The sequence below is a fragment of the Sparus aurata genome, chromosome 23 (genome assembly GCF_900880675.1).
Source record: "Sparus aurata chromosome 23, fSpaAur1.1, whole genome shotgun sequence".
In the NCBI taxonomy this organism is placed as follows: Eukaryota; Metazoa; Chordata; class Actinopteri; order Spariformes; family Sparidae; genus Sparus; species Sparus aurata.
Genome location: NC_044209.1, coordinates 13,439,560 through 13,727,917, shown reverse-complemented (window position 1 = coordinate 13,727,917; position 288,358 = coordinate 13,439,560). Strand labels below are relative to the sequence as shown.

At 41.7% G+C, this 288,358-nt stretch overlaps 6 protein-coding genes, 2 long non-coding RNA genes, 1 pseudogene and 8 gene segments (V, D, J or C); 2 read left to right on the top strand and 15 right to left on the bottom strand.

The window, feature by feature from the left end:
- alkbh7 (alkB homolog 7) overlaps positions 1-3,627 on the bottom strand; it is a 5,977-nt gene extending 2,350 nt beyond the window's left edge. For both annotated transcript variants that reach the window (XM_030407067.1, XM_030407068.1), the window contains exons 1-2: positions 3,244-3,627; positions 171-344 (exon numbers count right to left, since the gene is read on the bottom strand). In XM_030407067.1, the coding sequence (XP_030262927.1) occupies positions 171-344; positions 3,244-3,492 (423 nt within the window). In that variant the 5' untranslated portion in view covers positions 3,493-3,627. The remainder of the gene's footprint in view (positions 1-170; positions 345-3,243) is intronic.
- Positions 3,628-6,134: 2,507 nt separating this feature from the next.
- LOC115575195 (uncharacterized) lies at positions 6,135-11,580 on the bottom strand. The gene is made up of 2 exons (XR_003982641.1): positions 11,277-11,580; positions 6,135-8,927 (listed from the first exon to the last, which is right to left on the bottom strand). It is a non-coding gene; the product is annotated as an uncharacterized LOC115575195 (long non-coding RNA).
- A 150-nt stretch (positions 11,581-11,730) lies between these two features.
- On the top strand, positions 11,731-99,077 carry LOC115575189 (voltage-dependent P/Q-type calcium channel subunit alpha-1A-like). 33 transcript variants are annotated; one of them, XM_030407042.1, is made up of 51 exons: positions 13,007-13,338; positions 32,958-33,063; positions 33,464-33,603; positions 41,700-41,791; positions 42,957-43,109; positions 43,348-43,535; positions 46,247-46,350; positions 46,558-46,673; positions 47,386-47,430; positions 47,563-47,646; positions 48,960-49,166; positions 50,126-50,238; positions 50,432-50,544; positions 50,650-50,781; positions 50,994-51,066; positions 51,332-51,449; positions 51,946-52,013; positions 52,132-52,238; positions 55,176-55,226; positions 56,584-56,749; positions 56,963-57,597; positions 57,758-58,101; positions 58,193-58,328; positions 58,413-58,542; positions 59,643-59,702; positions 59,824-59,930; positions 62,981-62,989; positions 64,747-64,846; positions 65,102-65,262; positions 65,671-65,811; positions 65,898-66,099; positions 66,205-66,369; positions 66,774-66,884; positions 68,772-68,855; positions 71,000-71,002; positions 72,690-72,806; positions 72,993-73,058; positions 73,365-73,462; positions 73,551-73,701; positions 73,944-74,071; positions 76,611-76,707; positions 80,593-80,698; positions 81,242-81,349; positions 82,381-82,481; positions 84,237-84,352; positions 84,450-84,582; positions 87,436-87,549; positions 88,927-88,965; positions 91,888-92,104; positions 92,285-92,568; positions 94,584-99,077. In XM_030407042.1, the coding sequence occupies exons 1-51, from the start codon at positions 13,007-13,009 to the stop codon at positions 95,400-95,402; spliced, it is 7,590 nt and encodes a 2,529-aa protein (XP_030262902.1). In that variant the 3' UTR covers positions 95,403-99,077. The 33 variants fall into 33 exon arrangements, with proteins under 33 accessions (XP_030262923.1, XP_030262926.1, XP_030262924.1 ...); XM_030407040.1 differs by having other exon boundaries at positions 82,378-82,481; XM_030407036.1 differs by having other exon boundaries at positions 80,593-80,707.
- Positions 99,078-102,107: 3,030 nt separating this feature from the next.
- On the bottom strand, positions 102,108-103,204 carry ier2a (immediate early response 2a). Its single transcript, XM_030407070.1, has one exon. The coding sequence runs from the start codon at positions 103,086-103,088 to the stop codon at positions 102,561-102,563; it is 528 nt and encodes a 175-aa protein (XP_030262930.1). The 5' UTR covers positions 103,089-103,204; the 3' UTR covers positions 102,108-102,560.
- Positions 103,205-107,997: 4,793 nt separating this feature from the next.
- Positions 107,998-124,034, bottom strand: nacc1a (nucleus accumbens associated 1, BEN and BTB (POZ) domain containing a). Of its 4 annotated transcripts, none has more exons than XM_030408019.1 (8): positions 123,793-124,034; positions 118,160-118,318; positions 117,653-117,919; positions 116,133-116,784; positions 115,777-115,947; positions 114,855-114,960; positions 114,567-114,664; positions 107,998-112,594 (listed from the first exon to the last, which is right to left on the bottom strand). In XM_030408019.1, the coding sequence occupies exons 1-8, from the start codon at positions 124,009-124,011 to the stop codon at positions 112,284-112,286; spliced, it is 1,983 nt and encodes a 660-aa protein (XP_030263879.1). In that variant the 5' UTR covers positions 124,012-124,034; the 3' UTR covers positions 107,998-112,283. The 4 variants fall into 4 exon arrangements, with proteins under 4 accessions (XP_030263879.1, XP_030263882.1, XP_030263883.1 ...); XM_030408022.1 differs by having other exon boundaries at positions 116,154-116,784; XM_030408023.1 differs by lacking the exon at positions 123,793-124,034 and adding an exon at positions 123,148-123,670.
- Positions 124,035-124,069: 35 nt separating this feature from the next.
- On the top strand, positions 124,070-129,513 carry LOC115575749 (uncharacterized). The gene is made up of 4 exons (XR_003982725.1): positions 124,070-124,968; positions 127,147-127,266; positions 128,153-128,184; positions 128,294-129,513. It is a non-coding gene; the product is annotated as an uncharacterized LOC115575749 (long non-coding RNA).
- Positions 129,514-136,425: 6,912 nt separating this feature from the next.
- Positions 136,426-218,473, bottom strand: LOC115576153 (obscurin). The gene is made up of 22 exons (XM_030408624.1): positions 218,413-218,473; positions 218,008-218,311; positions 164,357-164,421; positions 161,825-162,136; positions 156,362-156,679; positions 155,965-156,261; positions 145,843-146,154; positions 145,458-145,742; positions 144,119-144,415; positions 143,712-144,023; positions 143,327-143,611; positions 141,862-142,158; positions 141,458-141,769; positions 141,073-141,357; positions 139,601-139,897; positions 139,194-139,505; positions 138,809-139,093; positions 138,342-138,668; positions 137,871-138,188; positions 137,046-137,333; positions 136,809-136,957; positions 136,426-136,618 (listed from the first exon to the last, which is right to left on the bottom strand). The coding sequence occupies exons 1-22, from the start codon at positions 218,453-218,455 to the stop codon at positions 136,610-136,612; spliced, it is 5,709 nt and encodes a 1,902-aa protein (XP_030264484.1). The 5' UTR covers positions 218,456-218,473; the 3' UTR covers positions 136,426-136,609.
- Positions 186,272-209,706, bottom strand: LOC115576104 (immunoglobulin mu heavy chain-like). Its single transcript, XM_030408616.1, has 12 exons — positions 209,658-209,706; positions 209,255-209,566; positions 200,789-200,833; positions 198,923-199,207; positions 198,513-198,794; positions 198,269-198,409; positions 190,104-190,277; positions 189,648-190,007; positions 189,230-189,544; positions 187,830-188,156; positions 187,196-187,347; positions 186,272-186,659 (listed from the first exon to the last, which is right to left on the bottom strand). The coding sequence occupies exons 1-12, from the start codon at positions 209,704-209,706 to the stop codon at positions 186,645-186,647; spliced, it is 2,457 nt and encodes an 818-aa protein (XP_030264476.1). The 3' UTR covers positions 186,272-186,644.
- A 3,701-nt stretch (positions 218,474-222,174) lies between the features above and the next one.
- Positions 222,175-222,848, bottom strand: LOC115576108 (Ig heavy chain V region 3-like; annotated as a pseudogene).
- Positions 222,849-225,178: 2,330 nt separating this feature from the next.
- Positions 225,179-225,663, bottom strand: LOC115575219 (immunoglobulin heavy variable 1-69-2-like). The segment is given in 2 exon segments: positions 225,179-225,498; positions 225,593-225,663. Coding segments are annotated over 2 exon segments (369 nt in total).
- Positions 225,664-239,928: 14,265 nt separating this feature from the next.
- LOC115576125 (Ig heavy chain V region 914-like) lies at positions 239,929-240,368 on the bottom strand (the record flags this gene model as incomplete). The annotated part of the segment is given in 2 exon segments: positions 239,929-240,230; positions 240,320-240,368. Coding segments are annotated over 2 exon segments (351 nt in total), but the record flags the coding sequence as incomplete, so codon positions are not given.
- Positions 240,369-241,913: 1,545 nt separating this feature from the next.
- Positions 241,914-242,596, bottom strand: LOC115575218 (Ig heavy chain V region 6.96-like). The segment is given in 3 exon segments: positions 241,914-241,925; positions 242,138-242,430; positions 242,531-242,596. Coding segments are annotated over 3 exon segments (354 nt in total).
- Positions 242,597-251,935: 9,339 nt separating this feature from the next.
- On the bottom strand, positions 251,936-257,132 carry LOC115575217 (Ig heavy chain V region 5A-like). The segment is given in 3 exon segments: positions 251,936-252,119; positions 256,720-257,002; positions 257,093-257,132. Coding segments are annotated over 3 exon segments (507 nt in total).
- A 1,632-nt stretch (positions 257,133-258,764) lies between these two features.
- Positions 258,765-259,198, bottom strand: LOC115576122 (immunoglobulin heavy variable 3-23-like; the record flags this gene model as incomplete). The annotated part of the segment is given in 2 exon segments: positions 258,765-259,066; positions 259,150-259,198. Coding segments are annotated over 2 exon segments (351 nt in total), but the record flags the coding sequence as incomplete, so codon positions are not given.
- An 11,690-nt stretch (positions 259,199-270,888) lies between these two features.
- Positions 270,889-274,324, bottom strand: LOC115576136 (immunoglobulin heavy variable 3-48-like). The segment is given in 2 exon segments: positions 270,889-271,190; positions 274,269-274,324. Coding segments are annotated over 2 exon segments (345 nt in total).
- Positions 274,325-274,825: 501 nt separating this feature from the next.
- On the bottom strand, positions 274,826-281,579 carry LOC115575216 (Ig heavy chain V region MC101-like). The segment is given in 3 exon segments: positions 274,826-275,079; positions 281,110-281,412; positions 281,509-281,579. Coding segments are annotated over 3 exon segments (600 nt in total).
- A 4,638-nt stretch (positions 281,580-286,217) lies between these two features.
- Positions 286,218-286,666, bottom strand: LOC115576114 (Ig heavy chain V region 914-like; the record flags this gene model as incomplete). The annotated part of the segment is given in 2 exon segments: positions 286,218-286,513; positions 286,599-286,666. Coding segments are annotated over 2 exon segments (345 nt in total), but the record flags the coding sequence as incomplete, so codon positions are not given.
- Between the last annotated feature and the right edge of the window lie 1,692 nt (positions 286,667-288,358).

The following is a 288,358-nucleotide window of genomic DNA, read 5'->3' as shown; positions in this document are numbered from 1 at the left end:
TTGTTTGACAGGTACGTTTCTTATTTGCAAAACAAAATGCATTAGTTTGTGAATGATGTTTTGTATTTGCAAACCACAACTGAGTTTGTTCGTGAATAGTTTGGCACGAGTAAAACATGTTTTGTGTGTTTGTGAGGTTTTGGCATAATTTCAGCTCCATACAAACCTACCTTGACGCTGTCAATATGAGGCTTGATGTAGCCGGTCTTGTCTAGATCCAGAATGTGCACAGGCCCGAGGAGTGGACTGCCCTCAGGAAATGCTACAGTTCGGACACGATTCAGGACCTCCTCACACGCTGCCCCCCAGCTCAAACGCTCAGTCTCACGGTACCCGTGAATAGCCTGAATGTGGGGAAGCGAGCACAAATAAAGTCACTTTCACTTAAAACACATTTGCACACTACCTTTTTACACCCTCTTACTATTTAAAAGCCATTACATTGACAAGCTGCCTTCGTGAATCATTCTTTTGTCATGACTGTGTGGCTGTTTCCCAATGATGGCATCTTTTTGGGAGATGATGTTCAGAAATACTTTGTTTTTACCGGTTGCCCCCTTGACCCAGTAAAAAGATTAGTCTAACTTTTTACAACACTGCAAAATCATCATTTAAAGCCCCTGTACGGAGTTTTTAACTGGATATAGAAAAGTCTCTGGTTTCTGCTGATGTGTCTCTGTTACCTACAACAGCAAATGAGCCCATCAGCGTGAAGATACGCTTTTTCTAAGTAGTCTAATTCTATACCTCTGAAAGGCATTGGTCGGGTCGGACCACTGACGAAACGATTTACGGCAGTCGGACCGGAACTGACGACATTCAGGATACGGCCAAAGTGATACGGCATAGCTGTTTTGATGCTACGCTAGCCAGTGCTAACCGAGCTAAAACTTTTGTCATGGCTGATAATGAGACAAAGAAAAGAAAAAGAATTAGAACCGAAGACCAACGAAAGGCAGAGAGGGAATCCGATCGAGCTAGGGCTAAAACACGGATAAACATTGGCGATTCCTTCCAGAGATGGAGAGAGTTGCGGGGCTTGAAGGGAGGGTCGGATCCATAATTCGCCCGATTCCTCCTAGACAGGTTTGTAAATTTTATTTCATTTATGAAATGTAATGCGGGACGTAGTTTACAGCAATACATGAATTCATGTTGTTACAACAAAGCTGGCTAACATTACCACTAGATTAGCTCTAGATACTACACTCGTGAAAACGACAACAAACGTCTTAGATCACGCATCCATTTCAGCTGTGTGTATCAGCCCAGCCGACCTGCAACGATGCATCGGTAATAACCTCTGTCATTATAAATGATTCAGTTTCTTACTTAGAACAAAACATCCATCACAATCACTGTGACTTTGCTGTAACGCTAGCTCTGTAGCACCGTGGGTAATATATATAGCTGGGAAATTGCAGTGCAACAGCAGCATTACTTTGTTTCACCGGCGGCATATTATATTAAGTAGAAATACAAATAGACACATTACCTCGTCCATATGCACGCTGCAGATAGCTGCTAAAAAAAAAAAAAAGTTTTCAAAGCAAGTCCCGTCGTCTTTCCGACTTTCCAAAACAAATCTACACGCGCCGGCCAGACAAACGTCTTCACGACAGTGGGCGCTAGAGCTCATGGGAAATGCAGTCTTCATTCCGGCAAAACACTACCGCTTTCGTCCAGCGGGGCCGCCAAAATCAACACTAAATGAAAAGTCTGTACAGGGGCTTTAAGCAAGAATGCAACACATATGTGTAATACATATGTGTTGCATTCTTGCTTAAATGATGATTTTGCAGTGTTGTAAAAAGTTCCCAACAGCCATAATTGACTAAAAGTAAAAGATATTGTGTTAGAATATGAATTTGGTAATAGTAAAATTACCCATTCAAATGTATGAAAAGAAAGTAGTATGAAAAATACAAGATTTAAAAATACACTGTATACTGTAGGTTGACTGATTTTCAGATACGATATTTTCCGGATACATTTCTCACTTGAGGTCTAATGCAGCATGTAATCAGCAAAGAAACTAGTACCTAAAGGTATCAAGCCTACAATATTTGTCTCCAAAGCCACAAAGTACCTTCAATTTTACTTTAAGAGGTGCAACATGTAAGACTTTAAGTTGAAAACATTCAAAAATGAACCAAAAGTATCGACAGAAGTGAAGAAACAGCATCTTTGACGTCACAACCTATTGTGTTGCCGAGATATTTACTGTGGTGAGCATGCTAACCAGCTAGCCCCGGTCTGTCCTGTCCTGGCTTAATACAAGACTGGTATTGGCATTTTAATTTTACTTACGACAAACTTTATTTATGACTGGAAAATGTTTGATTTTTTTTCAATTGGCAGACATCACATGTGCGATTCATGTCACAATTGCAGCGGGCTCAAAAGAATATTTATCTCTCTCCGTTCACCGGCGTACAAAATTCTAACTAAAATGAGATCCGGCGGGGTCCACAGGGATAGAGTTTAGGTTCTCTGCCTGAGCCCGAGCCCGACCCTGGCTGATATTTACCGTCACTATCCTCGGGCCGGGCCCTTGATCAAGCATTTGTGTCTCCTCGAGATGCAAGAAGAAAGCAAAATATATATTTTTACTAAGGAAAATGACAAAAATAATAGTAACGCGCAGTGACTTGAATAAGTAACTTTAATCTGATTACTGGTTTGGAAATATTACCGCGTTAGATTACTCATTACTGAAAAAAGTGGTCAGATTAGAGTAACACGTAACCGGCGTCACTGATTGTGTAGTTTAAGTGCAACATGGAGCTTGAGAACGTCAGTTATAACAGCCCACATATTAAAAAAATGTCGGGTTTAAATCGGGCTTGGGCTCATAATTAGAGTTGATGTGTCGGGCCGGGCCGGGCTCGGACACAACGTGCACAGGCTCGTGTCGGGTCGGGGTCGATATTTTGGGCCCGATCTAAGCTCTACACAGGGAGGGTGTTGACTTTGTCTCTTTGCTGCCCCCACTTCCTTTGGAGCATGAATGTGACAGGTGTTACATACTGCACCTTTAGTGCACTTCTTGAGTAAATGCCCTTACATTAACACTCCATAGGACCAGGTCTCTCTTAACAACGGATTCACATTAAAACAGGGAAACACATTGTAACATACAGTGAATAAAGTCCATGTTTAAGGTGGCTGTAGGTGGATACACCTGCGGCCGGGTGCAGCAGTACTTAAGCCATCAGCCACGCGCGTCTGCACGTCACTTACATCGTCCCAATGGTCAAACTCGTAGCGTTTCTTCTTCAGGCTCGGCTCCAGCTCTCGCAGCAGAGTCCCCTCCTCCTCCTCACTGATGAATGCCGTCCTCACCTCCACCTTAGAGCCGAGCCTCTGCACGAGCTCCCGGCTCGACCCAACGACCAGGCCGCTGCCGGCGCAGGAGCTCAGGCGACGCGTGTGACCGCAGCAGAGAGCTGCTCTGCGGATTCGAGTCAGTACGGCCAGTCGCGGCCTCATCCTCCTGTCCGCGGAACCGGCAGTCAAAGCTCGCTACGCACCGCTGTTTACCTTCAGCCGCGCTTTGGTCCCGTCGATACAGGTCAAGCGGCAGTGTGGGGCGCCATGTTGAAAGCGCGGTGCATGCTGGGGGACGTAGTCTCTCAGCGGTAAAACGCTTTGAATAAGAGCCTTAGAAACGCTCTTGTCTGCCGATTTAAATATCGACAGTCACTTGGGAATGTAGGCTACATGAGTTAGATAACGTTCAACACATATCCTACAATTGACAGACTAATCTTGGGAAGGTGAAATGTAGTCTCTGAAAAATACGTTTTTATTTATAACCCAATTATTTTAATACATTGCCATGTTCGGATTCATATGTTTTCTGTATGATGCCTCCTCCTCACAGAAATAGTCACATTCTCCACATAGATCCGTAGACTCGGCTGATTGTTGTTGGTGTCACATGATAAGGATCCACGACTATGAAGGCTGGACGAGCACACAGTGACGAGCTGACAGAGGGGGGGACATATAAATTATATGAGGGGATCGCCAAACGACTAGCAAACAGTGCATGTGTGTGTACATCGTGTTCATATTCAGTCTTCCATGCTCAGCTACAAAAGAAGCTGACTGAGCGCTCTCCGCCCTCTCACAGCTTTGGGACATGATCGCGCAGAGGCAGGAGGTGTGTTGCAGGTGTGTGCAGTTCCTCCCTTTGACCACCGGGGGGCAGTAAACACTCATGACTGTAAGCGCACTCAGGTCCATTGTCCAGCACCAGCTGTGCCAACATCTGGTGAACACTTTCAAAGTAAAACATTCAAAGTGAAAGTGGTGTTTCTAATTCATTCACTGCCAAGTGTGGACGAAGCACTCTCACTAAGATGTATTTTGTTTGCAGTGCTGGTTACTGGAAGTGATATATTGGTATTGATCAGCCCTAAAAAACGGTATATTGGTCAGGCTCTATTTCCTTTTCAGTAGTCTAAGAGAAGACATGTTATTGAAGCGAATAGCCCCAAATCTCTAATTTGACCAGTGTATAAAACATTCTAGGAAAAGAAATCTACACTGAAACATATATTGTTTTTAAATGATAGAAAACAAATAGAATAGATGCAGAATTAAAACTATTAGTGGAGAATAAATGTATTTTCTGCGTACCTTATGGGCCCACGTAGCGAAAGGTGAGATAGGATCTGCTTTAAAAGATTGGAAGATTTTAAACAGAAATGGAGTACAAAGAAAAGAAAGAAGAGAGTTCTGAGAGCAGATAAAATGGTGAGTTCCCTCAGAAAAAGCAGAACAAGAAAAAAAAAAGACGTTGGCCTATATTTTAAGGACAGGTTACCACCCTCTCTCCTCTGCTCCCTCTTCTGCTTTGTTTCCGGGCAAAAACACTCTGTTAATAAACCAGCGGTGCACAAAGAAAGTGAGCTGTCTCTTTTTTACCTTCGTAGGAAATCTGTGAACCAGCTGTGCCACGTATTGTACATGTTTAAAAATGCGTGGTGCTTATTTTCGACAGGAGATGCGGCTGTATTTTTGTCTGCCCACGAGAGCTCACACGCGTAGACACATTTTTGCTTTGGATACATGTGAGCACGAGGCTAACATGCACATTCTAACACATCCAGCTGCATAGGATTATTAGTGCTCCTTCTGTGAGCCGACTGTTGGTCTCGGTCAGTGAGCATCCACAATAAAACCAACCCCCCCCCCCCCCCCCCATCCTCCTCCTCCTCCAACACACACACAACCGATGTGATGCCCATTTTATTGTTGGATGCCATGTTGCTGCCCCCAGCATTACATTCATCCAGCCATGATGAGTGTTTTGGGTTCATGTTCTAATTCCCAGTTGGTGCTCTCATTTAAAGGCTTCTAAGATTTGCTGCATCATCATCAGTCAGCCTGTCCTGGAGGCATCATTATGCCGTCTGTTGAATCATGCAATTAAGACTGAAAATAGCCAGAAAAATCCTTGGCAGTGGTCAGTTTGGAGGGTGCGTGTGTGGAACCTGCCATTACCTCACAATGATAAGCACCAGGAAGACAGAATATCACAAGATAATGTTAAAGATCTTTATAGATACAAAAAACCTTGCTATTGTAACACTGTTATTGCAGAGGGTGCAAATACCTCAGCACTGGATGGGTAAATTAAATAACGTTAATTTTTAACATATATTTAAACAATATAAAAGTCTAAAACTTTAAAAAGGCAAAACAATTATTTTAATGATCTTATGTTAATTTATTCATTTAAAAAAATAAAAATAAACATACACGATAGCATCAATGTGCAGGAAAAAGGTATTTCAGTTGTTTCATGTCATCAGAAGTCAGGAAAAGCAAATATGAAAATAAGTTTTCCATTTAGATGAAAAGTTTTCCATTTAGATAGATTCACCTGCAGGTGAAGACACATTAAAATGAAACATGAAATGCATACCAATTAAGCGTATGTTATTTTCCCATGGATGTATCACAGACCAATTGCAAATGAGTACTGCAATATAAAAGGATAAGCTGAAATAGATCATATCAACGGTGATGATATGTAACTTAGTACATTTATTCAAGGAACGCTCTTAAATAGCTTTACTTTTCTTGAGTGTTTACATTTTCCGCTACTTTATCTGCTCTACTACACTTAGAGCCAAATATTTATATACTGCTTTTTACTCTACTACATTTATTTGAGCTTTTTTTTTTCATTGATTATCAGACAATAATCACAATCACTGCTTCTGATAATTACAACTAAAATAGAACATCGGATCTTATGACCAGCCAGGTCGATACCTACAAAACTTAAGTCCGTATTATCAGATACTTTCAACATTTTACTTAAGTGCTGTTTGTTTGGGTAACTTTCACTTTTGCTAAAGTAATATTTTGACATGATATCTTCACTTTACTCAAGTATGATTTGAATATTCTTTTACAAAACTGATTATGATATATTAAACTGTCATTAAAATTAGCTTTCTAAATATATTTTTACTCTAACCAGATACAGCATTAAAGTGCTGTCACACATTAATGCATCAATAATTACAATCTCATAATACAATTTAACACATTACTCAGAAATGGGTCGTGAGCCTGCATAATGAGTACTTTTAACTTTTGGTGGTTTAATTAAATCTTGATGCTCATACAGTCGGTGCAGAATCTTTGTTTTTTTGACGTTAACGTACATACACACGGCGTGGTCGGTTCAGCTGCACGACTGCCCTCCCCTCCTCTTCCACCAGAGCTGCTTGTCAGCTCTTTTCCCTTGATTGCTGATGAGTGAGTATGAAAGTACAGCTTCCCACATGCTCTCCATCCTCCATGTTTGGCTCTGACCGTTACACATGTTGTTTATACATGTGATCTATTCAGTCACTTTATGATCATATTATTCCCTTAAAGCTTGTTTGGGTTTTGGTGTAGTGTGTTTGCCTTATGTGTCACACTTCCTCCTTGCTATGTTAAACCAAACTAGACTGAATACAACGTCTGACCCAGTTTCCTGTGGCTGGACCTGAAACTCCAACCACCATACGTTCACTCTGGTCATGTAAACATGTACGTTATGACAATGGCAGGATAGCTTTTTTTCTGACACACAGAGTCATATTTCATTAACTTGTGCTTTTCATTGACCACAGTTTGTTGCGTTTGATGTGGAGCCCTCTTGCAGAGGTTTGCATGAAGTCCGCACCGGGTCTGTGCAGGACCGAGTTCAGCAGGGGCGGAGTGCTCTACATGCATCCAGCCATTGAATTATTCAGCCTTATGAATCATTGAGTCACGACACTCCTTTTTAGGCCCTCGCCTCAGAGCACCAGCCTCACAGCTACCCACTATTTGAACATCTGACAGAGAAGGAAAAAAACAACAGAGAACAATCCAGAGTCTTTTAACTCTAAAGATGGAATTAAATATACTAAATATTGGCATATCCAAGTCTAAACATATTCAGAAGTAATGCTCACAGGATGTACATGCAAATAAATCTCAGTGCTGGTATCTTTGTTCATTTGGGCATCATACCCTATTGTGGGTTTTAGTTTAAATACTCTCTGCATCCAGTTGTGCTGAATCATTATTTATTTTTCAAAGTTGTGATTGTCATTTGCACCGTTTTCCTGCAGCTTTCAGCATCCAGACAGAATGTAAAACATTACTGGAAGGCAATCACTTCTTATTTCTGAAATAGGCCCATAATCTCCATCAATTTTTATGTACATTCCGTTGAAAAGAGTGAGCACTGTCATACAATTTGCGACGTTTTGTTGAAAATATGAAGAGGACGGCTTACAGATGGTCGAGAGGACAGACGTGGAACTTCATGGATTCAGAATCACGATGTAATGGTCAGGATTGGGTAGTCATGAACTACAATTAAGCGGGATTACACGATCAAATGAGGTATAAAAATGAGACTGAAAAAATAGATGATTTGAATAAACTCAGATTACATACAAGAAAAGGCCATTGACTTAAAACCATTTAAAATCAGGAAACCTTTTTAAATGATGTAAATACGCTGAATATGTTCCACAGTATACAAAAAGTGAGTTAATCCCCTCATGTTGCCAGTTTCATTCACGGTAACTCTACTACTATTTGTTTATTTAATGATGATAACAGAATTTTTATCCCTTTTTATTCCTTTTTGTTCTCATTGAAAGTGAAAGATGAAGATTTTGAGTAAGTGCTGCTCTTGCAAAAGAAACAGCAACCCATGTGTTGTAGAATACACACAGTACACCTGTAGTCTGTGGCAGTAAATAAGGAGTTTTAGATTGACCGACGATGAATGTTGAATAGAGAGAAAATGTGTATTTGTGGAACTCAAATGTTTGTGGTTCGCACTGTTTTTCTAATATAAGGTGCAATATTTTCCGTGATGGATTTTAAAGTAATCCAAAAGTAATCTCAAAGTATTCAGATTAGATTACATTTTTTGCGGTGCAATTGGATTACGTTAGTCATTACAAACATTGCCATGTAATTTGTATCAAGTAACCCGACCCAACCGTGGTCGTAGATATAGGAGATCGAACATCTTGTTCAGTCTACCTACTTACCCATCATCAACCTGAACCCATTTTGAACTTGTTAAATCAAGAATAGGTCATTTATTGTGTGTGCATACTTGCCTTAAAGGAAAACGTCCCCGTGCGGGCTACCTCACAGAGACAGTGCCGCGGGCCAAAGATAGCCGATCATGTTGCGTTCACTTTCTCAGCCAAACATGATATGAGTGGACTGAGTTTATCATGTGTCTCCGTCTCTTCTTCAGAGACAGCGTATGCGTTCTTGTGAGGTAACAGTGTTTTATGCATGGGTGGCCTCGGAGCTGTTGGTCTTCGGTGCTTCGTGCGCTGGCTGTGGTGGAATAACAGGTTCGGACAGAAGGCTGCTGCTCCTCAAAGGCTCCAGCTCTGAAGGGCAATAGATAATTTCACAGATCATTACACCCAAGTGTAAACACACACATTTGTGAACACACTCATACACAGATACAGTATAACAGCCAGCAAAAATGGGATATGTTTTTTTTTTTTTTTTTAATCAACGGTGAAATAAATGACCATGCACTGCATTATGGAAATGCTTGTTTGAAGATTTATCTATATAAACAGCCGAAATGAGACGTGTATCCATTGTAACAAGCGCATCATCATTTAAATGTAAAACAGCAATACACTAGAACAGTACCCAGCAGAGTGCCTACCTCCATCAAGGCCCAACTGTCCTTGTTTGTACTTACTCAGACGTAAATATTGCTGTTTTTTTTGTTTTTTTTGCTTTTTATCCCATCAAGATCCATGCGTTATTCCCGGAGAAAGTAAAAAACATGTTTCAAAAATGCTTTATCTTGTAAAGGTTAACAGAAGTGAGAAAAACTTGAGAAAGATTTCCTCAAAACTTCGATGAATAGTCCTGTAGTTTTTGTGTAATCCTGCTGACAAACCAACTAGCGACGGACAGGCGGACGTGGGTTTCTTTTTGAGTTTTAAGATTTTGTTGATATTTTTTTGAAGGAATCTCATTGTCGTAATGCATTCCTCCAGCCCCGTACCTTATCCTTTTCCAATACACCTACATGCATAAGCCTTATCTGAGCCCGACTGAATTGTAACCCAACCTTAAAACCAAGTCTAAACCTTCAAACAGCCCTTTTGACGTTGTGAGCACCGGCCAGGATGTCCTTTGATTCCAACAGTGTGAGACTTGATGATAAACCACTTATATAACAATTTAGTCAGTTTTGGTAGTTTTCTGGAATATGAAAATGTTGATATTCCTGATATACTTATCGTATTTATCAGAATTAGTGTTGATTGGGTGGCACCTAAACAAACTAAACAAACAAACTCTCTTTGTTTTCGAGACTGAATAAACTGAATAAACAAAGTGACCTTAAAGGACAACACAGTTTCATGCTGTTTTACTTTGTTTACATGTGGCGGACCCTGCCACCTTTCTAGCTTCAAAGGGCACCTTTAAGGCTTCAGTGTCGAGTTTGTGGTGCTGTCCATGGTCCTGAATTTTCCATGACATTAGGACTTTGGTATTGCTCTTGTGCTACTGTCCGTGGTCCTGATTTGATTTTACTCGCTAGCATTGTGGTTCTGTCCACCATCTTTAACTGGTATCTATCTATCTATCTATCTATCTATCTATCTATCTATCTATCTATCTATCTATCTATCTATCTATGTGCTTTTGCATGCCCTTGCTGTGGGGTCAGTCTCGCTCTCACGGCCCGAGTGGACACAAAGCAAAACGATCCCTTTATGACAGATCGGAGGGACGCTTAAGGTCGCGCTGGTATCGATCGGTGCTTTCACGCACACGGTTCCTCTCCTGGCTCAGTCTCTGGGAGAGGTAAATTAACTCTCCCGGTCACCCTTAAATGCGTTTATGGACGATCATTTCCCATTCACAGAGGCGCCTATTTCTGGAGTCAATCAATTAGGTCACATAATAGATTAAGAGAATGTTGCCCCGCGATGTTGCGGCCTGCAGCCTTCCTCTCATCTTCCGGTGTAGTTGTGAGTGACTCATGACATTCATTGAATATGATACCACTGTAAAAAAAAAAAAAAAAAAAATCAAAGATGGAAACATTGTCGATATTAAGGGACTGCCTGATCGGAGAAAAAAAACGCTTTCACTGAAGGCGACAGATTGATGTTTTTACTCACAAAATGACAACAGCCAGAATCAGTGTGTGTGTTGTTCAGATTTACCAGCGCAAGAAAAATAAGACTGCAGTTCTTATTGTCTATCCACCTTGCCCTTGTTTGCTCTGTGTGACGCCACTGACAATCTTTGCGCAAAACATATGGTCGCACCGTGAACAGGCACCGGTGTTTTGGTGGAGGAGATGAGTGGAGAGGAGGAGAGGTGAGGAGAGGAGAGGAGGAGAGGAAGGGAGAGGAGAGGCGAGGAGTAGGAGGGCTCTCTTCGTCCATTAATTTCCAAATGTCTGTTGCTAAGAATAGCCTCCCCCCTCCACCTTCCCTAACAAACACTCACAGACTCGCGCACACTCTTGACGCGCGTGTCTCTCCTCACGCGCCCCTGTGCGCGCCGTCATTGTCAGCTTTGGTTGCAGCTGTACCTTTGCACGAGCTGCATGATGCCAACACCCCGCCTCTCCGCCACATACACACACACGCGCGCGCGCTCATCTGGCTATAATAAGCATGCTTACTGGGTCTTTATGAAACGCATGCAAAGATGGAAGGAAATGAGAGGCGCAGTAGTCGGTGTCACCTCACCCTCTGAGCCAACAGGCTGTTTAACGCATTATCTGAGAGTGTTCGGGAGTTGAGAGGTCCGACTGAAGCAACTCAAAATAAACAAGCGCCACACGATCCCTCTGTCCGTGACATACGTCTGGAAGTTGGACGAGCTGCGTGCGTCATGTGCTGCGGCTGCAGAAGCGAGCAGCCGCGCGCTCCTGTTCACACAAACTGAGAGGCGACGATTTCTTGCGCGCTGCGATTTATTGAGTTTACAGGCAAGTCTCCGGCCTGAATTCCACAGAAACAGCCGGTCCCCTCCCTTTTATATCTTTTTTTTTTCTGTGTGTTTCCTTCCATTCAACGATCCATCTATCCGTCCGTCAGTCCGTCAGTCCCTCTCCTCCTCCCCTTGGGGCCGCTGGACGAAGAGAGAGGAGGCCGTGAGGAGAGCTCTACCATACTCCACTGAGAGAGAGAGAGAGAGAGAGAGAGAGAGAGAGAGAGAGAGAGAGAGAGAGAGAGAGAGAGAGAGAAAGGACGCTCTGCCAGGACATTCGGGCTCATCAGTGCGGACGGAGGTAGACTTTTTTCGGGGCGGGGATGGTGAGGGACTTTCTCGGCACTGCTGCACCTCGAACCGCCAGAGCAAGATCATGAGAGGGTGTAAGACGGCGGAGAAGCGGCCGTCGTACCCTTGTCTTTGACGACGCCGTCCGTGTGTCCCCTTGCTCAGCTTCTGGATGGTCGCGCAGGTGACGGAGAGAGGATGATGGTTTCAACGAGGGAGGATGCGATCAGATTCGTTTGAGAGAGAGAGAGAAAAAAAAAATGTTCCATACCACAGCGCTCGACAACAATGACACCGACGCTTCAGGGGAAAACGGTATTTTTTCTCTCTCCTTTTCTACTCGAGATTGCTGAACTCTTGAAATAAGATGCGTTACTAACAAATGTCACCATTTTCCCGGTCTCAAGGCTTGTCGGAGCGCTCTGGTAAAACAGCTGTGAGGTGGCGGGAGTCACATTTATTGCCACACACTGTGCCAAACATTGCGGATGTTTCGAAAAATAAATAAATAATCGTAGCTTTTTTTCTCTCTCCAATGCCTTTTCAAGTCTTCGGAAACGCGACCGTTTCCAACATGCCAAGTTGAGCGCCGCTGACAGCCGTAGCTATACAACTGATCATTATTTTCGGATTTATTTTCGAGAATCCGATTTATCGTCCGAGGCCTGTGTGATATAAGAGGCGCCGAGACTGTCATTACATGCTGTCATGAGAGTGAAGACATAAATGTTCCAGAGAGGTGCAGGGGGGCTGTGGTGCGCTCTGATGCAGGCATGAACCATGGAGAACATGAAACATTCATGTTGACTCGCCACGGTCTCCCCATGATTTCATGTTGGGGGCGAAGCCTGCTTTACACGGACGTCTCAACCGACTGAGACTGAGCCACCCCACCGCACCACCTTACAGTGTAACCAGTCAGCCAGCCGACCACACATTTAATTTCCTCACACCCACAATTGGCCGTTGGCAGAGACGCGCAGAGAAGAGACGGTACATGGGCGTCCTCGTCTGCTGAGACCAGCGGAGAACTGCTCGCCGGCTGCAGGTGCTCAGCTCAAGCTCACAAGACAACCCGTTGTGCATATGAGACGTTCTGATCCGGATGGGATGTAATGTTGTGTGGATGCACAGCTGAGCATTGGTCTCCTTCTCCGCTGCTGCTTCGTGAAGATTGGCTTTCGGTGTCCAGAGAATGGCGCGGTTCGGAGATGAGGTGCCGGCCAGGTACGGCGGGGGGCCCGGCGGAGGGGGCCCGGGCGGCCGCGGTGGTAGCAGGCAAGGAGGACCCCACGGACACGCTCACGGCCACGGGCATGGACACGGCCACGGGCACGGACACGGTGCACCTGGAGGGCCCGGGGCCCAGAGAATGTACAAGCAGTCTATGGCGCAGAGAGCCCGGACTATGGCCCTCTATAACCCCATCCCCGTGCGCCAGAACTGCTTCACTGTCAACCGCTCGCTGTTCATTTTCAGTGAGGATAACTTCGTCAGAAAATACGCCAAAAAGATCACCGAATGGCCATATCCTTTACCTGGCAATGTGCAGTGAGTAAAAAAAAAGGGTGCTACTGTAGGCCTGGCCCGAGGATCAGGTAGGCCCCAATGTGCACACATATGTCCGCCTGAATGTGTCCATGAGTTAAAGCCCCAGTGACAGAGGTGTAGCCAGCAGATGCATCAGCAGGTCCCGTGCGAGGCAGGCTACGAGGTGACAGAAAAATGCTGGACATGTAATTTATAGTTAATTAAGAGGAGGGGGCACGAGCCAGCGCCCCCCTTTTTATGAGACTGTTGATCACCATCAGTCACATTTGTTGGTCATTTCATGTCACTGTCGCTTGGGACTTGCTTGATATACGATTGCTGTGTGTAAGGTGTGGTGTGTTGGTGTGTGTGTGTTGTGTGTTGGTGTGTGTGTTGGTGGCGGTAGTGGTTGAGGGGGGTGTCTAGGGGGCGCTGCTGGTTGCTGATGTCAGCATGTGCAGTGGAGGCCTCGCTAGAGAAACAGAAGAGAGGGAGAGAGCAGAGGGGGAGGGGAGGGGAGGATAGGTGGGGGAGACCAAGAGAAAGATGAAAATAAGCAGCTACAATTCGTGTGTTTGCGTGTGTGTGTGTGTTTCCTTGCAGCGATGCACACACAGGAGCTGGTATCAGCCCGATGCAGGTGTCTTTCTAGATATGGTGTGTGTGTGTGTGTGTGTGTGTATGGGTGTGTGTGTGTGTGTGAGAGAGAGAGAGAGCAGGTATGTAACTGAGAGTATAGTAGGCTATTAACTTGTGCATTGACAGTATTTAATTTTTCCCCATTTTGAGCCTCCTGTTAATTACACAAGATGCAGGTGTCACTGAATGAATGTGCCACCATTTCAAGCTGTGTGTGTGTGTGTGTGTGTGCACCACGACCACTAAAGTGTGACAGCGGTTTAATTTCCCTGCATTTCCATCTTTCATCAAACCCAGCATGTATTGCGCCATTCCAGGGGAGAAAACGGCGAGCGATTGGAGTATTTCCCATTTTGCAGGATTCGCACACACGCCGGCGTGAATGCATGCAGATGTGGAAGTGAAGTTTCTGTGCGGGTGTTAATGACAAGAGGGGAAATTGGAGTAATGATTGTATTGATCCATGCTGATGCTTGAGCCGTGACATAACTACACACACTAATTGGGCTGCTCCAGTGAAATGCAGGAGCTACTTATAGTGCTTCTGAATCATGTCTATTCACCATCTCAATGACAGACATGTTTGTTAGTGAGAGAGAGAGAGCGTGTGTGTGTGTGTGTGTGTGTGTGTGTGTGTGTGTGTGTGTGTGTCTGTGCCTGCAGGAAATCTGATGTGGTATGTTCACAGATTTGATATCCGAAAAGCTAATTTTGCAAATGTGAATGTATTTTGATACCTCTAAACACTTTCATGAAGCGGTGCATTCATCCAGTGTGACAAGTCATCTGAGCAACATTTTTCTAAAAAGGTGGATTCCTCACTTTTCAACTGAATGTTTTGGAAAAAAAAAAAAAAATGCAGACGCCTTAAGTTTACATACTGATAGGAAAAGAAATGTTTAACCGAGCCCTGCTGTCCTCCTAACAAAATGGAGATATTATAATAATAACAAAAAAGTTCCAATAACATTTAAGGCAACAAGGGATGCACTGGTACCTATGGTTTTCCCTGTACTTGCCTTAAAAAAAGAGAGACCTTTTTGAGTTCACCAATGATTTCCCTTTCAAATGCAATTTGCATTAGACTTATTTCTATTTTTTCTATACAGAAGACACTATGACATGTCACAGTAGGAAAAGCACGCAATTCCACATAGCTGCCTCGGGGTCTTGGTAATGTGCATGCTGGCTCATTGTCACACTGATGGCTCACTGGGATACACGAATAACACAGAACCACTTGTAGGGTTATTAGTAACACCTGTTCTTTTCCCGATATAAAGAAATGTAGTCTGCTGTAAAATAAATAAATAAATAAAAAAAATGTCATATAGCTGGTCCCAGATAGCTTTAAACATCTTTGAGTAAAGTATATTATGCATTTTCCCCCCTCATTACAGATAATATATCTTATATTATTCTTTCTTTTCCATCAGTATTTTTGGCAGCGTGGCTAATGTCAAGGCAAGGAAAACTAAAGAATAAGGCAGTGCTACGACATAAGGTTGAAGCAATCTTTAACTAGATTTAGGTGTCCAGCTGTTAGTTAAAGGGTTAATTTTAGACATTAAAGCGTCTTTACAGGTCTTGGGAAGTACTACCATATATGTGAAAACAGTAGCATAAAGCCTTTGTCGGCTCCAGAGAAAGCTGCATGTCATCTGAAAAAAATTGCCTCCAGTGATGTCACTCAGTGGCCGTGTTGCACTGTGGGTAATGCGGATGCCAGGTTTTGAAAAGCAGTCAGCTGGTCTGATCACAGTCCCATAAAACTGTTGGACTCGTTATGGACAGTGTTTAAAAAAAAGGCAAAAAAAAAAGGCATGGCAAAATTATCACCTTTTTTATTCCACACGTTCTTTTTTTTTTTTTACCCACAATGCAATTTAGCCACTGAGTGACATCATTGGAGGCATTTTTTTAAGATCACACACAGCTTCCTCAGGAGCCACGAGATACTTTATACTATTGCTTTTCACATACAGAAAATGTGAACATGTTAATGTAATCTATCTATCTATCTATCTATCTATCTATCTATCTATCTATCTATCTATCTATCTATGATATTTGATCTTTGATACAATAACACAAACACCCATCTTATGTGACTGAACACAACAGCTCTGCAATAACTCCCACCTTTGTGAAGTTTACAATGTTCAATATGTTGTTGAGGCTGTGTCAGGGTGTTGATCCAATCTATTTGTAATTTCTGTGCTTTGTGGTTCTGGTGTTTTATTGGATTGTAATCTATTGTCAGGTGTACTTACAGCATTTTTACACCCCCCCTCCCCCTAGGGAGCACATTCACGGTATACTGTCAATGCTCTGTATTACTTGGTCTATTGTGGGCAACCTTGAGTAAGTTTGAGGTGGAGATGATATTATTGTGAGGCTTAATGTGGGGGAAAACTAACCAAGCTGAGGCTGTAAGAAGGAACAGAATGGATTTCATAATGAAATGCTATTTTGAGATTTTTATAACCTCCTTCGATCAATGTCTCAAAGACAAAAACCCACTGCATCTCCAGCAACTCTTTCAAGCAAGTGTCTTGTTAGAGGGGCACTGTGTTGCTCTGGAGGAAAAATTCAAACTCGGAATATTTATATTCACAATAGAAATGAGGTCAAAATACAAACTCAGAAATATTAAGTGAACAAACACTGTTTGAGGCTAGAAAGGTGGCAGGGTCCGCCAAATATAAACACGGTATGAAACTGCGTTGCCCTTTAAGGTCAGTTTGTTTATTCAGTTTATTCAGACATGAAAACAAAGGGAGTTTGTTTATTTAGTTTGTTTAGGCATGAGAAATAAGTAAACAAAGATCTTTCTCTTCTGATTAAAATGTCTACATAGTGCTCCTTTAATAATAACCTATTAAGTCACCCATTTATTGGTAAGGATTTAGTTATTTTGGCCTGATTCATGTTTAATTGTCCGTTGAATGAATTTGGTCCAGCTGAATGACCTAAAGCTTGAGTCCCCCGAGGAAGTTCTCACTCTGCGAGAGGTGATGTAGTGGCAGTATCAATCATAAGGCCATCTCAGGTAACTCCAGACTTCACTGGACCACCGTGTGTCACGATGTTCAGTGTGCCATCATTTGATGTGCTTTCACGTGTTGATCCAAACCAAACACAAATGAACAAAACCGAAATATGCAACCCAACCAGAATAAATGTTTCTGCTTAACACGGATAGCCTATGTTATAACTTAGCATTTCTTTAGGTCCAACCTTCAATTTTATCTTGTGACAGTGATGTGCTTAAGGTCTGGTGTAGGACTAGGAACAAAAACATCCTCTCTGGAGTAAGGAAAAAATTATGTTTTGTCTTGACCGATATGATAAAACACTTGGCTGGAGATGTCCAGAGGGTTCATCAGACAAACACAAACACATAGGTTAATTGTGTCAAACTTAAATAATGAGTGGCGTCACGCTTACAAATGTTGAAACACGGTCTGGAACTGCAGCCACTGGCTTGGCAGCCTTCTCGTCTGTGAACTCCACGTCCTTCCCCTGAACTTATGGATACGATAGGTTACAAAAATGTAACATGAACACGATATGACTCAAAATGTCGCTATGGTATGTACCCTTACGACACACATTAATGTGTCCAAATGAATGATAGAAATTTGGTACTGGAGCGAATGAAGGAATATGTGGACTTTATATCATACAGTACAACACTGCCAGCAAGTGAACCTCAGAGTGGCACCCAGCAATTTCCACGAGGATATCCTCACTGACACTCAGCTCGATCAGTGAGAGCGGCCATTTGGGTTTAAAAAAGAGGTAATTTTACCTCTATCCTGTAATGTTTTGTTTTTGTAGATATGCCATGCCTTGTCAATTGTTTCTTTATAGTTGTAACAACATAAATATCAACCTCATAATCACAAATGTTTAACATTAAGGAAGTCAAACCAAGATGAACGGCTAAGTAAGACACCCCTAATAATTAGGGGTTTTCTTATCTAACATTTGTCCTTCCCTGAATGTTTTATGGTCAGTATTGCAGTAAATCTGATTCACAGTTCTTCGAAATGATTCATTAGAACCTGCAGTAGAAGCTCCACGCAATCCACGTTGATTTGCCGGATTGATATTTTCACTGAATGGAGATTGAAACACCTTTTTGATCCACCAGATGTGTGAGTCTCAGCGGATTCACTATTCAGCAGAATTATGACCCGCAGCTTTATTTAGTTGTGAGCTGACTCTGGACCCATGGGAGCGCTATATAAATAACTATTCTCTCACATCCACATTTAGATAGAGCAGACGGATATTTGATTGTTTAATTAGAATTTAGCATTACGGAGTTCAGGCCTGCCACTGTGCCGTTTCCCTTTTTTTTAAAAAAAACAAGCAGTAGACAAATAGCGCCTCTTTAAATACAAGTATTATCTGTATTTATCTTTCCCGCTGAGGTTGGTTAACGTTAATTCAATCAAAAAACTCGAATTTTATTTTTGTAAAGAATCAATACTTACTCTGCTACTTAGCAAAACGTATGTTGGATCATTTTTAAAGCATTACGAAGCATTCAACCTTCACAGAATTATAATCATATAAGAAGGACAAGTCTTCCACTTCCACCTTTGTGAACCAGAGGCTGGGCAATGCCAACACCCATAACCCTTGAAATATGTTGTGTGAGTAACTCATTCAACACAGAACATAAACACTGTCACGGTATACACTGAAATGACATAATAAGTGATTGTGCTGTCGTCCTTGTAATGTGCTCATAACTGACGCATCATGTTACATGTTGGAGGAAAGTTGAAACTGAAAGGGTCATCCTATAGGACCTTAGAAATGAAACCCCCAATCAGCAGTCCAGCTGACCTTTCACCCTAAAATGCCCGTTTGACCTTGTCGAACATTAGTTAGTGTAAACCATGTAGCCCTGCGATGTATTAAGTGTCGGCTTCGCTCATGATGTGCACCTCTGCAGGACACTCATTTCAGCACCTGCGAGAAATCTACATAAACACAAACAAACACATGCACACAATAGCAACACACACACACACACACACACACACCATATGGTCGTGCCTGCGTCATCAGCGTACACCTAAGAGTGTTTTCCCCTGCTGTTGTAAATGGAGAGGTAGTCGATATATGTTCTTGCTATCTATAGCAGCAGCGAGCTCCATATGAAATATAATAGATGGAATGTGTTTTTAGACGTTAACAACCTTTTTATAATGATCGGATGTGAGAGGCGTTACAAAACCAATGAGCATACAGTCAGTTAGTTTGTGCATGTACTGCGCGTGCAGTAGGTTTTGTGCTGTTAGCGTTGCATGTGCTCGGGACTGAGTAGTTGTGGCCTGATCTCCTCCTTTGACTTCTGATTGTATATGATCCAGAATCAATGAGATATCAAATGACCATTCAAGACCAGGGGGTTTGATCTCTTCTCTGCTCAGTCGCTTCACTGAGCGGTCACCCTCCCTCGTGTATGTAGACAGGATGTCTGTGGATGAAATGTGCCAGAGCTTCAACGATCAGTCGATTAATCAGTTCTCCAGTTCTTTGAAGGGCGGGTTAATCATTGGTTAACGATGGTAACTTTAGAGTCTCGGGGTTTTGGATTGCTGGTTTGGACACAAAAAGCATTTCGACTATGTTTTCTTTCCACTGTGGGAATTTGTGATGAGCATTTTCTGCAATTTTTCTTACAGTTTATCAACGATGAAAACAGTTATTAGTTGCGCCCTAAAATTTGCCATTACTTTAACCACATACCCATTCTCTCATCAAACCAAAGACTGGTAACGTGTCAATCATAAAGGATTCTTGGTATGTTAGACCTCACCAATGGATGCAGGCGACTGCAGGTTGGTTCGATGTTGTATGTGTTAATTTGTGGTTGTGTCATCAGATTGCTTTGGGGAGTACAATGACATATCGTCAGGTCTTTTTTTAGGAATCGAATTCGGGGCCAATACCACACAGATAATTCGCAATTTTTTCGTAAGCGACCAGACAATTAAAGCTGCTGTAAGCATTGTCCTCGTTTTAGCTCGCGTGTTTTTTCAATGACTGTGATTAATCTGCAATAAAAACGTAGAAACAGAGCGAGAAACACGCTGAATACTGGACCGGACGAGCACTCGGGCTGGTACTCTACACTTTTGTTAGTGTACCTGGCCAGGCTGCCATGGAGAATAGTCACGTAACAGGGATATGTATATGTGATTAGGAGGGACAGTCAGGGAGAAAGTGAAACACTCCCGGGAACAGAGAGAGAGAGGGCGAGAGAGAGGGAGGGAGAGAGAGAGGGAGGGAGGGAGGGAGGGAGAGAGAGGGACCTGGGTGTTTTTGGGTGGATGTGGAGAGTCAGTGATCTACGTTCACTGCAGAATCTAAATTATTTATTGGCCTTTCTCCAGCTCGCAACTGTCAGCTGATAACTACACAGACTTTACATCAGCTCAGTGTGTGTGTGTGTGTGTGTGTGTGGACGAGAGTTGTGTGTTTCAATGTGCTTATTCATTTGTTTACAAGTCTTTCTTGGTCGGGTCGGTCATTCCTGTGCTTCCTTTTCTTTTTTCTGTACAGACTCCGCTTATAAGGCGTTTCTGTCTCTCTCCTCAATCTGGTCACATCCACGAGTCTTGATCTTTTGCGTCAGGGCGGCCTAAAAATAACAGGAGCTGCTTGAAAAGAGCACTTTTCCACTGCCCCCCTCTTTCCTCTTGAGGTCTCCAGTTTGACGTTGAGATGATTTGTTATGGAAGTTTACAGCATGATAATGGAGCATCTATATATTTATACGTATATGTGTGTGCGCTCGTGTGTGTATACGTGTGTATTAATTCACAATACTGTATGTGTTGCCGCAATGCTAACGGGGGGAGGGAATATGTAAGCATCAACAAAAATGTCGTTTTGTCTTTATGGGGTTATATGCAATTTAATAAAAGGTAGCCGTGTGCGTTTGTGTGCTCATGCGCTTCGTAGGATGACAGGAACTTTTTCTAGCGTGGAGGGCGAAAGGAAAGTGAAGAGCGAGAGTGATGAGGCAAAAAGCTGCGTCTGCGTATGCAGCCGGACGAGAGATACAGTTCAGAAAGATGGACTATTGAATGACAGAAGTAGAGAAGGGATGGAGGGGGGGGGGAGTCGGTAAGACAGAGACATTACAGAGGGTGAGAGACTAATGAGAAACAATGGAGAGAGGGAGAGAGAGGGAGAGAGAGAGAATCAAACTGCCCGTCTGCATATAAATCATTTAACACAAAGCGGTGGAGAGACAAACCGCTGCCAGCTACACTGCAGCCGGATCAGACGGCTAGTCGATTGAATGTTGCTGCCCTCGTAACTGGCACCAAAAATGCTGGTTACGCTTACTGTTAACTTATTTTATTCCTAAAATATAAAATTATAATTATTCCATTCACCTGTAATTGTATGAGTTTTGTTGTGCTGATGTTATTTTAGACCATATAGTTTACTGCTAAACGGTAAAATAGCCTGTCTCTGTTTGATATCATTTGAGGGATCATCGGCAAAGCACTGCATATATCGGCTGATATATTGATATCAGAATTGTTCTTCTTCCTGATATTGGTATTGGCATCAGCGGCAAGCGATCAAGTATCGGTCGGGCTCAATCCCTAACATAGCCTCCATACGGGGTTAGTAGCATTCAGCTCAACGGTGTCGGACCGTCTCTCGTGTAATCGTCAGGGATATTAGTCATTAGCAACATCCCTTACACTTAGACAAAATAATACAATTATTCCTCAGCGACTTACTTACCCAACCACAACAGCACATCCCTAACCCCTGAATCAGAGCCCTGATCTCAACGGAGTCCTCCCTCTGAAATGTGAAGGTTCACCACGTGAAGACTAGTTTCTTGTTTACAAATAGGAGGCGACCTCCCAGTAATCTGACTCTACAGATGTGTCTTACACCACCCGACCCCGCCTAAACACCGACACGCCGTTTTTTTGTCTTTCCCCTGCCCTTTCCCTCCCCTCCCCTCCCTCTCTCTTTTTAACTCCCTTCTCTGATTGATGGGAAGTGAAGCTTCGCCGTCTCCTCTCACGTTTCGCTACCTGTACTTTTTCTCTTTCACTCAAATCCTATCCATCACTCTCTTTTCTTTTTCCTTCCTCGCTCGCTCCCTCCCTCCCCCCCCCCCCCCCCCCCCCTCGCCGCTGCCGTTTCTGCTCGCTCCCCTCCGCCGCGTCTTGTCCTCTAATTGGCCGCTTTTGCCTTTTTTTGTGATGCAAATTCAAAGCGTTTGTTTGAAGTTGTGGGGATGTTTTGCAGAACATCCTGACAGCTGCAAGTCTTGTTTAGTTTGCTCATAATTGTTGGCAATAAGAAGTGAATGGGGAGTGTGTTTGTCTGCATGTGCGCTATGATTCCTGCTCGTTGTGTGTGTGCGTGTGCGTGTGTGTGTGTGCGTGCATGTGTGTGTGTGCACCCTCTGGGCTCAATCTGCCTGCCTCATACCTTTGACTGTCTGGTAATAAATGTGTGAATTGATCTGTATCCTGAGTCCCTACAGGCAGACTCGATGCACGTACACACACACACACACACACACACACACACACACACACACACACATGCACACGGAACTAGAAGCAAAACCAAGCTAATAAGAAAGCCTAATCTATTTAGATTGTTTTTCCTTCACACTTTCACAAATCCATTTTGTTTTTCTCATTACGTGCTGCATGTGTTTTTCATCCGTCCTGTTGTCTCTCGAAACATATTTCCAGAGTTAAGGCAGTATTCAAAAGGGTTAAAAGGGAAAAGGACTTGACATACCCACCATCCATTACACAGCAACATCTCATCATTGTGATAATGATCATGGGCAGGAGAGCATTGTTGTTTTACCTTGTCTGGGGTGTGTGCGCGTGTGTGTGTGTGCTGAAATATATCTGTCTGTCCTCCCACAGTGTTCTTACACAGAGGTGGAGGAACACTGAGGTCACTGGAGGAATCTACATTTCCCCTTTCTCTCTCTTTCTCTCTCTCTCCCTGTCTGTCTCTGTCATTCTTCCTGTTTGCAGGCTGAATTTATATTTTATTAACAGCATTTCAAAATGGCACAGAAAGTGATGACAAGTGTTACACAACGTGAAGAGCTCCGCCGATGAACTGAATAGAGGCATCTACCAGTCAGATCTGCCATTTTCTTTCTTTTTTCTTTTTTTTTTTTTTTTACAAAATATAACGAGCAATCGGACCGCAACATTTAAACAAATTTATTAACTGAAATATATTTTATATTGTCTTATCATGTGTTTATTTCCCCCCTTTTCGTCAGTGTGTTGTAGGTTCTCGTGCATGTAAAAGGTCTTTAAATGTTAGAAAGCCCGAGGTCCACGCCAACGCGAGCTCCAGTCGCCTCGTCAGTAGCCCTGCCTTTAGTTCTGTGATTTCTATACGTTGCGGTACATCACCATGTCACACAATCGCATAATTAATGCATAGCGTTAAAAAAATTGAGCCGACAGGAGACACAGGTAGCGGTGCTGGCTCAGGCGTTTGTGAGTTGACCCATCAGAGCAGACTGGGTGTTTGGGAGGAGGAGCCTTAAAGAGACAGGAGCCACAATGGAGCGTTTCAGACAGTATGAAAAAAACTACCGATTCGTTTTAACTGACCGTGTAAATCTGTTCTATTAGTAACCTTAAGTACGAGTATGAACCTGATAAATGAGCATAATATGTCTCCTTTAAGACAAAACCCGTTTATTAACTCATCTAAATGTGCTCGACGCAGTCCTGGCGAATGACTCACCAACAACAGCTGAAAATGACAAGCTACACTGTTCCCAGATTGTACATTGATCCCCTTAAATCTGATAAATGCACCACGCTCACTGTTTTTTTGATATACTGCAGACGGGTGCCCTTGTAACATATATGGCAATTGAGAAATGGAAGCAAAATCAATATGGAAACATGCAGCCACGTAGCAGCTGGGGCATAAATTTCAATAGATATATTGGTATCAATAGCTGCCGCCACTCCTGTCACAGCACATGTGCATATGTTTTACAGTTGATTTAGCCGTCTTAATCATACATGTCTTACATCATTTTGGACAAGGCAGTGCCATTTAAAGTCTTTGCTCTGGCTTCAAACATTTGGAACTTGGAGACATTAAAGACGTATCATCATGTTTTTACAAATAGAACATAGGGCTGACCGATATATATGAGACAATATATTTACTTTGATTTTGGATACTGTTATATCGTGATATGTCACCATTGTTGTCTTTTCCTGGTTTTAAAATATATGATAAATTGTGTAATATAATGTGAATTGTGATATTATTCTGAGGCCATATTACCAAGCCCCTAAAAGTACAGAAAAAGAGGCAGGCAAGTGTTCCAGCACCATGAATCAATATAGGTGGGCGAATACTCTATAGAACCTATCAAAAGATCTGACATGTAAGTGCTCCAAAACGCTGATGTTTTCGTTATCGGTAAACATGCTGATTATTTCCACTATCAAAACTGCTGTAAGTGATATATTTGTACTGAAGTGATTGTTCAAATGGCTCTATACTCCAACAGTAATCCCTGTTTGGTAAGTAACCCAAATCTTTTAATGCATCCAACCAGGACAGAGAACTCCATAAAGAGGCGGTCCTAATCCATCTTAATTGCTGTAATATATGTCCTATTAGCGATTACCGCTGCACATACATATGGTGACGTACACGTGTGTGGGGGGGGGGGGGGGGGGAGAGATTTTGTCCTTGTTGACTTTATCGATTAATCGAATCATTTTTGCAGCTGTAGTTCACTTGCGCAGATAAACATCCTGGATTTCTGAGCTGCCGGAATCTTGACGTAGCGCGTCCCCTTACCCACGTTAACCGTGCGCACTTATATGCACGTCGAATCGAAGATCACATTTATCTCCTCTGCTGTTGCCTTTGTTCCTCTCTCGCCTTTCCCTCTGCATTTCTCTCATTCCCCTTTCTCTTAGCTGTGCGTTCTGGCTCTGTTGAATTATTCAGTTTCAGTTGCAGGCTAGTTTGAAAGAGTGTGTGTGCGTGTGTTTGTGTAAAGTGTGTGTCTTTGAGAATGCGTGCGTGCTGGTGTGCATGTGTGGAGGGGTTGCATTGACGTGGAGCAGAGCTATTTTGGGGATTCGGACTACGTGGACGGAGAGAATAATAAAAAAGAAAGAGAGAGAGAGAGAGAGAGAGAGAGAGAGAGAGAGCGAGAGAGTTTTGTGATGGATTGATTTTTTTTTTTCGGGCCTGTGTTCTTTAGTCATGTGCTGCGGCTGTTACTAGACAAACTCTGCTGGAAACCTGCACTCCACCTGCGGGCTGTGCTGGCACGCACTCACACACGCACACACACACACACACACAAAAAGTATACACACATTGGCAGTGAAAAGCCATCACGCGGTGAAATCAGCTGGTTTCTGTTACGTGTACAAACATGCGTTCGTACAAACACACCTGTACTGCCTCCCTGAAGAGATGGCAAATGTGGAAAAAGAAGAAAAAAAAGAAGAAAAAAAAAAAAACACAGTCACACGCTACACGGATATTCTACACACACACACACACACACACACACACACACACACCACTGTCAGCATCTTGTGCAAAGTGTCAACTCGGCTATATGTGGGTGGTGAGGGTGAGGCAGTGGCAGGGGTGAGATAGAGACTCAACATATGCCGTGCGGGATAAACAGGCAGGAGAAGTGGGCGTCTGTGAGGATGATACACAGCCTGATTGATGCTAAATCAGTCTGAGAGAGGCCAAGCAGGGCTAAACTGGCCTTCGGGCACTCCCATTTGTTTGGCAAAGCGGTCAAACATGGTGCCAAAAGTGGGATAGATGTAGAATGGGTAAATGTTTCGTAGCACTGAGAGGCATGGACGTGCGTTTTTGGTTCCGGTGTCACGTCAGGCGGCGTTTTTCTGATCACAAGTCGAGTCTTGGCTTCGGCTAAATATCATCTGTTTGTGTTTTCTGGTGGATTATTCCCAACACACCACTGTGGAAGGAGTGTTCTCAAGGGAGAATGTATGTGAACATGTCTTATTATTACTACCAAGAGTGTAAACACCACATGGAGTATTTAGGACATCACTCAGTAATTTCAAAGCAGTATTTCAATATGCAAAGAGACACTTTTTGGGATCCCATTTGAAATACATAACGCAGGAGTAAAGTGAAGCGTTTCAACCCTGTCGCTTATCTTCTAGGGCCGCTGATTATCAGAATAATTAGATAGGTTTCAGCCACAGTGCTTAATCCCATTCATTTTTATCAAATCAGCGCTTCTGAGGGAAAAGTGACAAGCAAATGAAGTAATCATTCGAGCTGTTCGGTCAGCGCTCTGCTGCATAATGTAACAGGACAAAGAGAGAGAGAGAGAGAGAGAGAGAGAGCGAGAGAGGGAACGAGGCATATAAAACAGCTGACAGGGAAGTTATGTGTTCAACTTTTATAACCGTTTTCTTTTTGCCCTTTAAAACAACACGTAACACCGACATACTATAGATATTTATCTACTGATCAGCTCAGTGACAGCAATAAACTTCACTGTGAATTTAATAATTACAAACAACCCTAAGCATGCTTTTACTGCATTATGCTCTGGGGGAAAAAAAGGTTTCATATTGGCACATTAGACAGCATATACAACACCGCCCATATGTCTGCGATAGGAATGTTAATGACTAGTCAATAATTGACAATAGACAATCACACATGGGTTTAAATACATCAAATAGTACCTTTTATTTAAAGAACAAGTAATATGTCATTTGGATTTTGTCGGGCCAGTTGTCATTATTTTGTGTTATTTAGTTTATCAGTCAAGTAACTTGGTGTCAGCCTACTGTGTTTTTGCATTGATCATAGATCATGCCAGTTTACTAATGGAGAAAAACGTGCTTAATGAATAATTAATTAATGACAAACCGATTGTTAAGGAATCTGACAATTGATTAAAGAAATTGCCTAAAGCAGACTTTTACCTCAGTACGTCCCGGGAAAAAAAAATAAAGGTTTCATATTGGCAGATATCAGACAACGTGCACAAAGTATATTATAACATATATACCCACAAATCTGTGATGGCCAATGTCAGCCAACCGATCATCAGTCTGGCTCTGAAATTGTAACGTTCTTAACGCACACGAACTGAGACAAAGAAAGAACAAAGGCAAGTAACAAACAAACAAAATAAAAACTAGTAGGTGATACTTGTACTCGTGACTCCATAGTGTTTTTTTCATTATCCAATAATCTGTTGGTTGTTTTCAAGATGAATCTTTTAGTCTACATAATCTCAAGCCCTGCAATTCTTTATTGACAGAGTTGGAGTGTCCTTCTTGGTGACGGCTTCAATTGTTTTAATAGATGGGTAGTTGATCATGAGTTTAAAACAAACTTTCTCACATGATGCTCTTATATGAATAGCCTTTGGCAGTTTGATATCTGCCATGTGTACAGTACCTAGACACAAATAAATTAGGGCTGCGACCACTGATTATTTTCTGCAAATGTTTTTGATCATTTGGAATGTAAAATATTTTTAAAATACTCATCAGAATTTCCCATGGACGAGTGTGACGTCTTCAAATTGCTTCTTTTTTTTTTCCAACCAACAAAGAAAATCCTTACTTAATGTCATAAATGACAAAGTAAATCAGAAGATCCTTAAATTTAAGGAGTTGGAACCAGCAACATTTTGACCTCTTTGCCTAAAGAATAAACTATAAACGATTAAACTGTTATGAAATCACTTTGCAGTTTTTCTTTCAACTGACCAATAGTTAGAGTTAGCAGCTCTAACTTGTCACTCTGATGATAACATTATAAACCACGGACGATAAGAAGGAAATCTGCACTATTATTTTTTGCCTTTTAACCCTCAGCAGATATTCCCAATGTGTAATGTATGACAGTAAAGAAATAAGAATAAATAAAGTGAGCAGACAGCGTGTGTCAGAGGAGGCCCACACTATCATGCGTGTTTTTTTTTTTTCAAATGGGAGGTTGGCACCTTCCCAAAGGGGAGCAGCTGGTCTGGACTCTCATTGGCAGACAAGTGCAGTTGGTGAAGTGAAGTCTAGTGTCAGTTCATGTGTATATGTATGAAGTATGTGTGCTTGAATTTTGCAATATTGCCGGTTGGGGGGGTGGGTGTACTGTAGAGAGGGCAGGGGCGGACATTTTGACGGGGCCGCTCTGTTGCTCTGATGCCTAAAGAGAAAAGCAGATTTAAAGACTCACGACTGTGAGACACGTGTGAGATCTTAAAAAACACTTGTACATATGCTCGTGTGATGGCACGTCCACGTATGAAGTGTGTCAATATGTGGAAGCGTGTGAGGGCTGCGGTGTTTTATACAGTGCCGTGTGTCACTTTCACACGTATACACACACACCCGTACATACTGTATGTGACAGTATGATGTATCGTCTTCCACCCACTCTCTTCCTTTTTATCCCCCCCCTCCCTTTACATATATGTGTGTGTGTGTGTGTGTGATCTGCCACTAACCTACTTTCGGCAGAGCATACATACACAACGCTCAGGAGAAGAAAATACCGCAATACTCTCACACCCCTCTGTCATTCTCTCGCTCTCTCCCTCACTCAGCGCTCCTATGCTCTTCGTCTCTGCCCTTCTCTCCTCCTCGCTCGCTGTGTGCTTTCTCTCTTTCATTCCTCACCACTCACGCTTTTCAATCATGTCTGTGCCCACAGGACAGTTTCTTTCTTTCTTTCTTTCTTTCTTTCTTTCTTTCTTTCTTTCTCTCCCCCTCTCTCTTCTGCTTCCACATATTTCCATCCCATCCATCCTCTTCTCTTTTTTTTTTGTTTTTCATCCCCTCTCACGCTCTCGCCTCTTGCTGTCGGTGTCCTCATGCGTTTGCTGATGCGGCATCTCATTCGCTATTGAATGGAGATGGCGTGATAGAGATAGAGGATGATTGATGGGGCCGACTCGGCAAGAGAAAAGGTGGACTGAGGAGAGATGCGAGGGAGCCGAGGAGTCGGAGGGGGAAAAGAGCGGAGAGGAGGAGAAAATGGGTAGGTGGGCGGGTTGGGGGGAGTAAGGTAGAGGAGGGGACGGTGGGGTATAGGAGGAAAAGGGGACGGAGAGAGGAGGCTTAACAGCGCAGAAATATATCAGTAAGAAACAGGCGGGGGGCTTTAAGAAGGTGGGATGGAAGAGGACGTGAAGACTGGATGGAGCACTGATGGACAAGGTTAGGAAAAGGCCAGCAGAAGTGCACCTATGTGTGTGCGTGCGTGCGTCATTTGGCTCCAGCGGTGTACTTTGGGGCCTCACCTGCCTTTTTTTCTTGGCCAGACATCTCCGTCTACGACCTACTACTGTCCCCATTACAGTGTACACACACACACACACACACACACACACACACCTAGACAGATAATAAAAAGCAAGCATATGCAGAACCACTGGTCGAGCGAGAAACACAGGGGAGGCAGGAGAGAGAGAGAGAGAGAGAGAGAGACTGAGGACAAAGAAAACATTAGAAAGATGAAGGGCGGGAGAGCATCGTATTCTCTTCTCTCTCTCTCTAACCCCCCGATTCTTTCCTTTGCTTTTAACTCCGTCACGTCGCTATTTATAGTCGGTGAGGACGGAGGAAGAGGAGATTCATTATTGAGAAGTTTATGGCAGTGTGTGAGTCACTTATTCATATTCTGACTTTGTACATTAGGGACGCAACCAACTCTCCAACTGTCAATCTGTCAGTCTATCGATAATTTTCTCGATTGATCGATTAGTTGTTTGGTCTAAGGGTTAGTGTTTCCCAAAAAACAGGGTCATGTCCTCAAATCTTGTTTTGTCCACGATCCACTGTCACAGTATACAAACGCCTCGTCAGTAGTCCGTGACTTTGTGACATCAAACTACCTCAGAGTCACACGTTTGCATGTCTAGCAGCTAGTTTGACATGTGCGGATATTATTTAGCACAGCTGCTCTGTTGTTGTTAGCTGCTGGCTCAGGCGTGTGTGAGCTGACCAATCAGAGGAGACTGGTTATTCAGGAGGGAGGGCTTTAAAGAGACAGGAGCTAAAACAGAGCATTTTAGACAGCTATATAAGCTATAATGTCAGAGCTAACTTCATACTCTTCATGCTGAGTTGTCCCTGATAGGGGCACTGTGTAGTTTTTGGAGAAGAAATTCAGACCCAGAATTTGAATATTGACAATATTAATGAGATTATAAAACAAACTTTTTGTCCATAACTGAATAAACAAGGTGTTCTCAGAGGAAAATAAGGTCCAGAGAACATTGTTGGAAGCTAGAAGGGTGGCAGAGTCTGCCACATATAAATACAGTGAAACAGTGTGAAGTGGTGTTGTCCTTTAAGGTCAGCTTGTGTATTCAGTTTATTCAGTCATCCTCCTCTGATTAGAATTTCTTCCCCCAAACTACGCAGTGCACCTTTACGGGAGTTTTCGACTTCTATAATACATTTTAGTTGAAAAAGATCTTTAAAGTACATTCATTAACATGAATGCGAAGGCCCAGCGGGGAGCCTGGCATGCAATACACTAGCAGAAACCCTGAAAATAGTTGGCGATTAATTTAACACTTGACAAGTGGTTGATTAATCGTTGCAGCTTTATGTATGTGTGTCTGAAGGGGAGCATCTGAGGAACACACACGCACACACATTTGTCCCTTTGTCCCTTTTGTGTTTCTATATCAGTCTCTCTCCTTCTCTTGTGTGTATATGTGCACACACTCACATTTATCCACACACACTCTGCATTGGGGTGGGCAGGGGCTAATTGAACAGTGCCCTGGGTGTTGTAGTTATGTGTGCCCGGTGAGAGAGGTCAAACAGATGCACGTGATCGCAAACAACACGCATACGCACGCACGCACACACACACGCACAGACACACACACACACACAGACACACACACACACAGACACACTGTGAGTTCGGACCAGGCCGGAGCAGCTCCCCCCTGATTGTTACCGCAGCTACATACAAACACACAGGTGCACACTAAGGGCCACACACACACACACACACACACACACACACAGGCACACACACGGAACAGACACGCTTCGCACTCGCACACATGATGTATGTTTCCATAAATAGCCTCCTCTTCCTTTCTTCAATTTTTCCCCTCCTCCCATCTATCATGGGAATGTCTGCTCCCAAAGGAAGCAAGTGAGTAGGAAAAATGTGATGAAGAGGAGAGAGAATTGAATAGAAGAAAATAGAATAGAATAGAATAGAATAGAGAAAGACAAATTACAAAAATCTTAATAAAACAAATGTATTCTTAAGTCACACTCCTCTTTTTCCCCCTTATTCTCAGCTTCCTGTTTGATCCTCCCCCTCCTCCATCACTTCCCCTCTTCCTCTCCCTCGTCTCCTTCTCACATTTGCACTCTCTCAGTCATTCACTCTCTCCGCTCGCTCGCTCTCTTCTTTTCTCTTCTCTTCTCTTCTCTGCTCTTCTCTTCTCTTTTAAATGTAACTATTCATCTTGTGACCTTAACGAGACAGAGGGATTGATTTAAGAAGACACCACCAAAGTGTGTATGTGTTTTTGTGTGTGTGTTTGTGTGTGTGTGTGTGTGCTAGGGAGAGACAGAGAGATTGTGACAAACACAATTAGATGTACAATGAGATACCCCCCCTTTCTCTCTCTCTCTTTCTCTCTCCGTCACTGAACCGGCCCTCAGACGTTATGTACATAGAGCCAAACGGTGATGTCACAATGAATCTCACTCGGTCTCTGGGCAAGCTACCGCACAGTAACACTTTAATGTAGCCCGTGTCTGTTTGTGTGTGCGCGCACGCGCGTGTGTGTGTTTGTTTTGTTTGTCCGTGTGGGTGGTGTGTTACCAGAACATACACTTAGCGGAGCATATTTAACCGACTCATAATGACTGCTTGTGGGTCAGTGTGTGTGTGTTTGTGTTAACAGGCGGCAAAGACGGTGAGAAGCCAGGAGCCGCTCCATTTGAGTTATAGGCCTGCTGTCCGTCTGACTCTCTTGCACCCGCCGTGTTCTGGATGTGTGCGTAGCGTGGCGTTATCATCCTGGATGTTTGAGAATTTTTGTCTCTTAGTCTATTGCGAGTGTTTGAGCCTGATCTTTCATACAAACATACCCCCTCAGGTAAACCTAAAAATAACCAAGGGATTGGGATCGATCAGAAAACTTGGTTGCCTCCTTTAATCCCTCAGTGCAGATTTTCCTTTTTATTTGATGGCATATTCATTTTTTAACATCTTTGGGTGCTTTTCATGTCAGGACATCGTGGCACGTGGTAGAACTGGTATCTGCTGACAGATTCTTGTCAACGCAGTCGCTAAGGAAAACACGCTGGAAACTCCCCAAGGGAGTAAATATTCTGATTTGATTAGATTTTTTTGTGTGGTACATCGCTACATACATTTGCATCTCAATTGGGTACTGAAAGACGTTGTAAGGTTGATAAAACTGTTATTTGAAGCAGCTGACGTGTTTTTTTTGTTTTGTTTTTTTTTCCCCGGTGCAAGAAAAAAAAAACTGACGCTTAAACTGAATCTGTCTGTCTGTTCGTTGATGTCTGCAATCAAAGTCTGGTCTGCTTTGCACAAAAGTACTAACAGGGCGCTGTGTAGTTTTGGGTAGCCACATGTTGACCATATTGCATGTCATGGAAGTATTTTTAATTCTGATTGATTTTTTCTTTTTTTCTTTTTTGTCATGGAAAGTCAAGTGAAGTTTATAGCCCAGTGAATTATGTTTTGTGTGTCCACTACTCCCCTCCTAACCTCAAGGGCCAAATGCTAAATTTGGATTAGTCACTTCAGATACAAGAAAGAACTTATCATGTCAGGTTGCATTCTTTAAATATTGTTTTTAATTTAGGATTTAAATGGTTTCAAGTGTTTCTTCCTTGACTGCCCCTCCTCACTCCATTTGAGTGGATGATTCTAGCTACCATCATTGCCAACTGCATCGTCCTGGCTCTGGAACAACATTTGCCTGATGGGGACAAGACGCCGCTGTCTGAGCGTCTGGTAAGTGCAACACACGCGATACACTATGTGAGCGTGTGAGCCGTATGTAAACAGGATTCACTCCAGGTGACGGCTCTGACTTCTCATTGATTTTACCTCAGTGGGCCATTCATGCAGCCACTTTGCTAAAAGAGGGCTGTTACAACAAGGATTTCTTCACCTGGAAACAGCATCATGTCAGACACATTAGAAACAGACACACACATTACAGATACCATTGGAATATACAGGCAATATTTTTCAAAATGCAGGAAATATGCCAATGCTATGGCTAATAAAAAAGTAGATGCACTCGAATCCACTTCCAAGTTGACACATATTCATGAAAATATTCTCAATCCTCCATGTCTCCCTTTCTTTCCCCCTCACATCCATGCCCTGTCCCTCTCTCTCTCCTCAGGATGATACGGAGCCGTACTTCATCGGGATCTTCTGCTTTGAGTCTGGAATAAAGATCCTGGCGCTTGGTTTCGCCTTCCACAAGAACTCCTACCTGAGGAACGGTTGGAACGTTATGGACTTTGTGGTGGTGCTCACAGGGTGAGTGGATGAACCTGCATGAACGCTCGGTTATGAAAAGGGCAGGGTCAGATTCAGATGTGGTTTTTCCCCGGACAGACTGAAGTGGTTTGTCATGTGGTTTAGCGTGTGTGTGTGTGTGTGTTTGCGAGTATCCTATCAGTGCTCCTTTGCCCTAATGAATGGCCCCATTCTGGGTAAGGCAGCAGGCAGATCACAGAGCAGAACTGCAGGCAGCCAGAAGCCTGGGTAGTGAACAAATGTCACCACGATATACACAGAGACAGACGGGGGGGTAGTGGTGGTGGCTCACGGGAGGGCGCACAGGGAAGAGACCTTGGATAGAAGGTATGAAGAGATGATGCAGGAAACATTTACTGCTAAGTAGAGATGGAGAGACAATGGGAACGCTTGGAAGGAGAGGAAAAAAGGTGCAGAAAAATAAATGGGAATGAATCCCATCTCCAATAGGGTTTAGCAGTACAAAAACTCAAACATGGAATAGGCCTCCAATCGTGGTTTGGACACTTTTAACAGCAGAAAATGCCCCCCTGTAAGAGTATGCATGGCTGTTGATTCCAAGGGAAGTGCTAAAAAATGAGAGAAAGCCAACCCAATCACCAGAGTACATGTTAGCCAACACTGTGCTTACGCTTCGCTTAGGTTTAGGCACAAACAACACTTTGCTTGCGCCGTTTGGCTTAAAATACTTCTTTCGGTCGCTGCGATTGCGGATGGAGACGGTCTGACTTCCCGTGAAACATAGCTGGTTTTGGTCTCCACAAGAAGGCTGTATAAACCCCCGGGTGTGCTTCAAAACATCCACTGCCTTGACTCCAACGTCGGCCATATGACGGCCCTGTTGGCTGTGATAACACTTCCGCTGTTCCCTCCGCCCCCTGATGTGAACATCAGGTTATTACTGTTTAATGTGAAAGTGATATGCCAGGTTTGCTACACATGTCAAACTGGACCATATGTGTGGTTTGCAGAAAATGTCCGTCAATCCATCCATCCATTCGACTGTCAAATGTTGCTTTGTGTCGTATAGATCCATATGATTTAGATGATGTGTTTGTGTTTGCACTGGTGATGGAAGAATCCGTACGGGACGCCTGTGATAACAAATTTGCCACAGCCCATCTTAAGGCTTTAACTCATCGTAAGAATTGGTTATTGATTCCTGCTTCAAATCCCCGCAACACGCTCTCCTGTTTGCAACTTTGCAAATTTTCACATGGCAGTGATTCCGGCTATTAAAACAGCGCGAGGCGCTGGCGTAAATCACCGCGTTTTGATGGCAGCCGTGCGGCTTTACTGTGTCAACCGCACGCTCGATAAGTCACATCGCGAAGGCTAAGATACTATAGGCTACTGTGTCTAATTAAATGGCTGTGTGGGAGTGCTGGCACGGAGGAATATGTTGAGGTCATCGCATGTTTGTGTGTGCATGTGGCGATTTGGAGAGCTTCACTGGTTATATAAACCCTGCACACTTTGCTGACAAAGCACCAGAGAAAATAGTGATTGGCCCCCTCTCTTCCTCTTCCTCTTTCTCTCTCTCTCTCTTTCTCTCTCTCTCTCTCTCTCTCTCTCTCACACACAACACACGCACATACCGAGTGAGTCTGGCAGTACGTCCTTATGCTTTAATAAGAGCAATCACGAAGCCAAGCTCATCTCAGCATGCCACAACAGAGTGACTGTAAGAGAGAAGAGAAGTAAGAAGACGGGTGTCAGCGAGACAGCAGGAAGTAGCGGGATGCAAGAGAGCAGACGGAAGCCAGGCTGTCCTTTAAAACTTCCACTAAATGCCTGGTCTCACATAATCCCCCTCCCTCTGTGTTTTATAATAGGAAAATCTTTACTTTTTTGACAGTGAAACCCTCCGAGCAAGCATGACACAGCAGCGGAGTCATCAGTGCCTCCTACAGGCGCAAGCAATGCTGGGTTTTGATCCAACATGCGAGCACTTAATGCCCTCATGTGAGTAAAGCCTGTTTCTGCAAACACAACCCATCTGTCATACCGTAACTGCAAAGTACTTCCTGGTTTAGTTGTTGAAACCCAACGTTTTTCAGGACGATGGATGGAAGGGAGGGTTTATATCTTCCTGTCCTCCCTTTCCGCTCCTCCCTCTCTCTTTAGCATCACAGGGTCTGTTGGTGGGTGTGAGCCGCCTGCCGGACGATCAAAGCTCCACCAGCGCAGATTTCTAACGGACATACGGTCAAAATTAGTCGACAGAGTTATCAATAAATAACAAGGGCACCAAAAGTGGTTTCAGTCTCATTGAACGCGGCATGATGTGAGGAAAGTGATGGGATTGGTCGACATTTTTATTAGAAGTCAACAAGACTGATAACCAATATTTGGAACTGATGTTAATTTGCAGTAAAAATGTAAATCTTAGAGTTAAAATCTGCCAGTGATGGAAAGAACCTAAGTACAATTTAGTAAAGTACTGTTCTTAAAGGAGAAATTCGGTCGATTTAAAAATGCAGCTTCATTGCTCAAGCTACCCTTGAATTGCCTGTACTGAAGACGCGAACACATTTGGTCCAACCATTACAGAGCTCCGTGAACGGAGATTTAGCATTGACAGCTAACAGCATGGGGTCAGAACTTTACACTGTGTTTTAAGCGTCTTAACATGCTCCACATCTCACACCAAAAGTTATGCAACATCAGCAGACACCTTAGCACACAGCACTGTAGTGTGTATGACTCAAACTGAATAAAAAAGTAGTTAAAACAATGTGTTTGTGCAAGCAGCTACTTACCTGTTTGTTGACATCTGTGTCTTCCGGTAACTAGACCAAACTAGTATATCCATCGAGTGTGCACTTAACAGGCTTAACAGGCTATTGTAAGGCTCATGGCTCATGACAGGCTGTAACATGGACATGTACATTATGAACAGAAACACGAAAATGCTGGAATACGTTTCCGTCTCCGCCAGTGAGGGAGTAAGTGCACGCTCGACGGATTGACTAGTTTGGTCTAGCTACCAGAAGACGATGTCAACAAACAGGTAAGTAGCTGCTTGCACAAACACACTGTTTTAACTACTTTTTTATTCATTTTGAGTCATACACGCTACAGTGCTGCGTGCTAAGGTGTCTGCTGATGTTGCATAACTTTTGTGGAGATGTTGAGCATGTTAAGACGCTTAAAACACAGTGTAAAGTTCTGACCCCATGCTGTTAGCTGTCAATGCTAAATCTCCATTCACGGAGCTCTGTAATGGTTGGACCAAATGTGTTTGCGTCTTCAGTACTGGCAATTCAAGGGTAGCTTGAGCAATGAAGCTGCACGTTTAAATCGACCGAAGTTCTCCTTTAAGTACAATTTGAGGTCCTTTACTTGAGTATATTGTCTTTCTCTCCAATGCATTTCTTTGAAAAATTGAGTAACTATATCAGCATATATTGTGTTATGTAAACAATCATATATTCTTATAGATGGGACATTGTGTGAGAGGATGAGTCATCGGAGTCAGTGTAGCACATTCTTAAAGAAGTTTATTTTATCTCTGATCACACTCTGGTCATTTTAAAATGACAAATATCCACTATAATCGATCAATCCCTACTTCATTGATTCATTGATATAACCAATCTCATAGTGTTTCAGGCGAGACACTGAGTGAAACCATAGAATGGTGACTACACACAGAGGCCTCTGCATCAGAGCCAAAGTAGCTGGCGCTGTCAATTACAGTTAATTAATTTTGTCGCCAATCGGACAAAAAAAATGCCTTGATTCCGATGATTGAAAAATGTTTTAAGTATCAGCCAAATACTAAGTCCTAAAAAAAGAAAAAAGAAAAGCAAAGGGATCCAAAGAGCAAAACTGGAAAACAGGAAAGAGGAAATGGACGGAGAAAATGATGATGTGCCGCAGCATTAATCAAAGAATGTTTTTTCAAGTAAACAGTATATTTGTTTCAAGATGTAAACACGAGTCCCTGAACACGCCCTTCGGTCTCCGTCTCCCCATCTCTCCGTCGAGCAGCTGTGCTGTTACCTTTCGCAATAAAGCCGGAAGCTGCAGCGGGATGTACAGACGCTCTGCTGCAGCACTTTCAACACACATACTGTATATTCCCATGATACATTATGTACACTGACTGAAGTCAATGCATTTAACGCTCTCACACACACACGCGCACGCACACACTGCACGCTCATTCTTTGTTGTGCTCTCTATGAATGGGGGTTGTGTTTTTTAGCAGTGCGGCTCTTTGAAGATGAAAGGCTACTTGGTCTTTCTACCCACCTCTGGCCGAAACCTTTGCAAACGCACTGACAAATGTGCATGCTCGCACACACACACACACACACACACACACACACACACACACACACACACACACACACACACACACAGCCATGCATTTCCACTTCAAACATTCCTTTCCATTTCCTGCTCGATCCTGGTGCACTTTCTTGCGCAACACATACAAAGACGGACGACACAAATGGCACTTAACGTGTCTGAATAGATTAGCTGTTCACTCCACAACCTCGTTGGATGTCGGAGGATTTGTGTGCACTCTTGTTCCTGTGCCCAAGTGTGTGCGTTGACCTATCTCTTGGAGTAAATTGCCTGAGTGATTTGGCCCTGGGAATAAGCTAGTTGTTTTTTTGTTTTTTTATGTCCGCTATTGATTATTAGTCCAATTACCCTTAGTTTACAGCCATTTCTTGGCTGGCATATTCGCTCCGTTCCCCCTCCTCGTTGAGGTTCCTTTGATTAGATATGAATAGCACGAGGAAGTGAAGGAAGGAAGGAAGGAAGGAAGCCTTTCAGTGACCTTGTAATCTGCTGAGATTGAAATTTGCTAAATCTATTACAGTAAGAGGAATAACTTATCTCTACCTAAAAAATGATCTCCTCTCCTCTCCTTTGTCATTTCAGAAGGATTGTCGAGCTCTCTTGAAATAGCATGTCTCCCAGTTTAGAATGTTTTTTTTGAGGATAATGTGAAAAATGATTACAACTCTCAGATAATTAAATACTGTGTGGGACAGTCTGGAGGTACTACCTTCAGTTCCGTCCTCGCCTTGAATCCTGCTGTGTGGACTTTTCATGCGAAGCAACGTGTGTCTTCACCTTACATGGTGTTGCGTGGAATGTCACATGAAGGGATAATGGGATGTTAATAATCTCATTTACACCTTTGCTGGGTATGATATAATTATGCAGATAAATGAAATGAGAAAGAATTGAATCACGGTAATAGAGGAAAGCGAGGAGACGAGGGGAGATAAGTTGGGAGTTTGGGGAGGAGACGAAGCGATTTGGTCAGTGATGTGGACAGAGATAATTAGCCAGTTTTAGCTGAAGTCAGCAGGCGGATGGTGGTGGATGTGTGTGTGTGTGTGTCTGTGGGGGGGGGGGGGGGGGGGGGTTGTTTGTATAATGTGTTGGTGTCCCATGGGAAGGGGTCAATAGGGAGATTGTGTAACAGCGATGTTGCTCGATCATTTGTGTTCATACAGCGCGGGCTGTATGTGTTCACCTGTGTGTGCGTATTCAGATGGAGTGAATAAGATGTGCTGTAGGCAGCGTCTCTGTCCCTGACAATGTTTTCCATTGGTTATTCCCAATGACCTACTTTCCAGTGTGCATACGTGAATAAAATTATTCCCTCTCAATACGTTTGATCTCCACCCAGCGCCCATTCGCCGAGCAGATGTTTGTGTCCGTGTGTGTGTGTGCGTGAGCGTGTGTGCTTTTGTCACCCGTGTGTCCCTTTTGTGTGTTTTGTGTGTACATTTACATTAAAGAGAGACGCGAGGAGGAAGAAAGAAAGAAAGAAAAAAAACAATCAATCAGGCTCCTCCCTTGGCCCTGTTGCCAAGGTGATACCGAGATTTTATCAATGAGCCAAGGTCCCTGTTGCCATGGAAACACTTATGAATGAGAGAGGGCCCGGTAACCGTGGAGATGGTGTGAATGAGGAACTGCCTCATCGGCCCGACACCGTTCGTGACGGCAGATGCTGTTCAGAAAGTGAAATGTCATCACGTTACCATCATCATCGTTGACAGCGTCGTCTATGTTATCATCATCATCATCTTCATCGTCAGTGTTAGCCCTGTATTAATAGTCATGTCACAGAAATAGATTACACTGAATAATGTGCAACAGCAGCCAAAGGACGCACACCAGAGACGCAGCACAGGCTCATGTGTATATGAAAACACTTGTGTTTGTGTCTGTTCATGTCTATACACAGTGCCACACCTGCTCTGTACAGGTAGAAATGGGGTTATTTCTTTTAGCCACCTATCAGTAGCATAACCTGCTGCTTAATATCATTCTTTAAGCTTTACTGTATGTCCCGACAATTTGAATATGATAATCAAAAGGCTGTGGTCGCATAATTGGAACACAGATTGCCAACTATTTCGATTAATCCTTTAAATCTTTCTTGTAGCTGAACTTGTCAAACATTCAGACTCCAGCTTCATAAAAAGGAGGGATTTTCTCCTTTTTTTGCCATATATGAAGGGAAAATGAATGAGTCTTTGGGTTTTGGACTGTCAGTTGGAAGAAAACAAAACAAGTAAGTTTGAGCTCTGGGATATCGGGGTGAGCGTTTTTAACAATCCCTGCATCAAGCTATTACATACGCTTAGTTTGGCTATCTAATTTACCTGCTTGGCCACAGACTATAGAAAAGGAGAGCTTTGGTTTACCCAAAACCAGCAGCGGACGTCCCACCGGGCGGGTAGTTTTTGGGTTAATCCGAACTAGCACAGCAGAAACGTCAAGTCGACCACCGTGTTCAACTATTTATCTTATGGTGAGATTGACCACCTGGAAGTGACTGTTGTCGCGACGTCATGGTTATTGGGTCTTTATCACTTTCGGTGATACATCTGAATCTCTTCTTTTCTTTTCACGAGTCAGAAATTGGATTCAGTGAGTTGCTCAAGGGCACTTCTGCCATTATGTTTCAGCCAAACACACAGCTGGAGTACAGTGCTGCCTCGTGACCAAATCCAGAAACCTATCGGTTACAAGTCAGCCTCTGATGAGGCATTTGATATCACGCAATGTCATTACAAGGACCCCGGGCTACACTCGTGATGGTGGACCTACCACTGGGGGGGCTTCCTGGGAATGCAATACAGTGTTCACAGCCACAGCTGAGCATACCTTCACCCATAGATCCTGAGGTCGGTGTTCCTTTTCCCTTCCTGTCAATTTTGAGGGTTTTTCCAAGCAAAGCAGGCTGACTTCAAACCTGTGATTAAGGCTCTGCTGTGTCACCGGGCCTCTGAGTGGAACGGAGGAAAGTGGAAATGTGTCAGAGAGACCAAAAAAAGAGAGAGTGAGGGGGGGAAGAGAGATAGCAGGAGGATGATTCATAGTGTGCGTCAGACGAAGGGACTGACTGGAAGTCTGGCAGCGCAAGGGAACATCTTAACCCTCTCATGCACGCACACACAAACACACACATGCTGTTTACATGTCTCTATTTAGATGATGAGTGGCGATGCAGGTGCTGTAACAGACACCAGAGACACATTCGCTCTGCAGTCTGGCGATTTTCTTTCTTTTTTTTTTTTTACGACCCAAAACATTTCAAACTGAGAGTAAAAATAGGCGGAAATAAAGCAGAAAATACGCAAGTCAGCATCTCTGATTCTTGCCATCTGCCAGCGCTCGCTCCCTCTAACCTCCTCTCTCGTCTGCCCTCCCTCCTCGTCCTCCCTTCTTCCCTCTCCTCCCCATCACTCCGTCTCTCCGTTTTGTTTTTTTTGTTTTGTTTTTGTTTTTTTATTTTATGGTCCCTCTGCCATCCCAATACAAAACACTCTCCCTCCAGCCCATCCCTTTTTCTCGTCTCGATACACCCCTCCGTCCGACTGCACTTGTCAGTCTCTATTGATCAGACCGGCTTTTTACAGGATTTACATACAGTGCTCACCTAGTTGCTTGTAACGACCTGGCATGGGTTTGTGTTGAAGTGTGTGTGTGTGTGTTTTTGCGAGAGAAAAGAGGAAAACAGGGAGAGGCTGACTGACAGTGACAAGCTTGACCTGCTTAAATATTGATTGCCTGTGCACACTTCTGTGGATTTGTCTCATTCCCTTTAGGATCCTGTCCACTGTGGGTTCAGATTTCGACTTGCGAACCCTCAGGGCTGTCAGAGTACTGAGGCCCCTCAAACTGGTGTCCGGCATTCCCAGTAAGTCAAATACTCTTCATGTGAACTAACGCCGACGACTTCCTTCATCCCACGCGTCTTCTTTGTTCATTGAGAAAAGTGTTGTTTTTTTTTCAAAAGAGTATTCAATTTTATCGGAGTATGAAAATAGCATTTTTGTGTCAAGGTTTTTATGCAGCTTTTGTGTTGTTCTGCATAATGCACCCAAAGTGTTCCAACAAAAGTGGTTCTCCTGTGCACTCTCTGCTCCCTTTTCTTTTCTTTCTTTCTTTTTCTTTTTTTTAAATGTTATAGTGGCAGTAGTGTTCCAACACCACTGCAGAGTTATTAATAGCTCAGAAGCCACTACAGGACTGAACAGGCAAACCAAGGCTTACTCATCATAAAAAGTCACTAAGCTTCCAGTAAAGTGTGCATTCCAGTGTGTGATATACATTTGAAAAGTGTGATTGTTTTCCACAGAACAGTTTTTTCAGATTAACTTCAAACTAACAAAAACATGTTGCCAACCTTAGCAAAGGTTGACGGAAGCGCAGAGAATCGAACAAAGTTTTCACTCTCGTTGAGTCGTTTTTTTTCTCCTTTTTCAAAAAAAGCGTTAACGCGCTTAATGTGAGATCGAAAACACCTTTAATGAATAAGTTTAAACATTTAACTTACGTGACTGATCAGCTGTTTCCACTCCAACTGAGGCTTCTCCTGTGCCGAAGAGACACCTATGTCACGTTAATAAAGAACACACAGAAATGTCATTGTGTCCCCCACAATGTCTTTTCGCCAGCTAACCCAACCGGCATTATTCTGCCCGACTGGAAAATTGGCGCCACCTTCTGCTTGTCCTGACGAACCAACCTCCAAAGATCGCATGTGGATGGAAACACTGCATTTCCTTTTGCCTATTTTCTCGAAATTCACTCAAAACGCGAGAAACATTTGGGAGGAAACTTGACTGATTTTTTGCGATCACAGGTTCAAACCCCTTTTTTTCAGCATGCTGCCATGTGGACCAGCTGACAGGCAGCTCCTCCAGTGGGTGCAGCAAAAAGGTTGATGGTGTAATCTGAGGGTTCCGGCTGTACCTGCAAACTGCTGAATGAGATTGTTGGGAAAATGCATTGAAATCAAAATTGCTGACAGATCGCAATAACTGTACAAATCGTAACACTGTGCACACTGTGTCCTCCAGGCTTACAGGTGGTGCTCAAATCCATCATGAAGGCCATGATCCCTCTGCTGCAAATTGGCCTGCTTCTGTTCTTCGCCATCCTCATGTTCGCCATCATTGGCCTGGAGTTCTACATGGGCAAATTCCACACGACCTGCTTTGACAATCACACAGGTAGGCGAATGCGCATGTGGACGTGTAAGATCGCACACATGTGTCTGCCAAAAGTGCTGCTTTTCCACAGCGAAGCCTGGGCCAACATTAGCAATGCAATTAAAATTCACCAAAGTAACAATTTAGTTGTTTTGGTTGTTTGCAGTACTTATAATGAAAAAGCCAATGATAGTACTTCTCACAAAACATCTTTGCCTTAGCTTTTGTTTCCAAACACCTCGCCGCTTTCCATTTTCAGGTGAGATGCGGGAAGAGATTCCATGTGGGACGGAGCCTCCGTCACGGCTGTGTCCAGATGGCACCATGTGTCGACCGTACTGGCTGGGACCAAACTATGGCATCACCCAGTTCGACAACATCCTGTTTGCTATTCTCACCGTCTTCCAGTGTATCACCATGGAGGGCTGGACTGAACTGCTCTACTGGGTATGTACTGCCGAACAGTGTGTGGAGCATAACTTACGCACTCAGTGACCGCCTTATGAAACGAGGCATGTGTACAGGTAAAGCTTCGCATGTGGTAAAGTTGGAACGAAGAAACAATGAAGCGAGGCTGTAAGCAGCGGGGGTGACCACTGTCTGCTATTCTCAAACGCAAAACAGACCCATTTTTTTAATCCCCCCCCCCCTGTATACGGACAGCTTGTTGAGTCCGTATAGAAAAGTAGGCATTTCACTTAGTGATCGAACAGAAAAGATGCAGGTTATGAACTGACTCAAGTCGCTGTGATGAGGTGAAACAGATGTTGGTGAGGGGACAGACTTCGGCTCAGCACCGGCGCACTCCATCGAGCGAATGGCCACCCTTTTTACTCTTGTATTATATCGGTTTCTACCGAAACACTTGTGTTACTTCCAAGTGCTCCACTTTTTAATACATTTGGAATTAAATAAAGAGACAGCAGATGTTGGACACAGATTGTTGAGCAACAGCTACCACTGGGGTACGGCAACACCACTTGGGCAAACCACTCGCAGTACTGCTGAGGTGAGTTAAGTTATGATTATGATTAAATTTGCTATTGATTATTTCAGATGGTGGTGTGTGATTGCCTGTCGTAGCATAATAATATATATATATATAGTAATTACTGTCATGCATTACAAGAACCAGTTCCTGCAGGCCTCTCTGCTGGGAGGTTTAGCCGAGAATAGAAGGGATCATTCGAGTGAAGACGCTGATAACCCAGAATGTAAAACCCATCAGACCTTGTTATGGATGGGATGCACCGGCAGACAAACACCTCAGCAAATTAATTAGATTCAAAGTGGAAATGATACAGTAGCAGATTGTTTGCCTTGTGGACCCGCTTTTGAGGGACATTATGTAGTATTTACATCACTGTCGCCATTGGTGGTCATTTCACGTTGCTAATGCTGTCACACGATGTCTGATGAATGTCCGAGGCTGCACAGCAGAACCACCTCGGATGATTTTCTCACATAAGATACTAAAACTCAAGTGTGAAAACATTTGCCACTTCTTTCACCTGTGCACACTGTGCGTCTGCGGGTCTTGAACAGTGTCATTACTCATGACCAAGACTCAATAGTTCCCCACTGTCAGTGGCAACGGTTGCTAGGAGACCAGAGGTAGATGAGGGTCTTTGAGTGTTACTGTAGTCGTCTCTTTCCCCATCTCCCCTCCCTCTCCGTCCGTCTCATTTCTCTCATTTCCTCTCTGTATCTCTCCTTCTTTTTTTGTCTCTCCTCCTCATCTTGATATCCTTCTCTCCTTCCTCCCTTTCCCCTCTCGTCTCTCTCCCTGTGTCCCTCCTTCCCGGTGCTGCTCTATATTTAAAAGGGCCTGTTCAGCCCAAGTTATTCTTGCAGCTGCCGGGGAGGGGAGCGATAAAAGTTTAATGGTAGAAAAAAGGGTCTGCGGTACATCGGGTACACGGCGGCAGTACCAGCTTACATGCAGGAAGGAGGAAAGATGGAGGAAGGAGGAGACGGGGTGGGACGTTAGACAGGGAGGCCGTATGGAAGAGAGCGCCAAGAAGAGGGGGTCCGGAGGTGGGAAAGGGGGGAAAATGAAGAATTAGCATCGAGGCCGATGTGTTACAGTGAGGAGGAATGGAAAGATTGCACAGAAAAAGGGAAGGAGGAGGGGAGGTAGAACTGATGGAAAGAATGAGCCAATGAGGAAAACATCAAAAGGAATTAAAAAAAGGACAGGTAACGCAGGAGAAAGGGTCTCAGAGACAGATGCAAAGGGAGAGGGAGAACAATGAGAAAATGGACGGCGAGTCTGGACAGCAGGATGGTAGAGACGGAGAGGGAGAGACCAACGCATTTGTAATACATTATTTACTCTGCACTGAGCAGCTAAATAGAGTGGCAGATATGCATTTACTTATTGAGATGACTTAAAGCAAAATCGTGTCAGCCCGGCTGTTGTTTATATTTCCGGGCTGCAGCGGACAGCACTTCAGCGTGTACTGGCCTCCTTTTCTCTAATGGCCACATCGGCTGGACATTTAATGATGAGCTTAAAGACACATTTTGTCAAACGTGTCGCTCCCTCCAGATGTTTATTTCACTTACTTGACAGGCTTTCGAGAGCGAGCATTTAAGACGCATGCGATATGGAGACAGACAGATTAGGATATACGACCAACGACTGCTTTCATCACCGATTGAATGATTATTTTTTTTAGCTTAATCGATTAATCGCTTAGTCTATGAAATGCCGAATGGTTGCAAAAAATGCTCATCACAGTTTCCCAGAGCCCAAATAAAAGTGACGTCTTCAAATCACCCCTTCTGTCCAGCTAACAGTCCAAAACCCAAAGACACTTCAGTCATTACATAAATGACAAAGAAAAGCAGCAGATCCTCACAGTTAAGAAGCTGGAGCCAGCAAATATTTGACATTTTCCCTTGAAATATGACTGAAAGGATGAATCATTTAAAAAGATAACTAGCAACGCGCCGCAACTTTCGGCGCAGATGGACCAGAGCACACGCCGTCGAAGCCGATTCACGCAGCCGCACAGTCGCCCCGCTACATAGGAATGTCCCAGCCATTATGAGTCGTGGCTAATCTGCTAACGTCATGCTTCTGTTCTATCAAATTCAGAGCCGAAGATTGATTACCCTGTCTGATGTCTCTGTGTGTGTGTATGTGTTCCCAGAGCAACGATGCCTCAGGGAGTGCATGGAACTGGATGTACTTCATCCCCCTCATCATCATCGGCTCCTTCTTCATGCTCAACCTGGTGCTGGGTGTGTTGTCAGGGTAAGTGTGTGTGTGTGCTTCTGACAAAGATGGCGTGAAGGTTATTTATTCCAATTTTCTTTTTGTGTTTTCCATCTCTTAATCTGTAACATATTTGACATTATTATTATTATTATTATTATTATTATTATAATAATAATAATAATAATAATAATAATAATAATAATACTATTTTTGATTTAATGTATTTACCGTGTGTCCCTGCAGGGAGTTTGCCAAAGAGAGAGAGCGCGTGGAGAACCGGAGCGAGTTCCTGAAGCTCAGAAGACAGCAGCAGATCGAGAGAGAGCTCAACGGTTATCTGGAGTGGATCTGCAAAGCTGGTTTGTATAATATATTGTACGTGCGGTTGATGGTTTACACACAAAAGACATGTGAGCGTAAAAGAAATACCATAAAAAAAATGCCCGCAAAATGTAGAATGGTACACATTTGGTTGAGTTAATAGTAAATATTTCAGTGACGATTCAGGGTCCGCTGGAAGCTAATTTACCCGCTGGGGAGGTAACGTTTCGGTGTAATTCTCCTCAGAATGTTGGAAAACATACTTGAATTGTAGCCGGTGCACTTAGACGGCCTTGATTTACACCGCTGCGATTGAAGACGCTCGTTTGATGCTCGGACAGAGAGGACCTCGGCTCTCTTTCTCCCTCCTGTCCTCTGTTTCTGACCCCCGTTGGCTGAGGGGCAGGAAAGATGTGGAGAAGATAAGAGGAATGGAGGGGTTGGGTGTTGGGTGTTGGATGTTGGATGTTGGAAGGAGCGGATACAGGGGCAGATAGAAAAGGACGGACCTTTGATCTTCCTTGAAAAGATGATCTACATAAAAACAAGGAGGCTTTAAAAGACAAAAGGAGGGAGGACTGAGTAAAGAGCACAGGTGCAGGCCAAAGACTCTGTTTTCCAGTTTTAATTAAAACGAGATGACAATTGATGGTAATAATGAGATTGATAGATGATGTGGAAGTCATCAAGAGTGAATTTAATGCAGGCTGTGTTCTCCATTAACATTTCTGTTCGTCTTGTGTTTTTCAGAGGAGGTCATCTTGGCCGATGATGAAAATGAAAACGATTACGATGGTACGAACTTGCCGTTCTCTTTGTGCTGTGTTTGTGCACGCGTGGATATGACTTGAAAAAAGTCATACTAGCACATTCAAGCATGTCAGTGTTGTCGTATTAGACATCAAAGACTTTTTTTTTTGATTACAGGCTCCCGTAGGAGAGCCACAAAGAACCATAAGAGCAAAGCCGAGCTTCTAAACCCAGAGGAAGGCGAGGGGGATCTGGCAGTAGGTGAGATACGCACTCTCTCTTTCTCTACACACACACACACACACACACACACACACACACAAAGGTAAACCACAGGAACATACAGATGCTATCTTATCTTGCATATCAGCATTACCTGACCCTGCTCTCCTTCCCCTCCCCCGTCCTCTGCTGCTCTACACTCTTCTCCTCATGTTACTTCTTTCCCCTGCCCCCTCCCCACCGTTCTTCTATCGAAGACTTCTCGTGCAGGGCGGTTCTCCCTGTTTTTCTCATAAGATATATTAAAAAAAAAAAGATTAATTAAAGGAAAGATCTCCCATGTAGTTACATTATTATTGTTATTTAACTCATCTAAGTGGGACAGCACAATCTGCTCAGAAGAGCACAGATTATATGCTACTAAAACTCGAATCATCCAGTTGTCCTTTTGCCTGTACTGCCAGAAAACGCTTGTTTAACTTAAAGGAATATGTTAACAAGCCAGACGTTACAACTGGATTTCAGTGCCCTTGCTGGTCTTGACAGATATGTAAAGTTTGGGTAAATGAATTGCTTCATGTGACACATATATATCTCTTTTAACTGATCTGTGGGGTATAATTATAAAATAAATAAATAAATAAATTACAGTATAGTAAATTAGAGTAAGAAAGAGTTAGGTGGAAATGACATCGTACTCCAATTCAATAGGTTTTATTCCATGAGAAGACATGGAAACACTGGGACCTATATCATCCACTGTATTTGTCATCTGTGTGCAGGGGGTGGAAAAAATACTCAGATCTTCCTAAGAGCAATGGAAAATAAGACTTCAAAATATACTTACAGTAACAAAAGTGAATGTACTCGGTATGCAGAATGCCGGATTCCACACCCGTGTATGTGTATTATATTAATGGATCATGATAATTGATGCATTAATCTGGTAGAAGTAAAGTGGTAGAAGTGGCGATCAATGCATTTTATCTTAATTTCGAAGATGATGTCATAATCTTTTGGTTTATTATGTTGGGTTTTATTTTTTGTGTGCCAAATCTTTGCAGTAACTTGTACCTGCAGTTATCTAATAATTACCTCAGCATTGCGCTCGATTGGAGTACCTGGGTAAATGCACTTCCACCACTTTTGCATATTTCAAGCAGGGCATTTTGACGTGACCAATCCTGTCATGTTTTGTGCCTCTCGTGGTATTTAAGTAACAAATAAACCCAGCAGATACCTTTTGCACAATATTTTTTACACGACGATCCTAATTGTTCACAGTGTGCACAACCGCTGTTCACTTCTCTGTGAAGCTAATGATATACAATGTCGCTTGCTTATCCCTCCAGGGTCACCATTTGCCCGTGCCAGCTTGAAGAGCTCCAAGCTCGAAGGATCGACTTTCAAGCGCCGGGAGCGCCGGCTGCGCTTCTTAATCCGACACGTTGTTAAGTCCCAGGCCTTCTACTGGACCGTACTGTGTCTGGTGGGCCTCAACACAATGTGTGTGGCGGTAGTGCACTACGACCAGCCGGAGCCGCTCTCTGATTTCCTGAGTGAGTAGGAGGGACGGGGATGCATGCATGCTTAGTGCGAGCGTGCACAGATTATCTCGCCGCAAATGCGCAAATACCCTCAGCACAGATTACTGGAAGGGTGTGGGTGAGCTAAATTTCTTGAGTAAACGTTACTGAATCCAGGAAAGAGCTGACCCTAACAGTTAACACGAGCGCATCCACATGTAACAACGTCCTTTGACTTGCACAGATTCTCGTCTCTCTTTTTTTTTACAGACGTAGCTGGGAGAAGTGTTAGGTTTTACACAAAAGGACCCAAATGCAAGACAAAGAGGCAGGCAGGATTAAAAACAAAAGGAGACCTTTATTAACAAAGCTGCAATCAAAAAAGAGAATCCAAGAAAAAAAACTAAAGAGTAGACGCGCTATCTGACAGCTCTTAGCAAACGGCCTGGATAAGTGATTATCTTCCCCTCCTCCATTACTGTTTATGAATGTCATCAACGCGTTAAAGTTATGATGTCAGTGTGATGTCAACGCCTTAAAGGCTTCCGCGACACAGCGTCACACGGGATCTTTGTTGGGTTCATATTTGCAACTCGCGGAACAGGAAGATACACAGGGACCAATGAACAAATGAAACGCAGGCAAACGGGTAAAAGCGGTAAAAAAAAGGAAAAGACAGGAAGTGACAAGCAAAACACAACACATAAGGAGATAGCCTTTCAAAATAAAACAGGAAATACAACTAATCTAAATACCTACGACCAGAAAATGAAATGAAACGAGAAGAGCAGTTTCCGGATTGGGTCGATGTTTTATTAAAAAAATAAGAATTGTGATTCATCTAAAACAATTTGCTCTATTAAAAGACAAAACAGCTGCCTGTTCTTACAGACGTGGATGGATGGATAGCTGGGAGTGTAGTTTACAGACACGGCTTGAAGGACGCGGGAATCAATTGTCTCCTCTCCCCGTGTCCTCTCCCCTCCGTGTAGATTTTGCCGAATTCATCTTCCTGGGGATATTCTTGACGGAAATGATGGTAAAGATGTACGGCCTGGGCAAGCAGGCCTACCTCAACTCCTCCTTCAACTGCTTCGACTGCATTGTGAGTCCCACAGCACTGCACAAACACACACACACACACACACACACACAGAAGCAGGTGCAAACTCTCACTTCACACCTATTAGACCTTGCAGGCATACACAAACCAAAAAAAGCGTTCATGTTGTTGCTGATGCGTGCACATTGCCCGTTACTCATGGTGATGAACAACCACCTGCTTGTGTCTGCACCAGGTGATATGTGGCAGCATATTTGAAGTTCTGTGGTCCATCATCCAGCCGGGCACATCGTTTGGCATCAGCGTGCTGCGAGCTCTCAGGTTATTGAGGATCTTCAAAGTCACCAAGTGAGTCTGCTGTGTTATAGTATTATTATCACTCCTCATATTCGTATCATAATATGACACACACTCAATTAAACACGTTCTTTTGTTCCGTCCGTTTCTCGTCAGGTACTGGGCATCCCTGCGCAACCTCGTCGTGTCTCTACTCAACTCCATGAAGTCCATCATCAGCTTGCTCTTCCTGCTCTTCCTCTTCATAGTTGTCTTCGCCCTGCTGGGCATGCAGCTCTTCGGAGGACAGTCAGTGCTGGTTTTCCTTTACCTCGGCCTTCCCCTCTCTTTTCTAATAAACCTCATTTGACTGTCTGTTAAGAGACTGGCTTCTTTTCATTCCCAGATTGGCTAATTCCTCTTTTTTTTTTTTTTTTCTTTTGAAAGAGATACCGGTGTTTTTTGCCCTCACACTCCTCTCCCCCGTCTCTCTCTCCCATTTGACTCTTTTCCCCTGCTAGGTTTAATTTTGAAAATGGCACTCCTCCGACCAACTTCGATACCTTCCCCGCAGCAATAATGACAGTGTTCCAGGTGAGGAGAGGAGATGATGTGAAGGGGGAGGGAGGGAGGGAGGGAGGGAGGCAGAGTGGTGGGACTGGATTAGGACTAAAGGGACTAAAGGACTAAAGAGGATTTGCGCAAGGGGAAGTGATAAAACATGTAGAACTCTACTTTTGAATTCCTAAATGTCATTAGTAAAAAAAAAAAAAAAAAGAAGCATTAATTCAACAAATGGCTGCATGTGTTTGGAGGGAACGAGGGTCTCGTTTCGACTAATTCTGTGTCGGTGTGCCAGATCCTGACCGGTGAGGACTGGAACATGGTGATGTACGATGGCATCAAATCTCAGGGCGGAGTCAACAAGGGCATGGCCTTCTCTGTCTTCTTCATTGTGCTCACGCTTTTTGGCAACTGTATCCTTTAATCGAGGGAAAGAGAAGATGCACGCAGAAGGCGAACGACATACAGTGAAATTCGAGAGATTCACAGTTGCGGAGACCCCTTTAACACTCAGACTTATGAAATGAAGAACATTTGCATATTCAAGTAATTTTTAATGAGGGAGAAGGGGTAGGTGCCATTTTAAGCCATTTGAATGTGGTAGTTGTTCTTTTTTCTCCCTGTCAGACACACATCAGAGAATTGTATCTACACCTTAAGACAAGGAAACATAGCAATGCACATGCACATATACATACACAGATTGATTGGTTCAACCATAAACTGGTATTTGTAGCATGGCTATTAACACAAGAATGGCATTTCTGATATTTCCTTCTTGTGTCATCTGTCCAACACGTTTTACCAAATGATGTAGGCAATTTTTTGTTCCATCGCTCCCTGTGCGTGCTCCATACATGTGTACCAACAAACTCCCACATGCTGGATTTCCTCTGACTCCGGGTTCAGACACACTGCTGAACGTGTTCTTGGCCATCGCCGTGGACAATTTGGCCAACGCGCAGGAACTGACCAAGGTACGCCGCAGTCCAGTCCGACATCGAAGTCTCAGCATCTCCATTCCTCCGCTCGATGGATTCCTTCCTTCCCACCTCATTCAATCGCTTTGCTCTCTGATTTCCTTCCTCTCCACAGGATGAGCAGGAGGAAGAGGAGGCTGCCAGTCAGAAGATTGCCCTGCAGAAAGCCAAGGAGGTGGCTGAAGTCAGCCCACTGTCCGCTGCCAACCTCTCCATCGCAGCGTGAGTTCCTGTCTCCATTACCGTCGCGCTCTCGGGTTTTTTGCATCTGTTTTTCACACGTGGCAGGGATTTTTAGGGCGGAACATTCGCACGTATCTTTAAAGAAACGTATTCAGAAGCGAAAGAGCTCAAAGAGTTTTGGGATTGAGGGAAAAGCTGTCAATAACCCTCTATCGCCCGCTTACGTTTGGACCCTCAACACATCACTCATCAGTCTGACAATAGTGATGCAATATCTTTGTTATATTTTGTTTAAAAGAATTATAATGCAAAGTTTATGTACAGTTTCACCACATTTTATCATCACACCGGTGTGAAACAGCCTCAGTATGCTCATCCAGCAACACTGTTTATATTCTCATCAGTACTAAATTTCTTTAAAACATCGCCATGCTTAGAATAAAAGCATCACCCAGTGTTTCAAATTCACAGGTCCACTTGCACAGATTATTTATTTTTTTTAACAGATCAACTGGAACATGAATCCGCTTGCTTCTTTCTTTCACCCTCTCTGTCAGCTTCTATTTCTCCCTCTCTCTTCTTCTTTTTATTTCCCTTTCTCTTTGTCACACTCTTTTGTGCACACTAGAACACACACACACACACACACACACACACACACACACACACACCCACACACACACACCCACACACACACACACACACAGGCCACTGTTGGATTGATCTGGGCCAGCCCTCCTCCGGTCAGGAGAGTCAGAGTCTTTTCTCTGTATACACAGGGGTCTTTCCTTTCACTCCTGGTAAAGTTCACACACTCTCACTCATATAAAGACACACACACTGTGACCACACTGTGGTCTGTCCTAGAAAAGCACAGCAGGGGTGCTCAGGTCTTCTTAGGAAATACCACACACACACCACATGTACACACAGCTCTGACCTTTACTGCTCTGATACATCAGCCTCTGCCCACTGCATATCACACACACACACACACACACACACACACATTGATGCACTGAGCAAACATCCCCGAGAGTTAGAGCTCATCACATGTTCAACCAACATTTCACGAATCACAGTTTCTCGTTACTGTGTGTACTGTACTCCATCGTGCTGTGAACATCTGTGTGTCTGTGTAGCGGTACATTTTGTTTAGAGTCCTCTTCAGGTCTAATGTTTCTTTTTCTATACAATGCACATGTATCTGTGTATCTTCTGTGTGTGTGTGTGGGGGGGGGGGAATGAGAGGGAGAGAGAAAGAGTGTGTTTTGGTTTTGATAGAAAAGCTACACGTGCATAATCCAAATGTCCGATGCCTCTAAATGTCAGATCCTTACAGGGTAGCAAAGAGTCCATAGCACAGTGTCCGATTAGATCTCAGCTATGTAGCTGTTTTTCCTCAACTAAACGGCGTGTTGCAGTCGGGTGGCAGTGTGCATTACCTCCCACTGTATCAGTGTAAAACCAAATCCCCTCAAAGGAAAGACATTGAAATTCCAATGGAGACAGTTTGTCCAAGCAGGGATTTTAAACTTAGGGACATCAGTGGTGCATGAAGAATCTTTTAAGAAGATATTCTACGATAGGTTCAGGAGGGAGGCTGCCGTGAAAGCTATAAAACCCTTGGAAAACAGCTGTAAGGCTGTAGAACACTAACTAGCTCTCTCAGAGTGACAACAAAGTAACAGCACATTACAGGAATACGGTAACGATTCAGTGAAATGTCCCACCATTGTGTTTGCAGTGTTAATGCACCACAGCCGGTGAAGATGGTGTTGAAATGATGCTAAATGCTAAACTGTTAGCATGCTCTATAGCAAATCATAGCACGTTCTCATTATTATTATAATTATTCCTTTTAAATGTAGTATAAGCCTCTGATTTATCACCATCAGCAAAGGCTAACCTTATGAGTACGTCACATTTATCCGTCCATTCTCGTGAACGCGATATCTCAGGAACGCCTCCAGGGATATGTATCAAATAATATAAAAATTATAATAATTTTAATAGCAAATATTTGAATTACAAATGTGTAAAAGGATAAAGTGATGTAGTTATAACATTTGATATCAACCCAGTGTGGTAGTTCAAGTTAGTGTAATATTTTTCAATGTTCCCAACATGCATGGTAAACACATGGGAGCATCATTTGTTGGAGTTAACCCCTAAAGTGAGGCAATACCTCTGTAATGTAATGTAGTGTGACGTTAAGAAGGATGTTATATAGAACAGAGGAAGTATTTCATAAACGACTGTTATAGTAAAGAGAGAGAAGGGCAAACGACACAGAAAATATGATCACTTGTGGACACCGAGGGAAGGGAAATAATTTGTGGAACAAAAGTGTTGTTTACTGGAAAAAAAGATAGCCAGGAAGATCTAAATTTCCAAGTAAAGATGTTGTACACAACACACAGGAACATCAGAGATACCTTTAGGAGTAGAGGAACATATCATAAAAAGATACAAAACAACGATCGGGACGGAGCAGCAGTAATAATGCAGGGAACGTGAGTGATGCAAGAGAGATGAAATTTGTGAGATGGCTAAAAGGAAGACAGAGGAGAATAAATAAATCGTTTTAGATTCACGGAAGGAACAAACCGCGGAGGTGAGTGTGCGAGAGTGTCTGGTGTTATGTGTGTTTCGTGTGTGCGTGTGTTTGTATGTGTGAAGGGTTGCATTCCAAAATACTGAATCTGATTGGCAAAACAAAAAAGAAAAAAAGAAAAGAAGATGGAAAAACCTTGACATTTTATTCAGTTTTTGCATTTCCAGGCATTTTTTTTATTTTATCTTATTTTTTTACTTCTTATAGTAATTCAGTCTTCACCGACTGTTTTATTGATTGACCGTTTTTTGGGGTAGACTGAATTTTTAAATGGTGGATAGGTAAAAAGTTCATTTTGGAATGAAATCCTCCTGCTGTTCTTTCGTGCCATCTCACTCACCAGCTGTTTCCCTCCTCAGCAACAAAGTACACAGTGAGTGTCACAACGCTACCGACCCCTTTCTGGACTGGTATTTATTTATTTGTTTATTCATTTCTGAATCCCTTCTGTTGATTGACTTTACAACCATTCCTTGCTTTCTCTTGTGTTTTAGAACACCATCCTTTCCTTGTCCTTTTCTTTCAAACTCTTTTATAAAGTACATACTTGGCTTTCTGTTGGCTTATTTTCAAGATTTGTTTTCTGTTGCCGTTACCTCGCAGTACGGCTGTTGCTTTCCTGTGGTTGACTATTGGCCCTGGGAGGAAAAAGGGAGTTAAAGTTGATTACTGGTGGAAGTTTCGGAGGGTAAAAGGCCCTCTCAGACACAACGCGATTTTAGTTGCAGTCGCCTCTGGGTTCAGCATACATCTGACTGCTTCAGGAGGCCGCAGATGACAGAGCAAAATAGGTGGAGTTTTCAAAACGTCTAGCAGGGTGTCTTTTTGTTGTTGCCAACAAAGAAGATATAGCTGTTCTGTGCTTGCATGCACTAGCATTAGCTCTTAGTTTGTCCTATAGATGACACGTGTTGCCTGCCTGCAAGCTGTTAAAACATGCCTGATATGCCTACATGGTTGACATATCACGATAGGGCATTCCTACTGAGGTCTTGATAGAAGCTTTAACTTGTGCTGTTTAATTCAAGACATGCACAATATTAGCTTTCCTCCGATTTCCCTTCCCTGCCTGGCTGCCTGGCTCATTTTCTTTTGGCCACGTCTGTACTCGTCACAGCCCGCCACGCCCCCAAAGTTGTGACCTCGTCAAGCTGTGCACACGCTTGCTCAAATTCAGTGGAAAGCTATCAGGGTACGATGCAGGCCATTGGAAAAAAAAAAAAAAGGGTTTCAAAGCACTGTGGTGCCGTTGTTGCGTTGTGTCTGAAAGGGCCTTAAGAAAGTCGGTGGTCACTGACAGTTTTTGGGTGTCACTTTGCCATCTCTTCTGTTCAAATGGTGGGGTTTGGCTTTTTGTCCTCCCAAAATTTGTTAATTAAATTGTATATACTTTTTAAAAATAGTTTTTCTAGGTTAATTATGGATTATTACAACAAATTCTGATCTTGCCTCCATTTTGTGTCCCTACATGGTTTACCAAATTCGGGCTGTGCTGCCCGGTGCTTTGGCAAGCTGTGTAGACACCCAGAGCCTTGTTTTGTTGAGCTGCCTTGTTCTATAGGTCCAGCCAAATGACCCTTTACACGTCTGTGGCCCCCAGTGTGTCGTTATGTCCTGGCTATTTTTATGTACTTATATTTTTGGTGTTGGTTTTCACCTCATTCCCATGGCTTTGTGTGTACATTTGCAGAGCGGTACATGTCTTTAAAGAGGTATTTAATGCTGTCAATACCCTCCTCTCTCTCTCCACCCTGCTTCCTTTTGCAGTAAGGAGCAGCAGAAGAACCACAAAGGGATCAATAAGTCAGTGTGGGAACAACGGACCAAGGAGCTGAGGAGGCAGACCCTGGTGTCCAGCCGCGAGGCCCTCTATAATGAGCTGGACACTGACGACCGCTGGAAGGCAAGAACAGGGAGGGAGGAGCAAAACAATGTAAAGGACAAGGCAAACAAAGGCCCCTAGACTTGTGCTATCAGTATACACAAGTGATGGCAATGACGATAATGATGATGATGAATTATGTTAGCATGTTGCTTGCCCGAGAAATGTTAGAGAGAAATGCTTCCAGTTTTTGTCTAGCTAGAAGGAATTATAGCGTTATTCCCTCTTCTCGGCCATACCTTCTGTCCTTTCTTTACCTTGCAGGTGAACTTTGCACGTAACGTCCGTCCAGACATGAAGACCCACCTGGATCGACCCTTGGTGGTTGACCCGCACGAGAACCGAAACAACAACACCAACAAGACTACTGCCAACAATTCAGACCTTTGCTATAGCCAGCACCATCTTGCTGATGAGCTCCACAGACAAACGCGCCTACACGAACCCGGTGGCCAGGTAGGAAGTGGTGGTGGCGGAGGAGGCTCGGGGCCGGTCAGGCCTCCCTTGGAGCGGGGCGAGTCCACAGAGAGCAGGCGGAGCCGCAAAGGAGAGCACCACCACCACAGCTCACACGTGCGATTGGATGCCACGGTCATCCCCGGGCCGGGCTCGGAGGAGAGGCCGTCCAGGCGCCATCATCACACCCGGAGTGGCAGCCGAGGGGGAGGCCAGTCGGAGCACAGGAAGCCCAGGTCACAACGCAAATGTGCAGAAGATGGCGAGGATGGCGGAGGAGGGGCTGGAAAGACAGGGAGACATAAGAGCAAAGGGGTTGACGGAGGTGGGGAAGGGGGAGAGCAGGAGGGAGCTGGTGATGGCGGTGAGAGGAGGCCAAGAAGAAGTCGCCATGGCAATCAAACGGATGGCGAGGGGAAGAGGATGTGCCAGCACAGAAGGAAGTAAGTCCATTGCACATGACCGTAGAAATAATGCAAAATCTATTTCAGCGATGATCCAGACATATATCTGTCTGTTGATGTCCTCTGATCCCAAAAATATCAACCATTGCAACATTCTTTTTCCTATAACCAATCACTTGTTCTGACTCCATCTCTCTAGGGATTGCAGTGTCCCCAACCTCTCTACCACACGACCCATCCAGAAGACCCTCTCCAGGCAGGACAGCCAGTACAGTGAGGACATGGACAACCTCATGAATACTAAACTGGTCTCTGGCTCTACCAGCGAGGTCCACCCTAATCCAGTTGCCAACCACACTGCGGCCCCTGCCTACGGATCGGCCCTGCATCTAGCTAACAGCGGCACTCACGGTAGTTTGGTCACATTAGATAGCTATGGGAGCATCGCACATCACCGTGCCAACAGTGTCATCAGGCTGCCCCACCCTGACTACACAGCTGTAGACATGCCAATTTTTCCATCCACTAATGCCATACTGCAGGGTAAGGAAAGAATGACTATATGATGTCCTGCTTCTGTTATCTGCTTTCTTCAATAGCAAACTTTAATTTCTCCCCATCTTCCTCTCTCCAGTCAATAAGAATGCCAACACGGAGCCTCTGCCAGCTAAGGAGGATAAGGACGATGATGATGATGAGAAGGGAGGCGAAGGAGGACCCAGGCCCATGCCTCCCTTCAGCTCCATGTTCATCCTGTCCACCACCAACCCGTGAGTGGGACGGTTACACATGCATGCGCACACACTTGCCTACACTGTATGATGCGGGGGTAAAAATTCTTTGTTTGCTCCTAGGTTTCGGCGGGCGTGTCACTACATCTGCACTCTACGTTATTTCGAGATGTGCATCCTGCTGGTCATCGCCATGAGCAGTATTGCCCTGGCCGCCGAAGACCCTGTCTGGCCCGAATCCCCTCGCAACAATGTAAGAACTTCGACATGCATTCATTTGTCGCATGAAATATTCTATGTAAACATGATATTACAATGCCTTTTTGATTTTTATTTAACATGCCTGTTGATTTTTACCTCACCATTCGTTGGTGGACTATTTAAAGGAATAGCTGACATCATCAATGGCAGAGTGACACTGGTGTGGGAGGAAGGCTTGAATCCATGAACTCTGATGTCAGTCATCTAATAGATGAAAAGCTGACCCCATGAAAGAAGTAGAAAAGCAGAGATGTCTCAGGAAATGTTAACAGAAAATACAGAACTGGTTGGTTTTAGGGATATAAATAGAAGGTTCATGCGAAGGGAAAATAATACTAAATAGAAAAATAGATGAATTAATTCAAAACAGAATACATTAATAAATAAAGTGTCAAAGCAAATACATTGCAGAATTAATACAAAGGTAAATACATGCATGGGCAAACTAAAACAGGAGTATCAAATTATGTTAATATTATTTCATAATTTTTTTGTGCATTTCAGGTGCAATACGTAAGAATTGGCCATCCTCATAAAAATTTGTACCGCAGACATCACCAGAGAAAGGCCTTATTGCTGATAACTGTCGCTGTTATTAGCTAGTTAGCTCAATAAGCAGTGCAGCTAGCGACCCTATTTGCTGAGTTGGGAGCTCGGAGCACCAGGCGGAGTATTGGTGTTTACACCACTAGCATCCTGACTTCATAGATTTCTTTGACAAAATGTCAAACTTCCTACTTATTGCACCTTTAATGGCATATAAATATATATTGATCTATTCATTTATTTCTTTATTTGTATTTGATTTGGGCAGTTTCGGTCCTCCATACAGCCTCAGCCATGTGTACTTAGATATTTAATATAATGTTTTTTTCAGTTTTTAATTGTAAAATGAACTGCTTAATATACTAAATGAGCAATTATATAATATAAGAATACTGAACTATCATTTGAATATAATATTGAGATAAAATCCAAAAATAAATCGCACCATGATGTAGATTCTTTGGTCGACACTGTACACACACATCTTGTCACTGTTTGCACTGGCTGGATGCAGAAGCAGATCGTTTCCTCTCTCTTTCCCTGCAGGTTCTGCGCTATTTCGACTATGTGTTCACAGGAGTGTTCACATTTGAGATGCTGATAAAGGTAAGGCAAGAATCAACAACTTCCTCCAGAAGTGTTGAGAAACCCAGCCCAAATGAGGACTTGACCATTTTCATTGCCGTCTCTTTTCCACCACATCATCCTCTCCTCTTTCCTCCTGCAGATGGTGGATCTGGGGTTGGTCTTGCACCAGGGCTCTTATTTCCGGGACTTGTGGAACATCCTTGACTTTATAGTGGTTAGTGGTGCTCTGGTGGCCTTCGCCTTCACGTAAGTCTCCCTCCTGCCTCCCTGCTTTCCTCTCCTCTCTTCCCCACGTTCCTCCTCCTCCTCCTCTCCTTTCTGTCTACTGCCTCACTGGCACCTTGGAGTACAGCATCCCCCGTTCTGCTTAAATCACCCGTAGCTCGAATCGAGCCCTCTCTACCTCTTCTTTCTCTCCCTCTCTCTTCAGCTCATTCTCTCTTACACATTTTCTCTTACATTTTCTCAAACTTATTCCTACCTGTGCTTATAAATGGCCAATCATCTAAGTTGGCCATTTCCTCTGCCTCTCATTCAACATCGCCCCGAACAGTCCCGCCATTTTTAAGCCCCTTCACCAACCCGCTATGCCCCAACATGTAAAAAAAATAGTATCCCAGCATTCCCTTCCTATCCACCTCCTCTTCCCACTGTGAGAGGTGAGGCCCACCCTTTGCACCTGTAACCCTTTAGTGCCCAGGGCGTTCTATAGTTAACAGCCCATGCAAAGCCAGACCAGGCCGTGCTGTGCTGGCTCCCAAAAAATCTCCACGCCCTTCTCCACGGCAACGCAGGTACTTTAAACCCTACTTGATCTGCATGACTGTGAGGATACAATACAGTATAACTGGGTAAAGTCAGGGGTAAGTTTATGAGCACTATGCTGGGTACAAAGCATGAATTTTAACTTTTGGGATTTGCTGTCATGCTTTTGCATGGTTGGGGAGACTATGAAGAGAAGCAGGCCTTTGGGACTGCAGTCATGCTAAGTGTAATGAGAGTTTTGCTGTAGTTCCAGGACATACAGCACAATAACGAAATAAGAAATAGTTCTCTTTTTTTTCTGCTGTGTAGCATAAAAGGACTAAACTCAGTTCCATTTTACAACCGTGGCGTTGTAAAATGACAAGTAAATTAACATTTACCTTAATCATTTTAATGGCAATGCTGTATCCTCAGCTGCAGAAATGAAAGGCTGTGCACGATACTGTTTCATGACTCTAAAATACCAATCTGTATTTTCAGGAAACAACCAAGTCTGGAAATACACGTCTCGTAAATATTTAGTTCTTGTCGTCTTGTGTGTGGGTTACATCTGCGTGGGAAAGGTTGGGGGTTAAATAAGTAGATCTGGGCGATATACATGAAGACATTCTGGCCATTGGATGTTGTTTTTCTTATGAATGCACTATGAGTATGAGTAAACAGTATGAGCTTAGCACAACTTGTCAACATTAAAGGTGCACTATGTAGTTTTGGAGAAGAAGTTCTAATCAGAAGGGAAAGTTTTGAATTTTTCATGCCTAAACAAACTACATAAACAAACCCTCTTTTGTTTTCATGCCTGAATAAACTGAATAAACAAACTGTACTACTGTTTCACTTTGTTTACGTGTGGCGGACCCTGCCACCTAGGGACCTTATTGTCCACTGAGAACAGCTTGTATATTCAGTGATGGAAAAGATACATGTGTCTGAGATTGTGTCAATAGCTCATTAATATTGTAAATATTAAGTTTGCATTTCCTCTCCAAAACTACACACTGCCCCTTTACTGGCATCTGATGCAACTATTAACCATTTAATAAGATACTGGCTTACCATCTATGATATTTTCTGTATTTCAGTCATGTATGTTTTTGCGGTCCTCTGATATCATGTCCAAACGCTCCATCGGGCAAAAATGAAGAACAAAGCGTAACCGGTAGTTTGCACAGGAGCATAGTAGTGTTATGGATTGCAGACCAGCTTAAGGATGAGAAATTGCTTTTCCTATAAAAGAAAAGATGAACTCTGGCAGGTGCTCCAGGGTTCTAGTGGTGGTGCCCCATCTATAAGACCGGCTCCTGCTCCGGTCCTTTCTCTACGTTTTTATGTGTGTGTTTTTTCCGCTAACACTCTTCCTCCTACTTGTAACTGATGTGGTACATGCGAACCTGTCTGTGTTTCTGTTTGTGTATGTGTGTGTGTGTGTCTATGTGCCTCTGTCCTTAACGCTGTGTCCTCTTAACTCTCCTTGTCACATATTTATATGTGTCTGTGTGTCCTCTCTCTCTCTGACTAAGTCTATACCTCCTACAGACTAATGAACAGATGGGTACATGTTAAAAGTGCCTAACACAGTCACGTCATAGCAGACAAATTTAAATATATCAAAGAGCTTTACAAAAACAACACAGCTGCTTAACATATTCAAAGTGATTTTCATATGAATGTTCAAAGTTATGATGCACCAGAGTGGCAAACCTGAGCCGGTTCTGGTTTATACAGCATGTTACCATATAGACGAAACTCGCAAAAGCAATCAGCGATGCCAGTTGAAGTCAGATTTAACTACGATTGGGGGTTAACATCATCTAATGGCTGATGGGGAGATCCGAACCAGTCAGAACAGACTCGCACACATCTAGATAGTGCCTTGATTCAATTGGTGGAAATCAAAGCACTCCAGAAAGGCTCAGCAGCATCATTGGAGATGTTTATCGCTCCTTTAATCCAATTAGTCTGGCCTGAGACCTGCACATTCCTGCAGCCGGAATTGAGCTCCGTGTCCAGACAGGCCCCTGTCATAGAGACACCTGCAGGATGTCTGAGCAGAGTTTGGTTGGCTCAGAGATGTACCTTTTGAGATTTGTTATTCCACCATGCAATGAGTGTCCTAGCAGGAGTTATGTGTTTATGTGCAAGCTGACCTCACAGAATAACTTGCCGTGGGACAGCGATGCAGGCAGTAGTTAAATACTGTGTTCTAGTCACATTTTTTGTCTAAAAGATACGTGTACGTGCCTTTATGTGCATGTGTGTTAGCCTTGGAAAACAGTAGTTTACGGGCGGGAGGGTTGATTTAATAAAAAGCAGGCCTTGTGCTCTCTCTTTCTCTCTCTCTCTCTCTCTCTGTCTCTCATATGGATGTTCTCCCCTTGTGAAAAAAAAAACTCCTCTTCTCTCTCTGTGTCCCATTCGGTGTCTTTCTCCCACCCTTTGTCTTTTTTTGTCTCTCTCTCTCTTTCTCTGTCTTCCGCTTTGTCTCGCTGTCTCTCATCCCTCTCTCATTTCTCCGTTCGGACCACCAACAGCGGCGGCGGGTAAAGTTCTCTCTCTTTTTCCTCCTCATATTTCTCCCCCTCTGCACTCTCAGCGCCTGTTCTTCTGATCACACATGTCTTTCCTCATCATCCATCCATCCATCCATCCGTCACCACAGTTGGAGTTCTGTACTTGTCTTATTCTTCCCCTCTCTTGCCATTGTTCACCATGGAACAGCTCTGTATGAAAGACATGACTAAACCTCAACTTCAGGTGTTCGGCCCAACCAGACATTTTTTGCTAATTACAAGTTGATTACAGAAAATGTCCGCCAAAGACAGAATGAAAACGTGACTAAGCAAACACACGGAGACACAATTTTACGCACTGAAAAGAAGAAAAAAACAATGCTGTAGAACCTAGAAGTTGTTCACACACACACACACACACATACGCATACAGAACACACCAAATGCACACATGTGCTCACCATCTCTACCCGCACACAACCACCAGCCGTCTGCCATCTGGTATAACAGCTGTAAGACAAAGGCAGATGTGCATACAGATGCTATCTCCCCTCAGGATCACTGTCAGCGACCTTTGACCGAGAAATTTAGAGGAATCAGGAAAGGGAGTTAAACTACCAGAAAGTTTCCAGTGATATTGAGAAATTAACCATTATTTAACCAAACACTTTGCCCTTTAAGCATCACATAACTCCTGTACGGGTATATATAGAATCTCATTAGATATTTGCTGTAGTTTGGTTCATAGGCTCGCTTGTAGTTTTCTAATCACAGCGACAGGACCAAAGAAGCGAGGTTTGGCTGGGCATTTCAATCAGGAAATGCTCGCTAGAATACATCTTTGTCTTTTGCCGTGACGGCCTACAAGACAAGATTCCATGCTGTTCGAACAATGCTGTGAAAACCAGCTTATCCTAATCGTAGTTTAGAGTTGATAGAGATTTCACCGGTTGAGTCATCAGAAGAGAGAGTTTGGCTGTTTCTGTTTTTTTCTACTGCTCTTACGCACATTGTGACACGACCAAATTGTGAGTTGTGTTTTTTTCACGGAGTCGGAGAAATCATAAAAGTGTCGAGCACTGTGTTAACGGAAGAGCACTTTACTGTACGTGACCAACCGAACAAGGCTTCCTACAGTCAGCTGCTGAGAGAAAAATACGGGGTTGTTTATTGTCTCGCTGAGACCACGACTAAACTCTCTCTGCAAATGCCTCTGTGTAGATTAGAGTTCTCCATCACTCAAACTGCTGCTTACAGGGGGAAATATTGCAGCATGGAAAGCAAGGTTTCAATGCAGCATGAAAATATTTCACCATTAGCTGGGCATGTGCAAGTCGAGGCTTTAGCCGTCTTTGTAAAGCATTGAAATACATTGCAAAGTACGAAGCGAGCGTAGCCACCACACAGCGACCAGACAGGAACGACGGCAGTCGTTCCCGTAGCATGTCCTGTAGATGACCAATAGCACCTAACTCTAGCATGTAGCTACAATGCTAACCTCACACTTAGACCCTAAGGCTAAAGCGTAATAAATAGCAATGCTGCATGTGTTGCTATGTGTTTTTAACCCAGACGCAGTTACTCATTTTGAGTTAACTCGGACACAACTCCCATCAAGGAATGGCTGATCACTGCCATTTTGGAATCCAGAGAAACTGAACCTGTTGTATCCACCTGAACCTACTGACTCTATCTATTTGGATGCATGTGTGTGTGTGTGTGTGTGTGTGTGTATTTGCGTGCGTGTCTGTTGCCGTGTGTCGGTGTGGCTGAACGTGAACGTGCAGGGGGAGCAGCAAGGGAAAAGACATCAGCACTATCAAGTCCCTGAGGGTGCTGAGGGTGTTACGACCCCTGAAGACGATCAAACGTCTTCCCAAACTCAAGGTACGTTTGTGTAGAAAATGTGTGACCTCAGGTTACAGTTACCTTTTCTAGAAGCATGGGAGACATGGCATCTAAATAAAGGTTTGGCCCCGAAAACAACATTGAAATCTATCCCAGACGTCTTCACATTGTTTCACCCGCTACCAGACAGCAGCAATCGCACCTGACGCCACGTTCAAGACCAAAACAAGCGCTTAATTTCGACCCCAGGGTATTGCTTTCTTACATTAACCCTTCTCTTTTCTGGGTCCTCAGGCTGTGTTTGACTGCGTGGTGAACTCTCTGAAGAATGTGCTCAACATCCTCATCGTCTACTTACTCTTCATGTTCATCTTCGCCGTGGTGGCTGTGCAGCTCTTCAAGGGCCGCTTCTTTTTCTGCACCGACGAGTCCAAAGAATTTGAGCGCGATTGCAGGTCAGGATTGTAGCCCAACTATGTGCAGTGCACCCAGAACGCTGGAAGTGTTCTGGTCACCCTCTCCTGAACGCCCAGTCTTAAATGACCCGGTCTTAGTTTGATAATTATGATGACAATGAACAAAGTTGAAGATTCATTTGATTCATAAAATTTTTTTTCATCAACGTCTCTGTACATATAGCGATTATGTTGTCATCGTGAATTCTTTTGGCCAAGATAACGGTCCAGTGAAAATGTGATATTGTGACAGCCCCAATGCAAACCACCAAGGCTAACAGTTTAACAAGTTATTTCTGAAAAAAACATTTCTGAAAGCATCAACACAGATGTCTTCTTGAACACGACTCCATTCGAGGGCAACAGTTTATGCGTGTTGTGCTGATGATGTGATGTATCTGACCTCAGGGGCGAGTATCTGGTGTATGAACGTGATAACGAAGTGAAGGCGCAGAAGCGGGAGTGGAAGAAGTACGATTTCCACTACGACAACGTGGCTTGGGCCCTACTCACCCTCTTCACTGTGTCTACCGGAGAGGGGTGGCCGCAGTGAGTATACCTGAACATGCGCGGTCACATTCAACGCGCGTGCTTTCTTTTCCAACTTATAACCATCCACTCCTCTGCCTCTGCAGGGTGCTGAAGCATTCAGTGGATGCGACTTATGAGAACCAGGGCCCGAGCCCGGGGTACCGGATGGAGATGTCCATCTTTTACGTGGTGTACTTCGTGGTCTTCCCCTTCTTCTTCGTCAACATCTTCGTGGCTCTCATCATCATCACCTTCCAGGAACAAGGAGACAAGATGATGGAGGACTACAGTTTGGAAAAGAACGAGGTGAGTGGGGATTGACCAGAAAAACAGGAAAGAGGGAGGATTAGAGAGAGGGAAGGAGGGGAGAGCAGAGCAGATGAGATACAAATGTGTGTGTCTGTCCTGCAGAGAGCCTGTATAGACTTTGCCATCAACGCCAGGCCCCTGACACGACACATGCCTCAGAACAAGCTGAGCTTCCAATACCGAATGTGGGAGTTCGTGGTGTCGCCGCCGTTTGAGTATACCATCATGGCGATGATCGCGCTCAACACGGTTGTGCTGATGATGAAGGTAAAGAGTCTACACGCTGCAGCCATCGAAACAGAAGTGCATGTTCTAACATAAACACACATCGGACCGAACAGAACCATGTTAACCACTGACTGCTGAAGCTAACGTCTCTCTCTCTCTTTGTATTTTTGTCTCTAAACACATTTTTAACGAACATGTCTGACTCTCCGTTGGGTGAGTTGTCTGTCCTTTAATGTGTCTTCATACGCACCTCCTTTCTGTCCCTGGCTCTGTGTGTCTGTGTGTGTGTGTGTGTGTGTGCGTGTGTGTGTGTGTGTGTGTGTGTGTTCACATCAATGCACGCTCATTTGTGTGTATGGCAATCCACTGTCTGGTGTTTGTACACTGCTTCTGTTGGTATGAATGTGTGCGCTGCCTGTGCGTGTGTGCGCGATTGTTTATAGTATGACGGAGCTACTGATACCTATGAAGATGTGTTAGCCAACCTGAACATAGTGTTTACCTCCCTCTTCTCCATGGAGTGTGTACTCAAGATCATCGCCTTTGGAGCACTGGTGAGTGTGTGTGTGTGTGACGTGCTCTACCGTGTCTTTGAATAAAGTGCTGAAAATGTGTTATTATTACATCGTGCCACTGTGTCCATGTAGACTGATAATTGTGAGCAGGCGGGTTGTATAACAGTATCTGCACTGACATGGACCCTAACATTTCATTGATATCAGAATAATAGCTCAATCTGAAGCTGGTCCAATGTTGCCAGGGTCATTTTCGCCCAATAGATGCTCCTCTAAGACGCTTTTGGCGACAAAACAAAACAGTCACTCACGCCAGGAGAAGAGAAAGGGGTTAGAGGCAAAACGCAGAGTCAAAGCCTGGGATTCACGCAAAACCTAACGAGACAAAAAGCGCCTGAAAGACGCTTGAAACCCAGCAATGTGTGCTCGCCAACGACAAGTGATCAAGCGACAACTTGAATTCACAGTAGATCCACTGAAATCCACCTCACCCCACAGCCCGGGAGAGGCTGTTGCGTTTTTCTGCAATCACAACAGCGCTTTTCGGGGGAGACTCAATGCGCCTTCATGCCTGGAGCGCCAAACGAGACTAAGACGCAGTAAACAATGACTTTTCTAAATAAAATGTTGCTCTGTTTCATGCTGTGGCGAGGGTTTGTCTTTTCCGCAGCCCCATCCACTGTTTTGTTACTCCGGGACACAGTGCCTGTCTTGCATTACTGCCTATATTATTGAAAAGAAACTGTGGAGGGGAATAATGAGCTGTTATAGGTTTTTTTTTTTTTTTTTTTCTTAAGAAGATGCAAGACACAGGAAACTTCCAGAAGTCGGCAGTAAAGTGTGCAGTCATCAGAGCCCGCAGAGGAAGGGCGAGAGGGAGGGAGGGAGGCAGACAAGGAATAAAATGGATACATGAGATAATTCGAGGATGAATGTTGGGAGGAGATATAGGACAGAGCGGGGTCGGTAATACAGTAATTAGAAGAGCGGAGCAGAAGTGAATGACAGATAGGCGGCGCAGCGCGAGAGGCAAAGATTACAGAGGAGGTGGAGATTAGGCAGGATAGGATTTGAAACTTGCACAATCATAAAAAAAAAAAAAAAAAGAAAAAAAAATGACTGGGCCTCAGAGACGTCTGTGTGTGTGTGTGTGTGTGTGTGTGTGTGTTTGTCAAGGTGGTTTATTTTAATAGCCACCGCCCTTGCTCTCCCCACTTGTCTAATGCACAGTTTAGCTGCAGGGGATATGTAGGAGAGCAACAGAAGCAGACCTCCACCTCTCCCTGCCTCTCTTTGAGTCTTTCCGCAAAATTCAAATATCTGTAATTCTGTGTACGTCTGTGGGTACGCTATCCGCGGAGATAATTGATTACATACAGGAGAGGGATGCGACGTCCCCTTTATGAGAATCTGTCAGGGCTCTGGGTTGGTTCGGGTTTATGGCGTCCGGTAATGTATAGTATGTGATGTTTGATGGCTGGCGTAGTGTTCTGATGCGGTACAAGCTGTCCCCGGCTTGTCCGCTGGCATCCATCCAATGTGCCGTCACCGATGGTCCATTTGTCTCATCTAATTCCTTCCCCGCTCCTGTTCAACACTGACATGTCTTTTTTTTCACTTTCTTCTTCCCTTTCTCTTTCTGTCTGACTTTTATTCTCTCTCCGCCTTTGCTTTGTGTTCCTCTCCTTTTTTTTTTTTCTACATTTTAATGTCACTTCAATCCAACCCCCTCATCTCGCTGTTTTGATGTGGCGCGTCAATGCAAACGTTTTCGGTCTATCGCCGACATTTCTTTCCCCCTTTTTCCATCCGTGTTCCCTCCGCATCGTACCGTCTCATCATCCTCTTCCCTATCTCCACTTCGTCCTCCCTCTGTCCTCTCCGTGCTCCATCTCTGTTCTCTTTCCTCCCTTCTCTTGCTCACAGAATTATTTCAAAGATGCCTGGAATATTTTTGACTGTGTGACAGTTCTGGGCAGCATCACTGACATCCTGGTCACCGAGCTCGGGGTAAGTAGCGGGATCTGTGCCAAGTTTGATAGGCTGTTAAACAGATAGAAATGACGTTGTATGAGCAGTGTTTAAGTGTTTGTTTGTGTGACTGTTTGCTAGGTGAACCTCACCATGTGCCTATGGGCTTGTACATCTGTCACACTGTCTGAAAACCATACAGTAGACAAGACGAGGAGTTAGGGGGGAGCATGAGTTTGAGGCCACCGCTCAGTCTCGCATTGCTCAGTCGTGCATGAACATCTCTTGAAAGTCTTATATAATTGTCCCAGTTGGTGGGACGAGGAGAGAGAACCAGACTCCAGCTCGCCAGCGCTGAGCCACAGCGGGACAGCGAGGCAGGAAGCATGCTGATGCTCTGCAGTCAGCCAGTGCACAGCCTTCTGCGAGCAAACCCCAAGCAGCCAGTCAGATTATCAGATTGCATCTCAGTAGGCCAATAGAGGGCTTTGCAGAGCGTTGCATCGCACATCTGTTAAACACTACAGCTGAAGTCTTGAAGGTCCTTTGGACACCTGGCTGTGCACAAGCAGTTTAAACAACTAGACCAGGAGTAGAAAATAAATATATGAAAGCTTCCTTTAGCAGTGTAACTGAAAGCGAGCGTTCTCACAGTTTGGTTAGCTCTAAAAGACAAAAATATGACATTTGCACATTATATGACCATGTCATCTGGCTTGGTATGAATTTAATGAGTATGTAATGTAGGTACACCCATCATCACTTAAAGGTGTGAAGGTTTTTGGGGCAGAAATGGAATGTAGTATTCATAATTATGTTTTCACAAGTGTACAGTCACTTGAAACTAAGGGTTATTGTGTTAGAACTGGGCTTTTCAAGCCATGTAGATGTCCATTACGGCTGCCTGAGGTCACTTTATCATTATCATTATCACCTGAAAGCAAACTGACACTGACCACCACTCAAAAAAACAATGGCTTTATTTATCAGAATGAGGTAACATACAGCCAAGAAAGTGTTGATATGTGTGCAGGTCTGTTAGTGCTTATATCTGGTGAGAGTGGCATTAAAAAAAAGAAAATAATAAAAAATGAAAATGTGTTCAGAAATGACTCTAAAAGTGCGTTCAGACAGAACATGAGGAGACTTTAGATGCAGCGTGATTTTCATACACCTTCAATGTGAGGATGCAAGAGGTCACGTCACACTTAAGCAGTATTTCGACTGGAGCAAAATTATTCATGCTTGTCCCCAGGCTGTATTGATGGAGGACTGAAACTGCCAAATAAATAAATAAATAAATAAATAAATAATTGGCTCAACATATTTACTTATTGAGTCATTTATATATTTAGTTATTTCTGATTTGGGCAGTTTCAGTCCTCCACAGTTCAGAGCCAATAACCAGCGAGAATAACGCGAGGTGAAAATGTTCCTCATGTTCCGTATGAACACGCTTTAATAGTCTCAAGTGTTGATCTCCTGCAGATGTACAGGTAGACCTGGTAGGAATTAAATACATAAAGTTTATTTAAGAGATGTCTCAGTCTCTTTGATAGCTTTGATTCCAAAGCAGGTTGAAAATGTGCACCAAAGAACGCCAAATTTGTATTTGTTAGACTATATTTCGAGTGCTGCACAGCCATTATCAAATGCTGTGAGCTCCATACTTTGCCTACCAGTTCTGTCTGAGTAAGGACGGGATACCGAGGATCCAAGCCCAGATTCTGGTAAATATATTGCTGACCGATTGGTCTTAATGTTGACATGTTTAGTCATTTAGAATCTACACATTTTTTTTGCCGTCTTGATCCTTGGTATCCCCGCAATATGGACGTGAAAAAATAATAATAATGATGATCTGCAGGCAGAAACCTGCTGCTGTGCTAACCTGTCTCTGTATTGACTGTTGATTTCTTTCTTGTTTTTATCTTTTCACATGCTTTCTTTAAATCTGCCACAAACTTAACGATGATCTACTGTAATCTACTTCGTCCCGCCCCCCCTTCTTCCCCCCCAACAACTACTACTTCCTGCGATTCCATCCAATCAAAATGCACTATGAATCCTCTGTGTCCACCCATGACAACTGGCTTGGTCAATCTCTCTGGTTGTTCTCCGAACCAACCAAAAATCCAAAAATTTGCCGCTATAAACCATATGTCTGCAACATCCACATGTAGATGGTTTGTAATTTTTTGGAGATCTTATTTTACTGCATCCGTTTCAACTCCAGTGTGCATGTTTTTTTTGCTTGACCCCCTGCAACCCCCCCCCCCCCCCCCCCCCCAAAATAAACCCTCAACTGAGCCCTAAATTTGTGAAATGTTGCATTTGTTGCGGAGTCCACTAACCTCTCTCAACCAGTCACTGTCGACTCATGCGTCATAGATACGACACCGACACGTACTGTACTGTAGATGCTTTAGGACCAGTGCTCACTTTGAAAAGGGGACAGGATTGTATGAACTGGAACAGACTGCAGTATCTACCGAGTGAGATTAGCCTTTCATGATATGCACACACACACACACACACACACACACACACACACACACACACACACACACACACATATGACAGTGACTGGGAGAGTGTTTCCAGTAACGGCAGAGTGAATCCAAAGCTTTGCCCCCTGGCAGAGAGGAACAAGTGATGCATGCGGCCCCTTGCATGTCTTTGGCAGGAACGCTTTATTTTCGCACATACACACACACATAAACACACACACACGCACGCACGCACGCACGCACGCACACAAACGCACAGACGCACACACACACTATTGTGGATAGAAGCTGCATGTGCCTGCTGTCAGTCCCTCTTGAGCACTTCAAGTCTTACTTCAATTGCACTTCAACGTCAGTCTTTCGTTCTTTACTGTGCAGTGTGGTTGAAGAACTACGCATCGCCAAGTCGACGTAAATTATATTTGTATTTCTAATACAACAAATGCAAATGAATGGCCGTACGACTCCAAATCAACTGGGATTACAGTAAATGTCCGGGCTCAACTTTAACGCAAAGTTTTTGAGGCGAGTAATCACGTTGATTGAGCCTGAAAGTAAAGAGACCTATAGACATTCTCCTAATGACCTTGGTTTGTCCTTCAACCACCCTCTTGGCTGTTATTGGGCTGTGACATCACCACAGGATGTCGCGTGACTTTTGGCAGCCAATCCCTTTCGGACGGTGCATCAGCTGCCATTAGCTTCTCCCCCCCCCCTCGGTCTGCCTCGTATAAGTGCACACTGCATGCTGTGGGCTTGCTTCATATTGAAATGTTGCATATTTTTGCCTTGAGAGAATTAGTGCATTTGGTTGTCTTTTCAAGGAAATGTCCTGACATCCCTGCACTTGAACTACTCACCCACTCCTACCACTATTACTACTACTATGTAACCCCAATTGGATGAAACTAGTTAGATTTGGATGACTTCCTCTCCCCTGTGTTGTTTGGTTTGGTTTTCGTCTAACTTACTGGTTATGAAAAAGCTTGTCGGAGCCTTGCTGAGTTTGGTTTGCTTTGACTTGTTTGGCTCCCGATTCTTTCATTTGAGTTTGAATCTCCCTCAGTTTGACTGTTTTTCCTCTCATTTTATTTTGTCTTATTTTTTTATGTTTTGTTTGTCTAAAGGAAAATTGTTTGCACACTTAGCACTAAAAAACTAATTACTCTTTCCCTTTATTCTAACCCCAAATCCCTCTTCTCCCCTCCCCTCCCCACTTTCCTCCTTTGTGTCCTTTCCTGCTTTTCTCTGCTCTCCCATCTCGGACTTTCAATCTTAATCCTTCCCACACCCCCTCTCTCGCCGTCTTCTCTTTGTCTTCCTGTCTCCCTTCCTCTGCGGTTATGTTGTGGCTGTACTGTAGAACAATTTCATCAACCTAAGTTTCCTGAGGCTGTTCAGGGCGGCTCGTCTCATCAAGCTGCTGAGGCAGGGAGAAACCATCCGCATCTTGCTGTGGACCTTCGTTCAGTCCTTCAAGGTTTACGCCTAATCATGCAGCGTTAACACACACGCAGAAGTCGCATGTGTTCGTAGTTGTAGATTCGACAGAAATACACATATCTGGTAGTGTATGTATGGTGCCTCGGTGCAGTGTCCTACGCCACGCACCGCGTGCTCGTACGTATCAAACGTAACACCGAGCGATTCGTGTGTCTCTCCTCAGGCGCTGCCTTATGTCTGCCTCCTCATTGCCATGCTGTTCTTCATCTACGCCATCATTGGGATGCAGGTGGGTGAGAGCCTCAACCTGAAAGATCTCTACAGTGCTTTTGGGATGCATTAAATATGCTTTATAGGATAATGGTGATGAGGAGGAGGAGGCAGAGAAGGAGAAGAGGATGATGAGAATGGTCATAAGGATTTTGTGCATAACGGGAGGAGGAGGATGATTATGGAAGCGGTGTGTGTGTGTGTGTGTGTGTGCAGTGGAAGGTTTTAGAGTATTAACTCTGCTTCAGTGGCAAAGAAGGCCAGTATCTGGCGAACGGCTACAGTCTGCTTTTTTAAGTGTTAACAATGTGCTTGTATGCCGCAGCTGTTTGGGAATATCGCCATCGAGCAGGACGGAGACAGCGCCATCAACGAGCACAACAACTTCAGGACCTTCATACAGGCTCTCATGCTCCTCTTCAGGTGTTTACCAGCGAACGTGTATTTTCTAGCATTCGAGTATTTTTGATAACCATCCGAAACTTGACGCTCTACCCTTGTTGGGTTTCAGGAGTGCAACGGGCGAGGCGTGGCACGAGATCATGCTCGCGTGTCTGGGGGGTAAAGAGTGCGACCCCCAGTCAGGGAACACGGACCCGGAGTGTGGCAGCCAGTTCGCCTACCTCTACTTCGTCTCCTTCATCTTCTTCTGCTCATTCTTGGCGAGTACACGCTAAGTAGCGCGACACCCTCACCCTGATGCACCCTGTCCCGATCCAGTAACAGTATAGAACGCATTATATATAGATATGATGTTGTTCTTGAGAAATTAGACTATATAGTCAAAATGACCCAATGGACAGGCACCCTCAGATGTCTCCTGTGCTCTTCCATACTAGCATCATCATTAAACCAATGATTTTATTCAACTAGTTTTGAATTGATTGTGTGTGTGTGTGTGTAGATGCTGAATCTGTTTGTGGCCGTCATCATGGACAACTTCGAGTACCTGACCAGAGATTCATCCATACTGGGACCTCACCACCTGGATGAGTATGTCAGGATATGGGCCGAGTATGATCCCGCCGCCTGGTGAGTGGCAACACGCATGCACTCAGGTGCACAGTACGCGCCTACTGACGATACAAGGCTAAATACTCAGGCTTTGAATACACTGACACGATGGCAGCTTTTATGATTACCTAATGACAACGTGGAAACAAGATGTAAGGCGAGTTATGAAGTGACGTACATTCAGCACATATGTAACTTAGGTCATATTTATAAATGTGTCACACTTTGTGTTGTATACCTACAGGAATGTAACTCATAATCTGATTATTATTATCATCATAGCTTGTTTTGATTCGATTGTCAACGCAGAGAAAGGCCCGAGCAATGCACCAACTTGTGTGTTTTTATGAGCAAAAGGTGTTAAAATGATGTAGAGGCAGACAGACAGAAAAAGAAAATGAACCGTTAGAGCAGAAACTTCTCGCCAGAGAGCTGCAAGGGGGCTGTAACGGACCTGAGCATAACCTTATCAGGCATCTGGTTATCTCTCTCAAACCGTACAACCCCTCCCTCCCTTCCTCCTCCCCTTCCTCCCTTCTTTTCTGTAAAACCATTCCTAAAAATACCTCCCATCCCTCCCCGAAACCTTTTTTTACTCTCCTGGAATCTGCATACTGCTAAAAAAAAAAAAAGAAAAAAAGAAAGAGAAACCTACCCCGTCCAACTCTGTAGTCTAAATGTCTGCGGTGAGACATGCTACGCTCGATGGTATCTGTATTCCAGTGCCTGTGTGTTGCCCTCTTCGCTGTCCTGTAGACTGCACACAGACTGATCGAAGCAGGGAAAGTGAGGAAAGAAAAGAGAAGTAAAGGAAGAAAAACAGTTAGATTTAGATAGTTGATTGCAGGTAAACTCCATGCTTTGTGCACTTCAGGAAATCAACACGTAACTTTTAAAACGTACAAAATTGTTACGTGTTTTCCCAACATGCGGCAGATCTTGAAAACTAGCAGGCTATTTTTTAACCCGGCGCCGCCCGACTATGGCACGGACGCCAACAAGACAAGCAGGAACATTGAACACATACTTAAGAGGGAGGGAGGGGGGTCTGCGCGCCACAAGTAGCTATTAGGCATTAAGCTGTTTACCGAGCACATGCTTTTCTGCTCAATTCCCTAATTACACACATGTAGTCAGGGGTTGGACTGTAGAGAGGGAGGCTGTAAGGGAAATGACAAAGGACCACATCCACGCAGCGAGGAATGTGTGTGTGTAGGGGTGCATTCAGGTGTGTCTACAGAGTGTGTTACTTACAAGTGAACATATTGTAAAGTATTTTCTGTGTACTTGTCAAATCTTGTGCTCTTCCTCCCAGTGTTTCTCTCTTCTTTCTGGATGTGTGTGCGTGCGTGTGTTGTTTTTCCTGTGTGTACGCGTGTGTTTTTCTTAACTCCCCTGTATTCTTCTTGCAGCGGGCGCATTCATTATAAGGACATGTACAGTTTATTACGAGTTATCGACCCGCCTCTCGGCTTAGGCAAGAAATGCCCCCATAGGGTGGCCTGCAAGGTTTGACTTCCATTCAAACGAAATCTCCTTCAATCTTCTCACTTTGCTAGCCACAGCATCCAGGAATGGAGTGAATGCCGCTTTATTTATTTATTTATTTTGTATTTATTTCTTTTTCTTTTCTTTTCTTTTTTTTTTTTTAACAACTTCTTTTCCACCATTATCGACTTGCATTCTGAACTGCTGAGAGAATGTGCGGGACAATGCAGACACCCAGAGAAGCATGTGAAAATGCACTGAGTGAAATGGGAAAAAAAAAAAAAAAACACGCATTGAGACGATTTAACACAAATCTTTTTTTTTTTTTTCTTTCTTTCTTTTCTGAATATTCGTTTTCGTTTTGCTTGCTGTGGAGCCATGGCTATAATGTAGCAAGCTACGGTCGCCCACTGTAGTGTTGCATTGTTCTTGGTTTTTGGGGGTTGGGGGAAAGACAGAAACTGCATTGACACCCCTTCCTCTTCCCTCTCCTCTCTCCTCGGCCGGGCGGGCGGGGGCAGCTTGGTGCCTGCTGTCAAGCGCTGCCTGGTCCCCCCCCCCCCCCCCCCGTGCACAGATCTCATACACACACACGCCAACACACACATTATTATTATCATACCTATGTCCTGCTTGCACAGAATTGTCTTCTGATAACACAAAAGAACATCGTCAAATTCCAATCCTAATCTTCCTCCTGTTGTCTCCCCTCCTTCTGTCATGTACTCCCTTCTCTTTTTTGACACAACTGTTAGAGAGTGCTTCAGCTCATAGAGAAGCCACATGGCCACAGTCTCTCCGAATCCGCCCAATAACCTTGTCTTTCTGTTGTTTTGTTCTTTTACTTTGTTTTGGTCCCACTTTGTTATTACTTTTTACCTCCCCCTCTTCTCTCTTTTCAATCCCTTGATTCATATTCTCTCTTTTCAACCCTCTACCCTAATCAATCTTCCTCTCAATCTCTCTCTCTGACTGCTTTTTTTTTTTTTGCTCCCGTCTTCTCCCTCTCTCTCTCCCCTTTTTTTTTGTGCTTTTGTTAACGGGGTGGTGGCACTGGCCGATGATGCAGTGGCAGGATCAGTTGCAGGGAAATGTATGACATGCTGAGGCACATGTGTCCTCCACTAGGCCTCGGGAAGAGGTGTCCAGCACGGGTGGCCTACAAGGTCAGAAAGGACCCCACATCTTCACCCAAGCCTCCTTATGGGTGTCGAGTGGGGCGGGGGGCGGGAGGGTTTTTCGGGGTTCAGGGATCCAAGCGCTCAACGTGGTGTAAACTTTAGTGTCGTCGTCGTTTCTTTGGTTCTGTTTCTGCTTCCTTTCTTCGTTGAAAAGTGGGGGTGGGCTGGTCGGTGTTGTGGCGTTGTGTGATGGTGTGGGACTGGTGGGTGGAGGTAGCAAGACAACTAGGGTGAAGGGGTTAGGGCGGGGGTGCGTATCCACAGGAGGGGACGAGAAGAGGGACCTTCTCAGCTCGTTTGCGCCGTGTACGTTGGACACACAAGTTCACTTCCACAAGCACACAAAATCCATGCACATTATGACCAATAATGTCATGTTAGTGATGGTAGTAAGTGTAAGTACTAGGGTTGAGCAAGTACTCAGCTGAAATGAATATCCAGTGAAGATACTGCACTTTTTCAAGTATCATCAGAGTGAAATGTGTCAGTATCCGTACTCGTGATGAAATCCTTGCTGGGTAGCTGACTCTCCCACAGAAAACACCGCTCTTCAAACGCCTCGTCGGTAGTCCCAGCCTTTTAGTCGCACAGTTGCATTACTAAATGCCTCGCAGCTAGTTTGGCACGTAAGGATTTATTCAGAGCAGCTACTCTGCTGTTGTAGGCTCAGGCGTGTGTGAGGTGACCAATCAGAGCAGACTGTGCACTCGGGCGGTGGGGCCTTAAAGAGACAGCATTAAAAGCATGAAAGCATGTAAACTTAGTCTAGTACTATTTCGAATTAGTCCCCCCACTTGCGTTTAAAGCTAAGCCCATTTCGAGTACGGATACGGACGCAGGTAATTAAGTCGGCTGAGTAGATACCAATGATGGTGTACTGGCTCATCCCTAAAAAATACAAAAAAACCCATTAAAAATATCAATTAAATGACACGTCACACATGTAGGCACTGCTAAGCACACTCTCTTACATAGAAACATGCGTGTGCAGCAGGGCTTGGAAGGTCCGCCAGACTTACGTCCTCTTCCTCGTTCCGTCCTGTGGATGGGGCAGACACACACGTATGCACACAAAAAACACAACAGAATGAAGTCACATCAACCAACACGTGGATATGATCTGCTATTTCCAATGGTAGAGAGAGCAGAAGGGCTTGTGTCAGTGATGTGTTTTCCTCAGAGAGCCTTTGGTTCAAGCAGTTCTTTTTCCGTTACCCTTCATGTAGCAGCTCCGAGCCCCCGAGCAGCCTTTTTCTATCTGCAAGTCCAATCTTCTCTTTGTCCTTTGGTTCTGTCGTCAATGCAGTTCTATTCTGTTTCCAGCCCCCCCCCCCCACACCTTCATCTCTGCATATTGCTCCCCCTCCCTGCATATATACACCCCCCCTCACCTGCCTTCTGCATGGCCGATCACCACCACCATCCAAACCCTGTGCGCAGACTCCCGCCCCCCCCCCGTCTGTCATATAATCAGCACAGACGCAATTAATCCCACAGAAACTGTTATCAGAATCGGAAAGAAATAAGCGGAATGATAACAACAAATTGACCTTTATGTTACCACGTGTTCCCGCTGACACCTCGTGCGATTAACGTGGCGGTGTCGTGAACCATCATCAGCAGATCACTGTGTGCCTCAGGGGGCAGCCGGCCAAACAGCCTGTAGGCACAGGAGATCAGTCCATCGCCAACCATCGCTTCTCTCCAACTCCCACCTCCTTCTGCAGCAGACCTGGGATCAAATTTTACGCTATGCACGGTTCCATGTGGATGGGGCTTCGATACGAGTGCAGTCTATAATGTGAAACAAAGCAAAAAAAGTCATTGAAAGTTGCTGAAAATAACACATGTAAGTTATGAAGATGATTATTTATGATTACACAAACAAGTTGCTCCCTGTGTGGATTAAAACATATCATTTGACCCAGGCTTTTGCACCTCTAGCTCTGCCTCTTTCTCAATTAATCAAGTTTTTTTTTTTTTTTTTTTTTTAACTCCAACCTCACCTCAGAAGCTCTCTTTCTCTCCTCATCCTTTTGGTTTTACCCTCAAGCTTTTTTTCCCCTAAAAGCCTCCTCCCTGAACTAAAAGACAGCCCCATGAACCCCCTCCCCCTCCCCCTCCTCCTCCTCCTCCTCCCCCTCCCCTGCCGAAACAACCTGACATGCTTCACATTCATGGTTTGGGCAGAGCTCCCCTAAGAAGGTCACTCTCTCTGTGTTTACGCCCTATTACCTCCCACCTCCCGCTTTCCTCAAAGCACCTTTGCCAATGAGAGAAACCTTCACCTATGACCCTCCAACCAGTCCACAGAACAATGACCCAGCTTAGCTCCACCGCTTTTTACCTTTTCGATCTTCTCTGTCCCCGAAGAGAGACAGCAGAGCCTTCAGGCAGGACCGCTTTCTTACAGACACAGCCAGCTACGCGTGGTGATGTTTCTATTTCCTTTTTCGTTTTTTTCTTTGCATTGCTTTGTCTCTCGTTTGTCTATTTTTTGGTCACCTTCTCTCTTTACGCGCTCCACTCACAACCTGTTGACCTATTGATTTGATTCCTCTTTCATCTCCTTCTCTCTAAGCTTTGCCTTTCAACTCGCACGCGTCTATTTTTCGGGCAGAAGAAACATTTTCTTTTCACCCCATATTTCCTCGACATTCACGAGCACCGAAACCACACTTCCACGGTGGCCATTTCCTTTTTTCTTTTTCCTCTTCCTTTTCCTCCGCAGAATGCTGCTCTCTCTCACCTATTAACCCTCCAAGGCTGCGCCCATTTCTCGCACATTAGACATCAGATAATTAGCGATAGAGCAAGGCGCTCTATCATTTCAGCCAAGCCCCATCGCCTACAAATTTTCTTATTCCGTCCGGTAACGGCCACGTTTAAAAAAACAACCCCACAAAACTCATTTTTAATGTCGCCAACAGAGGATGCTTTCTGTGTAAGGCTGCGCAGCTGCTTGTCCTGTGAGGCATATTGCGTGTGCATTGCATGCCGCATGAGGGTGGGATGTGCAAGAAGGGTTCGGGAGGGGGAATAAATAAAAAAAAATTAAAAAAAACATTTTGATGAGAGGCATTTAATCAGGATGTCGGGGGGGGGGGGGGGGGGGGGTGCATGATATGCTGCATGTCTGGGATGTCGCCTTCTTCTGTCACCAAACACACACGAACGTCACTCTGTCATCCGTGAGTTGGTGTGTGTCTGCGTGTTGTCTGTTTGAATTGTAAACCAACAAGACCTGCGCAGGATCTAACCAATAAATGAAAACCAAAGTGTCGCCCTTTACTTCTACGGGTCCCTTGGTTGTTTTGGGTTTATTGGTTGATCGTGTGGTCTCTGTTGTTTTCACTGTGAACCTCCAAACCCCCAGGGGGAGCTGTGGATGGTGGTAGCCGCCGCTCAGCCTGTCCTCCCGCTTCTTCATTGGAGGCTCGAGATCGCCAGTTTGACCAACCTGTGAGGTCTTTTAGATGTCAAAAAACAAAAAGAGAAAACGGTTATGCAATATGTGAACGTATACTATACACAGAGGGATGAATCTGAGAAATAGGTCTTGATTTAACACCTTTGCACTCACAGGTTCCTTCACATAGCTAAAAAATCTGAATTTGTTGTCTGAGAATCGACTATGCCTAATTCGACACTGTAGCTGAATCTGAGTGGTTTGTCGCGGGCAGACAGTCAGGGCCGGCTACAGATGCTATGCACAGCTCCTTCGACCTCCTTTACCTGAACCCCTCCCTTTCCCCGCTCCCCCTCCCTTTCCCCTTCCTGCCCCCCCCCCCGTTCACCTGGAGGTTCCACATACACACCGGTCAACTTCCCCAGTTATCTCACCGCTCACCCTGATTGGCTCTCCCGCAGAGGCTGCTCCGCATGGATCTGCCCGTGGCCGATGACAACACGGTCCACTTCAACTCCACCCTCATGGCCCTGATCCGCACGGCTCTGGACATCAAGATCGCCAAGGGTACGGAAGGTTTGGAATCCCTCTTACTTCCTTTCCTCTGATTTTCACACTTGTTCTTCTCCTTTTTTTCCTGTGTCCCCCTCGTAGTGCAGCGCTGTCTGCTAGTTGTGCTGAACCCAGAACCCTCAGCTCTTCCTGACGCCTCCCCTTCTGTAGCTTAAGTGCAATGTGCTTTCTGTGGCGGTAGATCCCGTGCGTAGCGCGTGAGGCTGAAGGTTGAGGTCCTGTGGAGTCGAGGTTCTGTCACTTCAGCTTAAAAACTGAATTGCCTGTGTACAGTTTTCAGTCTTATCATCATGACCTCACTAACGACATGATCTTTCTTCTGTTTGTCTTCATTTTCATGTCTGTGTGTCCTCTTGTCTTTTAATCTGAATGGGTGTGAATGGTTTGTGTGTGTGCGTGTGTGTTTGAGTAAACTTTTTTATACCAATTTCTGTGTGGGCTGATGTGTCTCAATGTGCCAATGTACTTGGGCGTGGATGTCCGTGTTTCTATGCATGTGTATGTGTGTGCATGCGCGTGTCGGCTGAATCCGCCCAGGCGGTGTCGACAAGCACCAGATGGACGCCGAGCTGAGGAAGGAGATGATGGCGATCTGGCCCAACCTCTCCCAGAAGACCCTGGATTTGCTGGTGACGCCGCACAAGTGTAAGTTGCAGAGCGTGGGTTCGGGCGCAGCAGTGCGGCTCGGACGCAGCCGCCCAGTGCCGCCCAGTGCTCCAACGTTGTTTTCTGTTCACGCCACCTGAGGTCCGCTTCTCTCAGCCAGTCTCTCTCACTGCTGCACCCTCTGATACAGCCGGCACCCTATCCCCCCCCCCCACACATCCTCACCCACATATCTGCGATCACAACAAACAGAGGCACTGACGAAGCACAGGCTGCATGAGAGATGCAAATCAACTGCACACACTCGCTCAAAACTCCTCTTTTCTTTCAGCTACACTCCCCCAGTATAAACACAGCACAAGTCCCAGACCCCAACACTTCCCCTGTTCACTGTGCCTGAGATCAGAGGGTGCCTACTATAGATCAACTCTCTATAGACGTCTTTTCACTCCAGGGGCGGTCAGCTACATAAGCTAAATGGCTGGCTGGGCTCAAAAGAAAATACTGAATATTTTCGAGTGTTATCAAACTGAGAACTAATGCACAGGTGCTAACGCACTAGTTGCATAATGAAGTTGTTTTAGTTCGTGAAATGCATGAAAGTTACTCTTAAAATAGCTCGGAGCTAGGAAATGTGTTATGTATTTATTTGTAACCACGTCCAAAGAAGTCTCAAACAGCTATTTTTCCTTCTTTTTCTCCTTCACTTTTTTAATGGCATGGTTAAATTTGTGCTGCGTCCTGCGATCACATGATTGCAGATTCCTGGAGCGACTGGCTTTTTGTTTGATTTTAGGCCACGACGAGATGCTTTGACGACAAGACTTAACTGTGACGGATATAAATGCTTTATAGAGTGAAACTAAAATAAGTTTAAAAAAAAAAAAAAGAAAGAAAGAAAATCAATCTGTCTGTGAAAAGACTATTTGCTCTGTGTTTGTGTCTGTGTAAGAGTCCAAATGTGTTTGTCTCTTTGTGTGCATGCCTCACCCCCTTTCTACCATTCCTCGCGCTCAGGGTCCATTCCAAAGGGTCTAATCTTGCAGGGTAACTTGTCATTCTCTCAGCAGCGACAGACCTGACAGTGGGGAAAATCTACGCTGCCATGATGATCATGGAGTACTACCGGCAGAGCAAGATCAAGCGCTCGCAGGCCCTCCGTGATGACCAGGTACTGCTGTCTGAAGGAGAGAAAAAGCACTCGGCTCTACCTGCATCCGACCCTTTTGAAGTCAAAGGCAGACTGACGCACTGAAATCAAGGCTGCGGGGCTGTAGTTCCCTTCATATAAGACTGGGCTGTGACAACCTTGGTTTAGATCCAGGGTCCTCATTCAGTCATCCAAAAGGGGCATGCAGGGGGGTGAACACAGAAATCTAGCATTCGAACGCAATCTCCTATGAATGCTCCGTTTTCCAACAGTAAAAACTGCTGCCACCTGGTGGGCAAAGTCTGGCACTGCTCGCCTTTACAGTATCTGTAACGTCGGTGTTATGCAAGCATTTCTCACAAGGAGAAGTGTACTTTTCCACCCAAATTTCCGAATGCTGAATTAGCAGGTGATTCTACACCAACGTGTTTGCAGTCGTTTATCTGTTCAGACGCCAGAGACTGCAGGGATTTGGTTGTCACAGCCCCCCTGATCATGTTGATATGACAGCTCCATGTGCCGAGCTCGATTCCTTTCCCGTGTCGACTGCTTGTAAAGATTACCGTTCCTCCTCACTCATGCTTGTAACCTTGGACTGTTAGATTTTGCATTATGATATTGCCGCACCTTCCCCCTTCAGTCAGCACGCCGTCCCTCGTTAAAAAAAAAAAAAAAAAAAAAAAAAAGGAGAGAACGCTTTTAATTTTGCTGTATTTCATCTTGGTGATTGAGATCATAAGATGATATCAGAGCAGAAATGTAATGGTCTCTAATGGGTTTATGCAGCCAGCTTGGACCATAAACATTTGGAGAGCTGCATGCTTCTGAGGAGACTCATCAAGCTGATTTATCAGTGCACGTTTTGAACGTGTCATCAGCGAACCTCCTTCACCCTTATTTCTTTTTTTTTTTTTGCTTTCTCATGCACCACTACCAGGGAGAAACTCCTCCTTCCTCTGGCCACACTCCCATTGTTCTATACTTTCATACTCTACATCATCTCTCTCAGTCCTCCTGCCGCATTGTAGACTGCCGCCTGCCTCGACTGGGGCGGCGGTGTTTCGTGATCCAATAAAAATGTCATTAGTGCAGCAATCAGAAAGTTTTTATATGTTTCGCATATTGTACTTTACTGGGACATTGTATTCCGCGCTTGCACAGATAGACAGGAGGTCTTGGGGTTTGAATAAAGGCAGGGGGAAAACAATTGTGAAAGGTTTTAAGGGAGCACTGTTATAAAGTGGGGGGCTATTCTACTTAATGAATGGAAATGAATGTAGCCTTTGTCCTGCATCCTGTATCTCACCTGCTGTATGTTCCCCTCCACAGGATTGTTGCAGAGCTTATCTGCCATGTCCTCTATCCTTCCTATGAACAAGGCCCCTCTGTCTGCTTTGTTTGCTTTTATTATTTTGGTATCAATACTGCAGTCTTTAGATCTAGCCTGAGATGAGACCCAGAGTGATTGCTGATCGTTCCTTTTGATCCTGAACCTCACTCCGAATGGTTAAAGTCCTGGACGGGGGGTCTCCGGGTCCCACCATGCACTCTTAAGTCCATCCATCTCTTTCTCCTGCTAGCTGCTGGGCATCACTTGCTCAAGAGTCAGACCACTCCCCCCATTTATTCCTCTTCCATTACCTCTCTTGCCTCGCCTCGCTTCAGCCGACAGCCCTCTCTCTACATGCCCACTGTACCTGCTCTGCCCGTTTTCCCTCCATTTCCCTGTCAGTCTGCCTGATAGCTGGCGACGGCCATGTTGTATATCTCACACAGAATCGAACGCCATTACTGTTTCAGCGCGTGGAGCCACCTTCCCCCGCCCAGGACGGGGGTCCGGGACTTAAAAACGCCCTCCCTCCACCTGAGACGTCCGAGACTGTCAACAGCCTGTGAGTTTGACGTCGGTGGCACTACATTACACGAGGTCGGTTTTGTTAAAAGCAGTTAAGGAAGGCGTGTCTATGACACTGTACGTGTGTGTGACAGGCCGGTGGAGGGTGGGATTCCGGAGAGCCACTCATGGGTGACGGCTCGCGCTCAGGAGATGTCGCAGAAGGTCGGCAGCTGGAGTCCTGAGGGACACCCTGAGGATGGCCTGGGAAGCATGACCAACTCTCAGGTAGCGAGGTTACACGCAGACACACACACACACCGAGGACCACACACTTCACAGCACAAAACACACATGAAACAGACGGCACGGCAAGTTTGTGTGAACAAACGCTCGATCCATTCAACATTTGTTTTCTACTTCCATGTCATCGCTACCAAGTGAACTCCCAAAGAACCACTGAGGATGCTTAAATGGTAAACTGAACTATGATCTTGCAAATCCGTCCCCGTGGAAAGCAGTGTCAGCCTTGTTCGTAACCCCTAAAGGTTTGTGCTCCCCTCATTAAAACTGAGGGTGAAATGGAAAATACAGCTACCTATTGTTGATCAGGGAATTGACTTGCTTCTTGTTTCATGTTTAACACTGCGTTCCAATCAGTATCACCAATATTTGTTAAACCTGTGCTACCTTGAAAATAGCCAACGTTCTCCTTAGATACTGTATATAATCTGCAGCCATCTTGGCCCAAATGTACTGTCCAGTCTTAACTGCCTTGTTGCCTTTATAATTCCTGCACGGCAGTTCATTTTTCACGTCCCGCGATCGCTCTTACTGTACCTCTGTTTCTTCAGTCAGCACCGACACGTTGCGTTTAACCTTCCTTTGATTAGTTCCATCTCTCAAACCTGTCTCCTCTCATCTTGCTGAAGTTTTTCCCTCATCATTTCATTCAGAGTCTATCTTGCCTTTGTCTTCAGAGTGGTTCATGTCTCTGTCCTCATACCGTTAAACCTCTCTGCTTGTAGACCTCCTGGAGGGCCTGACGGGTCTCCACACCAGTCAGCCCTGTAACATAGCCGCTTCTCCATGTCAATTCAACAGAGGTCCGGAGAAGTTTAAACGCAGTAGTTGGATAGAAGAGAGTGGCCGTTGGCGTCATTCAAACCATTTTTGAATGATAACCCACGTCAGTTAGATTCAATGCAAATGGGATCATCAAGCACAAACGACTACGTGATATTAGACGGCAAAACGCCTGTACAGGAAACAGACGACTAGAATGTATGTGCAGAGCCAACAAGCTGCAAGCACATGCTATGAGTGGTTTTGCACTTTTCTAGCGTAACATATATAGATTTATTAGTTATTATATAATTGACTTTATTGGTGTGCCTTGGCTTTATAAGATTAATTTAAGTTTACGTGATGAAATAGCTGGCCCTCCATCTCAGCTATTAGTTGAAACTTAAACTTTGCTGTGGTTGATAACACTTCACAACACTTTATTTGAAGGGGGTGTGTAGAAGTCTGACAGGGCACCTACCATGAACATAATGAGACTTTATGAATGTTTATTACTGTTGTCGCCAAGGTTCATCCCGTCACTTTGGAGGCAATTGAAATTAACCAAGACAACATAACCATAAACATGTCACAGCAGGCCCAGTTATCAAATCAAACAATTTTGCTTTATGTGCTAGCATTACATTAAACGGCCTTATATGGTATTTGGGCATTGGATGAGACCAATAGAAATGTGTCATGTATATTTTTCTCGACCTCAAGTGAAGAGGTACAATTCATACATGTCAGTAAGATATCATTAAATCTTGTGACTATTTTGACAACAGCGAAGAACCAAGGTGATTTATGGCCTTTTACCGGTTGCTAAAGTAAGCTGACTGTAGCTAGTTAGCTGCGGAGCTAGCGCTCGTATTGAGCCAAACCCAGCAAGAAAGCCACTTTGGTACTGTTACTCCTTGTCGTCCAGCTCGCATCCATCAGAGCCAGATGCTGTGCTGCTATGTCTGTATTCGCTGGTTAATCTAACACTGTTACAAAAGCATTTGACAGTGTAATGACGCTAAATGACACTTTGTACCACTGCAGCTGAGCCCAAGAACAATATTCATGACATAATTTTCATGCAGTCGTGACAGCCAATGACAAAACCAGCAACACATAGCAGTTTAATGTAATGTTGCTTAATGCTTTCTTTAAGTTTGATGATTAGTACCGCAGTGACATGTTTATGACAGGTCATGTTTAGGCCCACCAGGTCTACAGTCGGCTGCTAGGCATCGTCAGGTCCCTCTGTGAGCATCCTGACCGAGGCACAGGAGATGTGAGGCGACATAACAGTCAGCCTTCACTGCAGCTGCTTCTTTGGTGTCAGTTTGGTGTGTCGGGGCTGCTAAACAATGTCAACTTGGCAATGAATGTGACTCGATGACATTGTCATAATGTCTTAAACATTCAGACTCGTTCATGTTCATGACAGGTGTCATGTCACGGTTGCGACCGTGTCATCTCAGTCTTACGCCCAACCCTTGGAATAAAGCTTTTGCAGTGTAGCTAAGGGGGGGGGGGGGGGGGTGGTTAGACTGCCAGCTACCAAATTCAGCTCCACTCCTCCATTTCACAAAATATGTATTATTTTTTTAATTTAGTGCCTGCAGTGTATCAGTGCCTGCACCTGGACAACATCATCGCTTGTGTCTTACGGCGCTTCCCCCCAAATTCAGTCCGGCTGTGACTCACAAGCTCCTCCATTCGGCGCCGATGCCATTAACAAAAAGAATCTTTGCATTTGCTTGCAGCTCCATTTTTGACTGCAGACACAAAACTAGATTTTATTCATAATATTTTCACAATCTAGTAAATCCACTTAAGACCCAAACGCCCGATTCCTTTCTATTTCATTCATCGCAAGTCATCTAAAACTAAAGAAAGAAAGAAAGGTAAAGTCCCTCTTCACACACACACTCACCAAATTCTCCCACTGACTACTTTTCCCTCTCTGAGACCCTCAGTTCTCTGCTTTCTTTGGATAACAAACTCTCCCACCTATCCCCCTACTCCCTGTCAGTTTTCATGGCAGCCGTCACACCATCTCCTGCTCTCCTGCTCTGTTTACAGACGGTAGAGATGAGAGAGATGGGGCAGGATGGTTACTCGGATACTGAGCACTTTCCACCAATGGAAGGCCATGGCAGGGCCGCTTCCATGCCCCGCCTCCCAGGCGACAACCAAGTGAGCAGCATTCTCACCTTTTCCACTCTCTCTCTATTTCCCCCATTTTCTCTGTTCCTCATCTCCTTTTGTTCGAAAGGATCATATTCTCAGAGGTCTGACTTGTTGCTCAAAGATGTATTGCTGTGGTTACTCGAATCCACGTTGGAGATGGACCTTTATGAAGGCCACATTCACAAAAGCATATTGCCACTCGTATGGTGCACAGGTGGAAATTTCCCGTGGGTGAGCCAAGAATCACCAGCAAACAAGTCATCCAATCATGAAGATATTTCTGGCGAAAACATTGAAATGTTTTGCTGAAATGTGGACCCTCCAATCTTGAATTCAAGAGGACCACAGCAAGGCAACGTCAGACCTTCTGCTCCTCCTCTCTTCTTCTACTGTTGTCTTCTGCTCTTCCTCTCATCCCTCCACCTGCATGCAGGTTTTTAACCGTGTTGGTCCCCCGTTTCCATCCAAAACACACTCATCCATTTTCTATTGTTTCATATCCCGGTGAGTGCTCTGGTTGTCATATGCACACAACATATTTATTAAATACAAATGTGCACACATACATACAGATTACACACTTCTCTGCCCTCCATTATTTCCTCTTCTTTTGTCAAGATTTATTTATCTTTCGCTGTTGTTTTTTCTGCTAAACTGTGTCTTCCTTCCTATCAGAGGTTTTGACTGTGCTGAGTTCTTTTTGAATTTTTTTGTGGGGGTCTATGTTTTTTTCAACCAGGACTGGGACTTGCACAAAATTGTGTATTACAGATGTGTGTGTGTGTGTGTGTGTGTGTGTGTGTTACAGATGCGTGTGTTTTGTGGGTGTGTGTGCTCTGCATTTTTTCTGTGCTCTCACTGTCCTCTGTGCCCTGAAACTCACACTGTTTCTGTCGCTCTGCTGTCCAAATGTAATTGTCTGTGTGTGTGTGTGTGTGCGTGCGCGTGTGTGACTATGCATATCCATTTGTACATGTATTTTGCCGATTGTCGCCATTGCTGTTGTGACCGTGGTGCCGTTGATTGAGCATTTTCATGGTGACCTTGTCTATACTGTATAACCCTGTTTTGGCGCGCACCACCCAGTGTCTGTGGTAAGTGTCTCTCTTCCACCTTCACTGCTGCTTTGGTGTCTAATCAGACTCTCTTTCTCTGTTCCTCCTTCTCTCTCCGTCTCTTTCCACTGTGGCACCTCATCTTTTTTTGGGTTGAACCTCCACCTAACACTCTTTGTTTTTTTTACCCGTACCCCCCTTTTCTCTTTGCACTGTGTATCAATCCATCCCTGATGTCTCCCTTACTTCTCTCCCTTTCTGCTCCGTGTGTGACCACACCTTTGGTGTATTCTGTGGCTCTGTGTGTGTCTTCTCTGTGCTCATACAGCAGCGGAGGAGAGGGAAACAACGTGGCAGTACCCTAAGTGTATGTACCCTGTCTTCCCTGTCTCGTCTCTCTCTATCTCTCTCTCCTTCTCTCTCTTTTCTCTCTCTTTCACTCTCACATACTCACACATTTTTTTTTTTTTGTCGTATCTGTTCCGTCCCCATGTTGTGTCCTTATCATGACAGGGGTTTTCCTTTAAAACCTAATTAGACATTTTGGGGGGTTTTTGGGCATGATGACCAAATCATTATCCCAGTCCAATTTTCAAACAAATCCCAGCATCCTTTGCTTCTTCTCTACCGTAGTTGGGTTTGGAATTGGGCTGAACTCTTGCACGTCCCCTGTCATCCTCAACACTCACGCCACACTGTCTCGTGGCTTCTCTGTCTCTCTCTCTCTCTCTCTCTCAGCTGTTGCTGCTAGTGCTTTGTCGCTCCATTTCCTCATGCCTGTGTGCTCGTCTATGATGATGTTGTCCATGTTTTCCCTTCCGTGTCTGAGTCTCCATTCCAACCTACCCACCTGCATGCAAGAAAATCAGGGCTCCAGACTAACTTTTATCACCACCGTCCAACCATCCCCAAAAAGAATTTTAGCATACCAAATTGAATGTTCGCCATCCCAAAATCAAAATGTTGGTATTTGGTCAAACAATGTATATTATCTATATTTGCCAGAGGTGTTAGCAGTACTTCAGTAAATTTATTTCACTGGAAACTTGACATGTTGTCAAATTGAACTGGAGTTCTCTGTTCAACGCCATTTTGTTCTGAACAGAAAATCAGTCTGCTGTTAGCTTCTGTAGCTCCATTAGCTTCTGTGCAGTTAGCTCTATTAGCTTATGCAGCTCTACTAGCGCCATTAGCACTATTAGCCCAAGTAGCGGTTAGCTCCATTAGCTCTACTAGCTTTATTAGCTCTATTAACTCCATTGGCTGTTAACTTCATTAGCTGTTATATCTGTTAGATCCATTAGCTCTACTAGCTCTATTAGCTCTATTAGCTCCATTAGCTCCATTAGCTGTTAACTCCATTAGCTGTTATATCTGTTAGCTGTTAGATCCATTAGCTCTATCCGCTCCATTAGCTCTATTAACTGTAAGCTTCATGAGTGCTATTAGCTAAATTTGCTCTATTATCTCCATTAGCCCTTAGCTCCATTAGTTCAATTAGCTGTTAGCTCCATTAGCTCTACTAGCTCAATTAGGTATTAGTCGCATTACCTCTATTAGCGCTGTTAGCTGTTAGTGTCATTAGCTTATTAGCTGTTAGATCCCATAGCCAAACATTTGTAGTTCACAATGTTGCCTAGCATTATTTGGGGCATAGCGCATCCCCGTCAATAGTGAGTTTGCAGAGCCTTTGCAGATTTCAGCATGCTAAATTTTTCATAGGTCTTGCGCTGAGTCGCCAGCCAGGACATTGTTAGTCTTGAGCCCTGCAAGAAATTTTTTGAAATGCGTTTAAGTCAGTATGTGTTTATGTGTGTGTGTGCCTGTGTGTGTGTGATTAACAATGAGAGCATAATGGGTATGTGTGCGTGTGAGTGCATATGTGGTTGGGATTCTCAGTGCTACTCCTCTGAGGCCAGATAATCTGGCGATCTGTCATTTGTCAGCTGATTTGTCTAATACACAAGAAACTGGCCCGCTCAGCTGCCAAAAAGGATCTAGCACTGAAATAGCCTGATACGGTTAACATGTCCAGGTCAGCAACTCGTGGCCCCATAGGCTCTGTCCTGCTGTCCCGCCTCAAAGCATGAGGCCTCAGCACTGCAGATGGAAGTTCTCATGTGGGTAGAGGACTCAGGACAACCCCTATGTACCTGCATGGCTGGAAGAAAGCACGCTGAAACAGAGCAGAAATAGAGGAGTTTTGTGCAGCCTGGAATGTGTCATGTTCAGGGGTTCATGGGTGGTGAGGATGGCGGACGGTTGCAAGTCATACTGACCCTTCTATCCCCCTTTTTACAAAGCAAGTTACAGAAGCATGGAAGGCATGGCTGTTTGCCATCATCTCTTTTATTTGATTTCTTTTTACTTTTTACTCTTACCTCTGTATGGGGGTCGGCAATCAATGTAGTTTTCAGCCTAGCTGCAGTTTTCCTCCATGATTTTTATCGGGGGACCAGGACAGGTGTAGTAAAGACCTGAGAGAACGCTGTGAATTGGAAACATAAAGATTCATGAGACTGTTGGGTTGGTGTTGCAGTCCACTCGTTTGTTAGAAGTAGCCAAGCTTTAACAATTGACAATTGAATTTTCATATTACTATTTTTGTATCCAGTATTAAAAAAAGTTAGCAAATTATCACGTTTCTTTTTTATTTATATTTTACACAGGATTTGCAAAGAATATAACCCCGCCATAAATATTTAATGCTGTTGAAATAAACGTGTACTTTATTTAACAACGTTATTATATTTTAATTTAAAAATTGTTTTCTGTTAACTTTATCTGGCATGTTGTCTACCTGTTTAGCAGCCTTGTGCTGAACGAGGGATGATTTTGAACACTATATAGGAAATTGAGATCACTGTGTTTCTATTTATACAGGATACATACTGTATATTGTTTCGTCTGTCCTCAGTGGACTTGAAAAATGCTGATTATTTTTGTAGGGGGGTCACATTTGGCCCATGGGCTGCTTTTTGCCGACCCCTGCCCTATTAACGGTATACAGTGTGTATATTTTTGAAAAAGCATGATGGGACATTTTAACTGATGTGGGGGTGTATGATTTTTTTGGGATGGGAATGTTGGAGGCAGGTGGGTGGGCTTTCATCATTCGAGTTCAAGAAAACATTACCCCATTCGCACATGGATACATGCACACACATACACATAGTGCCTCTTACCCAATAGCTCACAGAAAACACCAACACATCAATCAAAGGAATCGACTGCATCTTTCTCCTTCTCTCCCCCCTCGCCTTCTTGGTGGCTTCTCTTTCTCTCTCAGACCATCAATGACAGCAGCCCCATGAAACGCTCTGCCTCGTCGCTGGGCCACAGCCGGTCTGGGCGTGGCCACAGAGACAAAGGAGGGCCAGATGACTACAACATGGATCGGGTGATACCTGAAGAGGGGAGGTCTTCCAGACATGGGCACCGGCGAAAAGACCGGGGCCACCGAGCATCTGAGAGGTCCCTCTGTCGCTACACAGAGGCTGACACAGGTATACATTATAACAAAGGACTCTAAGGAGTCTTATTTGTGATTTGCATAACAAAGACTTGGTAGTGTCTTCTTAGTGTTGTTGAAGCGTGATGTCATATTGTTATGTAATGGACTTAAAATATTTAGAGTTGTCACCTCACTTAATGTCAATAATATATCCAATGAACTTCACCATCAGGCCTGGGCACAGACCTAAGCACAACCACCCAGTCAGGCGACCTCACATCCAAAGACAAGGATCGTGACAGAGATCGCGGCCGGTCCAAAGACCGGAAGCACCACCACCACCATCACCACCACCACGGCTCCATGGACAAGGAACGCTATGTAGCAGAGCGAGGGGGGGAGTATGGTCACAGGCACTCCCGGGACAGGGATCACGACCGGGAGAGGGAGAGAGAAAGAGACCGACGCTGGTCGAGATCACCCAGCGAGGGTCGGGAGTGCTTGACGCACAGACAGGTGGGCTTCTGGGTACCAGTGTGCATGTAGCGTGTCCAGGTTTGGAGCTTTCTTGTACAAAATGCAGATGAATAAACACATGCTTAGTGTTATGCTGAAAGTTTAAGACATGGGCCTCTAGTTTGATTAACTGGTGCAATCAACCAATTATGCCGTGGTGGGCATCTGATGTGGTTTTGCAATAAAAAGTTCCTCTGACGTGTTTAATTGATTGAGCAAATTACCACCTGTGAACACCAAGTGTCAATCAGATCTCTTCTGAAAACCTCTGAATAAGGCAGTGAAAAGTAGCATAAACATGAAAGTTTTGATTTAATAACAGAGTGACAAAGAAATATCTTGTGGTATAACAGGACCACTCTTCTTTTTTTTTAAGACTGCCCTCAAATTAGAGGCCAAATCGTGTTGTTGTCATTAACAACTCAGAGTTTTGTTGAAAACGGCTTCGAGAGTATGAGTCCTTTATGTACATTCATATATGTATATGTTTGACTACATGCACACAAACATATTCATTACTGTCGGTATAATCATGCGAATACAAGTAAATGTTTGTTAAATGAAGTCACTGTTATCAAGTCACTGTTCCAGCGACAAACAAATATGCATTTAAATGTATATTTGAGTACCTGACTGCTGCCCCTACCTGCCCTGCCTAAATGTTTTTGGACTGTTCCCCCCACTGCCTTTCCTTTTATAGCATCCTTTTCCAAACACTTAACCTACTATATTTTAGACTTCCTAATGAAATAGGAAACAAAAACAATATCTCTGATCTACCTTTGCTGAAAAGCTTCTGTGATGCACAACATTCAACCTTATGCAGTGAAGTTTTATATTGTCACTTGAAAGGTTTTGCAAAGGAAGATAAATTGGGGAAGAATTGTCTTCTGCCATTTGAATTTTTGTCCTCATGTTATAAAAGAATATGTTGCGCACATACACCAATCAGCCAAAACATCCACAGGACTGGCAGGTAAGGTGAATAACATTGATCGTCTTGTTGCAAAGGCAATGTTCTTCTGGAAAAACCTTGGGTCCTGCCGTTCATATGGATGCCACTAGACACCCACCACACATGCAAACAACACTGCAGACGAAGTACACCTCCTCGTGGCAACCCAGATAGAAAAATTGTTTCGATGACACCCTCATCCAGCCCACATACCACATGGAATGATGGCACTTGGACGGTCGGCTTCTGTTTGCCAGATCTGAGCTACAAGCAGACGTCAGCCAAGAGCAAACCGAATAAACCAGAACAGCCCCCAAATCTGGATCACAGTTATTCTATTCTGGTGGGCTGGACCTTGCCCAGACTTGGGAATGCTACTCCGATAGCAGTGCGCAATAAACTGTCATTGCAGAGTGCACTACGCAGTGTTTGGTTGGATTGTGCATGTCAAGAGGCTTCCATACGAATGCCAGGACCCAAGGTTTCCCAGCCGAGCATTGCACTGTAATGATTTGATCTATTTTGTTCACTTCACCTGTTAATGTTGTGGCTGATCGATGTGTCACACGGCTCCCTCCCAATAATTTAAAACCAAGCACATTTTATGTATGTTTAGTCACCATATTTACCCTGTACCACATTTGTTGCTCCAGAAATCAACCCTTTACCCTTCTTTTCTCCTGTCGTCTTTTTTTTTTCTCTCATCTGCGTGACATGTTGCTTCTCTATGTATGGTGCTGTTTGGAATCTCATCTTTTTTATCCACATCCTCTGCTCTTGTTACTTTTTGATGCCTTTCATTTCTGCCTTTCTCTCCTCCACTCCACGTACATTATGACTGGTGCTTTTACTCTTATTGTTGCTGTGGTTCTTGTTCTTGTCTTTTCTTGCTTTCCTATCTGGACTCTGGCTTTCTTTTCGCCTCTCTCTCTTGCATTCTTTCTTTCCCTCTGTATTTGTTTTATACTCTATCTTTCCCATCTTCTTCTTTATTCTACATGTTCTGTCGTTGAATTTGTGGTTCGTTCTTTTTATTTGCTTTATTTCACTTTTTGTGTAGGGCAGTAGTTCGGTCAGCGGAAGTCCTGTCCCCTCAACCTCGGGGACCAGTACTCCACGTCGCGGCCGTCGACAGTTGCCTCAGACCCCCGCAACACCCCGGCCCCATGTCACCTACTCCCCTGTAGTCCGTAAGGCCATGCCCACACCACCTGGGGGGCCACAGGGCCGACCCCCAGCCCCAACCCCCCGCCACTTTTCTCCTGAGCCTCCCCAAGGTCAGGGTCCTCCCCCCGCTGGCCTCCCACTTGCCCACCATGGCCCACCCCGCCAGGGTCATCATCCCCCGCCTCGTTGGGGAGACATGGGTGGAGGAGGTGGCTCCATGGAAGGGGATGGCTGCTTCTACAACCAGGAGTACCACAACTATGAGCCCCACCATGAACCACCTGCCTATGAGCAGAGTCCCATGCCGGGTGGCAACCCCCACCCTCATGCCCTGGTCAACCATCCACTGCCGCCTCCTCCACAACCACAGCCACATAACCCACATCCCCTGCCCCCACCCCAGCCACACCCTGTAAACAACCCCCACCCTCATCCACCGCCCCACCAACAGCCCAGTCGCACCTCACCTAGGACTGCCCACCATGCGCCCCCACCCACCACCGCCCTGACCGGGCCTATACAGAGCCAGATGCAGCCTGCTGCCCAGCGCCGCCTACCAAATGGCTATCGCTCTTCATCACCTTCCACACATCTCCATGGACCCCCACACACTGGGCCTCAAAAGGTACCCCCTCCAGCTGGGCATCCTAGGGGTCCTCGGAAGGGCCTGCACGAACCCTACTGCGAGACGGAGGACGACGACTGGTGCTAGCCTCTGGGGATGGGGGAGGGGCGTAAAGGAGGAAAAAGAATTAATAGATGGACCAGAGATGAAGATAGGAAGCTCTGAACTAGAGCACTGACTGCCAAGGGAAACCGCGATTCTTTCTTTCTCGTCTGTTCAACTTTTTCCTCTCCTTCACTACTTGGCATGTCCCAGAGACAGTCTGCTAGATGACGGGACAGGTGTCAGGAGGAAGGGATGAAACAAGAATGCTGAGTCAGGATCTGGAGAAACAAGTGGTGAACGGGGAGATAACAAACCACCTCCATGTTCTGCTTGCATTGTTGTTGCATTCATCTCTTGATGCCAAATAAGACCAACCTCAAACTGCAGTTTTTAAGGATGCAAGCAGGAGGGGTAACAGACACTAGTCTTTGTGTGTCTTAAATTATGCCTCTGGCAATGAGCTACAGCCACTTACAAGATGTCAAGAGTTGCGACTCGACAAAAGACAAAAGAACGACCACTGTTTTTTTTTTCTTTTGCTTCTTGAAGCTAACTTCAGTTAAGTTGGCTGCAAAAAGAATCAAATCCAACCCTCCCAGCCACCAGTTGAATATTGATGAGTTTTATCATCTGTGTTTTTAAATAAGAACAAAACTGACAATGAGCCCTCCGCCTGTATGAGGTGAGATGGCTAAGTGGGTGGGAGAGTTGGGGATTGTTGCACGGGGTTGACAAGTCCGTCAGTGGGAGTCTAGAGGACAGGACGGATGTGCTGGGGATGTTCATCCCATATCCCCGGAGAACACCGTCCTCCCAGAGAACAAACAATTTAACCAACCTCAACATAAGACCTGCGAGAGAAGAAAAACAAAAAAAAAGTGGAGCTGGGTTTCAGAAACAAAAAAAAAACCAAGCAAACCAATAACTGTTTTCTGCAGTATTTCTTCTTCTATTCCTGCTTCTTCTTCCTCCTCCTCCTCTTCTTCAAAACATTGAAGCTTGAATCTTCTGTTGCACCCCACACAGCTTCGTTTTTTAGACTTGCGGAGTTGTACACCCTGTGGAGTCCTGCATGAATGATACAAAAAAAAAATGATAATAATAGCAACAATGAGAATCTACTGTATGCGGGGGGAAACTTTACTCTGTCATTTCTGTTGTGGTCTTTAGGGTTTCTCTCTTTTTTGAGTACAAATGGATTTCTGTTTCTCTTTCTCTCTCTTCTCTGTATGACATTCCTCTCTCTGTACCTTCATTTACACTAACGTGACAGAAGGCTATAGGGAGATTGGATAATTACTGTATCTTAATCTAAAAGGAGGAAATGATTACTTTTTGCTTGCTTGTCTGTATGTTCCGTGCCAGATGCCTGCCACTGATACAACTGGAATTGCACATATTTTTCTGTGGAAGTAACTTTTTGTAACTATGGTGATATTCCTAAATGATACACTGGGAAGCAGGGTAAAAGATACGATAGACGCGGTGTCCATATTGGTGAATGAAATACGTTCGACAAATCAGTAACATCTCAAAGTCTTCCAGGGTTTGGGGGTTAAAACAGAGACACCGGAGAGAAAGAGACCAATAGAAAAGCTGGAGAAAGGAGAGAAACTCTTCATCTTTGTTTTCTTCGTTCTTGAGTGTAATAATGGATAAACAGATTAATATAATAACTGCTAATGATCATGATGATCGCGACTAATGAGACAGATTCTCCATATTTGGTGTTATGAATTATCTTCTGTATGTTCGTTTGAGTTCGAGCTCAGCTAATCATTTTTCCAACCCTGAGGTGGAGCTCTGGCCCACAGTTGCATTGTGGGAGAATGAGTCTGCAGGAGGGCAAACTTGAGTCAAAGCTAAAGAATGTAGACCAGTGGGGGTGACTGCGATTGAAATACGATTGATTCGATATTGGTTAGACACAGCGGTTCCACCCAGGTTTTCTGCATTAAGCGGATGAGCCTCCTCTCAGATAGAGCAGAGTTCCACCACCACTTGTGACCTTCTGGTGGCGCTGTATGACTAACAGTGTCCCTGTAGTCTTTTGTACCTCTCCCTTTACTTCACTTCTGATTCAGAGTTGTTATACAGCATCAGTTCACCAAGAGTAGCTCATTCTCTCACTCGTAGACCACCTGGCCTGTGTAAACGCAGGCGACTGAACAGCACGGTCACACAGTTCAGACGGGCTGGAGAAAAGATGACTGGGCCTTGGTATGGTCCTGGAAAAAAGAAAAAAAAACATCTATGTTCCGTGTGTATCACTCTTGTATATCTTTAATTTCTTTCTGTGTGTTTTCTCTGTGTGCCTCAAACTAACACTTGTTAACGCACACCACTGTCAGCCCCAACATTGTTATCTTATCATTTTTCATTTCTTTGACCTGCGTTTTACCTGGAGGCCTATCACATGTTGACCAGAGAATGCACCGAAAAAAAAAAAAAAAAAATAGAAAAGAAAAATAACTGCCTATTAGTGTCTTTCCAACCTCAGTGGAATGTCACAGACAAGTATTTTTTCACATCACTACACTTAAAAATCAGAAAGCACACTAGGTATGTAGCTCCTGGTTGTGGTGTGTGTGTGTGTGTGCGTGTGTGTGTGTGTGTGTTTGTATGCGTGTGTGTGTCTGTGTGTTGTGTGTGTAAGTGGGTTTTTGCCTGGCTGTGTGCATGTACACTGATGAGTTTCTGATCAGTTTCGGTGTTTCGTTTTTCGTGCTGGCTTTGCTTTTTTTATTCTTTGTCTCCAGAAATCCTTTTGAGATCTTAAGATGTTTCGGTCAAATCATTCTAAAACGATCTTCGACTGTGTGTTTGTGCGTGTGTGTGTGTTTGCGTGTGTGTGTGTGTGTGTGAGTGACGTCAGTATCCCCCTGAATGAAAACATGCAAAGTCCCCCAAACATTCCCCATCCATCTTTGTGTCTATGCTGCAGTGAAATCCACTAACACGCTGATTAACCACACAAAGTCTTCAAAAAGCAATGTAAAGCCGCTACTGAGAAAAAAAAAGAAAAAAAAAGTTTTTTTTAAGTACAAAAGATTTTAAAAAAAGGAAAAAATATCTAGTTCCAGAAATGCATGTGCTATGTGCATGCCACACCGTGGGTTAACAGTCATCTTCAGGACATAAAAGAAAAAGCAGATTAATGAATTCAGAGGAATTAAAAAAGATATATAAATAGATAGATGTTTTTAAAAAGCAACGTTTCCTTTTTTCCTTCTATTTTTGAGAACAAAAAAGGTTAAAAATTACAACAAAAAAAAAATGTCTAAAGAATAAAAAAACGCAAAAGAGACTTTGGTGAGAGTCAGTCTCGTTTGTTTCCTTCTGTTACATGGGGGTTGAGGCACAACACGACCATGTTCAGGACACCACGAAAAAAAGAACTGTTTTTAATGAAAAAAAAAAATCTATATATACAAAGAAAAGAAAGTACAGTTCAGAAGACGATGTGTTCTCCCTTCTACTTTTTGTGGGGGTCAGGGGGTGCAGGAGCTGGCCAAGTCTGATGATGTGCTCATTATAACTGGCTGTGGAACCTTTGATCTCTCACTCACTCCCTCTTTTTTCTCTCTCTCTAAACTCTGTCTCTTTCACACTCTTATCTGTCGCACTCTCAACCTGTCTCACCGCTATTTCTACCAGTGCATTTTGTAATTCCAAACAGAACTCTTCCTAAAGAATAAAATCCAGAGAGAATGCACACCGCGCCGCCTCATTCCTTGTCCACGTTATTGCTTCAGTCTTTTTACCTGTGAGATCGTGTGTTGTGGGTGTGTGTGTGTGTGTGTGTGTGTGGGTGTGTGTATACGTGTGTGTGTGTGGCTCATATTTTTGGCCTTGAAGGTGTCCTGTGGAGGTAACTGGTAAACAAACGAATGTTACATTTCAATTAATGTGACATCCCCACCATTATGAACCCATAAAAAGTTACTTTTGGAAGTGATGACGCAGGGCCCCTTTCTGATTGGGTCTTATAAGTCACAACAACACAACGTCATTTGACCCCTTTTCCAAAAGAAAACACACTACTTTAGCCTGTATTCATCCATTAGCCTCGGCTACCAGGTGTAAATTCCACAATCATAACAAATCACAGGTGTTGCTGACCTTGTTGTCCATGCCAGCAGCTGTGGTGCAGTTAAATTCTGCATTTTAATTTATCTACTGCCGACACGCACAGGAGGCAGGCTGTTATTCAAGCCATCCCCATGTTCAGCGGCTCCATCAACTTCACATGGAGTGCTGTTTTCTTGTGGTTCCAGAGTAATGGCGGGAAAACGTTCATATTTGTGTAAATGCTGTGAGTTCAAACAAACCTGTTGAGGCCTTTCCCTCATTTTAATGCTTGCAACTATTTTAAATGTGACTTGTTCACATGCTTACTGGTGCATGACTGCGGTTCTTGCATTGCCAGCACCTGTCAAACACTGGAATAGCGTGAACCGTTGGAAACAAGAGGACTGACCAATTGTTGGCACGTGGGGTTTTTTTTTTTTTTTTTTATCAGGTGGCCAATAAGATAAATTAATTTCAAATGCACCCTGATAAATTATTAATGTTATGAATCGGCAAAGTAACCAATAACTACAGATCTTAAGTAAATGTAGTGGAGTTACAAACTACAAAATGTGCTACTTTAGTTAAAGTACCTCAAAGTATCTCAAAATTATAGGTACATTCCTTCAGTAAATTGACACATATTTTAATTTGAACTTGAAATAAATTACAAGTTTCAGTTCCCTGTCTGTTTGATTATCAGTAATCAGTAATCGGCCCAGAAACAAGCATATCAGTGTTTCTCTAAATGCCTGAGTCAAACAAAACGAGGGTCCACACAAGAAATCTGCGTGATGGTGTTATTGGGTTTCAAAAACTTGATGGATATTTTCTGGGCACCTTGAGGACAGTAGAACAAGCTTTAAACCGCCCTTCAGCATATTATCAGCCTTTAAAGTGGTTAAACACACAGCTGGCTACACATCCCGCAGACAGCAATAGTATCATTCTCTTGGAGTTGTATTTCTGTTCAGCTGGAAAATGTGCCTCTGTGTTCACCAACTTTGTATGTCTGCCGTTTGATAGTGAGCAGATGGAGTTGCCTATTGTGGCTAGATAAAGGGGTTGATGAGAGTTGTGGGACTGCGCTGAAGATTATGGTTGTAAAACCTCTCCGCAGTCTCTGTAGAAGTGGATGATAATTCTCTGTAGACATGGGGCCAAATGAAAATGTCACGTCAAAAATAATCCTGGCCAAAATAACTGTGATTCATAATACCACAATAACCGTCTATCAAAACATGCTTTAAACTCTTAAAATGACACTGAAAACACTTAATATTCTCATTTTTAATGATAGGGCTGTTTGTTTTGTCGAGCTAGACTGCTTTTTTAAGTGTTGTTTATCCTCATTCACACTTATTTCGATAATGGAAATTCACCATTATCAACCATTTATAGTTCTCTGTGAGTGAGTCACTGTGAGCACCACCATTCCAATATTTGACCCATCGTTTGTATACAGATATGCATTAGTGCAGTATTAAATTAAACCCACTGGGCTGATGGGGGACAGCGATGTAAACAAAAACAAAACGGTTGCTCTGAGTGGATTCACCTCGTGTGCATTACACTCTGTCTTCGCTCTGTTTCTGGGATACCTGAACTCAAGCGGGTTTGAAATCGACAGCATATAATTTACACTTAGTCACGCAGAGGGCACCGATGTGTCAGCATGTTCGCTCAGAGCGAGCGCGTGTGAGAGAAAGCAAAAGGGGAAGAACAAAACTGAAAAAAGGGGAAGGAAGGGGTTATCGAGTGATCGGAATACACGCGCACAAGGAGGTGAACGAGTGTGTAAAAAAAATGTGTGTGGTGTGTGTATTTTCACAGGCATGTCCAGACGGTTCCGGTCACCCTCCCCTCCCTGTCCCGTGTGTACACAGACAGGGTGCTCTGGTTTCAGCCAGATGAATAAGCAGCACAGTTGGGGCCCCACACAGGCACTTCCCCCCACATTCCTTCCTCTGTTTTCCTGGGTCAACCCCCACCACCTCCTCTCCCTCCGACCCTGGTGTGTCCCCCGCTGCACCACCTCCACTGTCTACAGACTTTCAACCTAGTTTGACATAAAAACCAAATAAAAGCTATTTCTTTTGTCTTTACAGGTGGACAATTCTAAAACTGCTAATCAATTAAACTGTGGATTGAATGGGTTTTGAATTTACTGGTGGTTCAGTGCAGAAAGATTAACTCCTGTCTAACTCTCTTATCTTCCGCTAACTCTCTTGCACTGTTATGACCCACACTTTGAATATAATTACCTAACCTTTAGCCCCCTGCCTACTGGACCTGAACCAATGACTAATGTCATTACAATATTGAAGCCACAAGTGAAACACAGCAGAGCCAGTGGACCCCGATTGTTCCCAGTATATGGCCAGTCAATGGCTTTACTGCCTCCCCCCCTCACTTTGGACTGCAATCTCCTGAATTGTCCCTGCTTTTGTCCTGCAAATCAGTGTGTGGGGTGTGAAGCTGTGGGGGAAGGAGGCAGAACTTCTTCACACCCTGGCCAGTTTCCTGTCACACACACCCCCACCCTTTCACAACAACTTTCATGAACCATTTTTCTTTTCAGTATCATGACTAAGACAACACACGCAACTCTCATTACACCCCAGCCTCCCTTTCTCCTTGTTAAAAAAATAAAATAAAATCACACACCACTTCAGATGAAATACAAAAAGTGTTTAATAAATACTGAGGTAGCTGTATTCGTTGGATGTTTTACACTTGAATGCATCACAACATTTCTCATCTCCCAGTCAGCGCGCACACAAACGTACAATGTCATAATCTGTTGAGTCGTATCTTCTCACACAAACAACAGCGTGTGAAATGTTCATGAGAGCAGCTCAAACAGATGAAGCGACCCCTTCAGGTTCCGCCTCTGGCCGGCTGAAGTCAGTCCCTGAGCCGAAGCCAGCATGTAGGCCAAAAGTCACCGGGGCTACGACGCACTCCTCAAACATGCCTGGGCTTGTTCAGGGTCGTGTTTGGGGCCTGCGGACAGCTCTGTCCAGGGTCTTAGTCCCAGATCCCGCATGAAGGGGGCAGCTTTCAGGTGCGTTCAGGCTCCCAGGCCGTGTCGAAAAAGTTCATCGCCCTTTATCCAGCGCTGGGGAATCAACACGCTGCAATGGCTCTGTGTAGAGGCATGGAGGCTGGGGGGGCTCCCAGCTCACTGCTGCAGTTCACATAGTCCATCAGCACGGCGCTCACTATGAGCTGTTGAGGGGAATTCGCCTGTTCAAGTTTTGCCTTCTTGCACGGCAGAAAGTCCGGCTCCACGGCCGCTTTGCCCCGTCTTTTCCTCGAGTGTTGAGGCGGGCTGCTCGGGCACCGGTTCTCCTTGTTCTCCGCGCCGCTGAGCGGCTCTGAGGGGGAGCACGCGGCCTCCTCTCGGGGTAAAGTCCCGGGCTCTCCGGTGGCGGGCTCCGTGGTGGTCTCGACAGTGGAGTTTTGTGGTTCCCATGCTGTTGTTTCTGTTTCTGTCGTCGCCTGGGCCGCATGGTACATGTCCCGGGCGGATTTCATCACCAAAGTCAGCAGGAGGCTCCGGTGGAGACGGAGACCCCCTCGCTGGGTGCGGGAGCTGTACAGTTTCCCCAAAGCCACGACCATGATCCTCTTGGCCTCAGTGCTGACCTCCATGTCTCTGCTTGTTTTGAAAGTAGTCCCGGACAAACAACCAGAGGGTTAGAAGGTTTGTAGATTCAGTCCGTCCCCTCTGACTTCACACAGGGATACAACTCAGCCCGGCCCGGGGTGCACTACTAGTACTTATCACCTCGCTGACGTCACTCGCTCACAGACGTCATATGAAAGCGCCCCGCCCACTGGCCTCATACCGAGTTTGCTGTCTAGAACAGCCCCGCAACAACTGGTGAGGCAGCTGTGGTTATTTCAATCAGCAGGGACATAACTGTGCTAATACCAGAGGTATTCACATTCCTTAAGTACAAGCACCAATACCACAATATGACAATACTCCACTGCAAGTATTAGGGTATTATCAGCCAAGTCTACTATGAGTATAAAGAGTAAAAACAGCTGTTCTGTAGTTAGTTGTTCCCTGTTATTGCGTTATTATTATATATGACGTTATGAATTACTGCAGGAATGTGTATGCTGCGTTTCATATGCTGTATATGTTAAAGGTCGAGCTGATTCAAAAGGGTGCTGTGTGATTTTGGAGGAGACATTCAAACTCAGAATTTTAATATTTACAATATGAATGAGGTAATAATAGAAACTCAGAAATATGTGTCTTTAAGTCATCCTTCAGTTGATCACAAACATTCAAAACCACAGCGTTTGGAGATAAACATTCACTGTACAGGCAGTGTATGAAAATCTGTGATCTGAAAAGTAGAACCAAAAGCTGTCCTATAAATGCAGTGGAGTACAAAGTACATTATTTCTCTCAGAAATGTTGTAAAGGCCAATAAGAATACAGTTTCAGCATCACTTCTACCATGAAGAGAAGGAAACACTGAAATCTAACCTCACAACAGCTCCAAAGCTGTCTTAGAAGTTGACGGTGGTCATTTAACTCTTTGATAACGGCTGCTGGATTGCTGCATAGGGACCCAGACACTGTCTTCAGCACATTTTTATGAAATTATCTTATCAATACCCAAGAGCCATGCAATATGGCATTTTATGATCTATCTCGCTGTATTTCATCAGCGAACTCCCTCAAGAAAATCCCGTCAACCTGCCTATTAAATGTCATTTCTATAGTTACATAAACAGATTACCACATGCTGACAGCTCTGGACTTTGGACCAGCAGATCCTCCCACCTCCCAGTACTTTTCCAAAGCTAGGTCAGGCGTGCACCTGTCTGTCCTTTCATCGGATAGCGGCACCCTGGTCCTGGCTGTAATTTCATAAACGTGTTTGGATGTTGCTTTGATATCCAACATCGAAACAAGACTCTTGATGTAGCCCGCCTCCCCTAACGATGCACCAAAAGAATGGATGTGGGTTCAAGCTGTGTGCATTTTTTATGTGCAGACTGTTGGTGCAGCTTTAAATGGAGCTGGCCCAGTCACATGCAAGTCATATGTGTTGCATGCAAACAAAGCCATACCATGTTGTTAGAGTACCATCGACTCCGTCTTGAGAGCATTGGACAATCTTGGCTCGGTACAACAAGGCAAGTGATGTTTCTCAGGCACGCTGAGGACCTGATTTTAAACTAATCCAAATAGTGGAAATACATGTCAGGCATCTCTAAAATATATAACGACATGTTTCAGAATGATTTCCACGTTTTAAATCGACCATAATGTATGTGTTTGATAAGCCAACCCTGCAGCAGGAGAAGCCTCATCTGTGAAAGTTATTTCTGTCTGTGTTTAGTCTTCTCTCACACCAGTGGGGAGAATACATGCCACTGCTCTGGTTATCTGGAACAGTGAAGGAGGCAGAGTCTCTGAGCTCCTGTCTCACCCATCCCCCCAGCGTGTTGCTTCCTTTTGAAGAAAAAAAAAAAGAGAGAGAAAAAGAAAAGGGGGGAGGTGTAGGTTAACAGACAGATGCCCATATTAAGCGCATCCTGCTCCTGTGGCACATGCAGAGGAAAACCCATGACGCCAGTGGGAGCCCTTGCTTCCTGAAGCCATTTAAAGTAACAGCAGCTCGGATTGCGTCATCGCTGCTTCCCCTCTGCCCATATTTGGCCAATGGAATCCATTCCAGGATGTATCACATAGGATATGGCTACATTGAAAGTCACCCATCAATATGACAGCACAGAACTATAGATTTTTTTTTTTTTCACCCTTGAGCATCAGTTTGAGAGTGTTACAGATATTTATTGCAGAAAAGCGAAACCAAGAAACAAAGATAGCAAGAAAGAGCGGCCTTTTGTTCAGGCTGCCCTGGACCTCCAGAGGAATTTGTGGTATGCAGGTGATTGTTTCTGGAGCGGCTGCTGTTCACCAACAAAAAAACACCGGCTGTACAGGATGACGGGCTGTTTACATTTTTAAAACATGCTGTAATAGTCTGAAGGAATGCAGTCGTCAACGTGGAAGGAACGCATCAGAATCAGTGGGAGCCATGTTCATGAAATGAAAATGACACGCTTGTGTTGATGATGACGACAACTTACCACCTTTTTTTCGAGTTGACCAGTTGCCTCTTTTAAAGATACAGTCTGATTATGTCACACTGACCAATAACATCCCTAAAACGATTTGAATTAAATAGCACTCCCCACTCGTCCCACCCTCCTGCTGATGTTTTACACGCCACACAGTTCAGTGATACGTTTCAAATCAACATACAGAGGCGGAGGAGGGCTTGATTTTGGTTTAATTTTCAGTGCAGTAACAAGATGTTAATCCAGTAATAGATTGAAGACTGCCCTCCCGTGGTTGCATTGTGGAACTGAAGCAAATTGTGTGGGGACTGGAGCCTAGTAAAGATTATATGTCAGTATGTCTGTAGCCCTGATTTGACCTCAGGCATCGTCACACTCTTGCTTTTAACCATCTTTTGAGCTTTTTTTTATTACTCCAGTCTGAATCAGGTAATGTAGCTTCTACATTTCACATCTGCCAGGCGGTAGATCACCCCTCTGTCAGAGGAAAGCCAATTTAAATTCTTCTTCCCCAGATGGCACAAACATTAGGATTGCAAAAGCTTTCCCGCCCTTCAAATTGCTGAGATGCCTGTGCTCCACATCTGGAGAATTATGTAACCACTGCAGTGGACTCCATTCCAAGATTTTCTACATTAAACCGATATTAACTTTAGACACATTAAAACATGGGCATTAGAACACCATAAAAAGGCAGACAGACACAGAGCTCTACATGTTTTTGGAATCATTTTGATCCACCAATAAAACATTTTTGGTTATCGAACCCATTAAATGTCTGATTTCCTTCAACAGCCATTTGTTTATGGTGTATACTGTACATTGGGTTTATGTGTGTTTTTAATTCTGCAGCAGCTGGGCTTAAACAACATCCCGAAAGAGGCTTAAAGGTTACATTCCAAACAACTATGTTGTCTTTACTCATATTTAATTCGTTTAATTCTAACATCCAAAATGTGGATTAATGCAGGTTTAGAAGTCACTCCTTCTTTTTTCTAGCATTATATATTGTTGCTGTGATGACCGAGTTGGCAAAATAGTGGATTTTGAGTGAGTCATACTGTACTTTCATCCTTTCAACACTGGGTGGTGCACTAACAGAGGAAATTAAAAAGATAACTTGGTTCTGCTCTGGGCCATGGTGGCCTACTGTTGAGACAAAGACATATTGTAAGAGGTCATGCATGAAAAGAAGAGGAAGAGAGCGCTACTGGTTCAATTCATACAGGGACGTTGGTCTAGTCACAATTACATCAGAAAGAAAAACTGTGTTTTGTAACCTTACACAAACTTAATTTTAGAGAAAGTTGTTCTTGTTTGTTTCATCTGAGCCATCTTAGATAGAAATCGATCAAGTCTGTTCTTGATATAATTAAAATAGTCATAGTGCTAAAGTCAGTGATGGAAATTAATCATTGATGCAATTGCAAGAGAAACACTCAAGAATGAGTGTGCATGTTAGAACTTTACATTTGTAGCTATTCAACAATTAACTTCTTCATTTCAGTAAGTACCCTCTTGAATACCAAGTCCGCTCTGATTGGTCATCTCACACACGCCCGAGCCAGTACCCCTCACAGTTTTTCCAGTCAGCTCTGTCGTGTTTTCAGCTTCCAGTTGGCTTCACATCCACTGTGAATATAGGTGTATTATCGTGCAAATGTGTGACATGGTGACACACTGATGTCAAGAACTCAGGGATTTAAAGGGACAGTGTGTAATATATCAAGTATTTAGCACCATCTAGCTGTAAGGTTCTACATTGCAACACTCCTTTGCTCACCTCTCCCGTTCTGAAGACGTTGGAGACGTTGTGGAAGCTACGGTGGCCCTGATGGACAAGAAGCTCATTTTCAAAATATGGACTCTTTCCCAACAGCGTCGAGTATTTCTACTGATTCAAGTAACGAGGTAAAGATGTAGTTAGTTGTTGTTATTGTTAGTGACGAGCGCTTTCGCTGAGCTCCCTCTCAGTTCCGCAGTCAAGCTGGCTCTGAGCGAAAACGCGTTTAGCCTTATTACGTAGTACCACGTAGTGCTTTATGTCCCTCTGGGCAGTCCATAGTTTTTTTTAAAACCGGAAAGACATGGCGGCCTCCGTAGAGCTTGCCCGTGCTATGTATATTCAGATAGGTAATTCTTCGCTCAGGAGGATAAGTCAGATTGTTGGCAGAGGTAATTGTACACCAATGAGGACTTACTTATGAATGAAGACGTTGATTTGAGTTAAAAAAATTACTTAAATCGTTACACACTGTCCCTTTAAAGGCGGGACCACTGACTTGGCATTTCAAGAGCAGAGTTTTCTCCGTGAGAGAGAAGCTCCCTGCGTGGACTTCAGGCTTTTCAACTTTCAGGACTTATGCACAAGAACCTTTACAACAGAAGAAAAGAAAAGAAAAGAAAAGAAAAGAAAAGAAAAACCTGAAATACAAAAAGTAGTCAGAGAGAAATTGTTACAAATCTTTTATTAAGATATTCATTATTTAATCCATTTGGACATTTTCTCTATGATTTGTATTTATTTATTTTACAGTCGTTAATGTGCAATTACCTTTGATAATGTTGGGTCACAGTTACAGGGCTTTCACAAAGTTATTGGCACTTGGAACACAGAAAGAATAGGATGAGCAGTACAGGATGTCCACTGGCGCTACAGGGTTACAGAGGGTAAGGAGCAGGGGCAAAGACATGGGGCAGACCAATTACTGCACGGGTTGTGAAGAAGCGCCGTTTCTGGGTAAATATTATACCTCATGCTGCGAGTGCACAACAAACAATCTGACCTCTATGTGTGTGTCTATATATAATATACAGTATTTATCTATACATGTGTATAATCATATTTATATATGTACTGTTTAGTGACAAAAAGGTTCCCCATGCGGTGCCACACCTTATCCATTCAAGTGTGTAGGTCTACATATTTTGTGAGGTGTAAACACATACGTTGAAAAGGTACAGATATTACAATTCAGAAGAAAACAAAAAAGCGTTACAGCTTTCTATTCTCCACTGCACACAAAAGTAAAACACAACCACACTCGCGCACCTTACTGCACACGAAGCTCCGTGCCAGAAGGTTGTGAATGAGGGACTTTCTGAACATGGAGTTGGCCCTGAAAGCGTTACTATAGGTAAATCCCCTGACGCAAACTGTAACCACAGTTAGTTGACTAGACAGGCCCCTAAACCTGCGTCTCCAGGACGGGGCCTCGTGAGGTGCAACAGCAGGATGTTCTGACTGGGTTAATGGTGCAGCACGGACACTTTCTGTGTTGTGAAAGAATCAATGCTGATTCACTGGTGATATTTTAGCTCCATTAAGTGAGTCAGAGTGGAGTCATTCAGTAGTTCACTGTGTTACATGGTTACTGCGAGAAGCTCATTTAAGGCCTTGTCCTTTCTCACTTTTAAAGCTTCTTTTTCTATTTTTATTTTAAGTCTGACATTTTGGTTTTTCTATGGGAAACTCACCGTTTTAACACGACTGTGCTTGGTAATTATACTCTGGTTTCATTAATACCTATGTGAACAGTAATTTGGTTATGGGTAACACCTTATGGTAGCCATCATTGATACATGGTAAATACATATATAAATCAGTTATTTAAAAGGTGCCTTGTAGTTTTAGAAAGAAGTTTAAATCAGAAGAAAAATATCTTAATTGAATGATTTTTATTTATTTATTTTTATGCCCGAACAAACTAAATAAACTCCCTTTTCATGACTGAATAAATAGACAACCTGACTTTATTAAGGACAACAACTTCATACTGCTTTCCTTTGTTTATATTTAGTTAATAGTTATTTGACTGTTAACAAACCTTGAAATGCTTTATAAAGCAATTGTTTATTGTACAATTGCAACTGATGTTTACAACACCTTGTTAATTGGTAAATAAATACTGTGCAGTTCATCTACAAACATTATCTTGATGGCCATTTATAGACGTTTACAATTAATTTAATAATAGTTCATTACGCAATTCATTGTTTTTAAAGAAGTAAACCAAATATTAACTCATGGTTAACTAGCTATAAATTGACCATTTACTAATGATAGTTATCATAAAGTGTTACCGGCTAACCGTCATACCTGTAGGCACAAAGATTGACAGACTTTGTGGACATCACTCTAAACAAGAAGCTACATTTTGCATTTAATTCAATTTCATTGCTAGATTGAATATGTCTTGGTCCTTTTAATGTACACAAAGTCAAAAATCTGGTGGACTTATTTTGAGAGCGTTTCAAATCTGCCTTTAAAAAAGGGAGTATGGTAACTTAACTGCACCTGGCAGAGGCTAACTTTAGTACTGTCATAGTTTAAAAAAAGAAGGTAAATGATGATGTTATTTGAGCTGTGTTGAACTTCTGTAAACTAAGCTCACTTGAAAAGCCACAACGCAAATAATACAAACGTATCATAATTTAAATTCCACCTTGCCTCTCTCTGAAACACGTGAATAAACTCTTGGAGGTGAAACATGACACCAGCTGCATGATGGACAGGAAGCACAACAGTCTTCAAAGATACTGGCGAGGTAAGTGGGGGAGGGGTGCTCGTGCGGCATCTACAGTCAAAGCTTACTGAGGTTTTGTTGTCATTACCCATAACAGAATACTTACAAGGTACTGCATTTTTTTGTTCTGTTCCTATACCATCAGGTCAAACCATTTACGTAAACTCATCTATATAATTTTAATCCATAATGAAAATAGGTTTTGCTGCATCTGTCATGCTTCTAATAAGACTGACTCAACTGCCTTGAGTAAGAAGCATTTACTCTTTCCTCCATATACTTCTTTTGTCTTCAGAAAAAAATAGAACCTTCTCAGAAATCAGTCATCTGTGAGAGCATTTCAGGTTAAGAACACATTCACACAACCTGCAACAGGAACAAGGAACCCCCTGTACTGACCCGTCATCTGCAGGTCGACGTGCGTTCACAAAACTTTCTAACGGACAAAAACTTTCACATAAAAAAAAAAAAAAAAGAAAGAAAAGGTCAGTTGTCGACATTTCATAATCAGGTGCATCCAGCAACAGAAAGGAAGAACACTTGGGATTAAACTCAACCTAACAGTCTTCTTGATTATTATTTACAGTAGGAGTTTGTGCCACTTCGAAAAAACAGGCAGACATGGAAAAAAAAGACAAATTACACCTACAGGGTTTCAGTTGCTACACAACGTTTTCTCAAAAAAGGTGCATGAACCACTGGTTCTTCTCATTAAGGTGCAGAAACCTCCACTCCACCTCTCATGGAAGGTGCAAAATTTAAGAGGTGGTGCATTAGATACATGGATAAACTACATACCCTTTTTCACACACACACTGATAGTACCATAAAACCTGTTCCTGCCTCCTCATGACATCACTGCACCCACCAGGCTTCTGCTAAGTGATTTCAATTCAAAGGCACGTTCCATTATTCCATTATTATTTCCTTTTGCACGATAATGTCAGCAGTTTTTTTTCCTCAATAATTTCAGTACAAAGAAGAAACTAGTTGTCAGATCAGTATAACCTTTATATTTCTACAAGTCGTCTTCACAATCGTGGGCCGATGTTTTATCGAAGGAGGCAAGCGTTGCAGGTTCATAACCTAACAAGAAATGGTTATCATAGACAACAGTCAAGCCAGCTGAATCAAGTCTTATTATTCCTTTTAAGCTTGTGAAGACAGAAGATGAAATGCTTCAAATTTAGCAGTTCAACTGCTCATTCCATCACTCCCTACTGTCAAATAAAGATAAAAATAAATGACTAAGGGTCCTATGATACGACTGCTTCATTATAGTCCTCTTTTCTGCAAAAATAGCACTTTTCCTTATTTGACAAGACCTCTTTCAATAAAACATGAAGATCGAGATTTTAAAACAATCCCTCCCGCTCTCTTTGCTCACACCAATTTGGGCATGAGCACTTGTATAAATATAGTTTATCCTCTAAAAATATGACCATCTTTGATTACCTGTTACCTGTTACCTTAAATTTTTCTTTACAATCATCTCAAGTAAAAAGCTTTCTCCTTCTCTCTGGATCCCTTTTCAGTTTGTAGATGGAGGAGAAACATGCTCAAACTTTAGAAAACAGAAGGGTGAGATACACTCCTTTGAGACACTGCACAGTGAAATACTCGGGTGAGATTCTCAGCTCTCAAGTAAGGTGGCGTGGGGCGAAGAATACTTACAGGGTGATGGGTGGAAGGTGCGAGGGAGGAAGAGCAGGTAGTGTTGACTCATTTTGTTATTAAATTTAGTTCCTTTTCCGAGGCTGGAAATACAAGTCGTCAGAAAAAATGCCCCTGACACTTACATTCAATATACTTGCCACCTCTTCTCCTAGCCTGTCCAACCAGCCATCCCTTCCTCCTCAGGCTGCACTGGCAGCTCCCCCCCACCACCTGCATCTCAGGGAATGTATTTAATATGCAACAGTGGATGCGCTTACACACCTTAAACAGACAAGGAGAGGCAGGAGAAAACTTAACATCCTCTTACTCTCTCCCTTTCCTCACTAACTCCATTGTACAGTCATAAAGCAAAAATTGAAGTTTCCATGTCCTGGTTACATCGGGGTAACAGCAGCTGTTGCCCCTAGCAGTGTAGTACAGACAGTCAGATGTGAGAGATCAGCGTGGGCCAAAGAGTGAGGAGGCAAGCAGAACTGGGGAATACTGGTACGCGTGTCACCAAATTTCAACCTTCCCCCCCAGGACACAATGTTCAAAATAACGCTGCTCCGTCCCCGCCCACGCCCTGTAGAGATTCACCTGAAGAGCCGCCCGACTCCATGCCAGCACCGCCCGTGGCCTCCAGAGAGGCGGGGTCGAAGGCCGGATCCGCCCCCAGGGTGTCATCCTCCATCTTGACGCCATCGGGAAGGAAAGCGCTGTAGGCGTCGCTCTCCGCCATCAGCAGCTTCAGTTTGGGAATCCAGCTCTTGCGCACCACGCGTCGGGCGTTGGTGCACATGTCGGCTGCAATGGCGTTCATCTCGCTCTCTTTGAAGCTGGTGGCAAAGTTCTGGCAATAAACTGGTGTAAAGAAGGAACACAGCACAGTTAAGCTGATTTACTGTTATACTGCGAGAAGACAAGAATTAGTGTCATGAGGCAGACAGGAACTTGAAATACAAAAACAGTAGTCAGGGGAAATATTATGTTTTTAATGTTCACAAGAGGAATGCACATTACTAAACGAGTAATGGTGCCCATTAATTCTGTACTTTATTAGATGCTGTTTTTTTCCCCCCGCAAAACTTTACCAACCTGCAAGGTTTAAGGACAATTTAAACAGTCTCAAGTATTGAAGCGCCAACTCCTCACAATACAACACCTACAGCATTGATTAGGGCTGCGACTTGCGATTATTCGCATTGCTGATTAAATTGTTAATTATTTTTGGAATGAGCTGGTCTATAAAATGTCAGGAAATGCTTGTTCAGTGTTTTTCCAGAGCCCAAGATAACAAGCTAAAATATCTACAACTCAAAAATTTACTGTGATAGAGGAGCAAAGAAACGCAAATTAAATAACAACAACTGAGTTTTCACAGTTGATACACATGATTTGTTTAAAACCTTTCCCTTTTTAATAAACACACAGACTACAGTAATTTCATCAAGGTCTGACTTCAGTTTCACAGTAAAATGTTGCTATCTAGTGGTCACTGTGAGCTATAGCCTAATGCTAATTATAAGTAGCATGCACTTTTAACATTAAATCAGCAGGGCAGACTACTAGTGATTCAGTGTTCACTAGTGAGAATGATATTTTGACACGTAAAAGCGTCACTTTGTTCTAGTTGACATGTTATTTTAATAAACTGTCAAACAATTTTGTTAAAAATACATTTCTCTCATGTTCAACCACACTGATTTACAGATATCTTGAGTTTAATTATAAATATCATTAATTCCTTTAACTACTAAAAACAATGCTTGCACACATCTCCAGTAGAATTTCCGCCTATTGACAGAAGGTTCTGACTAGTTGAAATGCAACATCTCTTTTTAGATATCAAAAATATGCCCAACATAACAACAAACCATTTCCAATATGTGGGCTTGATTGTACATCAATTACCACATATCCATTGATCACCCTTTAAATAGGCTGTTTACCCAATAAACATATATAAACAAATTAGCAGATTTATTTTGGATAAGAACGTATGTATCTGAAGATATAAAAACAATGACATTTTGACTAGTGGAAATTACATTTTTGATATCTAAAGTTAAATTCCGATTAGTCATAAATTGTATTGTGGATATCTAAAATATAATTGCTACTTACATAAACTTAATGTTCACTAGTTACAAGTGGTTTTCAGATGCTATTAACAATTAATTGTTGTTAGTAATAAATAACATTTGGACCAGTGAGACCTGAAAATGAAAATATGTCAATTTGGAATCATAACCCATCAAAATTTGGTGAGTTTGAGATGTCAATGGTTAAGTTGACGTTGTGATTAAAGATCATATTGATAATATATTTATGCAGACAAATAATTAAAACAAAAACATGTACAGAGTTTGTCGAAAGGTGCAGAATAATAGTTTCTCTTTTCCTTAAAAACATTATTATGACAGTGAATTAAGAATTTTAGATATGTTGTCAGGTCACTGCCCTAGCATTAGCTAGCTAGAATTTGTAACATTAATGTTTGCTAGCTAGAGTTAGCATCATTAGCAATGTAAGTTTTAAGTGACACCTACAATGGACATTTTCACTAGAAAGAAATAAGTGGTTGACAAAGAATAAACATTTTGACTAAAGAGAAATGAATTGGAGGTGGTCAGAGTTACATTATGGATATGTTGGCTTGTTCAAAAAGCAATTGAAGATAACTACAATCGTTTATCATTAGCTTCAGCAGCACAACATGTGTGTACAGTATGTTTATGTAGGAAATGATTGCCCAAACATCACAAGCAATCTGTGCAGATTGTTTGCATGCTTGTGGGCAAACACCCACTGACAGATAAACATGTTCGCTCACATTTAACCGCATGCAGAACTCTGTTGTCCAGGGGCTTGCGGCTCGGGTCGTTGGTGGACGAGCGAATGCCTGTTCCACAGCTGTTGGCCAGAGTGTTCCTGATGCACCGAAATAAGACAGAGTTTCAGAGAAAACAGAACAGAAGAAAACAAAAGTAGTTGTTGTACCGCTTTAATGCCGGCAGACAAAAAAAAATACATTAATTTCTATATTCAAACAAAGCCTCTACTAACGTCACATGAAACACTTGCAGAAATAGACCCAGACATGCAGACAGAAGGAACAAACCTGTCAAAGAAGGCAGCCAGCAGCCTCCTCAGCAGCACCTTGTGTCTGGTCCCGGCGCTCACATGACAGTTCATTAGCTGGGCTCGCGATATATACACAGAAGTACCTGCAAAGAATACCGCACAGATGAATGAGCCACCAAACATGACTATTTCCTTGACTCATTTACTGTCTCACCTCCTGGCATGTTTGACCCGTCATACACTAGATTTACAGGAATGGAGGATTTGTTTACCCAGTGACAACATGATTCATCTCAAACATTGGAGCTGTAGGTGTGGAGTGAAGAGGCTGTGCTTTAGTTTGCTTTTTGCCTCGTTGACATTTCTGTTTTGTTTTTATTTTTCCTTTTCACAGGTTTTATGTTAAATTTACATCTGTGTCAACTTTCATTACAGGTATGTTTTACATGCCCATTATCTTTTTCCTTGCTTCTCTTCTTATCCTATTATTAAACTCCCTTACAACACTAGTTTTGCGTATGTTATCTCCCTCCTCTTTTTTTTCTTTCTTGGTTATTGTCTCTCTCCTTCTCTCTCTCAGTCACACTATATTGGAAGGTATGTAACTTAGCCTGTAAGTTAACACAGACATTGTCACAGGATGTCCTCGTCATAAACACACTGAGTCAAATGTGGCTAACTGCCACATAATCTGAATGCCAATTCCAAGGCCAGTCATTCGAGGACAGCTTCTTAGAAATATGTGTATATAGACTACTGCCATTGCCCCTAAAAAACTAATCAACTAATATGATGATACCGATGGTCATTATAATCATGATTATTTTGTTATCCAAGTTTAAATGTTTCTTATACAGATTATCAATATATCTTCCAAAAAAGCTTGTAAGGAGTTTCTTTGAGCACACACACACACAACACAACACAACACAACAAAATGGCCACACGTGCTAACATACCTGAGACTAACTCTAGTTTCTCAGCAGGGTCTCCTTCCTCGTACAGTTTGGGATGACAGCGGTTGCCTATCTGAGCGATGAGTTCTGCGGGGAGACATGTCAGGTCTCTGCCTCGCATCCGACCCCGTGTCTCTGTGTGGTCTGGGAGAGCTTCAACACGCTCGCCAGCAGCTGGAGAAACATAGTAGTGCAAGATTAGAACAAAATGACATCACTTCCGCACACAGACAAAAATAGACTGCACAGTACAATGCATGCTGAAACCAGAAACATTACCAATAGTGATAATAATAAATCTATAAAAATAAAATAGGAAATTTAAGCAGAGAATTCAAAAATGTCTTGCAGGTACATGCCTTCTGTCCTATGTCCGTTACCTGCAGCTCCCATGTTGAGCATGCTGTACATAGTATACATATTGCAGATTTGCCTATACTGCTCTTCAGCGCTTTCATCAGTTCCCTCTTCCTCCTCTTCATCATCATGGTAGCTGATGGGTGAGTCACTAGCGTAGGTGCTCAAGGTGCCGGGGCTGGCACCCTCTGACATGCCGAGACCTGTCGCAGAGCTCCCATTGGTGCCCACATTGCCAGTAAGCCCGCCACTGGCCACCATACCCGCCAGGCTGGTTGCGGTGGCACCCATACCCATCGCCAGTCCGAGGGCTCCGGGGCTCTGAATTGCACTGCCTCGCACCGCCTCTTGGGAATATCGAGCAGCCTTCCTGGCCCCCCCTCCGCCCCCTGAACCTGCCCCGCCTCCATCTCGGCTGCTGCCACCCTCCCACAGCCGTTTGGCTACAGGAGTGCAGACCACTGAGTAAGGAGTGGCTGCCTCTGGCTGGCTAGCTGGCTGCTCCGTCTTCACTCGTGATACCAGAGAGAGCGGCGTCAGGCAGGAGGTCGGCCGGGCTGCACCGTTACTGGTTTGCGTTACAGGACTCTGGGGCTCAGAGGGTGGGGCCTCCTCAGCTTGAAGGCCCTGGGAGTCGCAGCTGGGGGAGGAGACCTAGAAGTGAATGTATACATCAACTTTGGGTCAGCATACATAAACACAGTGATTAACCAACAGAAAAAAGGTCAAGTCTCCAGCATTTTGCCATGCTAGTGGCTAGGCTGAAAGATGGTAAGTTCAACACTTAAGAAGGTATAGACTAGAGAAGTTTTACATTCTAAACTGATTTTGAAAGCAGGTTGCACATTCACTGGGTAACATGAGAAAAGTACTGAGTCAATGGTCTGGGATGTGTGCACATAAATAAAATGTAATTTTACTCAATTTACTCCAGGGTCAAGGCCAATATCTTATCAGCAGATATCAATCACATGCTGATATCATCTAGACTCCCTAGTTGCTGGGCAACACCGTCCGCTGCCAAAGGATGTCACTCTCATTTGCTGTCGTGGTCCCGCTGGGAAAGTACTTATGAAGTCATCGAGTTAATTTAAGATTAAACATGTTTGAAGTTATTGGGACTGCCCAATGAGACTGCGAGCAGTTCGAAGGTTTAAACCTGAACCTTCATACCTTCAAAAACCATCATATTACCAGATAATCTGTGTAGAACATTGGTACTTAGCAAGGACCCAGACCTGATTTCTCCTCGGATTGTCAGGAGGGGTGAATCAAGTAAAAATTAGCCCAAAACTCCTGTAGTCTTAGCCCTGGTTTGGATATCACAAGAACCATTGGTTCTGAAAATCTCTGAACACATCATATATTTCAGAGCTGTTTTCTTCCACTTAAACTTTTGCCGCCACCTTAAAACTCATACAGTAAATGGCATGCAGTTTGAAAACCATCTTTTCCTATTGCACGAACACAATACAATATATAATAATACATCTAGTTTCAACTGACAACATTTCAGACTTACCTTGAGGAAGAATTCCGTGCCTTTTTCCATGATCTGTTGGATCTGCAGGAAGCCGGCAGTATACATGAGAAGAAACTGGTCTCCCACCGTCATGCTGAGACGGCCTGTGTAGCAGAATGCCAAGATCTGTTGGAAGCTCTGGGGCTGGACAGCTGATGGGAGCTCCACTACGGTTGGGCTTGTCTCATTGCTGCTACCACCTCCACTATTGCTGCTGAAAAGGTCCCGGAAGTAAGAGCTGCTGGCAGCCAGCACTGCTCGATGTGCCTGAGACAAGAGCAGATAAGAGGGCATCCCATTAGAAAGTTTAAGAGTAGTGCTGATTTTGAATATATAATGTAAGATTGCTGCTGACATCAAACCAAATAATCTTAGGTCAGGCCTTCTAAGCAATGGGCTTGTGATGATGGCCATGAAGCCACAGGACAAATCGTCTACGCCCCAGCTTTGACTTTCTATAAGTGTAATATCCACTATGAAAACAATAATAACTTGTCTTGTCAGTACCTTGAAGGCGTGGCCCTTGACCACCACGGAAACGTCGCAGTAGAGGCCCTGCAGCCGCTGCTCGTTCAGACACTCTAAAACATTGTTGCCAAAGTTTGGGATCGCCATCTGGAGGGTCTGGGCCATGGTGCGCCTACGCACACCACCAAAGGGTCTTGTCTGGATGGAAAGAGAGGAAAGACACAATTACAACACCTGACAGAGTGACACTCCATCCTAATGTAAACGCAGGTTTTCAACATGGTTCAACTTAAGTTGGAAGCATGTTGCTGTTCACACCTTTCCTCTGAACACATTATTCCTCAACAGGGGTTTGATTGTAGTGTTGATTTTACACTGGATATTTGCTTTAAAAAGGAGACAGATGATGCTCTCTCTTCCACACCGACGGGAGCTCCCCTTCTCACACAGAAACACCTCGTCAGTAGTCTTGCCAGTAGTCCATGACTTTTTGATATCACACTAAGTCACCATGTCACACATTAGCATAAATTATCCCTAGTGGCTAGTAGGGGTGGTGAAAAAAATCGTAATCGATTAATCGCAATTATAATATTGACGATTATGAATCGATATATATATATATATATATATATATATATATATATATATATATATACACACACACACACACACACACACACACACAGCTGCTCTGTTGTTCTTAGCGATGCTGGCTCAGGCATGTGTGAATTGACCAATCAGGGGAGACTGGATAATCATGGAGGGGGGACCTTAAAGAGACAGGAGCTCAAACAGAGCATTTCAGACAGAGGGGGAATACAATGCTGCAGCACTGGACAGTATGAGAAAACAGATTTTTGAGCTTTAAAGCATATAAACCTATTCTAGTAGTAAACTTGAAAATGAGCATATGGCTCTTTAAAATGCTCTTGTAACATAAAAGCCCCCCCAAAAAGTTGTTGTTTTTGCTCGTCTCCTCTGGGAATTCCATGAGCTGGAGAACTGACTATGTGAGATTCATATATTATCTGTAGATTAACCCAGACAGTGACTCATCTATTACCTCGTCTTTACACTGCTGAATCTCTGGTCATATGAGCAGGGTTGTGGTCTCAGGTGGAATTACTTGGGCACATCCATTCACAACAATAACAGTTTTATCCTGTGCCTTTTCTGTGAGGTCTAATGTTACAAGGTTATGTTAGAAGACCAAAAGCTAACAGAAAAAGCAGAACTAAAACAAAACAGGTGAGGAATGTCTGACTCTTCCATTAATGGACAAGAAAATGGCTGACAGTCTTTCACTCCAACATACACTAAATCTAATGGAGGTCTATTTTTTATACGGGCCAAATCCTTTGCGGAGAAATGCCTCTATTCTAGAGAAAAGTAGTCCAGGGTATGAATTATTTCCCTTGGCATATTTAACCGACACAGGCCACAAATATTTCTTCACACAGTCCTACGGAAGGCTTTTGGCAGGCTCACACAGGACGTTGATATTTGAAACAAAGTTTTGTTGAAGCTTCCATGGATAATCTACACTGCATTAATCCTATACGTCACTTCGGCCTTGGAGTGGTTGTTATTGCCAGGAGCAGGCTCAGTGAAAGCCTTTTTTATTTTCTTGCCTTCTATGAGCTATAAAATCCTGGTGTCCTTAGATAACTGGGTCATGTTCTGTTATTCTATGTGTGAAAGACTGTATGTGTGTGTGTGTGTGTGGCCTAAAAAAACACCACATAGCATGTTTCCATTCACTTCTCTAAACAGTCAAAGACAAACATACCCCCTTACCCTGCACCCTCTCTCCAAGACTCCTATATTATGCCTGTAAATATTAAAGAGTACCAAAGTCCCCTCTGCTGTGGAAATGGAGGCGATGTCGTTGCTTAATTCTGTGAGTCAGCTTTGTGTTCAGTGGCAGAATATGTAAAGACACTGCAGATATTATACTGGATATGTTCTTTTTGTTTAAGAATGTAGATATTTATTAATCCACTTTACTTATACTGAAAATGTATCTATTCACTTTAGCCTTTAACTAGCCGTGACTTTCCTCATACAGGCCTGAAACGTGTTTTTTGCTTCCTCTCGCACTTATGGATGGCAGCACTTCCTTCAAATCCTTTGCTTTTATCTCATATTTACCATTATTATCATCGAGTAAATGGATTTGGCATTTAAAGAGCACTTTTATAGTCCATTGACACTTGTCACATTCACACAGGCTGCCATGCCGACCTGCGACAACACATCCAATCCAAAATGCTGCCTGATATTTATTCATTATATCATTCACACATCCATGGAACAGTTATTGGGAGTGATTTGGGGTTCAATATGATTCCCAAGGACACTTCGACATGCAGCCAGGTCATCCAGGGATCAAACCGCCGACCTTCTGATTAGTGGACGACCCGCTCTCAGTTGTATGGTCTATAACATGTCAGAAAATGTTGAAAAATGGTGATCACTTGTTTCCCAAAGATGACATCTTAAAAGTTTTGTTTCGTCCACAACTGAAATATATTATGTTTACTGTGAGAGGCGTAAAGAAATCAAAACAAAATTCCAATTTGAAAAGCAAGTGTCTTTTATTCTCCATCTTATTTTACATTAATTATGGGAAAATAAAGGGGATAACTCTGATTGTGCTGAATCTATTTGGATCATTTGCTTTGAAACTGTCCGACAATGCTTTAGGAGTGCAATGCTAGACTGTTGGAATCCAACAAACCCGGTGCCTACATTACCTTCAATGCAACTTAGCCACTGTGTGACATCACCGGAGGCAGTTTATCAGATAAAATGCAGTTTCCTCTGGAGCCGCAAAAAGCTTTATACTACTTTTTTCACAAGTCCATTGCAGTTGGGCTTCCCCTGTAAACACACTTTAATGTGTAAAGCTGACTGAACTGCCCTTTATTTTATTCCATTTTTGTCTGAGTTGCATTTCTTGTATGAAAGGTATATATACAAACACAAGTTTATGATCATTATATCACTCTTCAGTATTGGGTCATCACATGTATAAGCAGTATGCAGTATGCCCTCTGTACTCAAAGACTCTATATAACTGCCTCAGCATCCTGTAAACAATAAAACAGATGCAATGATAAGCCCATGTGGCTTTTTTCACTGAGCATAAAACTTAACTCAATGCACAATACAAGTCATGTGTTTTCTTACATTTATTCACAAATGAGTAGGTCTGCAGCATACTAAAGTGTGCACGCATAGCTGGGACAAAGCTACTTTTCACACGGATGCTTTACCACTTAAAAGTGTTGCATGAATGCATGCTGCAAAAACACAAACACACACACACACACACACACACACACACACACACACACACACACACACAGCTAGATAGATGCCAACAATCCCCAATAATATGAAAAACAAACTGACTGAAGCTCGCCCTGTGAGAGCCATACAACCAACTTTGGTGTGACTGACTGATGAGGGCTGGAGTGAGCCGCCCCATCATATCCAAAGCCTTTCATTTGGGACCTCGCCAAGCTCCAGGGTAAAGAGAAATGCTCTCTTTGTCTCTGTCTCACTCAAGCTCCCTCTCCCTCATACTAAAACACAGATGCGCACACACAAACTCAAACAAACCCACAAAAGGCACACTGACTCACACACAGACATTAGACAATACTGCTTGTTTACAGTTTGGCGAGCCGCAGTAAGCACACATGCGTGCACATAAAGACACACAAACACAGGGCTGAGAGCAGGGTGTGTTTGCACAGTTTGTCCTGACAGTGAGAGAGAATGTGGCTGTGTGTGTGTGTGTGTGTGTGTGTGTGTGTGTGTGTGTGTGTGTGTGCTCATGTGTGTCTTTATGCACCAAGGAGGGGCAACGGGGCCTGCAGAGATGAGAGGGATCATCTCAGGTCCTTATTCCATTAAATATATAGAGCACAGCAATGTGCATGAGTGAAATTCACCCGAGTTCACCCTGTGGCTGAGATCTCACACAGACCAGCCTGGAGAGGGAAAGTAGGTCAAAACATACTCACAACATACTTAAGACCTCAGACTTTTCATAGTAAGCCTTAAGAATGTTTTGCCTGCATTCGAAAGGGCTTATGGCAAGTTATGATGGGGCAGCTGTCAACATATTTCGACATTTATACTGTCTGACTACTTTCCAGCTCCACGCTGAAAAAACAGCATGGGCACTCACACAGCTATGTGAGTGATTACTGTGGAGTCACTGGTGCAGCTGGCACACAATGCATTCCCTCTATAGGCATTTCCTGGTTCCCATGTGCCCATGTCTGCATGCCTGCGTGCTGCTCTTACCAAGACAAGACATACAGTATGAACAGGCCTGGTTCGTGCTGGTTCTTATATAACAGGGACACCCCTGAATGTGAAGCAGCACACACACACAAACACACACACACAAACCAACAAAAAGCTTCTAAACTTCTGAACTCCGCATTACTGAGGCGAGTGCAGAAGTGTTCAAACGAAGGGGGGGGGGGGGGAAAAGGATGCCGGATAATGGGAAGCAGATAAGGAGCTCTTTAACTCACCGGGGTGACCGCTCCGTGTGCCAGTCTACCCGCCGGGAGTGCTCCCCTGTCTGCTGGCACCGGGAGCCGGGAGGCGACGGGAGCGGGGAGGAGGAGGGGGGGCGCGACACAGGATGGCAGCCAGCCCCGGTGATACCCGGGTGAGGGCGACGGTGTGTTACTGTTTACGTGCCGACGAATGCTACTCAAAGTACATTAATGTGAGCCATCTTCGGCGGGCTACGCGGTCACAATTCGCCCCCCCTCTCTCTCCCCACCTCCTGTGGCTGGCGGCGCTGAAATGTTTGATGTCCCTCTCCCATCCGCAGCGGGCCTCTAGAGGTGGCTAATGGCTAAGCTAGCGCTACTGTTAAATATTTTGGGTTCGCCCCGGCGCACCATCCACCTCATGCACACTCAGCCCCCAGCTGCACAATGTCACGCATTTCCGCGATAGTAGCACGCTCACAAGATAAACAAGACACTTACTGGCTGTGCGGGACGAGGTAGCCGTGCTGCGACGCCGGTTGTCAAGCCCAAATGTTGCTTATTTAAATATTTTGGTGATGGGGGAAATCGCTCCCCCTGCCATTCTCCATTCTACCGACATCAACAGGTCATCCCAGGACACGCAGCAGCTGAGGGCGAGCCAGACGGAACCAGTGCGGCACGGAGCGGGGGGTGGGAGCACAACAAGGCACAATTCTTTTATGAGCGGCGCTCGCAAAGAGCTGCCGTGCCAAAAAAAAACCAAACAAAAAGAAAAAAGAAAAAACTTGACTGCCAATCTTCACATAAATGAGAGAAGAGTCACATGAAATTAACCGTTTCACCGCGAGCGCCACTGCGTTTCCTTGTTTTGATTGGCTGGCGCAAAAGAAAGTTCAGGACTGTGCCAACAGCGGACCCATCCCCTCTCTGCCTATCCCAAACTGAAACTGTCCCGTATCGGGCTGGGACCGTCCATCAACCTAGATCCACTCCTCTAACTGTAAGGACACCGGCACGGACCCCCCCCCTCTCTCTCCCCTCCCCTCCCCTCCCCTTCCCCCCTCCCCCTCCGCCGCCGCCGGGTCCTCAGGCGACCCCGGGCAGGACGCCCCGCACCTCGGCGGACAGGCAGAAGACACTCACCCCGCTCGCTGGGAAGTTAATGCAGAGCGTCGGTTCACAGGAGGAGAAGCACTGCTCTCTCTCCCCGCTTTGCCTCGCTCCGGGCGGCCATTCAGTGTGAGCGAAACGCCGATAGCAGAGCCATCGAGGGCGGTACAGTATCCCAGGGGATTGCGGAACACAGAGCCACTGATCGCACGGCGCAGCAGAGGAGGAAGACAAGCATGACGCGCTCGTCATTCAATCGCATGATCGCTCCGAGCGCAGCCTCAATTTGGGGAGACCTATCCCACGGCGTGCGCTGTTTGCGCATTGGCACAGCAACAGCAGCAGCCCGCACAGAGAAACTCTCTCTCTCTCTCTCTCTCTCCTCTCTCCCCCCCCTCTCTCCCTGCATATGAGCGATAGAATTGGGAAAAGTAGGCCGTGTGTGTGTGTGTGTGTGTGTGCTTATTTAACTTGAGTGAACTCAGCGCGCGCATATAAAGTGGGGATAAAGCCGCGCCCGTGTTGGCTGTAAACAAGAGAAACCTTATGTGCAGGCTGCAATGACATCTATCATACCTGTGTTCAGCTGAGGCACGTCAGGCCCCTCCTATAGGTCAAACCCCCATGCGGGCACATTGCACTGTATCCAGCCATAGCTAATCTGCTGTAAAGACAAAGTCTGCATTTGCATTAGTGTGCATGCATTTAACTCACGTGAAAGCGACAGTTGACCCTATGGATTTATGTCTTGACAAAAGCATTACGCATTGTGGCAGTGACAGAAAATGTGGATATGAGGTGAAAATAGGTGACAACCACCTGTGAGTTTCTTGGAACGGAGGGAAAAAGAAACCAATCTGTGTGTGTGTGTGTGTGTGTGTGTGTGTGTGTGTGTGTGTGTGTCATGGGAAAATCCTGTGCCACATATGCCACTGGAAACGCTTAACGTTCTGTTCATGTGCATTTTCGGCGTGCACATCCCTGGTAATGTGTTTTAAGAACAAATTGAAATGAAGCTAAATATTTCCACGCTGGAATATTTTGGTTTCGTCCTAGCAATGATATTATACAGAACTCCTGAAGGAAAGTTAAAGTCCTGCACAGATTCTCTCATCCTTTAACCGAGGAGCAAGTAGAAAGCATCCTGACGGGACGCATGACAAACAGGAATCAGCAGGACATCACTGGTATCCATCTACACAGCGTCAGGTTAGTCTGAGTCCCAAACACACTGAAAAACAACAGCATTTGCATTTCGTTGAAGACCCTGTGTTGCAGAAGGACAAATAAACGAACCTTGAGCTTTGTTTTTTATTGCTGATGAAAGGTCAAAATATTGGCGGGACAACTGCGACCACTAAAGTCTTAATTGGGATTTTAAAGAGAAAATATACCCTAAAATATGTCACAGTGTATTATTTTTTTTTTCGACTGTACAGCTCATGAGCACACTAAAGGTGATGGTAAAACTGTTCAATTTAACTCATCCATGATGATTTGCTTGACTTTATGGAACCAATTTCTGATACACAGCTGTTATTGCCTCATTGAAATTATGTAAATTTAAAATTTAAGGCGTCAAAATGATATTTTACAACCCACATGTCAGCAACCAAAGTGTCACGTAATGACACAGTCCATTCAAGTCACACTGATTTGATTTTGCAAGTACTGACCACATCTCATTTGGGTCTCTTTATTATATTTCCAACTAGAAGCACGACAGCAGCTCACATTAGGGACATTAGCTTTCTTACTTTTTTAGGTTTTACTTTATTTTTTGCCAACATCTGGGCTTGTCACAGTAGGACAAGCCCAGATGTTACTAATACAAATTATATCTAATACAATTATAACAATGGCTATGTTATACCGGTCCTCACCAAATCTAAAAGCTGTAACTTAACATTGGCTTTGGTTTTTGTGCCCCATCCAGGCCTAACGCATGAAACTGAAAATTAAAATGAAATGCTGAGCGCTGAAAGGCCAAACACGTCCACGGTATGCAGAAATGTACACAGCCAACATTTATTCTAGTGATTTGGTTTGTCTGTGTGACAAATGTTCTCTGAAAACAAGATGCCTCGATGGTCGCGAGGCTGCACTTTGAGAACGGGTTTCCTCAAAGTGAAGCTGCAAAAATAACGGTTGAGATTTTCTGTGATGTGTTCTCAAGAAGAGCTGAGGCAGGAAGTTGCTGTTAATCCTTAGCAAGGGGACATCACAACTCTGGTGTTCTTTTTCACAAGTGCTCTCACACATTTGCTTGATGCACCCACCCACAAACGACAGTGGCGATCTAAGTGATACTTTCTTCACAAACATTTTCAGTTGTGTTGTCGATGTAGTATTGTACAGGCTTCAGTAAATTACGTTTGCCTGCTGTGTTCTTGGCTGCATCTAAGGACGTGTATTGTGGTCAAAACATATTCATAGTAACTCACAGCTGTCTATCACACAGCATGCAAGACATGGATTACATTTTACATTACAACTTACAAGACAGTCTTCCTTTAAAGTGCAAATAAAAAATGGGCACATTATCGTCTCTTTAAAGTGGCTGCTGAGCAATGCTCTGAGGGGGCTTCCTGGAGAGAGTTATTGTGGGTGCTTGTACCACCATCTAGAGGACAGTGAAAATTCAAATAAACAACACCTCTACACTGTTTCCTCACAGACGGGAGTAGTCAGATACAGTATATGTCTTTCTGTTTTCAAAGCAGTACAGCAGAGAGATGTCAGTACATTTGCTCAATTCACTGGCCAGACTTTAAAGCTTTTATTTAAATTTGTATTTCTTTTGATCTAACCTACTTTCATCTTTGGCACACGTGTGTCAGCGCTGGGTGAAACTGACCGTGAAGACTGGATTTGAAGTGAATGTTGGCAGAGAATCAAACTTCAAACCAACTTTGCTGCTGTAGTTCGCCTTTTTTTTTCACTGCGAACAGTTTAGCTTTTCATATCTGTAAAAGCACAGGTCTCATTCATACGATTTATCATGATCGACACATTAAGCCAGCAACGGTCAGTGTGCTCTATACCAGGACCGTAACACCCTAAAAAAAACAAAAAACAAGCAGCTAAATGGAATTCCAGCCGTCTGTTTATACTGTTTATACTGTTTACACCTGTGATTTCTGTGACATGTGAAGACATGAAAAAAGAAAAAAAAGCCACTGGTGACGTTACATTATAGGTCAGTATGGTTAATAGAATGTTGCCACCTGCTGGATGTGTTTGTAACTAAAATGCACATGCATTGTCATATTTTGTCTTTGGTAACAACAATATTATCTGTTGAACTACAGGTGCAATTTTCTGCTTGTGTTGTTGGGGATCACTGATTGAAAAGTGACTGTTTGCATGTTTGTCTCTTTATCTAAGATATCGATCATGATGTATGAAGGACGAGGTTCTGTCCTCTGCACTGATTGCATGAACTAAAACGTTGTGGTGGAATTCTGTCTTGCCTGGACTCACCTTTTCTCTGTTGAGACACACCAGGTAAGAGCTGCTCATACTCTACATACATATTTAGAACATATACTTGTCTTACCATTAAATAATTATTAAACTTTTCGCTTTACCTTCTCATTAAAGCATCTTTAATTGAGGTCACGTTGGCATATAATGTTCTCAATTTGCCCGTGTTCCGGACCACTCACTTCTCCTTTGCTGATTTTGTGGGTTGTAGGACCTCTTGACATGTGTTCACATTCGTTTGATTGGAAGCTTATCAAGTATAAATAGAGCATCAGTGTACTCGCATAGCTGAAGTATTCACATTGCGGTGTAACATGGGTTGTATGGTTAGACTGTGGGATTGGCCTCTCGATAATAATAAATAATAACTTTTAAAAAATAACATTTTCATGACCGAATAAACTGAATTAACAAACTGACCTTATAGGACAACAAAATTTCATACTGTTTCACTATGTTTATGTGTGGCGGACCCTGCCACCTTTCTAGCTTCAAAAGGTGTTCTGGGGACTTTATTGTCCTCTGAGAACAGCTTGTTTATTCAGTTATAGAAAAAAAATGAATATTCCTGAGTTTGTATTATTACCTTCTGATTCACATTCTGATTTTGAACGTCTACTCCAAAACTACACATATGGCCCCTTTAACATGGAAGTAAATGTAACTTTAAGAAGGGCAGGGAAAGCACTGACTTACATTTCTCAGACTATTTAAGAAAATGACTGTGAATGAGCGTGTGTGCTTTCATGATGGCACTGGGATGATGCTTATCATGACACTAATTACAGTAATTAAGCTTTCATGATCATGAGAATGAAAACATTCATTAAGTGATGATAAAGATGTTGTTGTTTATCTTTTTCCCGTTCCATATTTGCCTTGATTTTAAACCGATGTGCCGTAAAAGCAAGTCCTCCAGAAAGGACTGCATGCACAACAGTAAGTTTCTCTCTTAATGCCTTTAAGATAAGAGTAATCTGTCTTCGCGATAAGATAAATCTCTATTTCCTGAGTAAAGCTGACTGAGCATGTATGCTTTCTTCTGCAGTGCACTACTTCAAGTTCACTTCGACACGATCACCGCTGGGAGCCGCTCAGTACAGTTTCAGCCTCTTACAGTTGGCCACTGGCGGTTTGTGGTTGAGTACCTTGCTCAGTGGTGCCTCTACAGTGGTTGTAGAGAGAGAAGCTGTTGGGTTGTTGCTTGTCCCTGGTTTATATTGACACACCGAAGGGGTCAAGCAAGGACCCAGAGGGAGGGGGCCTTGGCATAAGAATATGGGAGGGCATGAGGGTGTTAGACAGGGAGACGCTCTCAGGCAGTCTGCTGGGCACGGTGCCCGGCTTGCCTGTTGCGGGTCCCTTGGCACTTAGACTGGCAGCAGCATGCTGTGACTCCATCCCAGCAACAGCGTCACAGATTTGGGCTGTCTGCCACAAGGTCCCCAGCCAATCAGGGCGCACACAGTGCCAGATTACTCATGAGGTAGCCAATGGTAAGCCTGGATGTCTCAGTGTCATCCCTCCCAGATGTGGATTCCTTTAAACCCACAAGGTACACAAATGCAGACTCAAACACGCAGCTCGGACTCAAAGACAGAGTGTGCACACATTTACAGTGACTCTGTGTGTGTTTGTGTGTACGTGGAAAGTAGGAGAGATACAAAAACAGCCTGTGTGTGTTTTCATGTGAATGCACCTCTGTATCATGTCATTTATAAGTCCAGCTGAGACCTGCCAGCATCTTCAAATGACAACACAACTAGTGTCTTTGACAGAAATCAGCACTGCTGCATGGTGAGTTTTGTCTCGCTCTTGTGGACAGTCTGAGTAATACATGGCTGTGGGTATAATGACACTACACTGTAGCACTAAGCATATTCCTGAAGAATAATCACTCTTATACACCAGTACGTGTAATCATTTGATTTAAGGTAATAAATGATTTAAACAGGGGCGAAAATCCCATTTCATAGTTGGGGGGGACAATAAACAGTAACATTTTAGAGAATAATTCCAGGGGGGGGACAAAGAATAAAAGTTGTAACCTGTCATCTTTTACCGCAATTTGATGCTTTAGTCTCTCTGTCTCTCCAACAGGAAGACAGAAGACCTTTCTTAGCACTGGCTGAGTCCACCTGCATATGTCTAGACTTAAAACAAAATGGTGGAAATCAAATTACCATGTACACATGCAATGAATAAACTAATTATCAGGCAAACATCTAAGTTTGTTTATCAGATTGCTCATAATCAGATAACTGCCTTTATCCAGATGAAAGATATCAGTTTATGCTATTTCTCTCTCTCTCTCTCTCTCTCTCTCTCTCTCGCAGTGTTGCACTCGTGCACTGTCAGCATGTTCAAATCAAATGTTTTAAAAAATGTTATCAAAAGTAATGATAATTACAATAATTGCATTATACTGTATTAGTCCTTACCCTACCTGTATACAAGTTCTTGTTTATTCACCCAGCAATACAAAACAATGGTATTAGGTGGAAGGTGGCAATAATACACTTTATGTGAACACATCTGACATAATACCTTTGTTCACTCTTCTAACTTCCACCACAGTCTATTGAATATCTTTACAAGAGGTAAAAGATCCAAACAATCCCAAAACTAAAGGAAATACCGTCAAGAATAATCCAACATAAAACAATTTCTCAAAAATATATATTTATTGTGTTGTCAACAAACATCTGACAACTATGCCACAAAACTGTATGTATTCTAACTCTATCTGTAAAACAGTTTTACAGATAGAGAGTTAAGACAGTTAACTCTGGATAACTGGATAAAACCTTCCTGTAAATAAATCTAAAATGTCAGTTATATCTGATTCTGACATTTATATCCAGACAGTCTTTTAGAATGACAAAAATAATTATTACTGCTCTTGTCCTGCCCTCTCCCTCTCCTCTCCTCTCTGTCTATGACTATCACTATCTGTAGCTTTTAACTTAGCTTAACAGCACTCGTAATTGAGTAGGCTTTTGAACAATGCAGGATAAATGTTGCAGACAGCCTGGACCTGGCGCTTTTTGTTAATGGGATGTGTGTTGTTGTAACTTAAGTAACTATGTCTGTGTGGTATAGACCTCTTACCCCGCGAAGCACGGTGTGAGTAGCAGGCCCCGTCCACACGCTGCTGCAGCTGCTAGCTCCGCCCGTTGGAAAGAGTGTGGGGTGGACTCAACCATTTGGGAATGGGAGGGGGGAGACTAAATCTTTAAAGATGTAAATAGCACATTATTGCGCGATTATAATGAGCACCGCTTACATTGTGCTTTAAATAAATGCTGCTGCATTGTTCAAAAATTATTAATTGTGTCTCAAATTATTCTGGGGGGGACAGCTTTACCCCTGTCCCCCTGATTTCCGCCTATGGATTTAAGTCATGACGAATGTAGTCTTCTATATTTAAATCTTTGTTTTTCTAAATGTTCAGTGATAAAGGGTTTGTTTATAACGGGGTATTTGAATCTCAAATAGTTGTGTTTATTTTTTAATTTATTATTGTCTTATTTGCTTTTAGATTTGGCACTTTTGGCACTTTTGTATGAAAAGTGCCATTCAAATAAAGATTGATTTGATTTGAGATTGATTTAGACATGCGTTACAAAACGCCACAGCAAATGAAACATAAAGATAAATGAACATAGCACAAACCAATGTCATGACTTTTACTGAAAAGAGGAAAGACAGAAAATGAATTTGGTGCTGCATTCTCACTACATATATGAGACGTGAGAGACACAGAAACGAGACTGTTTTGGCGTGTGTTACAAAGCAGAGTTATAATTTCACAAAATCAAAACGATGGTGTGTTCTGAAGCAAGAGATGTAAACAGTTTATAAATATTTTACACATTGAAGTAGACAGTTCTGACAATTTCAGACTTTAATGACGAGTAAAAGGAGAGAAACAGAGGGAAACCAGACAAATGAACCAGAGGAATGTGGTGAATTTATGACTGTAGACACATTAATGCCAGAGGATGAAACTGGATTTCTTGTCTTGGTCTGTTCCTTGTCTGTCCTGACATCCTTCCTCTTTGAGGTCAAAGGTCACTGGGCCTGTGTGTGTGTGTGTGTGTATGTGTGGCTCAGTGCACTCCACCACAGACACAAAGAGCTGTTTGATCAAAGCATCATAAGTTCACAAAATAATTTAGTTCTTCCCATGTTCCTTTGAACGGTCCTCCACATAAACCATATGCCATTAAAAAAAAAACTCATTTGGACCATAAAGAGGGCTCTGTTCTGTGTGATCATCATCATCATGTTGTTTTGAAAGAGGAAACAAAAGGGTTGTGTCAGGATCTGGTGAGATTTGTTTGCCATGATCTTAGCTTTATAGAAGGGGGGTATAAGTGTTTGTTTACAAGAAATTATTGATGGTTAATTTCAGTTATAAATAGATTTGTGTGATATTTCACAAGTGAAGACCTTTTCTGTCTTCCACTCTGTCTGAGGGATATGAAGCTGACTGAATAGAGCCACCTGTCCATCTGCACCCATGCTGATGTCATCATTTGAAACTCTTTGCTTAGACCCAGAAAACCATTTGATTTGAGGGTTTAAGCCCCGTCCAGGGCACCAGAGTCTCTGTGGTCACTGGGGACTAGGAGGCTCTCTCCTGATGGGTCCGCTACATATTTTGTCAAGAAATTAATTAATCATCAGAATCAGAATCAGAATACTTTATTAATCCGCCAGGGGAAACTGTTTTTGTTCCAATGCTCCGTGCAAAGTAGAAATAGAAATAAATGAATAAATAAATGAATGAATCACTGACAGCGACATACCCAGAAATAGTATAATGCGGCGACAACGAGGGGCCGCTGAAAGTCTTGGGGTCCTCACCAAATCTAAAAGCTGTAACTTAACATTTAGAATTCTATGATAATTATACACTTTTGTATTTGAGTTGAAGTAAAGGTTTGAAGACTTACATTCTCTCAAAATTTGAGCACAGCGTTGTTAATCTCCATTATTGCTGGTGTACCTTATTCCTTTTACCCACCTGAGTGGTGTGCCTTCCACAAAACTTGACAGAAAATAACAAAAAAATAACTTCTGAACTCATTAAACATGGGAGGGTGTATAAAGATGAGTAGAAGCAGTGTCTTTGTATTCAGGCTAGATGGCAGAGTTGTGCTTTTCCAGCGTCTGGTGGAATCAGATGGAAATAAGGCTGTTGCACAGATGCTGCAGCGTGACAGGCCAGAGTGATCAGAGCGAGCAGCGAGCGGAAGCATTGAGCAACACTCAGGGTCCCAGAAAAGTACCAAAACACAGAAGTGAAACAATGCAGAGAGCAACGGTGCGTCACAGACACCAGGTGTGAGGTGTGGTTATGCCAGTAAGAGAAGCAGAGTGCACATTTAAATATCTCATATCAGTTAACGCAGGTTATCACGCTGAGTTCACATGGCTTCTCATGGCTTTGCTTAAGGTTTTAGTTCTAGTTCTCTGTTATTAATAGACTCCAGAGCTCAAAGAGTGTAAAATCTCTGCAATTACATATTGAGTCGAACATGGGCTGTTGATTCCAGGTGCTGTGGAGGTGATGAATATGCACATCTGCTGTTCTCGATGACGGTTTTATTCAACACGTATTCCTGCATTGGTATCAACAACTGCTCTCACGTTTATTCTTGGTGTCTTTTCACACTAGTTTACTAAGTAATGTAAAGGTCCGGTCACATGAAAGGAATCAGCGTATTCTGCAGAGTGAAGTGCAAGACGGGCCAGACTTTGACCTGTAAAGCTTTTAGCACAATTAAATATGTTCAAACAATGCACTTCTTTATCTTTATTTATGTTTATTAGTTGTCACAATTGAAAGAGACAACATGTATATAAAAGTATGTGAGAAAACAGTTCTAAATCTGAGAATAAGGTTGTTAGTTTGATTGTTTGATAGCTAAACTTTTTAATAAAACAAGAATATTCATGTGCAACAGACATACTGTCACTAATGAACGGGCTAATAAGACTACTAACAAGACTATCAAAGGTCTGGAATGAGGTTGGTAAATGACTGCATTTGGCTCATTGGTCGCCATGATTATGATAATAATACAACTGCTTATAAATATTTTTATTGATCTGCATTGTGCAGTGAAACAGAAAACTACCGCATCATTGGACAAGACGCAGTGGTTGAAAAATGAATGTAAATGGTATGAAAATTTGAGTCTGTGCTGCTGGTTTGCATAAGATTTAATGGTTTCAGTGGTTGCCGATATTTGAATACAGAGAAGTTGGAGCCCAGAGGAGAAACAGCTGCTCAGAAAAACTGAAACCATTGTGACAAAATGCAAAAAGCTGCATCCATCAGCTTGAAAACCAAGACAGCTTGCAACTTAATGTTTGTCACGATCGACACATTTGACCTTTATCGGTGTGTGGTTCCATCAGAGATGAACAAAAACCCTCCTAATAAAACATCATGCTTTGTGGTTTGTAGTTTTTAGTGATATCACTTCTAACATGACCAAATGAAACAAAATAAAAGCCAAAAATATTTTAACAAATCAGTAGCAAATGTTTTTTTTTCCTGCTGAGACTTGTCTTTTCTTTATTTTCCGATACAGATAACTTTATTGTTTCCAGATATCAATATTCAATATAGAAAATATTCTCTCCACATTTTCTCTGCAATTTGAGCTTAACATTTTTTTGTTATAATGTTCTTAACATAGATAAAACACAACTTTAAATATCAAGTTTTTATACACAATATACAGTATGTCGGATTCAAGTAAATTCTGTCAATAAATGTTAAACTTACATCCTTTATGCAGTCAAACAGTGTTGGGTGTCGTGGGGATGCCATTATACGGAAGGAAAATGTATTTGTAAGTTCCTTTTTATTATGGAAATACAATCTGATGAAAAGAGTGAACTGTTCTTACTTAGTTCTTACTTTTCATTTGCACTATGGAGGAATATGAGTCTTTTCATAATTCCTTTATCATGAAAAGTAATTCAGTCATTCATCTGTGGTACTCAAATGTGTGTTGTATCATTCTGAATACTTGACCTGAGGTCATTAATCATGTGAGGCAGTGCAGGGTCCAACAGCTCAGTGAGGATAATTACAGGCCCTTGTTTATCAAAAATCCAAGAAAGAGCTGATGCAGAATCAGATGTTTATCCATCATTAATCAAAGTCTCAGAAGAACGCACAGCAGCTCCTTGAGGCTCCTTGCTGTCCACCTTGAGATCGACTTCCTGTCCTCTGAGTTGAAATGTCACCAGCAGATGGAGCTGCAGACACTGCTGATGGCTAACACTTTATAGTCAAATGTAATATTCAACATGTGCGAAATTAAGTTAACACATTTTGTTGTGGATAGAGAAAGTACAGACTTCAAGTGTTAAGACGAATATGAACACCAGATATAAGAGTTTCTTTTAAAAACAAATTGGAGCAGCTGATCTCTGGCAATTTTACAGACATTGTTGTGTCTTCATTTGCAGAAATGGTCAGTAGTTGTTGCAGTTTAACATCAGCAAGCACATTGTTTTGCTGTATTTGGCCCATGTAATATTAATAGTGTTATTTTTTAAAAGTCTTTAATGCTTAATATAAGATACGTTATAGTCTCAGTATTTCTTTGTATAATGCATTATTTCCAAAATGTTAATCTAAAATATAGAATAAAAAAATAAATGATATGGAATAAAGTATAGTATACTTTATATATTATCACAATATATGTGTACATAATTTATACCCTGTATATATGATTAATATATTCTAGTAGAATATACACTTCTTCTTATTTTTGTTCTGTTTTTTATTTTATATTATATGGTATATATATGAAAATGTATTTGTAAGTTCCTTCCAATAAGATATTATGGAAATTAAACACGTGATGAAAAGAGTGATGTATTTAGTTCTTACTTTTCATTTGCACTATGGAGGAATATGAGTCTTTTCATAATTCCTTTATCATGAAATGTAATTCAGTCGTTCATCCGTGGTACTCAAATGTGTCTTGTGTCATTCTGAATACTTGACCTGAGGTCATGAATCATGTGAGGCAGTGCAGGGTCCAACAGCTTTAACATGATATATTTTACCTCTGGGACAATTAAGGTATTTATGTATTCTGTATTACATGTATCAGGATCAGTGCTTGGTGACATCACTGGTCAGAGCAAGGGTGTCACTTTGTGCTGAAAGCCTTTAGGGACCTCAATATATGCAAATGTAGGCAATGCAAAGGAGAAACCATATGAGACCATTCTGAAAAACGAACTGCACCTTTACATCTGAAGTTATACCACTTCTTGTTTTGGTGCTTAACTTCAATGTAGAGAAACAAAGTTCACAAGAGCTGATGAGTCGAGTTAAACCTCATTCTAATCGGAAAGTATTTCTATTTAAATAAATAGAAAACAATCACAGAAATCAAATATCACATAAATAAACCACTTTTAAAACATACACAATTTTAATTCACTCTAAAAAAACAACAACACACACACAAAAAGTGACACATTCTACACAGTTAAACTCTAATACCGCCCCTGTCACTCTCATCCACTAGGGGGCGCCACAGGACCACCAATCTGAAAGCAACACTTTGAAACTCCATTTCTTTTTTAAAAATAGTGTCCTAATTTACAGCAACTAAAACTGCTGTGTCAAAGAGGAAAAACCGAGGGAAAACAGTACCCTGCACTGGACTGTAAGTCATTATATTATCATGTAACGCCAGCAAATAAGACACGTGTTTGCAAACCTTATGGGTTACCCCAACTAGCTAGTCTCCAGCTAGCTTATTAGCCTGACGGTTTTAAATGCTTCTAAATATGTCTAATATGTGAATGAACAGTAGCAGCTTTCCTGCACATGTTGCCCTCTGTTGCTAAACTGTAGTTAATACTGTACATATCAGGTCCAGCAGCCGGTTTCAACTGTAGGTGCTGATGGAGAGCAGCAAGTATATCAATCATTTTAACTTAATTATGCTTTCAAAAGGCGGTGGGGACATGTCATGTGCATCTTAAGTGTTTGTGCTGTACCTCTATTCAGAATCTTGCTCCTACAGTGAATTTGCAAATGTAGTCATTTCCTTAAACCCACAAGTCAAGATGGTAATCCTCTAATGTAATTGTCTGTTGTAGGCAATGAGGCAGATCATGACCATATTTTCCATATTTAAATCTTTTATTTGTAAATGATAGAATGAGCACAGTGAAGGAACATTTGTGAGTTACATTGCTGAAATGTTAGAAATTAAACAAAAAGTATGACACTTTAAAAGTACTAAGGCCTTATGCCATCAAAAATCCTTCAGACAAGGCCACCTGTGGACCTGTCCTGTTACCGTCATCATTTAGTCTGAAAGGAGAAAACAAAGAGAACGTGTCACGATCTGGAGACAGTAAAAAAATTAAATCCTAATATTCTAGAGTAACAACAAGACTAGACATAGCAGAGACATTATAACATATATAGCAGTAATATGGAAAACTTTATTGGAAGATTACTTTAAAATACCAAAACTACTACTACTCCTGCTGTATTTTACCTTGATTATAGTAGCAATGACACCGTAGATGATGGCGATGAGGAAAAACAGGAGGAAGGTGAAAGCCATATACCAGCTTTCCACGTCCATGTCTTGGTTCACATCAGCCTGTGTGTTGTCGTCAAAGAAATCACAGCGCTCCGAGATGTCTGCGAAAAAAATTTGAAATGTGGTAATAGGTGGTTAACCTTATGTTTAATGTGCAAGAAAGACGTGGATCAATGTACAAACCAGCACCTGTTTTAGTTATATTCAGGGACAGGGTGGTGTTGGCATGTGTCACCCTGCAGGTGAGGACTGATCCAGGCACCCAGTTGACTCGGGTCAGACGGAGGTGGCTTTGGATGCTGAACTTTCCGTTTGGGCCTCTGTGGGGTTCACTAGTGTTGTAGTCCAACTGTTCTTGGGAGTCAGCAAGAAGCCAAGTGATGTTTATGCGTGCAGGGCTGAAGCCAGAGACCAGGCACACGATTTCTCCGGAGCCCTGGAGCAGGGTGGCTGAAGGTTTGCTGTGGGTCACTTCGGCTGTGGAAAATAGTCATTAAAGGTACATTAATTTTATCGAATCATGGAGCAAAAAAACACAGGACACTTTTGGTACACAAAATCATGAGTAGTTACTGAGGAACGAATGAGGAACAAATGAGAAAGTCATTGCTAGTGCTATTTGGCAGAAATAGATAGATAGATAGATAGATAGATAGATAGATAGAATTACTTTAATGATCCCAGACTGGGAGATTATTAAAATAAAATAATTTCCCAGTCTGGGATCATTAAAGTAATTCTATCTATCTATCTATCTATCTATCTATCTATCTATCTATCTATCTATCTATCTATCTATCTATTTAGGCCCGCCATCAACTAACTCGCGGATTTAACATCAATTGGAGGACAGATATGAAATCATGTTAAAAGATGAAACGTGTGTCCGGGTTAGAAATGAGAAATAAGAAGGAGAGAGGAGAGGCGGTGATTCTCAGCATTGGTATCTCTACTACAATGTAATGAACAACACCAATGAACTGCAATGTTACTAAAAACGAATCCTCGGCTCACCGAACACATCCTTTATGGTGCTTTCAAAAGGTGTAGGAGACGACTCATGTTTGACAACACATGTATACGTAGACTCTTTGTCCTCAGATTTGGATGTGTTCAATCTGCTGCTCATTGAATAAGTGCTGCTCCCTGTGTATTTCCACGCAGGACTGTTGGTGTAGTGAGTTGATGGGAGCGCCTGGCCGTTCTCTTCCCAGTAAACTACAGCGTTAGATGGGAAAAATCCAGAAACTAGACAGGTAAGCGTGAGGACGTCTGATGCAGACAGCTCAGAGGCAGTTGGTTGCATTATCTTCACTGTTGGTGGATACAGGTCTTGGGAAACACAAAAGGGAAGCAAAGCAAAATTAGGAAAGATATTCTTTTTTAATGGTGAGTTCCTGATGCAAGCTTGCCTTTTTCAAACTATGTTGAACGCTACAGATCAGAAACAATTGTAAAGAATCACATTTTTATGTACAACACTACCTCTGCTTTTGCTTATGTGGCCCTCGAAGCCCTGGCTGGAACACCGGTGCTTTCCCTCACAAGACACTTGTTTATATGCATGCCAATCCTCAGCTGACACATTGAGGGAACTCCTCAGAGTCTCTGTCCCATTGCTGTGGCTCACTGGCGGAACTGTATGGAAATCAGGGGAATATTCTTCCCCCCTTACTTTCCAGGTGATAGAGAAATCATTAAGAGAAGGGCCGACCAGAAGACAGGTGACAGTCACCTGACCCTCGTTCTGAAGCTGCTGGAGTGGTGGTCCCTCAACATATACACTGACTATCTGAGATGACGCTGGAGTCACTGAAAAAAGAACATGACAGAAATAATGATAATGAGAGAAAAATGTCTTAAATGCTCAATGGATTATTCCGATTTTTTCTGAATGTATTTATTCTGCACTTGATGCATTGACATGACTGTCAATTATGGTTTAATTTTACCTGAACAGACACTGATGTCCTGTCTGACCTGTTTGTTCAGAGACGTGTCAGACACTTCACAAGTGAAGACCTTCCCTGTCTTCCACTCTGTCTGAGGTATCTGAAGTTGACTGGTCACTGCCACACGTCCATCTGCATCCATGCTGATGCCATCGTTTGAAGAAGATCTTTGCTTTGACTCAGCAAACCATTTGATTTGAGGGTTGAAGCCCCATCCAGAGCATGAGAGTCTCTGTGGTCCTGACACATCACTGGGGACTAGAAGGAGCTCCACTGATGGGTCGACTAAATGAGAGATCAATCAGTGCTCCAATGAATTAATCTATTTAAACAAGTCAACAAGATGTGAAACATTAGAGAAAGAAAGACTAATGACTCATCTCACCAAAAATATTGCCTGTAGAGTTTGACTCAAAGTTGCTGGAGAAGCCTTGATTCACTGTGCAGGTGAACCTTGTGTCTTTTTTCCAGTGTGTTTGAGGGACAGTGAAGCGTCTAGTGATTGAATGGACGCCTGAGGCTTGATGAAGATCAACATACTGTTTTTCAGAGATGTCGACGCTGTTGGCTTGAAAGGTTACATACAGATGACTGGAGGAGAGTTGTGTGATGTCACACTCCAGCACAGCACTGTTTCCCTTCAGCAGATCTGGTAGAGATCTCCTGATCTCCACTGATGGAGCTGTGGCTGCAGGCTCTGGATGATGGAGAGAGAAAACAAAGCGGAATGTATTCATTTAGGTTCTTTGCTGTCACGACACGTCTGATTTTCATGTTGTATAGTTGTCTTACCTGCAACACTGATGCTCTTCTCAGCTATTGAGAAGCAGGCGTGTTCTGCTCTGCATGTTATATTCTTCAGTTGTTTCCACTGACTGGGGGAAACTCTCACATTACTGGATATATGAGTCGTGTTTGAGTCCTGGCTCACTGTGTTACTTTGTGGGAGTCTCCCATCCATCAGCCAGGTCACCTTGGCATCAAAACCAGTGTGAACCAAACATGTTGCTTGCACCTCAGGCATTGACATCATGACTGTCTTGAAGCTGGGAATCTCCACATGAATGGAAGGAGGGATGCTTGAATAAGCTGAGAGTTGAAAATACACAGAAAAAGAATCATGAAGCATGACAAAATCACAAGTCAAATATATGTCTTTGTAAAGTAAGTATTGTTCCACATCATGAGACCATTTTGATAGTATGTTCAAAATGTGCTACATTTAGTATATTTTAGTAATATTGAAAGAAATTACTCCGAAATGTAAAAAGGGTCTTTTACAAAAACATAGCATAGGACTTTAGCCTTTAACAAGGTTATGTAATAGAGGAAAAGAAATATGAAGCATGACAAAATCCTGAGTCAACTGTATGATGGTAAAGTATGAATTGTTCCACATCACAAGACGATTTGTTCAAAACCTGCATAATGCCTGAAGAAATTACTCTGTAATGTAGGGAAGCTCACTTACAATAACATAGCATAGCAATTTAGCCTTTTACAAGGTTATGTAATGGAGGCCTGTGCAGCCTCTTTGACTCTCAGCATATCTGGCTAAATGTGGTGCAAGTGACTCGTCTCAGAACCAGACAAATCCTCAAGCTCATGTTTAATTTGCTTTTAGATACACCCGTACACATTCCCATTAAAACAGGTTTGTAACGGGTCAATCAAAACTGTTATCTAATGTGAGGTTTGTTAGAGAGGATGACTGAAAGGAGAATCCCTGGTTCAGATTTTGGTCTGCACTAGTTGATAATCCTTCTTGCGAACTGAAAATGAATAGAGAGGTTTCAGACTGATCTGTGTTTGTAAAATGAGTCTGGTGGTGGGAGGCTAGTGTGCTACCTGTCCTGATTGAAATGGCAGTGAATCAGTTTTACTCAGTGACTGTGCAATAGCAAAGCACTGAGCAAGAGGATCAGATGTTTGTAATCCTCATGAAGAGTGGGACACAGATCAATGAATATTGGAGTTTAGTCCACCAGGTGGCAAGAAACACAGTTCCAAATAGATGCTAATGTTACTTGTTCAGTGGTACAGGGGGACATTTTTTGCCATTATCTTAACGTATCAGTGCTGTAAGTAGATATTAGGTGATGGTTGTGTTTACACCAGCTTCCCTGGATTGTTTTCATGTACCCTATTTCTCATGAAATGATGAATGTGGCATTAACTTTCAAGAGCATTAATTATAAGATGGTTGTATACATCCGTCTAGAGATTTTGGATGGATTTGTTGCTGTCCTTCTGTTTGAATTTACCTGAGCAGAGGCTGATGTCCTGTCTGACCTGTTTGTTCAGAGACGTGTCAGACACTTCACAAGTGAAGACCTTCCCTGTCTTCCACTCTGTCTGAGGTATCTGAAGTTGACTGGTCACTGCCACACGTCCATCTGCATCCATGCTGATGCCATCGTTTGAAGAAGATCTTTGCTTTGACTCAGCAAACCATTTGATTTGAGGGTTGAAGCCCCATCCAGAGCATGAGAGTCTCTGTGGTCCTGACACATCACTGGGGACTAGAAGGAGCTCCACTGATGGGTCGACTAAATGAGAGATCAATCAGTGCTCCAATGAATTAATCTATTTAAACAAGTCAACAAGATGTGAAACATTAGAGAGAGAAAGACTAATGACTCATCTCACCAAAAATATTGCCTGTAGAGTTTGACTCAAAGTTGCTGGAGAAGCCTTGATTCACTGTGCAGGTGAACCTTGTGTCTTTCTTCCAGTGTGTTTGAGGGACAGTGAAGCGTCTAGTGATTGAATGGACGCCTGAGGCTTGATGAAGATCAACATACTGTTTTTCAGAGATGTCGACGCTGTTGGCTTGAAAGGTTACATACAGATGACTGGAGGAGAGTTGTGTGATGTCACACTCCAGCACAGCACTGTTTCCCTTCAGCAGATCTGGTAGAGATCTCCTGATCTCCACTGATGGAGCTGTGGCTGCAGGCTCTGGATGATGGAGAGAGAAAACAAAGCGGAATGTATTAATTTAGGTTCTTTGCTAGGACACGTCTGATTTTCATGTTGTACAGTTGTCTTACCTGCAACACTGATGCTCTTCTCAGCTATTGAGAAGCAGGCGTGTTCTGCTCTGCATGTTATGTTCTTCAGTTGTTTCAACTGACTGGAGGAAACTTTCACATTACTGAATATATGAGTCGTGTTTGAATCCTGGCTCACTGTGTTACTTTGCGAGACTCTCCCATCCATCAGCCAGGTCACCTTGGCATCAAAACCAGTGTGAACCAAACATGTTGCTTGCACCTCAGATGTTGACATCATGACTGTCTTGAAGCTGGGAATCTCCACATGAATGGAAGGAGGGATGCTTGAATAAGCTGAGAGTTGAAAATACACAGAAAAAGAATCATGAAGCATGACAAAATCACAAGTCAAATATATGTCTTTGTAAAGTAAGTATTGTTCCACATCATAAGACCATTTTGATAGTATGTTCAAAATGTGCTACATTTAGTATATTTTAGTAATATTGAAAGAAATTACTCCGAAATGTAAAAAGGGTCTTTTACAAAAACATAGCATAGGACTTTAGCCTTTAACAAGGTTATGTAATAGAGGAAAAGAAATATGAAGCATGACAAAATCCTGAGTCAACTGTATGATGGTAAAGTATGAATTATTCCAAGACGATTTGTTCAAAACCTGCATAATGCCTGAAGAAATTACTCTGTAATGTAGGGAAGCTCACTTACAATAACATAGCATAGCAATTTAGCCTTTTACAAGGTTATGTAATGGAGGCCTGGGCAGCCTCTTTGACTCTCAGCATATCTGGCTAAATGTGGTGCAAGTGACTCGTCTCAGAACCAGACAAATCCTCAAGCTCATGTTTAATTTGCTTTTAGATACACCCGTACACATTCCCATTAAAACAGGTTTGTAACGGGTCAATCAAAACTGTTATCTAATGTGAGGTTTGTTAGAGAGGATGACTGAAAGGAGAATCCCTGGTTCAGATTTTGGTCTGCACTAGTTGATAATCCTTCTTGCGAACTGAAAATGAATAGAGAGGTTTCAGACTGATCTGTGTTTGTAAAATGAGTCTGGTGGTGGGAGGCTAGTGTGATACCTGTCCTGATTGAAATGGCAGTGAATCAGTTTTACTCAGTGACTGTGCAATAGCAAAGCACTGAGCAAGAGGATCAGATGTTTGTAATCCTCATGAAGAGTGGGACACAGATCAATGAATATTGGAGTTTTGTCCACCAGGTGGCAAGAAACACAGTTCCAAATAGATGCTAATGTTACTTGTTCAGTGGTACAGGGGGACATTTTTTGCAATTATCTTAACGTATCAGTGCTGTAAGTAGATATTAGGTGATGGTTGTGTTTACACCAGCTTCCCTGGATTGTTTTCATGTACCCTATTTCTCATGAAATGATGAATGTGGCATTAACTTTCAAGAGCATTAATTATAAGATGGTTGTATACATCCGTCTAGAGATTTTGGATGGATTTGATGCTGTCCTTCTGTTTGAATTTACCTGAGCAGAGGCTGATGTCCTGTCTGACCTGTTTGTTCAGAGACGTGTCAGACACTTCACAAGTGAAGACCTTCCCTGTCTTCCACTCTGTCTGAGGTATCTGAAGTTGACTGGTCACTGCCACACGTCCATCTGCATCCATGCTGATGTCAGGGTTTGAAGAAGATCTTTGCTTTGACTCAGCAAACCATTTGATTTGAGGGTTGAAGCCCCATCCAGAGCATGAGAGTCTCTGTGGTCCTGACACATCACTGGGGACTAGAAGGAGCTCCACTGATGGGTCGACTAAATGAGAGATCAATCAGTGCATCAATGAGTCAGTTTATTTAAACAGAACAACAAGATGTGAAACATTAAAGAGAGAAAGACTAATGACTCATCTCACCAAAAATATTGCCTGTAGAGTTTGACTCAAAGTTGCTGGAGAAGCCTTGATTCACTGTGCAGGTGAACCTTGTGTCTTTCTTCCAGTGTGTTTGAGGGACAGTGAAGCGTCTAGTGATTGAATGGACGCCTGAGGCTTGATGAAGATCAACATACTGTTTTTCAGAGATGTCAACGCTGTTGGCTTGAAAGGTTACATACAGATTGCTGGAGGAGAGTTGTGTGACATCACACTCCAGCACAGCACTGTTTCCCTTCAGCAGATCTGGTAGAGATCTCCTGATCTCCACTGATGGAGCTGTGGCTGCAGGCTCTGGATGATGGAGAGAGAAAACAAAGTGGAATGTATTAATTTAGGTTCTTTGCTGTCACGACACGTCTGATTTTCATGTTGTATAGTTGTCTTACCTGCAACACTGATGCTCTTCTCAGCTATTGAGAAGCAGGCGTGTTCTGCTCTGCATGTTATATTCTTCAGTTGTTTCCACTGACTGGAGGAAACTCTCACATTACTGAATATATGAGTCGTGTTTGAGTCCTGGCTCACTGTGTTACTTTGTGGGAGTCTCCCATCCATCAGCCAGGTCACCTTGGCATCAAAACCAGTGTGAACCAAACATGTTGCTTGCACCTCAGGCGTTGACATCATGACTGTCTTGAAGCTGGGAATCTCCACATGAATGGAAGGAGGGATGCTTGAATAAGCTGAGAGTTGAAAATACACAGGAAAAGAATCATGAAGCATGACAAAATCACAAGTCAAATATATGTCTTTGTAAAGTAAGTATTGTTCCACATCATGACACCATTTTGATAGTATGTTCAAAATGTGCTACATTTTGTACATTTTAATATTATTGAAAGAAATTACACCTTAATGTTAAAAGGGTATTCTGCAATAACATAGCATAGGATTTTAGCCTTTTACAAGTTTATGTAATAGAGGCCTGTGCAGCCTCTTTAACTCTCAGCATATCTGGCTAAATGTGGTGTAAGTGACTCGTCTCACAAACAGACAAATCCTCAAGCTCATGTTAAATAATGCTGTTGGATACATCTGTCCACATTCCCATCAAATCCTCAAGCTCATGTTTAATTTGCTTTTAGATACACCCGTACACATTCCCATTAAAACAGGTTTGTAACGGGTCAATCACAACTGTTATCTAATGTGAGGTTTGTTAGAGAGGATGACTGAAAGGAGAATCCCTGGTTCAGATTTTGGTCTGCACTAGTTGATAATCCTTCTTGTGAATTGAAAATGAATAGAGAGGTTTCAGACTGATCTGTGTTTGTAAAATGAGTCTGGTGGTGGGAGGCTAGTGTGCTACCTGTCCTGATTGAAATGGCAGAGAATCAGTTTTATACAGTGGCTGTGCAATAGGAAAGCATTGAGCAAGAGGATCAGATGTTTGTAATCCTCATGAAGAGTGGGACACAGATCAATGAATATTGGAGTTTTGTCCACCAGGTGGCAAGAAACACAGTTCCAAATAGATGCTAATGTTACTTGTTCAGTGGTACAGGGGCACATTTTTTGCCATTATCTTAACGTATCAGTGCTGTAAGTAGATATTAGGTGATGGTTGTGTTTACACCAGCTTCCCTGGATTGTTTTCATGTACCCTATTTCTCATGAAATGATGAATGTGGCATTAACTTTCAAGAGCATTAATTATAAGATGGTTGTATACATCCGTCTAGAGATTTTGGATGGATTTGTTGCTGTCCTTCTGTTTGAATTTACCTGAGCAGAGGCTGATGTCCTGTCTGACCTGTTTGTTCAGAGACGTGTCAGACACTTCACAAGTGAAGACCTTCCCTGTCTTCCACTCTGTCTGAGGTATCTGAAGTTGACTGGTCACTGCCACACGTCCATCTGCATCCATGCTGATGTCACGGTTTGAAGAAGATCTTTGCTTTGACTCAGCAAACCATTTGATTTGAGGGTTGAAGCCCCATCCAGAGCATGAGAGTCTCTGTGGTCCTGACACATCACTGGGGACTAGAAGGAGCTCCACTGATGGGTCGACTAAATGAGAGATCAATCAGTGCATCAATGAGTCAGTTTATTTAAACAGAACAACAAGATGTGAAACATTAAAGAGAGAAAGACTAATGACTCATCTCACCAAAAAGATTGCCTGTAGAGTTTGACTCAAAGTTGCTGGAGAAGCCTTGATTCACTGTGCAGGTGAACCTTGTGTCTTTCTTCCAGTGTGTTTGAGGGACAGTGAAGCGTCTAGTGATTGAATGGATGCCTGAGGCTTGATGAAGATCAACATAATGTTTTTCAGAGATGTCGACGCTGTTGGCTTGAAAGGTTACATACAGATGACTGGAGGAGAGTTGTGTGATGTCACACTCCAGCACAGCACTGTTTCCCTTCAGCAGATCTGGTAGAGATCTCCTGATCTCCACTGATGGAGCTGTGGCTGCAGGCTCTGGATGATGGAGAGAGAAAACAAAGCGGAATGTATTAATTTAGGTTCTTTGCTGTCACGACACGTCTGATTTTCATGTTGTATAGTTGTCTTACCTGCAACACTGATGCTCTTCTCAGCTATTGAGAAGCAGGCGTGTTCTGCTCTGCATGTTATATTCTTCAGTTGTTTCCACTGACTGGGGGAAACTCTCACATTACTGAATATATGAGTCGTGTTTGAGTCCTGGCTCACTCTGTTACTTTGTGGGAGTCTCCCATCCATCAGCCAGGTCACCTTGGCATCAAAACCAGTGTGAACCAAACATGTTGCTTGCACCTCAGGCATTGACATCATGACTGTCTTGAAGCTGGGAATCTCCACATGAATGGAAGGAGGGATGCTTGAATAAGCTGAGAGTTGAAAATACACAGGAAAAGAATCATGAAGCATGACAAAATCATAAGTCAAATATATGTCTTTGTAAAGTAAGTATTGTTCCACATCATAAGACCATTTTGATAGTATGTTCAAAATGTGCTACATTTTGTACATTTTAATATTATTGAAAGAAATTACACCTTAATGTTAAAAGGGTATTCTGCAATAACATAGCATAGGATTTTAGCCTTTTACAACTTTATGTAATAGAGGCCTGTGCAGCCTCTTTGACTCTCAGCATATCTGGCCAAATGTGGTGTAAGTGACTCGTCTCACAAACAGACAAATCCTCAAGCTCATGTTTAATAATGCTGTTGGATACATCTGTCCACATTCCCATTAAAACAGGTTTGTAATGGGTCAATCACAACTGTTATCTAATGTGAGGTTTGTTAGAGAGGATGACTGAAAGGAGAATCCCTGGTTCAGATTTTGGTCTGCACTAGTTGATAATCCTCCTTGCGAATTGAAAATGAATAGAGAGGTTTCAGACTGATCTGTGTTTGTAAAATGAGTCTGGTGGTGGGAGGCTAGTGTGCTACCTGTCCTGATTGAAATGGCAGTGAATCAGTTTTACTCAGTGGCTGTGCAATAGGAAAGCATTGAGCAAGAGGATCAGATGTTTGTAATCCTCATGAAGAGTGGGACACAGATCAATGAATATTGGAGTTTTGTCCACCAGGTGGCAAGAAACACAGTTCCAAATAGTTGCTAATGTTACTTGTTCAGTGGTACAGGGGGACATTTTTTGCCATTACCTTAGCGTATCAGTGCTGTAAGTAGATATTAGGTGATGGTTGTGTTTACACCAGCTTCCCTGGATTGTTTTCATGTACCCTATTTCTCATGAAATGATGAATGTGGCATTAACTTTAAAGAGCATTAATTATAAGATGGTTGTATATATCCGTCTAGAGATTTTGGATGGATTTGTTGCTGTCCTTCTGTTTGAATTTACCTGAGCAGAGGCTGATGTCCTGTCTGACCTGTTTGTTCAGAGACGTGTCAGACACTTCACAAGTGAAGACCTTCCCTGTCTTCCACTCTGTCTGAGGTATCTGAAGTTGACTGGTCACTGCCACATGTCCATCTGCATCCATGCTGATGTCATGGTTTGAAAAAGATCTTTGCTTTGACTCAGCAAACCATTTGATTTGAGGGTTGAAGCCCCATCCAGAGCATGAGAGTCTCTGTGGTCCTGACACATCACTGGGGACTAGAAGGAGCTCCACTGATGGGTCGACTAAATGAGAGATCAATCAGTGCATCAATGAGTCAGTTTATTTAAACAGAACAACAAGATGTGAAACATTAAAGAGAGAAAGACTAATGACTAATCTCACCAAAAATATTGCCTGTAGAGTTTGACTCAAAGTTGCTGGAGAAGCCTTGATTCACTGTGCAGGTGAACCTTGTGTCTTTCTTCCAGTGTGTTTGAGGGACAGTGAAGCGTCTAGTGATTGAATGGACGCCTGAGGCTTGATGAAGATCAACATACTGTTTTTCAGAGATGTCGACGCTGTTGGCTTGAAAGGTTACATACAGATGACTGGAGGAGAGTTGTGTGATGTCACACTCCAGCACAGCACTGTTTCCCTTCAGCAGATCTGGTAGAGATCTCCTGATCTCCACTGATGGAGCTGTGGCTGCAGGCTCTGGATGATGGAGAGAGAAAACAAAGCGGAATGTATTAATTTAGGTTCCTTGCTTTCACGACACGTCTGATTTTCATGTTGTATAGTTGTCTTACCTGCAACACTGATGCTCTTCTCAGCTATGGAGAAGCAGGCGTGTTCTGCTCTGCATGTTATATTCTTCAGTTGTTTCCACTGACTGGAGGAAACTCTCACATTACTGAATATATGAGTCGTGTTTGAGTCCTGGCTCACTGTGTTAATTTGTGGGAGTCTCCCATCCATCAGCCAGGTCACCCTGGCATCAAAACCAGTGTGAACCAAACATGTTGCTTGCACCTCAGGCGTTGACATCATGACTGTCTTGAAGCTGGGAATCTCCACATGAATGGAAGGAGGGATGCTTGAATAAGCTGAGAGTTGAAAATACACAGAAAAAGAATAATGAAGCATGACAAAATCACAAGTCAAATATATGTCTTTGTAAAGTAAGTATTGTTCCACATCATAAGACCATTTTGATAGTATGTTCAAAATGTGCTACATTTAGTATATTTTAGTAATATTGAAAGAAATTACTCCGTCATGTAAAAAGGGTCTTTTACAAGAACATAGCATAGGACTTTAGCCTTTAACAAGGTTATGTAATACAGGAAAAGAAATATGAAGCATGACAAAATCCTGAGTCAACTGTATAATGGTAAAGTATGAATTGTTTCACATCACAAGACAATTTGTTCAAAACCTGCATAATACCTGAAGAAATTACTCTGTAATGTAGGGAAGCTCACTTACAATAACATAGCATAGGATTTTAGCCTTTTACAAGGTTATGTAATGGAGGCCTGTGTAGCCTCTTTGACTCTCAGCATATCTGGCTAAATGTGGTGCAAGTGACTCGTCTCAGAACCAGACAAATCCTCAAGCTCATGTGTAATTTGCTTTCAGATACACCCGTACACATTCACATTTAAACAGGTTTGTAAGGGGTCAATCACAACTGTTATCTAATGTGAGGTTTGTTAGAGAGGATGACTGAAAGGAGAATCCCTGGTTCAGATTTTGGTCTGCACTAGTTGATAATCCTTCTTGCGAATTGAAAATGAATAGAGATGTTTCAGACTGATCTGTATTTGTAAAATGGGTCTGGTGGTGGGAGGCTAGTGTGCTACCTGTCCTGATTGAAATGGCAGAGAATCAGTTTTACTCAGTGGCTGTGCAATAGCAAAGCATTGAGCAAGAGGATCAGATGTTTGTAATCCTCATGAAGAGTGGGACACAGATCAATGAATATTGGAGTTTTGTCCACCAGGTGGCAAGAAACACAGTTCCAAATAGATGGGAATGTTACTTTTTTTCTGTTCAGCGTTACAGGGGGACATTTTTTGCCATTACCTTAGCGTATCAATGCTGTAAGTAGATATTAGGTGATGGTTGTGTATGTACCAGCTTATCTGGATTGTTTTCATGTACCCTATTTCACATAAAATGATGAATGTGGCCATAACTTTAGAGAGCATTAATTATAAGATGGTTGTATACGTCCGTCTAGAGATTTTGGAGGGATTTGTTGCTCTCTTTCTGTTTGAATTTACCTGAGCAGAGGCTGATGTCCTGTCTGACCTGTTTGTTCAGAGACGTGTCAGACACTTCACAAGTGAAGACCTTCCCTGTCTTCCACTCTGTCTGAGGTATCTGAAGTTGACTGGTCACTGCCACACGTCCATCTGCATCCATGCTGATGTCACGGTTTGAAGAAGATCTTTGCTTTGACTCAGCAAACCATTTGATTTGAGGGTTGAAGCCCCATCCAGAGCATGAGAGTCTCTGTGGTCCTGACACATCACTGGGGACTAGAAGGAGCTCCACTGATGGGTCGACTAAATGAGAGATCAATCAGTGCATCAATGAGTCAGTTTATTTAAACAAAACAACAAGATGTGAAACATTAAAGAGAGAAAGACTAATGACTCATCTCACCAAAAATGTTGGCTGTGGAGTTTGACTCAAAGTTGCTGGAGAAGCCTTGATTCACTGTGCAGGTGAACCTTGTGTCTTTCTTCCAGTGTGTTTGAGGGACAGTGAAGCGTCTAGTGATTGAATGGACGCCTGAGGCTTGATGAAGATCAACATACTGTTTTTCAGAGATGTCGACGCTGTTGGCTTGAAAGGTTACATACAGATGGCTGGAGGAGAGTTGTGTGACATCACACTCCAGCACAGCACTGTTTCCCTTCAGCAGATCTGGTAGAGATCTCCTGATCTCCACTGATGGAGCTGTGGCTGCAGGCTCTGGATGATGGAGAGAGAAAACAAAGCGGAATGTATTAATTTAGGTTCTTTGCTGTCACGACACGTCTGATTTTCATGTTGTATAGTTGTCTTACCTGCAACACTGATGCTCTTCTCAGCTATTGAGAAGCAGGCGTGTTCTGCTCTGCATGTTATGTTCTTCAGTTGTTTCAACTGACTGGAGGAAACTCTCACATTACTGAATATATGAGTCGTGTTTGAATCCTGGCTCACTGTGTTACTGTGTGAGACTCTCCCATCCATCAGCCAGGTCACCTTGGCATCAAAACCAGTGTGAACCAAACATGTTGCTTGCACCTCAGACGTTGACATCATGACTGTCTTGAAGCTGGGAATCTCCACATGAATGGAAGGAGGGATGCTTGAACAAACTGAGAGAGAGAAGTACAGCAAAAAAGAACCATGAAGTGACGTGAAGTCCAGAACAAGTTATATATTTGACAAAAACATTTTGTCCCCCTCCTCCAATTTTGAGAGAAGTTGCTTCCAAAGCCTTTGGATACTAACTGATTTACATTCAGTTTTTGAATAATCATGTATTTTGAGTGGGACAGGTTTAACAGAACTGAAATAATTCTACTCACATGTCTATGTTGAATTTAATGAATCAAAGTGTATGCAAGATGTTGCAGTTTATAAACTGGAGTTTTGTATCAGCTGACATTGAATAAGCATCATTTCCAACATTCTTTCAGTATTTGATATCGAATCAGTTATTGAGATCTCTTTCCAACTACCCTCTCAGGACAGACGTGCTCTCTCGTTATAGGCACAATGATTTAAACAGAGATAGTGTTAAAGTGATAGCACCTCTGACCTGATTAGTATTAACAGTATGTCATAAACTTATTATTTGATTACTTGTATCCGGGGTGATGGGCAATGAGATTTGAGAAGGCTAAGCTTTCTCTAAATTAACTGCTGTACACAGATACAGATCACCTCGATTATTTGGAATGCGCTTCCCCCGTGAGGACTTACACACGAGGCACAGCTGCTTAACTTCACAGATTTTTGTGAAAATCACAACAGGGCGACAAGATTGGTCAGAATCTAAAGTTAATGTTTATTTACACATCCAAAAACACACATAGTCCATGTTAATAAAATAAAATCTTCTGAAAATGTCTAAAATGACTTATGTCAGGGCAAAAAGTTGAATTCTGTTTCCTCTGGAGAGTTTCTTCTGTCCTGTCAAGGTTATAACTACAGCTTTTAGTTGTGCTGCTTAAATGTGCCATGATATTTCTTGCAGTGACATTATTGCGCACATGGACACATTTAAAATACTGAAAGCAGCCTCTCCTCTCATTAGGTAGGTAAAGAAAACACTGCATTAAAGGAATTCATTTGCGAAAATGTCCGTCTTTCGTATTAAAATTAGATTACTCTTCAGTTGCTTGTTTGCCTATTTTGGATGTGCTTAAAAACTTCCCTTTAAGAAAGAGACAATAAGATAAAGCTGTCAGGTCACTCAGTGACACCTGGGGGCTTTGTGCATGTGACATGATCTGAGCTGACATGTGGCTTAATGTTTGCTGGTTTCTTATTATTTTGGCATATTTACTGTAAGCCCCACAGCTAAGATAGTGAGTGTTTATGCTGTGAATAGGTGAAATTACTTTGGATTATAAGTGGATATGTGTGTGTGTCGGTGCAGCTCTGTCTATAAAACTGAAACAGAGCAGAGGAGGTTGATGGATAGACAGATGAGCACTGATTACTTGGATCAGTTTCTTAGTTTATAAATTCTGATTAATGAGGCTGTCAGTTTACACTGTTACATGTGTTGCATTGACACCTTATTCTCATTACTCATATGACTTGACTTGGTTGCTTTCCTTCTGTTTGAATTTACCTGAGCAGAGGCTGATGTCCTTTCTGATCTGTTTGTTCAGAGACGTGTCAGACACTTCACAAGTGAAGACCTTCCCTGTCTTCCACTCTGTCTGAGGTATCTGAAGTTGACTGGTCACTGCCACATGTCCATCTGCATCCATGCTGATGTCATGGTTTGAAGAAGATCTTTGCTTTGACTCAGCAAACCATTTGATTTGAGGGTTGAAGCCCCATCCAGAGCATGAGAGTCTCTGTGGTCCTGACACATCACTGGGGACTAGAAGGAGCTCCACTGATGGGTCGACTAAATGAGAGATCAATCAGTGCATCAATGAGTCAGTTTATTTAAACAGAACAACAAGATGTGAAACATTAAAGAGAGAAAGACTAATGACTCATCTCACCAAAAATATTGCCTGTGGAGTTTGATTTAAAGTTGCTGGAGAAGCCTTGATTCACTGTGCAGGTGAACCTTGTGTCATTAGTCCAGTACTTTGAAGGGACAGTGAAGCGTCTAGTGATTGAATGGAGGCCTGGGGTTTCAGGAAGGTCAACATACAAATTCTCAGAAATGTTGTCACCATCTGCCTGAAACGTGATGTACAGATCACTGGAGGAGAGTTGTGTGATGTCACACTCCAGCACAGCACTGTTTCCCTTCAGTAATTCTGGTAGAGATCTCCTGATCTCCACTGATGGAGCTGTGGCTGCAGGCTCTGGATGATGGAGAGAAAAACAAAGCGGAATGTATTAATTTAGGTTCTTTGCTGTCACTACACGTCTGATTTTCATGTTGTATAGTTGTCTTACCTGCAACACTGATGCTCTTCTCAGCTATTGAGAAGCAGGCGTGTTCTGCTCTGCATGTTATGTTCTTCAGTTGTTTCAACTGACTGGAGGAAACTCTCACATTACTGAATATATGAGTCGTGTTTGAATCCTGGCTCACTGTGTTACTGTGTGAGACTCTCCCATCCATCAGCCAGGTCACCTTGGCATCAAAACCAGTGTGAACCAAACATGTTGCTTGCACCTCAGACGTTGACATCATGACTGTCTTGAAGCTGGGAATCTCCACATGAATGGAAGGAGGGATGCTTGAACAAACTAAAAGTGAGAAGTACAGCAAAAAAGAACCATGAAGTGACGTGAAGTCCAGAACAAGTTATATATTTGACAAAAACATTTTGTCCCCCTCCTCCAATTTTGAGAGTAGTTGCTTCCAAAGCCATTGGATACTAACTGATTTACATTCAGCTTTTAAATAATCATTTATTTTGAGTGGGACAGGTTTAACAGAACTGAAATAATTCTACTCACATGTCTATGTTGAATTTAATGAATCAAAGTGTATGCAAGATGTTGCAGTTTATAAACTGGAGTTTTGTATCAGCTGACATTGAATAAGCATCATTTCCAACATTCTTTCAGTGTTTGATATCGAATCAGTTATTGAGATCTCTTTCCAACTACCCTCTCAGGACAGACGTGCTCTCTCGTTATAGGCACAATGATTTAAACAGAGATAGTGTTAAAGTGATAACACCTCTGACCTGATTAGTATTAACAGTATGTCATAAACTGATTATTTGATTACTTGTATCCGGGGTGATGGGCAATGAGGTTTGAGAAGGCTAAGCTTTCTCTAAATTAACTGCTGTACACAGATACAGATCACCTCGATTATTTGGAATGCGCTTCCCCCGTGAGGACTTACACACGAGGCACAGCTGCTTAACTTCACCGATTTTTGTGAAAATCACAACAGGGCGACAAGATTGGTCAGAATCTAAAGTTGATGTTTATTTACACATCCAAAAACACACATAGTCCATGTTAATAAAATAAAATCTTCTGAAAATGTCTAAAATGACTTATTTCAGGGCAAAAAGTTGAATTCTGTTTCCTCTGGAGAGTTTCTTCTGTCCTGTCAAGGTTATAACTACAGCTTTTAGTTGTGCTGCTTAAATGTGCCATGATATTTCTTGCAGTGACATTATTGCGCACATGGACACATTTAAAATACTGAAAGCAGCCTCTCCTCTCATTAGGTAGGTAAAGAAAACACTGCATTAAAGGAATTCATTTGCGAAAATGTCCTTCTTTCGTATTAAAATTAGATTACTCTTCAGTTGCTTGTTTGCCTATTTTGGATGTGCTTAAAAACTTCCCTTTAAGAAAGAGACAATAAGATAAAGCTGTCAGGTCACTCAGTGACACCTGGGGGCTTTGTGCACGTGACATGATCTGAGCTGGCATGTGGCTTAATGTTTGCTGGTTTCTTATTATTTTGGCATATTTACTGTAAGCCCCACAGCTAAGATAGTGAGTGTTTATGCTGTGAATAGCTGAAATGACTTTGGATTATAAGTGGACATGTGTGTGTGTCGGTGCAGCTCTGTCTATAAAACTGAAACAGAGCAGAGGAGGTTGATGGATAGACAGATGCGCACTGATTACTTGGATCAGTTTCTTAGTTTATAAATTCTGATTAATGAGGCTGTCAGTTTACACTGTTACATGTGTTGCATTGACACCTTATTCTCATTACTCATATGACTTGACTTGGTTGCTTTCCTTCTGTTTGAATTTACCTGAGCAGAGGCTGATGTCCTTTCTGATCTGTTTGTTCAGAGACGTGTCAGACACTTCACAAGTGAAGACCTTCCCTGTCTTCCACTCTGTCTGAGGTATCTGAAGTTGACTGGTCACTGCCACATGTCCATCTGCATCCATGCTGATGTCATGGTTTGAAGAAGATCTTTGCTTTGACTCAGCAAACCATTTGATTTGAGGGTTGAAGCCCCATCCAGAGCATGAGAGTCTCTGTGGTCCTGACACATCACTGGGGACTAGAAGGAGCTCCACTGATGGGTCGACTAAACATAATGCAACAGATGAATAAATTAATGAATCACTGAATCAGTCTGTGCATCAATTAAGTTAAATAACAAAAGCACTGACTTTACAAATTAGAAAAAACAGTAACAACTCTCACCAAAAAAACTCCCTGTCGAATTTGACGTGAATATGCGAGTGTAGCCTTGATTCACTGTGCAGGTGAAACTTGTGTCATTAGTCCAGTACTTTGAAGGGACAGTGAAGCGTCTGCTGATTGAATGGAGGCCTGGGGTTTCAGGAAGGTCAACATACAAATTCTCAGAAATGTTGTCACTGTCTGCCTGAAACGTGATGTACAGATCACTGGAGGAGAGGCGTGTGACGTCACACTCCAGCACAGCACTGTTTCCCTTCAGTAATTCTGGTAGAGACCTCCTGATCTCCACTGATGGAGCTGTGGCTGCAGGCTCTGGATGATGGAGAGAGAAAACAAAGCAGAATGTATTAATTTAGGTTCATCACTTTAATAGCACTCATTTTGGCAATTTACAATAAGGTACACAACAAATTGGTCAGGAGTGAGTAAATACTGAATCAGGAAGGACTTGATAGTTAATTAATCATTGAAGAGTGTCAATGTCTATCTTGGCGATGAAGATGAGTTACTAAAGAACAGACTGGCAGATACTATATTATTTAGTCATTAGATAACCGTAAATAAACAGCATTATCTGTTTTTGTTTTTTGTTCTCTAATCTCTTACCTGATAAATGTATGGACTCCTCAGCAGATGTCAGGCAACGATGTTCCACTTTACATTTAACAAGCCTCAGCTGCTTCCAGTCTCTTGTGGAAACTGTCAGGCTGCCTATTAAATGAGTCTCATTTCTGGTCTGCGTCACTTTGTTACTGGAAGGGAGTCTCCCATCCATCTGCCAGGTCACCTTGGCATTAAACACAGTGTGGACTGAACATGTTGCCATCACCTCAGATTTTGCCATCATCACCGTCATGAAGCTGGGGATGTCGATATGAATGGAAGGAGGGGTGCATGTATAGACTACAAAAAACAAATACATAAAAAAAAAAAAACACAATAATTCACAATATATTAACAAATTTTCATATTTTGCTGTCAAACAGAAGCTCTACATACTCACTTTGACAAATACTTATTATCTTTGAAAATTCATTGTTGTTGTGAGTGGCCTTGCAAGTAAAACTTGAGCCCGCTTCCCACTCTCTCATATTTGGCTCAATCTCACTGCTTAGACTGAAGATTTTCTCCCGCCTTTCCAAAACCTGCAGCTTCCTTTGGATTGGCCGAATGTTGAAATGTCGGTTGTCCCGTTGCCAATTCACACTCAGTTTTTCTGGGAAGAAGTCACTTAGGGTGCAGATGAGTCTGACTGGCGAGGTCCCAAGTTCTCCGTCCCAGACAGGGTGTAATGTGATGTTCGGAGAGACAACCCGCAGGACTGAGATAGAGAAGAGATTTTGTTTTTAACTTGCATTCATTCCAAAATTTGTCAATGATTTTTATATATGAGTTGCTTTCAGGTCTTACCTTCACATTTTTGTCAATTAACCAGCTGTGTTGTCTCAGTGCTAAGTGTAAAGTCTTTGTATTTAGGCTAGATGGCAGAGTTGTGGTTTAACAGATTCTGGTGGAGTTAGATGGGGAAGTCTGTTGCACAGATGTTGCAGCGTGACAGGCCAGAGTGATCAGAGCGAGCAGCGAGCGGAAGCATTGAGCAACACTCCGGACCCAAAAAAGTACCAAAACACAGAAGTGAAACAATGCAGAGAGCAACGGTGCGTCACAGACACCAGGTGTGAGGTGTGGTTATGCCAGTAAGAGAAGCAGAGTGCACATTTAAATATCTCATATCAGTTAACACAGGTTATCAGGCTTCTCGTGGCTTTGCTTAAGGTTTTAGTTCTAGTTCTCTATTATTAATAGATTCAACAACTAACCAACTGTAACATTTTTGAATTTACATATTGAGTTCAACATGGGCTGTTGATTTCAGGTGCTGGGGAGGTGTAACAACATATTACGCAATATATAATTAAAACACATTTAAATGGTTTGAAAATATAGAATATAATTTACTATAATGACTATAATGTTATTTAATTTGAAGGTCAAACTGTGGGACAGTTTCAAAATAATGGACAAGAGAAATAAGTTTGACTTGCAACGTAAGTGGTTACTGCATTACAGAATTTATTTTCAAAAAGATACAAAGCTCTTGTAATTAAAATGAAAAAAAAAAAATTGTGATTACTTACATGATACAATGAGTTTTAAAGCAAAAATGTGTGAAAAAAAATGCTTTTTCTTTTACAGAAAGTTCACCTTGTTTCATTTAATCTGAAAAGACAGGAAAAAAAACATTAAAAAGTGGATTAGTAATATTGCTACAAAGTGATCACATTTCTACAGCTAAAGCAGTACATTGCTGCATCATCAAAGTAACACACGCATGAATCCTGACCGCTTTGTCAAGATGTCCTTTAAAATTTAAGCAAAACTCAAATGAAAGATACTTATTTTGGATTTCAGAGATCTTATCTCTTTTAGTGAGATCAACCTCATCATTGTCAAGTTAGACATTAAATATACAGCACGAAGAAAATGCTCCAGTTGTAGTTCGCTAAATTTAAATATATCAGCTTGTGAGAATAAAAACATTTTGTGATAACATTAAACACAAAATAACAAAATAAAATACAATTTAGTAATAGCTATACAATTTGATATGATCATTGTTCAGGCTCAAAATGGTAAATTGCAAAAGTGCTGCCTTTTTTCATCTTCAACAGTGGAGCTTGTGTGGCAGTCACTTTCAGAATTAGAATAAAATGTAAAATGACAGTAGCATGTTAATTTAAGCACTTACTAATGAGATATAGTCAAATATCACTTAAATGTCACTTACTGAGGTATTATTATTATGTTGTTGCCATTTTTTCTCCCGCAACTCTGCCCTGTGTGAACCTATTGTTTTTCCTGTGTTATGACTTTACTGCAAACCCTGCTTTGTTGTTCCACTACATAATTCAGGTTTGTCTTTCTATATATAAATTCATCATTACCTTGAAAGCAGTGGTTCCAATGGTGAACAGCAGAGTGATGAGGAAGAGAAGGATGAAGGTGACAGCTGTGTCTCCCATGTTATCTTCCTCCGCCTCCATAGCACTGTTCCATTGACTGTGAATTATAAGCTCGCACCCTGGATGTAGTGTAGAGTAATTAATCAGTTAGTATTTGAGGCAAACATCTCTAGATTTAAACGATAGCTCACGAACAACTAAATTTGATTAATTTAGTCTGGCAATGTATTATAGATATAAATCATATACAACCACGCAGGCCAGGCCAGGGTTATCAGTAAATCAGTCAGTCAGTCAGTCAGTCAGTCAATCAAGTATTGAATAATGAATATTAAATATATATATATGTTGTTTTAAGTATACCATAAGGCCAAATAGTTTTGCATGTTCTAAAATGTTGATTCTGTTTTTTTTTTAATATAAAAGAGCTGTTTCTACAATGATCCTGAATTGCTTTGGAGAGACCCCATTATTGGGATGGCATGCATGACTTGGCTTGTTGATTCATATATTCATCATTTGACGAGAAAGACAACAGAATTGGACTTTAAACGATAAACTGTCTTGTGTCGAGGGGTGCAAGACCCAGTAGAGTACACAGACACACAAAGACAAGTCACACAAACATTGTTAAAGCACCATATACGAATAAAAATGAACAAATATGATTAAATCTTTGTCTAGACTTAGCGTGGTGGTGCATTAAAGTCCTACACACTGTCGCTGCTTTAAAACTCATTCATGCTGACGTCTACAGCTGACTTGTGTTGCGTAAGGACAGCACCGTGACAGTACACTCACGAATAACGTGTAGCTCACAGTAAAGGTTCAATGAAGACATGAAGTGCATGCGACGTACAAAAACAGAGTTGCAAAGAGCATTTTTTTTATTTTGATTTTCAATCTGCATTAAAAAGACAAACACAGTGTTGTATCACAAGCAACAAACATTTAAACAACAAACAGCAGAAGACACAACGACACAGAGTGACATCTACTGGGCCTTGCACGTATCAGGGACGTTCATGTTGAGGTTGACCAGGTTGGTGTTTCCAAATGTTCTGTACCCGATGGACCTGACAATAGCTCTAGTTGTGTTAGCCACAGACTCGTGGTAAACTACACAGCTATACACCATGTCATTCTGTTTCCACTTCTCGAGGCTGAGCGTTAACTGGCCATATGCAGAATAGAGTCCATTGTTTTCTATTGGGTTTGTGGTCTGGACATCTTTTGAGTCTGCAGCGTCGTCGTCAACAAGCCAAGCCACGTAAACCTCCTTAGGGAAGAAGTCTTTCACATAGCAAGTCAGGGTCACCTTGTCTTTTCTAGTATGTTCCACCGGAGGCATCATAAACACTGAAGGACGCTGAGGTTGTCCTCCTGCAAGCATGAGAGAACAATCAGGCCTCCTTCCACACACAGAACAGTTCTGAAGGAAGTATCTGCTACAAAACTCACTTACGTGAAGGCGTGACAAAAGGAGGTAAATTAAGGCTTTTATGTTCAAATAGAATTGTTTTCTTACCAAATCTCCTTTCATAGACTTGCTTCACCGGGACCAACACTTCTGAATGTTCAACAACGCAGGTGCGCTTTAGCCCCAGGCTCCATTCGTCGTATGTGATGTCAATTGAAACGCTGTATATGTTTTTACTGCCTTCAATCAGCTTCTTTTCAGGAGTAAGTATTTCATCTCCTTTTTCGCTTGTGAAGTACATCTTATCAATAGATGGCTGGATTTGCTTGGCACGACACTCTAGCTTCCCTTTTCTGTTTAAAAACATGTCCTCCATTGTTGGGCCAGTGATCGTTATGGTCACATATTCTTCAGGACGTCCCTCACCAGCTGAGTGAAGAATAAATGTACAAATATTATACAGATGAGAAAAAAACAATGAGAATTTAATTTTACAAACTCTTTTTAAACAATAATTTACTCACTTGGGCATATTGGGTTGTGGTTGTAGGTCACAGATGAATTCACGAATCTTGGAATGTTGCCTTCACCTTTCCCCTCAAACAGACATGTAAACGTAGTACCCTTGTTCCACTCACTGGACTCTACCAAGAGAACACTTGCTGCACTGTACACTTTTGTTCCGTTGTCCACTCTTTCCTCAGACGATGTCACGATCTCGTCTATTTTGTTGGTGACGTCTCCATCATTTTTCAGCCATTTGAATTGGTAACTGTTTGGTGAAAAACCTTTGGCAAAGCAGGAGAAGGAAGCCTGGTTTTCCCCACCAGAGGAGGCAGACACGCTGAGAGTTGGCAGCCTAGAAATCGGAGGCACTGAAAAACAAACACACACACGAAAATATGTATGCAGAAGCAGGGAATAATACATATATATGCAGAAGCAGAGGTGAACAATGTGCTACATGTGATTTTCATTTACTTTAGACCTGCAATGTCACTGAGTTTATTATTTCTCTGTACTTATGTATGTCATGCGACTTGCACTCACACGCATGCCTAATGATTATGCTCCTTTAATTAAAAAATAAAATACTTCTCACATGAGATTTACATAGTAAAACATGACATAATTGACCAGCTGATCTTTAACGCTTGCTTCTGCATATACATTGATTGGTCGGGGCAAGCAACACAGATTTAACTTGAGAGTTAATGATTGACATACAGTTTCCATCTATCTGCATAACTATGATTATGCAGATAGATGGAAAGAAGCAGAACACATTGCAATAATCTGTTCTTGGACAGGTGCAGAGGACATACAGTACATTAGTAAGGAATTAAATAGACTGAGTCAGCAGCTGAATATACACAAGAAAGCCTTCAGCCTTCTTATTCCACCTCACTGTTTGGTTTGCCTTCTAGGCCTGCCAAATTGAATATATTTAAGGATATGTTACACTATTTAATTTGGTAACAGTTGTATTTTAAGGCTCTTAAAATGAGAGATTGATGTGTAACTATCAGAATGGCTAGACCTGTTATTGCTTTCTTTTACATTAAGTTAACATGTGAAACATTTACACACGTGTGGTAAATCTGCCTCTAATAACACAAATTCCACAGGATGAACTTTTATGCTTATTATTATTATTAGTAGTAGTATTAATATGATTATTATGTCATAATTTTATCCTTTTTTGCATTAATCATTTTCACATTAATCTTGCCAAATTAATATTATTATTGTTCTCTTTTATTCAAACAACTGAAGTTTATTTTATCATTATCAGAAATAGTGACAAGAAGAAGCCTTGTAGTACACCGCTTATAGGATTGTAAATTGATAACCTTTCTTACGGAGTGCATTCCGTTTAAAGCTTTAAAAAAAAATTCAAAAAAAAAATTCTACCTCATTAACCGATAATACATAATTAAATATGACGCTGTCATCTGTTATCATTACCCAACTTGTTGTACATTTAATTAATAAATAATATAATTAATAAATTTCATTTGAAAACCTTCACATTTTTGAAGATTTTAAATGGACTACTAAAAAGGTATTAATATATAATCACCATAAGTCTCACCTGGCTTTTGGAACGTAACTGCTGGTGGATTTCCCGCTGCATGTGTCACGGCACATTGGATAGTCTGTCTTTGATCCCAGTCCTGTTTTGGCACTTGGATTTGACTGATTCCCGTATAGACGTTGCCTTTCTGTACTGGAGGGTACTGAATGGAGTTTGTCAAGGCAGCCCCATTTTTGGTCCATGCATAGGTCAGTGAGGAGGGTGTGAAGCCAGTTGCAAAACAGCCAAGAGTGACCGTGTTTCCAGTCCCAGAGCCACATTGCATCAGGGGAAACACAGTTGGTCGAGTTGAAGTCGCTAAAAAAAGAAAAACACGTGTAAATACAGTACCACAAAAGAAAAAAAATAATCAGAAAATCAAACACAACAGACATTGTTCACCAAGCAATTGTCAAAGTAGATAGGAGTCAATTGAATTGATCATTACTGTAACAGAACACATAAAGCAGTGAGGGAAATTCGAGTCCGCTCCAGACAGTTTTATGTTTTCCTCTGCCATTTATTTTGATGTTTGTTGCACAAAGGTCAACCTCCCTCAATAGTATCATTTGTGGTCATTCTTTTGTAAGACTACGTATATCGGTAAATTGCAGTAAATGCACATCTTTGACAATATTCATTTGTACATTTTTTTAGCAATTTTTTTTAGATTGAACGATCAAAGTTTTTTTTGTAAGTTATGACAGTCATAGTTAATCTAAGAAAAACTGATTATTTTGGTAAAATTCAGCAATTACATACAACTTTTTAGAATGTTCTTACCTGATGAAACAGTAACCATTGTACCCTTTCCCCAGTAGTCAAAAGCAGCCCAGCTGCACAGTGCTGAATCTACTGGGCTGTTAGTATGAAAAGTCTACATCTATTCATGTCAAGTGCAAAGTCTTCCTCAACATTGAATTAATGCCACTACGTTATAAAATCTTTAAATTACACAAAATACTGTAGGCATAAATATCTATCAGTAGGTCCTACTGAGAGTATAGCTAGTTGACTATTTACACTACACGCTGTATTAAAAGACTTAACTTTTGAAGTGACACGCTGAGAAGTAACAATTTAACTTAAAGATACCATTTTGCGAAATGAAACGTGGCCTGTTGTAAATTTTAAATTGTACGATTCTTACCGGATGACACTGTTACCATGGTGCCTTTTCCCCAGTAGTCAAAAGCATTGTAGTAGCACAGTGTTAAATCTACTTAACTCTTAGTATGAAAAGTGTACGTCTTCCAGTGCGCAGTGAAAATTTTTTACCTTAACAGTTAATTAAACCCACAGTTATAAAATCCACTTATATGAACCAGACAACAGTAAAGATTCACCGAGAGTCCCTCTGACAAAATTACTTTGATTTTTTACACTACACACTGTATTCAAATTATTTTCTTCAGAAGTGACTTAAACGTTATATTTTACAATATGAAACGTAGCCTGTTGTAAATTTTAAATCGTGCAAGTCTTACCTGATGACACTGTTACCATTGTGCCTTTTCCCCAGTAGTCGAAAGCAGCACCGTAGTAGCACAGTGCTAAATCTACTTAACTGTTAGTATTAAAAGTCTGCGTCTTCCTATGATCAGCTGCAACGTTTTGATTAAACCCATTATACTATAAGTTCCACTTACATAAATGACCCAAAATACACGAGCCATAAATATTCACCAGTGAGTCCAACTGAGAATATTGCTGCTTGAGTTTTACACTACAAACTGTATTAAAACACTTCACTTTTGAGGTGACCCAAACATTGCATTTTACAATACAAAACGTAGCCTGTTGTAAATTTTAAATCGTCCAGTTCTTACCTGATGACACTGTTACCATGGTGCCTTTTCCCCAGTAGTCAAAAGCATCGTAGTAGCACAGTGTTGACTCTACTTAACTGTTAGTATGAAAAGTCTACACCTGCTCGTGTCAATCACAAAGTCTTCCTCAACATTTAATTCAACTCAATGTTTTAAAATCCATTAAAATGACCCCAAACACAGTGGTCATAAATATCAACCAGTAAGTCCTACTGAGAATATTGCTGTTTGACGTTTTACACTACGTGTGGAATTAAACACTTGACTTTTGAAGTGAATTAAACATGACATTTTACAGTAAAAAACATAGCCTGTTGTAAATTTTAGATCGTACAAATCTTACCTGATGACACCGTTACCATGGTGCCTTTTCCCCAGTAGTCAAAAGCCCAGTTGTCACAGTTAAGAGAGTCAATTGACACTTCTGACAAAAACTTGTAACTGTAATATCCCATTGTTTCATGTCAAAAAAATCTTCTTGGTTGCTGACAGTCAAAATCAAACTAAAATTTCCACCAATTGTTAAAGTTTCTTTACAACTGAAATTAATTGCAAGGAGTTTTGCACTTTTCACAACGTTCTTGTCCGGCTACAAACATAATGTAGGTCGCCTTATAAACGACCAACAGTTGACTGCATGAAAATGATAAAATAAACTTAGTTTGATCAGGAATTTTATTCTGGAATCGTAAATGTTAAAATTACATACCTGATGTGACGGTGACCATGGTGCCTTTTCCCCAGTAGTCAAAACCGTAGTCACAGTTCAACAAACTATTAACCACTGCATACAAAAACCTGCTCCCAGATATCTACAGTCTCCGTGGTCGTTTATTTTATGACAATATACTCTCTGACACATTTTATTTGGCTTTAGCAAATAAGGATTCAGAAGATAGAACTAAAAATTGTTTTCCTCGTCGTCGACTAGTCACAACATATTTAATATACAGTATCCCAGGACATGAGTCAGAACTGGAGTCCTAAAAAACACTAAAACTGGTTTTAAACCAAAATATTAACGTTAGAGAAATACAAATTAGATTGGCTTACCTGATGTTACGGTGACCATTGTGCCTTTCCCCCAGTAGTCAAAAGCACCGTCACAGTGTATTATGTCAATACATCCAACATACAAAAACGACCACCTTGAAGATGCCGTTGAGGTCTAAATATACTACATTAAAAACTGTAAATATCACATTTTCAAAATGTAGAATAAAGAAGCCTTTTTTACCTGATGTGACGGTCACCATTGTCCCTTTTCCCCAGTAGTCAAAGTAGTAGCACAGTGACAGGTCTCAATAGCACTTTCATACAAAAATACTTTACAGCTTGGATCCTCTAGTAAATCGTATTTATTTAGTTAACGACGATGTGAATCTAAGATTGACCCTGCTAATTTTTTTGTACTTTAAATTTCATCCTAGTTTAAGTGCAGTTTAAACCGAGATACATTTGATAGTAAAACAGAAAAATATTGAATTGTCTCCACTCAAAATATATTAGATTATTACTTACCAGAAGTTACTGTGACTTGTGTTCCTTTTCCCCAGTAGTCAAAGTAGCCGTCACAGTGATATATTACAATCTGCCTCTAATACAAATACTGTGTTGTTTAAACCAAGAAAAGCAAACATGTTTCACTGACAAAGCAATTCCTACTGTACTATTTATTAACCACTTCCCTTGAGATTTCCTGTGGTCTGGATTACATAAAATGATGTGTGTTTGCTGACGGTTAGACAATACTTCCTCTTTGCCAGACCCTCCTGTCAGCGCCAGTTCCTGCATCTAACACAACCATAATAAATCACACTTTATTTTACAGGTCTGCATATTTAGTGGTAACTGTACGTAGTGGTAGTAGTAGTAGAGATTTTTTTACCCCAAAATTACCACAATAATTACCTCAAAAAGAATTGAAAACTACCCCAACGTGATAATAATGTTTAACTTATTTCCAATAAGCAGTTAATAATGGTAATCTCTTTCGGGAAGTTTGGGAAGTTTAGGAATATCATCCCAAAGCAAATCCCAATTAGATGTTGCATTCTGAAATGTCTGTAGTGAGTGAAAGAAGTAAAAGCATACAGCATAACAAACCAGCATAAGCAAATGCATTGTACCGCTGACGCCTAAATTACTCTACTGCAGAAGTCGTAAAGGTCATTTGTTCGGTGACGCACGTTTACACAGATGAATAATTTGACATTAAATGGGCATTATGTAGTTTTGGTGAAGAAATTCAAAAGCAGAATTTTAATATTAACAATACTAACTAGATAATATTACAAACTCAGAAATATCCAATATCTTTTCCATAACTGAATAAACAAGCTGTTCTCATAGGAAAATAAGGTCTTCGTAACATAGTTTGAAGGTAAAACAGTATGAAACTGTGTTGTCCTATAATGTTTATTCAGTTATTCAGTGATGAAAAAATAGAGTGTTTGTTTATTTAGTTGGTTTAGGCATACAAAGTCAGTCAAGATCTCTCTCTCCTGATTAAAATCTTTTCCCTAAACCTGCATAGTGCACCTTTAATGTGAGACAGCGCTCCTTGACACGGTTGAAAACTGAATGTTAATTAGTGACAGTGCACCTTTTCACATCTGAAAGCATTAGCCTACTGTTGACAGTGCACACTGAAAACAACGTTGGTGTCACCAACAGCATCAATAATGACAGCATTACTCATCTTTGCACATAGGTCTTATAAACACAAAAAAAAGTAATAGTGTTGATTGATTGGTCAAATAAAATCTGTTTTACTCAGGTTATTGGTGTATTCTTCTGGGTTTTTTTCTGTAACTCTTTCAATCCAGCTGGCAGCCACATGCATTCTTGATCTGGTCCGTCCCATCAAGCTCCTCGGGTCACGCCATGCCACGTCGCGTCAAATCACGTTTAAACACGTGCAAAAAAAAGTGACTGGCACGTGTGTACTTCAGTCCAAAAAGCTAACATGCTAACACACTGGTGAACATTGTTAACCGTCTGTTGTGAAAATCAACATTGTTGTTGCATAGTAGCATGCTCACCCCAGCACATTTTTTCAATTGAGAGGATCGCCAAGGTTCTTAAAATGTGACCATTGAATTGAATGGTGTTGAATGAGCTGCAGCTGCAAACTGTTAATACAGCATGAACAGTCAAGTGGCTTGAGCAGTTTAGACACAGTTTGTGTTTCGGGAATGTTTTTATGCTTCAGGTAGTTCTTGGCAACCATCTTCTGAACATGACTGTATGTATGCGTGTAGTGGTTTGCAATTTCATCAAGGCACTCTTCGGACAGAGAGTTTTCAAAGTTTGGACTGAAGGCTTGAATTCCACTCATAAACGTAGCCTTTATAATAGAGAATCACTTGCTGAGCATACAATCAAGGAGGCAAGAACAGCTTTGTTTTGCAGTGCTCGGAGGTTCGAACTCGCTCACAGAGAGATTCTACAACATAGACCTCCATTCTCTTCTTCTGCTTATTCGTGACTCAGTTGTCTTTTCAGTGTCATTACTGCAACATGCCTGAGCTTTTCTCATTGAGATTCTCTGCAGTCTCAGTCGTCCACATACCTTCCTGAGTGCTGTCTAGTGAAAAGTAAAGTGAAAAATGTTTCTAAAAGACCAACAGCTGTGGACTTCTTTATGCTCTATAAACACAAGATGAGGGCAGAGAGCTTATTTAACACCAGGCTGTTTGTGAAAATGTCTCCACCGCAGGATGTAGCTCAAGTACAGATTTCTCAGATTTCTCAGATTGAACATTCAAGGGCAGACTGTGATGCTGCTGCAAACTGAAATAGAAAGTTTGTGCATTCTACAAAATTCTCTTTGTTTTCATTTCATTTCAATTCATCACTTTGCCTTACTTTCCTCATGGCCAAGAGATGTCATCATTTTTTGTTTTATTTTACTAAAAAGCTTTTCCTGACAGGACTCCCAAGATAATCATCCAACACCTACATTTATTTTCCAGTGTGGAGCTCTTGAGTGGCATCTCCCTGTACCCTACTACCCTTGAGCCAATGCTATCAGGTACTCTTTGTCAGTCATCTTCTTTAAAAGTGTGGTCTTCAAATTTTTTTAACCTGAACATTTCAAGCCATCCATATGACACCTATGGTTATTTGGGTCCTTGCCAAATTGTATACATGCAAAACAAAATTCTCTTTTGTACTTAATAATTCTAACCAGATATATTTCTGGAACCAATTCTGCTAAAATGACCTTTTGTGGATGCCAAATATTTATTTTGATTGCTGCACCAGTGGCTGACTAGTCCACCGTCCTTGTTTCCCAACTCTGCTGCAACCATTGTCTCCCTTTGCTCCTCATGTTAAACCTTGTTTGATAATTTATGGAGTGGCTGTAGCTAAGGAGGTACAGCGGGTTGTGTAGAAATCGAAAGGTCGCTGGTTCAAATCCTGGCTCCTTCCAGCTGTATGCCGAGGGGGGGTTGCGTAATGCATGGGTCTGGTTTTGGTAAACATAATGACTGCTCACTGCTCAATGTTTGTTGTGCCTCTGATTAATGTCCTCATATCACTTCGCAAGTAGTCCATTCATTTGTCACCATGGAACTTAATTCAAAGCAGAGCTCCACCAAAGAGCCTGCAATCGTTGTGGAAGGTTATCTGATGTGTCAGCGTTTCCCCTATATGCATTCTACTGAGGCATTTTCAGCACCGCCGCAAATTTAAAAAAAAAAGACATGATTTTTGTAGGTTTAATATCACAGGCGAATGGCAAATTTAAGTTGCACACAGTGAAAGCACTACACCCTAAGTTATCTTGAAATCGATTATTATTGTCATTACTGCTATTTGTATCATTTCTACAAGTCACCGTTTTAGGTTGAGTGACTGAAATCCTCGTCATCCTATTCAAAGGCTGCAACAGGCGACTCATATCTCATATCGTTGGATATTTGGCGGATATTCACTTGGGTCCTGCTGCGACATACTGAGGTTCGCCCAGTGTCAGCAGCAAAAGGACGGTTAGCTCACCTCCCAGAGCCTCGCGCTGAATCGCTGGAAACTGATTTAGGGACCGCATTAAATTACTTAGCACAAATATATTAATGCAAAATAATTGCATTTTTTTCGATTCCTTCCATGACATGTGACCCAGTGACTCCAAACCAGCAGCAGATTGTAGCAAACTGGACGAATAAGACACAGCTCTTTTTATTGTACTTTAGTGCTTTCTCTATTTTATATGAATATTAATGTGCAGAGATTATTTTTTTCTCAATAACTTCCATGTCATGTGGCCCAGTGACTTCTGAAACAGATTCTGTTTCCATAAAAAATATATGATAATAAAGAAAGTAATGGTGAAAAAAGTTCTCTAATGCTCAAGAGGTTAACATATTGTTAAGCAGCAATGTCAACTTCTACACTATTTCTACATTATTTTTTTCCGGGGGGTAGCCCCTGGACCCCCCTAGTGTTGCTAGGTTACGGACTCAGAGCACCGCTGCTACAAAATCGTCTAGGGGAAACACTGTTCTAAGAATCCAAGCCAAAAACGGAAAAAATAAATGTAAAGAGAGACATAGTGGAGCCGTATATTTTCCTGCTTTTTTGTCCTTTGCCAATCACACCTATGTTAAAGACATGTCAAATCCAGTTTCTTTGGCCTGCAGTCATTATCATCATGTACGATCAGTGCTGGTGTCAGAGCCTTTCAGTTGAGCTCTCAGTCTAACGTTTCAGTTGGTTGGCTGGATGAGGAAGCACCTGTTGTGGTGAGGATTGTTTCCTCTGCGTTACATAAATATTAACCAGTCAGGATGTTGATAACCACAAGTCCAAAATGTACGCACATTTTCATTTCTCTTTTGATAGTATCCCTACTTTAAGTCCATTGGTAAATAGTTCAAACAGTGGATGTGTGTGTCAATATAGAATATTTAAAGTTATGGGTAGCAGATAATAGTTATTTGATAAACACTTGGACTATCAATTCGTGACCACTGACTCACATATACAAATATACTTCAATTAACCAATTAACCATCAAACTAACTGTAAGTGGACAGAAATAGTTTAGTCCTGAATATCACTTTGTAAATGTGGGAAGTTGCTTGCTTTTGGAATTAAAATCTATTGTTCTTGTCAGCACAGTGACTTTGCGCCTCAGTTCAGTTTAGCAGGTTTTTGTATGACTATATATCACTGTGGCCACCCCCCGGGTACACAGTGTCAGATACTCATACAAAAACCTCCGGATGATATAGTGCATTGTTAGTATTTTGCACTGTAATTACTATGTTTGTTTGTTTTTTACAGTAAATCTATGAAGTCATTTAACACTTTGTTCTCATGTAAAACATTTTTGCCGTTTCGTTTTTTAATAATCACATTTTAGCTTTAATATTGAGATGAACTTCCACAGGTCAGGGGAAGGAAACTGTATCACTGTTATGCCCAAAGTGTCCTAACACAAACCTTTACATATGAACGGATCCTTGTCAATCCTTAATCTTTTCTCAAGAAGAGTTTTGTTGGACACATACAGCAGAAATCAGTCTCACCTCCTAATGTCTGTCTGTATCAGGACCATCAACGGTGTCTCCCTCTCAGGTGAAAGAGGTTTTTCTCACATGATATATCACTGTGGTTGCTGTACTGCACTATGATGTATGTCCATACAAAAACTTCACTCTGCACACTGGCTATCATGACACACACATGCTGTTACTTTAACTCTGCTTTTCATATTGATTTGAAAGTAATGTCAACATATTATCAAGTGATATTAGTATTTGCGTTTCCATTGTTTTATGTTATGCACACCGCTGAAAAAGGCCTTTGGTTTAACTGTTGAGTGTCTTAGCGCAGAAATACATTTTGAATTATGGGTTAAAACAATTGTGTAGTTTCTCCACAATTTCTCTGTGGTTTTACTGTTGGCATCACAATCGCAAAGACAGCGTTAACAACGTGGCTACCACTTGCAAGCCTGGCCACTGTCTGAAGCAAAACACAACCGTAAGAATCCCAATTTGACCTAGAAGCTCCGATCTCAGTGGAATGAAAAGGCAGAGTCAAACACTTGCTTGTATTGGCAAGTAGGCAGGTTTTGCTGTGCACTGATTAAGTAGAAAGTATGCCTGTTTTGAACCATCTCAAGTGCCTTTGGTAAGGGGCGACACACATTAACAGGGGAACTGACTTTGACACAACACCAGAACAATCTCCAACCAGTAAATTAAAAACATCTTTGAAATAACTTGACATCAAATTAACCATAAGCAGTCACACTTCTCTTGTTTTGTGTGTTTGTCAGGGTGTGAAATTATTATCTTGACTGATACAAAGCAAGTGAAGACGAAGAAGAGTGTCAATTTTCCTGTTTCTATTTTTTTCCCCAGATAAATGCAATTTTCCCTTCAACTATTCTTGAATTGAATACACCTCCCAGTGTCTTAATACATTTTAGAAGTTGCATGTTTTTGTAAATACCTTCTCTATTTCTTTAGGCACTGTGACTTTGTGACAGGTTTTTGTATTACCACATATCACTGTGGCCGCCGTCGTACACAGTGTCACACACTCATACAAAAACCTTTGCCTGACATGATGCCTTTGTCAGTGTTTTCTACTCTTTGTACTCAAGAGTATTTACTTTTTTTCAGCACCCTTTACAGTAATACTATAAAAACCATAAATAAATATCATACATTTCTCTTAATCACATTTTTACCTTGTGCATATTAATGTGATGTCCTGTGTGTATTCCTTTTAAGCTCATAAAGTCCTAATAAAACCCTCGATGGAAGAACTTATTATTGTCAGTTTAAAACATATCTGCTCTCACTTACAGTTTTGTTGAACACATATCTCACCTATTTGTTTTGTGTCTCAGCATCACATTTCCCTCTCAGTGGAAAGAGGTTTTTGTCATAGGATGTATCACTGTGGCTGCTACCATACGCATCACTGTGATACAGGTCCATACAAAAACTCGTCTCTGCATGCTGGCTATCATAACACACTAATGCTGTTGCTTTGAATGTCGTTTAACGTTGAGATCTATTCATATGAAAGGAATCAGCAGTGCAAAAGTTACATAATCATTGTTCTTTTTAACTATTATTAGTTTTAACTTTTTCATTTATTCACGTTATAAAACAGGCTCCACAGTTATGATCATACATATTGTGTCCTGGGTGCACAGTGCCTCAGTTCAGTTGTCTAGAGGTTTTTGTATTACCACATATCACTGTGGCTGCCCCCACACAGTGTCACATACGCATACAAAAACCCTCTCTTGACATGGTGCGTGGTCACTATTTTCTACTCTTTGTACTTGGCAGGAGTATTGGTTTATTTCAGTTCCTTTTTACAGCACAACTATGAAACCATAAAACAACATTCTACTTTTTGATAATCCCATTTTTATTTTGTGATATTCATATGATGTCCTTGGTGGAAAGAAAACAGAATCAGTTTTAAGATCATGACGTCCTCACACAACCCCTCGAATAACAAAAGATAGCTGTCCATCTTGAAACATCTCTGCTGTTCCTAATAAGAGTTTTGTTGAACACTTATCTCACCTACTTGTTTCCTTTATCAGCACCACATTTCCTTCTCGGTGGAAAGAGGTTTTTGTAACAGGATATATCACTGTGGCCGCTGCTATATACTGCACTGTGATAGCAGTCCATACAAAAACTTTACTCTGCACGCTGGCTGTCACAACACACAAATGCTGCGACTTTAACTATGTTTTTTTTGTATAAGTTTGACGTTGAGATCTATTCATATGAAAGGAATCAGCAGTGCAAAAAGTTATTTTTTAATTATGATTTATTTTTTTTCATTATTTTCATTTAGTCATGTTTTTATTAATATTTATTTTTTTCATTTGTTATGGTTGTGTGCATCACTGAAAAAAGGCAGTTGCTTAGACAAAATTAATAGATTCTGACATGGAGGATACATATTTCATATCAAATATATTTTTTCAGGATATCACCCAAAGGTTGTGTGTCCTATAGCACAAATGGTTGTTGCCAGTATGAATATCTTGGTGTAAAAGTACATTTAATTGTATTTATTTTGATGACTAATGCCTAAAGGATAAGTTCATCCGAAAATGAATATTCAGTCATCACCCTCGACAGGCGGTGGAGCTCATGTACCCACTTCAGCGGGGAAGCATGCTAACATTTTTTTGGGTAGCAGTGTTCCAGCTTTAGTAAGTTATGTAAAACATAATTTCAAATCACTTTGAGCTTCCGGATACTCGTATTTGTTGTTTGTTTGTTTTTGTTTGTTTGTTTGGTTTTTGTCCGATCAACTTCAGTTGTTCAGGAGAACGCTGCAGTGCTGTTTCGCTGTGAAGCCCCAGAAATATTTTGTGGACCCCGAAACTTCACTTTCCATCGGCATGAAGCTGAGTAGATGATGATAGTTCAGTTGTTAAGAGGTTTTTGTATTACCACATATCACTGTGGTTGCCACCCCACACAGTGTCACATAGGCGTACAAAAACCCTGTCTTGATGTGGCGTGCTGTCAGTATTTTGTTGTCTTTGTACTAAGCGGGACTATTCACTATATTCCAGGACAATTTTACAATAAAACTATGAAACCATAAAAGAACCTTTTTCTTTGGTGATAATCCCATTTTTACCCCGTGAATATTTACATGATGTCATGCTTGGTGAGGAAACTTTATTACATTTAAGCTAATGATGTCAAGACTCAACCCTTTGTATAAGATCATCTTTAAACATCTCTGCCGTTCCTAATAAAAGCTTTTTGAACATGTATCTTGCCTACTTGTTTCCTGTCTTGGCACCATATTTCCTTCTCGGTGGAAAGAGGTTTTTGTCACATCATATATCAATGTGGCCGCTATACTACACTGTGGTACGACGAATCAACGGATCATAGGATATATCACTGCGCCGCTTTAAGCATCACTGTGATGCAGGTCCATACAAAAACTTGTTTCTGCACACTGGCTATCATGACACACTAATGCTGTTACTTTAAATGTGCTGTTTTTCATATTAGTTTAACGTGGAGCTATGTTCATATGAAAGGAATCAGCGGTGCATAATTTACATAATCATTGTTCTTTTTGAATTATTATTTAAGCTGCAGCGCTGTTTTGCTGTGAAGCCTCAGAAATAGTTGGTGGACCTCGAAACTTCACCCGACTTTCCATCAGCATGAGGCTGAGTAGATGATGGTAGTTCAGTTGTGGAGAGGTTTTTGTATTACCACGTATCACTGTGGCCGTCACCCCACACAGTGTCACATAGGCATACAAAAACCCTGTCTTGGCGTAGCGTGAGGTCAGTATTTTATTTATTTTGTTGTAAATTCCAGTACAATTTTACAACAAAACTATGAAACCATGAAAGAACATTTTTACCCTGTGAGCATTTACATGATGTCCTGTGTGGTGAGGAAACTTCAATTACATTAAGCTCATGATGTCGAGACTCAACCCTTTGTATGAGATTGTCTTTAAACATCTCTGCCGTTCCTAATAAGAGGTTTTTGAACACATATCTCACCTACTTGTTTCCTGTATCAGCACCATATTTCCTTCTCAGTGGAAAGAGGTTTTTGTCACATCATATATCACTGTGGCCGCTATACTGCACTGTGATATAACTCAATGCAAAAACTCCACCCTGCATGATGACTGTCGTGATGCACAAATGCTCATACTTGTGTTTTTTGTTTTTTTCATATAAGTTTAACAAGTAATGTTAAAATCTAATCGTATGGAAAGAATCAGCTATTTTCTGTTAATTGTTTTTCAAAAAAAGTAAAAGTAAAAAAAAAAATTGGATCATGTTTTACACTCCTGAAAAGGGTCTTATTATAATTATGGTGATGATGAGAAATAAATAAGACTAATGTAGAAATATTGTCAATGATGTAGTGTTGTAAAACCACAAACAGAAGGCACCCTAATTTGAATGAGTAACAAAGCTACTATATAGTAAAACAAAATCAAGAGGCTCGGACAGGAGGATGTATTTTTCATGTCAGGCACATCATCCAAAGGCTAGGTGACCCTTACACAAATGTTTATCACCTTTATCTGAACACTGTGAGTATCTTGTTTTAGAGGCACGTGTAAAATTATGGCTTAAACCGATTATGGATAGAAATAGTAGTTTTGTTTTCATGCCGAAATTATGATCAAGAGCTGACACTCGAAACATACCTCAAAGAGCTTGACGTCAAATTCACCATAAGCAGTCACACATATCTTGTTTTGTGTGTTTGTCAGGGTGTGAAATTATTAACTTGACTGACACAAAGCAGGTTATCTATTTCTTTAGGCACTGTGACTTTGTGCCAGGTTTTTGTATTACCACATATCACTGTGGCCGCCGTCGTACACAGTGTCACACACTCATACAAAAACCTTTGCCTGACATGATGCCTTTGTCAGTGTTTTCTACTCTTTGTACTCAAGATTATTTACTTTTGTCACTACCTGTTTACAGTAATACTATGAAACCATAAATAAACATCATACATTTTTCTTAATCACATTTTTACCTTGTGTATTAACACGATGTCCTTGTGTGTAGTACTTTCAAGCTCATAAAGTCCTAATACAGTGCTTTATGGAAGAACTCATTACTGTCAGTGTCCTAACACATTTCTGCTCTCACTTACAATTATGTTGAACACATATCTCACCTATTTGTTTGTGTCTCAGCATCACATTTCCCTCTCAGCTGAAAGAGGTTTTGTCATAGGATATATCACTGTGGCCCCAGCCAGAAGCATCACTGTGATACAGGTCCATACAAAAACTTGTCTCTGCACACTGGCTATCATGACACACTAATGCTGTTACTTTAAATGTGCTGTTTTTCATATTAGTTTAACGTGGAACTATATTCATATGAAAGGAATCAGCGGTGCATCATTTACATAATCATTGTTCTTTTTGAATTATTATTTATGCTGCAGCGCTGCTTCACTGTGAAGCCCCAGAAATATATTGTGGACCACGTAACTTCACCTGACTTTCCATCAGCATGAGACTGAGTAGAAGATGATAGTTCAGTTGTGGAGAGGTTTTTGTATTACCACATATCACGGTGGTTGCTATCCTGCACTGTGATATGACTCAATACAAAAACTCCATGATGCATGACGGCTATCATGATCCACAAATGCTCTCACTTGTGTGTGTTTTTTATTTATTTGTTTTTTTTTTAAGTTTAACAAGTAATGTTAAGATGTAATCATATGGGACAAATCAGCATTTCCCTTTTTATTGTTTTTATGAAGAAAAAAAATAATCATTTGTTCATGTTTTACAGACCTGAAAAGTTTCTTCATTATTACGGTGAAGATACAATGAAAAATAAGAAATAAAAAAAATGTTTGAATGAGTAACAAACATTTGTAAAACAAAATCAAGAGGTTTAGACAGGAGGATATATTTTTCATGTCAGGCATATCATCCAAAGGCTGGGTGACCAAATGGGTATCACCTTTATCTGAACACTGTGAGTGTCTTGGTTTAGAAGTGCGTGTAAAATTATGGGTTAAACTGATTATGGAGAGAAATAGTAGTTTTGTGATAAGATCTGCATAATGCAAGCTGAAATTATGAGCTGACATTCAAAATGTACCTCAAAGAGCTTGACATCAAATTAACCATTAGCAGTCACACACCCCTTGTTTTTGTGTTTGTCAGGGTGTGAAATTATTATCTTGACTGATACAAAGCAAGTGAAGACAAAGAAGAGTTTTTTCTGATCAGTCAGTTTTCCTGTTTCTCTTTTTTTTCTACAGATAAATGCAGTTTTCCCTTCAACTGTTCTTGAATTGAATACACATCCCAGTCTATTAATATATTTTGGAAATGGCAGGGCTTTATAAATACCTCCTCTACTTCTTCAGGCACTGTGACTTTGTGACAGGTTTTTGTATTACCACATATCAATGTGGCCACCCCAATACACAGTGTCACACACTCATGCAAAAACCTTTGCCTGACATGATGCCTTTGTCAGTGTTTTCTACTCTATGTACTCAAACATATTTACTTTTTTTAGTTCCTTTTTACAGTAACACTATGAAACAATAATTTTCTTAATCACATTTTTACCTTGTGCCTATTAACGTGATGTCCTGTGTGTATCACTTTTAAGCTCATAAAGTCCTAATAAAACCCTCGATGGAAGAACTCATTATTGTCAGTGTTTAAACACATCTCTGCTCCCACTAACAGTTTTGTTAAAACACATATCTCACCTTTTTGTTTTTTGTCTCAGCATCACATTTCTCTCTCAGCTTAAAGAGGTTTTCGTCAAAGGATATATCACTGTGGCCGCTACCCCAAGCATCACTGTGATGCAAGTCCATGCAAAAACTTGTCTCTGCATGCTGGCTATCATGACGCATTTACTACATTAGCAGTTACTTTAAATGAGGTGTTCTTCCTATTAGTTTAACATTGAGAGCTACATTCATATGAAAGGAATCAGCAATGCAAAATTTACATGATCATTGTTCTTTTTTAATGATTATTTATTACTTTGTCATTTAGTCATTTACTGGCATTTTAATTGTGTTTATTAATATTATTTTTTAAATTTCTGATGGTTATGTGCACCACTGAAACAAAGGCAGTTTCTCAGACAAGATTAATAGATTCTGACATGGAGGATACATATTTCATATCAAGTATAATTTTTCAGGCAATACCATCCAAATGTTCGGTGACCTACAGCAGAAATGGTTGTTAACTGTAGTTTAACGGTACGAGTGTCTCTGTGTAAAACTTTATTTAATTGTGTCAATTAATTGTATTTATTTTGATAACTAATGGTTAAAGGATAAATTCTTCAGAAAATGAAGATTCAGTCATCATTTAATCACCCCCATGTTGATGCCGAAAGTTTGGTGAAGTTTCGTAGTCCAAAAAACATTTCCGGAGCTTCACAGACAAAAAAAAAAAAAAATCAGCATTGCAGTGTTCTCCTGAAATACGATGGAGACATGTTCTAAAACCTAAAAAACACAACAGAAAAACACATAACATGGCTCCACACAGCTCAGCCGATATAGTCCAAGTCTCCAGTAGCCCCGATGTCCCAAATAAATATTAAAAGACAAAATGTACACCCTCGACAGGCGGTGGAGCTCATGCACCAACTTCAGCGAGGGAGCATGCTAACATTTTTTAGCTTAGCAGTGTTCCAGCTTTAGTGTAAAACATAATTTAAAATCACTTTGAGCTTCTGGATATTTGTTTTATACCAGTTTTTAATTTTTTTGTTTGTTTTTGGGATTTTTTTGTCCAATCTACTTCAGTTGTTCAGGAAAACGCTGCAGCGCTGTTTTGCTGTAAAGCCCCAGAAATATATTTAGGACCATGAAACTTCACCTGACTTTCCATAGGCATGAGGCTAAGTTTCAGTTGTGGAGAGGTTTTTGTTTTGCCACATATCACTGTGGTTGCCACCCCACACAGTGTCACATAGGCTTACAAAACCCTGTCTTGTTGTGGCGTGCTGTCAGTATTTTGTTGTCTTTGTCCTAAGCGGGACTATTCACTATATTCCAATTTTACAATAAAACTATGAAACCATAAAAGGACATTTTTCTTTGGTGGTAATCTCATTTTTACCCTGTGAATATTTACATGGTGTCCTGCGTGGTGAGGAAATGTTATTACATTTAAGCACATAATGTCGAGACTCAACTCTTTGTATGAGATTGTCTTTAAACATCTCTGTCGTTCCTAATAAGAGGTTTTTGAACACATATCTCACCTACTTGTTTGCTGTATTGGCACCATATTTCCTTCTCGATGGAAAGAGGTTTTTGTCACATCACATATCACTGTGGTCGCTATCCTGCGCTGTGATACCGAGCAACGAATCATAGTATGTAACCGTGGCCGCTACCCCAAGCATCACTGTGATACAAGTCAATACAAAAACTTGTCTCTGCACACTGGCTATCATGACACACTACTGCTGTTACTTTAAATGTGCTGCTTTTCCATATTAGTTTAACGTGGAACTATATTCATATGAAAGGAATCAGAGGTGCATAATTTACGTAATCATTGTTCTTTTTGAATTATTATTTACGCTGCAGCACTGTTTTTCTGTGAAGCCCCATAAATATTTTGTGGACCACGAAACTTCACTGACTTTCCATCAGCATGAGGCTGAGTAGATGATGGTAGTTCAGTTGTGGAGAGGTTTTTGTATTAATGTGTTGGTCAGTATTTTGTTTTCTTTGTACTAAGTAGGAGTAGTCACTATTTTCCAGTACAAATTTACGATCAAGCTATGAAACCATATTTGTCAGGGTGTGAAATTATTATACTGACTGATACAAAGCAAGTAAAGACAAAGAGTTTTTCTGATCTGTCAACTTTCCCTTTTTGTCTTTTTTTTCCCTAGATAAATGCTATTTTCCCTTCAACTATTCTTGAATTTATTACACTTCCCAGTGTCTTGATACATTTTGGAAATGGCATGTTTTTTTTAAATACCTTCTCTTTATGTAGGCACTGTGACTTTGTGACAGGTTTATGTATTACCACATATCACTGTGGCTGCCGTCGTACACAGTGTCACACACTCATACAAAAACCTTTGCCTGACATGATACCTGTATTACCATTAAGCTCTCTACTTTAGTTATTATTGTCAATGTTTAAAACATATCTGCTCTCACTTACAGTTTTGTTGAACACATATCTCACCTATTTGTTTTGTGTCTCAGCATCACATTTCTCTCTCAGTGGAAAGAGGTTTTTGTCAAAGGATGTATCACTGTGGCCGTCGCTGCTATAAGCATCACTGTGATACAAGTCAATACAAAAACTTGTCTCTGCACACTGGCTATCATGACACACTTCTGCTGTTACTTTAAATGTGCTGTTTTTCCATACTAGTTTAACGTGGAACTATATTCATATGAAAGGAATCAGCGGTGCATAATTTACATAATCATTGTTCTTTTTGAATTATTATTTACGCTGCAGCACTGTTTTTCTGTGAAGCCCCATAAATATTTTGTGGACCACGAAACTTCACTGACTTTCCATCAGCATGAGGCTGAGTAGATGATGGTAGTTCAGTTGTGGAGAGGTTTTTGTATTACCACATATCACGGTGGTTGTCACCCCACACAGTGTCACACAGGCATATAAAAACCCTGTCTTGGTGTAGCGTGAGGTCAGTATTTTGTTTTCTTTGTACTAAGCCGGAGTATTCACTATATTCCAGTACAAATTCACGATCAAGCTATGAAACCATATTTGTCAGGGTGTGAAATTATTATATTGACTGATAAAAAGCAAGTGAATACAAAGAAGAGTTTTTCTGATATGTCAACTTTTCTCTTTTTTTTCCCCCAGATAAATTCAGTTTTCCGTTCAACTATTCTTGAATTTAATATACCTCCCAGTGTCTTGATACATTTTGGAAATGGCATGGTTTTTTTAAACACCTTCTCTTTATGTGGCACTGTGACTTTGTGTCAGGTTTTTGTATTACCACATATCACTGTGGTTGCCGTCGTACACAGTGTCACACACTCATACAAAAACCTTTGCCTGACATGATGCCTGTTTTACCATTAAGCTCTCTAATTTAGTCATTACTGTCAATGTTTAAAACATTTTTGCTCTCAGAGTTTTGTTGAACACATATCTCACCTATTTGTTTTGTGTCTCAGCATCACATTTCCCTCTCAGCGGAAAGAGGTTTTTGTCAAAGGATGTATCACTGTGGCCGCTGCCACTATAAGCATCACTGTGATACAGGTCCATACAAAAACTTGTCTCTGCACACTGGCTATCATGACACACTAATGCTGTTACTTTAAATGTGGTGTTGTTCATATAAGTTTAACTCTGAGAGCTATTCATGTGAAAGGAATCAGTGGTGCAAACATTACATGATCATTGTTCTTTTTTAATTATTATTCTTTTTGACTTTTTAATGTATTAATGTTATAAAACAGGCACATCATCCAAAACATTAGTCATATTTCATTTAAAATAAGTTAATTTCCTTTAAAATAAGGTTTTAAAAAGTTCTCACACGTGTCTTTTCACATTTGTTTGCCAGTATGTGAAGGTATGATCTCTGCCTAATGCAAAGCAAATGAAAAATATTCTGAGATGTTATAATTTATAACTAAAAAAAACAAACAAACGTACATACAAATACAATTCCACATAAATGCATTTTATTCTTCCGCAGCTCTGTTAAATATAAGCTTTTCTTCAGAGTGACTGTTAGGACCCGATCTTCTCTTATTCTTGTGATGGAGTGACTTTTTGCTTCAGTTCAGGTCAGGGGAGGTTTTTGTATGACAGCATATCACTGTGGCTGCCACTCCATACACAGTGTCATGTAGTCATACAAAAACCTCTACCTGATGTAGTGTGCTGTTGTACTGTATGTATCCAGAAGGAGCACCAATGAAACACAATTCTGCACTTTCTCCATTTGAATTTAATGAATTCTACCCCTGTTTTTGAAAATTGCATTTGTCCCACTTTGGTGATATGTAGTCATACCCTGGCTCCAAGGTCTGTCCACCGCTTTAGTTTGGACTAAAATATTTCAACAGCTATTTGATGGTTTGGGATGACATTTTTTACAGGCGTTCATGGTCACCAGATGATGAATTCTGGTGACTTCCAAATTTTCTTCCAACACAGATGATGAAACTTTACGTTTTTTAGTAAAATACTTTAATACTGTACATGTTAAACTAAGATGTGAACAAGGTAAAAGTTTTATATACTTAACACTAGTACGTTTTTATTGTCATGGTGAGCAAGTACGGAGCTTCCACTGTGCTATAACTACAGCCTCACGGAGCTGCTAGCTTAGCTGTAGATGTTTAGTCTTTTTACCTTTTGAGTATTTGCAGTCTCCTGTGAGTCAAAGATACTGTTTAACATGTAATCTTATGTCCCTTATATCCTTTATGACATCGCAATATTGTCAAGCATCTTTACTATGATGTTGGACATGTGTTTGACCTTGTTTTCTGTATCAGCACCACATTTCCCTCTAGGTGGACTGAGGTTTTTGTCACAGGATATATTACTGTGGTTGTTATAGTACACTGTGATATTACTCCGTACAAAAACTCCACCCTGCACGCTGGTGTTCACAACACACACTGTATGCCGTCACTTTTAACAGCAGTTCATCTTTTAATTTCAGTCATGTTTGGTTCACATTTTGGGAATGGATTGAGGAGTTTTTATCTCATGTTTATTCAAGATGGTAATTTTTTTAATACATTTCTGGAAGTAAAAAAAAGCTTTACTATTAATGAAACAAATACACATACAGTTATACAATTCATTATGCATCTATTTCTGACAGGATGATAAATATTTGATACGCATTTCACCCAAAGGCAGTACAGGCAGTGGCCCTATCAGTGATATAACAACGCTGCTCAGTCATTTAAGTCTTTAAACTACATCATATACAGGATTTTAATTAAGTCTGGCTGACTGTTTATTATCACGTATAAGTATTTACATACGCCTTTCCCTTACAGTATAAAGTCCTCCTGTGATGTTTTTGTAAGTGTGGGGATCACTGTGGCCTCCCACAGTGAGACACGATAATACAAAAACCTAAGCCACAGTGTAGCTGTCACACCCTTCTGTGCCATGCACAATACAACAAGTCTGCTTAATTTTGGTTTTAAAAATTCAAAAACCCACAGAACAGTGTGAGTATTTTTTGTTTGTTTTTTATGAATTCACATTTTTAAAATGACAGAAATATGTTATTTTTGAATACGCAACATGTGATAAATGCTTTTCAACAACTTTATTAATGTAATGAATATATGTGTGCCACTCTGCAGTGTCAGCGAAGACATAATATTGTATTTGTGAGGTTTTGTTATGTTACAAATGAAAGACTGACATTGATTTTCATTGCTTTTAAAATTATTAAAATTATGCACAGTATTTTTCTTATATGACCTCAAAATGTAAACGTGTACAAGCTGTATGAATTGTTTGCAATAAAGTAAATAAAGTAGATGCCAAATCCTACATGTGGTGGACATGATAATGGGAACACTTCTCAGTATAATGAAATACGACACCAGTCTTGCTTCACGAATTACCAGTTACATTAACAGTGTAACAGGGTCGACAAACACTAAACATATCGCAGAGCAATTGTATTGAACTGAATGAGGTTTTATAATTGTGACATTTAGTATGTTCATTTAGGTTAAGAACACTGTTATTTTTCTCAGGGCACATGTTATTGTTGAGCTGTATGATTAGGCCTACATGGTTTTTGTTATGGTGTGTTACACGGTGCTGTAACCCCAGCTACTACTGTAGTAGTCACAGTGACACAAGCAGTTACCAAAACCTTACCACACTGGCATGAGATACGTTTTATTCATTGAATAGATTCAGATCAAAGAGAGGTTGTTTTACAAATTGATAAATAAAATCAATTTAAGAATGCAATTTTTGTACGCTTTGTTTTGTTTTTCTAGCATAATGTGAATTGTTCTTATTAAATCCTCTAATGAAGCCTCTTATACTGTAAAAGTCAACACCAATATTGAGCACAGCACCTTAAAGGGGCATTATGTGGTTTTGTAGAACTTAATTATAAAAATGATATTGACAATATTAATTAGGGAATAATACAATCTCAGACATATTTATTTTTTCCATCACTGGATAAACAAGCTGTTCTAAGAGGAAAATAAGGTCCCCAGAACATTGTTTAAAGCTAGAAAGGTGGCAGGGTCCACCTCATATAAACAAAATAAAACAGCATGAAATTGTGTTTTCTGTTTATTCAGCCATGCAAATGAAGAGAGTTTGTTTATTTAGTTTGTTTAGGGAAGATCTTCCTGTTCAGATTAAAATGTCTTCCCCCAAATGACATAGTGCACCTTTAACAAAAACCTTTTATAATAACAGTAAATTAAACTGTCATTTGTCATTTATATTTAATTTCCTTAAACAAATCCTACCCCTGAAATAAAGATCAACTTTGTACTTAATGTTGCATGTAGATAAGTGTTGTTGCACTGACCTCTATGGGAAGAAAGGTTCAAGTCTTTTCCATTTGTGACCACGTCTTGCTGTCATGTAGCATCAGATAATATTAAAAGAAGTGCAGATTGGGGGCTGTGCATATAGAGGCCAGAAGATGGCAGCACAAGCAAGTGTTTAAACCTGATTGTTCATCTTTACTGGCAGGGTGCACCGAAAGAAGACCAGTGATTTGGTTCCTTACCAGCTGCTGCCTGAATGTGCATCAAACATTGAGCTTACATAGGCTGTAAATGCAAATAAGGCCAAAGGATTTTAATATATACCTGCATAAGTCTGGTTCTGTAAGGTCATTTCTAAGTATTTTAGCAAAAACATCCACTTATTATTAATATATTGAGGATTTAAAGGATTTTACTGTCTTTTATTAATGTTGAAAATAGGACAATTGATAATTTTGTACCTAAGTGGTTTCACTGCACATTTTTTCTTTCAGCAGCAAACTCTTACACCCGACGTGTAAGAAGGAGCGCTACTGCAGATCATTCATCCCCACAGCCATCAGACTGTTTAACTCAAGCACTGCCTGAATAACTTTCCACTCACTTGTTTGTTTTTTGTAAATATCTTATATTTTCGATGTATTTTTCTGTTTAACTTATTTTTGTCTGATTCTTTTTCTGTGCTTGTTGCATCTTGAGCCGTTGTAAAAAGTGAATTTCCCCGTTGTGGGATAGATAAAGCCCATCTAATCTAATCTAATCTAATCTAATCTAATCAACATATTTGAATCCACAACCACAGTGGACATATGGCTTTTGTCTACTCATCTGTGGAAGTGAGTTAAACTGTCCTGAGTAAATGTTACATCTTTTAAATGATTGTGCGGTTTAATTAGAGGTATCATTCATTGTAAATCCAGTGTAACAGCATCATGCCAGCAACTGAGGCCACACCGAAAGGACACTTTGTTGAACAAGCATGATCAAACTGAGAGCATGCCCTGACATGCAGCAGTAGGGGCTGCTCAGACAGCTTCACAATGTGTTTGCCACTAGATGGCAGTCTGGACTCACGTTTCATGCTTCTATCAACGACCTGGCATGTGAACCATAAACCAAACCGTCCATCTAGCACATGAACCAGCTGAAAGTGTTTATAAGGAAATATTTCTGGACATAAAGAACGCAGATTGAATTATTGTTCTGAATGACCGCTTCCAGGTTGCTGCTCGTGCGTTCGACCACTGAGCTCGTAGAGTAGTTGATTTGCACGGGTTTGTAAAGTCACCTGTTGATGGTCACTGCATTTCCCACTCCCCCTCCCTCTCTATTGCATTGTTCACATTTGCACATTTGCACTAACTTGCTGCTGCCTCTTAGTGCACAACCCAACCTACCCCAATGCTACTTTGCACCTCATGTAGATACTGTAAATTTCTTATTTTAGTTTATTTAGTCTTTTTAATTCTATCTGATTAGTTTTTTATTCTATCTGACTGGGTGTCATAACCTGGCTCATAGGCTATGACAGATACGGCATAGGACACAATCGATGGCAGTAAATAAGTGAATTTATTAAACTAACTTAAACAACAGGTTATAAATACAAATATGAAGTGTGTTAGTCAGTAACATCAGTAATGTAAATGTGGATGTGTGAGCAATATGGGGTGTAAAGTGAAAACAAAGCAGAAACCAAACAAAGAAAATGTGCTGCTGCTGCTGGCGGGGATGCACCACAATCAGAGAGAGCGAGGGCCGGGTTGCGACTGGGTTTTTATCCTTTGGTTATTGGATTGAACTGAATTAAATTGCAGCAAAATAACTCACGAATAAACAATTTAAGCAACTAAAAAAAGAATGAATATGTGGTTAGAAGGAGTATGCCAAATATTAGCCCAAGTAGTTGAAACTGTGTGTGCTGATATTCTAGATACCTGCACAGTACAGCAAACAAACTAAACAACCTACAGTAAAACACGAGTACACCTGCACTCTATCTGGTATTTCTGTCCCCTCCAGCATTCCCTGCGGTACTGTTAGATGAGCTGATGAAGATGTCTGTGCATTTCAGCAACTTCACGCCTGAATTCCTGCCGAGATGCAAATACACGCTGCGAAAGATGGGTCTCATGCTTCGAGGGAAGTTTATTCTTGGCTCTGACGGTTTCCAGAAAGTTTCACTTCTACAGGTGCGGTCCCTGGGGTGCAGAGGGACGGGGGAAGTGGCTCTCTAAACATGATATGGTTAGAAATGCCAGGAAACTGAAACCCCCCAGAGCTTAACTGATAACAGAAGTTGACAGTCTGTTGACTTGATGTGGCATTATTTTAGGTCTTCTTAGAGCCTGCTGCTGTGACTACACAATACTCAAAATCTTTTGATATGCATCACACATACCCTATCAGCCATATTTAATACGTATACATTGATTTAATACATATTTTATATGTTGATGTACGAATCTTATCTATACTGAGTAAAATATCTGTTGAGTTCATGATTAAAGTCAACAAAGCAAAGATTTCTAATCAAATTACACACTGCACACAGAATATATGTATTTTTACTTGTTTATTTTTGTATGTATATATACATTTTACATATTATTAAAAAGTGAATACTACACTAACACACTTTTAATTACCCTTACTGTGTTAAGGAAAAGTAATCAGGTAATATCTGTAATCAGAATGTACCAACAGTACACACATTAATTTATACAAACAATGTTTAAACTGCAGATACATTGTTTTTATTTTTATACAGGTCACAGCCAAAATCATTCCCAGTTACATTAATCACAATTCATGATGACCCTCTGATTTAGCAGATGGACAGTATATTATCAATTCAAATGAAATATCTGAAGTGATTGAACTTAAATGTTTTTCAAACAATATAAGGAAAAAAGTCCTGTAGTCGTCTCCGTGCTGCATCCATCTTGTCATTCACTGTCTCTTCATCTGAAAAAAAATGAATAGAAGTGGTGCAGGTGACTCAGCTGTTGGGCCGTATCATTGGTTCATTCTGACATTTCTTTTTAGATCTTGCATAAAAAGCTTTATCCTCATACAGCTGGACTTTTACTTCCTGTGGTTTGTTACTGAAAACATGGTAATACGTTTAATTTGTTAAATTCAAATGTCAAAGTCAAACAGCACATTTTCTATAGATGCTCTTCAAATTAAAAGTGTTGATCAGTCGAACATGGCTGTACTAATGAACTGGAAAAGCTGCATTGCACACCACTTTACTGTGTAAAATGCAAATGAAAACTGTTCTAAACTTTTTATTTTCTTCTCTGAGGTCCATTGTAGCGGACAGAGAAATGTGCCCTTTTTATCATTATAACTGCCTCTGTGGTTTCTAATTGTATTAAGTTATACTGGATGCATTTCATCGTAACGACAGTGGATCAGTGGATTTATACATGCTTATTATATCCTATATAGTCTTTGGTTAGTATAACTGAACTGCAGAAGAGTTCCTGCATGTTTACCTTGACCAGGCTCAGTATCACGCTATAGAAGACAGAAGATATGAAGAGAAATACGAAGGAGGAGGCTGTGGACCACAGACTGCTGTACTCATCCTCTTCACTGGCATCGTCTGTGCAGCTCAGAGAAAAAGGCATTAACCCTGGATCAATGTCTAAGAAGAGGAAGGTATAGGTTAGATGAGATGTGTGTATATATATGTGTGCTAAGTGTGTGTGTGAGCTCAAACTTGAATCATCAGCATCACTATATGATCTCATATCATGTTTAAATGTTCCTCTAGCCAAACCGTGGCACAGTGCAGTGTACTACAGTGAGTCAGTGCCTTTCAGCCCAAAGTCATTCATGAACGTGTAACACAAGAGTCTCCATGCAACATTTATTTGAAACAGTCAGCACACATCTCCAGCCGTTAGACATTGTGACACAGACAGATTAAAACACAATAGGATGACATCAAAACAGAAGGGTAGACTAAAATCGACATGTTGACTCGTGTTTTCACAATCACAGAGACCGGTGACATCACGGCGCACACATGTTTCCATGGCAGCGACAACATACAGGGACAGAACACGCCAGCACAAAATACCACATGTAAAGCTGAATCTGCTATTCAACATTCAAGCGAGTTACCCTGGACCTTCGACACCTCTTTTGGGTCCATGTGGACATCACTGCCAGCGGGCCAGACGTAGCACCCGACCTTATGTGTGTTCCACTTCTCCTTGGTGATGGTGTAAACACTCGTGACTGAGTAGCCAGTTTTGGTCTTCTGTGGCGGGGAGTTGATGCCATCAGTGTACTCGCCGTTCTTTTGTCCAATATGTTCCGACCAGGCGATGTAGTAATCCTGCAGCTTACTACTGGTGACCAGACACACCAGGGTGACCTCACTGTCAGCATCTTGGAGGTCATTGTCTTGGAGGACATGCACTGTTACGTTGAGCTTGTTCTCTCCATCTGAAAGAGATACTCAGTTTAACAGACAGAGATGGACAAAGTACTCGACCCCAGTACTTGAGTAAGAGTACAAATACTACTGGTCAAAAGTTACTCCGTTACAAGTAAAAGTAGCTCAGTCGACATGTTACTCGAGTAAGAGTAAAAAAGTACTTGCTTTTAAAGGTACTTAAGTATCCAAAAGTACATGCTTTTAAATTTACTTTAAGTAAAAGTAAGAGTCAGAGTAAATTTCTTATGTTTCACATTAATGAGTTACTATAATTTTTTCTAAATGAATTTAAGGACCTTTTAACTCTTGTTTCTGAGAATTAACTCTTTGAAACCACCTGCACTGATGTGCTTGCTTTTAGAACCACAATGTTATATAAAGCCTGCAGAAACACCTAGAAAAACAGATAAAATGAATGGGATCACAGGAGGACAGCAGATGTTGCAGATGCAGATGTTTATTAACAATCATTAAAACTGTAACCAAATGAACCTGCACCGTCCAACTAACTCTCTATCATTTAGCTAAGTTGGGAACTGGAACCCCCTCAAAGACCAATGTTGTCCCCAGACCACTGGTTGAGAATCACTGCTTTACAATAAACTACATCTGATGCAGCCATTGTTGCGGTTTTGTGTTGACAAACGCAGTCAAGAGCGTGGCTACTTTGGTGGTATCCTTATGGGGAGGGATGATGTATTTCCGCTTTTACGTAGATCCCAGTGGAGAGTGTGCACTGTGATAGGTTTCCTTCTTTGACAAACACAGCTTGTGTCCAATAGTATTTTAGAAAAAAAAAAAGAGCAGACCTGAAAGTAACGAGTACTTTTCAGCCTTCCTAGAAATTAACTTGAGTAAAAGTAAAAATATTTGTCTTGGAAACGTATTCAAGTAAGAGTAATAAGTACCAAAGAAATCTAATACTCAAGTAAAGTACAAATCCTCTGGATATGTACTTAAGTACAGTACTCAAGTAAATTTACTCCGTTACTGTCCACCACTGTTAACAGAGTGGTTGATATATGACTATGATGATGATGTTCACTAGACATGAATTATGACGTGTGACTCGGTGACATACCTCCCTTGTGGACAGTCAGATCTTGAACAACTGGAGTCATATCGTTTCCTTCGGCGGAACAGCGCACTTTGGTGACTCCCAGCCACTCAGTGTAATTGCGAGTCATCGTGCTGGTTTTGCTATACTTCCCACTACTGGACTGTGTTGCTGAAGGAGTCACAATTTCGGTCACATTTTGTCCATCAATTTGCCACGTGATTTTGGTATCATCGACAATACTCTGGTCTTGTCCAGTAATGATACACTCCAACTTAACCTGGCCGTTGTTGAAAATCTCTTTGGGACTTGGTTGGTTCAGTGTCACTGTGATGGGAGCTACATAAAAGAGAGCAACATGTGACTTAACATTTGTGTACTATTATGTCACTATTGAGTTACAGAACAACAGTATTACACAATGACTGTAGTGGGTCTGTACCTTTAGAGGCCTTCTTTTTACATTGTGTTCCAGCGTGCGTCACTTTTGACACCTCTTTTGGATCCATGCTAGCACTGCTGCCAGCAGGCCAGACGTAGCACCTGACCTTATGTGTGTTCCACTTCTCCTTGGTGATGGTGTAAACACTTGTGACTGAGTAGCCAGTTTTGGTCTTCTGTGGTGGGGAGTTGATGCCATCAGTGTACTCGCCATTCTCTTGTCCAGTATGTTCCGTCCAGGCGATGTAGTAATCCTGCAGCTTACGACTGGTGACCAGACACACCAGGGTGATCTCACTGTCAGCTTCTTGGAGGGTGTTCTCTTGGAGTACATGCACTGTTATTTTTGGCCTCTCTCCATCTGAAAGAGATACTCAGTTTAACAGAGTGGTTGATATATGACGATGATGATGATGTTCACTAGACATGAATTATGACGCGTTTCTCTTTGACATACCTCCCTTGTGGACAGTCAGATCTTGAGCAACTGGAGTCATATCGTTTTCTTCGGCGGAACAGCGCACTTTGGTGACTCCCAGCCACTCAGTGTAATTGCGACTCATCGTGCTGGTTTTGCTATACTGGCCACTGCTGGACTGTGTTGCTGAAGGAGTCACATTTTCGGTCACATTTTGTCCATCAATTTGCCATGTGATTTTAGTATCATTGACAATACTCTGTTCTTGTCCAGTAATGACACACTCCAACTTAACCTGGTTGTTGCTGAAAATCTCTTTGGGACTAGGTTGGTTCAGTGTCACTGTGATGGGAGCTACATAAAAGAGAGCAACATGTTACTTAACATTTGTGTACTATTATGTTATTATTGAGTTACAGAACAACAGTATTACACAATGACTGTAGTGGGTCTGTACCTTTAGAGGCCTTCTTTATATATTGTGTTCCAGCGTGCGTCACCTTCGACACCTCTTTTGGGTCCATGTGGACAGTGCTGCCAGCGGGCCAGACGTAGCACCTGACCTTATGTGTGTTCCACTTCTCCTTGGTGATGGTGTAAACACTTGTGACTGAGTAGCCAGTTTTGGTCTTCTGTGGTGGGGAGTTGACGCCATTAGTGTACTCGCTGCTCTTTTCTCCAGTATGTTCCGACCAGGCGATGTAGTAATCCTGCAGCTTACTACTGGTGACCAGACACACCAGGGTGATCTCATTGCCAGCTTCTTTGATGGCGTCCTCTTGGAGGACATGCACTGTTACTTTGGGCTTCTCTCCATCTGAAAGAGATACTCAGTTTAACAGAGTGGTTGATATATGACTATGATGATGATGTTCACTAGACATGAATTATGACATGTGACTCGGTGACATACCTCCCTTGTGGACAGTCAGATCTTGAACAACTGGAGTCATATCGTTTCCTTCAGCAGAACAGCGCACTTTGGTGACTCCCAGCCACTCAGTGTAACTGCGAGTCATCATGCTGGTTTTGCTATACTGGCCACTACTGGACTGTGTTGCTGAAGGAGTCACATTTTCTGTCACATTTTGTCCATCAATTTGCCACATGATTTTAGTATCATCGACAATACTCTGTTCTTGTCCAGTAATGACACACTCCAACTTAGCCTCTTTGTTGCTGAAAATCTCTTTGGGACTCGGTTGGGTCAGTGTCACTGTGATGGGAGCTACATAAAAGAGAGCAACATGTTACTTAACATTTGTGTACAATTATGTTATTATTGAGTTACAGAACAACAGTATTGCACAATGACTGTAGTGGGTCTGTACCTTTAGAGGCCTTCTTTATATATTGTGTTCCAGCGTGCGTCACCTCACACGTGTAAACATCCCTATTGTCCCAGTCTGTGTTCTTGACGTTCAGGATACTGACAGCTGAATACATGCCTCCAGATGATTCAGGCTTCCAGTCAGTGTTGCCAGAGACATCATCGGAATTCTTTTTCCATTTGATATTCAATTGTTTTGGGGCATAATCCTCAATCGTGCACACTAGGGCTTGAGTATCTTCTTTTGGTGCTGATAGCAAAGTTACCTTTGGAGTGGATAAGGCTAAGAATACAAAAAAACAGACAGATGAGTGTAAGCACGAGAGAAGAAAATGATATGTGAACATTTGAAAAACAAATCAAAATAAATAAGCTGATGAATGTTGTTAAAATCACATACTTGTTGTAAGTGTCAAACTCCTGGAGCCTGCAGAACAATTAAAAGAATGCTTTGCATCCCAGTCAGACTTCAACAATTTGACCACACTGACTTTTGTGTATTTGTTGTTTTTCGGAACTGAAGGATATTGTACAGGATTCAAGCTGATCCCATGGGCACTGGCCCAATTGAACTCAAGATGGCTTGGGAAGAAGTCAAGTGCAAGGCAACCAACAGTAACTGTATTATCAGACGCAGGTTGGCATTGAACCAAAGGAAACAGAGTTGGGGCTGCAGCAGTTTGATCTGTGAAAGAGGAAACATGTCAGTACCCATGTAGGTAAACAACACATGCAGCTCATCAATAGCTTGTCGTGTACCAGTTACCAACGCTGACAGAGAGAATATCAATCTCCTTTGTTGCGACGATCACCACTATACAATAATATACAAAAATATAAACATTCTTATTATCATTGTTCATGATAAGATGCTATCATCAGATGGTTTTCCCAGCAGCAAAGGAATTTTAATCTCAATTATCTTCAAAATCCTGACTTTATATCTTATGGTTCACTATAAAATACTTGATCAGGTAATAGTCATCCCCAAGATAACACCACACCAACTGTGACTGATATTAGTTTGAATGATGAAACTAAAGAGAGACAGAATCTGCAGAAACGATCATGTCAATTCATAATACGTTTTAATAAATGATGTCCCATTGATATTTTTTTGGTTTATCTGCTTAGCACACAGATATACAGACTGGATCAATGTTACTGTTTCTCTTTTGATAGAAGTTAAAAATGAAATGCAAGAAAACCAACAGTGACTTTATATCCAAGAGTCGCACTGAACCAAATGAAACAGAGTGGATTTTTTTCAATTTAAAATCACATAAATACAATATCACATAAATAACACAGCCATTTATGTGGAGAGTAATGTGATTAATGATTGGTTGAATATCAAAATATGGAGACCCGGATTTGTTCCAATGTTAAATAAATGATCTTACAAATAATTACGATATAAGGAATTTAACCATGAAACTGTGAAATACTTCAATAAATGTTTAAAACCCAGCTCATGATAATTAAGATTTTCTTCCTGTCCTTTTAACATTGTTGCAACCTCTTTTGTATTTAACCTTACATTGTCCTATTCATTCATTAAAACTGAACGTATTCAGAGGACTGGAGGAAATCATGAACATTCTTTACCATTTTGCAGGAACAAAGCTCGGTTTGTCTTTAAATATCTATACGGTATATTAATACTGTAATGAAGGAATAAAAAATAAATAATCTTGTAAATATAATGGATCACAGAAATCATCAACAAGTTAGAACACCGGCAAATATGGCAGTAGAAAATTTTAAATGAAAAACTAAATTTGTATCCTTTTTGCTGATGATTTACAGCTGAACCTACTGTGCATTTTTTAAGTTGTTCCTGTGCTATTTTAATTGCAAAAGAACGTATTTAACTTTATCACTTTTCATAGGTACATGTTTAATTGAATCACGTACTGATCCTGTATTTAAACACAGAAAAATATATAAACTATGTCAAATGTATTTTCCTTTTTTTTTTTTTTAATGCTGGTATGGTTCTACATAGTGAAATTACACTGTAGAAAGAATGTCTAGAATAATAATCTGAATAAAAGAATCATCAGAATTGTCCATGTTAATTTAAACTCAAACCACATCCTGCATTCAGTGGCAATAAATAACTCTTTCAACGCTTTCTAAGAAACAGCTGTGCTAAGAAACATCTGGCTGTTCTGTTTTCTAGTTTTTCTAACATCAGTATGAACCTATATAAGAAATTTCAACATTTCTCTACCACCAATATTCGCATCTAAATGTTGTTTTTTTTTTTTTTTTTTTTTTTTTAAAAAAAAAAAGGTCACGTTATGGATGTTTAAAAGTGACATACCTGATACTGTGACTTGGGTCACTTTACCCCAGTAGTCGAAGTAATCACAGTGTTGCGTCTGCACTCACTGCTTGAACAAAAACCTCAAGTACCAGAAAAATGGGTTAAAACCTCAATAAAGGGATATTCCGGTGTAACTTTAATCCATGGTCTAACACTCCGTGAAACTGTGTTAGACTCCCTCTCGAGAGATAAAGTTTGCAGACCGCTAGCTAACGTAGATTTAGCATCCCCAGAAACGACCGCACGACAACAATACATTGCAGTAAATGGGTCCAAATATAAAATCGCCATCAAAAAGCCACAAATAATGCTCAGAACAGCACCAAACTTCAGCAACATTAGAAATAGGGTCCCAGCACATATTTCGAGGCATCAAACATTTGATATAGTTGCCGGATTTGTCGGAATAGGTAAACAAATCTCACCACCTGAGAAGCCTTCCTTGTTGTGGGGAAGCCCTGTGAGTGGATTACCGAGTGCAGTAGAGTTCCGCAGCTCAATGATGATCATTACTGCGGGACTCTACTGCACTCGGTAATCCACTCACAGGGCTTCCCCACAACAAGGAAGGCTTCTCAGGTGGTGAGATTTGTTTATCTATTCCGACAAATCCGGCAACTATATCAAATGTTTGATGCCTCGAAATATGTGCTGGGACCCTATTTCTAATGTTGCTGAAGTTTGGTGCTGTTCTGAGCATTATTTGTGGCTTTTTGATGGCGGTTTTATATTTGGACCCATTTACTGCAATGTATTGTTGTCGTGCGGTCGTTTCTAGGGATGCTAAATCTACGTTAGCTGGCGGTCTGCAAACTTTATCTCTCGAGAGGGACTCTAACACAGTTTCACGGAGTGTTAGACCATGGATTAAATTTACACCGGAATATCCCTTTAAGTGTTTAAAAAACACAGAAAATCCTAGTTGGTATCATGTTGTGGTGTCATCCTATGAGCAAGTGTTCTGTGTTGATTCTCAATCAGTTATTAAAGTAAAGATTTACTGGTAGATGCAATCTACATCTCTGCGCTAAAATTGATTTAAAACTACTTTTAAACTAACTTTTACCACTAATCTACTTAATTAAAAATAATAAAAACGGTATTTACCTCACGATCCAATCAGAAATATTTTGCCCAGCCTTTTTCATCCATCACAAGAATGAGAAAGTGTAAGATTAGTGCTCTTAGGTTTTTGTACGGCTCTATATCACAGTGGCCACCCCAGCCATCACAGTGATAAACCCTAATATAAAAACTAGATACTGGTGGCTTCACTGAGACTCAGGGGACCTGCAGCGTCAGGGAGGATATGAGTAGAACAGGACTTAAATTCCACTCAACAAAAATGGTTACTGAATTTAAGTTTTGCACTTTACTTAAATCAGTTCATCATTGTTTTGTTTTGTTGATTTTTTATCCATCATTTCACGAGTAAACCATGACTTTAGATGAACTGTGCTTATCTGAAGAACTGAGATATTTTCTTTTACTTTTACTTTTAACTTTTTATTTCAAATGTATTGATGCAACACCCACCCACACAATTGTTTGTAATGGTGATTACCCTCCTCTATTCAGAACATGCTGGATAAAACTGTATCATGATTTTCTGCTATATTGGTTTTGGAAGGCTATATTGTTGAAAACAAACCAATAATAAAGCAAAAAACAACAACAAGATAACTGCACAGTACAGCAAACAAACTAAACAACCTACAGTAAAACACGAGTACACCTGCACTCTATCTGGTATTTCTGTCCCCTCCAGCATTGCCTGCAGTACTGTTAGATGAGCTGATGAAGATGTCTGTGCATTTCAGCCTCTTCACACCTGAATTCCCGCCGAGATGCAAATACACGCTGTGAAAGATGGGTCTCATACTTCGAGGGAAGTTTATTCTTGGCTCTGACGGTTTCCAGAAAGTTTCACTTCTACAGGTGCGGTCCCTGGGGTGCAGAGGGACGGGGGAAGTGGCTCTCTAAACATGATATGATTAGAAATGTCAGGAAACTGAAACCCCCCAGAGCTTAACTGATAACCGAAGTTGACTGTCTGTTGACTTGATGTGGCGTTATTTTAGGTCTTCATAGAACTCTCTGCTGTGACTACACAATCCTCAAAAGCTTTTGATATGCATCACACGTGCCCTATCAGCCATATTTAATATGTATACATTTATTTAATACATATTTTATATGTTGCTGTATGAATCTTATCTATACTCAGCTGTTGAGTTCATGATTAAAGTCAACAAAGCAAAGATTTCTAATCAAATTACACACTGCACACAGAATATATGTATTTTTACTTGTTTATTTTTGTATGTATATATACATTTTACATATTATTAAAAAGTGAATACTACACTAACACACTTTTATTACACTGACTGTGTTAAAGAAAAGTAATCAGGTAATTTCTGTAATCAGAATGTAGCAACAGTACACACATTAATTTACACAAACAATGTTTAAACTGCAGATGCATTTTTTTTTTTTTTTTAAACAGGTCACAGGCAAAATCATTCTCAGTTACCTTAATCACAATTCATGATGACCCTCTGATTTAGCAGACGAACAGTATATTATCAATTCAAATGAAATATCTGAAGTGATTGAACTTAAATGTTTTCCAAACTATATAAGGAAAAAAGAAATGAAGTCCTGTAGTCGTCTCCGTGCTGCATCCATCTTGTCATTCACTGTCTCTTCATCTGAAAAAAAATAAATAGAAGTGGTGCAGGTGACTCAGCTGTTGGGCCGTATCATTGGTATTGTGACAACATTTCTTTTTAGATCTTGCATAAAAAGCTTTATCCTCATACAGCTGGACTTTTACTTCCTGTGGTTTGTTACTGAAAGATGGTAATGCGTTTAATTTGTTGAATTCAAATGTCAAAGTCAAACCAGCACATTTTCTATAGATGCTCTTCAAATTAAAAGTGTTGATCAGTCGAACATGGCTGTACTAATGAACTGGAAATGCTGCATTACACACCACTTTACTGTATAAAATGCAAATGAAAACTGTTCTAAACTTTTTATTTTCTTCTCTTAGGTCCATTGTAGCGGACAGAGAAATGTGCCCTTTTTATCATTATAACTGCCTCTGTTGTTTCTAATTGTATTAAGTTATACTGGATGCATTTCATCATAACGACAGACAGAAACGTGTGTGTATGTGTATTTTTCAAATATTTATGTTATTTTCAGTGGATGCATTAATGCCTATTATATCCTATATAGTCTTTGGTTGGTATAACTGAACTGCAGAAGAGTTCCTGCATGTTTACCTTGACCAGGCTCAGTATCACGCTATAGAAGACAGAAGATATGAAGAGAAATACGAAGGAGGAGGCTGTGGACCACAGACTGCTGTACTCATCCTCTTCACTGGCATCGTCTGTGCAGCTCAGAGAAAAGGGCATTGACTCTGGATCAATGTCTAAGAAGAGGAAGGTATAGGTTAGATGAGATGTGTGTATATATATGAGTGTGTGTGTGTGTGTGTGTTTTTATTAAGATAAGATGCCTTTGTCTCTCTTGAATAGTGCTAAACTTGAATCATCAGCATCACTATATGATCTCATATCATGTTTAAATGTTCCTCTAGCCAAACCGTGGCACAGTGCAGTGTACTACAGTGAGTCAGTGCCTTTCAGCCCAAAGTCATTCATGAACGTGTAACACAAGAGTCTCCATGCAACATTTATTTGAAACAGTCAGCACAAATCTCCAGCTGTTAGACATTGTGACACAGACAGATTAAAACACAATAGGATGACATCAAAACGGAAGGGAAGACTAAAACCGACATGTTGACTCGTGTTTTCACAATCACAGAGACCGGTGACATCACGGCGCGCACATGTTTCCATGGCAGCGACAACACACAGGGACAGAACACGCCAGCACAAAATACCACATGTAAAGCTGAATCTGCTATTCAACATTCAAGCGAGTTACCCTGGACCTTCGACACCTCTTGCGGGTCCATGTGGACATCACTGCCAGCGGGCCACACGTAGCACCCGACCTTATGTGTGTTCCACTTCTCCTTAGTGATGGTGTAAACACTCGTGACTGAGTAGCCAGTTTTGGTCTTCTGTGGTGGGAAGTTGATGCCATCAGTGTACTCGCCGTTCTTTTGTCCAGTATGTTCTGACCAGGCGATGTAGTAATCCTGCAGCTTACTACTGGTGACCAGACACACCAGGGTGATCTCACTGCCAGCTACTTTGATGGCGTCCTCTTGGAGGACATGCACTGTTACTTTTGGCCTCTCTCCTTTTGAAAGAGATACTCAGTTTAACAGAGTGGTTGATATATGACTATGATGATAATGTTCACTAGACATGAATTATGACGTGTGACTCGGTGACATACCTCCCTTGTGGACAGTCAGATCTTGAACAACTGGAGTCATATAGTTTCCTTCAGCAGAACAGCGCACTTTGTTGACTCCCAGCCACTCAGTGTAAGTGCGAGTCATCGTGCTGGTTTTGCTAAACTGGCCACTGCGCGACTGTGTTTCGGCCACATCTTGTCCATCAATTTGCCACGTGATTGTAGTATTATCAACAATACTCTGTTCTTTCCCAGTAATGACACACTCCAACTTAGCCTCTTTGTTGCTGAAAATCTCTTTGGGACTCGGTTGGTTCAGTGTCACTGTGATGGGAGCTACATAAAAGAGAGCAACATGTTACTTAACATTTGTGTACAATTATGTTATTATTGAGTTACAGAACAACAGTATTGCACAATGACTGTAGTGGGTCTGTACCTTTAGAGGCCTTCTTTATATATTGTGTTCCAGCGTGCGTCACCTCACACGTGTAAACATCCCTATTGTCCCAGTCCGTGTTCTTGACGTTCAGGATACTGACAGCTGAATACATGCCTCCAGATGATTCAGACTTCCAGTCAGTGTTGCCAGAGACATCATCCGTATTCTTTTTCCATTTGATTTTCAATTGTTTTGGGGCATAATCCTCAATCGTGCACACTAGGGCTTGAGTATCTTCTTTTGGTGCTGATAGCAAAGTTACCTTTGGAGTGGATAAGGCTAAGAATACAAAAAAACAGACACAAAACAGACAGATGAGTGTAAGCACGAGAGAAGAAAATTATAAGTGAACATTTGAAAAACAAATCAAAATAAATAAGCTGATGAATTTTGTTAAAATCACATACTTGTTTTAAGTGTCAAACTCCTGGAGCCTGCAGAACAATTAAAAGAATGCTTTGCATCCCAGTCAGACTTTAACACTTTGACCACACTGACTTTTGTGTATTTGTTGTTTTTCTGAACTGAAAGATATTGTACAGGATTCAAGCTGGTCCCATGGGTACTGGCCCAATTGAACTCAAGATGGCTTGGGAAGAAGTCAAGTGCAAGGCAACCAACAGTAATTGTATTGTCAGACGCAGGTTGGCATTGAACCAAAGGAAACAGAGTCGGGGCTGCAGCAGTTTGATCTGTGAAAGAGGAAACAAGTCACCAATAGCTTGTCGTGTACCAGTTACCAACATTGACAGAGAGAATATCAATCTCCTTTGTTGCGACGATCACCACTATACTAAATTATACAAAAATATAAACATTCTTATTATCATTGTTCATGATAAGATGCTATCATCAGATGATTTTCCCAGCAGCAAAGGAATTTTAATCTAAAATCCTTACTTTATATCTTATGGTTCACTATAAAATACTTGATCAGGTAATAGTCATCCCCAAGATAACACCACACCAACTGTGACTGATATTAGTTTGAATGATGAAACTAAAGAGAGACAGAATCTGCAGAAAAGATCATGTCAATTCATAATGCGTTTTAATAAATGATGTCCCATTGATACTTTTTTGGTTTATCTGCTTAGCACACAGATATACAGACTGGATCAATATTACTGTTTCTGTTTTGATAGAAGTTAAAAATGAAATGCAAGAAAACCAACAGTGACTTTATATCCAAGAGTCGCACTGAACCAAATGAAACAGAGTGGATTTTTTTTCAATTTAAAATCACATAAATACAGTATCACATAAATAACACAGCCATTTATGTGGAGAGTAATGTGATTAATGATTGGTTGAATATCAAAATATGGAGACCCGGATTTTTTCCAATGTTAAATAAATGATCTTACAAATAATTACGATATAAGGAATTTAACCATGAAACTGTGAAATACTCCAATAAATGTTTAAAACCCAGCTCATGATAATTAAGATTTTCTTTCTGTCTTTTTAACATTGTTGCAACTTCTTTTGTATTTAACCTTACATTGTCCTATTCATTCATTAAAACTGAACGTATTGAGAGGACTGGAGGAAATCATGAACATTCTTTACCATTTTGCAGGAACAAAGCTCCGTTTGTCTTTAAATATCTATACGGTATATTTATACTGTAATGAAGGAATAAAAAATGAAATAATCTTGTAAATATAATGGATCACAGAAATCATCAACAAGTTAGAACACCGGCAAATATGGCAGTAGAAAATTTTAAATGAAATACTAAATTTGTATAATTTTTGCTGATGATTAACAGCTGAACCTACTGTTTATTTTTTAAGTTGTTCCTGTGCTATTTTAATTGCAAAATAACGTATTTAACTTTATCACTTTTCATAGGTACATGTTTAATTGAATCACGTACTAATCCTGTATTTAAACACAGAAAAATATATAAACTATGTCAAATGTATTTTTGCTTTTTTTTTTTAATGCTGGTATGGTTCTACATAGTGAAATTACACTGTAGAAAGAATGTCTAGAATAATAATCTGAATAAAAAGAATCATCAGAATTGTCCATGTTAATTTAAACTCAAACCACATCCTGCATTCAGTGGCAATAAATAACTCTTTCAACGCTTTCTAAGAAACATCTGTGCTAAGAAACATCTGGCTGTTCTGTTTTCTAGTTTTTCTAACATCAGTATGAACCTATATAAGAAATTTCAACATTTCTCTACCACCAATATTCAAATCAAATTTATTTTATTTTTTTTAAAAAGGTCATGTTATGGATGTTTAAAAGTGACTTACCTGATACTGTGACTTGGGTCCCTTTACCCCAGTAGTCGAAAGCATCACAGTGCTGTGTCTGCACTCACTGCTTGAACAAAAACCTCAAGTACCAGAAAAATGGGTTAAAACCTCATTAAGTGTTTAAAAAACACAGAAAGTCCCAGTCGGTATCATGTTGTGGTATCATCCTATGAGCAAGTGTTCTGTGTTGATTCTCAATCAGTTATTAAAGTAAAGATTTACTAGTAGATACAATCTACATCTCTGCGTTAACATTGATTTAAAACTACTTTTAAACTAACTTTTACCACTAATCTACTTATTAAAAATAATAAAGACGGTAGTTACCTCATGATCCAATCAGAAATATTTTGTCCAGCCTTTTTCATCCATCACAAGAATGAGAGAGTGTAAGCTTAGTGCTCTTAGGTTTTTGTACGGCTCTATATCACAGTGGCCACCCAGCCATCACAGTGATAAACCCTAATACAAAAACTAGATACTGGTGGCTTCACTGAGACTCAGGGGACCTGCAGCGTCAGGGAGGATACGAGCAAAACAAAACTTAAATTCCAATCAACAAAAATAGTTACTGAATTAAAATTTTGCACATTACTTAAATCAGTTCATCATTGTTTTGTTTTGCTGATTTCTGATCCATCATTTCATGAATAAACCCTGACTTTAGATGAACTGTACGGAAGCCGAGAACGGCCATGGATTTTTCATTTTTTTAATACACTGTTTTCTCATGATAACGACTCATTATCTCGTTATCTTGATATAACAAAGGTTGTTTTTCTCGTGATAACGAATTAATTCGTTTCGTCATCTCCATATAACAAAGATTGTTTTCTCGTGATAACGAATTAATTAATAATATGTTCATCTTGATTTCAACCTACAAGGGCTGCCACGAACGGCTTCCGTAGCCATTGGCTGTAGCTGTAGCCTACCGGTAAGTTACACTTCACGTTAGTTTGTTTACTTGACTGGGTTTGTTTAGGGGCTAACGTTACCAGTTAGCAGATGAGAGGCTGACAAACTCCTATCTATCTGGCTGCTTCAGCTAAGGTAACGTAAATGTAGGCTAACGTTAACTTAGCAATGTAAACGTTAATTAATTCATTAAATATTACTGAACACATTATTAATTAATTCGTTATCACGAGAAAACAATCTTTGTTATACGGAGATAATGAAACAAATTAATTCGTTATCAAGAGAAAACAACTTTTGTCATATAGAGATAACCAGATAATAAGTTGTTATCACGAGATAACAGTGCATAAAAAAAAGAAAAATCCATGGCCGTTCTCGGCTTCTGTAGAACTGTGCTTATCGGAAGAACTAAAATATTTTTTTTTGATTTTACTTTTAACTGTTATCTTTTTGACAAATGTATTAATGCAACACCCACCCACGCAAGTGTTTGTAATGGTGATTACCATCATCTATTCAGATCATGTTGGATAAAACTGTAGCATGATTTTCTGCTATATCGGTTTTGAAAGGCTGTGTTTATTCAGCATATTTTAACAACATGAATTCTTGTCAGTTTAAAATGAATGTGTTCTTCGGGGTGGTTCAAGTCACTTGTTAACATTTAAAACTCCTAGTATTTCTTCAGTACATTTAAGAATACACTTACAAAATACATTTTAAATATTTGCATTGAAAATACTGCAGTATTTACAGTTTGTGCCCTCAAATGACCCCAAAATCTTGCAGGATTGAACCTCACTGACTCTGTGTCCTGTATTGGACTTTCACAGCAAATTGCACTCCTCCTCATACTCTGCAATATGAAATAAGTTGTAGACACATTCCATGCTGGTCACCAGCATACCAGCACCAACACACAACACGCACGCACATGTATGAGCGCTTGAAGAAGTTAGAATATCAATTTGACCGGAATTGCTTATGTGTTGACAGGGTGAGGAAACATCACAGAGACTCACTGAAAGATGAAATCATTGACTGTTATTGTTTCAGTGGTTTACTTCCTGCCATGTGTTCCATGTAAAGCTATGCGATCAGCATTTGAAACGCAGTCTGTCCTTTTCTGCCCTCTAGCGTTTCAAAGGGGGACTGTAACAACATGTTCCTTCATAATAAACCGTCTCCACATCCACATCTATGTCCAGACACGTATAGATGCCAAGGTTGCATGAACAGGGACTTGGTGTGTGTGTGTGTGTGTGTGTGTGTGTGTTCCTCAGTGACTTGGGTTGAGCCCTCGTTCCCTCCCATGCAGCTGCACAGAGTGGAGCTTCCTGTTTATTTCAACTTTATTTCTAGTTTGAAGTACATCTGATAAATGATTCTTGGAGATGCAAACCACAGAAAGAAAGAAAGAAAGAAAGAAAGAAAGAAAGAAAGAAAGAAAGAAAGAACAAACTAGTACGTTTCAACCGCTCAGATTTAGGGATGTTGTCCCTGATGTGTGCTGAAAACTGAATAATGAATATACGTGTACATTACATGAGATACTGCTGAACGAAACACTTTCACCATTTCTTTTTGACTTTCTTTATGAAGAATAATTTTGTGTTTGTGTGATGATTTCCAAAGATAGACGATGAATTTCTCTCCAAGAAACTAACAAACCCCTTTTCTTAAATAAATGCTGAAAATCTTAATCCTATCCCACATCACGACTGTCAAATAATAATAATCAAAGCCATGAGAGTACAGATTTATTTTAATTTGACAACGTTAATAGTTTCACTACTCCTTGTAAGCAGCAGCAGGTGTGAACACATGATCAATAAATCGATTATTATTATCCCTCCTTCTTGATGTAAATTATTGAGAAACAAAGAACTAAGAGTGACTGACAATCTGAGGTCTATTTGATTTTATCAAAGCTCAAAGGTAAGAGACACACCTGAATCCTGTGGATGACACATTATTTTTTCTTTTTCTTTGAGGTAAGCATGAGGGTCTATTTTAATGCAAGAGAATAGAATATGAGTACTTTCACTCAGTTTTCACGTTAAAACATGTTAAATACTTTTTCTCAATTAAAATTCTGGATGCATGTCTTTTACCCTTAACAGAGTATCTCTACATCTGTGCTGGTCTGTCAGCTCTGTGTTGGAACTTATAGTCAACAGGGCAGCAGGAAATTTTAACAGTAAAATTTGTACTTGTTGTACTTTTTATTTTTGTAGAAAACTTTGTCTTATGAGACTTAGAGCTGTTGGGCTCAGATATAGAGGACATCTTGTACTTGCAAAACAGAAATAAGGATACAAGTCGACATGAAATAGATGCAATAATGGTAGTGATTCAAATGGATTGAAAACCTGTACTCCAAACACAGATCTGTCAACACATCAGCTTTATACAGTACGCCATACATCAGACAGATTGTCACCTGACAGGAAGGCACCAGAAAATGTGTTTGTAACACTTCAGCAATGTCGTCTCTTAACTCATTATTATTATCGAGAGAGTCTTGATTCTATTGTCTGTACCTCCAGACACACATAGTCTGCTTATACTGTATCAGTATGGCAAGTATAAGGGACAGTAAGTTACATTGTTACACAAATTAAAACAGGAGACACAAAACAAAAAAATGTTCTTTCATGATTAGAAGTTTCTCCTCCTGGACGTTTTACAACTCCTTTAAACGTTACCTCCAATGAAAAAGACACAAAACAGACTTTTTGTTTCTATTCTAATTCTCTGTGACTTTGAGCAGCACAAAAGTAGTTTTTGTATGACTCTCCTGTTATTGTCTCTCACTGTGTCTCTTCTGGCACAGTAATACACTGCTGTGTCCTCAGTCTTCAGACTGTTCATCTGTAGGTAGACTTTACTGCTGGAGTCATCTCTGGAGATGGTGAATCTTCCCTTGACTGACTCGGAGTAATAGATAGGAGAACTAGCTGTGTGTATAAAAGCGATCCACTCCAGTCCTTTTCCAGGAGCCTGTCTGATCCAGTTCCAGACTGAGCTTCTAAAGTTAAATCCAGATGTTGTGCAGGTGAGTCTGTGGGACTCTCCGGGTCTTTTAACTGCTGGTTCAGACTCTGTTATGGTCTGACCTTCAGCACCAGTGGAAACAAACAGAGAAACAACCAGGAGTGTCAGCTTTCTGTAAGCCATGTTCAAAGTGTGCTTCTGTTTTCAAATCCATGAGTCCTCTTTAAATATGATGTCAACTGGATCACTGTGAGAGTTTGTTTACAGGAAGCTCCTCCTACATCTCATTCTGCTTTAAAAGTCAAATTCAACAGTTTGAATGCAAAATAAAACAGCATTTAAACAACCTGACAATTACTGATTGAATACATCTGTACCTCCATGTCTACAAAGAGCTGCTGGGTAAATTTAGACAATTTGACTTCTCAGTTTCATTATGTTTTTGTCAAAGCATCCAGCAGATTGGTTGATATAAACGTGAGTCAAATGAGCTACATAATGGCTTCAATTCTTTGATTAATGTTATAATGTAAAATGCAAAACAGTTTCATCTGTAATTTTAGGATCTTAAACACATTTTATTTTAATTGCCAGATTACAATACAATAAATTTACTGATTCATATGTTTACTTTTGTTTTTATATATTAATTGCAAACAAAGGTGATGTGAGCTGGACAATATAATTGAATACTTCAGTCTGCTGCAGCTGGTTTAAAGGCTGAATTTTCAAAGGTTCAGTTTTCATATTGTCTGAAGCCACAGAGAACCAGAAAAACTTGGACCTTCTGTTAGATATTCTGTATGTCAGTGATCTTTTGAATAACAACTAGATCTTATATCAGAAAAAGATGCAGTACTGCACAAGGACTGTTTTTTTGTCAATTACTGTTTTCTCTGGGGTGTGGATTCTAAGTTCAACTATGGCATGAAAAAGATGCCTCTTTTTAGTCATATTTTTGTTATAATTAAACATCATAGGGTTCTCACAAAGATTTCGATTAAGCTGCATGTATTATATAAACAGTGCTGTGAAGGGTTTTCGTGCATGAACGGCCTGTTTGAGGTCATTCCACAGTATCTCAAATTTGCATTTAAATATTGAATACCAAGACATTTCAAATTACTTTCAACAGTTTCCTATAGTTTAGTAATGTACCATCATAAAGATAATACGAATGACACCATATGGTATCTGTAATGTGTATTAAATCAAGGGACTTTTTAAACAAAATCAAGATGAGAATGTCATGAAGATCACATGTTTGTTGTCTGGGGAGGTTTTTGCGCAGCTGCTCCACTGTCTTCAGTCACTGTGTCTCTACGAGCACAGAAGTAAACAGCAGAATCTTCTGCTGTCAGGCTCCTGATCTCGAGGTACTGAGTGCTGCTGGACACGTCTTCAGTCATGAGGAAACCACTTTGAAAGGAGCTGGCATAGATTGCAGAGTTTGAGCCTGTGTTCATCCTCCCAATCCACTCCAGAGCTTTCCTTGACTTCTGTCGTATCCAGTGAATATTGTACCTCGTCATGCTATAACCAGATATGATACATGACATCTTCACTGTCTCTCCAGGTGTTTTCACCTCAGAGGGAGACTGGTCCAGTTTGATCTCACTCCAAACTCCTGGAAGCAGAGAAAATGTGATCATTATCCAACAAACTTGTAAATCACAGGTTTGACATTTACAAAAGAAGTAAAGCAGAATTAATTTTCTCACCATGAATACTAACTACAAATAATAAACTCCAGATGATTGTATTTTCCATTCTGTGATAAACACTGTAGTTCAGAGCTCTCTGATCTCAGTGTTTCAAATATATCTCAGTCTGTCACAGGTTTCTGTCACAAGTTACTGATGGTGTGTTTATAAGAGGAGAGTTTGCATAGACCTCCTCTACAGGTTTAAAGAGGAAACATGTGACACACACACATTTTCATAAGCAGAATAACAGCAGACACTGTAGAAAAAAGTCCTGGCAACCTATGGTGTCTTGAAAAAATAATCTTATTTCTAAATGGCTTAGAGCTTTTTTTTTTAGCTTGGCCACATTACAGGCAAATCCTTCATATCCTATTGCATCCTATTTGTGTATTTAGAAATATATACTGTTAAAGTTGGAAGTTAAGTTACAAAATGTTTTCCGAGTGTTTCACAGCATTGCAATATTATTTAATTTTTTTTATTAATAAAACATGTCACAAGCATCTTGTATTGAGGGACATTTAAGTTTCTCTAAGTCTTTTCTGTATTGTTGCAGACTGCAGAGGAAATTGATGAAGATCTACCATTAAAATTATCAACTCTTCGTCTACCAGTCACAAAAAATGCCTCTATGATTCAGTGAATTACATATAGATAATTTTTTAGCAACTCATCAGACAGCACAGTCTGTATTAATGTTAGCATTTTGCAACATTAGTGTGTGCTTGAGTCACATGGTCTCTGGGTATTTGTGCAGGTCTGTTGGTGGTTTGTATCACTGTGGGCTGACGTACACAGTAATAAACAGCTGTGTCCTCAGGCTGCAGACTCTGTCCTGTTAGAGTCACTGTTCTAGCAGATGTGTCTCTGCTGTAGCTGAACTTGTTCTTCAGAGCATTATTTTGACGAAGGGTACCTCCACCCCACTGATGAGAAATCCAGTCCATTGGTTTTCCTTCACACTGTCTGATCCAACCTGTTGCATAGCTGTTATCAGTCAAAGAATAACCAGAGACCTGACAGGTGATGGTCAAAGACTGTCCAGGCTGCACAACCTTTGAGTCTGGCTGGATGAGATCAATACTGTTCACACCTGTGGAAACACAAATCAACATTATCTCCATCATCCATCTGACTATTCAGTGTTTCTAATGTGTTTATTAGTGTGAATCCACTGAAAGCTCCTCACAGGATCCAGCAGCCAGCAGCAGCAGCAGAGCTACAGAGAACATGGTTGGTATTGAAGGTGATCTGATGGGAGCTTCTCTTCTTCTGCTGCAGCTGACAGCATGATATCAAGTCTTTATAGCAGACTGTGTGAAAGTTCACTTTGCATAGAGAAGGACACTGACAGGATGTAAGAGAAAGACACTCTGCTGTCAGTTATAGCGTGAAGTTGTTATAATGTTTATTTTGAAATTTTTAAAATGTGTTCATTATTTCAAACATCCATTTAAATGTCAAAGTTGTATTCCTCACTAAATATCTTAAACAAGTTAAACAAGTGTGACAACCACATTCACAATTTTGTTATTATGAACAGAATATTTAATTTATTTAAGACAAAAAAATCTACATTCACAAGATGTTCAAAATACTTTTTATGCTATGTTGGATGTTCACCTGCCCAGCAGACAGTTAAAATCAGCAGTCCTGTCCTATAGTCCATCATGTTAAACTGTGTGTCCACTGTTCTCTGTCATCCTCTCTGCAGTCAGATAAGTAGAGGAGGAAGACATCTGAGTTTTGCATTGACTCCTCCTCACAGGGAAGAAACAGCTGGAATGGAGATATTTAATGAAACTGGGGGATTAAAGTCCAAGAGTCTACTCTCCTAGTCCTCTGTTTTGATATTTGTCTGACAAGTGTTAAATTTAAATTGTCTATAAGTATACATGAGAAAATGTTCTGACATCCAAAACATTGACATTATGAAGATGTGTTCAAATGTTCAGAATTATCACTCTTACATCAAGGCGATGTCAGTATTTCCTTTATTGTACTATAATGGGCAGCACATGAGAATAATAATGTAGATAATCTACAGTTTATTCTGATCACCAGCATCTAGCATTTATGTCATCTCACCACATCACACCATGAACCAGTGTTTTGAATATATATACTTATATTTATGTGGACGGATCACTTTCTAATCATGTTCTAATAAAGCTGTCTGATCAAATGTTTTTCAGCTTCTTTCTCTTTTAAGCTAAATTCATGTATGTAATGGTCTGTAGTTATGAATATAAAGCACTTGTCTAGTAAATCATCAAATTTACAACACTTGTCACCTTCACTCATTCATACACACATTCAAAAGCTGACTGCAGACATGGCCATGCAAGGTTCCAACATGCTCATCAGGAGCGATACAGCCCTTCTTATCCAAAGTCATTTACACATACACACACACACACACCAATGAAAAAACCCTCAGGAGCAATTTGTTCAGTATTTTGCCCAAGGATAGAATGACATGCAGATGTAGTCTGGGGATGCAACCACTGATTATTACTGTGAGGGATCTGAAAAACGCAGAATTTTTATTGTATTGAATACAAACTACACATTAACTCGAGGAAATCATATTTTCCACTCTGACATAAATCTGCAGGTTTGTCAAGGGATCAGTTTGGAAATGAAAGTTCTGTTACACAATAAAAATTATGTTTTCTCTGTGATTTAGTGCATTGTATATAAAGATGACATTTGACTTTAATATTGTAAATCTCAAGCAGTATTAGAATTGATGTGATATTGAAAAAGGTGAGTGTTCTCATTTGTGGTGGTAAATAGAGGAAGTAGTTTTTGTATGACTCTCCTGTTATTGTCTCTCACTGTGTCTCTCTGGCACAGTAATACACTGCTGTATCCTCAGTCTTCAGACTGTTCATCTGTAGGTAGAGTTTACTGCTGGAGTCATCTCTGGAGATGGTGAATCTACCCTTGACTGACTGGGAGTAATAAATGCGAGAACTCCCTGTGTGTATAAACGCGATCCACTCCAGTCCTTTTCCAGGAGCCTGTCTGATCCAGTTCATAGGAGAGCTGCTGAATGTGAATCCAGAGGCTGTACAGGTCAATCTGTGGGATTCTCCAGGCCTTATAACCACTGGTTCAGATTCTGTCAGAGTCTGACCATCAACACCTGTTGAGACAAAAAAATAAAAAAATGCATGTCATTGGCTTGGCAGCACAAATAGAAGTAATCTAAAATTAAGACCTTTGTAAACGTTCACCTGCCCAGCAGACAGTTAACAGCAGCAGTCCTGTCCTATAGTCCATCATGTTAAACTATGTGTCCACTGTTCTCTGTCATCCTCTCTGCAGTCAGATAAGTAGAGGAGGAAGACATCTGAGTTTTGCATTGACTCGTCCTCACAGGGAGGAACTGAATTTGACTTGGATCTCAGTTACTGTTTGGTGAAACTGGTGAACTGAATGTTCATTGTTTATAAGTCATTGCTCCAACAGAACCTTTTCATGTTTCAGTACAATTTGTGCAACAGGTAGACAAGCACATGATTAAAATTGGTTGACCTTCATTATGAAGCCACAAATGAATTTCACAACATTTGATCAATTGCACAGTGCCACTAAAGGGGATATTCTTAATTATATTTTAGAGGGGGAGACAAAAAATAGCAACAAATGCTGTTTCTTTTGTTGTTATGTTGATTTTCTGAAACTTCTTTTGAAGTGCTCATAAGGCATACCTTTCTCAAACATTATGGGAAAGAAAATGTAGTCCAAAATATGTGTTCTTATTCAATTCTTTATTTAGATGACTTTTAAAACACATTTGTCTCCACTATACATTCAGTGTTATTGTAACTGAACATTTGAATGAAGTTCCAAATGAAAAAAAGAAGAACATTTGAATGAACTATGAATGACTTGAAATTAAATTAATTATATTCCTTTTATTTTTTCATTGCTGAATGTGTCTTTATCTCCCTTTATCAGTGCAAAAACTACATCTGAGTGTTGAGAGTCAGTCAGTGAATATTAATGAGAACACAGAGTCTCCTTCAAGTAACAGAAGAGAGACAAATTTGTTACCGACTGCCCTCTAGTGACTTTTTGAAAGAAACTGTAACATTATTTGTCATCTGACTACTAATTTGGATTCCACAAAATTCAGAGACATCATTGCTTATAAATGTGTAGAAAAGTTTAATTTCGTAGTTTTATTTCAGTGACCACATTATTGTGTTGTCTTTTGGCCTTTATTGTGTTTTGGTTCATTTAATGTTTACTATCAACATTTCTCAGGAAAAGATCTAAAATTATAATATAATTATGTATGATATAAAATACTTCATGCTTGGGCTCCTTCAACTCAGTAAAGATGAGTTCTGTAGGTTTTTGTACAGCTGCTCAACAACTTCAGTCACTGTGTGGCTGTCGAGCACAATAATAAACAGCAGAATCTTCAGTCTTCAGACTGTTCATCTGCAGATACACCTGCTGTCTGCTGTTGTCTCTGGAGATGGTAAACCGGCCTTTGACTGACTCAGAGTAGTAAGTGCTGCCACTAGCAGTATAGATCCGAGCAAGCCATTCCAGTCCTTTTCCAGGAGCCTGTCTGATCCAGTGCATGTATTGGCTGCTGAATGTGAATCCAGAGGCTGTACAGGTCAATCTGTGAGATTCTCCAGGCCTTTTAACCACTGGTTCAGATTCTGTCAGAGTCTGACCATCAACACCTGTTGAGACAAAAAATACGTGTCTCATTACCTTGGCAACACAAATCAAAGTAATCTAAAATTAAGATCAGTGTAGATGTTCACCTGCCCAGCAGACAGTTAACAGCAGCAGTCCTGTCCTAAAGTCCATCATGTTAAACTGTGTGTCCACTGTTCTGTCATCCTCTCTGCAGTCAGATAAGTAGAGGAGGAAGACATCTGAGTTTTGCATTGACTCCTCCTCACAGGGAGGAAACAGCTGGACTGGAGATATTTATCAACATTTTTGAATCAATGTTCAAGAGTCTAACATGTTTTAGTTTATGTAAAATGTCAGTCAGTATTAACATCACAATCACATTTATTCCCTAAACACAGAAATCTTATTCTTTGTTCAGACATCTGACACATTAAAGGAGAACTTCGGTCGATTTAAACATGCAGCTTCATTGCTCAAGCTACCCTTGACTTGCCAGTACCGAAGACGCGAACACATTTGGTCAAACCATTACAGAGCTCCGTGAAAGGAGATTTAGCATTGAACGCTAACAGCATGGGGTCAGAACTTTACACTGGGTTTTAAGCGTCTTAACATGCTCCACATCTCACACCAAAAGTTATGCAACATCAGCAGACACCTTACAACACAGCACTGTAGCGTGTATGACTCAAACTGAATAAAAGTAGTTAAAACAGTGTGTTTGTGCAAGCAGCTACTTACCTGTTTGTTGACATCCGTGTCTTCCGGTAGCTAGACCAAACTAGTCAATCCGTCGAGCGTGCACTTACTCCCTCACTGGCGGAGACGGAAACGTAATCCAGCATTTATGTGTTTATGTTCATAATGTACATGTCCATGTTACAGCCTGTCATGAGCCATGAGCCTTACAATTGTCAGGCTTGGGGGGTTAAATGGGGGGCTATGGAAAGGGGAAGGTGGACCCAAATGCAGTAACACACGAGAGGCAAGGCGTGGGGAAACAAAAGGCGAGCTTTTATTTAACAAAAGCTGAAATACAAAAACAGGAGCAGACAAAACGGGGCAGGAGGCAAAGTATCAACCAAAAACAGCAAGACAAAGTAGCAAAGAAAAAGGCAAAGTTCAAATCAAAGATGCAAAATGCAAAACTTCAAAAACACATACCATGGGGGAACAAGGAACAGGAACAGGAACTGGAGCATGGAGCATGGAGCATGGACGGACGGACGCTGACAAGAACAATGACCAGACAAGGAGTGAAGGGAACACAGAGACTAAATACACAAACACTGATGACAAGACGAGGAACAGGTGAGGTGGACCAACAGGTGAGATAATGAAGGGGAGGAGCACATGAGAACATGAAGGGACCAGGGCAATGGACAGAGGGAGCCAGAGGGAACATAGGAAAAAACACAGGAGAACTTAAAGGACACATGAGGGCATGGGAAAAACAAGACACAAGACAAGATACAGAGACATGGAAATCAAATACAAGAAAACACAAGACAAAAAACCAGACAAGAACACAACAGACAGATCTACAGTCATGACAGTACCCCCCCCTCAAGGGACAGCTCCAAGATGTCCCTCAAAACATGAGTCCAAGTGAGGCTGGGAGGGTGGAGGGGGGTCAGGAGGAGGGCCAAGGTCCAAACAAACAGGAGGGTGGAGGCGAGGACTGGAGCCCACTGGAGGCCGGGGGCGTGGACTGGAGCCCACTGGAGGCCGGGGGCGTGGACTGGGACCCCCTAGAGGCCGGGGACGTGGACTGGGACCCCCTAGAGGCCGGGGACGTGGACTGGGACCCCCTAGAGGCCGGGGACGTGGACTGGGACCCCCTAGAGGCCGGGGACGTGGACTGGGACCCCCTAGAGGCCGGGGACGTGGACTGGGACCCCCTAGAGGCCGGGGACGTGGACTGGGACCCCCCTAGAGGCCGGGGACGTGGACTGGGACCCCCTAGAGGCCGGGGACGTGGACTGGGACCCCCTAGAGGCCGGGGACGTGGACTGGGACCCCCTAGAGGCCGGCGACGAAGGCGTAGGCGTTCTGGAGGCCGGCGACGAAGGCGAAGGCGAAGGCGCTCTGGAGGCCGGCGACGAAGACGAAGGCGTTCTGGAGGCCGGCGGCGAAGGCGAAGGCGTGGGCCTCTAGGGGGTCCCAGGCCCCCTAGTCAGCAGTCAGCTGGCCGGATCGCTGACTGGGAAACCCTCCTGGGCCTTGGCCGGACCACCAACAGAGGTTCACAGGGAGCTGGTGGCCTGTGAGCCAATAAAGGGTCGCTGGCGGCAGACGACCTCGGACTGGCCTCCGACCAAGGAGCTGGCACTGGACTTGGCGTGGGACTCGGCCGGGCCTCTGACCGAGGAGCAGGCGCTGGACTTGGCGTGGGACTCGGCCGGACCTCCGACCGAGGTGCAGGCGCTGGACTTGGGACTCGGCCGGACCTCCGACCGAGGTGCAGGCGCTGGACTTGGGACTCGGCCGGACCTCCGACCGAGGTGCAGGCGCTGGACTTGGCGTGGGACTTGGCTGGGCCTCTGACCGAGGAGCAGGGACGGGCCTCGGCCGGTCCTCCGACCGAGGAGCAGGGACAGGACTTGGCATGGGCCTCGGCCGGTCCTCCGACCGAGGTGCAGGGACGGGCCTCGGCCGGGCCTCCGACCGAGGAGCAGGGACAGGCGCCATCAGGTCCACCGACTGGAGGCCACAGGCAGGAACAGGCGCCATCAGGTCCGCCGACTGAAGGCCACTGGCAGGAACAGGCGCCATCAGGTCCGCCGACTGGAGGCCACTGGCAGGTGTCGACCGGGCCGCCGACTGGAGGCCACTGGCAGGTGTCGACCGGGCCGCCGACTGGAGGCCACTGGCAGGTGTCGACCGGGCCGCCGACTGAAGGCCACTGGCAGGTGTCGACCGGGCCGCCGACTGAAGGCCACTGGCAGGTGTCGACCGGGCCGCCGACTGAAGGCCACTGGCAGGTGTCGACCGGGCCGCCGACTGAAGGCCACTGGCAGGTGTCGACCGGGCCGCCGACTGAAGGCCACTGGCAGGTGTCGACCGGGCCGCCGACTGAAGGCCACTGGCAGGTGTCGACCGGGCCGCCGACTGAGGGCCAGCTGGAACTATTGTCAGCCATGCCGTCAAAGGGGATGACCCAACTGGCATCGGCTAGGCAGCCAACATAGGAGCTGGGTATCGAGCTGAGGCATGGGCTGGTAGCTGTGCTGTGGCTGAGGCGTGGTCTGTGGCCGGAGCTGAGGCGTGGTCTGTGGCCGGAGCCGAGGCGTGGTCTGTGGCCGGAGCCGAGGCGTGGTCTGTGGCCGGAGCCGAGGCGTGGTCTGTGGCCGGAGCCGAGGCCGTGGTCTGTGGCCGGAGCCGAGGCGTGGTCTGTGGCCGGAGCCGAGGCGTGGTCTGTGGCCGGAGCCGAGGCGTGGTCTGTGGCCGGAGCCGAGGCGTGGTCTGTGGCCGGAGCCGAGGCGTGGTCTGTGGCCGGAGCCGAGGCATGAGTTTGGGCTGGGACCCCAGAGCCTGACTTCAGGGAGCCAGGACGTGGACGGGCTCGTCGCTTTCTCGGTGGGGCCTTGTAGGCCAGCCGGGTTCCACAAAAAGGAGACACTTCAGCTGAGACTGAAGTTGAGGCATGGGCTGAGGCATGGGCTGAGGCCAAGGCATGGGCTGGGGATGGAGCTGAGGTATAGGCTGGGGCTGAGACTGAGGCGCCAGTTTGGGCTGGAAAGCTGGGAGCTAACTGGGAGTTGCGGCTGTTTAGTTGGGCAACCAGAGTTCTTCTGAGGTCAGCCACTTCAGTTATTAGCTCCACAGCGTATGGAACCGCCCACAACCAAGGCCTGTCAAATATGTCCCTGTTGAACTCAGCTAAAACCTGTAGCATTTCTTTTACATTTGTTTTAGTGTCAAGATTTCCCCATAGTTTCTCCTCAATGACCATGATCTGTTTGCTGAAATCTGCTGGGTCCATTTTACGTGGTCTGGTCATTCTGTCAGGTCGGGGTTTTAGGGAAGACTATGGAAAGGGGAAGGTGGACCCAAATGCAGTAACACACGAGAGGCAAGGCGTGGGGAAACAAAAGGCGAGCTTTTATTTAACAAAAGCTGAAATACAAAAACAGGAGCAGACAAAACGGGGCAGGAGGCAAAGTATCAACCAAAAACAGCAAGACAAAGTAGCAAAGAAAAAGGCAAAGTTCAAATCAAAGATGCAAAATGCAAAACTTCAAAAACACATACCATGGGGGAACAAGGAACAGGAACAGGAACAGGAACTGGAGCATGGAGCATGGAGCATGGACGGACGGACGCTGACAAGAACAATGACCAGACAAGGAGTGAAGGGAACACAGAGACTAAATACACAAACACTGATGACAAGACGAGGAACAGGTGAGGTGGACCAACAGGTGAGATAACGAAGGGGAGGAGCACATGAGAACATGAAGGGACCAGGGCAATGGACAGAGGGAGCCAGAGGGAAAATAGGAAAAAACACAGGAGAACTTAAAGGACACATGAGGGCATGGGAAAAACAAGACACAAGACAAGATACAGAGACATGGAAATCAAATACAAGAAAACACAAGACAAAACCAGACAAGAACACAACAGACAGATCTACAGTCATGACAACAATAGCCTGTTAAGCCTGTTAAATGCACACTCGGTGGATATGCTAGTTTGGTCTAGCTTCAGGAACACATTTTGTTGTTTGCAGCATTTTTTTGTTGCATGTGTTTTGTGTGTCTTTGGTTCTGCATCGTTTAAACTCTCTATGTTTATGGACCAAGAGCCACCAGAGGAGACACTACAAGAGCATGCTGCTCTTCCTGCCAACCTCACCCTGCCTCTAACCATTGAGCCTGGATGTCCACGTGAGTGCAAGCTGCTCATATTAATTGCACCACTGATTCCACACTTGGTGTGTCTCAGGTGTGTTCCTGATGAATGTAAAAATGTTTAACAATAACTTATCTGTCCTGTTTTATTCATCTCAGTTGGCTCAAGGATGTTAAAAAATATCAGGTTCTGCTTTATGCTGCAGTCACACAATAGCATTACACTGACACTATATTTATTCTATATCTTGTGTGTGTGTGTGTGTGTGTAGTAAGTTATCATGAATACAAGGTGAGAAAGTGTGCTTCATGTGCCCTCTAGATGCAGCAAACACTGGCAATTCACCTTCAGCTGATCCTGCTGACTGGCCTCTTCATGTAACAGACCTGATGAGAACAGAGTTGGTTCGGAGAAGGCTGTATCATGTATCAGCTGATTTCATCTTTCCTCTGTGAGATGTTGGAAGAAGTTGCCACCACCAGTACTTCACCTTAGTCAATGGTGAAAGAATCACGTTTAAGCAATATTACCCTCGAGGGTGTGCTTTAATGTCATTTGAGCACGACAGTGATGCGGTCCGCAAGCAGCACTGAAGTGCTCAAATGACGTTAAAGCACACCCTCGAGGATAATATTGCAATTATACAACTAATACCAACAAAAATAAAATGTATAATCAAAATATGTCCATGTTGATGGACAATTTGTTCTCAAATTTGAATGTTTTTTGTGAGTGTGCGTCACGTTTCCATGGAAACACATGGGGTCTGACTAATAACTGAACAAAATCCGTCACATTAGTAGACTCATATGTGTAATGGAACGTAGTTTACCACTCCAGCAAATAATCCAACCCATAGTAACGACCTAGCAACAGAAAGGATTTTATAGTCCCAGATGAGTGAAGTCTGAGCTGACGGTAATGTTTTATCGCGGTCTCAGAATTTCCCGAACTAAATCAATACTGCACAGATAAACAGAAAATGCTTATTTTTATCGTCCAAGTTATAACAAAGATGTAGATTTTTTTTCTTTTATATTTTTTATAAAACATTCCCACCGTGGTCACAATAGTGTCTCTCACACCGAAGGGAAAATTAATAATAGCCGGGGCATTTATTTGTTTCAATCACTTAACAGACCAGACGTTTATTTCGGACCAGGCGGCAATTTGGGACAGGCGTTTAATTCCTTCCTCTCAAAAATCCGGGATGAAAATGTCACAAACTTCGCAAGCTTTTCTGTGAATTCTCTGGCATCATTTTGGACAATAGTTGTCTTCTGCAAGTTGTTGCGGCGGAGGAAAAGATTCAGCCGACCAGCACTCGTGGCAAACTCCTCATCTCTGCTGTCACTCGTACATTTGTTTCTCCATTGCCCTGATCATATTACGGGACACTCTCTCATGGCATGCCCGTTTGCTGATAACTCATTCCCGCATGTTTATCTCAAGCTCCTCGCCCGCTTCCAGCCTGGCCCTGTTCTTCTCATGGGGATGGGGCGCAGTCAACTGGGGATCAGTCAAGCTTGCAGAGGGCACCAAATGGTCTAGGACCACCTCTGGTCATTAGCCATACTGCTGTATTTTGTGTATTTTTGTATTTTGTATTTTGTGAATTTTGTGTTCATTATTTTGGTAAAAGGCTGCCACAAACGGTGACACTGTTAACATGTTCCAATTTTTTTGTCAGCAACACACTTGCATTTAAACAAACCCCAGAAGTAAATGTGTGCTGTCTGGCTTCTAATTTCACGGGCTACACTGCTTTAACAGGATTTTATTAGTTTAATAACTTTTTAAAAGTTATACAATTTCTTAATTTCAGAAGTTTTCTGGGAGGTCTTGGATGGCAAAACAAGGTTATTTTCATGACTGTGTGAAAAATATGCAATTGAATTTAACATTTCAGTTTAGATAAATAAGAATTCAATATTGCGTTACAACTCTGAATTTTCATGACTGACAGTTATGCACAAAAAAGTGATACTAGGAGAACTGAATGTTTCCAGTGGTGGTAAATAGAGGAAGACGTTTTTGTATGACTCTCCTATTAGTGTCTCTCACTGTGGCTGTCTGGCACAGTAATACACAGCAGTGTCTTCAGACTGCACATTCTGTCCATTTAGAGTCACTGTGTTGCTGGAAGAGTCTAAATCGATACTGAACTTGTTCTTTAGTGAATCTTTGTAGTCTGTTCTGTATCCAACACGTGCAATCCCAATCCACTCCAGTCCTTTCCCTGCAGGCTGTCTGATCCAAGCTGTAGCATAGCTGCTGACAGAATAAGAGACCTGACAGGTGATGGTCAGACGTTGACCTGGCTGCACAGTCACAGAGGCTGGCTGTGTCAGCTGTTCACACTTCACACCTGTGGAGGAAAACATGTTGAATATTGAATGAGTGTAATAACAGTGAACAGTCAGTGTGCTGTGATCATACTGTCAGTGTCTCTGCCTCAGTGAGACTCACAGGATCCAGCAGCCAGCAGCAGCAGCAGAGCTACAGAGAACATGGTTGGTATTGAAGGTGATCTGATGGGAGCTTCTCTTCTTCTGCTGCAGCTGACAGCATGATATCAAGTCTTTATAGCAGACTGTGAGGAAGTTCACTTTGCATAGAGAAGGACACTGACAGGATATAAAAGGAGCATCAACTGTCCAGTTACAAGGAGTCACAGCTTGGAGTTGTTTTGTGAACAATAATTTTAACACATATGTAAGACAATGTTCATATGATTTGAGTCTTTTTTTTAATTATATACATAAGAGAATATTAGTAGTAGAATATAAGTACATGTCTGAAAACAGTTTTATTTAGATGATGATTCTCTGATTGTGTTGATAAACTGTGGTTTATTTCTGTAATTGTTCAAAGCTGACAGTAAAGTTTTGACTTGTTTTGACATGTTGAGTTTTTGTACAGCGTTGCTCCTTCCTGTTTCAGTGTGGCTGTCGAGCACAATAATAAACAGCAGAATCTTCAGTCTTCAGACTGTTCATCTGCAGATACACCTGCTGTCTGCTGTTGTCTCTGGAGATGGTGAATGGATTCTGGACTGATGTGGAATAAAGTTTAGTGCTTCCACTTGGAGCAGAAATGTGAGAAACCCACTCCAGTCCTTTTCCTTCAGCTTGTCTGATCCAGCTGATATCAGCATCATCATCTGATATTCCTGCATATGTACAGGTCAGTATGTGGGATTCTCCATGTCACTTCACCACTGGTTCAAACTTTTGACTCAGAGTTTCACTGCAAACACCTGAAGAAAAAAACAGTTTGTAAAGAGTTCAGAAGCATGTATTCACCAGAGGCCAGTGATAGTATCAGAAATGTGACTTTGTGAAAACACCTTGCATGTTTAGCTGGTTTAGTGTTTTGTCTTATTTTTGCTTAGTATGTGTATTTAATTTAAGTTTCAGCACTGCAGTGCTGAAAAAAACAGCATAGACCAGCCTGATTTCCACGCTGGTCTATGCTGGTCAGTGCTGGTTTGGTGCTGGTATGCCGTTTATCATCTCTTATCTCATTATTTATTATCAGGAGAGTCTCGATTCTATTTTCTGTACCTCCAGACACCCAGGATCTGATTATACTGTATAAGTAGGGCAAGTGTAAGGGATAGTAAGTTACAATGTCATTACACAAATTAAACAGGAGACACAAAACCAAAAAACATTCTTTCATGATAAGAAGTTTCTCCCCCTGGAGTTTTTACATCTCCACTAAAAATTACTTCCAATGAAAAAGACACAAAACAGACTTTTTGTTTCTGTTCTAATTCTCTGTGACTTTGTGCAGCACAACTCAATTAGAAGAGGAAGTGGTTTTTGTATGACTCTCCTGTTATTGTCTCTCACTGTGTCTCCTCTTGCACAGTAATACACTGCTGTGTCCTCAGTCTTCAGACTGTTAGATAGTCTATATGTCAGTGATCTTTTAAATAACAATTACATCTTATATTATGAAGTTTGAAGGGCAGCTGTAGCTCATCGGGTAGAGCAGGTCGGCTAGTGATCGGAAGGTCGCTGGTTCAAATCCCCGCTCCCCCAAGCTGAGCTGAGCTGCATGTCGAAGTGTCCTTGAGCAAGATACTGAACCCCAAATTGCTCCTGAGGGTCCTGTGATGAGCTGGCGACTTGTCCAGGGTGTACCCTGCCTTCGCCCGGAGACAGCTGGGATTGGCTCCAGCAACAAACCCTGTGACCCCTTGATAAAGGGATAAAGCAGTCACAGACGATGACATGACATCATAAAATTTGCGGTCGCACTTTATTTTGCAGTACATTAATAAGAAGTAACAGGCTGTACTTTGTATCAAATTAAACAAAAACAAGACGCCAATAAGACGTAACAGGCCGTATTTTGTGTCAAATTACACAAAACAATACGCTAATTAGACGTAACACATCAGACCATTTAAAGCCATGTCACTATCCAACCCCAGTAACATTAGACCAGCTATTGAAGCTGCCAGGAGCTGCCAGGAAATGTATCTTTATTTCCCACTGTTAGACCCTTATTACAGGCTTGTTACCCTTACTTAGATGGTAATTTGTGGTACATTGCAACAGAACTGTACTGTAAAATGAAGTGGTCCCTCTCACTGTAAGACCCTTATTAGAGGGTTGCTTTTCTGACCCTGGACGGCCTCCAGTGCTTCAGCGCCCTGCCAGCACATGGCTAAAGGACGCTGAGCAGCTCACGATGCATCACTGTGGCCTGTTCTTCACACAGGACCCTGGGACCTCCACAGCTGTTTGTAGCCGAGCTCCAACTCAAACACTCGCTGCTGGAGAGGAGTTGATGGTCTCTCTCTGGAAGTTCTTCTCTGGAGGTTTGCTGAGCTATTGAAGCTTTCAGAAAAATGTTATCTCCAAAATGTATAAACTTGTTGCAAACTTGCACAATGATGTCAGTGTCCGTCCAGGTTCCAGTGTCTTTATTTCACAGGAAAATACTGTGAATACTGCAAATACATAAAAAACAGTCTTGTGTGAATACAGGCTCTCCATATCTCTTCATATTATGACTCATTTAGATTCCACAAAATTCCGAAACAGTATTGTCTCTAAAATTGTGGAAATGTTTAATTTTGTAGTGACCACATTGTTGTGCTGTCTTTGGGCAAATAATCTTTATTGTGTTTTGTTTCATTTAATGTTTGCAATCAATATGTCTCAGGAACAGATTTCAAATGATAATATAATAATGTATGATATAAAATACTTCATGCTCTTATAGTCCAGTAAAGATGAGTTCTGTAGGTTTTTGTACAGCTGCTCAACAACTCCAATCACTGTGGCTGTCGAGCACAATAATAAACAGCAGAATCTTCAGTCTTCAGACTGTTCATCTGCAGATACACCTGCTGTCTGCTGTTGTCTCTGGAGATGGTAAACCGGCCTTTGACTGACTCAGAGTAGTAGATGCTACCACTGCTAGCACTGATAGTAGAAACCCACTCCAGTCCTTTTCCAGCAGCCTGTCTGATCCAAACGTTCCAGTAATTGCCCCCAAACCCTGAATATGTGCAGGTCAGTCTGTGGGATTCTCCAGGTCTTTTAACTGCTGGTTCAGACTCAGTCAGTTTTTGACCCTCAGTACCTACAGACAGTTAAACAGCTCATTAGTTACTGTAATGCAGCCATGTTGTCTTTGTAGCAGGAGGCTTGTCAGAAAAAACAATCATTGTTCTTACCTGCCCAGTTAATAGACAGGATGAGAAAAACAACCAAATAATCAGGTGTGATCATTGTAAAAGCCAGTTGTCTCTGTCCAGTCTACAGTGTGTCTGTCAGTGATTCAGTCTCTGTCCTTCACTCTGCAACACATATGTAGAGATGAAGAGATCAGAGTTTTGCATCGACTCCTCCTCCTCACAGAGAAACACACCACATCTCACACACCTCTGGACAAAACAACAATGACATCATCATATTATGTGATACATTTTAAGACTTTCAGTGAGATGTTTTTAATAATGAATAATTGTCTGAATTGATTTAATAATTATGTTTATTCACACACCAGTAAGATGTATTCATGTGTTGGTCCATTCATATACTGGATATATCATGTAAATGTTCAAATATATTCTCATCACCTGTTGTTAAACATTAATAATGGGAACATTATAAACCATCCTTGTTGTAGAAAAACACATGTTAGATGAAACACTGAGAAACAGGAAGTCACAAACCACAACATCAGCTGTTGTTTTCATATGATGCATGTATGTATGTGTGAGTGTTTAGAGTCACTGTCATACTCTCCTTAGTTAGTGTCATCTGACTTCATATGTTCTGCTGCCACCTGTAGGTCTTTGGAAACAAATGTTCTGTGGAGTTTTTGTAAAGCTTCTCTGCTTCCTTTAACCAGTGTGTGTGTTTGGCACAGTAATACACAGCAGAGTCCTCTGGCTTTAAGTTGGACAGCCTCAGATACACCATGCTGTTGCTGTTATCTCTTGTGACTTCTATCCGTCCTTCCACACTGTTCGCATAATCTGTTCTACTTGCATCGCTGTAGACACGCCGATCCATTCCAGTCCTTTTCCTGCAGGTTGTCTGATCCAGCTCATAGTGCAGCAGCTGAATGTGAAGCCAGATCCCCTGCAGGACAGACTGAGAGTCTCCCCAGGCTTTTTCACTACTGAACTGGAAGGAATGGACTCCATACTCTGACCTGTACAACCTGATGAGATGAAAGAAGAGAGGAGCCACAGAAGAAAGTGAGACAGTCATCTGGGAAGTTTTCTGCTATCACTGACTGACCATCAGTCCATGTTGTGTGATAGAAGATAAAACAGCAAGAAGCAGGAGAACTCACAGGGCAGAGAGAGAGCAACCAGCAGAAGAGTGAGTGTGTTCATCATCCTGAGGCTGGAGATGTGACCTCTGATGCTCCACACAAAGTACAAGAGCAGTCAGCAGGACAGAAGTACACTGCACAGACTGAAGATTTGCATCAGGACAACATGAGGAGGGAGTGGCTCATCTACACACACTGTGTTAGATTTTTATTTAATTGTATCATTTATTTCATGTTCATGTTTTAATGTAGCTGATTGTTGGTTTCAATATCACATCCTAAACAGAACATTTCTTTCTCATTTATCCTCATGTGAATTGTTTTTTCACGTTTTTTTTTTTAAGTTAACGAATCATCAAAAGAAATATTAGCTGCATGACAGACATAATATGTATTAATCTGGTTATAATTCTAACATTCATTGATTTAATGAATTATATATTTCTTTATTTTCTGTTCCTGAAAATAAGAGTGAAGTTAAGACCATAATCTATATGAATGCTATAATGAAATCCTCAATATTTTTTTCCTTATTTTTGTCCCTTGAAGGTTTCAGTATTCAATAGTGGATGTTTGAAGCTATGATGAGAAACTTGGAGCCTCACAAGAAAATAAACAACTCTGTAACTGAAACCTGATGATGATATGCAGTAAACTAATTGCAACACTGCACAGAAGAATGTTTTGTTGCTTATTGTCATGACTGTAGATCTGTTGTTCTTGTCTGGTTTTGTCTTGTGGTTTCTTGTATTTGATTTCCATGTTCTTTGTATCTTGTCTTGTGTCTTTTGTTTTTCCATGCCCTCATGTTTCCTTTAAGTTCTCCTGTGTATTTTCCTATGTTCTTCCCTCTGGCTCCCTCTGTCTATTGTATTGTTCCCTTCATGTTCTCTCATGTGCTCCTCCCCTTCATTACCACACCTGGCCTCCTCCCTCCCCTCTCTCCTCACCTGTTCCTCGTCTGTTCATCAGTGTCTGTGTATTTAGTCTGTGTGTTCCCTTCACTCCTTGTCTGGTCATTGTATGTATTTGTCCGCCTCTGTATTTGTCCATGCTCCCGTTCATGTGCCTGCTCCTGCCTGACACTTATTTCCCAAATAATGAGTGTGAAAGGGATCTTTTCTATCAAATTTAAGAAGAGTAAACAGATGTTGCAAAGCTTTAAGTAAGTGTACAGCCGACAGACGGGATGAACCTTTATCTATTCTCTCAGTCCACAGTGTTCACAAGACTTTGTGCATATTATAATCTAAACCTCCTCTACACACTCAGCGAACTAAGCATCATAAAAAGACTTAAATCTCCAGTTATATAATTTGTAAAACCATTTAACTACACAAAAGCTGTTTGTTGTTCAGATACTGTTATCTGAGGAGGTGTTTTAATAATATCTATGTTTAGCAATACTTACAATATTTTGGAATCAAACATAAATGGCTCTCAAAACATTTTAATATGTTTTGTTTTTGGACTGCTTGAAGTGATGACATTATCATGTGAGATTATGGTGATAAGATTAGTTCTGTAGGTTTGTGTACAGCTGCTCAACAACTCCAGTCACTGTGTCTCTTGAGCACAATAAACAGCAGAATCTTCAGACTGTTCATCTGCAGATACACCTGCTGTCTGCTGTTGTCTCTGGAGATGGTAAAACCGGCCTTTGACTGACTCAGCGTAGAAGATAGCTACTACGATCACCACAGACAGCAGCAACCCACTCCAGTCCTTTTCCAGGAGCCTGTCTGATCCAGTTCATCCAGTAGTCGCTGAATGTGAATCCAGAGGCTGTACAGGTCAATCTGTGAGATTCTCCAGGCCTTTTAACCACTGGTTCAGATTCTGTCAGAGTCTGTCATCCTTTCTGCAGTCAGATAAGTAGAAGAGGAAGACATCTGAGTTTTGCATTGACTCCTCCTCACAGAGAGGAAACATTTCCCACATTTCTATTAATTAAACTTCACATTTAAAAAATGGCATTTATTCAAATCAGTTCAAGTGTAATTTGTCTCAGCATCATGGTTTCTCGTTACTCCCCACAAGTATATTGGACAGATGAGGTCAATGATCTGCTGTTCAGTACCTCTCAATAATCAGAGAATATCCATGAGCATTTTTGAAAATGTTTTATTGTCACATGTTAAACCACCCACCAATGATTAGAATTTACTTTCTGATCAACAACTTTCATTGTTTGTGTTGACATGAGTGGTTTAATATGAATTAATGCTTTTCCAATTTAAATGACTTTTGCTATGAGTGATGTCATCATAAAGACAATAAATTATTTACTCATGAGTTTATAGTAAAATCATAGAAATAATGTGGATATATCAAAGTGCTTTTGCAGGTGTAGATAAAACCCAGATGTCATGAGGATTACATGTTTGTTGTCTGTGGAGGTTTTTGTGCAGCTGCTCCACTGTCTTCAGTCAGTGTCTCTACGAGCACAGAAGTAAACAGCAGAATCTTCTGCTGTCAGGCTCCTGATCTCGAGGTACTGAGTGCTGCTGGACACGTCTTCAGTCATGAGGGAACCACTTTGAAAGGAGCTGGCATAGATAGCAGAGTTTGAACCTGTGACCATTAACCCAATCCACTCCAGAGCTTTCCCTGGCTTCTGTCGTATCCAGTGAATATTGTAGTCTGTCATGTCAAACCCAGATATGATACATGACATCTTCACTGTCTCTCCGGGTGTTTTCACCTCAGAGGGAGACTGGTCCAGTTTGATCTCACTCCAAACTCCTGGAAGCAAAGAAAACATGATCATTATCCAACAAACTTGTAAATCACAGGTTTGACATTTACAAAAGAAGTAAAGCAGAATGAATTTTCTCACCATGAATACTAACTACAAATAATAAACTCCAGATGATTGTATTTTCCATTCTGTGATAAACACTGTAGTTCAGAGCTCTTTGATCTCAGTGTTTCAAATATATCTTAGTCTGTCACAGGTTTCTGTCACAAGTTACTGATGGTGTGTTTATAAGAGGAGAGTTTGCATAGACCTCCTCCACAGGTTTAAAGAGGGAACATGTGACACACACACATTTTCATAAGCAGAGTAACAGCAGACACTGTAGAAAAAGGTCCTGGCAACTAAACAAATAAATACAGCTACTGTTAAAGTTGTAGTTGAGTTACAAAATGTTTTCCGATTATTTCAAGAACATTTACAACAAACAGTTGTAGAATAACCAGCAGGAGACCATTGATGTGTGGAGTGATTTTGGTGACACTACACTGAATAATAGTGAAGTTATTGAATATTTTTTGTAGTATCTCTTTTCGGTGTTGCACTTTGTAGACGGTCCCTGCGCCCTCGTCTCACAGACGGCTGACCATAGAGACCGATGTTATTTGTCCAGCCCGGAGGAGCGCTCGTTTTGATGAAAATGAAAATGCGGTTGTAGCTCGTTGTCTACCCTACTACGGTAGGAAAGAGTCGTCGTTTGTGTTTAAACAATGTTTCGCTTGTGAGTTACTGATCTGGGAGGTTCGAATCTGTGAATATATTTCCAACTTTACCGAACTCAATCATACCAGATAAGTCCGTTACGTATCATATCAAAACCAGCTGAGCTCGCTTTGCATACCTGTGCTGTGTCGTTCTTCCGTTTAGAGATGCCGCTGAAAATTTGAGAGGCTCTCACAAGATTGTCGGTGTGATGATGAGACTCCACCTGCGCGAACGGCCAACTCACTTAAGTTCTATTCAGGGCAAGCCCACTACGCTGCACGGACGCTTTTTACATGGAACTTGGACAGGGCCGGGGCACAAAGACCACTGTGGCCGTACGATGATTTTTTCTTTTCACGGGGCATCAAAGTGTGGGGCAGCAGCGGCCATGGCTGCCGTGAAATTCCCACCCTGTTGTTGACTGTCATTTCATCTGCAGAGTGAAAACATGCCTGGAAATCACCTCTGCTTTACACATGATATTTTCATTTCATTACACACTCAACTGTCACATGTTGAAACTTTACAGAAATCAAACAACTGTAAATGATGATCACAACTATTCTCACTGTGAATATTACATGAACCGTAATTGATGGAAAACTTCTGTCTGATGCTGCTGGTTGGCATGAAAGATTTTTAACCATTTTAGTGTCAGCAGATGTTTGAAGACATAAAGAGAAACTTGGAGCCTCGAGAGGAAAACAGCTGCTCAGGAACTGAAACCTGTGAGACAAAATGCAAAAACTACATCTGAGTGTTGAGAGTCAGTCAGCTAATATTAATGAGAACACAGAGACTCCTTTAAGTAACAGAGGAGAGACAAAGTGATTTTATGAAAGCAATTGTAACAATATTATTCGCGGCTCCTGAGAGACTTGACTTACAAATGAAAAAAAAAAAAAAGAAGAATGAATGTAAAAGAATATTGATGTTTCAGTTAACTACTCTTCTAAATTGGTTGAGAAAAGAGTTCCACAGAAATGTGTTGTGATAAATAGCATAAGAATGTTAAGCATTTGATGAGTTGATGTCAGAAAAGAATTGACAATGATTTGATAAAAGAAAAGGTTTGAAATGAGTTTAATGTTCTGATAAAAGAATACAGACTTATTCTGAAAAAAAAGATGTTGCTTAGCTAAAAGGAGGAGGTGTATCAGTAGACTACATTACCCATAATCAGTGTTGGTCACGTTATTTTTAAATAGTAATTAGTTATAGTTACTAGTTACTTCTCCCAAAAAGTAACTGAGTTAGTAACGGAATTACTCCAATATAAAAGTAATTAGTTACCAGGAAAAGTAACTCTTGCGTTACTTTCTTTTCTTCCCCTTTTGAGCTCGGCATTGATTTTAATGTACTCTGCATCTATGTATTTAGAAAATGTCTTTCTGCATGGCGGACCGGCACTTGCTCTCCCTGGTATTTAGCCAATGAAGGAGTCTGGGTCAGCTGTTGATAACTGGAGCATGTTCTCAACAACATACCTGCCTATCATTGCATTCAGTTCAGTCTGTGTCCCAAGTTTTAGTGAAGCTGGAGCAGAAACATCCAGCTTTAGCTGCTCGGACGGCTCCGTGTCCTTCTGTGTTAGCGGAGCTCACGTTAGCCACACCTGAGGGGTGTACTGCGAAGCCAGTTTAGTGGGTTAGCGAGGTATGTTGAGTCTAAAGCCAGGCTTCCCTGTACTACGAAGGTGGCTCTCTTTTAACCCGGCTAGATCACCATGGTAACTTATGCTTAGTTTCAGCTTAAAATCGGCTATAAAAGGGCCGCTGTTTCACTGTGTAACTCATTTGGAGATGGCGTCACCATTCATTGAGAACCCGGTGGACCTGGGAGCAAGAATAATTCGGGCAGCACTACAACGTGAGCGGCTTCTTCGAGATCGCGCTGATCTGCTGGCATTTCCTGATGAAATTCTCTACGAGTGATACAGATTTTCAGCCGAGGGAATACGGTACATTTGCTCACTTATTGAGCCGAGTGTCAGGAATGCCACTCGAAGAAGCTGTGCGCTCACTGTCGGGTAAACTGTTTGTGTAGCCCTTCATTTTTTTGCCACGGGAACCTACTTACATTCAGTTGGTGATGCAGAAAATCTGAGCAAGAACACACACTGACAAAATGATGGGGCAGCTTGGCTACATACCACTTTGAATGATGTTTTTGTATTTGGCTCTAACTTGCTGCCATGTCGGACATCTTAATAAAATAGAATATGAAATATTAATTAGGCCAACCTAGTATTTATTTGTCACAGATAATGAGTAAAGTTAATTATTTCTTTGATGTGGACATGAATAAACTGATGAACTGACCAATGTTTCACCCGTTGTGTTCTTACAGGCTTGAGCTATTTTCACTGTCAAAAAGGTCTTTATTGTCATTGTACAGGGACAGTAGCTACATTTGCTTGTTCATCCCGACACAGTAATAAAAATAAAAAAAAACACTGAACATTTATAGCCTACGCACACTCAACCTCGCTTTCAATAAAACACACACGTACATTCTATAACTGAGATCAGTAAAATGTGAAAACAATATAGACATCATTCAAAAATGAAAAAAGATAGTTGTTGCTTCAGTTTATTTATTTTTTAAATGGATGAGGGTTAATATGTAAAAGTTGCACAATGTTGAGCTTTCAGAAATTAAAACACTAAGGGCTTAATATAATATTGATCATAATATTAGTCATTGTTAACTTACGCATTTACACGGTCAGCAATTTTCTGCCAGCAGCCCTCCCTCGCTCTATTGGCGGCGACCGTGTTACTTTTTGCCGTGATGGTTTCTTTGAATTCTTCATAGCCTTGCATAATAAGAATCTGCTCATCTTGAGTAAAATATGTGGCCCGGAATCGACCCATTTTCGCACGGAAGTAGAATAATATGACGTCAAACGCCCCCTTTTATGTGAACGCGCACAGAGCACAAAGCCACAAATGTAACACTTGTCAGACGAATATCAAAACAATGGAGTAGGAGAGTAGACTCTGGGGAGGAGACCTCGCCAACATGATGCTGGTGCCTGGCTCTGAAACATTTAAAAATACAATAAAAATGTATACCCATGTAACATGTGTAAGCCTAATTATGTGTAAAAAATGTGAACAGTCAGAGTTTGATAGATTTTACAATGCAAGCAAAAGGGGGTTGTTAGTTACCATTCTGCTCTGGCTCTGGCGCGAGAGCGTCAGCGTCACCTCAGCCGGAGTCTGTTCCTCTGGCAACGCTGTTGGCTCCTCTCTTCTTTCATCTCATCAGGTTGTACAGGTCAGAGTATGGAGTCCATTCCTTCCAGTTCCGTAGTGAAAAAGCCTGGGGAGACTCTCAGTCTGTCCTGCAGGGGATCTGGCTTCACATTCAGCTGCTGCACTATGAGCTGGATCAGACAACCTGCAGGAAAAGGACTGGAATGGATCGGGGTTGGCTGGTCTGATTCCAGTAAAAACACTTATGCCAGCAGTGTGAGAGGACGTGCAGAAATCAGTAGAGAAGATAGCAACAGCATGGTGTATCTGAGACTGTCAAACTTAAAGCCAGAGGACTCTGCTGTGTATTACTGTGCCAGAGACACACACTGATTAAAGGAAGCAGAGAAGCTTTACAAAAACTCCACAGAACATTTGTTTCCAAAGACCTACAGGTGGCAGCAGAACATATGAAGTCAGATGACACTAACTAAGGAGAGTATGACAGTGACTCTAAACACTCTTAACACTTTGGAGAACACTTTTAACATGTGTGAAGTGTGAACAGTTGACACAGCCAGCCTCTGTGACTGTGCAGCCAGGTCAACATCTGACCATGTGAGGAGGAGTCAATGCAAAACTCAGATGTCTTCCTCCTCTACTTATCTGACTGCAGAGAGGATGACAGAGAAAAGTGGACACACAGTTTAACATGATGGACTATAGGACAGGACTGCTGCTGTTAACTGTCTGCTGGGCAGGTGAACATCTACACTGATCTTAATTTTAAATAACTTTCATTTGTGCTGCAAAGGCAATGACACGCATACTTTTTCATCTCAACAGGTGTTGATGGTCAGACTCTGACAGAATCTGAACCAGTGGTTAAAAGGCCTGGAGAATCTCACAGATTGACCTGTACAGCCTCTGGATTCACATTCAGCAGCTATCCTATGAACTGGATCAGACAGGCTCCTGGAAAAGGACTGTAGTGGATCGCGTTTATACACACAGGCAGTTCTCACATTTATTACTCCCAGTCAGTCAAGGGAAGATTCACCATCTCCAGAGATGACTCCAGCAGTAAACTCTACCTACAGATGAACAGTCTGAAGACTGAGGACACAGCAGTGTATTACTGTGCCAGAGAGACACAGTGAGAGACAATAACAGGAGAGTCATACAAAAACTACTTCCTCTATTTACCACCACAAATGAGAACACTCACTTTTTTCAGTGTCATATCAATTCTCATACTGCTTGAGATTTACAATGTTAAAGTCAAATGTCATCTTTATATATTTAATTCAGATACAATGCACTAAATCACAGAGAGAACATATTTTTTAATGTGTAACAGAACTTTCATTTCCAAACTGATCCCTTGACAAATCTGTATATTTACGTCAGAGTGGAAAATATGATTTCCTAGAGTTAATTTATAGTTTGTATTCAATGAAATAAAAATTCACAGTAAAAATCAGTGGTTGCATCCCCAGACCACATCTGCATGTCAATCTATCCTTGGGCAAAATACTAAACAAATTGCTCCTGATGGCTTTTTCATTGGTGTGTGTGTGTGTGTGTGTGTGTGTGTGTGTGTGAATGACTCTAAATAGAAAGGGTTGTATCGCTCCAGATGAGCATGTTGGAACCTTGCATGGCCATGTCTGCAGTCAGCGTTTGAATGTGTGTATGAATGAGTGAATGTGACAAGTGTTATACATTTGATGATTTACTAGACAAGTGCTTTATATTCATAACTACAGACCATTACATACATGAATTTAGCTTAAAAGAGAAAGAAGCTGAAAAACATTTGATCAGACAGCTTTATTAGAACATGATCAGAAAGTGATCCGTCCACAAAAATATAAGTATTTATACGATCTTAGACCTGACGTGAGATTTGATCGTAGCTCCCGCTCACGTCCAAATTGATAAATGCCGAAGTTTGCGTGGAAATGGTCGTACGCACATTTTTCTGCCGTACGTTCGTTTGATAAATGAGGGCCACTGTGTTGCTGGAAGAGTCTGAGCTGATACTGAACTTGTTCTTAAGGGACTCTTTGTAATAAGTTGTGCATCCAGCAAATCCGCTTATAATCCACTCCAGTCCTTTCCCTGCCGGCTGTCTGATCCAAGCTGTAGCATAGCTGCTAACAGAATAAGAGACCTGACACGTGATGGTCAGAATTTCAATGCAAGTGTTTTGTAGGAACATGTCCCAGGCTGTCCTCCACAGCAGGAGGCCTGACTGTGGGTCTGCGTCAACTCCCCCCTCTTGGACCCCTTTGTCTTCATCACGAGGGGCTGTTTCCTGTGGCCTTCTTCTCACCTCTCTCTCTATCCCATGACCTATCATAAACTGTGACTTACAAACAGAGCCTATCCGTTTGACTGAATATTCGCTTTCACCCCCCCCCCCTCTTGTCAGGAGGACGAAAAGCTATTAACATTCCCAGGGGCGCTGCCAGGGATTTTGGGCCCCATGAAAAGAAATATTACTGGGCTCTTGTACAGCCGGCCGTGAGGCTGTTTACATAAAACTGTGCATTTTAATGATATTTTTGACTATAATTTCCTATATGTGTGAAAAGAACAACATGACAGTTCTATATCGTATAGGCTTCGCCCTTTAAGGCTATCGCTAGTGGGTTTATCCCTCGCGCGCATGCGCAGCACTGAAAGCATTTTAGTCCACGCCCACCTACTGTGGGCCTCACCTCCGGTCTCACCCTGTGTATAAATTGGGGTGAGACCGGGCAATCGGCTCCCATTTTTTCTTCAGCGTTAGCATATGCAGCATCTGAAGTTTCAAGACGGTTTTCAAGAAGCGATGTCTTCAGACAGCGGCGTCCGCATGTGTCCGGTCTGCCAGACGGGCCACATTATGGGCTTTGACCTGCATGCCTGCTGCGAGTCGTGCCTCGGGCCGGTGCACGCCGGCTTGGCGCTAACTCCTCAGGCGATGTGCCCGTACTGTAAGCTCCTTCCTGCCTCGGAGAGGCAGCGCAGAGCTGACACTTTCGCCGCTGCTGCCGCGGATGTTTTTCCCGCCCTTGACATCTACTCCATGGACGATGCCGTCAGCTTCTTCGACGAGGGGTTCGAGTCGGACGACTCCGCCCGCCATGATTCTCTACGCAGGTCGAGCGTGACTCCCGCCCTCCCGCCGGAGGGGCTGGAGCCTGATGCCGGCCTGCCGGGTGCACACCCGGGTGTCCCTGGGGTCCCCGTCTCAAGAGCGGCTTCCCTGCCGGCTGTAGGAGCTCTTCTCCGAGAGCTCCCGGCGATCATAGAGAAGGCAGCGGCTTACAAGAACCTGCCTGTTCCGCCGGCACACGCTCCACTTCCCCCGGACGACATGACAGGCAGCTTCGCTTCGGCCCAGACGGCCCGACGTGACCCTGTCTGGCCCCGCTTCCCGGCCATCACAGCCTATCACTCAGGTGCAGCGGCTGAACCCGGGAAGCTGAGAGCTCCGGTCTCCACCTATGTTCCCATCACCAAGGTGGAGGGATACACAGAGCAGGGCTTCCCTCCTGTCCCTCCCTTGAACCCGAGCCTGAAGCCGGTGTTCGGTGTCAGGACCAACATGCTCGGTGGACGGCGGCCGACCGCGCTCTCCGGCAGAGACCAGACGACAGCGAGATTTGCCGACAGATCTCACCAGTGTGCTTTTCAAGCCTCCGCCGCAGCCAACAACATGGCGCTGCTGGCGTACTCGGTGACAAAGATGGCCGCCGAACCTGAGCTCCTGCCTGAACGGGCAGAGGAGCTCGGTAAAGCCGCCAGTGCCACTCTGAATCTGTGTGCGTCTGTCGCTGTGTCGTCCGCCCGCATTGCAGCGTGGCAGCAGCTGATCCACAGGAACATCTGGCTGCATCTGTCCTCCTCCATCCCAGACTCCATGAAGACGGAGCTCCTGGAGGGCCCCATCGGCCTAGAGGGTCTGTTCGGTCCCAGTCTCCACTCCGTGGTGGACTACATGCAGAAGACCCCAGAGGAGGCCGAAAGAATTAAGAAGCAGGCGGCACGCCCTCAGCGCTCCTCCGGTCACTGGCGGGACCGCCGTGACCAGCGACCGAGGCAGAGACGCCCCGCAGCGGCTGCATCTCGCCCCCCTGCTCCTCCTGCTCCTCCACTGCCACCTCAGCCGGCTTTTCATGCGGCTCAGCTGGCAGCTCGGGTTGTGTGTAATAAAGATGTGGGAAATGTTCTGGTTGGTAATGTTAACAACCGTTTTGAAATAAAACACAAACATCATCCCCTAAAAAGCAGTTTTTCTGCTGAAACTCAGTCTGCCCTCGAGTCTGCTGACTCAGCTGCAGCTGCAGGTCACACACTCCCCACACTGTGTGAGCCGGCGGCCTGTAACCTCTCGGTTAACAGGCTGCACGGACTCACGTCATTAATGCAGCACATCTCCTCTGTGTCACACTCAGAGGTTCCCTCCACACATGTTGTAACTACACATGTGTGTGATAATGAGCCCACGAGCGCCGTCACTACGCCTCGTGTGGACAGCGCGCACACACTTCTGTCTGTGCGCAGCGTCTCCTCTCCTCATCCTTCGGTGAGTGAGAGTTTGAACGCTCCTCAATGTCACGTTTACGAGTGTTCTCCTCCTAAACGGCGACTTGTTGACGCTGATGTGTCCGCTCATTACACACCGTCTCCCCGGCAGCGTCCGGCTGTGAGTCCGTGCGTAATGCGCTCTCCAGAGACTTCCTCTCAGCCCTTTCGGTCCGAGCCCCCCATGGGTTGCTCCCGGAAACGCTCCGGCACGAGCAACGGCGGCGGGGGCTCTGGCTTGGCTCGTCTCCATGACAACCACAGCGCATCAGCTAAATGTACGCCCGCTTTCAGAGCATTACTCAGAGTGGCAGAGCGTCTGTTTGATGGACAGCTGGATGAACAGGCTGATCAGCAGAGGTTACACACTGCAGTTCGCCTCTCCTCCCCCGCAGTTCAACGGGATTCTGGAAACACTCCTGTCATCCCAAGAACTCCGTCTCGCTCTCCAGTCAGAGCTGCAGGAACTCCTGATGAAAAATGCAATTTCCAGGGTTCCTCAGGGAGAGGAAAATCAGGGTTTTTACTCCCGTTATTTCCTGGTCCCGAAAAAGACGGGCGGCATGAGACCCATCCTCGATCTGTCTCTGTTCAACAAATCGATAATGGAGAGACGTTTTCACATGCTGACGATCAGACAGGTGCTGGAATGTGTTCACCAGGGCGACTGGTCCACTTCCATAGACCTGAAAGACGCGTATTTTCACGTCTCCATCATCCCGAAACACAGGAAATTCCTGCATTTCTCATTCCAAGGGATGCAGTATCAGTACAACCGTCTGCCATTCGGTTATTCCCTGGCTCCACGCACCTTCTCCAAGTGTGTGGAGACGGCCCTGCAGCCTTTACGCAGGATGGGGATGAGAGTGCTGTTTTATCTGGACGACCTGCTTTTGCTGGCTCGCTCCAGACAGGAAGCAGCGTTACAGACGAAAAGTCTGGTAACACATCTGTCGAGTCTGGGCTTCACAATCAGCTGGGAAAAGAGCTCTCCTCTTCCCTCCCAGTGTGTGATCTATCTGGGAGTGGAACTGAACTCAGCCAGCATGAGAGCGCGGCTCTCTCGGCAGAGAGTGGAGGCGCTGACAGCTCTCCTCCACCGTGTTACGCCTCACAATGTGGTGACAGCTCTCTCTGTCATGCAGCTGCTGGGCATGATGTCAGCAGCTCATGTGGTGATTCCTCTGGGCCTGCTCCACATGAGACGGCTGCAGAGATGGTTCATTCGCCTGCGCATCGACCCTGTGCGTCAGCGGAGACGCATGGTTTCCATTCCTCCCTCAGTGGGCCCAGATTTAGCCCACTGGAGAAACCCTCACACCCTGTTAACGGGGGTGCCGCTGGGCAGAGCCGCGTCACACATCTCAGTGTTCACAGACGCATCTCTCTCAGGGTGGGGAGGAACGTGTCTGTCACAGGTGGTGGGAGGACAGTGGTCAGAGACTCACATGTCTCTCCACATAAACGTGCTGGAGCTTCTCACTGTGTGGAAGGTGATCCAACATTTCGCTCCGCTGCTGCAGAATCAACATGTTCTGATTCGCACAGACAACAAAGCGACGGCAGCCTACATAAACCGGCAGGGCAGAGTCCGCTCCGCTCAGCTGCTGAACACAGCCAGACGGCTGCTGCGCTGGGCGCACACACACTTACTCTCCATCAGAGCAGTGTATATTCCCGGTGTATTGAACAGAGGGGCGGATATTATGTCGAGAGGAGGCCCTCGACAGGGAGATTGGAGCCTCCATCCCGACCTGGTCACCCAGATCTGGAACAGGTTCGGCAAAGCAGAGGTGGATCTGTTTGCCGCACGCGAAAACGCGCAGTGCGCTCTCTGGTTCTCACTGAGCACACGAGACAATCCTCCGCTGGGAGTGGACGCGTTTGCGCATCGGCCATGGCCCAGGATGCTCCTTTACGCATTCCCTCCTGTTCCGTTAATCCCTCGGTTCCTGGACCGAGTGCAGAAAGAGCAGCTGTCAGCGATTCTGATAGCTCCGGAGCGCACGGGCGCGTCATGGTTTCCATGTCTGCAGCGGTGCAGCCAGTGGGAACTCCCGTGGCGCAGGGACGCTCTCTCTCAGGCAGAGGGAGCGATCAGGAGTTACCCGGTGACAGGTCAGCGTCTGTGGGCCTGGCCGCTGAACGGGAACGCTTAGAGAGGCTGGGTCTCTCTCAGGATGTGGTGCGCACTATCCAGAGCGCGAGAGCCGCTTCTACCAGAGCTTCTTACACAGCCAAATGGACAGCTTTTCAGCGTTGGTGTGTAGAAAAGAGCCTGGATCCCACTGCGTGTCCCCTGCCTCACGTGCTTTCATTCCTCCAACTGTTGGTGGACAGGAATTTGGCTTTCAGCACAGTTAAGACTTATGCTGCTGCTATTTCGTCCTGTCATGAAGGTTTCGGTGACAGATCGGTGTTCAGCCACCCTCTGATGAAACGTTTTCTGAGAGGCGTACGGAGACACAGACCGGTGTCACGCTCCTTAGCCCCTCAGTGGGATTTGGCGCTGGTTTTACGCGCGCTGGTTAAAGCACCTTTTGAACCTTTGGATCAGGTGCCACTTAAGTTTTTGTCAGCCAAAACTGCTCTGCTGTTGGCTCTGACATCTGCGAAGAGAGTCAGTGATTTATCTGCTCTCTCTGTGGCTCCCTCGTGTCTCAGGATCCAAGGAGACGGCAGCTCGGCTGTATTACGGCCTAATCCAGTTTTTACGCCTAAAAGCATCACGAGCTCCTTCAGATCCAGGGTGATAACTCTGGATGGGTTTTTTCCTCCCCCTCACAACTCTGAGGAGGAAGCCACGTCTCATCTGCTCTGCCCCGTGCGTGCGCTGTCCTGCTACGTGGCGCGCACCGCTGCCTCGCGACGCACCCAGCGTCTGTTTGTGCACTACAGGGAACAGTCTCTGGGACTCCCCCTGTCTGCTCAGCGCCTGTCACACTGGCTGTGTGAGGCTGTGTCACAGGCATATCTCTCCTCTGGGGTGGATCCCCCTGAGAGCATCAGAGCACACTCTATCAGAGGAATCGCGTCCTCCACGGCTTTGCATGGAGGAATGACGGTGGAAGACATTTGCACTGCAGCTTCCTGGTCTTCCCCCTGTTCTTTCATCCGTTTTTATCTACGAGATGTCTCCATTTTCTCTATGACTCACTCTGTTCTGAGTGTTTTGTCAGAGTGATGGATGATGATTTGAGAGTGATGGATGATTTTGTGTGCGCTCTCCCTCCTGCCTGTCGGCGCATGGAGAGCTGCCTGTTTCTCCCACTCTGTTCCTTACAGTGCGTAACCTTCGTCTCCACTTCCTCACAGCAGTGGGCTTTATTGTCCCCAGCCTCGATCCCATCATAGAGAATGTTACATTATATTCTACTATGCTGTGCCACTCAGGCACATATGGGGTTTTTGTGATGCGTCTTTACGCATGACGCATGGCTGGGTGTGGAGCGTTATGGATTCGTTATTGGAGCAGGTGTGTTCGTGCTTGTGGTACCGAACGGACCCAGTGAGGCATGGACTATATCCTGCTTCGCCTTTAACCCACTAGCAATAGCCTTAAAGGGCGAAGCCTATACGATATAGAACGATAGTTACGTATTGTTACTCTAGATTCTATGAGTATAGGCGCAGCCCTTTAAGCTATGGGCCTCACTGGCTCCTGAAATGGCTGAAGAAAAAGCTGTTTTATGGGAGCCGATTGCCCGGTCTCACCCCAATTTATACACAGGGTGAGACCGGAGGTGAGGCCCACAGTAGGTGGGCGTGGACTAAAATGCTTTCAGTGCTGCGCATGCGCGCGAGGGATAAACCCACTAGCGATAGCCTTAAAGGGCTGCGCCTATACTCATAGAATCTAGAGTTACAATACGTAACTATCGTTACTTGGTAGGGGAAGCACTGAACACTCAGAATAACGGAATTTAGATTCATTGTCTGCAAGTCTGCAACTTTAATGGTTAAAATATGAAATTCTCTTAATTAAATTACCTGAAAAATACAAATGCATGACATACATGAATTATATAGAATTTCCTGTAATACCATTCGCAATAGCATCACCATCACCAGATTCAGGTTTCCTCCCACCATTCTGTTTTACTGTCAGTGATTTGATCAAAAATAAGAAAAGAAAATGTGATTTTCACAACACTGCTCACTGTCTCCCTCTTGTAGCCCTGCATTTAGGTCTAATTAATCTCCAAAATTACTATTATAGCAATACCACACAATTTCTCTTTCAAACATGCACATCACCCCCCCCCCCCCCCCCCCCCCCCCCTAGCCCCCCCCCCTCCCCCCCCCCCCCCACACACACACACACACACACACACACACACACACACACACACACATACACACTCTAAGACCAGCCACTGCACTCAATGTAAAAACTGTATGCTGTCTTACATTATGTTTTTGTTGTTGTTTTTATTAAGTTTGTTATATACGTTTATATATTGTTAAAAAAAATCTATTAAAAATAAAGTTATAGGCTATATGCTTTTTAAACCATTTAAATCATTCTGAAATAAATACAGACTATGTGTTTTTATTTCAGAATGATCTTTATTCATTAATTTCAATTTATCTTTTTTTTCCATAATAATAGATTAATTCAACACAGAGCTGCTCACCTCCTTCCTCAGTTGTGGGTAGGCCTACTGGGGCTGGTTCAGGGGTAGGGGGCTCGCGGCGCTCACAGACAGCTGCGGCTGCTGCTGCACTTGACGTGTCTGTTCAAACATGCATCATTTTTGACAGGAGGGGTGGTCAACTGATTAAATATGGGCAGCTTGCTAAACGTGAACAGTGAAATCTAAAAATCCAGAGTTTTCTTCCAAAATATGAGCTAATATGGGGAGAATAGTGAGCTAGCTTAAAAACCACAAGGTTAAGATAAACAACAGACTAATGTGTGGGGTGACATACTGACGCCCCTTTACTTCTCTCTCCTGCCTAATCTTTTTGTCTTTCCTTTTTTGGCTACCCGACTTCCGGGGCATTTTGCCTTCTCTCGGTCTCCTTACTGACTGAATACACCGCACTGCGCAGCAGTTCAGTTGATTGATGGGAGGACCGAACCATTTTACGTAAGGGGGGGGGGGGGGGGGGGGGCCTTGAGAAATGTTTCCAAAATAAACTTAGTGTTATTATCAGTGCATTAAGTGATGCATATTTATGATTATAAACTAACAAATTAGTGTCATATTATTTTTGTAAGTATTATAATTTTATTAGGGGCCTTTCTGGCCCCCTGTCAATGATGGGCCCCTAGAATCCTTCCCCTTATCCCCCCCTTTTCGGTGCCCCAGAACATTCCTATACTACCAAAGTAAAAAAGAGTCCTGATTTCTTCCTTAATCTGGGAAGAGTATCAAACTGGGACCTCACCTCCTCAGAAATAACATATCTTCCCTCCACAGGATAAGGACTGTGATTTGATGTTTTTTTCATCGCTCTAAACTAATGGAAACCCACAATCTTCACAATTTCTGTTACTTGTTGTCACCCGTTTGAATTATTATCTAATATCATTTACCCTGCATTTATTTAGTTAATAAATATGTATAACCTTATGTCGTTGTCTGTGCAAGTTTAATCTGATGTGGGAAACGATGGGATTATGCAAAAAAGTCACTACTTCAGAAATTGAGACGTAGAACATAGATTTTGATACTGAAATTGGATAAATTAATATTTTTCAAGCTATGTCCCCTACAGTTTCTTTGATCAGACTTGGACAATGATTTCAGCCGATAGTCTGTTGTGCTGTTCTTGACTGATTTGTGAGAGGGTGTCTGTCCTTAATTTTTCACACTTTTGATAAAAAATTATCACAAAACAGAAATTCTGTCTCATCCCAGTCCAGTTCAGATGAGTTCTGTAGGTTTTTGTACAGCTGCTCAACAACTCCAGTCACTGTGGCTGTCGAGCACAATAATAAACAGCAGAATCTTCAGTCTTCAGACTGTTCATCTGCAGATACACCTGCTGTCTGCTGTTGTCTCTTGAGATGGTAAACCGGCCTTTGACTGACTCAGAGTAGTATTGGGTGCTACCACTTGGTTGACTGATAAAAGCGATCCACTCCAGTCCTTTTCCAGGAGCCTGTCTGATCCAGTTCATAGCATAGTCACTGAATGTGAATCCAGAGGCTGTACAGGTCAATCTGTGAGATTCTCCAGGTCTTTTAACCACTGGTTCAGATTCTGTCAGAGTCTGACCATCAACACCTGTTGAGACAAAAAAGATACACATTTAATGAGTTATGTTCCCAACAACAATGAAAATATTTGAAATACAAATCAGTGTAGATCTTCACCTGCCCAGCAGACAGTTAACAGCAGCAGTCCTGTCCTATAGTCCATCATGTTAAACTGTGTGTCCACTGTTCTCTGTCATCCTCTCTGCAGTCAGATAAGTAGAGGAGGAAGACATCTGAGTTTTGCATTGACTCCTCCTCACAGGGAGGAAACAGCTGGACAGGAGATATTTATCAACACTTGGGAATTAATGTCCAAGAGTCTAACATGTTTTAGTTTCTGTAAAATGTCAGTCAGTATCATCAACACAACCACAGTTATTCCATATACACAGGAATGTTATTCTTAGTTCAGACATCTGACACATTAACATACAGGTTTTATTAGAATTAATGAAATAATAATTTATCTTGTTATCAATATTTTGTTTCTTATCAGTCACTTGGGGGAACAGTTGGCAGCACATTAGAATATTTACAACAATATGAATAATCTACAGTTTAATTCTGATCAGCAGAATCACTTTTATGAATAATGCTTGTGTTATGACCCTGGGTCATTATTATTTTGTGTGTGTATAGATATGATGCTGCTCTGTCCCTCCTCCTCCAAGTGTGTGAGCAGTCTGCTCTGAGTGTGTGGATGATTGATAGCAGGTTGGACCTACTGATTGGCTGGAGCTGTCTGATTGCTGCTCCAGGATTGGCCAGAGGACTGCAGTCTCCCTCTCCAACCATTCGCCCACTTCCAACTGGGACCGGTGTCTAACTTGTTTAGGATTTTGAGTTTGTGATTTGTAGAACTTAGCGTAATTGTCAATCCGAGTCTTCTGTAACTTTGTACATTTAGTAAATTTTGTGTGGTAGCCTAGTAGGAGGGAGAAGCCTTTTCTTTAACCTTTTTTTCTCCTGTTTTCCCCTGTTTAGAGTTAGGTAAGATTTTGTCTTTTTGTTAATACTTTTGATTTGTATAGGGTAGGTAGGGAGATAGATGTTTTTGTTTGTTGTTTTGGCCTCCTCTCCCTCTGAAAATAAAATAAAATGCTACCTTTAATTTAAAAGATCCTGTGACACTGGCCTTCTTGGGAGTGGGAAGAATGGGGAGCAGCATATCGTGTTATGTCTCTGATTCCCCTAGATCAGGGGCGTAACACTTGTCATCTTATTCCATCACACAACTAACAGCTGTTTTGAACAGATTTTTCGATTGTGTTTTGATCAAGACACACTGATAAATCTTTTTCAACCTGTTTTTCTCTTTTCAAACTTCATTCAAATGATTCATGGTTGACACAGTGACATACGGTGAGTGATGCAACATGAGGCAGTCTCTCGCTCCGTGCATCATTTGTTCATTTGATGTTCAATTGAGAGTCCAAATAAGAAAATGAAAACATTATTCTTAATTTCATTGTGTATTGAGGACAGACCATCACTGAGATCAGCAGATATGATAGTCTCTTCATAGTGACAGAGAGAGAGAAACTTGACACTGACTGACATCTAGTGGTTTTGTAAATGGAACTGCAACATTATATTTCACCCTCATGCTGTGACCAACTTCATAATCCAAAAAATACAAACATTATTGTCAATCCATCAATGTTTTTATACTTGGCCATGAATTCAGCAGATTGGTTGCTTTCATTGCCTGTTATGTGAAGAACTGATCATTACAAGACATTTTAGTTATTTGTTCTAATGGCTGATGTTACTGGTTGACAACTTGATCATCAATAGTTTTCATGATTTTATTGAAAAAAAAAAAAAAAAAACAGAACTAAAATTAATTTTCAAGATCTTACGGTCCAGTAAAGATGACTACTGTAGGTTTTTGTACAGCTGCTCAACCAACTCCAGTCACTGTGGCTCTCGAGCACAATAATAAACAGCAGAATCTTCCGTCTTCAGACTGTTCATCTGCAGATACACCTGCTGTCTGCTGTTGTCTCTGGAGATGGTAAACCGGCCTTTGACTGACTCAGAGTAGTAAGTGCTGCCACCACCACTGTTGATATAAGCGATCCACTCCAGTCCTTTTCCAGGAGCCTGTCTGATCCAGCTCATCCAGTTGCCACTAATTGAAAAAGAGGCTGTGCAGGTCAATCTGTGAGATTCTCCAGGCCTTTTAACCACTGGTTCAGATTCTGTCAGAGTCTGACCATCAACACCTGTTAAACCAAAGAATAAATCAATGAATAATTAGAACATATAAATGTAAGATATTGTCAGCACAAGTTATTTAAACTTAGGATAAGTGTAGCTCCTCACCTGCCCAGCAGACAGTTAACAGCAGCAGTCCTGTCCTATAGTCCATCATGTTAAACTGTGTGTTCACTGTTCTCTGTCATCCTCTCTGCAGTCAGATAAGTAGAGGAGGAAGACATCTGAGTTTTGCATTGACTCCTCCTCACAGGGAGGACCTGGATTTGACTTGGATCTCACTGTTTGGTGAAACTGGTGAATGATTGTTTACTGTACATGATTAATTCCTTCAAGGGAATCTGTTTTTATATCCACATTGGCTGGTGCAACGATGTGACAGTGATCCTACAGCATTGTTCTTCTGTTCTGGAATAATTTTTCATCAACTGAAAACCCAGAGACTGTAACGTCATTCATCAGCTTCTGTGAGGACTGCGTTGTACCATCACGCACCAGGGTGAGCTATAACAGTGGCTGAAGTTATAACAATAAAGGCTGAAGAAGCATTTAGGAGTTGGGACAAAGACAGTTTTAAAGAGTCAAAGTACAAGTTTAGCAAGGTGGTGAGAGAAGCTAAATGACAGTACTCTGAGAAACTCCAACATCAGTTCTCAGCCAATGACTCTGCTGCTACTGTCTGGAGTAGACTCAGGAAGATCACAAACTATAAACCACCACCATCCCTGTGACACCCTTCATGAGCTCCAGCCCAGGATCTCCCCCTCCCCGACCTCGGCAGGAGCACCTTCTTTTCCACCATGGCCCACCTCTGCACCCACCCCCCCCCCCCCACCACAATGACAACTCTCTCCATCCTGAAGAGGGATGTCAACAGACTCTTTAAAAAACAGAAACCCTACAAAGAAACCAGTCCTGACTGTGTCTCTCTATCTCCTTTTGACTTCTTTGGTAATGAAGTCTTTTGAGCGCCTTGTTCTGTCTCACCTAAAACCATCACTGACCCACTAATGGAGTCAGTTCGTCTACAGAGCAAAAATGTCTGAAGACGATGCTGTGAACACAGAGCTCCACTACATCCTCCAGCATCACAACTCCACTGTCAGTTAATATTAATGAGAGCACAGAGAGACATTATTGTCTCTGAATTTGTAGACATTTTTTATTTTGTGGTGACTACTTTACTGTGCTGTCTTTGGACGCTTAATTAACAAATAATCTTTATTGTGTTTTGTTTCATTTAATGTTTGCTGTCAATATTACAGATTAAAAATCATGATATAATTATGTATTATATAAAGTACTTCATGTTTGGCTTCTTCAGTCCAGTAAAGATGAGTTCTGTAGGTTTTTGTACAGCTGCCCAACCAACTCCAGTCACTGTGGCTCTCCAGCACAATAATAAACAGCAGAATCTTCAGTCTTCAGACTGTTCATCTGCAGATACACCTGCTGTCTGCTGTTGTCTCTGGAGATGGTAAACCAACCTTTGACTGACTCAGAGTAGATGATGTAGCTACTGCCAGCACTGTTGATATACACATAAGCAACCCACTCCAGTCCTTTTCCAGGAGCCTGTCTGATCCAGTTCATAGCATAGTCACTGAATGTGAATCCAGAGGCTGTACAGGTCAATCTGTGAGATTCTCCAGGCCTTTTAACCACTGGTTCAGATTCTGTCAGAGTCTGACCTTCAACACCTGTCAAGAGAAAAAGGGATATACCGTCGTTAGCTGCTTGAAGCTGGAAGCTTTTTGAAGACAACTCTCAATTTAGATCAGCGTAGATGTTCACCTGCCCAGCAGACAGTTAACAGCAGCAGTCCTGTCCTATAGTCCATCATGTTAAACTGTGTGTCCACTGTTCTCTGTCATCCTCTCTGCAGTCAGATAAGTAGAGGAGGAAGACATCTGAGTTTTGCATTGACTCCTCCTCACAGGGAGGAAACAGCTGGACTGGAGATCTATATCAACACTTTGGAATTACTGTCCAAGAGTCTAACATGTTTTAGTTTCTGTGAAATGTCAGTCAGTATTCCATAAACAAAGAAATGTTATTCTTAGTTCAGACATCTGACATATTAACATACAGGATTTATTAAAATTAATGAAATAATAATTCATCTTGTCATCAATATTTTGTTTCTTATCAGTCACTTTGAGAACAGTTGGCAGCACATTAGAATATCTACAACAATAAAAGTAATTTACAGTTTAATTCTGATCATCAGAATCACTTTTATGAATATTGCTTGATTGTCGTCTTATACCATCACACAATTAACAGGTGTTTTATAGATTTTACTTCATGTTTTGATCAAGACACGCTGATCAAATAATTTTCAACCTGTTTTTCTCTTTTCAAATGAAAATCAAATGATGTATGGTTGATACATTGACATACAGTGAGTGATGCAACATGATGCACATGCATAATTAATATAATTCCTGGACAGCTGGGTAAGCAAATCGAGTGCACCTTCTCTACAAACTGCAATAGCCTACGTGATGTCCTTAAGGTGAGAGTCTTATCTTTTTCTGTTCTAGTCAATATCTTGTTATCCCATATTTAGGCAGTGCCTTTCACTGATCATCTCCGTTGAAAGTAGCATCATGTGTGTCAGACTCTCAGCTGAGGGAATACATAGGCTATATGAGCCGCAGCGTTTAACGATGCCACTGAACGCAGCCGTGCAGTTACAGTGGCGCTCACTGTATGTATCGCGTTGCCAAGGGAACCTGTAGCCTATCAATGATCAGAATCTAGTTTATATTGATTTGCAGGTTGTTGTTGCTCTGACTGAACTACTGAAGGTGTCTGTAGTGTTCTCTGGACATTTGTCCTTCAATAAAATCACAGACAATTGAAAGTTCACTATATTATAGGCCTACTTAAATAACTGCCTAAATATGGGATAAAAAGATATTGACTAGAACAGAATAAGAAAAGACACTCACCTTAAGGACGAAAGAGTTTTTGAGTCAGTGCAGCTCCATCAACAGACTCAACAACTCTTTTGTCCCCCTCGCCATCAGACTGTATAACAACTCTCAGTAAAGGCAGGGAGGACAATAGATAATAGACAATGGACAATTCCTACCTCCATTTGCACTGTTTCACTTTGCTTTGCATTGTCAAGCATTTTGCACTGTTTACTGCAGCTACTGTTTATTTTATATCTATATCTATATATATATATATATATATATATATATATATATATATATATATAATACTTGATATGTCATCTTTTATTCTATTTTTAATTCTATTCTTAAGGTTAGGGTTTTTAATTTTAGTTTAATGTATGTCTGATGTATGTTTAGTATTTTGTATGCTACTGGACAGTTGAATTTCCCTCGGGATAAATAAAGTATCTATAAATAAATAAAGAAATACTAAATTGTGGCCACAATTTTGCATTGTTAACTGGCCTCATTCAAAGGGACATTATTTGTTTTCAAAGTGCATGCTTCGGTGCTTCTCATACAGAGATCAGTGTTGTTCAGTGTTTGTACAGCTCTGTAGTCTGCTGTGTCACTGTGGCTCTCATGAACAATAATAAACTGCAGAGTCTTCTTGTTTTAGACTCTTCACCTCTAAGGACACAACATTTCTGGACGTGTCTTTGGTGATGGTAAACTGGCCTTGGACACTTTGGGCAAATATTGTGCCAGTTCCAGCATCAATGCGTCCGATCCATTCAAGGCCTCTCCCTGGTTTCTGATTAATCCAGTGCAGCCAAGCCAGAGCAAGTCCTTCCACTTTACAGGACAGAGTGACTGGTTGTCCAGCTCTGCTGACCACTGGCTCTGAGGAGGTGAGGGACTGACCCTGAGCAGCTGAAAGAGACAGAGATTAGATGACGAGGAGCCAGCAGACATCCAGAGCCAGAGCCGGCCCAAGGCATAAGCGAACTAAGCAGCTGCTTAGGACCCCGTGACCACTAGAGGGCCCCCAAGAGCAATTAACTTAAAAAAGAGAAGAAAATATATATATTTTTTTCCATGAGTGAGCAATGATGATTTATATATTATCATATGTACATACTTGTACAAAAAAACAAACAAACAAACAAAAAAAACAACAACTCCAAAGAGTGTAGTTTCCTCTGCTCCAAATGTCAGAGCTCCGCTAGTGACGTTCAGGGCAGTTGCTAGGAATTCTGGGCCCCCTGAAAGAATATCGGTGTGGGCCCCTCTACCCCATTCATTGCCACCTTCAATTTTCTTGTTTTTCAGTATTCTTGACGGTGCCTGGTGTAATACACCCAATTTGTTTCCTTTCTTACGATTAACAACTTAACAAGTCAGAGTATGATTATGTAAATGATGTATTATTAGTTGTCTTATTCTCATTTCACTGATTTGCAACACGTTATTACACCTCTGATTGCAAATACATTTTCAATTAAACACTCAACAAATAGGTAGTGGGTCACTAATAAACCAAAACAGCCAACCAGTGTGTACATCCCTCACTCACCATCAAAGGCATAACTGGACTGCTGGGCTGAGCATCTGCTGTGGGGTCAAACTCAGATGAAGCAGCCACTGCTGATTCTGGAGCAGCAGGGCATAAAGGTTTATTGTTCCATTATATGTATTGTAAACATTATATGTTATGTTTAATGGAAAAAATGATGCAGAACTAACCTATTCTTGGACAAAATCTAAATGGGCTTCACTTTACCAGGCAAAAAATATTTTTAGACCATTCAAAAGTCGGTGTAAACTGTCCAGAATTCTAAATAGTCTCTTTTACTTTGTTGTTGTCAGCTATTATGGTGTCTTTTATTTTATACTGCTATGAAAACAAACAAATCTTTGAACATTTAACTTTTTTGTATTTAGGCTATTCAAATGTCCCACTAATAACACATTTTAGAAGACCACATTGAACACATCATGATAACGTAACTGACCTTCGTCAGATGCTCATAATTACTGAGTAGAACTTGAATGCGTCATAATACAATTCAATGCAGCCTCTGAATGGGCGCATACTGGAGCACTGTCCGACAGTGATATGTGTGAAACACACAGTCACTGTAGTAGCCCCTAAATTAGTCACGCTCAGTTATAGCTACTCTAGGAACCGTTGCTCTACAATGAACTGGCGACTTGTCCAGAGTGTAGCGCGGCCAGATGACAGCTAACGTAGGCTCCAGCCTGCGCCCCGTCAAAGGTAATGTTACAGACATTAAATTAATGAACAAGTAGGCTAATTGTTTCAGCCGCCCTCGGTAGTTTAACTCTCACCATTCTTAGAAAATAAGTTGTTGATGTCCTGGGCCCCTGCTCTGCTGCTTCTACTCCTGGCCTCCTTCTCAACTCTCTTCTGGTGTCCGGACTTGTGCTTTTTGGGGGGCATCCTAACCCTGCTGGAGTTAGCTCGCGCTCACTTAATTCCGATGAGGAAGAACTATGGGAAGAACCGCGGTGTGGACCAAACCATTTTTTAAGAAGGGGCTAGGGGGGTTATTGAAATGATTAAAATTAGAATATTGTATGACTTGTGGCTTTGTTTTAATTCGGATTCATTCGTATGAATATATATTAGTTCAGTGTTTGCATAGCCATTTTGTCATAGAGGCTACTGGGGGCTGTGTGTGGGCCCTATAGCGGGCTGTGGGCCCTTAGAATTGTTATCACCTTTCCCCCCTATACGACGGCGCTGGTGACGTTTGCAGTGCAGCCAACCATGCAGTGCACGGTCTGCGCACTGAGCATCCACGAGCTTGGAGGAGGTGAAAGATGTCGCAAAAAAGGACTTACCCTTCAGGGGCAGAAAAAGAAAAAGGAAGAAATATAAAAACGACAAGATAAAGGTATGTCTTAGTAATGTAACATTTGTTGATATTTTGTTCCAAATACGTTAGCCTATAATAGCAAATTTGCTAGCTAACATTAGTTCAAAACATCTGACTAGGTTAGATAGCTTACTATTCAAGCTAACGTTTTTGTGTTTGTGTAATACTTTGAATAAGTTGATTTTCAGTGTATATACATTATTCTGGGTCGCTCTTTGGCATCAAAACAACGTTTTTGATAACAGTGTTTTATAGCAAATGTTTAATAACTAAAGTTAATTACAAACGCGGTGACATTTGCTAGCAATATGGTTTTGCATTAATTAATTAATTTAGTTAACTAACTAGTTTGAGGTATGTTGTTTGCAGTTGTTTGTTGCAGAGCACAGTAAATTATGTGAGTAAATAAACATATTATTTTTACATCATCTCCCTAATATGCTCATACATTATATGAAACTTCCCCAGGAGCAATGTTAAAATATTTTGGAGGCACTGACTCAGCCCAGCGGCAATCCACCTCCTCAGGAGCAGCCAAGGCTGATAAATGAGGTGATCCAAAACTGTCACCATATATATTTAAGTTCTAGTCAAATTATCTCATTAAGATATACTAATATATAATCATATGACAAGGGATATGTTTTTTATCTCAGGTCCATCTCTAAAACAGCCTTTAATTGCTCAGTGCACTGCAGAACATTCTGAGATGAAATTTTTTTTTAATATAAGGTATAATCATATGACATTGACATGATTTTACACAAATTTCTCAAACAATTTTCAGTTGTTCTACAGATTGTTTTCTTATTACAAGCTATAGCTGTACTTTTTTATTTAGAAAATAAGCTGCATCATTTTCAAGTGTAATATGACTATAACATGGCTAGCTTGTTTTTCATCTTAGGTCCATCTCTGTCCTCTGTGACCACTGTCCCTTTTTGTGTCTTCTGCAACCTCAGCTGTACCTGGTAAGTTAACAACAAAACATCCTTTATAATTGCTCAGTGTACTGCAGAATATTCTGAGATGAATAATTTTGTCCAAAAATATTATTTTAATTTCCCTATAGTAAGTAAGTAAGTAAGTAAATTTTTATTTATATAGCACTTTTTTCAAATCAAAGTTTGCAAAGTGCTGTACAGGGTACAGTAAACATAAAACATAAGTAAAACATAATAAAAAACGAGCATAAAAGTAAACAACAAGATAAAGTAAAACGAACATACATGAACAAATACGTGCCAAGAAAGATTACAGTTCAGTTGTAGGAAATGCAAGACGATAGAGATGGGTTTTAAGAAGTTTTTTGAAGACATTTAGTGATTCAGCTGATCTGACAGAATAGGGTAGACTGTTCCAGAGGGATGGGGCCCTGACGGCAAAGGCGCAGTCACCCTTAGATTTGAGGAGGGACTGGGGTATAAATAGGAGGCCTAGGTCGGAGGATCTGAGTGGTCTAGAGGTGGAGTAAGGGTGTAGTAGTTCAGCAATGTAGGGAGGGGCAAGACCATGAAGGGCCTTGTATGTGAGAAGTAGTGTCTTAAAGTCTACTCTGTATTTTATTGGGAGCCAATGAAGGGAAGCACAAGCATTTTTGCATTTTGCACAAGCTGCAGGCGAGACAGGGCTGCACGGTTGAGGCAGGTGAAAAGAGCTTTACAGTAGTCAAGGCGAGAGAAAATCAGGGTGTGGATTAGAAGTTCAAGATGGCTGGTTGTTAGCATCGCTTTGATTTTTGAGATGTTCCGGAGTTGGAAAAAGCAGGATTGTACAAGTTTGTTTATGTGTGAGTCAAAGTGTAAATTGTGGTCAAAGACTACACCCAGGTTTCTGGAGGAGGGTTTGAGATTGGTGGCTAGAGGGCCGATCGACGGCTTCAGTGCCGGGATGAGATTATTAGGACCAAAGAAGAGAACTTCGGTTTTGTCTGGATTTAACTGAAGGAAGTTGAGAGACATCCAATCCTTGATAGCAGTCAGGCAGTCATGGAGGGTACTGATATTGGCCATGTCATTGTGTTTAAAAGAGAAATAAAGCTGCAGGTCATCAGCATAGCAGTGATGGGATATGCAATTGAATTGGCTGATTAAATTGCCCAGAGGTAGCATATACAGTGAGAAAAGGATGGGGCCAAGGATTGAACCTTGCGCAACTCCACATATTATAGGTGCAGTAGAGGACATGAAGTTGTCTATGACAACCTGACACGTTCTGTTTGATAGGTAGGAAGAGAACCAGTTAAGTGCAGAGCCTGAAATACCAACCCACTTATTTAGGCGATCAACCATGATTGAGTGATCAATGGTGTCGAAAGCGGCAGTTAAATCAAGCAGAACCAGAATTGAATGTTTGCCCTTGTCAGCCCGCATGAGGATATCGTTTGTCACTCTAAGCAGAGCTGTTTCTGTACTATGAAAGTGACGAAAGCCGGATTGAAATTTAGTGTAGATATTGTGTCCTTCGATGACCTCTAATAGCTGCTGCAAAACAATTTTTTCCAGAATTTTGGAGATGTATGGTAGTTTTGAGATGGGTCTATAGTTGTTTGGTTGGTATAGGTCCTTCATCTTTGGTCATCCAGATTGATTTGTCGTCATCAGCATCCAGTTTGGAGCAGGGATCAGCAGCTCCGCCAGTTGACCCAGCTGAGTGTCCCTCTTTCCTGTCAGACTCAGAAAGGACTGAACAGGTATTAAGAGGGCCACTGCCTATAGAGGACACATTCATATTCCCAAAAAGACACGATGGCCGAAGCCCCCCCCCCCCCCATTTTACCAAAGATTTTGCACATTTTTACATAGTTTTCAGACCTAATTCATCTTAATATTTTATTTATAAACCATTTGTGTTACCTTGTACCTAGTGTTTGTCTGATTTTTTAAAATGTATTGTATTTAATACTGTCTGTTTTCGTACATTTGGTGTTGCAGTTTATTTAAAAAAATAATAATAAAGCAGATTGTGTTTGCAGTAAATGATTAGTTTATTTTGTTACTTTTAATTGGCCTAGATGACATTTGGTATCCCACTTAGTACTATATCACTTTGAATATTAAGTGTTAATCAACCCCAGGCTGCTCTTGTAGCTGAATTTGCTACCATTTCAGATTAAAAACCATAGATGGGTAAAACATGTCGGGCTGCTCTTTAAGGTTTTATGTATTGACTACTCTACTGTGTCGCCAGTAGGGGGAGTTGCTGACTTTGCCAAATATTAATTGAAACATTTTTCTGTAAATTTGCAAATCTGGTGTCTGCTTCTTTGGCATTAATCGCTGTGGATTACAATCTTACTACAGCAAAAAGTTCTCACATTTAGTTTTACAAGTGTATTCATGATGATAATAATGACAATAATCATTATTATTGGCAGTAATAGAGGGCCCCAAAATCAAATTTTGCTTAGGGCCCCATGGAGGCTTGGGCCGGCTCTGTATGTGTGAGTGTTTAGAGTCACTGTCATACTCTCCTTAGTTAGTGTCATCTGACTTCATATGTTCTGCTGCCACCTGTAGGTCTTTGGAAACAAATGTTCTGTGTAAAGCTTCTTTGCTTCCTTTAACCAGTGTGTGTGTTTGGCACAGTAATACACAGCAGAGTCCTCTGGCTTTAAGTTGGACAGTCTCAGATACACCATGTTGTTGCTGTTATCTCTTGTGACTTCTATCCGTCCTTCCACACTGTTCGCATAATCTGTTCTACTTGCATCGCTGTAGACACGCCCGATCCATTCCAGTCCTTTTCCTGCATGTTGTCTGATCCAGCTCATAGTGCAGCAGCTGAATGTGAAGCCAGATCCCCTGCAGGACAGACTGAGAGTCTCCCCAGGCTTTTTCAATACTGAACTGGAAGGAATGGACTCCATACTCTGACCTGTACAACCTGAGGAGATGAAAGAAGAGAGGAGCCACAGAAGAAAGTGAGACAGTCATCTGGGAAGTTTTCTGCTATCACTGACTGACCATCAGTCCATGCTGTGTGATAAAAGATAAAACAGCAAGAAGCAGGAGAACTCACAGGGCAGAGAGAGAGCAACCAGCAGAAGAGTGAGTGTGTTCATCATCCTGAGGCTGGAGATGTGACCTCTGATGCTCCACACAAAGTACAAGAGCAGTCAGCAGGACAGAGGTACACTGCACAGACTGAAGATTTGCATCAGGACATCATGAGGAGGGAGTGGCTCATCTACAGGCATTTTTAATTCATTATTTTTTTTCAAATTAATGATGCTTTCAATATTGGATACAAAAACATATCCGGAGACTGAAGCACCCTTTCATTAATCCATATCTATTCATTGTTTTATATCATTTAGATGTCTGTGTTTTCTTTTCCTTTTGTTTTTTGTTCTTGTCACTGCCAACAGGAGTCGAGTGAAAACAAGATCATCTAAATTAATTATTGAGTTTGCTGTACTGGTTGAAGTCCATGATTTTTTATTTATTGATGTTCTTTAACCTAACAAATGACACAACTACTGTTTATTGTAAAGCAACTGTTTTTCTTCTGAGGAATTGTCTTAAATAAGCTTTGTTTTGCAAAATCAAGATATGCATATTTAATTTACGATTGCTACATTTATATTTTTCAGAAATATTCTCTAATTAAAAACTAGTTGTTTTCACAAAGTCTTTACTGTAAATGTTTTGTAACATGTTCTTGGAGACAGCTTGAAGTGAGAACAGTATCCATGTGAGATAATTGTGGTAAAGATGAGTACTGCAGGTTTTGGTACAGCAACTCATTACGTAGGTTTGTTTATCTTATATGTATTACAGACGTATACACACATACAATTTGATTTATTGAACTATCACTATATTTGTGATCTAATTTGGACAGTTAATAACAGGTTAGACAAGGAATAATATATTCCATAAGAACTGTAAAATGGGGCAGAAATGTTTTGATAATAATAATACAAAGGAAAGTACAGTGGCCCTGAGAGCTCAAAGCACTGCTCAAAACACAAGCAAATTAAGAAAACATCTTCATCAATTTGACAACACATGCGCAGCATTTAGAAAACGAGCTGCAAAGACCACAACACAACGGAAGTGTTTCCAGAGGACACTTAACAGTTATGCACATGTCCGGACACGCTTGTTGTTGATGCAGATTTAATATAATATAATGTGATTTTAGCCTATTGCAGTGATCTGCTGTTAATTAGCCTTTTGCTAATTACAGGCAAAAGGCTAACGATAGTTAGCCAGCAGATCACTGCAATAGGCTTATATCTGAATCATGCTATCACAAAGTTAAAATGAATCAAAAACACATACTTTTTATCTCATTTTCCAACACCACTGACTAACGGTGTATTCGATGTATTTGCTGTCACGGTACGGGCGTCACAGTTCGGTGCATGCAGTCATACGACGAATACGTCTGAGTGAGTTTAAAAAAAAGTCGAGTCCTCACTTGGCGGCAGGTGGCAGTAATGAGCCTAAAAGCTGCCAGAAACAGTCATTGCAGAAGAAGAAAAAGCAGGACGAATAAGGAAAGTGATGGACAGTGTAGAGTTGGAGGAGCCGCCGGCTTCATTTAAATCAGCTGTATGGGAGCACTTTGGCTTCCCAGTACAATATAATGGTGATGGCATGCGAGTGGAGGACCGGACAAAGACTGTCTGCCGGCGATGTTTCACGGAGGTGCGTATGTCGCTGGCAACACCTCAAACATGCTTACGCACATAAGACGGCATCACCCCAACATATCTGTCCCTGGTGCGAGGAGAAAAAAGTCTTTGGTGCAACAACTTATTCATCTCGACATTAATGCTGACAGGGCCAAAAACATCACAGACACAATTGGCATATACATAGCAACATCTATGCAGCCATATGCCGTAGTAGAGGAGCCCGGCTTCAAGTATTTATGAAAGGTACTTGAGCACGAGCAGTGGTGGAGCATGAGCTGTCTACTGCGCAAGCTGTTGCACTCACAACGGATGGGTGGACATCCCGTTCCACTGAAAGCTACCTCACAGTTACTGCCCACCTCATCACCCCTGAGTGGGAAATGAAAGATTCAGTTTCATTAACGCGCCCAGTGGATGAACAACACACCAGCACTCAGTTAGCTGAGAAGCTACAAGAGGCAGTAACAGAGTGGAATATTGAAAAGCCCAGAACCATTGCAGTAACCACAGACAATGCAAGAAACATTGGTAATGCAGTTAATGAAGAAGGACTGGGTCCACAAATTGCATGCTTTGCCCACACTTGAAACTTGGCATCACAGAAAGCTATGGCAGTCAACCAGGTATCTCGACTTCTGGGAAAAAATCCGAAGAACTGTTTCTTTTTTCCATCGGAGCACAGTAGCTGCATGTATGTTGGAGCAGAAGCAGGAGATGCTGCATTTGCCAAAACATCGTCACAATGATGTTCCCACACGCTGGAACTCCAGCTATGAGATGGTTTAGAGGTATCTTGAACAGCAAACAGCTGTTTACTCAGCACTAATGGAGAGGTCCCTCAAGAACAAGGAAATAGCCAATCTGACTGATCAGGAGGTGAGGGTCGCAGAGTGTGTGGTTGAGACCATGAAGCCTCTGAAGACAATCGCCACAATGTTAAGCACTGAAACAGCACCATCAGTTTCTATGATCTTACCACTGAAAATAATGATCTTGAAATCTATGGAACAAAATGATGAGGACATTGTTACTGTCAGGGAAATCAAGCAGGCGATCAGAGAAAATCTGCAAAACATGTACTCTGACCCTGGGCTTCAGGACTTCCTTCACAAGTGCACTGCTTTGGATCCAAGGTTCAAGACACTTGGTGAGGAGGATCTTGTCACACAGAAGTCCTTAGCAGAGCTGAACAGGTATGTATTGATTTACACTACTGATGATGTTTTCATATTTTTAGAACAACTTCTCTCATGTCTTAACTTGAACTGTTGAACTCGCCACTCACTTATTAATTTTTTTTTTCTTATCATTTTGTACTGCAGGATGAGACCAGAGAGACTACAGAGGCCAGTCCATCAACTTCATCACAGGCGACTTCATTTCCAGTGAGGGCACAGTTTGAGGCAGCATCTTCCCCTCCACCAAAGAAGTCAGCCATGGCAGAACTTTTTAGCCCACTCTTTAGAACAGAGCAGAGTAACCAGCCTGATTGGAAGCAGCAGTCAAAGGATGAAGTGTATGCCTATGTGGCAAAGGACTGCATTTCAATTGATTCTAACCCGCTTGCCTGGTGGAAGGCTCATGAGTCTCTTTATCCTAACCTAGCCATGTTGGCAAAGCGTTACCTGGCTGTATCTGCCACCTCAGTCCCCAGCGAGAGGGTTGTCTCGACTGCAGGGGATATAGTTACTGCCAGCAGATCTGCCCTCACTACAGACAATGTAGACAAACTCATTTTTTGGAAAAAAAAAATAAAATAAACTCAAAATTGAATGACACTTTAGTACCTTCTCAAGAGGTGCATAGTTAACCTAACAGACAGTTAATCACACATGTGATGCATTGCACCTAAAGGCACAGATTTTTTTTTTTTTGTGTTTTGTATTTTTAACATCAGAAGATGCTATTCAGTTCTGTTTGTAAATGTTTTGTTTGACTTGTGCCAGTATAGTTTACGTTTAGCTTTGTGATACAACATTGAAAATGTTTCTTATAATGATGTTACCAAATCTGTTGAGAATGATAACACTCCTAATGCATTTGTTTTATGTTTTATTCTATTATTTTTTTTACTTTTATAAAAGGAGATGTTTTTTATTTTGCACTCAAAGATAGTCTTTTACATGTGATTTTTGATTTATTTTTTCTCCATTGTACCAAACCCGTACCGAATCGTGACCCCCATACCGGGGTACGCACTGAACCATGACTTGACAGAAAGAGAACCTTAATGGTGCTGTGACTCAAAATCTGTGTCGACAACAAGCGTGTCTGGACGTGTGCATCACTTTTAAGTGTCCTCTGGAAACCGTTCCATTGTGTTGCAGTCCATTTGCATCGCTTTTTTCTAATGTGTTGTGTTGTGGTCTTTGCAGCACATTTTCTATATGCTGCGCATGAGTTGTCAAATTGATGAGGATGTTTTCTTAACTTGTTTGTGTTTTGTCTTTTTGCATGTGTTTTCTTAAGTTGCAGTGCTGTGAGCTCTCAGGGCCACTGTAGCAAAGCTCCTTAAACAGGACTTTTACTCTTCTAACATGCAGTATATATTTTGAAAGTTGTAAAATTTTTTAATTTTAGAAGTTTGTCTGGGAGATCTTGGGCGACCAAACAAGATTCTTTTCATGACTTTTTGTGTGACAAATTTGTGATTTGATTTAACTTATAAAATTTCAGTTGAAATGAAAAATGAATTCAACATTGAGTCACAACTCTGAACTTTCATGACTGACAGTTAGTCAGAAAATGTGATACTGAGACAAGAGAATGTTTCCAGTGGTGGTAAATAGAGGAAGTAGTTTTTGTATGACTCTCCTGTTATTGTCTCTCACTGTGGGTCGTCTGGCACAGTAATACACTGCTGTGTCTTCAGGCTGCACATTCTGTCCATTTAGAGTCACTGTGTTACTGGAAGAGTCTAAATTGACACTGAACTTGTTCTTTAGTGAATCTTTGACGCTAGTGTCATCACTCATCCACTCCAGTCCTTTCCCTGCAGGCTGTCTGATCCAAGCTGTGTAGTAGCTGCTAACAGAATAAGAGACCTGACAGGTGATGGTCAGACGTTGACCTGGCTGCACAGTCACAGAGGCTGGCTGTGTCAACTGTTCACACTTCACACCTGTTAAAAAAACAAAATGTTTTGTAACAAATGATCAAGTTAAACTGCAAAAGAAGAAGTGTTGACTTTGACAAATCCAGAGAGACTCACATCCAGCTGCCAACAGCAGCAGCAGAGCTACAGAAAACATGGTTGATGTTGAAAGTGACGTGCTGTGAACTCCACGGACAGCCTGATGGGAAGTTTTTATAGCTGAGTAACAAGGAAGCTCACTGAGTTTGCATAGAATCAAACATATGAAGCATCAATGTTGGTCTGACTGGAGCCAATAGAAGAGTCTGTTGACTGTTATTATATCTGCAGAGTGAAAACATGCCTGGAAATCACCTCTGCTTTACACATGATATTTCACTTCATTACACACTCAACTGGAACATTTTGAAAATGTCCCTATTTTTACAGAAATGAAACAACTGTAAATGATTATCACAACTATTCTTACTGTGAATATTACATGAACCACAGATAATGGAAAACATATTCTTTAAAATCAGCATTACAATATTAATGATGATGTGTCATGGAAACAAAAGGAGAAACCATCAAGAATGTTGCTTTCTATAAGCCATGTTTACAGTGTGTTCAGCATGTTTTCAAATCATTAAAACACTTTAAATATGATGTGAGCTGTTTTCCTGAGAGAATGTATTTACTGTCAGCACCTCCTACATCACATTTAAGATTAACTTCAAATGTAAGAACAGCTTGTTGTTATTGCAGCATTTGATCACTTAGTGTTCTTCCTGTATTTGCAGCAAAGTGACAGCAGACAGCATCATGTAAACAGTATGAAAACTTCTGTCTGATGCTGCTGGTTGGCATGAAAGGTTTTTAATCATTTCAGTGTCAGCAGATGTTTGAAGACATATAGAGAAACTTGGAGCCTCGAGAGGAAAACAGCTGCTCAGGAACTGAAACCTGTGAGACAAAATGCAAAAACTACATCTGAGTGTTGAGAGTCAGTCAGTTAATATTAATGAGAACACAGAGTCTCCTTTAAGTAACAGAGGAGAGACAAACTTGTCACTGACTGCCCTCTAGTGATTTAATGAAAGAAACTGTAACACTTTTTTTCACATCTTTATATCATGACTCATTTAGATTCCATAAAAGTTAGAGACATTATTGCCTATAAATTTGTAGAAATGTTTAATTTTGGAGTTTTATTTCAGTCTTGGGGCCTTTTATCAACAAGCAGCCTTTATTGTGTTTTGGTTGGCATGAAAGATGTTTAATCATTTCGGTGTCAGCAGATGTTTGAAGACATACAGAGAAACTTGGAGCCTCGAGAGGAAAACAGCTGCTCAGGAACTGAAACCTGTGAGACAAAATGCAAAAACTACATCTGAGTGTTGAGAGTCAGTCAGTTAATATTAATGAGAGACAAACTTGTCACTGACTGCCCTCTAGTTATTTTATGAAAGAAACTGAAACATTATTCTTCACATTCATATTATGACGCGTTTAGATTCCACAAAATTCATTTTCGCCTTTTAATTTGCAGAAAAGTCAAATTTTGTAGTAGTTTTATTCCAGTGACCTCATTGTTGTGCTGTCGTTGGGTCTTTTATCAACAAGTAACCTTAATTGTGTTTTGTTTCATATAATATTTACTATCAATATTTCTCAGGAATAGATTTAAAATTACAGCATAATAATGTGTGATATAAAATACTTCATATTTGGCTCCTTCAGTCCAGTAAAGATGAGTTCTGTAGGTTTTTGTACGGCTGCTCAACAACTCCAGTCACTGTGTCACTCGAGCACAATAATAAACAGCAGAATCTTCAGTCTTCAGACTGTTCATCTGCAGATACACCTGCTGTCTGCTGTCGTCTCTGGAGATGGTAAACCGGCCTTTGACTGACTCAGAGTAGTATTTGCTGCTACCACTACCGCTGTCAATCCAGGCAACCCACTCCAGTCCTTTTCCAGGAGCCTGTCTGATCCAGGCCATCCAGTAGCTGCTGAATGTGAATCCAGAGGCTGTACAGGTCAATCTGTGAGATTCTCCAGGCCTTTTAACCACTGGTTCAGATTCTGTCAGAGTCTGACCATCAACACCTGTTGAGAAACAAATGAATATACAGTAGTCAGTTAATGAAGCTGGAACCTTTTTAGGTAACATTAAATTAAGAGATGTTCACCTGCCCAGCAGACAGTTAACAGCAGCAGTCCTGTCCTATAGTCCATCATGTTAAACTATGTGTCCACTGATCTCTGTCATCCTCTCTACAGTCAGATAAGTAGAGGAGGAAGACATCCGAGTTTTGCATTGACTCCTCACAGGGAGGAAACATTTCCCTGATTTATTTTAATAACACACCAAAATATGAACTTTAGTTTAGGAATCTGTCACATTTCCAAACAGCATTCATTCAAACCAATTCACATATAATTTTCATCAGCATCATTTTTTCTCATTTCTTCCTGTAGACAGCATATGTGCTGAATAATAATCTGCAGTATTCTTATGATGGTTATCACCAATAACACGTATTTTTGAAGTTTGTTGAATTGTCATTTTATCATGTTTAACCATCCACCAATCACCTGAATGTGTTTTTGGGGATTTATGACATCAACAGTTTGTACTTATGTAGAAATCTAGTGTTATTTAATGTTTTGACAAGTGAAGAAACTCTGTTACTGTGAGTTATGTAACATAAAGAGAATCAATATTTAGTCATGAGTTTACAGTAAACTCTATGTGAATCTAATGTGGATATGAAGTGCTGTTGCAGGTGGAGATAAAACCCAGATGTCATGAAGATCACATGGCGGCTGTGGAGGAGTTTTGGCCCACTCTTCTTTGCAGATTTGTTTTCATTCAGCCACATTGAAGGGTTTTCGAGCATGAACGGCCTGTTTGAGGTCATGCCACAGTATCTCAAATTTGCATTTAAATATTGAATACCAAGTCATTACAAATTACTTTCAACAGTTTCCGATAGTTCAGTAATGTAACATCATAAAGATAATAAGAATGACACCATATGGTATCTGTAAGGTGTATTAAATCAAGGGACTTTTTAACAAGATCATGGTGAGAATGTCATTTAGATCACATGTTTGTTGTCTGTGGAGGTTTTTGTGCAGCTGCTCCACTGTCTTCAGTCACTGTCTCTACGAGCACAGAAGTAAACAGCAGAATCTTCTGCTGTCAGGCTCCTGATCTCGAGGTACTGAGTGCTGCTGGACACGTCTTGAGTAAAAGTAAAACGACTTTGAAAGCAGCTGGCATAGCTAGCAGAGTTTGAATCTGTATACATCAACCCAATCCACTCCAGAGCTTTCCCTGGCTTCTGTCGTATCCAGCTAATAGAATAGCTCGTCATGCTATAACCAGATATGATACATGACATCTTCACTGTCTCTCCAGGTGTTTTCACCTCAGAGGGAGTCTGGTCCAGTTATATCTCACTCCAAACTCCTGGAAGCAAAGAAAATGTGATCATTATCCAACAAACTTGTACATCACAGGTAAAAAGAAGAAGAAGTAAAGCAGAATGAATTTTCTCACCATGAATACTAACTAAAAATAATAAACTCCAGATGATTGTATTTTCCATTCTGTGATAAACACTGTAGTTCAGAGCTCTCTGATCTCAGTGTTTCAAATATATCTCAGTCTGTCACAGGTTTCTGTCACAAGTTACTGATGGTGTGTTTATAAGAGGAGAGTTTGCATAGACCTCCTCTACAGGTTTAAAGAGGGAACATGTGACACACACATATTTTCATAAGCAGAGTAACAGCAGACACTGTAGAAAAAAGTCTGGCAACTAATTTATGAACTGATGGTGTCTTAAAAAAATGATCTTTCTCTCAATTACAATCTTCAGCTGAAGATGTAAAACTTTAGAGATTTGCTGACTAGGCGGTTTTTCAATGTTTCAATGCTATAGGCCGTACACCTGTCAACACACTGCTCGAACAACGTGGTAATATCCGTCTAAGACCCTCTCCAAATGTGGCAGAGTGATCAGACCTCTAATGTGTCATTAGGAGTGTTCACACCTGTATCTGTACTACTGTACTGAGCAGGGGACGGTATCTCTCAGAGCTCCATTCAATATGTGTCAAAAACAACAACAACAGCTTAATTAATTCATTAATTTGTCATTACTGATTCAGTCAAAAGGCACACAGCGTATGATAAAGGAAAGACAACATTTCTCTGTCTTGACTCAGATAGTGTCTGTCCTTGTTGGAATCTTGCTGTCAAATGGATTGAAAACCTGTACTCGGAAAACAGCTTCATACAGTAAGCCATACATCAGACAGATTGTCACCTGACAGGAAGGGGCCAGAAAATGTGTGTGTAACACTTGGTCAGTGTCATCTCTTGAATTATTATGATCACAGAGTCTAGATTCTCCAAGGCTCATCTCTGAGTGTCCATACCTCCAGACACACAGGGTCTGCTTATACTGTATAAGTATTAAAACATTCTTTTATGATCATCTCCTCTAAACATTACCTCCAAGGAAAAACACACAAAACAGACTTCTTGTTACCTAAAAGTCTCTATTTGAATTCTCTGTGACTCTGTGGAGCTCATTTGGAAGAGGAAGTAGTTTTTGTATGACTCTCCTGTTATTGTCTCTCACTGTGTCTCTCTGGCACAGTAATACACAGCAGTGTCTTCAGACTGCACATTCTGTCCATTTAGAGTCACTGTGTTGCTGGAAGAGGCTGAGCTGATACTGAACTTGTTCTTGAGGGAATCTTTGTAGTGTGAGCCTCCAGTATTTCTCTTCCCAATGCACTCCAGTCCTTTCCCTGCAGGCTGTCTGATCCAAGCTGTGTAGTAGCTGCGAACAGAATAAGAAACCTGACAGGTGATGGTCAGACGTTGACCTGGCTGCCCAGTCACAGAGGCTGGCTGTGTCAACTGTTCACACTTCACACCTGTTAAAAAAACAAAATGTTTTGTAACAAATGATCAAGTTAAACTGCAAAAGAAGAACTGTTGACTTTGCAGCTGGATGTGAGTCTCTCTGGATTTGTCAAACAGCAGCAGCAGAGTTACAGAAAACATGGTTGATGTAGAAAGTGACGTGCTGTGAACTCCACTGACAGCCTGATGGGAAGTTTTTATAGCTGAGTAACAAGGAAGCTCACGGAGTTTGCATAGAATCAAACATATGAAGCATCAAAGTTGGTCTGACTGGAGCCAATAGAAGAGTCTGTTGACTGTTATTATATCTGCAGAGTGAAAACATGCCTCGAAATCACCTCTGGAAAACATTTAAATTTAAATCCTTTTTTTATGATGTGAGCTGTTTTCCTGAGAGAATGTATTTACTGTCAGCACCTCGTACATCACATTTAAGATTAACTTCAAATGTAAGAACAGCTTGTTGTTATTGCAGCATTTGATCACTTAGTGTTCTTCCTGTATTTGCAGCAAAGTGACAGCAGACAGCATCATGTAAACCAGGGGTGACCACACTTTTTCGCTTGCAAGCTACTTATCAAAATGACCAAATCAAAATGATCTACCGACTATAAAAATAGAAAACATATATTATAAATATACTGAAAATGCTTTATATGTACAATATAAGTTGGTGTACCTTGCATAACTGCATGAACCCATATTGCACAATACAACTCTGTACATTTTCTGTCATCACCTCACTCTGATGACTTGCACTGAATGGAATCAGCCAGGGATGCATAGTCCGGACAGTAGCAGCTGGTAGCCAGCCTCAAGCACGCTTCCAAATGATCATCAGTCGGTGGAACGGTATTTGGACTTAATAATCTTCATGTGGGAAAAGGCTGACTCACATAAATAAGTGGAGCCGAATAATGCAGTCAAGGAGGTAGCACCTTTCCTCATGTTGGGGTACTTTTCCTCTGTGAGTAAGTTCAAAAACTGTCCACGAGCCCTGGACCTGAGCTCAATATCAGTTTGTAATGTCAGGATCTCATCCTCCACTCCAGACAAGTTCAGGTGAAACAGTGTTGCAATTTTTGATGCAAGAAAATCAACGTCAGCATCTTCCCGAAAAGGGTAGCACATGAATGTAGCAACTGGCTTCAACAAAGCAAAGTCCTGAAACCATTTGTTAAAGTCTGACAGACAGTTTTCAATCTGCTCTGTTAAGTGTCCACTGTCAAGTTGCGCACACACCTTTCCTTGTGTCTCCAGCTCTGACATGAGGTTCGGAAAGTTTGCCAAATCATGGCGCTGCAGCTTTGAGCACAGATGTTGCATTTTTCGTTTGAATGCATTAACTGAGCTGATCATGTTGACCACTGTTTTGTCTTTTCCTTGCAGCTCAACATTAAGGTCATTCAACATGTAAAAATGCTAAATCTAGTAGCCACTGATTGTCATTTAGTTGGTTGTATTCTGCATATTTAGATACAAGGGAAAACTCTCCGGACAGAGCTCTCAAAATCTTTGTAGGAATTTCCCTCGACTCAGCCATCTTACATTAGTGTGTAGGAACAATTCAGTGTGGTCACAGTCCGACTTCTCTAGATGTACATGGAACAGCCGTCTTTGAAGAGATCTGGCGTGAATAGAAAAGGCGATCTTCATTGACACATCCATTATCTCTTTTATGTTGAGAATTCTTGCGCATAACGCTTGTTGGTGTATTATGCAGTGGTAATTGAGGAAGTCGGGGAAGGCATCATCCTCCCTGCACTTGGCAATGAATCCATTCGAGCGGACAATCATTGCGGGTGCACCGTCTGTGGTGATGGACACCAATTTGAACACTGGGAGCTGAGTTTTCTCGATACTTCTTGACAGTTGGAGAGATACTATTTCTGGTTTATAAAGTCTCGAAACAAGGAGTCATCCGCTTCAAGGAATGCCTCTTTTATCATCTCCCCGTCTTTGAAGGATTTCTTGTTTTTAACGATGCCGTGACTCACCCGGAACGGTGCTTAGGTGGCCGTCTTCGCTTTTGTAGCAAGCTGTGAGAAAAAGGCCTGCTGTCCGGACAACTGGGATTTTAGTTCTTTCACCTATCTCCTTCTCAGTTCGCTTTTTGGAGGGAAGTCAGTGTCCTAGCTTTTGTGAACACTCCGAAAATGCCGCTCCACATTTCCCTTCTTCTGAATAGCAACGGTAGCCTTGCAGATGAGGCAAATGCACTTTGAATAGGATGTCGTAAAAAAAAAGTCCTCCTCCCATTCCGTATGGAAGTGGTAGGTTTTTGGCTTCTTACTTGGACCAGCTCCCCCACTCATTTTTATACAGTTCTTAAGTTTAGTAGACTAGTAACTTGGTAACTCGCCAGCTAGCTTGCTGTTGACCACGCAGTTGTGCAGTGGTGAACGTGCATGCGTGCTGACCTGTGTATAAGAACAGATCAGACATTAGACTGGTTGTCCTGTATGTCAATCAAACGTCTCCATGGCAACCCGGATTTGAGATGACGCTGGGTCCTGTATCGCCGCTCCACAATCCAAAAAATGTTTTTTTTTGTTAAAAAGAAGCGATTTTGTTATTGTTATAGTGAGCATAGATGATATTTTTTTCTGACTGCCCTCTAGTGATTTTATGAAAGAGATTGTGACATTATTTTTCACCTTCATATTATGACTAATTTAGATTCCACAAAATTCAGAGACATTAATGTATCTTAATTTTTAGAAATGTCTAATTTTGTAGTAGTTTTATTTCAGTGACCACATTGTTGTGCTGTCGTTGGGTCTTTTAGTAACCTGTATTGTGGCTTGTTTCATTTAATGTTTACTATCAATATTTCTCAGGAATAGATTTAAAATTACAGCATAATAATGTATGATATAAAATACATCATACTTTGGCTCATCCCAGCCCAGTAAAGATGAGTTCTGTAGGTTTTTGTACAGCTGCTCAACAACTCCAGTCACTGTGTCTCTCGAGCACAATAATAAACAGCAGAATCTTCAGTCTTCAGACTGTTCATCTGCAGATACACCTGCTGTCTGCTGTTGTCTCTCGAGATGGTAAACCGGCCTTTGACTGACTCAGAGTAGTAAGTGCTGACACCACCATTGCTGATAGCAGAAACCCACTCCAGTCCTTTTCCAGGAGCCTGTCTGATCCAGTGCATAGCATAGCTGCTGAATGTGAATCCAGAGGCGGTACAAGTCAATCTGTGAGATTCTCCAGGCCTTTTAACCACTGGTTCAGATTCTGTCAGAGTCTGACCATCAACACCTGTCAAGACAAACAATATGTGTATGTCATTGCCTTGGCAGCACAAATAAAAGATAAATAAATAAAATTAAGATCAGTGTAGATGTTCACCTGCCCAGCAGACAGTTAACAGCAGCAGTCCTGTCCTATAGTCCATCATGTTAAACTGTGTGTCCACTGATCTCTGTCATCCTCTCTGCAGTCAGATAAGTAGAGGAGGAAGACATCTAAGTTTTGCATTGACTCCTCCTCACAGGGAGGAAACAGCTGGACTAGAAATATTTATCGAAACTTGGGAGTTAATGTCCAAGAGTCTAACAAGTTTTAGTTTCTGTGAAAAGTCAGTCCGTATTAACAACACAACCACATTTATTCCATTGACACGGAAATCTTATTCTTAGTTCAGACATCTGACACATTAACATACAGGTTTTATTAAAGTCAATGAAACGATAATAAATCTTGTTATTAATGCTTTGCTTCGTATCAGACACTCTGAGAAGAGTTGGCAGCACATTAGAATATTTACAACAATAGAAGTAATCTACAGTTTATTTCTGATCAGCAGAACACTTGTGAATATTGCTTGATTATCGTCTTATACGTCACACAATTGACAGGTGTTTTTAATAGATTTTTCTTCACGTTTTGATCAAGACACACTGATCAACCTGCTTTTCTCTTTTCAAACTAAATTATAATAACTTATGGTTGATACATTGACATACAGTGAGTGATGCAACATGATGCACATGCATCATTTGTTCATTTGATGTTCAATTGAGTATTCAAAATCAGAAATGAAAACATTATTCTTTATTTCATAACTTGTGTTCAGCAGACAGACCAGATGAAATGTGTTTCATTGTTAACTGGCCTCATTCAAAGGAACATTATTTGTTTTCAAAGTCCTGACATGCTTCAGTGCTTCTCATACAGAGATCAGTGTAGTTCAGTGTTTGTACAGCTCTGTAGTCTGCTGTGTCACTGTGGCTCTCGTGCACAATAATAAATTGCAGAGTCTTCTTGTTTTAGACTCTTCACCTCTAAGGACACAACATTTCTGGACGTGTCTTTGGTGATGGTAAACTGGCCTTGGACACTTTGGGCAAATATTGTGCCAGTTCCATCATTAATGCGTCCGATCCATTGCAGTCCTCTCCCTGGTTTCTGACGAATCCAGTGCAGCCAAGCCAGAGCAAGTCCTTCCACTTTACAGGACAGAGTGACTGGTTGTCCAGCTCTGCTGACCACTGGCTCTGAGGAGGTGAGGGACTGACCATGAGCAGCTGAAAGAGACAGAGTTTAGGTGACGAGGAGCCAGCAGACATCCAGAGCTCTTGTTCTCCTCCTCTGCTGACACACTGACACTGACTTCACTCACCTGAAATGAGAGCCAAGAAGAAGAAACTCAGTACAGCTGTCATGGTGGAAACTTGCCTGAGTCAACTGCAAAGGCTTTCATGAAGGATATATACTGTGCAGGCAGAGTGGGCGGGGACTGTTTTTCAATTTGTGAATTTGCATTTTGTTAGTCAGAGATTTATCAGTCAATGATTAGAGATACAATTACACTAAATCTGAGAAAAGGGGGGGCCTTTTTGACATTAAGAATGTGTGATGTGAAGTTAAGAATAACTTTAATAATTCAGTATAAAACTGATGGGTCACCTCAGTGAGGAAGAATACTGCTAAGACAGGAAACAAAGGGAAAGGTTCAGGCAGTGTTTGAGTATCGTTCATTTAAGATCAATGAGATCAGCAGATATGAGAGTCTCCTCATAGTGAGAGAGAGAAACTTGACACTGACTGACATCTAGTGGTTTTGTAAAGGGAACTGCGACATTATTTCTCGCTCTCAGATTGTGTCCAACTTTAGATACCAAATAATACAAACGTTATTGATTATTCATACCTGGACAATTATTTCAGCAGATTGTTTTGCTGTCCTTTCCTATCATGTGAGTGATTGATCATTACAGTAAGATATTTTATGATCTGTTTAAATGCTTATTGTTGGTTCAAGATGCACTTTGTAATTTTGGGTGATACATTTTAATCAGAAGTCAAAATCCATTGACTGATTTCTTTTATGCCTTAAGAAGAAGCTAGAAGCCGAAATAAACTAAATGAATATAAAAAAACCTCTCTTCATATGTTGGTTGAATAAACACAAAACACAATTTCATACTGTCTATTTCCTAGTTCCAAACAGTGTTCTGGGGACCTTATTTTCCTCAGCTTGTTTATTTATTTATGGAAAAGATCAATATTTCTGAATTTGTATTATTACCTCATTGATATTGTAAATATTAAAAGTCTGACATTAAATTTCTTCTCCAAAACTACACAGTGCCCCTTTAATGACTTATTCATCAATAGTGTTCATGATTTCATTATAAACATAAGAAGACCAAATAAAACTAATTATTTTTCAGGCTCTATCAGTCCAGTAAAGATGAGTTCTGTAGGTTTTTGTACAGCTGCTCAACCAACTCCAGTCACTGTGGCTCTCGAGCACAATAATAAACAGCAGAATCTTCAGTCTTCAGACTGTTCATCTGCAGATACACCTGCTGTCTGCTGTTGTCTCTGGAGATGGTAAACCGGCCTTTGACTGACTCAGAGTAGTATTGGGTGCTACCACTAGGTTGACTGACTAAAGCAATCCACTCCAGTCCTTTTCCAGGAGCCTGTCTGATCCAGTGCATCCTGTAGTCACTGAATGTGAATCCAGAGGCTGTACAGGTCAGTCTGTGAGATTCTCCAGGCCTTTTAACCACTGGTTCAGATTCTGTCAGAGTCTGACCATCAACACCTGTTGAGACGAAAAAATATATGTGTGTCATTGGCTTAGCAACACAAGTAAAAGTAATCTAAAATTAAGATCAGTGTAGATGTTCACCTGCCCAGCAGACAGTTAACAGCAGCAGTCCTGTCCTATAGTCCATCATGTTAAACTGTGTGTCCACTGTTCTCTGTCATCCTCTCTGCAGTCAGATAAGTAGAGGAGGAAGACATCTGAGTTTTGCATTGACTCCTCCTCACAGGGAGGAAACAACTGGACTGGAGATATTTAATGAAACTGGAGGATTGAAGTCCAAGAGTCAAGTCTCCTAGTCTGCTGTTTTGATATTTGACTGACAAGTGTTAAATTTAAATTGTCTATAAGTGTGAACACTAGAACAACTTCAAACATAAGAAAATGTTCTTACAACCGAAACACTGACATCATGAAGATGTCTTCAAATGTTCAGAATTATAACTCCTTCATCAAGGCGATGTCAGTATTTCCTTTATTGTACTATAATGGGCAGCACATGAGAATAATAATGTAGATAATCTACAGTTTTATTCTGATCACCAGCATCTTTTAGCATTTGTGAAAATCATGTTATTGTCATCTCACAACATCATACCATGAACCAGTTTTTGGAATATATATACTTATATTTATGTGGACGGATCACTTTCTAATCATGTTCTGATAAAGCTGTCTGATCAAATGTTTTTCAGCTTCTTTCTCTTTTAAGCTAAATTCGTGTATTTAATGATCTGTAGTTATGAATATAAAGTACTTGTCTAGTAAATCATCAAATTTACAACACTTGTCACATTCACTCATTCATACACACATTCAAAAGCTGACTGCAGACTCGGCAAGGTTCCAACATGCTCATCTGGAGCGATACAACCCTTTCTATTTAGAGTCATTCGCACACACACACACACACTCACACACACACACACACCCACACACACACATATGAAAAAGCCATCAGGAGCAATTTGTTCAGTATGTTGCCCAAGGATAGATAGACATGCAGATGTGGTCTGGGGATGCAACCACTGATTATTACTGTGAGGGATCTGAAAAACGCAGAATTTTTATTTCATTGAATACAAACTATAAATGAACTCTAGTAAATCATATTTTCCACTCTTACCTCCATCTACAGGTTTGTCAAGGGATCTGTTTGGAAATGAAAGTTCTGTTACACATTAAAAATTATGTTTTCTCTGTGATTTAGTGCATTAACTGAATTAGATATATAAAGATGACATTTGACTTCAACATTGTAAATCTCAAGCAGTATGAGAATTGATATGACACTGAAAAAAGTGAGTGTTCTCATTTGGGGTGGTAAATAGAGGAAGTAGTTTTTGTATGACTCTCCTGTTATTGTCTCTCACTGTGTCTCTCTGGCACAGTAATACACTGCTGTGTCCTCAGTCTGCAGACTGTTCATCTGTAGGTAGAGTTTACTGCTGGAGTCATCTCTGGAGATGGTGAATCTTCCCTTGACTGACTGGGAGTAATAAATGTGAGAACTGCCTGTGTGTATAAAAGCAATCCACTCCAGTCCTTTTCCAGGAGCCTGTCTGATCCAGTTCATAGGAGAGCTGCTGAATGTGAATCCAGAGGCTGTACAGGTCAATCTGTGAGATTCTCCAGGCCTTTTAACCACTGGTTCAGATTCTGTCAGAGTCTGACCATCAACACCTGCTGAGACAAAAAAAAATGCATGTCATTGGCTTGGCAGCACAAATAGAAGTAATCTAAAATTAAGACCTTTGTATACATTCACCTGCCCAGCAGACAGTTAACAGCAGCAGTCCTGTCCTATAGTCCATCATGTTAAACTGTGTGTCCACTGTTCTCTGTCATCCTCTCTGCAGTCAGATAAGTAGAGGAGGAAGACATCTGAGTTTTGCATTGACTCCTCCTCACATTGTAGAACTGGATTTGACTTGGATCTCAGTTACTGTTTGGTGAAACTGGAGAACTGAACGTTTATTCTTCATGAGTTCCTCCTATTTGTGCAACAGGTTGACAAGCACATGATTAAAATTGGTTGACCTTCATTATGAAGCCACAAATGAAGAATTTCACAACATTTGATCAATTGCACAGTTCCACTAAAGGGGATATTCTTAATTATATTTTAGAGGGGGAAACAAAAAATGGCAACAAATGCTGTTTCTTTTGTTGTTATGTTGATTTTCTGAAACTTCTTTTGAAGTGCTCATGAGGCATACCTTTCTCAAACATTATGGGAAAGAAAATGTAGTCCAAAATACTTGTTCTTATTCAATTCTTTATTAAGATGACTTTTAAAACACATTTGTCTCCACTATACATTCAGTGTTATTGTAACTGAACATTTGAATGAAGATCCAAATGAAAAAAAGAACATTTGAATAAACTATAAATGAATTGAAATTAAATGAATTATATTCCTTTTATTTTTTCATTGCTGAATGTGTCTTTGTCTCCCTTTATCAGTGCAAAAACTACATCTGAGCGTTGAGAGTCAGTCAGTGAACATTAATGACAACACAGAGTCTCCTTCAAGTAACAGAGGAGAGACAAATTTGTCACTGACTGACTGCCTAGTGACTTTTTGAAAGAAACTGTAACATTATTTGTCATCTGACTACTAATTTGGCTTCCACAAAATTTTAAGACATCATTGCTTATAAATGTGTAGAAAAGTTTGATTTTGTAGTAGTAGTTTTTTCAGTGACCACATTATTGCGTTGTCTTTTGGCCTTTATTGTGTTTTGGTTCATTTAATGTATCCTATCTACATTTCTCAGGAAAATATTTGAAATTATGATATAATTATGTATGATATAAAATACTTCATGCTTGGGCTCCCTCAACTCAGTAAAGATGAGTACTGTAGGTTTTTGTACAGCTGCTCAACAACTCCAGTCACTGTGGCTGTCAAGCACAATAATAAACAGCAGAATCTTCAGTCTTCAGACTGTTCATCTGCAGATACACCTGCTGTCTGCTGTTGTCTCTCGAGATGGTAAACCGGCCTTTGACTGACTCAGAGTAGTACTGGGTGCTACCACTGCTGTAAATCCAGGCAATCCACTCCAGTCCTTTTCCAGGAGCCTGTCTGATCCAGTTCATAGGAGAGCTGCTGAATGTGAATCCAGAGGCTGTACAGGTCAATCTGTGAGATTCTCCAGGCCTTTTAACCACTGGTTCAGATTCTGTCAGAGTCTGACCATCAACACCTGTTGAGACAAAAAATATGTGTGTCACTGCCTTGGCAGCACAAATAAAAGTTATGAAAATCAGTGTAGATGTTCACCTGCCCAGCAGACGATTAAAAGCAGCAGTCCTGTCCTATAGTCCATCATGTTAAACTGTGTGTCCACTGATCTCTGTCATCCTCTCTGCAGTCATATAAGTAGAGGAGGAAGACATCTGAGTTTTGCATTGACTCCTCCTCACAGGGAGGAAACATTTCCCTAATTTATTTTAACAACACAACATTATTTCAGGAATGTGTCAAGTCCAAACAGCAAACATTCAAACAAGTTCACATATAATTTGTCTCATTGTCATGGTTTCTCATTACTTCCTTTTGACAGCATATGTGCTGAATACTTATCTGCAGTATTCTTACGATCACCAATATCGATGAGTAATTTTTAAATTCATTGAGTTTTCATCTTATCATGTTAAACCATCCACCAATAATCAGAATGTGTTTTGGGGGATTTATGAAATTAAGAGTTTGTACTTATGTAGATGTCATTAGAAATATAATTCAATGTTTTGACAACTGAATAAACTCTAATATTGTGAGTGATGCCTCACAGGTAAAAGAATATTTAATCATGAGTTTACAGTAAACTCTACGGGAATCTAATGTGGATATAAAGTGCTTTTGTTTTTAGGAGATGAAGCCCACCGGGGAGGTTTTTGTGCAGCTGCTCCACTGTCTTCAGTCACTGTGTCTCTCGAGCACAGAAGTAAACAGCAGAATCTTCTGCTGTCAGGCTCCTGATCTCGAGGTACTGAGTGCTGCTGGACACGTCTTCAGTCATGAGAAAACCACTTTGAAAGGAGCTGGCATAGCTAGCAGAGTTTGAACCTGCGTTCATCCTCCCAATCCACTCCAGAGCTTTCCCTGGCTTCTGTCGTATCCAGTGAATAAAGTAGTCTGTCATGTCAAACCCAGATATGATACATGACATCTTCACTGTCTCTCCGGGTGTTTTCACCTCAGAGGGAGACTGGTCCAGTTTGATCTCACTCCAAACTCCTGGAAGCAAAGAAAATGTGATCATTATCCAACAAACTTGTAAATCTCTGGTTTGACATTTACAAAATAAGTAAAGCAGAATGAATTTTCTCACCATGAATACTAACTACAAATAATAAACTCCAGATGATTGTATTTTCCATTCTGCGATAAAACACTGTAGTTCAGAGCTCTCTGATCTCAGTGTTTCAAATATATCTCAGTCTGTCACAGGTTTCTGTCACAAGTTACTGATGGTGTGTTTATAAGAGGAGAGTTTGCATAGACCTCCTCTACAGGTTTAAAGAGGGAACATGTGACACACACACATTTTCATAAGCAGAGTAACAGCAGACACTGTAGAAAAAAGTCTGGCAACTAATTTCTGGACTGATGACGTCATGAAAAAAAGATTATTCCTCTAAATGTAGCACCAGTATTAGATCTGTGCTAACTGAGACCTAGGTTCTTAGGAGTAATAGAGAATATGGATACAACTGACACAGAAATATAGAATATATAAAAATATAAATTTCAGAGTTACAGTGAATCAGAAATATCTCCAAATGAAATAGAGCTCTGTTTTGTTTAAATAAAATAAAAATACAAAAATAAAATTCTCTGGAAAATAAATAATTGTCTCTGGATCCAGTCTCTTTCGTTCAGTTCTTGTGGTACTGGTACTGTTCTTTGTGTTGTTGGTCTTATGTTTCTACTGTACACTACCCGGGTAGGTATTATTGTATGTGTTCACGTGATTATCTGGAAAGTCCTGTTGCGTTCCACGACGATCTGACTGTGAGGACCCTGTAGTAGCTGGCCAGTCTACTAACAGAATTCCTCAGAGTTCTCCTGGTGGGCTTGGCTCGCCATCAATCTCAAACTTCTCTTAGGTGATCCAAGGTCACCAAAAAGTAGGTCAACAATAATCCTGATCCGTCAATGTAAGCAAACATGCTCAGTGATGCTGCACCTCCTCTCACACACTTTTCCTCTCTTTTTAACAGTTTTCTCTGAGCCTTCTGTTTCACCAAGAACATGCGTGGGGTCTCTCTCCTTGCGCTTCCTTCTCTGGTTTTTCCGTCAGTTTAATGAGCGGAGGATCGGTCCTGACGTCAGTACAGGTGCAGACAGGTTCAAGACAAACAACTCGCGGGGAGTTAACTCTATAGTGACCAAACACTTTTTAGTGCGTGGGTTACATAAATGAAAAACTTTAACTCAAGGAGTATAAGTTTAGAGCTTTTTTTTTTAACTGGGCCAAATTACAACAGAGACATTTGGGTCTGATTTGTGTATGTGTGAAGAAATATAGCTAGTTGTAGTTAAGTTACAAAATGTTTTCTGATTTTTTCAAGACAATGAATTAACATGAAAATAAATTGACTAAACGAGTCACGTTCATCTTGAATTGAGGGAATTTCCCGTTTCTCTAAGTCTCTTCTACACTCAGATCTTGGATCATAAAACATCAACATTCTCACCGAAACGAAAAATTGCCTTAATAATTCAGTGAATTACATAAAGATTCATGTATATAAACTCCTCAGACAGCACAGTCTGTATTAATGTTAGCATTTTGCAACATTAGTGTATGCTTGAGTCACATGGTCTCTGGGTATTTGTGCAGGTCTGTTGGTGGTTTGTATCACTGTGGGCTGACGTACACAGTAATAAACAGCTGTGTCCTCAGGCTGCAGATTCTGTCCTGTCAGAGTCACTGTTCTAGCCGAAGTGTCTCTGCTGTAGCTGAACTTGTTCTTCAGAGCATCATTTTGATAAAGGCCACTTGTTCCCCACTGATGAGAAATCCAGTCCATTGGTTTTCCTTCACACTGTCTGATCCAACCTGTTGCATAGCTGTCATCAGTCAAAGAATAACCAGAGACCTGACAGGTGATGGTCAAAGACTGTCCAGGCTGCACAACCTTTGAGTCTGGCTGGATGAGATCAATACTGTTCACACCTGTGGAAACACAAATCAACATTATCTCCATCATCCATCTGACTATTCAGTATTTCTAATGTGTTTATTAGTGTGAATCCACTGAAAGCTCCTCACAGGATCCAGCAGCCAGCAGCAGCAGCAGAGCTACAGAGAACATGGTTGGTATTGAAGGTGATCTGATGGGAGCTTCTCTTCTTCTGCTGCAGCTGACAGCATGATATCAAGTATTTATAGCAGACTGTGAGGAAGTTCACTTTGCATAGAGAAGGACACTGACAGCATATAAAAGGAAGATCAACTGTCCTGTTACAAGGAGTCACAGCTTGAAGTTGTGTTGTAAACATTCCTTTTGACACACACAAAAAAGACAATGTTCAAATGATTGTTATGAGTCTTTTTTTATCATTATTTACAAAACTTAAGTCAGATGGAAACACACTGACAAAGAGAATCTTAGTAGGAGAATATAAGTAAATATCTAAAAACACCAGAACTATAAAACATTTTCTGAATCAAGCAGTTTTATTGACATGATGATTCTCTGATTGTGTTGAAGTTTATTTCTGTAATTGTGAAAGGCAGACAGTAAAGTTTTGACTTGTTTTGACATGTTGAGTTTTTGTACAGCGTTGCTCCTTCCTGTGTCACTGTGGCTTGTGAGCACTGACTGTTCATCTGCAGATACACCTGCTGTTGTCTCTGGAGATGGTGAAGCGATTCTGGACTGACGTGGAATAAAGTTTAGAGCTTCCACTTGGAGCAGAAATGTGAGAAACCCACTCCAGTCCTTTTCCTTCAGCTTGTCTGATCCAGCTGATAGCAGCATCACCATCTGATATTCCTGCATATGTACAGGTCAGTCTGTGGGATTCTCCATGCTCCTTCACCACTGGTTCAGACTCAGACAGAGTCTGACTGCAAACACCTGGAGAGAAAAGCAGTTTGATCAGAATGGAGCCAAACAGAAACCTTGACATAGAAAGTAAAGAGTTCAGAAGCATGTATTCACCAGAGGCCAGTGATAGTATCAGAAATGCAGTTAAAGACATAGTGAAAACATGTTGCATGTTTAGCTGGTGGTTTGGTTTGTCTTCAGTTTGCAGTGAGATAAATAAAGATGGAAGAGTTCAAGATTTGCATTGACTCCTCCTAACAGTGCTGAAAAAAACTGATTATGGACAGAAGGGAGTCATCTTATTCAGAGAATATTATGGTCTGCTTATTTAAGATATTATTTACATCAGTGTTTTGTCTTATATTTGCTTATTATGTGTTTAAGGTGTCAGCACTGATTGGACAAGACACGTTATAAATGGAACACTTGGTGCCTGAATCTGAGCTGCTGATACAGTTTTAATCATCACAAGTGAGGAGTAATTTTGATAATGGAGCAGTATCAGGCTTCTATTCATTTTCCTCCTCTGCTATTTTTATGGTCACAGCAAGTGCATCAGTACAGACAAACACTCACATGTGTGAGCACTTGAAAAAGTTAGAATATCAATTTAACCTAAACTGCCTGTGTGTTGACAGGTTGAGGAAACCACAGAGACTCACTGAAAGATGAAATCATCAATTGTTATTGTGTTAGTGGTTTACTTCCTGCTATGTGTTCCATGTAAGGCCATGTGATCAGCATTAACATCACAGTCTGTCCTTTTCTGCCCTCTAGTGTTTCAAAGGGGGACTGTAACTATTTTCTGATTCAACAAACTCACTAGTTAGAATCAGATCAACATGTTCCTTCATAAGAAAGAAAGAAAGAAAGAAAGAAAGAAAGAACTAGCCCTATTTTAAATGTTTTAACCACTTAGATTTGGGGATGTTGTCCCTGATGTGTGCTGAAACTGAATAATGAAAATATGTGTACATGAGATACTGCTAAACGGAACACTTTCACTATTTGTTTTTGACTTTTTTCATAAGAATAATGTTTTGCTGTATTTATGTGATGATTTCCAGAGAGAGACAATGAATTTCCAATATGACAAGAAACTGAACTAACAAATCCCTTTTCTCAAATAAATGCTGAAAATCTTAATCCTGCTATTGCAACTATCACATAATAATAATAAAAGAACAGATTTAATTTAATTTGACAACTTTTAAAGTTTTACTACTCCTTGTGAGCAGCAGCAGGTGAGAGCACATGATCGTCAAATCAATTATTTAATATCCCTCCTTTCTGATGAACATTATTGAAAAGATTGAGAAACAAAGAACCAAGAGTGACTGAAAATCTCATTTATTTGATTTGATTAAAGCTCAGAGGTTAGAGAAAAAACTGTTTTTGCTTTTCTTTGAGATAAGCATGAGGGCCTTTTTTAATGCAAGAGGGTAGAAAATGAGCACTTTTTCTCAAGTAAAATTCTGGATGCATGGCTTTTACCTTTAACAGAGTATCTCTACATCTGTGCTGGTCTGTCAGCTCTATATTCAAACTTCTAGTCAACAGGGCAGTTAGACATTTTAACAGTAACATTTGTACTCATTTCTTTTATTTATTTATTTTCAATGTTTGTAGAAAACTTGTCTTGTGAGTCTTAGAGCTGTTGGGCTCAGACATAGAGGCCATCTTGTACTTACAAACCAGAAACGAAGGATTAAATTTAACATGAAACAGATGCAATAATGGTAGTGATTCAAATGTACTCCAAACACAGATCTGTCAACACATCAGGTTCATACAGTACGCCATACATCAGACAGATGTGTTTTCTCTATTCTAATTCTCTGTGACTTTGTGCAGCACAACACAAGTAGAAGAGGAAGTGGTTTTTGTATGACTCTCCTGTTATTGTCTCTCACTGTGTCTCTTCTGGCACAGTAATACACTGCTGTGTCCTCAGTCTTCAGACTGTTCATCTGTAGGTAGACTTTACTGCTGGAGTCATCTCTGGAGATGGTGAATCTACCCTTGACTGACTCGGAGTAATAGATAGGAGAACTATATGTGTGTACAAGTGCGACCCACTCCAGTCCTTTTCCAGGAGCCTGTCTGATCCAGTTCCAGACTGAGCCTCCAAAGTCAAATCCAGATGTTGTGCAGGTGAGTCTGTGGGACTCTCTGGATCTTTTAACTGCTGGTTCAGACTCTGTTATGGTCTGACCTTCAGCACCAGTGGAAACAAACAGAGCAACAACCAGGAGTGTCAGCTTTCTGTAAGCCATGTTCAAAGTGTGCTTCTGTTTTCAAATCCATGAGTCCTCTTTAAATATGATGTCAACTGGATCACATGTCGAGTTTGTTTACAGGAAGCTCCTCCTACATCTCATTCTGCTTTTGAAGTCAAATTAGAACATTTGATTTTTCAATTTCAATATAGTTTTGACAAAGCATCCAGCAGATTGGTTGTTATAAACTTGAGTCAAATAATGATTAATAATGGCTTAAATTATTTTATTAATATCATGATGTAAATTCAAAAAAGTTTAATCTGGAATTTTAGGATCATGAGAAACACATTTTAATATAATTGCAAGATTCATTAATTTATTGTTGACTACGTTTGCTTTTGTTATTATATATTAATTGCAAACAAAGGTGATGTGAGCTGGACAATATAATTGAATACTTCAGTCTGCTGCAGCTGGTTTAAAGTCTGAATTTTCAAAGGTTCAGTTTTCATATCGTGGATGTTTGAAGCCACAGAGAACCAGAAAAACTTGGACCTTCTATCAGATATTCTGTATGTCAGTGATCTTTACATCTTATATTATAAATGTAATTACTACACAAATGCAGTTTTTTGTCAGCTACTGTTTTCTCTGAGATGTGGATTCTAAGTTCAGCTGTAGAATGTATAACGTGTCCCTTTTTAGTCATATATTTGTTTGTAATTAAACATTATAGGTTTCTCACAAGGATTTCAGTTTAGCTGCATGTATTATATATACAGTGCTGTGAAAAAGTATTTGCCCCCTTACAGATTTCTTTTGTTTTTGCTTTTTTGTCACACCTACATGTTTCAGATCATCAAACACATTTTATATCAGACAAAGATAACCTGAGAAAATACAAAATGCAGTTTTTAAATGATGATGATTTATTAAGTGAAAAAAGCTATCTTCAGTCTTCAGACTGTTCATCTGCAGATACACCTGCTGTCTGCTGTTGTCTCTGGAGATGGTAAACCGGCCTTTGACTGACTCAGAGTAGAATTGTTTGCTATCATCATAATAAGTCAAGGCGGTCCACTCCAGTCCTTTTCCAGGAGCCTGTCTGACCCAGTTCATATGATAGTCACTGAATGTGAATCCAGAGGCTGTACAGGTCAATCTGTGAGATTCTCCAGGCCTTTTAACCACTGGTTCAGATTCTGTCAGAGTCTGACCATCAACACCTGTTGAGACGAAAAAAACGTGTGTCATTGCCTTGGCAGCACAAATAAAACTTATTTAAAATGAATGTCAGTGTAGCTCCTCACCTGCCCAGCAGACAGTTAACAGCAGCAGTCCTGTCCTATAGTCCATCATGTTAAACTGTGTGTCCACTGTTCTCTGTCATCCTCTCTGCAGTCAGATAAGTAGAGGAGGAAGATATCTGAGTTTTGCATTGTCTCCTCCTCACAGGGAGGAAACATTTCCCTGATTTATTTTAATAACACAACAGCATGTGAATTTTAGTTCAGGAATCTGTCAAGTCCAAACAGCAAACATTCAAACAAGTTCACATATAATTTGTCTCATTATCATGGTTTCACATTACTTCCTTTCGACAGCATATGTGCTAAATACTAATCTGCAGTATTCTCATGATCACCAATATCGATGAGTAATTTTTACTTTCATTGAGTTTTCATCTTATCATGTTAAACGCATTCAACAATAATGAGAATGTGTTTCGGGGGATTTATGACATTAAGAGTGTGTACTTATGTAGATGTCATTAGAAAAATCATTTAATGTTTTGACAACTGAATAAACTATATTATTGTGAGTGATGTCACACAAGTAAAAGAATATTTAGTCATGGGTTTACAGTAAACACTACGGGAATCTTATGTGGATATAAAGTGCTTTTGCAGGTTGAGATAAAACCCAGATGTCATGAAGATCACTTTTGTTGTCTGTGGAGGTTTTTGTGCAGCTGCTCCACTGTCTTCAGTCACTGTGTCTCTCGAGCACAGAAGTAAACAGCAGAATCTTCTGCTGTCAGGCTCCTGATCTCGAGGTACTGAGTGCTGCTGGACACGTCTTGACTAAAAGTAAAACGGCTTTGAAAAGAACTGGCATAGTTCGGAGTGTTTGTATTCGTGTTAATCTACCCAATCCACTCCAGAGCTTTCCCTGGTTTCTGTCGTATCCAGTGAATAGCATTGCTTGTCATGCTATAACCAGATATGATACATGACATCTTCACTGTCTCTCCAGGTGTTTTCACCTCAGAGGGAGTCTGGTCCAGTTTGATCTCACTCCAAACTCCTGGAAGCAAAGAAAATGTGATCATTATCCAACAAACTTGTAAATCACAGGTTTGACATTTACAAAAGAAGTAAAGCAGAATGAATTTTCTCACCATGAATACTAACTTCAAATAATAAACTCCAGATGATTGTATTTTCCATTCTGTGATAAACACTGTAGTTCAGAGCTCTCTGATCTCAGTGTTTCAAATATATCTCAGTCTGTCACAGGTTTCTGTCACAAGTTACTGATGGTGTGTTTATAAGAGGAGAGTTTGCATAGACCTCCTCTACAGGTTTAAAGAGGGAACATGTGACACACACACATTTTCATACGTAGAGTAACAGCAGACACTGTAGAAAAAAGTCCTGCAAACTGATGGTGTCATGAAAAAAAACTATTGTTCTAAATGACAATCTTTAACTGAAGATGTAAAAATTTAGAGCTTTTTTCAGCTTTTCCAAATTACAACAGTGAAAGTTGCATCCTATTTGTGTATTTATGAAGAAAGACAGCTACTGTTTGAATTGATGTTAAGTTACGAAACGTTTTTCCATCTCTTAAAGGCAATGAGTTACATGAAAACAAATGAATTAAACATTTCACATGCATCTTGTGTTGAGGGAAATTCAAGTTTCTCTAAGTCTTGTGTAGTATCTGGGCTCTCTTCCTCAAAGGTGTCGGCGTGTAGTTTGATGATAAAAGAATTCTGCGGAGGCAAGGTTTGGTGGAATGTTAGAGCAATCTTTGTTGAAACAGATCTCAGATCTCATCCAGGCCAAAATGCTTCGCTCTCTGCCCTATCAGGAAATCCTATCGAACCTTCGATCTTAGGATATCTACCAAGTACCACCCCCTATCTCTAATTGTGTGCGCCTTCTTAAAGTCCCTTGGGCTGCACCTGCCTACTTGTAATTGGTCAGTGTGGTGGGTTGAGGGTCCATCTGTATGATCAACTAGAAAAGGAGTTGGTCTATCTCCCTGCTCATCTCCCATAAATGACTAAATCTGTTACTGTCACTCCTTAGGTCTTGCATGCCAAAATTACCTAAAGGGTCCCTCTATCCTTTTCTGGAGATGCACACGTTTAGATATCTTCCTCCATCTGACATAGGAGTCAGGCTCCGTTTTAGTCCCTATAGTGGCCTTGTCTCCTGCTAACCTTTGACACACACACAGCTGAATGCTGCCTCCAAAGTCCCTTGGAGCTGTAAGCCCTGTTCAGTCTGCATTCCTTAACTCACACAAGGTGGGGGAACAGGTTAAATTTAAACTGAATTGAATTAAAAGCCAGAATGTGTTGCCGTCCAGATACCTCACATCTTGACTGAAAACTTAGATCAACCATTAAAATGATCAACTCTTCCGTCTACCAGAAACAAAACATTGGATGAATAATTCAGTGAATTGTATACGATTCATGTATATAAACTCCTCAGACATCCTTGTCTATATTAATGCATTTGCTTTTTTAACTTCTGTGGTTGAGTCACATGATCTCTGGGTATTTGTGCAGGTCTGTTGGTGGTTTGTATCACTGTGGGCTGACGTACACAGTAACAAACAGCTGTGTCCTCAGGCTGCAGATTCTGTCCTGTTAGAGTCACTGTTCTAGCAGAAGTGTCTCTGCTGTAGCTGAACTTGTTCTTCAGAGCGTTATTTTGAATAAGGCTACCTCCACCCCACATATGGAAAATCCAGTCCATTGGTTTTCCTTCACACTGTCTGATCCAACCTGTTGCATAGCTGTCATCAGTCAAAGAATAACCAGAGACCTGACAGGTGATGGTCACAGACTGTCCAGGCTGCACAACCTTTGAGTCTGGCTGGATGAGATCAATACTGTTCACACCTGTGGAAACACAAATCAACATTATCTCCATCATCCATCTGACTATTCAGTGTTTCTAATGTGTTTATTAGTGTGAATCCACTGAAAGCTCCTCACAGGATCCAGCAGCCAGCAGCAGCAGCAGAGCTACAGAGAACATGGTTGGTATTGAAGGTGATCTGATGGGAGCTTCTCTTCTTCTGCTGCAGCTGACAGCATGATATCAAGTCTTTATATCAGACTGTGAGGAAGTTCACTTTGCATAGAGAAGGACACTGACAGGATATAAAAGGAGGATCAACTGTCCTGTTACAAAGAGTCACAGCTTGGAGTTGTGTTGTGGCATTAATTTTGACACACATGTAAAACATATGTTCATATGATTCTAATGATTTTTATAATTCATTGTTTTTTATTCATTACAAGACTTTAACAAGTCAGATGGAAACACACTGACATGAATAGAACATTAGTAGTAGAATATCTAAAAACACCAGAACTATGATAGATGTTTTCTGAATCAAGCAGTTTTATTGAGATGATGATTCTCTGATTGTGTTGATTTTCTTGAACTGAAATTTACTTCTGTAATTGTGAAAAGCAGACAGTAAAGTTTTGACTTGTTTTGACATGTTGAGTTTTTGTACAGCGTTGCTCCTTCCTGTGTCACTGTGGCTGTCAAGCACAATAATAAACAGCAGAATCTTCAGTCTTCAGACTGTTAATCTGCAGATACACCTGCTGTCTGCTGTTGTCTCTGGAGATGGTAAACCTGCCTTTGACTGACTCAGAGTAGTAGATGTCACTACTGCCATCACTGCTGATATAGACATAAGCGACCCACTCCAGTCCTTTTCCAGGAGCCTGTCTGATCCAGTTCATCCCATAGTCACTGAATGTCAATCCAGAGGCTGTACAGGTCAATCTGTGAGATTCTCCAGGCCTTTTAACCACTGGTTCAGATTCTGTCAGAGTCTGACCATCAACAACTGTCAAGACACAAATAAATATACAGTAGTCAGTTGCTTTAAGCTGGAACCATTTTTTGAGACACTATACAACCCTAGATCAGTGTAGCTCCCCACCTGCCCAGCAGACAGTTAACAGCAGCAGTCCTGTCCTATAGTCCATCATGTTAAACTGTGTGTCCACTGTTCTCTGTCATCCTCTCTGCAGTCAGATAAGTAGAGGAGGAAGACATCTGAGTTTTGCATTGACTCCTCCTCACAGGGAGGAACTGGATTTGACATATATATTAGTTACTGTTTGGTCAAACTGTACAATGGATGTCTGTTGACGTTCAAACCAGGTTCAGTATCTGGATGTCGGACTCTTTTTGGACGTCTGTGAAGGTGCAAGAAAAGCTTCCAGCCAGAACACCTTTTGGAAGTCTTCAGACATCTGACTCAGGTTCAACATCTGAATTGCCATCATTGTAAAACAAACAGTCATGTAAAATACCTGTTAATAGAGAAAAATATTTAAATCATAGTGTAAACTGAAGTTATGACAAATAGCTACATCATGTAAAGTCATTTGAAAATGATATTCATAATAAGGGGTGGACTTTTGTGAAAATGTCCAGAAATGTTCCAAGGTTGGGTTGTTGTATAAAAAGAAAGTGATCGTTTGTCTCAATAATTAACAAGCAAGCACATGGCTTCATTATGGACAGTTTCATTGAATACAATGTTTTGGTTCTCTAAGTTTTGAACAGTAGTCAAACTGATGGAGGTTTGATGATCAAAACATGGTAGCCTGTGAGGTGGTCACATGGACATCAGTGAAGATCAATAAATATAATTTAGATATCAGGGGACAGAAAACTCCAGAGGAAAAAAAATATATTTGTTTGATGGTTTATTTTATTGTAACATAAAAAACTTTTAAAAACATAGTTATGAGCTGAAAAAAATTAAATTAATGCATTCATTGATTGTGAGTCAGACAGAGAAGACACTTTTTAGATGATGTCTGCTACATTTAATAATATTGTTGTTGTGCATTCTAATGAAATGTGTTGTATTCATTTTTCTTCATCATTATTGAATTGATGTGTCTGTTTCTCTTTACAGTAACAGTGAACAGGTGTTGAAATCATTAGTGGTCTGAGGGCTCCTCCTCTGGTGGCTTCATGTTACAAGTGTTCAGGCACTGAGGGGTTTTTGTTCAGGTCTACTGATCAATGTTGGTCTGACTGGAGCCAATAGAAGAGTCTGTTGACTGTTATTATATCTGCAGAGTGAAAACTTGCCTGGAAATCACCTCTGCTTTACACATGATATTTTAATTTCATTACACACTCAACTGGAACATTTTGAAAATGTCCCTGTTGTTACAGAAATGAAACAACTGTAAATGATTATCACAACTATTCTTACTGTGAATATTACATGAACCATAGATAATGGAAAACATATTGTTTCAAATCAGCATTACAATATTAATGATGATGTGTCATGGAAACAAAAGGAGAAACCATCAAGAATGTTGCTTTCTATAAGCCATGTTTACAGTGTGTTCAGCATGTTTTCAAATCATTAAAACACTTTAAACATGATGTGAGCTGTTTTCCTGAGAGAATGTATTTACTGTCAGCACCTCCTACATCATATTTAAGCAGGGTTGGGAGGGTTACTTTAAAAATGTAGTCCGATACAGTTACTAATTACCTGTTAAAAAATGTAGTCAGTAACGTAATCCAAGTACCACAATATTAAAGTAATGTAACTTGATTACTTTAAGTTACTTTTGGATTACCTCAATACACATGCAAATAAAGACTTCCTCTGAGGAACACATAAAGCAAATTAAACATTTAATTAATTGTAGGGTATGTTAGATTTATTCAGTTTTATTCATTGACTACTAACTATTCAGCTGTATTCAAGAATTACATCACATATTACAATAATAATAATAATAATAATAATAATAATAATGGTAACAATTATTATCAGTGTCATTGTAACTACTAGGCCTATTTCTAGTAATAGCAGTAGTAAAACATCCCCACATATAGGATGTGTGTCACTTATTTGTCCCCCAAAATTACCCATACAATTTCCTAACATAATCATGCTATTTTAATACCTTGTTGTGATCTAAGTGTTAGTGACCCATTTCAGTCACTGCAGGTGTTTCAGGCAATTTTATAACGTACAAGCCTCACAAGGTGGCAGTAGCTACATCTCAAGTGTCTATGGGGCCCTCGAAAGTCAACGACTTTTCCACGATGAAGTCCGTGCAAATGTTTCACAATAAAAGCCTACTGAGCTATTTATGCTAGAGGACTTTTAATTTGAGACGGACACAGGAAGTGTTGAGTTTATATTAACAATATAATGTCTTCATTTGAACAGGGCAAACGGGAGCAAACCAAAACGAGACTTCAAAACTACCAAAAAACCTAAACACGTACCAACCCGGTCACCAGCAGCACCACCCACAGACCCAGTAGTAGTACCTAGTAGCAGTAGCAGCAGCAGCAGCAGCAGCAGCAGTAGCAGTATTAACGATCACAGCCCGAGTCTGGTTAACAGGCTAATTAATGTTAACTTTAGCTCACAGAATTTCTGTGTAGCTAGCTAACGTTCGCAGTTTCGCTTACCATTAAATGTTTCTTTAAATTGGATGTGGAGTCCTTGGACGATGACAGTGTGTGCACAACTGGGAGGCATAGCTTGCACTGTGCAGTGATGTTGTTCCCCCTTACTTCTTTAGAAACTAAGTAATGGCTAAATTTCCACACAGTGAAAGCATTTTTTTCTCTAGCGCTCGAGTCCATCATGAGCCGCCTGGCTTCACTTGAGAGCGGAGCGTCGTTGTGACTTGTCGTGAACTGTAGTAATGTGTGCGCGCGTGCATACGGCATTGCCGCATTGGCAAGTGTTAGATTCATTCATTCATTCACATTCATTCATTCATCATTCATCATCATATATTTTAATTGTAATCCAACTAATAATCCCAATTTTTTCCAGATGTATCTGTAATCTGATTACGTCTTTTTTTATGTAACTGTAACGGAATACAGTTACTGTTTTTTTGTATCCTAATTACGTAACGCCGTTACATGTAGTCCGTTACTCCCCAAGCCTGTATTTAAGATTAACTTCAAATGTAAGAACATCTTGTTGTTATTGCAGCATTTGATCACTTAGTGTTCTTCCTGTATTTGCTGCAAAGTCTCAGCAGACAGCATCATGTAAACAGTATGAAAACTTCTGTCTGATGCTGCTGGTTGGCATGAAAGGTTTTTAATCATTTCAGTGTCAGCAGATGTTTGAAGACATACAGAGAAACTTGGAGCCTCGAGAGGAAAACAGCTGCTCAGGAACTGAAACCTGTGAGACAAAATGCAAAAACTACATCTGAGTGTTGAGAGTCAGTCAGTTAATATTAATGAGAACACAGAGTCTCCTTTAAGTAACAGAGGAGAGACAAACTTGTCACTGACTGCCCTCTAGTGATTTCATGAAAGAAACTGAAACATTATTTTTCACATTCATATTATGACTCATTTAGATTCCACAAAATTCAGAGACATTTTTGCCTCTTAATTTGCAGAAAAGTCAAATTTTGTAGTAGTTTTATATCAGTGACCTCATTGTTGTGCTGTCGTTGGGTCTTTTATCAACAAGTAACCTTTATTGTGTTTTGTTTCATAGAACTTTACTATCAATATTTCTCAGGAATAGATTTAAAATTACAGCGTAATAATGTATGATATAAAATACGTAATATTTGTCTCCTTCAGTACAGTAAAGATGAGTTCTGTAGGTTTTTGTACAGCTGCTCAACAACTCCAGTCACTGTGGCTGTCGAGCACAATAATAAACAGCAGAATCTTCAGTCTTCAGACTGTTCATCTGCAGATACACCTGCTGTCTGCTGTTGTCTCTGGAGATGGTAAACCGGCCTTTGACTGACTCAGAGTAGTATGTGCTGCTACCACCAGCATGAGTGGCAATCCACTCCAGTCCTTTTCCAGGAGCCTGTCTGATCCAGCTCATCCAGTAGCTGCTGAGTGTGAATCCAGAGGCTGTACAGGTCAATCTGTGAGATTCTCCAGGCCTTTTAACCACTGGTTCAGATTCTGTCAGAGTCTGACCATCAACACCTGTTGAGACAAAAAAAAATGCATGTCATTGGCTTGGCAGCACAAATAGAAGTAATCTAAAATCAAGAACTTTGTAGATGTTCACCTGCCCAGCAGACAGTTAACAGCAGCAGTCCTGTCCTATAGTCCATCATGTTAAACTGTGTGTCCACTGTTCTCTGTCATCCTCTCTGCAGTCAGATAAGTAGAGGAGGAAGACATCTGAGTTTTGCATTGACTCCTCCTCACATTGTAGAACTGCATTTGACTTGGATCTCAGTCACTGTTTGGTGAAACTGGAGAACTGAAAGTTTATTCTTCATGAGTTCCTCCAATTTGTGGACAACAGGTTGACAAGCACATGTTTAAAATTGGTTGACCTTCATTATGAAGCCACAAATGAAGAATTTCACAACATTTGATCAATTGCACAGTGCCACTAAAGGGGATATTCTTGGGGGGCGCTCGTGCGCTGCAATGGAGTAGACGCGTCTAGTTGGAGCTCCGTGCTGCTACCTCCATTTTCCTATTAAATTATTGCACCTGAATATTTTTTTCCCTCTCCGCTGCCCTGCGGCCGTTCTACGTCGTAACCTGTTGGTCTGTGTTTCTACACCATGCCCAAGAAAGACGAAGGCAGAAAGGAGACGTCCCAGGCGAGCCCGACTGCTGCTAATAACGATGCTATACTAGCCGCTATTGCTAGCCATGGCGTCGAGCTCGCCAAGATCTGCACGCTTGTGGATGGCCTGAAGAAGTCGATGGAGGGGCGCCTTGACTCAATCGAAGCAAGCCTATCTGCCCTCCAAAAAGAACACCGCGAAGCTGCACACCGTCTGGACGACATGGACGAGGCCCTCTCAGCTGCCGATAGCCGCATTACAGTGTTAGAGGCTACGTGCAAAGATTTAACGGCGGCTAACGGGCTCCTCAAAGCTAAACTGAATGACTTGGAGGGTCGTTCCCGTAGGCTCAACATCAGGATTGTGGGCATCAAAGAAGGAGAAGAAAATGGTCGCCCAACTGAGTTTGTGTCGCGGCTGGTACCGGAGCTTCTTGGCCAAGACAACTTTACTAGGCCCGTCAAAATTGACCGGGCCCACCGCAGCCTGAGAGCCAAGCCACTCGCTAATGAGCGACCGCGGATCATCATTGCAAGAGTCCACAACGACAGCGACCTGGTCAGTATCCTTCGTCTCAGCCGCCAACAAGCCCCGCTGCAGTACCACGGTGAGAGGGTCTCAATTTTCCCCGACTATACGGCTGAGGTGTCATCGCGGCGCTAGGCCTTCACCGCCGTGAGGAAACGGCTCATGGATGCTGGCGCTAAGTGCTCCCTGCGTTTTCCTGCCAGGCTTCAGGTTGCCCACAACAACACAGTGAAAATCTTCGACTCGCCAGCGGACGCTGAACGGTTTGCCAACTCACTGGCTGACAAAACAGGACTGTTTATGTCTCATACACCGCACTTTATGCAGTGTCACTACTGATGTTGCGAGTTAGCATTTTGTCATTCGTAATGTCCAGTGTTATAATTTTCTGCCAGGAGTGAGATATCATATATATTTTTTTTTAGATATTTTTTATAGAAATGGTCTTGTATAAATCCCACTCCTTCAGACATTTCTAATATGGGCTTTAGCGTTTGTTTGTTATCATGTTCTTACAGGTGCACCTTGCCATACCTTAACCCCTATTTTGGTGGTGCTCACGGTGCTGTTAGTATAGGTCAGCTGTACGGTTTTGCTGTCTCTGTTTCCCGGCAGCCTGCCAACGGATAGAGGGTAGTGCCGCCTAGTTCTTGTTGCGGCCTTTGGTATGTTTTGGGGTTTTTTGTTTCTTGTGTGTAAACTGCCAGTCTCTTGT

Coding starts and splice junctions, on each gene's coding strand:
- LOC115575189 (XM_030407034.1), top strand. CDS start 13,007: ATGGCGCGGTTCGGAGATGAGGTGCCGGCCAGGTACGGCGGGGGGCCC. Junction 73,059..73,364: donor ACGCCATCATTGGGATGCAG/GTGGGTGAGAGC, acceptor TGTATGCCGCAG/CTGTTTGGGAATATCGCCAT. Junction 92,105..92,284: donor CTACACAGAGGCTGACACAG/GTATACATTATA, acceptor CTTCACCATCAG/GCCTGGGCACAGACCTAAGC.
- ier2a (XM_030407070.1), bottom strand. CDS start 103,088: ATGGAGGTCAGCACTGAGGCCAAGAGGATCATGGTCGTGGCTTTGGGG.
- nacc1a (XM_030408019.1), bottom strand. CDS start 124,011: ATGACGAGCGCGTCATGCTTGTCTTCCTCCTCTGCTGCGCCGTGCGAT. Junction 115,948..116,132: donor TAACGGACATAGGACAGAAG/GCATGTACCTGC, acceptor ATGTTTCTCCAG/CTGCTGGCGAGCGTGTTGAA. Junction 112,595..114,566: donor AGTTCTGCATGCGGTTAAAT/GTGAGCGAACAT, acceptor TCTTTACACCAG/TTTATTGCCAGAACTTTGCC.
- LOC115576104 (XM_030408616.1), bottom strand. CDS start 209,706: ATGATGGACTATAGGACAGGACTGCTGCTGTTAACTGTCTGCTGGGCA. Junction 198,410..198,512: donor TATAAAGAAGGCCTCTAAAG/GTACAGACCCAC, acceptor TCTTTTATGTAG/CTCCCATCACAGTGACACTG. Junction 190,008..190,103: donor TCTGACTGTCCACAAGGGAG/GTATGTCAAAGA, acceptor TATCTCTTTCAG/ATGGAGAGAGGCCAAAAATA.
- LOC115576153 (XM_030408624.1), bottom strand. CDS start 218,455: ATGTTCTCTGTAGCTCTGCTGCTGCTGCTGGCTGCTGGATCCT. Junction 156,262..156,361: donor GATAATAAGTATTTGTCAAA/GTGAGTATGTAG, acceptor TGTTTTTTGTAG/TCTATACATGCACCCCTCCT. Junction 139,506..139,600: donor GAAGAGCATCAGTGTTGCAG/GTAAGACAACTA, acceptor TCCATCATCCAG/AGCCTGCAGCCACAGCTCCA.